The 246,219-nt window shown below is 39.7% G+C and overlaps 5 protein-coding genes and 1 long non-coding RNA gene across 20 annotated transcripts; 5 read left to right on the top strand and 1 right to left on the bottom strand.

Moving 5' to 3' along the window:
* The first annotated feature begins 11,183 nt into the window (after positions 1-11,183).
* On the top strand, positions 11,184-182,668 carry pde4d (phosphodiesterase 4D, cAMP-specific). 5 transcript variants are annotated; one of them, XM_017723368.2, is made up of 17 exons: positions 11,184-11,309; positions 29,716-29,810; positions 38,936-39,165; positions 154,020-154,211; positions 154,508-154,544; positions 154,860-154,936; positions 155,370-155,419; positions 164,691-164,803; positions 170,952-171,045; positions 172,368-172,543; positions 174,372-174,470; positions 174,583-174,747; positions 175,369-175,468; positions 176,634-176,788; positions 176,886-177,008; positions 177,245-177,427; positions 178,298-182,668. In XM_017723368.2, exons 2-17 carry the CDS (start codon positions 29,769-29,771, stop codon positions 178,814-178,816), a joined length of 2,355 nt encoding a protein of 784 aa, XP_017578857.2. In that variant the 5' UTR covers positions 11,184-11,309; positions 29,716-29,768; the 3' UTR covers positions 178,817-182,668. The 5 variants fall into 5 exon arrangements, with proteins under 5 accessions (XP_017578857.2, XP_017578856.1, XP_037391615.1 ...); XM_017723367.2 differs by lacking the exons at positions 11,184-11,309; positions 29,716-29,810; positions 38,936-39,165 and adding an exon at positions 76,534-77,063 and having other exon boundaries at positions 178,298-178,816; XM_037535718.1 differs by lacking the exons at positions 11,184-11,309; positions 29,716-29,810; positions 38,936-39,165 and adding an exon at positions 77,093-77,108 and having other exon boundaries at positions 178,298-182,666.
* LOC108443005 (cAMP-specific 3',5'-cyclic phosphodiesterase 4D-like) lies at positions 44,417-44,803 on the top strand. The gene has a single exon (XM_017723372.2). It carries the CDS (start codon positions 44,513-44,515, stop codon positions 44,801-44,803), a length of 291 nt encoding a protein of 96 aa, XP_017578861.1. The 5' UTR covers positions 44,417-44,512.
* Positions 182,669-183,054: 386 nt separating the features above from the next.
* Positions 183,055-190,478, bottom strand: rab3c (RAB3C, member RAS oncogene family). 2 transcript variants are annotated; one of them, XM_017723374.2, is made up of 6 exons: positions 190,328-190,477; positions 189,827-189,956; positions 189,516-189,737; positions 187,379-187,497; positions 185,696-185,820; positions 183,055-183,858 (listed from the first exon to the last, which is right to left on the bottom strand). In XM_017723374.2, the coding sequence occupies exons 3-6, from the start codon at positions 189,735-189,737 to the stop codon at positions 183,668-183,670; spliced, it is 657 nt and encodes a 218-aa protein (XP_017578863.1). In that variant the 5' UTR covers positions 189,827-189,956; positions 190,328-190,477; the 3' UTR covers positions 183,055-183,667. The 2 variants fall into 2 exon arrangements, with proteins under 2 accessions (XP_017578863.1, XP_017578862.1); XM_017723373.2 differs by lacking the exon at positions 189,827-189,956 and having other exon boundaries at positions 190,328-190,478.
* Positions 190,479-191,328: 850 nt separating this feature from the next.
* si:dkey-190g11.3 (uncharacterized protein LOC567059 homolog) lies at positions 191,329-204,824 on the top strand. Of its 9 annotated transcripts, none has more exons than XM_017723384.2 (7): positions 191,329-191,362; positions 194,420-194,527; positions 194,621-194,800; positions 199,001-199,105; positions 202,968-203,108; positions 203,987-204,037; positions 204,270-204,824. In XM_017723384.2, exons 3-7 carry the CDS (start codon positions 194,630-194,632, stop codon positions 204,456-204,458), a joined length of 657 nt encoding a protein of 218 aa, XP_017578873.1. In that variant the 5' UTR covers positions 191,329-191,362; positions 194,420-194,527; positions 194,621-194,629; the 3' UTR covers positions 204,459-204,824. The 9 variants fall into 9 exon arrangements, with proteins under 9 accessions (XP_017578873.1, XP_017578874.1, XP_017578872.1 ...); XM_017723385.2 differs by having other exon boundaries at positions 191,339-191,362; positions 194,415-194,527; XM_017723383.2 differs by lacking the exon at positions 191,329-191,362 and adding an exon at positions 193,902-194,066.
* A 5,944-nt stretch (positions 204,825-210,768) lies between these two features.
* Positions 210,769-217,069, top strand: plk2b (polo-like kinase 2b (Drosophila)). Its single transcript, XM_017723387.2, has 14 exons — positions 210,769-211,000; positions 212,138-212,245; positions 212,334-212,450; positions 212,660-212,789; positions 212,913-213,096; positions 213,247-213,445; positions 213,679-213,826; positions 214,071-214,165; positions 214,285-214,414; positions 214,540-214,620; positions 214,735-214,894; positions 215,343-215,472; positions 215,931-216,041; positions 216,542-217,069. The coding sequence occupies exons 1-14, from the start codon at positions 210,815-210,817 to the stop codon at positions 216,740-216,742; spliced, it is 1,980 nt and encodes a 659-aa protein (XP_017578876.1). The 5' UTR covers positions 210,769-210,814; the 3' UTR covers positions 216,743-217,069.
* A 13,709-nt stretch (positions 217,070-230,778) lies between these two features.
* On the top strand, positions 230,779-233,942 carry LOC108442993. 2 transcript variants are annotated; one of them, XR_001859097.2, is made up of 3 exons: positions 230,779-230,858; positions 231,091-231,230; positions 233,631-233,942. It is a non-coding gene; the product is annotated as an uncharacterized LOC108442993 (long non-coding RNA). The 2 variants fall into 2 exon arrangements; XR_001859098.1 differs by lacking the exon at positions 233,631-233,942 and adding an exon at positions 231,961-232,043.
* Positions 233,943-246,219: the final 12,277 nt, after the last annotated feature.

The raw sequence follows: 246,219 nt of genomic DNA, 5'->3' as shown, positions 1-246,219 counted from the left end.
TTGTAACAAAAAAAAACAACAAAACCTTTTTTGTGCTATATGGAACCATATATAGCACATTCTCCATCAATATGAAGAACTTTCATGATGTAAAGAACCATTTAAACATGCAAATGGTTCTAGGAAGAATGCATGGTTCTATATAGAACAGTTGCCTTTAATAAAGAGCCGTTGAACATCTTATTTTAAAGTGTGTAAATCTAAAATGTTTTGACCCGTCAAGTGTCTTGTCATTTTCTGTTCTGCTGCCCATGCAGTTTAGATAGATATTGGTACATGAATTTAATGCCACATTTCTGCGGTGTAAAGTCAAATTTGTGTTCAAATATATTTTCATAAGAAGTAACTTGGCAGTGCTCTACAACATGGCAGTGCTCTACAGGGTGTCGTGGCGTTTAGTCAGTTTTATATGACCCACTTTTGTTTTTCCAATTATTTTTTGTGTTTTTTGTCTGTTAAATCATGCAGTAAACCAAAGGCCTCAAACAGCTCATTACCCACTGTACTCAAATTTATTAAAAGCATTAACAAACATTTTTTCTCATAATGCTTTAGTTTGGGGGAAAAGTCAAACATTGAATAACTAAAATAGTAACTGACACCTTGAAGTCTGAATACTGACATGGCATGTACGCTTGTCTAGTTCTGTGGATAACAATATCATACAGTGTCAGAAACTGTAGTAGAAATAAGAATCTTCCATTAAAAAGAGGAACTCTCAGGGCCTTTTGAAAAGGGTTCTAAAAAGGGTTGTCCTATTGTTAAGATGTCAAGCTTTTAACAATAGAAGAACCCTTTTCAAAAAGGTCCAGTGGCCTCTGGAGCAGTGGAAACATATTCTGTGGATTGACGAATCATGCTTCCCTATCTGCCAGTCTGATGGATGAGTCTTTCGCAAATGGAGAACGTTACCTGCCTGACTGCATTGGGCTAACTGTAAAGTTTGATGGCGGAGGGATAATGCTATGGTGTTGTTTTTCAGGTGTTGGTGTCAGCCCCTTCCAGTGAAGGAAAGTCTTAATGCTTCAGCAGACTAATACATTTTGGACAATTGTATGCTTCCAAGTTTGTGGGAACAGTTGTGGGAAAGAACCTTTTCTGTTCCAGCATGACTGAGCCCCCGTGTACAAAGCAAAGTCCATAAAGGCATGGCTGGGTGAGTTTGGAGTGGGAGAGCTTGACTGGCCCTCACAGAGCCCTGACCTCAACCCCATCAAACACCTCTGGGATGAACAAGAATGGGGATTGTGAGCCAGGCCCTCTCATCTAACATTAGTGGCTGAACTCACAAATGCTCTTGTGGATGAAGGGGCAAAAATTCCCATGGACGCACTCCAAAATCTTGTAGAAAGCTTGGCACAAGATTGAAAGCTGTTTTAACTGCAAAGGGGGACCAACTCCTTTGCCTATGGATTTTAGAATGGGATGCCATAAAAGCTCCCGTAGGTGTAATGTGCAGGTGTCTGAATACTTTTGTCCATATAGCCATATAGTGTAGCTTCCTTTGGCCTAGACGTTCTGTTGGAATCTTAGCTTATTGTGGTATAATGATTTTTGATATGGTGTTGTGAAAGAGTAGTTTTATTGCAAAAAACATGCCAATAAAAATACAACTGTTTATTCAGTATTATTTTACAGCTCCCAGTGGTTTCATGTTTGTTTTGAGGCCCCTATAACACTGATATTAGGTTATTTTTAATGCTGTAAAACAGATGGAGATACCATGAACTCTTTTGCTCTCTGTAGAATAGTTAAAAGGCTTTAAAAATGATTTCTTCTTTATGTGATCCTGTATAGCAGCATTCCGCTCTGAGCACTTTTCCCTGGTGCTCCATGAACAAATATGGTGTAGCAGCTGAAACTGGGTCATGGCACACAGTACACAACGTGTGAAACAGCAGGTCACAATAAATCTGTATTAAAGAAGAGAATGCTCACTTCTGCTTGGCCTGAGCATCGCCAGCACACCATCCTTGGCAGGACATTTTGCACTCTTGTCAGTCTGAGGTGGCTTTTGCTAATCATGCTAATATGCAGCGCCTGCAAAGTGATAATCCTCTTAAAGCTGACCCTCTGTTTTAGCCAAGAATTATGTTTCGAGTAAGGGGGCAAAAAAAATAGTTGACTGCTGGAGGACAAATTTGACGCTCTAGTGCACACGTTAAACGTTGTGCACACCCCTTTCCATCCAACAGCAGCTGTAACCTCAACTGAGGTTCTGAATTCATGCCTTTCATAGCATATTCGCTAAGCTTAATCATCACGTAGACCTGAAAAGTGAGATGAGAGTTGTTTTAACACCATTTGGAGCATTCAGGAACAAGCTTGCATATGCTATCTTGGATATGCATGGCTCTGTGGCTTAGGGCTCCACACTAGGAGCCCAGGGATTGCTGGTTGGAATCTTCAGTATTAGATCAGGGAGCGTTCCTTAGCAGAGGCAGCTGCAGGCTTGCAGCTTTCTTTTTTCTTTTCTCTTTCTTTAACCTGCTGCTGAGGAAGCCCTGAGCTGAACCTGTGTTGACACCCTAATAGTCTACTGACCAGTCCTAAACATTGTCCCTACCAGGGATGTAAATCTCTGAACTCACTCAGAGCTTAATTTAGGTTTGATTACGATTCTTGAGGAATTTGACCAAAGCATCATAAAATCTCAAGTTTAAACACAGTTTGATTTGATGATTTAGGTAGAAATTAGTATAATTTGTAAAAATACACTGAAGACAAATGTGTGGGGAGTCTTTATATAGAATAAAGCACATACTCTGTACAAAAGTGCATTTATTACATGTCGGGTCAAAAGGACCATTACTCACAAGTTATTTTCAGCATTAGAAAAAGAAAGGAAGAAAAAACATGTATTTTACGGAACATTTGGCCTTGAAAGTTAATGTAAAATTGCACTTATTTAGTATTTAATGTGTTTACACTTTGCCTTTATTACAGCTTACATTCTCTGGGATAGGGGTCTCAAACTCAACCACTAACAGGGCCATATGAAAAAAAAACCTTGACAGTGGTGTTTTTATTTTATTTTTACTTACCATTTTGCCACGAACCCAACTGGCCATTGTTTGTTCAAAATATGCCAAATTTACAACGGCAAAAATAGGCACTGAATACTTGAATGAATCAAAAATCATTTTAAATAAACCAAATTGTTTTATATTAAACAAAAGACTACATTAGCTGCAGATACTGTTAAACTTCTTTGTCCCCAGTAGCTTTTTTTCAAAAACAGTCCACTCACCTGAATTGGACACCTGCCATCTTTTTTGTTTTGTTTTTGTGGTGCAGTCCCATAGATTGCCACTGTTGGGGAGGGGGTGGGAGCACACATTACAATGTTGTGCATGCTGGGAACTGTAGTGCAGTTCATGGTGAAATGGGCTAATATTATTAGAAAAGGCCAGATAGGATTGTGCCACAGGCCAGGTGTTTGACACATGGATTCTGGGGATACCCCAGAAGCAGGTTGCATTGTCTGCTTCTCACAATTCAAGTAACCCCTAACACTTTCAGTAATGTTGAGGTCTGGACTCTGGGGTGGTCAGTCGATTGTTCTGAGAACACCAGCGGCTGTTTCCTGTTGTCTGTTTCCTTTTGTCAGTAAATGCTTCTTGACAGCTACACATCTTTTTAGACTCCTTTTCTATCTGTTTAATCTATCTATCTAATTTACAGTCATAGTTTCTACTGAAATAAGGCACCCTATAGAGACCTGTGTAATAGTGAAAATGTGGTAATGCTGTGTGTGGTTGTGAAAAGTTATGCAAATCCTCAAAAGGTGTTTTAAAAAAAATAGACTGGTGTCACTGACAATTGTACTGACCCAAGGTTACTGCAAACAGATGGGCTGCAGTGGTCACAAACACTCATGGCAGGACTCAGCGTGTGGCTTGGCAGGAGGTCCGCAGCACACTGGGGTGCAGACGATTGATTGGGTACACTGTCACAATCACAGCCATCACTGCAGATAAGAGAGGAAGGACAAGCTCTCGACAATTTCAATATGCTGTATACCCAAAAGCAGCATCTGTATGAAAGGTTAAACTACAGGGCAAGGCTAGCCTGTGCATCAGGCCAGCTGGCCACAGCTTTCATCTTCAGAACAAGGATTACTTTCTTAAAAGTAGTGAAATACATTTACTTTCAAGTTTGAAACTCATACAATACAGATTTAACAATAAACATGACGCCTGATAGTATTTTTAATATTTTGTATTCACTTTTGCAGGGACTGTTGGAGGAACACTTTGTTATTAAATTACATAAATATGAGTCGACTGTAGTTATCCATTTACAGCAAAGTTTTGTTAGTTTTGGTCAATTTCCATGTTATAAGTTAACGTCCTCTACAGTGAACACACTTCTGTACATTTTAATGCAGAATTATTGTCTATTTGCTTCATTTAACATATTAGGGAAAATATAGAAGTTGTGCAAAAGCATGGGCTCATTTTATATTTTATGTTTTCTTGTTCCAACAAGTCAATGTGTTAAACCCAGCAAATAAATAGAGATTGTGCACCAAAATTTGCTAGATTTGTATTTGTCCATTCATCATGGAATTGTCACAGCTAATGTTTTTAAACTATGTTTAAAAAATTAAAAACCACAAAAACGGAAATACTGATGTTACACAGGACTAGCATATCGTCGCTGTTCAAAGAAAAACAAGTATCTCCACAACGGTAGCTTTACAGGAGAGTAACTGTTCATGTAAAGGGGTTATGCTAACTGATTGTGGGGCATTTTTATTGGTCCAATCATCATGAAATTTTCACACAATGTAAAGAAGAAATGCCGTGTTCAAATGACGTAGTAACTTTGGACAGCAATGATATACGAATCATTTTTCATTTTAAGCATTTATCTGTAATCAAATGTAACATTTTTAAAAACATTTCAGGCTTTTGAATGATGGTCTCTCTGAAAGTATACATTACTCAGATGTAACATAACATATACAGAATTCAGGTAATCATGCTACTTACTGTGTGCAATACATCCATGAAGTTTGACATGATTCACAGCATCCTTGACCGCGGCCAGCATCTAGATGGTGTCCACATCAGTCAGATTATGTCTGTTTGATTTAACAGCAGCTGAGTGAATATATGGAGCTGTCTCATGAGATCATGATCAAGGTGGATTGTGTTGGTACCGCTGCCACTGGTGAAATGACTACCTGCTCTTGTACAGCCATCAAAACAAAGCCCTTTGCGACAGCGACAGTAGAGCATTACAGACTAAACATTAATTTACATAAATACATACATAAACAATATATTCTAATTAGCATGTGCTCAAACCCCCAGCTCATATGTTGACGGCATCATAGTCTACCACTAGAGCTACAGAAGACCATGCTTGCTTAATTAGAATGCCTCCATAAAATATGGCCTTCGAAACCATGTTGAGTGTTGATTAGTCAATATGTTTTAAGAACAGTGTAAGATTATTCAAATCAATTTCTAAGCATTTATTCTTGTTTTATGTAGTCATTTTCTTTATTGTTTCCATTATTTCAAGTACTGTTTCTTGAAACAAGCAAAATTATTGGTCTATTATTTTAAAAGTACTTTAAACAAGTGAAATATCAAGAAAATGTTTAAATGATCTTGTAATATTCTAACAAAATGCAGCTCATCAGCTCTGAGAAGCATCAGCTATGTTAGCCAAAAATCAATATGATCACTAGCCAAAAAAAATTGTTGTTGCAGGGTTAACTTGCTAAAAGGAAAACTCATGTGGGGGGGTTTCTACTGTTTGCGTAATATTTGTACAAACCGCATTCTTGATGGTTGTTCGTGGTTAGCCTGAACCAGGCCTTGTACTAACCCAACTAACAGACCACAGCGCTGTGGGCGATGTCTGATTTCAGTGGATTTGGCAGATGATCCTGAGCAGAGGCCTAGGGGAGAGAGAGGCGTCCAGTGAGGGGGGGTGTTGGGGGGGGGGGTAAACACATACTCACACAAGCATGGAAATGATTTGGACACGTGCAGCGGAAAGGAAAAAAATGACATCAGGACGCAGGCCGGGCTGAGGACGGTGTATGTAGGATTGTACTGTTTGTAAATTCTTCTAAAGGTCACCATATGTGCCATGCATGTGGGAGTTAAGGAACCAGTCAGTTGATAAGCATCTCACAAACAATTTCAAACATACTGCTTCTTAGTAAAACAAGTAAAATGTCCACTGTTGAAAGAACCATTGTGTTGTTCATTTGATTCCGGTTTAGTGCTGCCTATTGTGAACTGTACTCAAATGTGTACCAGAAGCGTTAATGCAACACCGATTTCACTGTTTACAGTGTCTGACAGAAATTCCAAAGCAATTTTAACCAAAAGGAATCCGCACAAGGATGTGATTCATAATCTGCCTGTGCAGTATGGTGCAGTTTGATAGAGGCTGTGCTGTATTTAGTCTTGTGTTTTCAGACTCACATGAGCGATGACTCAGTGTGTTTGGTGGAAATCCCATTTTAAAATGAACATTAGTGAGATCAGCTCTTAGTCATTAATATACGAAACACTGAATAGGCACGTAACAGATGCAAGTCAACGTGAAATCAAGCACAATTCAAGACTAAATTCAATATAATGACTCTGGCCTGCCTTGAAAACATCTCCTGAGTTTTGATGACATCATCACGCACTAGCAGGAAAAATAATATTATCCAATAATATCATGTTTTGCCTCCCACACCCACAACCCCACCACTCATCAAGCCAACACACTCAGCTAGCTCAGATCTTTCCTAGCAACGCATTTCACTAGAAACATTATAAAGTAGAAGGAGACAGTTCACTGGTTGAAAAAATAAATGGGATTTCTCATAACGCTCAACATGGAAACTAATTACAGAAAGTCTCAACCTACAGAAAAGAAAGCCAATCAGTTTGTTGGTAAAGGTGTAAGCATGAAAAGTTCCCCCTAGTTGTGGAGAAATGTGCATATACAGTAAGTGGAGCAACATGTCAAAACACATTGGTTGCACAGTTTAAGCCAAACACTGCAGACAGTTTGTGTTGTTTTCAGATTTTACCAGTGTTTTTTTTAAATGTTAATGTGGCTTTTAATTCTGGGTTTATAGGTCACTTTCAGTTTGAAGAGACAGGAGTCTGGTCTTGTTTGACTGGAAATAACTGCCTGGGGGGTGTAGCCAAGATGGCCTCTGAGTAAAGGGACTTTTGTTTCACTTGGAAAAACATCACAGTACGGGAAAAAAATGTGCTAGCATTTTCTGATCTCTGATCCACGGTGACTTTAAGGCTTAATATTTTTAACTTCAAATAAATAAACTCTAATTTAAATTAAGCATTAATCGTTGGGCCCCAGCTATCACTGTGAATCTTTTTCAGCTGACACATCATTCATCACAAAGTGCACTGCCAGACTGTTCCAGGACCACTAAGCTTAAGCTTAAGTGATACTGTTTTGATCCCACAACCGGGGAAATTCCATCTCCGCATTTAACCCATCCATGCATGCAAGTGAAACACCACACACACACTAGGGGGCAGTGAGCACACTTGCCCGGAGCGGTGGGCAGCCCTATCCACGGCGCCCGGGGAGCAATTGGGGGTTAGGTGTCTTGATGTGTCTTGAGGTGTCACTAGGATGTAAACCAGCATCATTAAGAGCATCATTTACATGCACTTAATAATCTGATCATAACTGGATTTCTGCGGTTATCTGATTATTGAAATGGTCATGTCAACAGCATATTCCAATTTCTTAAATCAGAGGAAGGTCTAGAAATCCAATCAAGAAATCCGACAAAGAGTGTGGGATTTTAGCTCAGTGCTGGCTTTAGTGTTGAGCTAAAGTGTTTCTAAGTGTACTCTTACTCTGATTTCTTTCGGGTTTCTCAGTCTGCGCGCTGCTGCGAGATGGCAGCAAAACACTGAAAAGCTTAAAGCTTGGTGAAATTGAGGATTTAAAGATTCTTTAACTTCTAGATGATGTCTGTTGATATATGCATCTAAAGAGAAGTGGTGGTGATCTCGTTTTAATATTCTAGCATCCCTAAGAGTTAGTGGTTATTTGGTTAACCATGGAGAAGAAGACAGTAATCATACTACACAACTTGGGCTAGCAGACTAAAAATGGGAATTTTTAGCAGCAAAGATTTACAGGTTTACATTTTAAAACACTCTTCTGCAGTTCAAAAATAGCTAAGTGATATCTTTCTACCACGTGGGTTAGAAAAACCAGGTTTTTGTGACGGATAAGCCCTTGGCTGCCCCTTGAGAGGAGCTAATAAGCTAATACTACTTCAACTAGCCAGTGCAGCCGTAGATGGTGATACTTCCAACGATGGGCAGGGGACCCTGCCGAAGCCTCGGAACTACATTTGGTGTTGTAGAAATAATACAAAAGTGTCTCTAGTGCATTTTCCGACATATGATATCCTCTCTTACAGTAGTTCCTATGAAACTCGGGATTCCAGAAAGAGTGGGGAGAGAAAGCAAATGGGCCGCAAACAACGCCTGACACGTTTCTTTCAGAAAGCAGGAGAGCCTGAGTGAGAGCCTGCAGTAAAGCTAGCTAACTAGCGATTAGCCATATCTAGCACTCATTTGTAACAAACATCAGCTGATACAGAAGCTCAGGATTTGGTTCCATGCAGCTAGTAAGCTTTTTTGAGACAGACAGTGTTTCTGTCAACATAACCAAAGGAAAATTTGCCTCAGGCCAGCAGCTAAAATACACCGTTAGCCGTTAGCTCCAGAGGCGGTCGCTGAGGGAGAGGCAGCAGCGCTCTTCCTTTTCTGATGCAGTTTAAGACATGAGAGAAGGTGAGCTCACTGAAGTAGGTTAGCTGGTAGTTCTTCCAAACAATAAACCATTTGTTGAGCAGTTTTAGTGAAAATGACAGTGACGATGTGTCAAGATGTTAGTTTGCTGAGACAACACTGACACAGAAATGTATTTTCATTGTGTTTTGCTCTAACAGCAGTTAGCTAGAGTAGTTAGCCTACAGCCACACCATCTCTGCCTTCTCAGTCTTCTCCTTGGCAACATAACCCGTGTTTCATAGTGCCAACATAAGGAACCCGTGTTTCATAGTGGCAACATAAGGAACCCGTGTTTCATAGTGGCAAACAGAATATACACACTTAACAGTTGTTCGCCTGCAGTTTTTCTCCCCGCCTTTCTGTGATACAGTCTAATGAATGCCTAAATGTTTTCAGTATTCAAATAAGGGTACCTGAAACAGTTACCTAATTACTCAGTTACCTGCATACACCTCTGAACAGTATGTCCCAGAGTCAGATACTACACAGTCGAGTCTATTTGAGATTACTTAGCAACTCGAAGAGTGGGTGATGATTTAGGCAGGCAGTTTGTGCAATGCTGATTGGTGCTGTAAGTGTCCATTAATTGTTAGCTGTATTATCCTTGTAGCTCCAGTGCAAAACTGAAGAAGGAGACGTCAGGCATGTCTCAGTTGATTCACTACATTTCAGGTGAGGTTAATATTGTGTAATTTTCAACTTTACGCAGTCATTTCAGCAGAGAAAGTTTCCATGTTCTAGGGTTCCATCTCCATCTCCGTTGCCCTTTAGCCCTAAGTTGCTCCAGGGGTGCAGAAAACGTGATCAGAGAACATAAAGGCTAATTTAGGGATGCCACAACATGAAAAACTACGTCTACATTCCTTAATCACAGCTCAGAGTCCTTCAGAAACAACAGAACAACCCAGAGCCCCTCTGTGATTGAATGTTACTAAGTGCTTGTACTGTAGGTAGGCCTCTGTTCACCACCTAAACAGCTGAATGGTGCTGTGTGAACCAGCTCTGTGGATGCTGTGGTTGACCCTTCACATTTGAGGCTGCGGTTTCCCTTCATTAAACACTCCGATGGCCCAGTCCCAGCCAAGATGAAGACTAATGTAAGATGACAAAGTGTGAGGATAGAAAACTGATTAGCTTAATATGTGCATTTTTGTTTGTGTGTGTGTTTTTGTGTTTATGAGGTGTTTATGTGTGTGTGCATTTGTGCGCTCCCAGCTGAATTCATAAAAGTCAAATTAGCATCTAATTCCTCATTCTGCTCTTCCACAAATTAGTAAAGGGACTTATTTTCCAAGCCAATAAATGAATACGAAGATTACAAGGATGTGTTTAACCCTCCCCATCGTTCCTTCAGGCAGGCAAAGCTAGACATAATATTTCATTGCGATTACAAAAGCAGAGTCACATTGTTCAGAGATGGAAAAATTCAAGTGCTACAAGTTGCCAAGAGCAAAAATCTCAACCCTTTGGGTCCCACCCATTGTGACTGTTGACAGTGCTGTCAGTCTGGCCCTTTGGGCAGACTGTGGGAAAGAGAGCAATGTGATGATGTCAGTGAATTTGACCGCTTCAAACCCTAGGCTTCTTTTTCAGTTGTTAATCTTAAGACTTGTTATTAACTAATGGGAAACTTATGTAGTTGAGATTGAGAAATTAAAGGGTGGGTCCAAGAAGCTGCTGGTGTTCTCAGTACAGTCAACAGACCACCCAAGAGTCCAGACATAAATGCTATTGAATGAATTTGTGATTACTTGGATTGTGTAATAAAGGTTAAGGGTGGGCACACTAAATACTGAAAACACTATTAGATTTAGCCGTTGAGACTTCTGTGTCATTTTCTATTAAAAATGTTTTGTGTTATTTTTCCTGCTGAAAAATGAATAACTTGTACTTAATGGTCATTTTGTCCAGATATTCAGTGAAAAGGCTGACTTTTGCACAGTGCTCTATTTAAACCCTTTTATTTTGCAAAAAGAACCTCTACAGAGCCCTATGAAATGATTCTGTGTAGCACCTTTTTTGTGGTTCAGTGCATTAAACTAGATATTGAACTGCTGATTATTTCATACAGAACCTAGTTGGAGTGTATAATGTGATGAGGCATATTCGGCAGAGCAGTGGAACTGCTCAGTGCTGGCAGGGGCCGTCCTGTACAGTCGTCCTGCTGTGATGCTGCAGCACTCTTTTGCTGGGGCTCCTTAAAAGTGTCTCTAGCTTCTGCTTGTGCTGCCTGGGCTGGTGGAACTCCGGGGGAGGGGGGAGGGGCCTGCAGAGCCGAGTGGAGCCATGATTGGCTGAGAAGCTGGGAACTCTGTTGTTGTTCCATCCTTAAACCACAGTGCGCTTGTTTCTCAGCAGCACAGGAAGCACTGGGGGACACATACTTTGTCCTGCCTCTTTTAGGGGTGGACTGGAGTGCAGTGACAGCAGTACAGGATCCCTCGGGACGGAGGGGGAGACCTTGTCTGTCACGTTCTCTTGCTTTCTCTCAGGAAAAGAGTAAGTTCTTGTTTGCCTTTTCCCTTCACCTCTTTTCTCAACATCACTGTAGTGGTAGAGAATGGGGCATTGCATTGCATCAGTAGCTGTTTAAAGGGACTATGACTATGTACCTATCTGAGGACTTTTGTATTTGTGCTGGAATTTCACATCTGCTGCATGAATGTGTGCCTTTGAGGGATGTTTATGGCTCTGAATGGGTGGAGGCGGGTACAAGGTGACTTTTGGGATGCCCAGCCTCCTCAGTAAAGTTGGGACTGCATTGCATTGCATGCACATAGAACAACCCCTCCACATGCACGTAGTCACCAAAGTGACTCTTTCCTTACTTTCGCATTTCTTTCTACCATAGCTAGACCACGCTCAAATAGACTGCAGCAAAATTAAAGGAATACTAATATAATAATAATAAAGCATTTTTCAACCGTATCTCTATCTGCTGCGTCTAACATACCCATGGCTTTGCTGACATACTTACCTGTGCTTAAAAAAAAGAACCCACTGACTCGAGACATGCTTTTAATAGAAGCCAGTAGGTAGATGCTGAAGCACTTGCCCATTGGCTACTTATTGTACTGTTTTTTGTACTGTTTTGATCAAGTTTTCTGTTCTTTTCTGTATCTGTGATCAGATATTATGTTGAAAAGCACTGTAAAATACAAAAGTCCTAAAGTAGGAGAAAAACAATGTCGTCTACTAGCCTGTTTGTCTTGGTGTGGGCCCCATTCAGTGTGATGGAGAAAAGGCTGTGGGAATTGCAGATGTTCTGTCATGTTTTCTTTGCACGTGTTGGTGTTCCTTCCTTTAAATGAAGCCATGTGTACAACTTCCTGAAGCTGAACATCCTGTGAAGAACTGACTGCCTTAGCTTCTCACTAGGTGTCTACACAAGTATTTAGGTGTCAGAATTATAATATCGCTGGAATGAAATGCTGCTCATTTTTTAGGAGTATTTGGCAGCGAATTGAGTCAAACTTAAGTCTGTCTCATTTTATGGTTTGCAATGCAATGCGTGGAAATGTGAAATTTAATGTGGAAACTCCACCACACTCATTAGTGGCTGTTTAGCCTGAGCGCTGAGGCAAAAGCCACAAATGAGTTCTTGATTCATAAATAATGTTTATGTAATTTAATGCTTAAGATAACATAAAGGCTTGCTCTGTTTTGGCTTGATTTATGTTTTAGCGTCTCTTTTTGACTGCCAGCTGTGTGCTTTTTTTCTGTGGGTGGGGGGGTTGGTTAAAAAACATTGCATGGCGATACTGGAGAATGTGAATGGGGGTGTTTAAGAAGGGTGTGTGATGAGCTATATTTATAGTGTCTGTAAAGCCAGCTAATGATGTCATTTATGACACCACCCTTCAGGCCAGCACTTCTGCGTTTCAGTCTATAATCGGTTCCTTATGACAGAGTTTTGTTTACACGACAGCTTCATACCTTATACATAACCTTGCTGGCCCAGCACCGTGATTATGCTCACTGACCACTGGCCTAAAATTCAACCTAGGAACTCTCTGTGCAAAGGTAACAACTGCTGTTCTAGGTGACCAGCATTTATGCATCAAAACGTCAAAGTCACAGATTGGGTCTTTGTGGAAGTTAAGTGGAGGCTCTAGTTTTGGTTTATGAGCCCACCTTTCACTGTGCTCTCAGCTGTTCATTGTTCCTCTAAACAGTAAAACCCTTGTGCCATGTTAACCTCTGACATGCAAATGACTCTTTGTAGTTTGCTCAAATGACGGCTAGCGCTGAGGTGGGGACAGTGTGGCCTTTGTTTTCATTGCTGTTGGCAACAAATCCTTGTGCATCTCTCCTCTCTATAGTGCCCTTGCTCCATCTGTTTCCTCAGGCCTCCATCTCAGCCCACTTTATGCACAATCAATCAAACACAATCAAATGCAGAAGTGTCAACATATTTCACATAATATCATCTCAAATATAAACAAAGTGGCACAAGACCAGAGAGCTGACAGACATGTCTGGCGGTCCCTGGTAAATGTGTTAGGGTACCTCACCTCAGGCTAGGGCAAATTGCGAATTCGTGAAAATTTGCTGTTACTGCAATGATACATACATATATATATATATATATATATATATATATATATATATATATATAGAGAGAGAGAGAGAGAGAGAGAGAGAGAGAAAGAGAGAGAGAGAAATAGGTATAAGGATTTTGAGAGGCCTTGCAAACATTTGCTGAGGTTGTCTTTGCTGACTCAGTGTCCTGAAAGTGGCCTACATTCGCACAAGACTTACACCAACCAGTCGTGCACTGTTAAATTCTAATCAGAAACTGCTGACACCATAATGTACCGCCTAGCGAGTAAAGTTATAGGATGTAAAAATGCAATGTATTGTATTGGATCTACTTATACTGCAGTGGATTGAATTGTATTGTTGTATAGTGACTACCAAGGTTAGTGTGTTAGCTTTATTCCCTTTAGTGTCTGATGTTTACTTCTGTAGATTTGCACTGGAGCTACAAGGCTAATGTAACTAACAAACAGTTGGCATGTGAAAAAATGATGCCTAAATTATACATTTTGCTCAACCTGGCAGAGTTGTTAAGTATTTAATTATTAAATGTAAAACAAAATATTACATGTTCAGATATGATTTCTTTCACTGTAAAAATTAATTGCACAGCCGTGTTCCTTTCTAGCTTCTACTGCAAAGTTTGACAAGAATGCTAGTGAAAATCCCATCCAAGCTAACAAGAAACTGTAGTGGAGTATTTGTCAGTCTCATAATAAACAATAGGTGTGATGTTCATTTCAAATAGTATTTATTTTGAACCTGTATTTTCTGAAAGGTCCCATTCCTTTTGTAGTTTCTGTGTAATTGAGCTAATGTTGGCGTGGTGGTGACAAATGTATTGTCATTCTCATTTCCAGGCTAGTTTTAAATAGCAACATTTAGAGTTTGCGCAGGCTAGCCGACTACTTTTATGAATGACAAGTCAACTAGTAAAAATGAGTAATGAAGGTGTAACAACTTTGTTATGGCGACATAATTTTACACTTGAAAACGTACACTGTGTCTTTAGACAAACACTGTAGTGGTCTGCTATCAATAATTTATGCGACTCTCTCATTGAGTTGAGTTAGATTCTTGTCTATAGAATCGTAGCAGTGGCTATGAATGTGTTTGTAGGCAGGGCATTGATAAATTGATTAATGACTAGGTAATTTACGTGTGTTTAAGCAGGGAAGTCTCCAAACTATGCTGAACTACAGCCCTCCAGAACCACAGCTAGTCTAGTCAGTTGTCTGAATGCTTATGTAATCACTCCACTACAAAACTGCCCTACTGCTGCAATGCCTGATTGAGCCTTTAGACACTTTCGAAATAGAAGAGGAAATGAACACTAATAACTGGAGCATAAGCCACAGATGAATTGTTGCAGAGCTGTTTATGACACAGTGCCTGGCACAAAAGCACTTTTGCGGATCTTGCTCCATCTTCCTGCCTCAACATTTGTACAGCGAATCACAATGGCCTCAAAGTTGTGTCACTAAGGTTGAAATATGTTGAAATGTTGTTGCTCATGTGTTGCTCAATCTGACCAGAAATGGTGATCTATCTTTGCATGTGGCTCTTTCTACACCACAAGAATGTCTTTTCCAGTCTAAATAACAACAAAACATCGATGTCCTGAATTGATTACAGATTTATGTCACATATTCCTACTGCTACAGAAAAGCGAAAGCTCTTTGCTGGTGTTCTGGTAGAGGGGAGAGGTGAATGTAGGCCAAATATTTTTCTTCTTAGAAACTGATGGTTTATTTGCTTTGAGCTTAAAATGCGATCAGCATCAATCACCAATCCAACTAGCACCAACCATTAACATGGCTAAGAACACCTCTTTGGTTGTAAAAGAAACATTGGTACTGGCATATATGTAACGCTGCAGTAGTTGGTAATCTTACATATTATGAATAGCCTTTGGTCAACTATAGGTCAAATACCAGCTATTTGGTAGTAAGTGAAACATATACACTGCCTTACAGTTGTATGCAAAAGTTTAAACACCCTTGGTCAAATGACGTTTTGTTGATTTTAAGTGAAAATAAGTAGTTTTATAATTTGAATGCAAGATTATTGTTTTTTTTTTCAGAATTTAACATTGAAAAAAACATAAAACATGGCCTGTGCAATAGTTAGTAGAAACAAATATTTTCAGGAAAATATTTTCACTTAAGAAATCAACAAAACCTGTAATTTGACCAGGGGTCAAGACTGTTTATGCAATATCGGAACTGTAGTTCTGCATGTTTTGAATGCCCCCTATCGTTAACCTTTGATTAGTTGTTGGCGGCATAATGTCTGATGCCGTGATCAGAGACTTCCCCATCCTTTCTTTGAATGATGACTCTGTGTTACAGGCTTGTTGCAACCATGAAAGAAACCACAGCACATGCATGGCTCACTCATGATTAACAAACACATGGATGTTTAACATTTTCCTTATTACTGCTCATGATGGGTCATATGCTTAGTTTCACAGAGGCAAGCAGTAAAGCCAACTGTGTTTTATCATTAAGAGGCACACTGTGGTTTCACTTGGGACAGAAATCAATAAAAAATGTCTGAGTAAAGGCAAAAATAGATGAACTACTGTCATTTAAAATGTTACTACTAAAGCTTTAACAATTGCAGTAGTGAATGTCAGAATACTTTGTAGTGAATTTTACAGGAATCTGTAGTTCGCAAGCAAGATACAAGAAGTCAAAATGAAATAGTGATCCTGTTTGAAGTGATAGACTTGCTTATGTGATTTCTGACACTGTATAATGTAAAGTTTGACAAAAGCAGGGACAAAATTAAGGCTTAAGCCTTGCCTGAGTTTGCCATTAACTGACTCATAACTCGGCTCAGACTCTAGATCAAAGACTTCCATGATTTCTGCCTGACTAAAAGCACACGCACAATGTGAGGTGGTAAATGAAACTATTTGACTGGTGAGACTTTGCCTGTTGATTTTGCAACTGACAAAAGTAATTTCTGAGTCTTTTAGTGTAACTTTGGTAAGGAAAACCTTCAGTTCCATGGACATAAGCCATGTGCTATGTGCAATGAATGTGGCTTTTAAAGGAACTGGCAAAATATGAATATTTTAAAATAATGAAAACAGCAACAACAACAAAAAAACACAAAAAAGCAGTAAGACCATAGGTGGATAGTATACTAACTAGCCTGATGGCTAATATAGCAGAGTTGTGATGTGTTTGGTTTTAGGTTGTTACAGATAAAGTATAGCCAATAATGAGTTGATGATTTTCTTTGTTTTTCATGTCAGGGTTTGAAAGTAAAATGAACAGAGTAAGAGTAACCATGTTTTTCTCTGTGTGATGTGCAAGAATACAGTGAATCCCTTAGCGAACAGAAGCCTGTAACTGAGGGCAAAATACAAAGCTACATTGCAGTACATTCTGCATAAGTAATATATCATGTTTAGTTGACCTGCTAATTACAGTTTGAGACTTAACAATGAAAGATTTGAGACTTGATTCAGACTCACACCTCAGAGACTCAAGACTCAGCTAGGATGTACATAAAGTGACAGATACAAGCAAGTCTATTTGTTTCCTAAATAATGACATGATTTGAGGCCAGTGTGCGATTTAGACATGCAGATTGTTCTGTACTAACAGTTGTTTGTGAGTTCTGACTATGCCTCCAAATGGTGGTAGTCTGAAGGAAGATTGATTGATTGAGGGAGGAGAACTCAGAGAACTTGGGCTGGGCAGCTTCTGCCTATAGCTAGAAGGTCAGACCCCCCCACTCCATATTGTTGTTTTTTTGGCCCCTTCTTTCCTCTTTTTTTTTAGACAAAAACAGCTAAGGCCTTTTCTAAACTCTCTCATGATACATAATAAGTTAGCCAGGTGAGACAAGGACGTAGCACAGATGGCAACATGTCAGATGAACAACTGACATTAGAGATATAATCATTTTAAAGGGCCCATGTCATGTTGTTTTATTCACTTTCTTGAAATAAATGAGTTTGATGTTGTATGTAAACATTGTTTTGAAATGTGCCACTAACACCCCAGCCTATACAGTCTATATATGTAGCTGTAAAATTAGACTGTTTTGAACACACTGTTCTGAAAAACAATGCATTTACATGCATCTGAAATCAAAATGGACTTTTTATCCTGTTAGTTCAGTCATGTGGCCATGTTATGCATGATTCATCATATCACAAGACAAAATTCTTGATTCTTGATTCTTGAATTCAATTGGCCTCACTTTCTCTGGGTGGGTAGGATGGCCCCCCTTCACCCCCCATCACTCAACGTGATGCTAGTCAGTGCAGGCATCTGTTAGCTGATGTAGTTGGCGCTTTCCTCTGAGCGCGTTTGGCTGTCCAATGACGTTGTGTGAGTGTCAGTTCGAAAAGATGCGGTGGTTGGTTTCACAGGTCTCGGAGGAAGCCTGTGCCGCCTTCACCCTCCTAGCGTTGGTAGTATCGTGTGATTGGGGGAGTCCTAACTAGTGGGTGGAATTGGAAACGACTAAACTGGGGAGAAAATCGGGTAATAATGAAAAAAATAAATTATGAATATTTTATTCCATCATACAGTATCACAATTTGCCTTCTGCCCAGTGACTGGTGGGATAGGCTCCAACTCCCCCCATGACCCAGAAGGATAAATGGCTTTGAAAATGTGTGTGTTGCAATATTTTGTGTTCATATTGAGTTTATTAAAACTTATGTAGAATTAGCCATGAGTCAAATACTTGCATGCAGAAAACTGCAGTTTTTCTGGTTGAAGTACCGTCACTACACATAGAATCCATATTGTTTTCCAACTGTTACATAAAAATTTCAGAGTCGTCTATGCAGTTTCACTACCATGGCTTTTCTTGAGTTTTGCGCTAGATTAGAGGTGCACTTTAGTTTTGGGACAGGCAATCACCCAGTTGGCGCCAGATTGACCTTTGGGTATATTAGCTTCCTGGAGTATCTGCTTGATATTGCTGTCTGCTCTATATATTCCAGAAGTTATTTTGGTCTTAGTTATAAACTGTGCAGTTTAACAGACTGGCTTTCCCATGGAAAACTTTCCATAAAGTTTTTTTTTTTACCACTTTCTATGTTTACCCAATGATACTCAGTGATACAATTGTCCAAGAATATACACTGCTCAAAAAAATAAAGGGAACACTTAAACAACACAATATAACTCCAAGTAAATCAAACTTCTGTGAAATCAAACTGTCCACTTAGGAAGCAACACTGATTGACAATCAATTTCACAGCTGTTGTGCAAATTGAATAGACAACAGGTGGAAATTATTGGCAATTAGCAAGACACACTCAATATAGGAGTGGTTCTGCAGGTGGGGACCACAGACCACTTCTCAGTACCTTTCTGCTTTCTGGCTGATGTTTTGGTCACTTTTGAATGTTGGTGGTGCTTTCACACTCGTGGTAGCATGAGACGCACTCTACAACCCACACAAGTGGCTCAGGTAGTGCAGCTCATCCAGGATGGCACATCAATGTGAGCTGTGGCAAGAAGGTTTGCTGTGTCTGTCAGCGTAGTGTCCAGAGGCTGGAGGCGCTACAAGGAGACAGGCCAGTACACCAGGAGACGTGGAGGAGGCCGTAGGAGGGCAACAACCCAGCAGCAGGACCGCTACCTCCGCCTTTGTGCAAGGAGGCACAGGAAGAGCACTGCCAGAGCCCTGCAAAATGACCTCCAGCAGGCCACAAATGTGCATGTGTCTGCACAAACGGTTAGAAACCGACTCCATGAGGATGGTAATGAGGGCCCGACGTCCACAGATAGGGGTTGTGCTCACAGCCCAACACCGTGCAGGACACTTGGCATTTGCCAGAGAACACCAGGATTGGCAAATTCGCCACTGGCGCCCTGTGCTCTTCACAGATGAAAGCAGGTTCACACTGAGCACATGTGACAGACGTGACAGAGTCTGGAGACGCCGTGGAGAGCGATCTGCTGCCTGCAACATCCTTCAGCATGCCCGGTTTGGCAGTGGGTCAGTAATGGTGTGGGGTGGCATTTCTTTGGAGGGCCGCACAGCCCTCCATGTGCTCGTCAGAGGTAGCCTGACTGCTATTAGGTACCGAGATGAGATCTTCAGACCCCTTGTGAGACCATATGCTGGTGCGGTTGGCCCTGGGTTCCACCTAATGCAGGACAATACTAGACATCATGTGGCTGGAGTGTGTCAGCAGTTCCTGCAAGATGAAGGCATTGAAGCTATGGACTGGCCCGCCCGTTCCCCAGACCTGAATCTGATTGAGCACATCTGGGACATCATGTCTCGCTCCATCCACCAACGCCACGTTGCACCACAGACTGTCCAGGAGTTGGCGGATGTGATTTTGTGTGATTTTGTTGTCAGCACATTTCAACTTTGTTTTGAGCAGTGTATATGTTCTAGGACAAAGTTATATGACTACGAGCAGCAGTTACTGTTGAATCTAATAAAAAGAGAACAGAGGTGAATGATAATTAGCACAGCATGATAAACGATGAGTGGTGGTTCAGGCATGTGGGCTGGGAAAAGGCCTGGCAAAAGTCTAGCTGTACCTGTATCTCCACTAACTGAGCTTTTATTTTGTAATTATTTGACAAATTCTTTCCTCATAAGATGAAAAGGGACTGACTTTAGATGTAATGGCATTAGCCTTCTGATGTAGCCATATAATCCAATTTCAGAACGAGAAATGTGTATTTCCTGAAGAAGATGTAGAGTGCGCAACTTAAGAAGTTCTGAGGTGGTTGCTAGGGTGTTGCCAAGCGGCTAGGTGGTTGCTAGGGTGTTACTATGTTATTGTAGGTGGTTGCAAAGGTGCTGATAAGTGGTTGCTGTGGTATCCCAGGTGGTTGCTAGGGGTTTGTTGTGGTATCCCATTTGGTTGCTAGGATGTTGCCAAACAGCGGATGCTAGGGTGTTGGTTACTATGTTATTGTAAGTGGTTGCAAAGGTGTTAATAAGTGGTTACTATGGAAACCCAGGTGGTTGCTAAGGTGTCACTAGATGGTTGCTGTTGTTCCCCACTTGGTTAATATGGTGTTACTAATGAACTTATATCAATATGACAAAAGTTTTGCATCCCATTCATTTTATGGGAAAAAAATTGTCATTTAACAATGATTGTATGAAAACTGTACCTCCGATCAAAAATCTTTATACAAGCACAACTCCCGATCAGGCCGGATAGTTCAGAGATGAAACAGTGTCGATATGTTGAAAACTGTGGGATGAGTTAGTGATCCAAAAAAAATTTAACCAAGAAGATGAATAAAATACTGTCAGATAACAATAGTGTCGTGCATTGCTTTGCATAGCAAAATCACAAACTTCAAAGACTTCACAGACTTCAAATGGCTACATTGTTTTCACATAATTGAAATGTATTACAGTGGTTACTGGTCCTCCTCCTGTTTTCCTACAGAGTTTAGTTCCTACCTGCTCCTCCTTACCCAACACTAGTGTATCTGATCCATCCAATCAGGAAGAAGTTAATAAGCTGGAGCAGGTTTGGCAGACTGTGGTTCGAATTAGATTTAAAAATAAGGTAGACCTCCAGGACTAGGGTCAGTGACCTCTGAGGTATGACATCAACACAAATAAGTATTTACATATAGTTATTCTGGGCAAAAGCTGTGTTGATGTAAAATGTTTCATACATGTAAAAGCAGTGTACCTTTCCATATATCTGCTTATTCAGCCTACAGCACACATTCAGCCCAGACTGATACATAATACAGGACAGCCAATCAGAGGACACAGTAACAGAAATGGCCTCTTTAAGGGGTAAAAAGAGGTTGGGATAGGCATCAGGGGGGTCATTTAGAAGGGTACTGCCCCACCAGCAAATCATCATGCTTAATTAAATCAGCTGTTTTGCATGTTTCTTTAGTGGCAAGCAGCAAAAAAAAAGGAAAATTAAACTTTGTGTGTGCTGCTGCACTGCTTGCCATGTGAGCTTAATATAAAGACTATGTAGATTAACCTAATAGAGTTTGCATGTCTCACTTTGTATTGGCTGTTTTTAGAGAAGCACTGAATATCAAGAATTGGTAGACCTTATTTTTGACCTCTATGTACCTCCTATTGAGTTGTCCTGAATATCATGATATGTATTTCCTTAGCCTGTCTGTTTTGGTTTTTTTGCCATTTGGATGTACCTCCTGTTTTGATTCCTCTGTGTTTTTTGTGATGCCACACTTAAGATTTAGTTCTGTCATTGGGCATGGGTTTGCAAAGTTGTAGAGTAAATGAATTGTTTTCTTTGTTTGTTTTTTTTGTTTTGTTTTTTACACAAATGTTGCATAATTTAACTGTCATAATAAAACACTGACATAATGTAAGCTAAAGAAACATGTCAGGTATGGGCCTTTTAAATGCAGCTGAAACAAGAAAACTGTTCCCTAAACCACCACAAGGAGGAGCTGGAAGCCTTCTGTGTTAACTGTGGATGCTGTTAACTGAGTAGTTGTGCAAAAACAGACAATCCGTTGCTGTTCAGGATCTCCACTTCACCTTGTTTACCATTTGTATTCAGAAGGTGCACTAAGGCAAAAGTAATCAACATGCCTGCAGCCAAAACAATGTGACAAAGTTCATTCAATAGTAATGTGACAAATCATGTCTTTAAATGCTAATGTAAACTAGGGAGGAGAGCATGAGTCTGCCTGAAATGTGGGGTAATTTTGGATTGATTCCACTTTGACACAAAAGAAAATAAGAGGAGATATCTGTGCATGAAAAAGACCACTTCACTTGCAAACAGTAAGCCTGTGGCTTCATCCGATATTGAATATTTCCTGCATATGAAATGCATAGTTGCACACACACACACTGTCCTGGGCATTATTGCCTCTCTGGCTTCTGTTTGAGATATTGGCACAGTAGATACTCTAGATTAAAATGCTGATCCTAAGCTGAAAGTTCATGACGGCTGCTCTGTGACCACTGCGAGACCACTGCGATAGCTGGGTAGCTGTAATGCTTCCACTGTCAATGCACAGCAACTCACAATAGCATGCACTTATTTAATCAATTAAGAGTTACTTGGTGAAGAGAGTGCCATTTAAGTCAACATCATTCAATGCCATGTATGAGAGTTTTTCAAGCTTAAATATATTAATTCCAATCTCACCATGAACATATAAATATAGCATAGGCAGGTGAAATTATATGATTAATAGATATGTAATAATAGATAAATAGATATGATTAAATATGTTAATGTATGTGTTTGTATATACAGAACTCTACAAAATCAGAGACTACCTAAGCATTTGTTTTTCAGCATCAGGAAAAAAAAGCAGAACTCTTCAACAACTAAATATGATTTCTTTATTTGCAGTATTTCATGTCTCCATCCTTTTCTTTAATTACAGAGACTTACTTTAAGTTTTTCAAAGACGTCTGCAGAGATATTCGATCTTACAGGTTGGTAAGAAGGATCCAAGTAATCCCAAATTCAGTGATGGTGAGGTCTGGACTCCAGGGTGGTCAGTTCATTGTTCTGACACTGGTAGCTTCTTAGTTTGTATGTAATCTCAGAAATACTCTCTGAAACATGAATAGATTAATGGCCATTTTGACTAAAAAGAAGTAAATAAAGTGAAATCTTTTACTTTTGCACAGTCCTTTATGTGGCTCACTCTAACAAACTGGTACAGAATTCAAAACACATTTCAGACTAAAATCCTTTTGCGTTGATTGATCTTACACCTTAGTTATGTGTATTTTATTAAATTATGTGATTGCACATATCATTTAGCCCTGACCAAAACAACACTACTAAACAAATGCCTCAGTAGTGATGGTTTCTGTAATGACAATTTTAGTTAATGTTGAGCATAATTTGGAAACACTAGCTGGTAAATGACGTAAACACAGTTTTGAACAGTTGTACACACATAATGTCATAATATTGTTCATTAAAATACAAAAAAAGTTTTTTAAATTGCAGAAAATATGTTTCTGTAGTGATAGTTCTTGATGTTTGACATTGATTTTGAATGGGACACATTTAGAACAAAACAATGAGATCTAACTGCTCATCATAAGAGACAGGTGTGCAGTCTCACTCCTTTCTCTAAAGTGCAGGAGTGTGGCTAAAATAAAGCTCAGCTTTTGTGTTTCGGTAGTGACATGAAAATTTTTTTTTTCCTAAATTATTTAAAAATTAAACCAATAATACATCCAAATTTTCAACTTCACTTTAAGAGAAATCAATAAGGTCTTAAAAAAGTAACTTTTTATTTATTTTTTTTTATTTACAAGTTGAAATTTAGAGAGTAGAGTGACTCAATAGAAAGTACCCTACAATAAATAGATTTTGTATATTTTTACCTTTTTATTATCTTAACTAAAATTAAATGAAAGTTCTGTCTCCACTAATCCTTTAGCAAAATGTGTTACTAGTTCCATATTGAGCATTGTGCATAACTTAAATATAACAACATTCATTTTAGGCATAATGAGATTATTTATCTGAGCCCTAGGGTTTTGCCAAAAAACTGTTACTCCTTAACTTTGAAAATAATTTTTAAAAAGCATTGAGGAAAGACTCTTAAATCTTTCTAAATAGAAAAAAAAATGCCCTGACTGAATTTTTAATGACCAGGCAGATGTGTAGAGCCTAATGCTGTGATCGGCCCTTTACCTTAGCTGGGAATCTTCCAAGTGTCACTGTGTTTAGAAAGCCTGTACATTAAACACGACTTTCAAGATGTGAAAGTACTGGATGTTTTCCCACCTTCCTGCATTACTGAAGGTGACTTTGCAGTCTTCAAAAATCCCTCAGCTGCCATTATGTGTAATTGAAGGAGCCAAATCAGTGTACAGTATAATTCCAAGGTCAATCAAAATAATTATGCTAATTTTACTTAAAAGGTATAGGACTGACAGAGTCTATTTAAAACCATTTAAGCAGGTATCATACTACCTCCCCAGTAAGAATCCTGATCACGCCCAGTTGAAGTTTGCTACAGATTAAATATGGACATTTTGTGTCTAATGCTGTGCAGTTTGAAAAAGCATGTTGGCCTTTATATTGTGTGCAAATTTCATGAAGGATGGACCAAAATAAATGGCCAATTTAAATGGCCAAAGGAAATTTGTGTTTGGTAGATTATTTCTTTTTTGTAACAGTGCTTCTTGGCAATAAATCTTATACCGTTGGAAAGCCTGTTGATTTCCCTTTTAAATGGTGCCACATTTGTAAGGAACATGCATTTGTGGGATGAGCAGTAGAGCTGAGTATGTGGGTTGCGCCCATGAAAAATTTGCCAAATCTTTTCTGCCGTTGCCAAACAGCTTAATTTGCTCTTGCTATTGACACTTGTTTTGAGCTTCTGGTAACCCCAAGTGCTGCCAATCAGGTGCCTGGAAACCACGGCAGTTGGATCGTAGCGTCAAAGTGTGGAGAAGACGCGAAGAACGCTATGCTGATTGCTGCACCGATAGAGTAACATCTTTTGGTGGAGGCAGTGTGATGGTATGGGGCGGCATCTCCCTCACTGGAAAAACGAGGCTTGTCATTATTGGAGGCAATCTCAATAGATATCTAGATATTGAGATGAAATTCTGCAACCAGTGGCAATCCCATATCTCTACAGTCTGGGACCGAACTCTGTCCTCCAAGATGACAACGCTGGCCCCCACAGAGCGGGGTTTATCAGAAACTACCTCCAGAATTTGAGAGTGGAGAGGATGGAATGGCCTGCCAGCAGTCCTGACCTCAACCCCATTGAACCCTTGTGGGATCAGCTTGGGCGTGCTGTTCGTGCCAGAGGGAACAACACAACCACGTTGGCTGACTTGCGACAAATGCTGGTTGAAGAATGGGATGCCATCCCACAGCAGTGTGTGACCAGGCTGGTGACCAGCATGAGGAAGAGGTGCCAGGCTGTTGTGGCTGTGTATGGTTCTTCCACAGGCTATTGAGGCTCCTATTTGTTAAATGAATAAATTGTTAAATTGCCAATATGTCTTGTTTCAAACTTCAATCATCCAGTCCACCAAACATTAGTAGAGAGGATTTGGCAAATTTTTCATGGGCGTAACCCACATACTCAGCTCTACTGCTCATCCCACAAATGCATGTTCCTTACAAATGTGGCACCATTTAAAAGGGAAATTAACAGGCTTTCCAACTGTATAAGATTTATTGCCAAGAAGCACTGTTACAACAAAGAAATAATCTACCAAACACAAATTTCCTTACTTTTTCTGCTAGGTTTTATATATATATATATACTGCTCACAAAAATAAAGGGAACACTCAAATAACACATCCTAGATCTGAATGAATGAAATATTCTCATTAAATACTTTGTTCTGTACAAAGTTGAATGTGCTGACAACAAAATCACACAAAAATCATCAATGGAAATCAAATTTATTAACCAATGGAGGCCTGGATTTGGAGTCACACACAGGCTGATCCAACTTTGATGTAATGTCCTTAAAACAAGTCAAAATGAGGCTCAGTATTGTGTGTGGCCTCCACGTGCCTGTATGACCTCCCTACAACGCCTGGGCATGCTCCTGATGAGGTGGCGGATGGTCTCCTGAGGGATCTCCTCCCAGACCTGGACTAAAGCATCCGCCAACTCCTGGACAGTCTGTGGTGCAACGTGGCGTTGAGCGAGACATGATGTCCCAGATGTGCTCAATCAGATTCAGGTCTGGGGAACGGGCGGGCCAGTCCATAGCTTCAATGCCTTCATCTTGCAGGAACTGCTGACACACTCCAGCCACATGAGGTCTAGCGTGGTCCTGCATTATGAGGAACCCAGGGCCAACCGCACCAGCATATGGTCTCACAAGGGGTCTGAGGATCTCATCTCGGTACCTAATGGCAGTCAGGCTACCTCTGGCAAACACATGGAGGGCTGTGCGGCCCTCCAAAGAAATGCCACCCCACACCATTACTGACACACTGCCAAACCGGTCATGCTGAAGGATGTTGCAGGCAGCAGATCGCTCTCCACGGCGTCTCCAGACTATGTCACGACCGTCACACGTGGTCAGTGTGAACCTGCTTTCATCTGTCAAGAGCACAGGGCGCCAGTGGTGAATTTGTCAATCCTGGTGTTCTCTGGCAAATGCCAAGCGTCCTGCACGGTGTTGGGCTGTGAGCACAACCCCTATCTGTGGACGTCGGGCCCTCATACCATCCTCATGGAGTCGGTTTCTAACCGTTTGTGCAGACACATGCACATTTGTGGCCTGCTGGAGGTCATTTTGCAGGGCTCTGGCAGTGCTCCTCCTGTTCCTCCTTGCACAAAGGCGGAGGTAGCGGTCCTGCTGCTGGGTTGTTGCCCTCCTACGGCCTCCTCCACATCTCCTGGTGTACTGGCCTGTCTCCTGGTAGTGCCTCCAGCCTCTGGACACTACGCTGACAGACATAGCAAACCTTCTTGCCACAGCTCGCATTGATGTGCCATCCTGGATGAGCTGCACTACCTGAGCCACTTGTGTGGGTTGTAGAGTCCGTCTCATTCTACCACGAGTGTGAAAGCACCACCAACATTCAAAAGTGACCAGAACATCAGCCAGAAAGCAGAAAGGTACTGAGAAGTGGTCTGTGGTCCCCACCTGCAGAACCACTCCTTTGTTGAGTGTGTCTTGCTAATTGCCAATAATTTCCACCTGTTGTCTATTCCATTTGCACAACAGCTGTGAAATTGATAGTCAATCAGTGTTGCTTCCTAAGTGGACAGTTTGATTTCACAGAAGTTTGATTTACTTGGAGTTATATTGTGTTGTTTAAGTGTTCCCTTTATTTTTTGAGCAGTGTATATATATATATATATATATATATATATATATATATATATATATATATATATATATATATATATATATATATATATATGTATGTATGTATGTATGTATATATATGTATATGTATATGTATGTATATATATATTCTCGTGTTATTTGTTTCTTTCTTTATTACTCCAAGGCTAAAAAACTTTTATTGAAGCTATCAAGGAAATATCAGGTTGGAAAAAATGAGCTTATGCTATCCTTTTTAAAATGGCCTTATTAGCAAACAGTCCATTTTAACTAAAGACTATAAATAAATGAATGACATAAAGTTCATAACAAAACTTACAGTTACTGAATGTGTTGTCATGGTTAATATTCATATTCCTTCGGTTCCTCACATGGGACAAGGGTTCAAGACCCATTTCGGAGAGGACCTTGTGACGTTACAGAGCAGTATATTTATGCTTATGTAAATTATACTAACATATTATGAAAAATATATGTAAATATTTCTCTGTTGCAAATGGGAATGCTGTACATATTTCACATTTCAGTAGAGATGATCATATGCAATTTGGAACTACCGTCCAGTGGCCAACAGAATCACAGCAATAATTCCATGAGGAACCAGCTCATGATAGGTCAACCTAATTTCCCGTTAAAGAAATAGCTCAACCTAATTGCTAATGTGGCTAACAGAGAATGGACGCTATTAAGCGCCAGTTATGTGTGCCAAATTATGTGTTTTGCATAATGCTAAATTGTGGCTATTCACTTTAAATCATTGTTAGGAACATTAGCATTTTTGGTCCTTTAATGTTGCACATATTCAGTTTTCCTGTTTCGCAAAGTGTTCCATTAGGTGCCTCAACATAAAAGCTGTTTTTTTCATATAAAGAATTTTATTCATCAGCTCTGGCCATTTGAGTTCTGTTGGGAAACCATGGTAGAAACACTTTTACTGCTTTTCTATAGGCTGACAACAGTTTTCCAGATATTTGTCAGTTTCTGTTATATTTCCAAGATATAGTCCCCACTCCCACACTTGGGTTTGATCACAGCCTCCACCTCCTACCAATATGTTTTCTTATTTTCCCCCTTTGTCCTTGATATTTTTTGTATTTTGTCCCCAGGCAAGGGCACAAAAGGCCATATACAAGTGGCGCTTTTAAATGCTCTCAAAGCTTCCAATTGGTAGCCTCAACCAGATGGGCTGGGGGCAGCTTTATTTCCTCTCAGGGGGACAGCAAAGCTGGACGTGTCTGAAACTAAAATGGAGGACCCAACAGGGGAAAGAAAAAAAAACCTCACACAGAGAACCCAAATCTTTAGCTCACAACAGGCTCGACTTCAGAGGGATAGGAAAAGAATATAGAATGCTTTTTGAAGTTTTTTGTTTGCAGTTGGTCCTAAATCCCTCTTTTTGTGAGTTTGTTGTATTTTGGTGCATTTATTTGTTTGTTTCCTTTGTACAAACCTTTGGAAAAGAGGAGCTGAGATCTGTAGGGGTCTCACACATACTTGCTCTCCAAGCCCAAATGGTGCTGTTTGAAGCCAAGCTTCTAAAGCTGGGCCAATTCACCCTCAAGTGAGTTCAGTCAAATACGTTGAGCCCTGTGGTTCCATTCTCTATGGAGGAGAGGGAGCTGATTGTTGCAGGCTGTGTCTTTGGAGAGGCCCAAAAAGAGGGCAGCTAGAATTGCCCATTAGACTCTATCACCTATACTAGTCATGAAGCATTAGCACAGAAGTGGTATGACCAAGGAATATGTTTAAACCAGAAATGACCTTTAGTAGCAGTTTGCTTGCTTACAGCACAATATCATGTACTAGGTGCTTAGCCAGGAGAATGCCCTCCCAAGGAAAAATGAGCAGCGGGTAATAATTTCACTTGCTTTTGACAAGAACGGTAAGGTAAGCAATCACTAGCCACATAGTTTTCTCACTACGTAGCTTAAATATTACACAGAATCTAATACAGCACAATGGACAATTTAACACCAAAACCAGGCCCATGGAATATGCAAATGAGCTGCAGAGCCATGCAAAACTCAAGGTCACTTCAAAAAGTAAAAGCACCATAATAATAACACCTTCTATTTGCATAGCACCTTTCTTTCATTCCGGGTCTTTCTTTCATGGGCAGCTATAGTAAAAAAAGTGTATGCTCAGCCTGGATGGAAGATCCCAGAACTTGCCAGTGTATCAGGCTATAGCCTAGTGTGCCTGGATGGATTATAGTGTAGTCTGTTGTCATAAGTTCACCACATTTGTTTGAGGGAGAGCTATTCTTAGCAGACCGTTCATTCAGTAATTAGTTCTATGCTCTTTTCCATGGTATTTTATTTTGTTTATTTGGAGGAGTTCTTGGGTAGTTTCTTTTGAGGATAATTTTAGCATCAAATCAAAATGGGTTCTCACTCATCTTCCGTCATTCTGTGCAGAATTACTCACCTATTGTTTATATGATTTTTTCCAAGAACCCAGTGCGTTCACCGCAGAACACTGCATTCCACTCCCACAACTGTCATAGTCTGTTTCGCATGGGACAGTGATTCACTGTTCTTTGAGAATTTCATTGGGGATCTAATCCCATCTTCCTTCTGATCTCTTCCAGGAGGCATTTCTCCCAGTGGCTGGGGCCACTCGCTACAAGCCAAGGGCCACACAATGCAGGAAAATGCCTGCAGCGGAGAAAGCCAGATGGAAAGCGTGAGTGCACTGAAGCATTCTGTACCACTGCAAATATACACATAACAAAAATATAACGCAATATGTGCAACAATAGGACTTTTATCTATCATGACAAATCATTTCATTGACACACTAGCTTATTTTTGTGTTTGCTTCATAGAGGGACACACATGAATAGCAACAACAATAATAATAATAGTAGTAATAATAATAATACATCTTTATTGAAATCGCACTCATTTTAGCTATAAAGTTCAAAATTCTTTACACAAGAAAATAAGCAAAACATAAGAAAAGATTATGATTGAAAAAATAGCAGCACATAAGCACAGCACAGTATTCTTCCTTCTTACTCAAGATCTTATACAATCAGGAAATCTATGTCTACCTGAGACAGTTTGATACCCTAACTCTTACCATAGAGCCATGCTGTTGTAGTACAATTCCCTGAAAAAGACGTCATCTGGTTGCCAGCATACAGTATGTTGACAAAACCTGTATACATCATTCAGAATTAATGGTGCCTTCACAGATGTGTGTGTCACGCCATATGCACTACTTTACCATTATGGATGCTGGCTCTCTATAAAAGTGAACTGAAAAAAAATTTCAAATTTTTATTTGTCGGACCATAGGACACTTTTCCACTGCAAATATTTATATAATATAATAATATATCATTATATATAAAATTTATATAAAATATGTATATAATATAAAAAAATTGTCTGTTTTTAATGCAGTGCCACCTGAGGGCCCAAAGGTCATAGCCAGCAAATACTGTTTTTCCCCTTTCACAGTACAGATATAAGCAGAGCATTTTGTAATTTTAAATATCGTTCACTGCATCAGTGACATTCTTACATTTAGAGGAAATGTGCCCTCAGGTATTGTTATGGTGCTATATAAAATGCCACTATTCTGTTTTCCCAGAGCCCCGATTGTGGCTTTGAAGTTCAGTCACGCAGCAGAAAGGCCTTTGTGGACGTTTATTGGCTTTATTGCAGCTCCCATTGTGCATTTGTGGATTTTTACAAGCAAATGAGGTGTCAGGACATATTTCCATCAGTTTATACGGGAGGTTTAATATGAATTGTTTTCTGTATGTTCTGAGGTCAGCCACTGATCATAACAAAAAGATTTTCATGGCTTTTCAGGTTCCCAAGGGTAATGCCCAAAAGCTCATATCATTTGATATGTGGTGACATGATAGTCCTTGGCGAGAAGGAATACCCTCTTTGACTTTAATCTCATAGCCAAACATCATCACTATTTAATAATTGTATAATTTGAATCCCAATATATTTCCAGCCCTAGTTACACTGCAACAGCAGGAGCTCGTTTTCATATAGCTCACTAAATGTGCATAGCATTTCAAGGTTGGGGAGGGGTCGTGCCAATATCCAGCGTGCCCCCACTTTATTCATATTTAATAGTCTGCCAAATGCAGTGTAGCACTACGCAGCAGTAGCTGAGCTAATTGGAATGTTTGTATCTTCAGCACATCTGTGAAAACACCCTTAATTGTATCTATCGCTTGCTTATTTACCCCTTATTTATTTATGGCTTGACTGATGTGTTGCATATTTCACTCAGGTAATAAGATTAAGGTGCTGTCCGTGAAAGGGAGAGATCTTCTGTGGGGTTAATTTGTTTCCCATGAGGCATTGCTGCTTTGCTCAGCTGTGTCCAAGCTGTTGGCACTGGCTCGGAGCGACCCATCAGTTCAGACAGGCAATATGTTTGTTTGCTCTTCACCATATGCAAGGAGACATTACCACCTGTTTAGATGCCTGATTTCATAGTGTGGTGGGCATGATTTAGGAGTGAGTCATTTTGCAGTGTTGCAGAGTTTAATATTGAAAACAGAACTGTTCTTGGAAAAGTATTAAGCCTGCAGGTAAGAGGTACCATGAATTATAGATTGTGGATCTAAAATGAAAACTGCTCTGTCTAATTGGTCAGATATATACAGAAAATGACATGTACAGCTATCGGGACAGTAGCCATTTATTTGTTTAAAAAAACAAGATTACAAAACATAAAAATAAGAAAAATAAATAATGCAAAGTGATTTTATGTCTGTCAGTGTGTAAGCCTAACCATTTCCATTTCTGAACCTGAGGAAGCCAAGTATTTTGAGTTTAATATTTTCAATTAAGTGTAGGGTTTATGGTTACTTTTATTTACATTTTATTAACTTTTTTGGAAACAGGGGTGTACATAGACATATTCAAATATATATATTTAAAATGAAATTGACACTTCTATCAATTTCTGTCGATGATTTCACTTCATTTTGAAACTGATGAAAAAAAACAAATCAATCAAAACAAATTAACATGTCAATTTTGTTTATCAGTTAAGTATTTATTGTGATTACAATAACTGCATAATGACATTATGTATATTTATTACCAGTTTTCTTCTTCTTCATTTTCTTATTATTATTAGGAGTAGTAATATGGCACTGATAACAACATCTAAACAAATCAAAAGCAAATTTAAACAAAGCAGTAGCATACAAAGTAACTAGAAAGCTAAAACTAATGTTACATTGCCAGCCCGCTGTCAGTAACTGTGTAAAATTCTGATGAAGTTGTAACTTAATAGTATTTTGGAGCAACATACTAAAAGTGATTTGGATCAAATATAAATGCACTGCTCTTTTCATATATATATATATATATATATATATATATATATATAAACAACTTTATATAAACACACTGTATGTTTAAATAGACCACTGTTTACATGTGTTTACAGCCTACATGTGTCCACCCATGTTGGGGACATTTAAACAGGCTAAAATCGCACAGTGTATGTCTGGTTGGAATTCGCCGGCAGAATGTTTAAAGTGACCAATAACTTTGTGTCCACAGCGTCAGAAAGACTCATTCACTGCCAGCTTGAGTCTTTGTTCATTAGCAATGGCTTATGTCACACGGTATCATGTGGTATCAGTTGGTATCAGTGCATCCCTACTTCAGTAAGTCATTAAGAAATGGTCAAGGCAAGACATGAACTACGTAGCAGAGTCATCTGAAGACTTACCTTCAAATTCAAATGTTAACATCTGAAGTATGTAGCATCAGGCTAAGCCACAGGCATTTTGAAAACAAATGTTGTAGACTGATGAAGTAAAAGTAGAACTCTTTTGCTACACTCACCAAAGGTATCTTTGGAGAAAAAAAGGAACAGCATTTGATGAAAAGAACACTTTGCTGAGTGTTAAGTGAGGGAGTGGATCTATTATGCATGGGTAGATGGAAGAATGGATTCCATAAAAGCAAATGTAACACAGTCAGTCAAGAAACTGAAGTTGAAAAGAGGCTGAGCACTACAACCAGACATTGATCCAAATCCTACCTCAAAATCCACCGTGAATTACTTCAAGAATTTCCAGCTGAATCTTTTGGAATGGCCCTCATGGTCCCCTAACTTCAACATTATTGAAAATCTCTGGGTAGATCGTAAACATGCTGTGCATGCAAGACGGCCCAAGAATATCACAGAACTAGAAGCGCTCTCTGAGGTGGAGTGGGTGAAAATTCCTAAAGCAAGAATAGAAAGACTCCTTGCTGCCTTATCCTCAAATAGAGTTTGCAAGCTGTGTTACGGTTTGCTGCAGAGTTTATGTTTACTTCGTGGCTGCAGGTAAACAAACTTCTGCATACTTCTGTAAGATTTACTCTTTCCTTTTTCTACATTTAACAGGCTTCCAAAATGCTGTTTCTGTTGCTTATTTAGGTTTTTTTTCATGCAGTGATGTAGTGCTGGTGCTGCACATTGTACATAAAAAAAACATTTGCTTGTTGCTCCATGTTATTTCATGGTAAGTGGACAGAAGTAGATGATGAAACTGTCCTGAAATGTCATCTTGTCTTTTATTCAAGTGCAAGACATAAAAGAAACACTATGGAAAACATTTGTTTCTTGTTTAAAAATACATATAGCATAAAGCAGAACATTAGAGTATGATAAAGACGTTTCTGAGAAGTACTGATCTTCAGGTGGGCTTGGAACTGAAGACATTTTCCAGCATTTAGCTAATAACTAATCTTAATACAAATTCCAGTAAACTCACCACTGCTGAACATATTTAGCAAAGTTACAGTAAATCGCTTTCATCAGGGTGAGTTTACTCTGAGGCCTGTAAATAAAAAATTGCTGTTTTTTTTAGAAATCAAGCCCCTAGAAGGCAGCTCTTAAGGAAGTGGTTATGTCGTGACAAATAGTGCTTGTTTGTTTTCATGGGAAAGATGAGTAGCTGTTGAAGGTCAGGCCAAAAGAAGAACTATTCTCGACTGTTTAGTTCACGAGGAGCATACTGTTTGGGTCCCAGTATTATCTAATTAAAGTCAATGAAGTCATTAATAATAAATGATAAGATGACTTTTATGCGGTGCGTTGAAACCGCCTCAGGGGAGTAAGCTCAATAGACCATACCTTTATGAAGGAAATGTTTTGAAAGGCAGAATAGCCAGAGAAGAAAGCTCTGTGGAGAGAGGGTCTTTGCATGAAACCTTAGCCTTTCACTGTTCTAAGATTATGGAATAAATTCATTATGGGCAGAACTAACACAAATACAGCAAATTAAAATCGAGGGAATGCCAAACACAATCATGGTGTGCTGTTGGTATGTTTCGTGTTGGTACAATACCAGGCTGGATGAGGGGTTGAAGTATGTTGACGAAACTCTCTGTGTAATTCAGTGAGCGATTGCTTTTTCCATTTGGCCAGAGGCTGTTTGGAGAAAGCTGGTCTTCTGTGTTTCTGATCGATAAAGGCAAGTGTGTCCAGAGGGACGGGAGGCACACTCTCATCTCTCAGCAGATCAGGTTGTCAGGAGAAGGCAGGAATGACAAAGGCATCCAGATTCTTCTGGATTATTTGTCACTCTTGTAGTTCCATCTTGCACTTGAAGAATGTTATATGTGCTTGTATTTAGTTGTTAATTGGTGTCAAGGAAAGCGTGAGAGACACAGAGTGAAAGAGAGAGAGACAGAGAGATGGGAGGGAGGGTAAATTAAGATGTGAATTCTTTATTTATATTATTCCCTCATGCACTGCTGTGGTGACTTAAGATGTTTAGATGATTAGCCATGCACATCTGTTCCCGATATGCCAAATAATGATTGACACAATGATATAAAAAAATCATGAAAACAATGATGCTGTAATGATGCAACTGATCCAAATCCCCAGCATGCAATAACTGGCCTGATCACACGCATCTGATCTGTGGCTTATTCAGCCCTGTGAATCTCCTTGCTTTCATATATCCTTCAAGAAGACATGTACATGCTTTATCATTTACACAAATTAGCAAATGTCTGTCAGTAATCAAAATGCTGATATATGTGATATATCCTGCAGGTAAAATCTATATATTGAATTTAAGAAATGATGAATGTATACCTACCAACAGCTTCATACACACTATTCATCATATACATAGTGCAGATGTCTGTAGATGCACCATCATATGCACCAGCAAGAAATCTTGAAATATGATCGTTATTAATTTGACTTGTTCTAAAAGGTTCCAAAAGTGTTGCAATTAAATGCATCTTTACACATTGCATAAGAGTATTACATAATAATTTGGGTTAAGTAACTATTAAAAATCAGCCAAACACACTTCATATTTTATTTAATTTGAGCACTCATTAATCAAGAAGAAAGAGTAGGCCCATCAGGACCAAGCTTAATGGAGAGCTAATTTATTGTAACTACACAGTGTTTGTCAAGTGGTCGACTTTACTTAAAGCAGACAGAGGAAAAAATTACATTTAAATCTATTAATCATTCAGTGTGTGTTAATTAATCTGCTTGTATCACTATGCCTTATTTACTAGTTCTAAATAAGGTTTTCTAAAGTTCTAGTTTAGCTGGATAGAGATCTAGGTGGTTCTGGTTTATGGTTGAAAGCCCTCACTATCTAAACTAAAGAGACAGGGTGGAGTTGAGAGTTGATGGGGTGAAAATTGATGAGGAAAAACAGTAGGGAATATATTACTGTTCAAAAGTCAGTAGTTAATTTTAGTGTCCAGGAAAAAGCAGGGAACATAGTTTAAGCAGAAAATTTCATAAAAGCCTCAACAACAAAATATACGGTGAAATCTGTCAGTGTTCACAGTGTCAATGTGACATCGAGTCATAGTTGGCTAGATTGTTCCATTTGAAGAGATTTTTAGCAGTTTTGCAATGTTTTATCAATAACAGCTTATTGACAGCTACACATCCTTTCAGACCCATATTACTGACTTGTCTTCTCACAGTGGAGGGATGGACAGAAACATCTGTATATATTTCCAGGTTTAAGCAAGAGTTAGATTTTCTCCTCTCAAAGATGAAAGCTTTAAGTACTGTTTATCTGATGGGGACAGTCTGGGTGGCCTACCAGGTCCCATTTTCTCTGTATCTTTTACAATTTTTTTCTATAGTAGCTTTAGAAACTCCTTTTCTTCACTTATTTTCCATTAACCTTTCCTGACTAAATCTTCTTCTTTCGGCTGCTCCCTTTAAGGGTCGCCACAGTGGATCATCTCCCTCCATCTTGCCCTATCCACTGCCTCCTCTACTTTCACACCAACCATCTCCATGTCCACCTTCACGACATCCATAAACCTTCTCTGAGGTCTACCTCTTCTCCTTCTACCTGGCAGCTCCATCTCCAACATTCTTTGCCCAATATATCCACTATTCCTCCTCAACACATGTCCAAACCATCTCAACCTGGCCTCTCTGGCTTTATCTCCAAACTGCTCCACCTTCACTGTCCCTCTGATCTGCTCATTTCTAATCTTGTCCATCCTTGTCACTCCCAATGAAAATCTCAGCATCTTCATCTCCGCCACCTTCAGCTCAGCCTCCTGTCTTTTAGACATACATCATTGCAGGACGCACTACTGTCTTGTAAACCTTCCCTTTCACTCTTGCTGCTATCCTTCTGTCACACATCAGCCCTGACATCCGTCTCCACCCACTCCATCCTGCCTGCACCCTCTTCCTCACCTCTTTTTTGCACTGTCCATTGCTCTGGATGGTTGACCCAAGATATTTGAAGTCATCCACCTTTATGACCTCTACTCCTTGCATCTTCACCTTTCCACCTGCCTCTGTCTCATTCACACACATGTATTCCGTCTTGTCTCTACTGACCTTCATTCCTCTCCTCTCCAGTGCAAACCTCCACCTCTCCAGATTCTCTTCCACCTGCTCTCTACTCTCACCACAGATTACAAAGTCATCTGCAAACATCATGGTCCATGGAGCCTCCTGCCTGACCTCATCTGTCAACCTGTCCATCACCATTGCAAACAAGAAGGGGCTCAAAGCTGATCCCTGATGTAACCCTACCTTCACCTTGAAACCATTTGTCACTCCAACTGCACACCTAACCACTGTCTCACTATCCTCATAATTGTCCTGCACCACCCTAACATACTTTTCAGCTACACCTGACTTCCTCATACAGTGGAATGGGGACCAATACACTGGGGACCAGTACACTGCTTCTCCACTCATTAGGCATCCTCTCACTCTCCAGGATTTTGTTAAACAACCTGGTTAAAAAGTCCACTGCCTTCTCTCCTAAACATCTCCATACCTCCACAGGTATGTCATCTGGACCAACTGCCTTTCCATTCTTCATCCTTTTTAAAGCTGCCCTCACTTCCACCTTACTAATTCTCTGCACTTCCTGATCCACTATCTCTCCCCCCGTTGTCCTCCTCTCTCTCTCGTTTTCCTCATTCATTAGTTCTTCAAAGTACTCCTTCCATCTACTCAACACTCTCTGTTCACTCACTAGTACATTTCCCTCTCTATCCTTTATCAGCCTAACCTGCTGTACATCCTTTCCAGCTCTATCTCTCTGTTTAGCCAAACGATACAAGTCCTTTACTCCTTCTTTACTGTCCAGCCTCTTATACAGCTCATCATAGGCCTGAGCCTTTGCCTTTGCCACCATTCCTTTCGCTATGCGACTAGCCTCACAGTACTCCTGCCTATTTCCTTCATCTCTCTGGTTATCCCACTTTTTCTTAGCTGCCTTCTTCTTCTGAATACTCTCCTGGACTTCCTCATTCCACCACCAACTTTCCTTGTCTTCTTTCCTCTGACGAGACGAAACACCCAACACATTCTTGCCAGTTTCTCTCACCACCTTAGCTGTAGTTTCAAGGTCATCAGGTAGCTCCTCACTGCCCCCAAGGGCCTGTTGCAATTTTTCCCTGAACTGCCTGCAACCATCCTCCTCCTTCAGCTTCCATCATCTAATCTTTTGCTCTGTCTTCACTCTCTTCCTCTTCTTTGTTTCTAATTTCATTCTACAGACAACCACCCTATGCTGCCTTGCTACACTTTCCCCTGGTACTACTTTACAATCTCCAATCTCCTTTAGGTGGCATCTCCTGCTAAGGATATAATCCACCTGTGTGCACCTCCCTCCCCTCTTGTATGTCACCCTGTGTTCTTCCCTCTTCTGAAAATATGTGTTCACTACAGCCATTTCCATTCTCTTTGCAAAATCTACAACCATCTGACCTTCCACATTTCTGTCTTTCACACCATACATACCCAGCACCTCTTCATCCCCTCTGTTTCTTTCACCAACATGTCCACTGAAGTCTGCACCAGTCACCAATCTCTCCTCTCTAGGGACACCATGTACCACTTCATCAATCTTACTCCAAAATTCCTCTTTCTCTTCTAACTGACAACCAACCTGTGGTGCATATGAACTGACCACATTCAAAATCACACCATCAACCTCCAACTTCAGGCTCATGATCCTGTCTGACTGGTTTTATCTGGGCTTGGGACCGGCACCAGAAGTACACAAAGTACACCCCTAATGGCTGGTTTCTTTCCTGACTGAATAAAATAATTAAATAAATTAGGACTGTCTGAATTTTGTACAGTGCTGTATATATTGGAAGTTTCATGGCCTTGAGTAAAGGTAACTCTACAGGACAAGGAAAAACGTTCTAAACTTTCAATAGAAGTAAATATTTTATAGTATAGATAAAAAAAATAAAAAGCAACACCAAAATCAAAGCCTGTTTTGGGCTCAACAATGCCTTGCATCCCTGAGTACATTCTTCTCCTTGACTCTGCTGTCTTTTAATCAGGTGTCGGACTCGTCCGAGTCTCCTGAGGCATGTCCGCTGACCTGCATGGAGCCCTTCACTGTCCGCAGGCTCTCTTGTCGCAGTGTGCAGCTGCCCCCACTGGCATTCCGGCAGGCTGAACAGTACTACTGCGAAAAGAGGCCGGAGACAGAGACAGCACAACCCAGACCCACCAGCCTCCCTCTGAGAACTCCTCCTCTCATCGCCATCACCTCCGCAGAGAGCAGCAGGTAAGCATCCAGCAAAACTAAAAATCTTTAAGTGGTCATCAGCAACTAGGGCTCATACTATAGTCTTTGCAGACTAGCTCAGGGTGGATCAATGAGGATGGAGAACAAATCTTTATCCCTGACACAAAATTACAATTTTATCTGATAAATTTGTCAGAAAGGCAAAACAGTTTGGAAAATATCCTGGATGTTGGGCTGCTATAGTTTTAAGCACAATAAACTGAAATGTATAGAAATATCATAGGGATGCCCAACCAGACTATCATTTTATTCTTTGTGGCTTCCAGCAAATGACAGTCAGACGATCACAGTCTGGTTCAAATGTGTTTTGAGCATGAATAGAACAGAAAAATGGACTACATAGTAGGTCCTGATTGTTGGATTTAGGGGTATGTTTCAAAGATATGCAACAGTATTTTCTGGCAGCTCTATCATATCTGTAAAAAAGATGCACCAAAAGTACTGTAATGTGATCTCCTTGTCTGTGCTGTTTAGCATACAAGTACAGAGCATGCTTTGTTTGTATGGATTTGCTTTTGTATACCAGAAAAGCCACTAATTTGCAAACTGCATCATGTTAACTGGTAGCTGCTACCTTCCTTTCCTTGGTGACCTATTCCTGTAAGTGTTTCATCTACTTTCCTGTTCTGTTTAAGAAAACATTCCCTGATTTCTCATCTGTTGTCTGCCTGGAGATACAAAAGGTCTATTTCTTGTAAGTCGCTCTAGATAAGAGCGTCTGCTAAATGCTGTAAATGTAAATTTCCACTGAATTGTCAATAGATCACTATGGAGCAGTGATCGAATTCTGTTCAGATATATCTTGCTATTACAAGCTAACACATGATGATTTTACTAACTAATGCAAAGTCATAAATGAGAGAATGGCTGGCTCCAACTGTGGCAAACCATAAACATAACACTGTATGGTTTGTTCTGACATGCTATTCTTGAAAATGGAAGTAATCAGTAATCAGGAGTAATCAGAACAGTAATGTATAAAAAATAAAAACCGGATTACATGCAAACTTTTAACTTTTTTACTTTACTGTCACTGTTCTTTGGAGTGGTTGCTACATAATTTCAGCTGTGAACTTACATTTAGAACCTCCACAAGAAAAGAATCCGAACTCCAAAAGAAACAAGCATTTAAAACAAGCAGATTTCACCAACATCACAGCAAAAATAGCAAGCACTGCGTTTGAAGCCAAGTTCAATCTGTGTCTAGGTAGAGGTGTAGAACTTAATTACCTTATGTAGTTGCATGAATCACTATACTACAATTAGGCTTCAAGGAAAGCCGACTCAACACAAAGTGAGCTTCTTCAAATTAACCAGGAGGATTATAAGGAAGAGGCGTTCTATTAGAACACAAATTGTTGTTGTTTATCTAAAGCAAATGAGATAAATGTCAAGTGCCCCATCTAGAGACTGAGGTCTGTCAATCAAGTGCTCAGCCATGTGCAATGGCAGTTTGTCTCGCCAGCATATGGAGGAAATACACCAGAGAGCTACTGTTTTCCATCTGCTAGCGACAGGCCATTTTAATGCATGTTATTCTATGCTCTATTTTTGGCTGACTTTTTTTGGCTGAAATTCTCAGTACCAAGCATCCTGTAGGAAATAAGTTATCCTTAACACTATCCTAGATTTCTAGCAATTTTATTATCTGAATCCACCATGTGTGCATTGCAATGCAGATGGAATGCATTGAAATATAATGAGTGTTGTGTTTCTGAGATACAAATAACGCAAGAGAGCGAAAACTAAATTTAAGGCAGGACTATAGTGACGTAGGTCAAGCGTTGGTGGACATTATAGCCTGATTATGTTGATTAGACTCAGTTAATGGTAAAACATAGCAGATCGAGACATGTGTATTGCTCTTTCAAAGCCCCAGGTAACCTAAATCTGTTTGCTAAAGGTTAGTCTCACTCTTGTGGTCAATATACATGTCTTGTGAATAACTTTCCAATGTCAGATAAATGACACCAACATTCTCCTCTTTCACTGAAAACTGAGCTGATCTAATCTCACATAGCACTTATATACACAGGTAAGAAACATCCTGTCATAAGGGTAATGGAGGTTGTCCTGCGTCGACACAGCTTTGACAGAATTGTGTTCCTATAAGGAGAAACTTACTGAACTAAAGCTAAAAATGTGCAAAAGCTAACCTAGCAAGCATAATTAAGCTAGCACGCTAGCTCATCTGTCTGTCGGCCTCTCATCCATTCATTCAGATGTCAATTCACACATGCTTGTTAGAACATTAGGAACATGCAGAGACAGTTGTCATATTGTTATCTTATTTTTATATAGCACTCAATTGTAATAACATGCAAACATTTTCTGAATATTTACTCTGTGTTCCTTGGGACTTTAGAAAGGGTTCTTTTGCAAAGTTTAAAGAACCTCCATGTAATGTAAAGGTTCTAGCAAGTACCCTTAAAGTCGTATAGGTCCTTGTCATTAAGTGAATATTCATCAGGAAAGCATGGACCCAATTTTAGCATGGATTTCTGTTCTCAAGCTTCAGTTCAGAAGTAAACTTCTTGCGCATTACGTTCTGGGTAGAATCAGCAGTAGTGAAAGCGTCCCTCCCTTGTAAAGCACATCAGAGGAACTTTTATTTGATCAGCAAAAATAATCCAACATCACTCGATATTCTGTGTTGATAATTCCTGTGAGGAGAGGCTTTAAGGCAGTTCCACTAGAATGCCCCGAGAGCAAAAGCCTGTGCCTTCACACTCAAGAGATTTGCAACATGATTTCTGTGCCACAACCAGAAGCGTCTTGGTATTAGGTGATCCAGGCACTTTGTCCTTGAAGTGAATAAAATCACTGTGATTGTAAATTGTTGGGTTATGTATTCAAATTTGACATTGAAAACTGACATAAAATGTATGTGCACCTGTTATGTGACACATATTTGTGAATTTTGATGAGGAATAATGACAGCAATGTGACATTTTATACGTTCATATTTTGTGGTGGTCATGGTGCTTAAAATCAAGAAGCGAAACATCTCCAAGGACTAGCATGGATTCAAAGACCTTTTGGTTTTAATCCCTCTTTCCTTCCTCTGATTAATGCTACTATGTGCTTCACCTCATCCTCAATGGTTGCTCCTGGGGAATGGCAACAACAAGGTGTTCTTCCCCCAAGGCATGTTTTTAGATGAGAATATGATCTCTGTGCACTTTCCTTGTTGTGTTGAAGGTGAACAACCGATGAACATTTTTCATACATTTTCAACATGGTGAACTGTGGTAATATTAGCTCCATTCATACACTCACCCTCTGGAAAGACTGCTTCTACTTTACTCTATTGCAAACACTTATCTTGGATTTGCCTTGCTGTCAGTGCAGATCTCAGATGTTGAGAAGTGAGTCTCACTGTCATTAGGTTTGAAGTCTCCGCTTGAACTGAGGAAGTAAAGATGATTGTGCCTGATTGAAAATCGATCTTGATAAAGAGAGAACAGTACTGAAGAACAGATTTACCGTCGAAAGCAATTTCACAGTTAGGACGTGCAAGACTCAGAACTTCAGCACTTTTGGTTTGATCATTGCTTTCAAGCATTTGGGTTTCACACCTACATTACAGCATCAGTGCCTATTACCTGCATTGAGGAGAAACCTGAAATGATTGATTGCACTGCTAAACTAACTGACATGCTACTCATTGTACAGTGACATCAGTTAAAGATGATACTTCTACTTTATTACACCTTAAAATTTGCAGTTACAAGTGAGCTAAACTGGATGTGACACATGCCTGAGTCCTGGGGACTTCTAAATAATAATGACTCACTGGTTTCAGAGATGGGTGGAGTAGCATAATAAAACCACGCTTGAGAAAAATGTGGTGATGATATCAGAGATGTAATGATTCATGTAGGATTAAAAGCAGCCACCAAAAAGGCAACATAAGTTGGCGTGAAGAAGTATCAGGTCAAAGGATTCAAATACTGCAAAGGGTAGAACTGAGATGGAACTTTGTGGTACACCCAGCATCTGTCACCATTTTCTTGTTTGAATGTCCCCTTTCCATCTTTAATGGTACCTGAGGTGGCAGAATGTAACTGCGGTACTATTTAAGGTGGAACTGGAAAATTCAAAAGAGAAGCTGACTTCAGCTTTGTGACTTTTTAGTGTTTGACAGTTTCTCATTGCAGATTAAATGTACCAGAAAAACAGCTGGAGTGCTTAAAAATGTAAAGTAGTCTGTCCATTCATCTTCAAATGATCGATGTTCATCTTTCTCTTTGTCTTTTCGTTAGCTACTAGCTAGGGGAAATTTGTTGTCTGTGTTGCTTTGTGATCAGCTGCTTGCCAACCTTCAGGGTTAAAGGTTGGTACATTAGCACTTATAGACTACATTAACTCCAGCATTTAAGACCACTTAGTGTGAACGCTGTTTTAAACCGATCATGAGAGATATAATTTACTAAAAGAAGAATATTTTATTTTTACCTAAAAATCTAATTCTGTTGTGGAGCTGCAGCAGAGCAGTAAAAGAGCCACATGCGGCTCCAGAGCTGCACGTTGCCGACCCCGATCTAAAACAAAATAAGTAAAATGCTACCATTTAAAAATACACAGAAAAACAGAAATACATCAAAGTGCATGTACCCGAGTAAGCACAACTGGTTATTACCCACTCTGACTGGGTTACATATGTGTATGACCTGCATTAGTCTCACCACCCCCTTCTGAGATCATTTGAATGAAAGCTCTCTGTGCTCCTGCGGGCTGGCCTGAGACTTCTTGACTGACAGCACTTTGCATATGCAGTCGCAGCCAACAGAGACCCATTCATAGACAGCGCCTGTCAAATATGGGCGTGGTCAACGGAACCTATTGATCGACGGTACTGTAAAGGAGGCGTGGTCTTGGCGCTGCTGCTACAGACCATGGGCGGTATATAGGCAGATGTACGAGACCAGCATCTGTGGACCGGGTTGCTGGAGTTTGTAAAGTGATTACCGTAGAGCCTTTATAAGAGCGCGAGGGAAAATGAAAGATGACTTCTATAGGTATATCCGTTCACCTGTACACGGCAGTCCGCTGCAGTGGCCAGCAAACATGGCATGTGCACAAAAAACTGCCCAGGACTTATTGAAGTAAAGTGGCATTGTCTGAAAGTAGCGACATTGTGCTTTGAGACAGTTTAAGTCGTTCTCTTTGCCTAACAGACATGGATGCGATCCGCGTGAGGAAGAATTCGCCTTCTCCGTCGCGAACTTTGTCGAAGTGATCGCCAAACTGGCTCTACATTAGCTTGAATTGCTCACAGACAAAAGAACAAACTAGTGCTGTGTCTTCGGTGAGTCCAGCGAGGATGGACGCCGGTGGCAAAGTGACCCCCTCCTGCCTGGTTTCTGACAGCAGGCACGCAGACCAGAACGCTCCAGCCCCCAAACATCTGTGGAGGCAGCAGGACCGGCTGGCGCTGGAGCGCGAGAGCTGCCGCAGGAACAGGCGCGTGAAGCAGCGCGGATTTTCGGACAACGAAAAATACCTCAGGCCGGGGACCATGGACCGGACCTGCGCGGTGGACACCGGCGGACGACCTGGGCTTAAAAAATCGCGGATGTCGTGGCCATCGTCCTTCCAGGGACTCAGACGGTGAGGAAATTAAAGTTAGCCGGAGTTGGACGGAGCTAAACGCCTCAGGAATCATGTTTTGGTGCGAGAGACGTTAAAGGGGAATTCCACCCTTTTTTCAAACATTCTGAATAATTCAGTCCTTGAGGTGTAAACAGAGTCATTCAGAGTGGTTTGATGTGAAGTGCTTCATTGTAGGCAAACTTACATTCAGATTTTTACAGTGGTGTTGACCAAAAGCAGGGGGGGGCAATGTGTACCACAGAAATATAGCCATTTTATTTACTCTCCAAAACCACCACTGAACCTGTCTTCTGGGTTTAATAGGCAATGTTGATGATGGTAAATAGAAAAATTAGGTTTCTTCAGGGACTATTCACCTTGCACTGTCCTGCATGTATCCATCCACCAAAATGGATTAGTATAAATGGATTCAAATACATTTAGATCCAAAACGTCACGAAAGTTTCAGTCTCGGTCATCAGCTCGTGTATCCATGACTTTATGCAAGGGAGCTTTCAAAAGCATTGAACTCTTTAGACATATGGTTCCCATCACCTCCACAGCAAACAGTTCTGACTCTAGGTTTCTTTAGAACTGAGCATTTCACACCAAACCACTCTGAATGACTTTGTTTGTATCTTAACCATTTACTTGTACAGAACAATTTGAGTTCCCCTTTAACCTTCTTGGTCAGTGTAGCTTGGTTGTAAATTGAAATGGTGCTGCAAGTCAGATTTTCTGGAAAGCGATATACTTACTTTCCAGCCGCATGGTTTAATTTCTTATTTACATTATGGGAAATAACATGAACTTTCCCCCCTGTATTTCTGTTCTCTGTGCACATTGCCTGATACACAAGGTTAGTTTTTTCCACCTGTTTTTGCAGCCTTAACCTCTGGCGACCTTCATTTACCGCGACTATAACGAGGGAAGCTGTGGACAGCTAATGAAACCCAGTGCCTGTCCAGACTGTCTATTCGTTGCACTTGACTGATATAGCACCTTATAGGCATTTGATTGTGCAATATTATGTAACTGAATAGCATAAGGCTTTATGGCCTTATCAAGACAGGAAACTAAGCAACAGCACAGTGAAATCTGAGCACCATCCTGACTTGATCATTAGCTGTGATCATAATTTGCAAAGTGTGCTCAGCGTTGAAAATATGGTATAGTTTAAAGATGTTGTTGGGCTCACTCTTCTTAAAGGCATTGTAAAATACTGTGGCTGATTTACTTGATTGAAATGTGTGAATGTACAAAATATCACAGGCCTCGGCATCAGCACGATTATGCGCAAGAAAACTATGTTGACGTAGCATATGTGCTCCTCTGAGCCAAGTCAATTCAGACAGAATCCCCTTCACAGAAGATGTTTTAGCTGTGTCCTCTTTTGTGTCTGCAAATGGAAAGGTGACCATTAGTATCCATGCACTGAGGTCAGCACCGGGGCAGATTAGGAGCTCCGCACTTCCTGGGCTGAGTGTTTTAGTGAAGGCTTAGCCGCTCCTCATCAGAGCATCGAAAGGAGGAAGGATTCTCGCAGGTGCATTATCAGCTACAGGCTTTAGATACAACTAGCATTGTGGACCGGCCCTTTGATAATGTGTTATACTGTGTGATTTGTGCAGCAGTACGTCTCTTTCTCTTGCTTCTACTAGTTTTATCTGTGTGCTCTTTGAGGTTGAACATTCAAAAGTATGATAAGTGTGTTTCAGGCTGTAAATAATCTCACATCAAGGTTCAGATGATCAAAGCATGAAAGGGAACAGTAGCTTCAAAAATGTGGTGAAGCCGGTGTTCTGTCTGTCATTTTGAAAGATGCCCTTGGTTTTCTTCAATTTTCATTTTATCTCTTTATCTTGCGGTCTTTAACATCACTGCCTGGTTTCTTATTTGGTGTCTCCTCCCCCTCCTTTCTCTCTCTCTCTCTCTCTCTCTCTCTCTCTCTCTCTCTCTCTCTCTCTCTCTCTCTCTCTCTCTCTCACTCTCTCTCTCTCTCTCTCTCACTCTCTCTCACTCTCTCTCTCTCTCTCTCTCTCTCTCTCTCTCTCTCTCTCTCTCTCTCTCTCTCACTCTACTCACTCTCTCTCTCACTCTCTCTCTCACTCTCTCACTCTCTCTCTCTCTGTCTCTCTCTGTCTCTCTCGCCTCTGTTTCTAACAAGATCAGTGTATGGGAACATGTTGTGCACACAAGACAGTAACACACACACACATACACACACACACTTCTTTCACTTTTTTTATCTGTGTATTACATGTAAGGATAGGTACAGCATCACTTTGCATAAACTAAAAGCACCTTCGGGCAGTTCAGTGTAAAAAACTAGCCTACTGTAAACACAAAACATATGTTTATAAAAATATTCACTGGGAAATCTTCAGGGTCAACTGATCATTCAGAGAAGGCTTAATGATTTCTGTGAAATAAAGAAAAAACATGTTTTGTAATTATTAATGTCTTTTTATTTGATATAATCATCATGTTTGTTGAGTTTAGACTCTATAAATAATGCAGTAATACTCTTATTTTACTGTTAAGTTTTGATTGAAAACAAAAGGCTTAAAATCTTAAAATGTCCAATGTAAATCTGGTTAATATTTTTTTTCCTGGTGTTATCTAGGTAAATACGTCTGTTTGTTAAGATTTCAGGAGTTGGACTGAAGTCCTAACATGTCAGATGAACTCCCAGTACACTCAGGAGGCAACAGTGGAATTTAGCAGTCACTTTTTAATTTTGATGTGAGTTTTAGCCTGATCAGTGTGTTTTAAGCAGACATTAGAAATGTAAAACAACAATGCGTAATAAGCCTTGGAATGTAATAAGACTGGAATGTTAGTGTAAGGTATTCTGAGGATATTTTAGTCCAAGCAAATTTGGAGGATTTTTATTGGTCCATTCATCATGAAACTTTAACACAAACTGCAGCTTCTGTGCTCAAATAATGTAGAAAAACAAAAACGAAAAATGTTTTTTTCTGGACAACAGTGATATGTAAACTTGTCTGTTAGAAGCTTTAAACAAAAATTGGAAAGTCTTTTACAAGCCTTGAATGTCTGTGTTTAATCTAGAACAGTGTAAAATGTTCCAGTGAACTGCGACTGGCGTAGTGCTATCATACTATTAGAATCCCATAGAGGTGGTTTATCAGGACTTAGCTTCATGTTGTGGGTTTTGACATTTATGGCCTGAATTGAAGTTCTAATAGTCACGGCTCGCCCTTGAAAAAAAACCAGTGCGTGACTTATTTCACACGTACCCGATTAACCCTCTTCTTAGAGTGTGTGGAGCTCTGATTTACTTCAAGATGCACAGCTGAACTTTAGACAAACTTTTAAGAAGCCCTGCCAAAAAGAAAGAAAAACCTTGATGACTTATTTATTCACATGCATCAAGGTATGATTGAATATAAACTGAAGATGAAATAAAGCCAAATAAGTTCTGGCACTCTGATACCATTGATTATGTCTGTAATTGCTTAGAAGACAATTGCAATCCATATACTGATTACTGGAAATGGATTTCCTCTGGGACATTTGGAGGGAAATTGATGCCCCCGTTTTAGACACATTTATTTATGCCCAGATTGCATGACTCACCTTTTAATGAACGTCACACTAGAATTAATGCACCACAACCTTTTACTGTGCCGTAGAGTTTCATGATGATCAGAGGAAAATGATTTGTTTCAGATTAGGTTGTTATGGCCCAGTCCCTAAGACACAAATTAGCATGGTGCTACACTACAAAGTCTTTTCAGAGGAGAAAACTCAGTCAGTGATAATGTATGTTTTGTTTTGTTAAATTAAAAGTAAACAAAGTATGTAAATGATATAAAGCTAGTGTTTACAGTTTGTGGAGTCCATGTGTACATGATTATGATCGCAACTTTTTTTTGTTATTATTATTTATTTAACTATATCTTTATATAACAAGAAGTATCTGGCTAAATATTACTAGAATTTAAATTCATGTATTATAAATAGCCTATTTCTCACATCTTTGCTCTGGAAGAAATATTTCTGTTTTTTTGTGTTGCCATTTTAAATGAAAGGCTTAAATGTATTTAATAAGTCAGCAATTAATGAATTGCTCATTTTAAAGCAAAGTAGTTTATAAAGAAAAATTGGTACCAGCAGATAGTCAGTCTTTCAGTATCAGTACCAGAAAAGCAATATTGTGCCATCTCTATTTGTTTGTTTATTGTTTGTTACAGTCAGTTTTCAAGCAACTGCTTTAATTAATATGACTGTCACAAACAGAACAAGAGGTAGACAGAACAAACATATAGCAAGCATTTCACATATGTTGCATCATGAACTGTAATCCAAGGCTTGTTCAACTATAATTGAATTTAATGTAAACTCGATTTGTATCAGGATAAATAGAACTATTTATCCTCATAACTGTTTTCTGAGAAGACCATGACCGTTTTGTTCCTAACACTGCTTTGATCTTTTTACGGCTTTGAAAGTATTTTTTTTGTACAAGTTCAGCGTGAAATCCATGCAAATGAATAGAGAGGTGTTCTAATCATGCTGTTATTTTGCCGTAACATCACAGGTTTTTCCACAAACACTGTATCGCTCCGCTGAGGCGCCGTTGCTAAGCAACAACTTTGGCTGCTGTTGGAGACGCTCAAGCCATTTGAACGTTTTTACATCTTACTTTGCACAAACAGAAAATTGATACTTTTATGATCACATGTGACCAACAGCCAATTTGATCAGACTCTGAAGATGAGACTACACTAAATTCCCAAACTGTCAGCTGGTCTGTTTGGAGCTGGAGAACGAACTGCCAGCTGTGCAGCGAGTGAGCGGAGTTTGCTACTCTGATGTAGCAACAAGCTATGTCTGGAATTATAATTTGGCGGAAGGAACTGGCAAGATTAAAAAATATTAAATGACACGTTCACAGCCCAATTTCTTAAATATCTTACTTTATTTATTTAACTGTTTTATAAAAGCAATAGAACACTCGAGGTCGTGTGTTATTGCAAATAACATCACGGCTGTGATGATCTACGGCACTCACCAACCAAATCCCAGCCGTGATGTTATTTCACGATAACACACTCCCTCTCGAGTTACTCTGTTGCTTAAATATGACATTCTTAGGAAAAAAAAACATAAATATGAGCAAATATATATTTTTTGCAATGAACAGTGCAGACTGAAAATGCATAATATATGACAACTGCAGAGCAGATATAATACTATCCTATCGGGACATCCTAGCTTTGATCTGGTGTCATTGATATGGCGTGTGAATAGAAGTGGCTCTTATATATACACTTCCCTTACTTAGAAGTTTGAAGGTTGGCCTGCATTGTTTGTGGCAGTGCATTTTGAATGGTTAAAAAGACTAAATGTACTTCCGATGGACAAGAAGCTTTGGCAAACTCTTTGAGTGATTCTGGAACTTTCGAAATCCAGAGAGTATACAATGGCTTTTACAGCCAATTGAGTCAGAAGTTTTTAGGAGAACTTATGACGGTTAGAATTGGGACTAGCAGTGATGAGCTGAGGTGTGGAGAGGAAGACATGAATGGCAGCCTTGTGTCCTCCCAGAGCTAAAGTGTTTTGATGTGTTTGTGGAGCTAGGGAAGCCTCTGTGTCAATTATTACTGAGCCCTGTCGCTTGCAGCATCTGTGTGCAATGACCAGGAAATTTGGTGACATGCTTTAAAGGGCTACCAGTCTCATGCTGCAGCTCAAGTTCAGGTTTGAATCTGGTTACTTCTAGCATGCGCTAGGAATTTGGGCTGATAATTGTTAGAATATTATCATGGTCATAACAGTACCTTGAATCTCTGAAATGGTGACGTTGTAGGAGAAGGGAAAAAATGTTATGAAATTCAATGTAACTATTAAAGTACAGGCGTAATGAGGCCTGATTGGCTGAATATCTACAATCATATGCAGAAGTTGGGGTGCCCTGGTCAAATGACATGTTTTGTTGATTTTCTAAGAAAAAAATAAGTTAAAACATCCTCTACAGGAAACATACCTCTACACATTTTAATGCGCAGATGCTGTTTAACATATTGGGGGATAATGTGGCCTGTACAAAGGTTGTGGGACATTATATATTTTATTATTTCCACTACATTAAACTGTGTCACAATGTGTCTCAATAAATGTGTTTTCTATTTTCTTTTACTTACATGTATTTGCATGAAACTGAGTGATAAAACACGCTCAACTCACGTTGTTTGTTTATTGAGACGTAAACATAGGATTGTGAAAGCCAATGGAAAATAACTGCAAGCTGTAATAAGTATGTGGACGGGAAAATGTTTGGTAGCTCAGAGACCCTCCCTAATACTAAGACAGGAAAATGTGTTGTGATTTAACTCTAATGTTTGTTGATTTAATGAGATTTTATTCAAAGTAATTTTGGTTCATTCAGTCTGAAATGTTAACACAATGCAAATGTCAGCTGTAGTTTTAAATGATGTGACAAAATAGAAAATAAAAACCAAAATTATTATTGATATGGCAGAATGTATTATGATCTAGGATTATGGTGCAGATCAGTGTAAGCAGATGAGCTGATGATCTGATCCAAGACGTATGCACTCTGAGATTGTTTATGAATACATTCCCAAGACTGATTTTTCTCACCTAAACCTGCTCGTTATTGTGTAATGTAAAAGAAATACATCTGTTTGGGCTGTGAAAATGTGCAGGCTGTTGAGTGACAGTTCTTCATAGAAAGACGGAGTGATCCATCCACCAGTGATGGAGTGAGTATTTGGTCACTGTGGTCTTTAGAATGAAGATTGAATACCTGTCAGAACTGTCAGACATGTTTTTAAAACGGTCAGTTTAACTGTAGACATACACCTCACAGTAGCCTAATTTACAGTTCTGTATCACATAAATAAAGAATAAAACAGCTCTAAATATAGAATATACTATGTAAGAAAATATACAGCAACAAGGATTTAAGTGAGCAGAAAAAAATATTTTTTTTGTTTGTCTCAGCACTGACCGATAAATAACTGGAAATGTAAAGCGGTCATGGGACTGAGAACATTTGTTTTTATCTGTTAGATTCCCAATTCCCAACAGTGGAATTGTGCCTATTGATTCCATTGTGGTTATCTAGCCCTGCTGAGTTTTACCCAAGCCAGCTGAGGGCCTTGCGCACACACACACACACACACACACACACACACACACACACACACACACACACACACACACACACACTGATTTGTTATTGTCTGAGTACAGCATAGAACAGTGTGAGCACAAATCTCTCACAGTGGAAAAGGAAAGGCTGAAAAATACAAACCAAAAAACAAGCAAACAGAACTTCAACAGTTAAAGATCTAGCTTGTGGAGGCTTATACTTTCACTCAGGATTTTCTCTTTGCATTGGGCAGTTTGGATTTCCTTGATACCTGGGCTGCTAATGCACTGAGAGATTACATAAGTCCTGCAGTGATGGATGTTCATCAAGGTTGCCGGTGCAACCCATCACAATAGCATAAAAACAACCTGCCGAAAAGCATCCAGACAAAGAATGTACAGAAATGGGGAAAACAAATAAACAAACAAAAACCCTGACAGCAGGTTGCTATAGAGTGTCTCTGTGGTGTTTTCTCTGTTCTGATGTTCTGATGCCATCTGGTATGGATGAATGGATGGTCAGATTATTCTTCATTTCAACTGTTAACAGATGTTTTTTATTTCAAAGGACGTCACTAATTAGATGAGCTGTCCCTTAACATGTGTCTCTATTTTCCTCACAGTCTGTGGGGAAAAAAGCTCCCAATATGACTTTAGACTGCTGTGTAATTCAAATTGTAAAGGGTCCATGTTATTTTTGTTCACGTTTTTAGATCATGTAGTATGTAAGCATTCTAAAAGTGCAAAATGTACCATTCCATATGGTCAGTATATGGAAACTGAGCTTCAGAACAGCCCATTTTGAGTAGTTTTTGTGACATCATGAAAACATATGCATTTATATATACCTTCTTTTTCAACCTATAGCTGTTTAGCCCCACCCACTCACATTGAAGTAATAAGGTTGTGTTTCTGCATAAGGAACAATACAAGGCAGTCAAACAGGGCAGAAATCATTAATTAAATCATTCTTAAAAGCAGAGTTATAAAAAAGACTGTTTAATTCTAAATAATAAAGAGTGGTAGGAAATTGTAATGTAATTCGTTGGTAGATATACCATATCTACCATATAAAGGGTATAGTATTAGAGAGATTCCTCTTTACTGCATTCTGTTGCAGTTCCAGATCACTTAATTGAACCCCTGATGAATGGAATTGAGTAAAGAAAATGGCCTGATTGAGGTGTCAGATATCTACTATATGGTTCTCCTAGACATGAATAATGAGGTTAGCCACAAAAAGGCAGATAGAATGAGACTCAGTTACTCGGCTATAGGGAGAGATGAGGAGAGCAGTGAAGCCCAGGGGACTCAGCGCTGTTCCACTTCCTCGGAATGGCGGTCACTCTCCTCCTCCCCAGAAGCATAATTCTCAGGCCATGTGCTTGGCTTTTTTCAGCATATGGGTTCGTAATTGTTCAGAGAAATTTTGCAGGTTTGAATGGTTGTACAGAAAAATACTGCTGACTCTGATTTTACTTGGATAATGGACTTGGTGTCAGTATGTTTTATGTTGGTAGGTCTGCAGTTTCCAATGCTGGTCTTAGAGTAACCCTTCTTTGTGTGTTTGTGTTTTCCTGCTCTAACTTGCCTAATTTAATTAATCGCCTAATTAGCAGACCTTTCCGAAAGTACACATATTAGCAGGAAATCAACGGGCAAGGGCATTCCAGGACAATGATTAGGAACTTCAGCATTGTAGTTCTGATTGTTTGCTTGGACCTTTTTGTTCTGCTTATGGAACATAGCTGTAGTTCTGCAGTAGGTATATACAATCTGATAGCCTTTCTTTCTCAAACATACTGTTGTCAGTACAAAACCTTGTATCTCTAAAATGAAAACTTTTCAGAAAAAGGAAAACCTTTCTTTAAAATTAAGAATACGTCTTTAATGTTAATGTTGAAGATGATATTAATATATTTTATTCCAGGTCATTTTCAGCCATATCTACTGGTCTATTTCCTATGAAACTTTCATTTCATAATATAAAGAATTGACAACATTTACAAAGGACATAAAAATGTTGAGGTTTTAATATGGCAGCTGTGATGTACTACAGCGTAGCAAGTGCCCTGCGCCTTTGCATATGGTTTATTGGACACAGAGTGAGCTTAGTCTTAGCGATCCCTCTTAGAAAATCCTTGATTTAGCATCCACTCTATATGAGTCCTGAGGGGAATTGATGGAGCGCTCCTCAGCCTTGAAGACTGGCATTCGTGATGTGCATCCTTTCAGCATCCAGGAATTTTTACTTTTTAATTTCTGTGATTGACTGTGGACTTTGTAGATCAAATAGGCTGGTGACTCACATTTGAGGTGAGAACTGTAGAAAATGAATAAGCTGCACTTTTCACTGACTAAATTATGTAATTTTTAAAACCAGCTTAACACAAATCATCTTTTTACACCACTGTAAAAGTAATGAAATAGCACAGGCACAGCCCAGAAAGGCTTTAATATGATGAACTGGAGCAAATTTTCTTTATTTTATTGCTATTGTACATAAATACTTTATTTACAGATGAATATGCAGTGACTGTGTGCAGTTATTATTAACATAATTACTGAGGTTCAGAAGAATGTTCTTAAATGCAGTTCTTTTACATATTTTCTTCAATAAACTATTGTGTAGTCTCTTGCTGTGGTGTACAGCATATGATAAACAGCCTGCATTTTCAACTTTAACGCATTTAACGGTTCTCTGATTTCAGTTAAATTGCTTTCCACCTGAAGACAACACAGAAATGCAGGGAAAAACAAAGAAACATCCACAAATGTGGGAAACATAATGAAAAACGTATTGTCACTGTCCAAAGAAAAAAAGAAGTATCTCCAAAACGGAAACTTGACAGAAGTGGACAAAAACATTCTTTACTGTCAATGTAACTTAATGTAAAGTTTTTATCCTATGCTATTTTGGAGCATTTCTATTGCTTCATTATGAAATTTTCACACAATGTGAAGGGCAGGTGCTATCTTCCAATGATGAAGAAAAGTAAAAATATTGAAAAAAACTATTCAAGATTTGGAACATTGGAACATTTGTTGGACAACGATGACATATCCACTATATTGCCAAAAGTATTCACTCACCCATCCAACTTATTGAATTCAGGTGTTCCTGTCACTTCCATGGCCACAGAATAAAACTGTATAAAACATGTATAAAACCAAGCACCTAGGCATGCAGACTACTTCTACAATCACTTGTGAAAGGTAGCAATTGGGAACGACAACAACTCAGCCATGAAGTGGTAGGCCACATTCAGTGACAGAACGGAGTTAACACAGGCTGAGGTACATAGTGCGCAGAGGTCGCCAACTTCCTGCAGAGTCAATCACTACAGACCTCCAGACTTCATGTGGCCTTGAGATTAGCTCAAGAGCAGCGTAGAGAGCTTAATGGAATGGGTTTCCGTGGCTGAGCAGCTGCATTCAAGCCTTTTATCACCAAGTGCAATGCAAAGTGTCGATTGCAGTGATGTAAAGCGGTGCCACTGGACTCTAGAGCAGTGGAGACGTGTTCTCTGGAGTGACGAATCATGCTTCTCCATCTGGCAATCAGATGGACGAGTCTGGATTTGGCAGTTGCCAGGAGAACGGTTCTTGTCTGACTGCATTGTGCCAAGTGTAAAGTTTGGTGGAGGGGGGATTATGGTGTGAGGTTGTTTTTCAGGAGTTGGGCTCAGCCCCTTAGTTCCAGTGAAAGGAACTCTTTAAGGCATCAGCACCAAGGGATTTTGGACAAATTCATGCTCCCAACTTTGTGGGAACAGTTTGAGGACGGCCCTTTTCTGTTCCAATATGACTGCGCACCAATGCAGATTCACAGTGAGATCTGACCTGAACACGATAGAACCCTATGGATTAAGAATGGGATGTCACTCAAGTTCATATGCGTGTGAAGGTAGACGAGCGAATACTTTTGGAAATATAGTGTAGCTTAACCTATTTGTTTATAATTACAAAAAAGTCCTATAGATAGATAGATAGGTAGGTAGATAATGTGTTAGAGTATACCTTGTTTCTAGAAGTTAAACTACTTAAACTTTGATCTGCTTTAACCAATTTTGGACACTAGCTAACTCTAGAGGCCTACCTTATCAGCTCTTACAATGCCAGGCAAGTGTGAGGCTGCTGTAAGATTATTCTAGATTTTTGTTCTAGAATAGCTTTTTTCTTTTAGATTGCTGCCAGTGAGAAAGAATTTAAGAATATTATGCATTTGTTTTTTTGTATATAACAATATTCATTATTTAGGAAAGTCTTTTTCTTTTGTGGATTCTTTTGTGAATCTTACTTCTGGTTTTCACTATTCTAGAAAGGCAGCTGTTCACACCAGTCATTGGTCCACAGTCTGAAAACAGCCTCAGTGCTAATGCAAACAGAATGAATTTGCATTCACTGGTGGTCACAACCTTCCGAAGAGCAGCCAAACACAGCATAATGTTGACATCCTGCTCTAGGGAGCATGCAGGTTGGCTGTGGCTATGAAGTTAGCCCATGACTGGAGCATGTTACCCAGAGAAACATGGCTAAATCTAGCCTGTGAGTGGAGCATACCAGGGGCAGGGCAGACTGTGATGGGTTGCTTCTTGACCCATGAGTTGGAGATGCTTGTTACCAGGATGCATAATCAGCTGTGACCATGAATTTAATTTGTTGACCTGGCAGATGTTACTTCATTTATTTAATCAGTCCTTTTGTTCTGCCAATGAATCTCCATTCATCTAGTTCTATTTTTACTTGTTAGGGCTACACCAGAAGGGGGAATTGACTCTTATTGTGACTGAATGTATAGTGAATGAAAACCTTCAGTTGAGGAACAGCTTGCGGTTGGCACTGCTCTGTTGAATGTGAAAGTCAAGTGGTTACTCCTCAGTGACAGTTTTCAGTTTTTCTTAGAAATGCAGTGTGATATGTTTAGTTTATAAGAGACATCTCAAGAGTGAAAATTCAGCACTTGTCAAGCATGAATTGTGTTTACACACACATAGAAAAACTACTGCACGGTTGTGCCTAGTCTTGACAGTCCCAGCAGTCAGATTCAGTACCATTAATAGGAAAGAGACTGATGGTCGCGTTTGCCACTTGCCAAAGAAGAGTGCAGTAAATAGCACCTCATCATGTCTCTGTGTTTATTTGGTTCACTGGAAGAAAATGACTTGTATTTCAAACATGATTCCCTTCCACAAATAAGCAGATTGATTCCACTTCAGAGATCCTGCTGCAATGCTGCAGCCAGAAAATCAAAGCTACATTGAGTATGATTATTTTGGTAGTTGTAGGTTTGAAAGGTCAGGAATAGGATTATGCTATTATCTTTGATTGTGTACACCAGTACATAAAAATCCCATAATCATATTTGCAATATCCCATTTTTGGTCACAGAAAACTAGAATTGTTATGGAAGCTTGGTTTGCAGTGCAGTCAAGGGCCGTCATGACTGCACTTGACTATCTGTCCTCCTCTGCACCTTTTTTCTTTGGTATGCTAGATCTACTGGGTATTGCATTTCTCACTTTCATCACAAAGACAGAACTGCTTTGCTGTGATGAAATGTTTGGATAAAAATAGACCTCTCTCCTGTTTTAGATTACTTCCTGTCCGTAACGTGATCAATAGTGTAAATTAATGTCCACTACGTATGTGAAATACTACGTTTGATTGCTTGAGACTCAGATGCAGACAGTAACCAATTCCATCCATCCATCAGATGCTATTTCAAGGGTATCATGTTATTACCTATAGGAAAGAATGGAATGCTTGGCAAACCATATAACCAGAGCACCAGTAATAGCTTGATGCCCCCCCCCCCCACTTTTCTTGGCTATTCCCTCTATAGAGCTACCCGTGTGCTAAGCAGTTCAGCTAGGGCCATGGAGCCTTAGTCAGTTTCCACTTCCCAGCACCTGCATTTATAAATGAGTTAGCCCCATTTGACCAAGGCCTGAGATCATTAATCAAGCAGATGTTATACAAATTGTCAGAGACCAAGGCCCATAAGACATGTGCCCTTTTTTTGCCTATTCAGGAAGTAACTGGGTAATGAATCCGCATTTAAAATGCATTTAAGATGTTGATAAACCTGACTGCAGAAAATTTTTGCCTCTCTCTGTCTCTCTCTTTAGTCCAGTTATACATTGCTCCAGTTTGGCAAGTCTTATTGTTACAGCTAAGGTGAATTTAGTTGCCTCACAGGAGGGCTTGTGCAGAATAGCATAAGTCATTGTATAGGCTTCAGTGGTTTGAGAGAGGACAATAAATATATATGAGGGACCGCTTTTATTTTGGAATTGATCTGAGGAGAAAGTGAGTATTATTGTGTTATCTCAGTTATTGTCTATTTTCTTCATTTATCATACTGGGGTAATGTACACTAAAAGATGCAAGCACATGCAGACAAAAGGTTTTTGGACAGAAATAGTTTGCTTGGAAACCTATGTGGAATTATTTTCACACTAGCTGATTTCGGTCTGAATATTGTACATCAGGGGTATCAAGGCATAATGAGTAGAGAGCTTTTGACATGCTGAATGAGTGAAGCTTGTGCTCTTATTTATCTTATTTATAAGAGAAAAGAGTGTCATTGTGGTTGGCATACGGCAGATAAATATGATAAATATAGTGAAGTTTACTGTGGCTGACTGTCTCTTTTTGTCTTTCTTGTTTCCCCCTGTGCCCTTTCCCATGGAATTCTATTGGTACCTCCCTGATGGCCAATTACTCCTCCAAGGTAAGAGTGTCTGGGCTTCTTATAATAATTCTAGAGAGGTTTTGCTGTATTTCTTCCTGTCTCCAGGCTGCATTTGATTAAAGCTTTACAAGGGCTTTGTATGTGTCTGCATGTTTTATACAATATAATTTTTAAGTCTATAAATGTGAGAAAGAATGAAAAAAGGCAATAATTCCTTCCCATACTGTAAAGGACATGTTGTCCGTGGTGGTATGCCTACCTGTCACGGATTTCTCTGCTCTAATGAGAGGCTATTGTTTGGACTTATCTGACCCCACATATTACAGAACAGGCGTAAAGCATGGCTGCAGGTTATTTTACTTATGGTGACGTCCCCATTTATCTGCAGCCTTGGATCCTGGGCATGCGGCATACATTATTCAGTGGTGGAAAGCGTGTTGTCGAAATGAAATGTGTTTTACTCTAATTTCCCTTCCCTTTAATGAAACCATTAGCACAAGCTTCATTTTTATCCGTGTTGGCTGCCTGGCTGATAGGCCCTGACTGCAGCTTCTGGCAATCGGCGCAATGAAGTCTGTGTCTCATCGACACGTGGGTGTGCGAGAGATTAATAGCTGGACATGGAATTCAATATTTGCAACTTGCCAGAGGGCTAAGAAAAACAGACGCGCCTCAAAAAAGGAAAAAAAATAGAAGTTAAATATTTAGTTATGCGTTGGGTTCATATTGATGTCATAAATCAGGGCTTTTTTTGTGATTGCTGCATCCTTTTGAAGGGGATGAACTCTGTGTGAACCATTAGGTGATTTAGCATTTTCTGTGTTTGGAATGCAGTGTCCAGCATGTTTCAGTTTGTGCACTGGCTGTCTGGTACCCCTTGCTGTTTGGTCTTGTGCTGAAGGGTCCTGGAGTAATGAATCCAGGGGCTGACATGGGTTAGTATTCCTGAAGGTCTCCTCAGTTTTCCAGCATCCCTGTGGTTCATCTCAGCAGGGCTGGAAGACAAACGCAGAGGGTGCACCTCACATGTGTCCACACACACACACACACACACACACACACACACACACACACACACACACACACACAATGCCATGTATAAAAAGAAGAGCGGAAGATCTCCAGGACCAGGATTAGGCACCCCAAATTAGAGGATTGGATACTTCATACAGTTTCCAATACCAAAGATTTCAAGAGGAGTTTAATGCTTTACACTGTGCCTGCTGATGGTTGATGGTCTTTACTTGAATTGCACTACTCCACGTGCACTGTTGTATATAGTACTGTTGTACATGCCTTTTGTATTTTTATTTTTATGCATTCTATCTATATATTTTTTTATATTTGCATAGAGTATTTATTTATGTGGACTTTTGCATGCCTATTACTACTTGTTTTTATGTTGCACCTTCATGCCGAAGCAAATTCCTAGTCTGTGAATCCTGTTCATTGACAATGGCAATAAAACTTCTTCTGATTCTGATTCTGATTCTGATTAATAACGGCCCCTGATGATGGTAAAAACCAATTTACCCCTAGCTTAAAACCATTGTTCATTCATTGATTTATTTTATGCAAACCATAGCAAAACCATTTCCACCAGTGAGCTGTGAACATAACAAAATCTTTAAACATATTTGGTTATATTAATACTACGTTATTTATATCTAGCATTGATAAGATTTATAGAGAAACAGGGCTGTTGAGCTATACAGGCCGATGCCTATATAAAAGGCGTCATATGGCATAGTGCATGTTTAGGACATCCTCAGAAAAGCGTGTCAGGTTTCAGACAGACATAATGGCTTGAGGTCTCGGAAAACCACAGTCAGCTCTTGTACAGTGAGGCTAAGCTAAGCAGCTACAAACACCCTAAAAAATGAATTATAATTTCATGACCACATTACAGGTGACAGTATTTTTCAACTTTTGATGAACTGCTCAATTACTGTGTTCTTTTTATTTTTTATTGTTGTTATTTTTATTCTTGTTGTTGGTGGTGTTATTACTATTACTCTTATTATTATCAGTATAAGAATTAGTTGCAGCTCTCTATGCACGTGATGATGCTCATCTGCTCAAGATGATACCATTGCAGCACATTCAGTAGCCACTGTTTGAAGGCCCTTTTTGCTGTGTTGGATGAGAAAACAGACACAGTCATACATTATTAGTCATCGAGAAATTTCAGATTCCCGTCATTACAGAAAGTCATGGAATGTGAGAGCTGCTGGTCAAAAGCCTGAGAGAGATTAAAGGTGGTGATGTGCGTGTTTCGGTCTCTTGAGGTTTGAAAATGTCACAGACACTTCTGCTCACTCACCAGGGGTTGGCACCGGCTCAAAATAGGCAGCCCACTTCAGCTTGTATGCAAGACAAGTATTGCGGAAAAGAGTAGAGTTACTGAGGTAGTTTCCAGCCACTAATAACATTTACTTCATCCAAGAAATTTATTCAGGGTTTTGGAACAAAAGAATTTCACTGATTCCAGATTCTGGACCGAAAGACCCCTTTGTTCATCTTAGACTGCTGGTGGAAGAAGGCCAGGCCTGTGCTCTCAGCTGCTGTTGGCTGATGATAATGATAGACTGTCTGCTTTCTGGGTTTTGAACACTACAAAACTGAGAGTTTTTGAGTTTTTGAATGAGATCCATAGGTAACTACTGAGAGTGTAACAATGCATTCAGCCTACAATTTGATTTGATTTATGAAATGGTGTTTAAGCGAAGAAAAGTGATGGTTATGATCACATAAAAACACAGCTTACTGACAACCTCAGAACTAGATGCTGAGCTGGGTATTGGCAGCAATTAACGATGCACCAATTCTGGTTTCTGTACAGCTAAATTGCCAGATGGACAGATTTTAATTAGAAATTTTTACTCCGAAGTTTGCACTGTGTGGGGTAAATGAGCACCATGAAACACACTTGCATGTAGCAAACTTTATTTGCTCTTCTATGGGCCAAACTGGCAATGATTTTTTGATTACTTGAATGACATGAGTCAAATAAGGTGCTTCATCAAAAGTAAAGGCAGCTGGCTATTTAGCACTGTGAGTCATGCATAATTATGCTACAACATAAGTGTAGCAGCAGCCCTCATACAGCACAAGTGCACTTACCTGTCACTCACATCATAAAACTACAACACACATCTTCCAGAATAAAAACAATAAATTGCCCAATTCCTGATATTGAGCAGAAATCTACAGAGTCAGATCTTGATTATCCATCCATTGCACCAACTTCACATTATGATATGCATCACAATACAAATTGTATCACAATATGATACAATGACATGTACATCAGACATTTTTTGGTCAATGTTTATTTTAGAATTTATTTAAAAAATCAATAATGAATGATATTAGAAAGTAATGAATAATTAAATTAGACTTGAGATAATTATAATGACGTTCAATAATGAGTTTGTTTGCTATATGCTTGTGATTCATTTACATGATGTTACTGATTAGCGTGTGCGTAAGCGGTTCATTTTAGGTTGGTGGTTTGTTTACATTGATGACAGATTTGAGTCACTTACTTAAACGAGTGTGTTAGAGAGGTCGGATCTGAGCAAATAATTGGATTTGAGCAATGAGGCTTGTAGCATAAATGTAGCCAAAGTGGCTCAGGATGAATTTGAAACTAACAATGTAACAAAACAGCAAATTTGTGTGTCCATGCAGCTCTGAAAACATATGATCTCTGTCACATTAAGGTAAAAAATCTGAATTGTGCAACTTCAGCCTGGTAAAAAGGCAGTATGGCACATATATGTGTTATTGAGAGTCTGTGGCTGCAAAATTATCAGTGAACACTAAAATGTTTACTGATGAACAGTTAATACAGCATACAACAACACCACAGCAGCATACAAACTAATGTCTTATTATTTGATTGCAAACTTTGGTATTCAAGCAATGTGATGGCATTAAATAACATAATGAATAGAATGTCCATTCTCCACTAGGCAGTCACATTTCCACAATGCACATTGTTAATTTCACATTCTGATGTCACGATGCATTGTTAGACCACTAATAACTAAAAACAAAACCTTTTTTTTATTTCTGGTGTTGGTTTACATTGTGATTGAGAGCCAACATCTGAACAAATAAAACAAAATCCCAATCCCAATGATCCCAAAATCCCAATGATGGTCTTGAGTTCTGAAGGCCGGAGCGTGCTGTAAGAGTGTGCACTGTTTACTGTGGAGGCCATTGCTCTATTTCTGGTGTTGGAAGTCTGGGGGTCATGTCCGGCCCCCATCAGTGACTCACAGTTTGCATCTCCGTAAAGTTTATTTTCCCAGATTTTTTCAGGACTACTACAGAAAACTGCCAACAGACTGCTCCAGACATCAGATTAATGTTGGTTTTTTTTCATAATCTATCTATCTATCTATCTATCTATCTATCTATCTATCTATCTATCTGTCTGTCTGTCTGTCTGTCTGTCTGTCTGTCTGTCTGTCTGTCTGTCTGTCTGTCTGTCTGTCTGTCTGTATTTGTCAATGTCTATCTGTTTATCTACAGGAATGGAAATGTGCGCACAATCTAACCTGTACTCAATCCGAGGAGATTAGCATGAGAAGCATGAGGAGAAAGAAGTGAGAGAGCCCTGACAGAACGAACAAGACTCTCACGATTAGTCTCGCTATCTACAGCTATATATCTATCTTATCCGTCTGTCTATCTACAGCTGTATATCTATCTGTCTGTCTATCTACAGCTATATATCTATCTATTTACAATTTTATATCTATCTATCTATCTATCTATCTATCTATCTATCTATCTATCTATCTATCTATCTATCTATCTATCTATCTGTCTGTCTAACTGTCTGTCTGTCTATCTACAGCTGAAGCGAGAAAATATTTTTCTATTTTTTGTTCTTGATTTGCTTCGTTTTTGATCTCTGATGACATTTGCAGAAACATTGCTCTACCCGGCTCCAATAAAATAAAAAAAGAAAGCAGTTAATTGAGCCAGGCCAAAAGACCCGAGTGCTTGTTCAGATTTGCTGCACTCTACGCATAAATTACAATGTGAAAAAAGGCAAACATTGTGTTCTCCGGGCTCCTTAGACATCCTGTTATGACATGTTTGTGATTCATACAGTGCTTCTCTAGACAGGAGGCTGCTCTCTCTGTACCTGATTGTAGTCTAACTGCTGTCTGTTGTCAGGAGCCTATTGTGACTGGCTCAGCCAGGGTCAAAAAGTCAGAGTTTGACCTGCTGCATGCACGGAGAAACCCAGCAGGACACCACGCTGCTGAATCTGCTCTCCTGACATTTCTGCCCTACTTCATCAAGGTAGGGCATAAAGAGAGGGCAAACCTAGATTAGTTTGAAGCTGAGTTTAGTGAAAGTACATTTCCATTTAGTATTTGTTCTGGCCTGATCTATTTCATGTAGTCTGTTTCTGTATTTGTGTCTGAGTGTGGAGGAGGCAGTGACCCAGTAAGCTTACTGTTGCGAAAAGCATAGACACATAGCCCTCTTCTCACACTAAATCTCTGCCAATCAGGAAACATGTAAAGAAATGATTTTTGAGTGGTATTTCTCTACATGTCAGTAGTGTTATTCAGACTGTTGCATAAGAGTGCAAAAGCAGGCGCTCTCTTTGCAATAAACACGTTGTCTGACTGTGCTGTCATGACATGTCATCGTCCTGATTGGGTTACATGACATCTCTAACTGTGAAAAATACATTCTTCACTGTCAGGCCTGTGTGGATGAATGTTTTGATAAGAAAAAGGAGACCTAAAGCCTATCATTTCGCGCCACGGAGTGATTATGAATGTATTTTTGTATAGAATGCAGTCTGTGGAGATCGGCTTTCAGCTGCACTGTAATTTCGGTCTCGATGAGTCACCCCCCTAAGAAACAGGCACATAAATCTCATGCTATCAGATAAAAATATGTGAACTTCTATTACACATAGGTTATAGGAGTGCACCAAGCAGTGTGTTCCTGAGTTGTGTAACTGAATGAGCTTTTTTTTTTTTTAAATACAGCATCCACTCAAGCTGGATGAGCAGATGGTGTGGTCTCCAAAATTCCCACTAAGGGCAGTGTTAGCTCAGCTGGTCAGAACACTGAGATGTTAAATAATTATCTTGTCCAAAGACAGGTGATTGAAATACTCTGGAAAGTGAACTGTGAAAGCATCAGGTCTTGACTCTTCATTTTAATAAGCACAGAAATCTCCGTTATTTGGAACACAGGTATGTGGGAAGTAGAGTTTTTGTCTAAGACAGTTCTGCCCTCTTGTGGTGAAATTATATACAGCATTTAGTGATGCAGTATGTGTCTTTACAGTGTACCAGCAAAATACAGAATTGCAGATTGAGCCTAGCAATGTAATAACTCACATGCAGAAACTGTATTGCTATCATGGAATGAATATTACAGACAGTCATTTTTGATCACATAGTTGGTTATTATGTAAGCAAAGTGCAGCGCAAATGAAATTACTAACATTGCTGCAATTGTATTAGCATTGTTTTAACCGACAACAATGTTCTGTGTGAGTAAAGACTCTGTTAGACAGTGGGAGCCATGTGTTAATGAGTTCTGCTTTAAGTGGTGGAGTGAGTGCTGCCTAGAGTGTGCTGAAGAAGAAGGATTCTTTCATCAGAAGGAGTAGCAACAAATATTATTATGATGCATCATTCTTTAAAATATGCACTAATAGTGAGTTGATGTGCTTTTCACCAGTGTGTAACTTGAAACTGAAGAAAGTAGCAGAAGAGGCTGATATATGACTACACACTTAAAAGCTTCTGAAGATTTATGGCCAATTCTGATTCAATTTTCGTTACTGAGTGATTATGGTAACACTTTATTTGGACGGTCCACTGTAGATGCTTTGTAAATGCTCATTATGTCTGTAAGTAACATTCAACTAAATATCCATAAAATGCAACTGAACTTCAGGTTCAGTGATAAAGAGTTTATTAAATCTATTCCAAGCCCTAACTTTAACCTCAAGGGAAAACATACATCTACACCTAACCCTAATCATAATGTTGTTGATAGATGTAGAGCATCTATTGGGGACCATCCAAATAAAGTGTGACTATGACTTATATTAGCCTGATGCTCACACAGTGGGTTAAATGACCACTTAAAGCACACTAGCATATTTCTTTTTTGTTGGCCAATGTTGCAGCAAAAATAAAATAATTCATTTTAATTAACATTATTTGCTTTTTAATGAACCAAACTGGCCTTTTACAGCCTTAAACAAAAAAGAAATCACGACCATTTCAATCACATGAGTCAAATAAAGTGTTACAATGAAAGGAAGAAGCTATTTATGTTATTTATGGCATAAACTTGACCAGAACAAAAGTTTTTAACTAGCTGATTCTGATCTTGACCGATTCTGATCAAGCATCCTTTTTTCTAGTGTAGTAAACATAGTTTTGGTTTGCACAGGTAATGCATTTCATTTAGCACATTACAGCTGCTGTATTGCAAACATTTATAAATCATACCTGACGTATAAATTGTGAAAGATAATCTGAAAAACTCAGAATACTTTCAGGCAAATCAGTATGCCTCTCATTGTCATACACTAGACATTAGAACTAGTTTAGTGCAAAAAGCAGCTATTAAGTTTTCTACCCATGAAGAGGATTGATTGACTGAGGGGGGATCACGCTGTGTATAGTTGTTTATTGGATTCAGAAATATTTTTGTTATGCAGCCTAACAATTTTGCAGGGAAAAAAATAATGAAAAAGAACTGTGACAGTGACTTCATTTCCATATTCTCCTATTGTTCTGTGAGCACTTTATAGAGCTGAAACTGTCCTTGCTGCAGGAATGATTCCTATGTAAATGTATATGTGGACAGTCCTGCAAACTCAGTTGTCTTCCCCACAGTCAGAGAAGCAGCAGTCTGGAGCAGATTATTCATGTATTCGTCTCAGTGTGACCTTTTGTGGAATGAAGGACTTATGTCCCCAGTCCCCCCCCCCCCTTCTGCTGGCTGTTTCAGGTTGGTGGAGTGGGGATGCTTATTGGGAAGACGAGACAGAAGTGCATTTTTACTTGTCTTCTTACTGTAAAGGAGCTGTCAAAAGGTGCTGAAGCTACACTGCTGACGTGAAGTTACAAGCTTGGCTTTAGTAACAGAGATCCTGCCATTCTGGCTGATGGATGCTGTCTTGTAGTGAACTTACTTGAAACCCTTGTTGGCCACTTGATTGAAGTACCAGCGTATTGCATTGATTCCTAACAGGACATTACCAACCCACCCCCCCGAGTAATTTTAATAGACCATGTATGTTGGCGTGATATTCAGAAAATGTAATGTTCAACTAATACAATAAATAGTAAAAGCACCAATTTGATAGTTTTCTTGCTTTTAAATTTTTTTCACTTGTGTAAGTGCTTCTGTCAGACCTCATTTCATTTAGTTGCCTTATTGTTTAAAGGTATTGAATTGATCAAAATTGCAGTGGCGATCATAACCCACACTGATGCATGTGGATCCACATGTGCACAGCTACGTACCTGTTGGCAGATCTCAAAAAATCCCAGTGATTTTCAGTCATACCTCACATATCCCACTCTTTGGAATCCCCTCTGATGTCTATTCCCAAGCCAGAAGGGGCCACCACATTTTTATGGGGTGTGAAATTGACATTGATGGACTGCACATCATCTGGAATTCACTGCATAAAGTTCAACTTTTTGAAGTTGCAGTCAGTTGAATCCCTCTCCAAGTGTCACTCTGAATATTTTAATACAACATAATTTGATGGCTTTCTTTCCTTGTCCATTTACACTGAAATAAGTAGACTGGGCCACAGTTATGTTCATAAACCCTGAGTTGCTGTTTTTCATCTGAGGATCCATAAGAGGGCACCCTGTTAGCACAAATATTTTCTAGCAGTTTCCTTGGAGAGATCTTCAGCACTCCTCAAGAGGGCGCCAGTGTTTTGTATAGGCAAGAACTGCCAGCACTGTGCTTGATCTTTTTGGGTGGCTGCTCTTATATTGTCATTCTTCTGTTGTATTGTGTTTTATAAGCCTGAAAAGGAAGATTTATAGGTGGGACATGTTTTATATGGACATGCATTGAGTATGTTATCTGCAGAGTGTAAATCTCTGACCTCATAACAGTACTTTGACTATGATTATTTAAGAAATGATTCACTGGATCATAAAATCTCTTTAAAAAATCTTAAATTTAATCAAATAAACATTTAATTATAATGGCACAATTCCTAATTATTTTATTACAGTAGTGTAGGCAATAAAAACGAGGTTTTACAGTAGCTTATACTTTATTAAATTTTAATACATGTGATCATGATCAATTATAACATTTCAAATTCAATGCAGGTGAATCAGTGCATCATAATGCATTGATGCATTTTACCAATTAGTGGTACCCAGGGGCATTTCACACTTTAGGCCACCATAAATTTAGAGACTGTGACCCGAGTGGCCTTGGAGATCTTTTAACAAACCTGTTTGGTTAGGGATACTTTAATTCTGACTAAAGCAATGGTCAATATCTCTGGTGACTGTAGTGGTCCCTTCTGCTGAGCTGGTCTGCCTGTTAAATAAACAGGTGTTACACAAAGGGGCCATCAGTGCAGTAGTTAAACAGCTCTTAATGAAATTACCCTGATTGGATGACATCAGAGCGGACCAAATCAGCAGCGGGGACCACCATGGTGACCACAGTGGGAGTGTTCTTATTAATATAATGTTTTTAATAAATATGTCCCTTTTCAAAGCAACTTTGACAGTTTCGTGGTACTTGTGTGGTAATTGTAAATGCAGTGTATATACAATGTATGAATATTGTAGTGTCGCCATAGAATAAGACAAGGAAAGATGTGCACTTTAAAGGTGAATGCTCTTTTATTGAACAGAAAGAAACCTCCACTCAGTGTTAGCTGACGCGGCCAGAAAGCAGGCAGTTGACCTCTAACCATACAACTCTAACACTGATACTACTACCCCACAACCCAACACATCAAAGCACGAGCAAGACACCAGAAGCTTGTTAAGCCAAAAACAACCTTGTGTGACTGCTTTGCATGGACATGCCTCCTGAACTCCCACAGCAATGCAGGCCAGTGGCGGGATGCCAAAATATGTTTCTATTATTCTGGCCCCAGTTGCTTGATTTTGCCCAGATGATTCGTTGGCTTGGTGGCCCAAGTTGCCAGTGTGAACTTATATATATGTCTACTCCTGCCAGCATAACAGTATTCACAGTCTGTCATTTGTAGTGTATGTTTTTCTCTTATCCTGCTTCTGTGTATTGATGTTATGTGTCTATTGTCCCGAGCTTGGCAGCATGTTTGTATTTAGAGAACTGGGGTTTTTGGTGGTGTGCTGTGTGAAGCTTCCCAGCTATGACTCAGAGCAACTGTGCTGGCACCAGAATGTACAGAGTTCTCCATGATCAGCTGGAAGGCAGTTAGTCATGCAGCGTAAAACTCCAGCCAAGCAGCCAACCTGCCCAAGCGCCCTTAGAGACACAGGCAATGCGTGCCTGTTCCCTTCTGTTCTGCACTCTGTGAATGCGTGTGCATCATGTATTTCTGTGTCTGCATGCCCATGCCTCCGTTCGTTGGACCAAGGACTGCCTCCTGCAGATTTGTGTCTTTTCATTCCTCTGGTGTATTTGCATCTCAGCGTCAGTTTTTACCACACACAGACATGCTCACACACTTGTCTCTCCCCGTCCATGTTGCCAAGGGTAACAGGAGTGAAACACAGGGAGACATCACATGGGGAGAAGGATGGGTGGGGGGTGGAGGGATGGTAACACACAATGCAGTGTTCTAATCATCACAGTTCAATGCAGCAGAATGCACACGCTTCGGAAAAGGCCATAACGAAACAGAATTAGATTGGTTAAGATTAGAAACATTCAAGCATGTGCGCTTTTTAGGTGTCTGAATCACATTGCCCTCAGATGAATTGAAATGGCCTTGCATGGCTCAGGTAATCTGCACGAGCGAGAGAGCAGCTGAGGTGGCAGATGTGTTGCGGAGGCGCTTTTGCTGTGTAAGAATGAGGCTTTTTCGGGGCTCCATTAGCAGCAGAGTGATTGACGGCTCACGGCCGGCAACAGCAGGCACTGTGCCCTGTGTCCTTCAACTGATGAACCAGAGAAAGCCTCAAGACAGGGCACGGTGAGGCCAGTCAAAAGCAGTGCAAACCACACACACATAGAGTCATGACCTAGGTTTCCTAGAAGAACTATAACATAACATAACAGGGTGGCATAACACTGCTACAAAGGCCTTTGAGATGTGCAGCCTTAGTCAATTCAAGGCATTTTAAAGCAGACTTAGACAAGTATTTGAATTTGCAACTTACAAACTGAAAGAATTTGTGTCCAGAATAATTGAAACATGTTTATTGTATATGCACTGTATATAAACAAACATGTGTTAGCACCAAACAGTCAGATGTTGGTTTTTGATATGAGTTCTGATCATTATAATGGTCAAACCTGACATGAAGTGATCACCGCTTTCCACTATATAATCTGTTAGATCAAATATTTTTATCATTCAGTCCCAATGACTCACCTCCATCTTCAGCAGGTTTGATCAGTCTGCCTTAAGACTTTGTTACTGGGATTATTAAAGATCTTTATGCTGTAAATGCTATATGTCCTCATATTGGAAGCAGCTGCTGTGCTTTTTGATATTATCTTTCCTAAACAAGTGACTCCCGGTAAAGAACGACGTGGTGTCTGTTTGGAAAGTGATGATATTCCTGACAGAACGTCACATCCCTCTTAAATCATATTCCGGCCACATGGATTCTTTCCTCCACTTTGAACTGATTAGTTTTTTTCAGAGTCATCATTTTATATATATATATATATATATATATATATATATATATATATATATATATATATATATACATATTTGCACCTAACGATGCAGTAGCAACCTACCAGTCGTAACAGTAGCAGCCAAGCAAAATAAAGTTTTAGGCTCTCCCATTGGTAACAAATTATGGAGAACATTTTGGTTTTAGAAAAAATTGGACAGACAAAACCCTGAACCCAGAATGTTAGTGGTAATTGAGGTCCTCTGGAGGTCGTCTGGTAATACCACAAACATATCAGCACACCTGAAAAGGTCACATGGGATTGAAGCCGGTGGCTCTAATTTCATCATATTATAGAATGAAAGCTTTCTCCAGAGAACTCAAGTTGTGGTTCTGGTCCGTAACTTGGTTTTACTGAACAGCTCAGAAACAGTAATCAAACACAAAGGGAAACTCAGGCTTGCACTCAGCTCTCACAGCTAGCTGACTAGGCTACTTCGTTTACAGCTAGGCTCACACTGTTTGCCTCAGCAGGCAGCCCTGCCCACCAAAATATGAGTACTTACAAGGAAAGGCTAAATAACTGCTACTGCTATCTAAACTGAACTAAGTCAGGTGTGAGTTATCTTTGATGCCACGGTATCATTTCATATCAACTGTAGACCCCAGTATCAAACTGAATCACATCATGTCGCAGCAAATTTTGAGGCATGGAAAAATCATCAGGTCATTGGTTAAAAGAATCAATATAGATCGCATTGTAAAGAAACTAGTGATTTACACCCCTACACTAGATATTGAAGTGTTTTGTGCAATCTGTACTTGTCCCACCTAAGATGGCTTTTAGTGCTTTTTTTGAATGGACCACCCTATTGTCCCATTGTTTTTATCAGATTGTGACATTTATGTATGTGGTCTCTATACACCAGGCCACATAGGGGTTGAGGAAATTAATGCGGGTGAGTTGAGAGGAGGTCAGCAAGCCGTCATGATGCTGGTTCCTCTTGAGTGTAATGGGCCTTTTTCTCATGGCAAAAGCTCAGATAACTAACACAGCCCACACAGCAGAACGCATGGAGTCAGCGCTGCTGGTGACCCCATTATTGACTAAAAGCAATGTTGCTTTTGAGGTCCAATTATTTTTTTTATGTGCACTTTTTGAGAAAAGGTCTCCATGCTTGAAAAAGCAACTGGAGGTGGAGAAAGAGGAAGAGAGCAAATGGGTGGACAACATCGCAAGAAACACAATGCTGTTTTTACCATAAGTGTTCTAGTGTTTCTATTCTTGCCTTTTTTTGTTTCAGGGCCAAGCTACAATATTACAGTAGTTAGACAGAGGTTATGAATGTGGAAAATGTATGAAAAAATATGTTATGAGCTTCATGTGGCCACAGTCATCAGAAAGACTATATCAGAATATCTTGTCAATAGCAAGTCTGCTGTTTTTTCAAAAATCGTTACAGTGGATGTTTTACTTATAATGTTTAATTGGTCCCTTTCATTCAGTACACTAATTTGTAAGACCTATTATGTAATGAAAGTGTTATCTCATTGAGCCTGTAGGATATAAGTAGTTTTGTGCTCTGAGTAGATCATTACATGCCTTATTAATTGCAATTCAAAGTGATTAGTACATATTAATAGATTGTCGTGTTGCAAGCTGCACAATTGCCTGTGCTTTGTCAGACCGTTGAGCACCTGTAATTTGTCATAGCACTCACAGAACACTCTGCAGCCATGGTTCTCAGCTCCGGTCCTTGAGGCCAACTGTGCTGCATTGTCTCTGTACTAAAACACCTGATTCAGCTCATGAAGGGCTTGGTAATTAGCTGATAAGTTGAATCAGGTGTGTTAGAGTAATGAAAACACTAACCTATACAAAATGGTCACCAGGAGTGGAGTTAGGAATGCCTCATATACTGGAACTCATGAAATTGATTAATGCCATCATAGCACTCAGAACAAATGGTCATGTATCATGTAGGCATATGAATTGTTCAGCAAAAGGAACGATTGTTTAGTCTGCAGTGAACACATTTGTTTAGCCTAAGTAAGCTGTGCAGCACTTCCATGGAATAATGATGCTTATCATCTTTAGGACTTATTCTAGAGTCCATCCAGGCATATTTTCATGGATCAGCTATGGGCTATATGAATCCTGATCCTGTGTCTCTTTTTTGCTCTCTGTTTATGCCACTGTCGTTTTTTGCCCTCTGTTTATGTCACTGCAGCTTTGAAGCACATTTTCAGAAGATAACACAGTTTACATGTCTGCAGTGTACCATTATTTTAAAGAATAATAAAACTTGTAATATCTGCAGTGCCAGTATTTTGACCATGTGTAAGCCACTGTGAACGAGTGACTGTTACACTTGTAGTCTAATTCCACTTTACCACAAGCGGCATGCCTGCCAAGCCTGTCCCTATGGGCTGTCCTGTGGCATTCTAGCCACTAAAAAGTTGTACCACTTTTGGCTGCAAACTGACATTAGCAGAAACAGTGCATTCAAAATTGCAAGAAAGGAGTGGGCTGTTGCGCACATTACAGCAATGTGAAATCATAATGTGTTCATAATATTATAAAATGCTCATTTCAGTAGTCAGAAAAAAATCAGTTTAGAGTCTACAGTTGATTTTACAGTAGAATTGTAAAGTAACCAAATCATCAGGGAGGTACAGTATTGAACACAGTATAAAATGGCCTGCAGGTGCCATCTGTACATCGCTTCAGCTACAATTACCATAATTAACAGTGATAATTACTATTGCCTATATCTCTAATCTCTCGATCTGCAGATCGCAGTATTGTTATGTTGGTTTAGCAGAATATGGTTCAAGTTTTTTTATCTTAGCAAATCAGAAATTAAGCAGACAGTCTAGACATTTCTAAATATCTTCTCTCCTTTTGTTCCTGCAATTAGGGGTGTAAAAGATTAGCCATATTCATGGACAGGGTGTCAAGGCATAGCCAAGGTCAGGAGGGCATTATGTGTCTGCTATTTGCAGATGGTGTTGTTCTTTTAGCTGGATCACATGGATGCCTCCAGTGCTCACTGGAGCAGTTTGCAGCTGAGTGTGAAGCGGTTTGTATGCGGATCAGCACCTCCAAGTCTGAGTCCGTGGTCCTAGCCCAGAAAAGGATGGCATGCCCACTACAGGTAAGCGAAAAGGACTTGACCCAGGTGGAGGAGTTTAAGTATCTTGTTAACGAGTGATGGGAAGAGGGATCGTGATATCGGCCAGAGGATGGGACAGGTGGCAGCAGTAAGGCGGTCACTGCACCGGACTGTAGTGGACCCTCACCTATGGTCATGAGTTGTGGGTGAAAGAATGAGATCACTACTATAAGCAGCAGAAATGAGCCTCTTCTCATGGGTGGCGGACTACACTACTTGATACGGTGAGGAACTCGGTCATTCGGGAGGAGCTCGGAGTACAACCGTTACTTCTCTGCATTGAGAGGAGCTAGCTAAGGTGGTTTGGCCATCTGATGCCGTATGGATGCCTCCCAGTGAGGGTGTACCAGGCACGGCCTACCAGGACAAGACCCCAGGGTCGTCCTAGGACCCGCTGGAGGGATTATATCTCCAAGTTGGCTGGGAGCAGCTTGGGGTGCCCAGGAATGAGCTGGAGGAAGTTGTGGGGGACAGGGTCGTGTCTGGGATTCTCTGGGATTCCCAACTGCTACTGGCACCCTATCCGGACTAAGTGGTTAATGATGATGATGATGATGAAGATTAGCCATTAAAGATGCAATTTGTAAGATTTTAAGTTTAAACCATTCCAAAAATCACATAACTTATTAACAAACCTATTAACTTATTAACTTATTAAATGTGAAAAATAATAATTTTTGACGTTATGTCCAAGACATTTGTGTGTCATGTTGCAGCGATGTCTACTGAATTCAGCATGCTAACCAGCTGACTCTGGTCTTTCCTGTTTCTTAATACCACTTTGTACGACAGTGAGTCACTAGTTTTGAGTCTGCAATATGTCCAACATGAGAGGTTGAAGAAGTAGCACTGCCCTGAGGGCGTATTCTAACCTCTTGTCATTGTTAAAGGTACCACCCCTGGTTAAATCATTTAAAGACAGGAGGCCAATAAAAGGAGCAGTAAACACAACAATGGCTGAAGCTCTTGGCAGTCAACCGTTATTACCTCCGTTGTCTGCTTGAGAAACGAGCAACCATGTTTGGCAGCAAAGAGAAGAAGTGACATAAATCAAAGCAAAACAAGATTTAACATTGGCATTGCTTCCCACAACTGCAGACAACTCTTGGGAAGTAAAGGGCTGAAGCTTGATGATGAACTTGCAGCTAGACTAGTAAGGAGGAGAAGTAAAGAGGGAGGAGAAGGGACTGTACATTTTCTCGTTGCTTACGATAGGGGTGGACACCACAACTTTCTGGTGATATGGTGACCCTGTTTGTATGGAATGTGGAGAATGAATTCAACAGGTTGACTCATCTCACATGTTGCTCCCTTAACCAAAAAAATAAATAATTGTTCGACCAGTGCTACGAGTGAAAAAACATAAATTTTATTTAATTTCCAGTAAACTTATTTAAATAATGAAGTTTATCATTTAAACTGAGGAATGATGTTCGGTTGTGCACTTGAGGGCACAATAGATAATTAGTTCTGCTAGGCAGGCCTGCAAAAAAAAAAAAGGTGCACAGGTAAAAATGTCGGCTCTTGGTGCCGCTGTTCAAGAGGACAGTGGCACAGTGATGTACCATTCACAGCAAGCAAACATCAAGAAGCAATAAAACAGACAACTATTTCATCCATGTTTTCTGAGATCGTGTGATGCATGGCAGGGTAAGGAAATTGTACTGGGGTGTGCAAAAATATGGAGAATATGGCACTTGGTGGTTGGCGATGGCTTTTGAGAGTTACTGAGGTACACTGAGCCAAAGCTAAGTCTGGTCATTGTAATAATAATGTGAGGTAAATAAAACTTTCCACAGTGTCATTGAGTGCATGTACATGTGCTCATTAATCCAATCTTAATCAGATTTCTACAGCTATTCGATTTTCATGTAAACACCATCTATCCATCCATCCGTACTCTGATCTACATATCCGATTAAGAAATCAGATAAAAAAGGTGGATTTTAGCTCAGTAATCAGATTTCTCGGTGCATGTAAACTCATACATTATCCATTTCAACAATTTTCCCCCTTTTTTAGTTTTGTCTGTCAACCAGGTTCTTGTATATAGGGTATGTTTGAAATGGTTTTGGGCTCTATACTTTCTATGTGGTCCAAGATAATTTGATGGTTCCTGTCCTTGATTTTAGGCTTGCTGGTTAACAATTAATCATAGACTAATGAAAGTCGTCTATCAGCCAAAAGAATTTGCCCAAATTTGCTTCCCTGTATGCAACTGTTAAGACTTGACCCCCTTACTACCACACTAAAATTGGTGTATTGAGGTTATGTAGATCTACACAGTCATGTATCTTTTGAGTAATTATACTGCCAAGTGAAATCTGATCAGACAGGGAGGTATTTTAGGATCAGATATAAATGAGCCTGCAGACCATCCCCTTAATAATGTGTTTGTTGTTTTCTAGCCCCTACCTGCTCTATAGATAGATCTTCTTGTCTGCTTTAGTCATTCTCCGGGAGATCCAGGATTAATTTAACTTTTTTTTCCACAAACCGTATGGGTCAAAGTTTGTTTAATAAACCGTTCAGCTTATTAGAGCAGCTGCCAAGAAATCTAGGAAGAAGTCCGCTTATCTTTTCGGTGAGAGATACACACATACACGGATGCACAGACACATACCTCCACATGCTGCGCACACCCACATTCAGACATACGACAGTTCCTCACGAGTCTTTATCAGAGCGTCAGCTTGCAGTCAGCGCACAGCATGGAGCTGCAGACAGCTCTGTCTCCCCTCCCTCTTTCTCTGCCTATCTCTCCTCCCTCTCTTTTGCTCTCTCTCTCTTAGTATCTCTCTCACTCTCCCTTTCTCTCACCCTTCATTCTCTGTCTCATTCTCTTGCTTTCTCTCTCTCCCCTCCCTCTCTCTCTCTCACTCTCTCCCTCCCTCCCTCCACATCTCACCCTCCCTCCTCTCAGCAACGCTCCACACTGCTCTGCAGCCATCCTGACAGGAGCGCACTAAATCCGCCGCCGGCTCACTGTCCACTCTGGCTCTTTCTGTACTCCGTTCCGCACTCTTTTTTCCATCAAGTGGCTTAGCTGAGGTGGCAGAGGAGACAAGCCGAGGTGCCCTGTGCCCCCCTCCCCCCGTCGGCCCGGGCTGCTGGGGGCCGGAGCGGATTTCAGCAGCCGCAGTGAGGGAGCTGGAGAGGGGCGAGGATGGCCCAGCAAGCTACCGTGGGCCACCAGGACACGCTGGCCGTGCCGCCCATGCCCAAGCATGTAGGGCTCAACGAGGACCTCGTGAAGATCCTGCGGGAGAACCTGCTGCAGCAGGAGCGGCCCCGTGGGCACCGCCGCTCACCCGCCTCCATCTCACCCCGCCTGTCACCCCGCAACTCTCCCCGCCTTCTCCGCCGCATGCTGCTCAACAACAACATCCACAAGCAGAGGCGCTTCACCGTGGCGCACACATGGTAGGAGCCAGAGGGCCGCACACACTCTCGCATACTGGCACTGTTGTAAGTGACTTTATAGAAGAAGACCAACGGTTTCTTTAACCCTTTACCAATTATGAACTTGCATTCTTCTCTCTCATAACTTCATAAATCTCAGTCATTTTGCATTGTTTTCCTGTTACCAGCCGATAAACGCTAGAATGTCGATATCCTTGAAGTTTAAGGAGTTAACATCTGTTAATGTAAACCCAGTCAATCCATTCATTGTTACATAGTGTAAAAGGCAGCAAAAAAGGATAAACATAACAAGGAGTTACAAGATTTTCTTTAAAAAAATTACTCACACACCACTTTAGTGCCTACTGTCTACAGGAATCTGTGTATTGAGTGTATTCCAATGTATTTATTAGTTACCCCTTTTATTCGCTCAGAAGGAAGTTCCTTCAAAATGGGGGATCCTGGTGATGTCTTAAAGGGGCGTGTTTGTGCTCATTAGGATTTGCAATATGTGTCCTTGGCTGTTGCAATCATGCTTCATGCCAGAAAAGAGTTTCTTGAGGCAAGATAAGCTGTCACATCGCAGTACGTTTGTTGTCCTTCACTAAATTGACTTAGTAACCTTGTCAACACCATATCTGTTGCATGCCAGTCCCTGCATTATTTAAAGTGCTATCAGGGGAAGGAAAACTGTCTGTATCTATGTGTTTGTAGAGCAGCACATTATTCTGAGAGGTAGCGAGCCAATTTGAATGCGCATTTCCTCTTTTGATATCGCCACCCTTTTCAGAACACCTGGCCGACTTGTTCCTGCTGCTGTATAAATCACACTGATATAAACGCTCCTGCCAAGCCCTTCCCTGAGGGCTGCCCTGTGGGCCTTCCTTAGCGCTTGCAAGGAAAAGAATTCCTTTTAGCCCTCCCTTGCCTTCATCCCTCTCTACTCTTCATCCCTCCATTGTCTCTTTCCGCGAGCTCTGCTGAGGGAGGTGATGGAACTAATTGGGGTTTTTTTTGTGGAATTTCTACTTCTGGGTGGATTTCTCATCATGCTATATGATGTTCTCTGCAGCCTCATTCTGAAAGCAGCCACATTTAAGCAAGAAACTGTCAATTTCACCTTCACTTTTGAACATATTACCATCTTGTTTCACTGAAAGGATGTATTATCAATATCACTACTGTAAAAAAGGTTTTTCTGTGCTGTAACCATGCATTAGGTTGCTCGTCATAATCATCATGGTGTGGCCTATAAAATAGCCCAACACACTTTATAAAACCTCTTAGCCCTTCTGAGGCTAGTACAGCTTATTATCCAGTGTGCATCTCCTTGCAGTGTGGAGGGATGTAATCAAAGAGCCACAGCTTGAGCTCATTATGGACGTGGAGGTTAGTGTTGTTGCTTCTGCTCCTGTTGCTATGTACTTTGTGGCGTCATGCAGATGTGTCCATGCAAAGGGAGCATGCATCATCTACATAGCTATGAGTGTTTGCAGACATGCTATAATACATGCTAAGACTTTCTAATCTGGTGATTATAGTATTAATGTCTTTAGCATTTGTTCCCCCTATTGGGAATTCTTTCCTCTATTAACATATACTTCTCTGCCATTGAATGGCATCTTTATTTTTGGTTAGTTTTGCCAGTTCCCATTATGCACATGCAAAAATGTCAATGTTGATACATAGGAACAAACCCTGCTGTTTGGTGAAATAAGCTTATTAATCCTCACACAATTTCTAGTAACTCAGAGGGTCCAAAAATGACTGCTGCGATTGGGAGCTAATAAGTGGCCACTGCAGACAAAGAGAGTAGATCCTGATGGTATTTATTTACCTGGCTGAGGATTTAGATGGTAGTTTTTACCAGGGAAGATCCATGCTATTTCGCCTCTGCTCGGCAAAATGGCACCATCAATCAAATGAAATAGAGCCTGGGGTCTGGCCTGCCAGTGGGGGAAGATCTCAAAGATGGTGCTTAATAGAAATGAAAAGCTCTCATGTGGATGTCATTTTGCAAGGGGCAGATGGTATCGGCCCAGATAAAATATTGTTTACCTGTTTATGACATGAGGAAAGCAATTTTTTTTTAAAGTTTATTGCTGGTGTAGACACCAGTGAATATTCTGGTGTAATTCGTTGTCTACGTTTGCCATTCCATTGCACAATAGAGTCTGTACTGTATGGATTCTGAGTTGTTTGTTTAAAGTAATTTGCTCTTGATTAGATTTAGATTACATAAGGCTCTTGCGCAGTCATTTGTTGGAATAATCCTTCACCTGAATTTATCCATAACACTAACAGTCTGCCTTTTTATTTTGACAAGAGGATACCAGACGTGTAGCAGACATGGTATATGAGAGATTCTTACTTGGACTCAGATGTCCATTAAATTTTAAAAAGTTTCACACAAGGGTGAGATGTGAAAATTAATCGTGAAACAAGCTGGTGGAGTCAGATGCCCATTAGATGTTTCCACTGTAGTGCTAAATAGAATTAAAATGACTCTGTGTAGCGCTGCATGCAAGCTGTTCTATTTCTCTGTCGATCTCTCTCTATCTCTCTATCCATCTCTCTCGCGCTCTCTCCCACACACACACTCACACATCCAGAGTCACGATTCTATTCTTCCTGACTGTCCACATGCTCTCAGCTGCAGAGAGGGAAAGTGTCAGAGATTTACCAAAGGCTTGTGATGGAGGTGAGGAAGGGGAGAGAGCATGCTCAGCTGAAGCCTGAGGTTATGTGTGCATGAAGCAGGTGAGGAGGAAGAAGTGGTAACCCTGCTTCAGCCTATTATCTCACACTCAAATGATGATTCTACATCAGCCTCAGCTGTGAACCATCCAACTAGAAAACCCTAACTACACCAGCGAATAGTTTAACTAACTCTGGTAGAAGTCTAGAATTATTGTTGCTTTGCTATTCACATTCAAGTGTTGTGTTAATATCGGTATCTGCTGGAGCTTAAATACAGTATCAATATCAGCAATAGGGGATACCATAGGCCATAGGTGATACTATGGAGCAATTTCTGACATACATGTGCGCTATTGAATGATGCTTGCGTGTGCACCAGTAGATGGCCCGTAATGGAAGCAAGAATCATGTTGGCGTTGTGAGTTTATGGCCCAATCCCATTTCTTATTTTTGAGCATGCCTACTTTCTCTAACACTTTGTTTGTAGTGTGGATCTGACAAACGTCTGTAACCCTAACGCTTTGTCCTATCCCTCTTTCCCAACAAGAATTGGGACACCCAACCCCTAGGCGTGAATGGACAACCTGGAGGGGTAGGGCTAAGTGGTACAGCAAGGAGTAAAAAGGGAGTGGGAATTTGAGACAAACAGTAGTAAAATGCTTATTGCAAAATCTGCTACACAAGTATTTTATGGGGTGGAATGACCAGCAAGGAGTAGATTTATCTAAATGGACTAAAAAGGACTAGTCCAAAAAGGACTAAATTTAACTAAGCATTTAAAGATAAACAATACAATACAGTGAATTTTTGTAGCTCTGAAATAAATCAAATGTGAAGTTATCCAACTAGTAAATGCTATGCCTTTAAGTTTAGAATGTTTTTTTTGTGACACAGTCCACAGTCCATTGTATTTCCAAAATAAAATATGTATGAAAATGGAATGAATATCAAGATTTATAGGCACCTATTAATTCAGTAGGTTAGATAAAGTTAGAGTCACTATCAGTTAGGCATTAAAAATGTATTATGATAATTACCAAACACAGTTTATATGTTAAAGATAAGTTGGAGTCATAAAGATGCATTGTAAAAGTATTTGCATAGCAGTATTCATGTGCAAAATTTATAATAAAATACGCATTAAAAATAAAAACAAATGACTGTCCACATAGTTCATCTGTTTGCAGTTATGACAGGAGTTGAGAAGAGTTGTGAAGCTGCTTCTACATAAAATACAGCAACATTCTACTATATATTCAAGTGCTGCATGAGGCTCTCTATATATAACAACTTAATGTAGAAACTTTTACTGTATTTGTAGCCTCTGTCTATCAACAGAGTAACAAAAATGCTAATTTCTGCTAGCTGGAATGTGACATTTTCCATTATATGTTAGCATGAAGCTAACAGCAGTGGAGTTGTTCTTTCCAAACTGGGTTCAATACTACACGCCAGCTTATGTTTTGTATGCTTCCATCCCTTTTACTTCATACACACAAAATATATGACTGCAAACTTGCATGTATTCATGAGACTGGCCATGTTTTCCTTCTCCATGCTGTGTAAAAATGCAAGTTTTCACTTTTTTGAGGGAGAAAAAGTCTGTCTGCTCCTCCTTCTGGCATACTGTGGCTGCGTTTGTTGTGATTTGAGCTCCACTTGGAAGACAGACTGTATCGTGTGACCATACTGCGACAGTGTAGGTGGAGCTTGTGAAACCAGAGTTGCTCTGCTTCTATAAAAATTATCTGGAAAAACTGCAACTTGTTTGTCTAAATTACAGCGGCATTGTTTCAAAGTGTCCATGATAGCCTCGCTCAGCAGGTTTAACACTGCAGTGGACCAAACTGCCCAATACTAACATGCCTAGTGTCAGTACTCTATCAGCAGAGACTTGAGGATCAGGTACCCGGAAGGGAAGTGTTATAGGTGCATCCTTAATTTATATGCATAATTATTACATAATGAGATAATTACATAGTTATATAATGAATTACAGCTGTGTTTGATTTACATTGTGTTTCAAAAGGTTTGAGTCAAACCAGCTTTTTTTCCATTTCTTTGGAAAAAGACAAAACATGGCAAAAAAGTGAAGAATGTTTATTTAAACAAACAAACCATGCTCACTATGATAACAGTGACTTCCCTAAATTAAACCAATAAAATGTTTACTTTTCTGCTTACAAACTCAAAAATGGTGTCTATTTAAATTGTGTGGAAAATATATAGTGCATTTAGAAATTGCAGTTTTTTTTTTCAAATGAGGTATAAATAAGCAGATTGTAAGAAGATTCTGTAGTGTTTCTGCTGTGGAGCTGAATGTCATACAGGCGTGATTTTTCAGTGCTGTACCTCGGTGTGCTGACTTTTCCATGCTTGATTTCAAACATTGATCTTCTCCCTTTATCTGGTTTAAAGGAGTGTATATATATATATATATATATATATATATATATATATATATCACATTTCAGGAGTTTGAAAGAACTGAGTAAGAGCTGCCTCTGTTGACTTTGTGCGGGAGATCTATGGAGGAGAGTTCAGCATCGATGAAGCGTGTGAGTGTGTTGGACTGTGTAGGAAAGTTGAGAAGGTGCCCGAGGGCCCGTGGAGATGCTGCGCGTGGGAGGAGATGGACTTCAGCAGCAGAGCTGCCCGGGCTGAAGCCTCCAGGGGACTGGAGCATGCGATGACATGCGCACACGTACCCTAAACGGATGAGAAAGGAAGCGAAAGAGCCTGGCTCAGAGCGCACCATCATCACGCTGCTCGCTGCCAAACTCCCTGTGGTAGAGCGCTAGTGCACTGGTTTAGCTACAATAACAGGAAGCAATAACCTTGATCAAAGTGATTGTTTTTTGTCCGGCAGAGGATTTGATGCCGCTGTCAGTTGGAGACAGCAGAAGGTCATCTTTATGAAAGGTCTCCTATTTCTCTGTAGACTGAGTTGACGTCAACAGAGTAAGAGGGGATTTTTTTTTTTTTTATTTATTAGGCTGTTGGTTCACCTTAGGCAAAGCAAGACAGAACAAGATGGAATAATGTCCATAAAGTCAAAGGCCTGAAAATGACTCTGAGCTCAACTTGAGTACTTATGTTGTGCACTAGCCTTTTAGTGCACGTAGAACACATTTTGCTGGCTATGTCACGGAATCAGAGACGTCAGAGGCCGCCTAATGGTAAAATTTTCAAAATTGCCCAAATCTGCAAATTAGTTGTAAAAATGTAATGTTAACATTATTTATTTATTTTTATTTTTTATTTTCATGAGAGGTACCATGCAATATTTGTCAAACATTAGGTTTCGATACTGAAGTAATTAAAGATGAATTCCAAAATTGTTTCTTTTAGAATGATTTGGTGTGATGTGTGATTCTCAAGGAATTTACCCAATCCAAGTTGTTCACAGTGGTGGTGATAGGATCCAAATGTCTGGAGAGGTGGAGGTTTGCACTGGAGAGGAGAGGAATGAAGGTCAGCAGAGACAAGACGGAATACATGTGTGTGAATGAGAGGGAGGCAGGTGGAAAGGTAAAGATGCAAGGAGTAGAGGTCGTAAAGGTGGATGACTTCAAATATCTTGGGTCAACCATCCAGAGCAATGGACAGTGTAGAAAAGAGGTGAAGAAGAGGGTGCAGGCAGGATGGAGTGGGTGGAGACGGAGGTCAGGGCTGATGTGTGACAGAAGGATAGCAGCAAGAGTGAAAGGGAAGGTTTACAAGACCGTAGTGCGTCCTGCTATGATGTATGGTTTGGAGACTGTGGCTCTGTCTAAAAGACAGGAGGCTGAGCTGGAGGTGGCAGAGATGAAGATGCTGAGATTTTTGTTGGGAGTGACAAGGATGGATAAGATTAGAAATGAGCAGATCAGAGGGACACTGAAGGTGGAGCAGTTTGGAGATAAAGCCAGAGAGGCCAGGTTGAGATGGTTTGGACATGTGTTGAGGAGGAATAATGGATATATTGGTCAAAGAATGTTGGAGATGGAGCTGCCAGGTAGAAGGAGAAGAGGTAGACCTCAGAGAAGGTTTATGGATGTAGTGAAGGTGGACATGGCGATGGTTGGTGTAAAAGTAGAGGAGGCAGTGGATAGGGCAAGATGGAGGCAGAAGAAGAAGTTAGTACATTATAGAAGTACGTTATATGACGTCTTTTATTTTTACCATACATACAGAGTGTAAAGATACATGCAAGGTGTCGAAAGGTAAAAACGTCTTTTTTATTATTTGCCACAATTTTATCTTGATCAACATGATACCCAGAAGAGGTTTAGTGGTCATATAAATAGTAAATAAAATGGCTATATTTATGTTGTGGACCATGATCATGACCCCTGGTGTTCGTTACCACCACTATTGATAAATCTGAGTTGAAAAGCTTCCCTGCATTGACTGATTTCACATCATACCTCTCATCATACCGTACTAAGACTTTCTTACATTGCAATGATCAAATTAGGGAGACATTTTTAATACCCCCCCTCAATATAGAGCATAGTTCCCATATTGAATCACACGGTTACCAATTAAGACTGTATGGATAGTTTGTTCAGGTGTTGGAAACTAAAGAGCAGTGATGTCTTTTAAGGGGCAGACAAACAAACTTTTACACTCTTTGTTAGTGTATTTGTTGAGCTCTTGATTAGAGTGTCACGTTGGTGACTGATATCATCTGCTTAATGTCACATCAAACATTTCCACATGAAAGGCAAATGGATTTCCATAGTTGTGCCATCTCTGTCACCACCTAATACAGTTGAAACATTACCTTTGCTCGTTATATCAAGCAGGTCTCTTCTAATTGCAGTGATTCCTTAATTCACTGAAATTATTGGCTGTGCTAATCGTTTTACACATCTACAGTGTGTATTCCATATTTATTAAGAGCAATTTTGCAAATTACTTTACTACCTCACCCCCAACACACTCACCCCTCTATGTAATTTTCTCAGTAATGAACAGTAAATGAAGTCAGGATTCATACAGATGAAACTAAATTAAAACCAGTCACTCCTGAATTGTTAATCAACTGAAGGAATTCTCTATCAGTGATGGTAATTTAGAGTAAAATTCTGACTAAAAGCATTCTGACATGAATGAGTGTCACTCTGATTACAGCAGTACAGGCTGTTCTCAGCATTGCATTATGATAATGACTCCATGAGGCCGTCCCTTATGTCATTAGTATCGTTAGAACCCCATGTATTTTCATGAATATAGTATATATTTAAGCTTACTAAGGTTCTCTCTCTCTCTCTCTCTCTCTCTCTCTCTATATATATATATATATATATATATATATATATATATATATAATATATATAATTCACAGCCACCACAGAGACTTGTTAATATCATCAATTACATCATGAGCACAATTTAATGAGGCACTGATTGGTCAAACCAGGAGTTGCTTTTTCCTTGAGGGGAGGTTTGGAAATGCTTAAACACACACTAACATCCTTAAAATCACATTTTATATATATATAATCATTATTCATTTTCTGCAAATTTATTTATTCAAATATTAAAACTTTTCTCAGCAAATAAACACATATTACTATATGATTGAATTGAATAATAGATCTACTGAGTTATATTTGTCACCATCGTTTTTGCCACCTATTAAGCTAATTGTGTTTGTGTACGTGTTGATGTTTTCACTATAAGGCAAGCTGTTCTACAGGTTACTGAAATAAACCTGAGAATGACGAGGATTGAAAACATTCACCCTGGGGTGAGCTGCTGGTTCTGGGGGAAAAAATGCATGAAACCTATATGGCTTTGCTTTCTTCAGTTTGTTTTATGCTAGAAGCTCAAGAGCAGGAGAGAGTTGCCATGACAGCAAAAGTGGCACACATCTGTTTTCTAAGATCTGATGCAGTTTTATGGGATCTGTTCCTAAAACGCTACACTTTAATCAGTAAATGCACATTCCATATTCATACGGTACTAAGCAAAAGTCAAGAGACCCTCCTTCATTTTTTAAATTTCTAGTCAGATCAGGGGTTAATCACAATTTGCTCATTTTTCAGCATGAGAAAAAAGCAGAACACATTTTGTTTACCAGAAAATTACACAGAAGCCTCAACAACTAAATATAATGTCATAATAAGATAAGATAAGATGTGTTTATTGTGACTGCACAGTGTACAATGAAATTGAGCATTTAATATATGCAATATTAAATGTGTTCTCCATTTGTTGCATCTTTGGATGCTCGTAATCCAAGTAATCCCAAACACATTGAGTGATGGTGAGGTCTGGACTCTTGGTGGCCAGTCCTTAGTTTTGAGAATACCAGCAGCTTCTTTGTTAGATGTTCAAATTTGCTTCAGTTTTGTCTATTTGTTTTTATCACTAGTGGTTGTTGGTGGCTACACATCATTTCAGGCTTGTAGTGTTGATTTGTCTTCTTACAGTAGAAGGATGGGCAGAAACACTTTTGGATTTTTCAGAGCTGAAGCAAGAGTGGAACTTGAGCCTCTCCTGTCTCTAAAAGATGAAAGCTTTAAGTGTTCTTCTGATTTCATTTTGACTAGAAATTAAATACATGAAAGAGTGGTCTCTGACTTTTGCACAGTACTGTACATGGCAAAACGCTTGTCAGGAGACATGAAAATATGAATTACTTTAGACCAGGGCTGTATTTGTCATCCTTCTCACATCAAAGATAGCAGTCTGGGGTCAGTTTTTTTGTGTAATAGTGAATGTGAGTGTTTAAAGAGATCCAGCTGATGTTAGATCAGGCCTCTCACTCTGAACTGCTTGATGAATGTAGGTCCATAGCCACAACATGAAAAGGAGCAATGGTGCAATGAAAGTGAGCAGGAAGAGGAAAGGGTGCTGGGAGCCCAGATGCTCTTCTGCTCTTTCAAGGTGCTTTTAGAAGAGTGATTAAGCAGAGCACTAATGAGGCGAGATGCCCCTCCTCTGTCCAGCACCTTTGTTCTCTCCATTCATTGCACAACTGAAAAGCTCAGGCTTTGATAGAGACCAACCTAGGCTTTGTTCTTGTGCCACGGGAGCCTCTCCTGATTTATCCGCGCATACAGGGAGCTGTTGAAAATTAAGGAATAATTTTGTTTGAGATGGAAATTACGTTCAAAGCAGTCTTGGAGTTTTTGGTCCTTAACACAGTGGACTCCAGCTGGAGATGGTCTACCTCTGGGCTTGCTCCAATTAGTTTTAACAAAGAATCTTAACCATAATTGGCAACAATTATTGGAGAAAGTACAAGATGTTCTCAAACTGGTTGCTACTGGTAACTACAGCATTCAGCAGCAGGAGTCAAGAGGAGAGATGTTTTATTTTTTTCCTCTGTTGGTGGATTCAGACTCATTCCTGACGTTATTTTGAAACACCAAATGATTTCTAGTCTTTTGCAATAAATTAGAAGCTTCAGTTCAGAAGGTGAGACACGTCACTTCAGTGATCTGAACTGTTTCAGCATAGATGATGTGATTCATTGTACAAATGCGGTCCTCATTCTATCCACTATTCCAGTGCTGGAGTGGCACAGTTTGGACCAGTTTAGGTTACAATGTGTAACGGAACTGAACCAACCAGATGCTTGCGATAAACATGAAAAAATTGTTTTATTGTTGGGGGCTTTGGCAAATCTCTGTGTCGGTGAACAGGCAGTGGTCAATCCAGACATGTCAAAAAACAAAGAAGGATAAACATGACAAAAATCAGGCAACCAGATCCAAAGGGCAAAGACAAAAGACAAAATCAAAAAATCCAAAAACGGGTCAGACAAACACAAAAGGGCAATCAGAAAAATGCTCAGTAGCTCTTACAAGATCAAGCAATACCTCACAAGGAAACTTGTCTAAAAGCCCTGGCATTAAATTAACTCTAACTGATCATATGATAAAACAAACAAGTGAAACAGATTCGTATTCAGGTGAGTGCAAATGATGTTCAGAGCACTATGGAGGGTCAGCAAGCAAGTGATCTTCCAAAGGATTCTGGGAGATGCAGTTCATGGACACATCAGAGCTGGAAGGGTGCCAGACATAATGCTATTATTTTAGTGTAATGGGTGAGCATTGTAATAGCAAAAGTCAGGGGTAACGTCCATAATCTCCATGTGTTTAACTATTTAACAGGTATTGTTTCTTTCAAATAGGCTCAAGTAATGCCACATAAATGTGATTACATTTTCACCCATATAAACCAGATCAGTGACTTTCAATCGTGATTCAGAGCTTAGTCAAAATTTCCCTTTTTATTGTCCTGTAACCCATAAATTACAATGTTACTCACAGCAGGTTACAGACCTGGTAACTCACTACAACTGTGAACTAAACAATGTGTATGAAAGTGAAATTAACTTAAGTGCACAGCTAAAAGGGGGCATGGTTCAAAAATAGTGAGTAAAAAGCTCAAGTCACATGCCCCACTATCATTAGTCTGTGTTAAGGTATGTGTGAGACTAACACCTTCTTCTCTAGCATACCCTTTTATACAGAATGAGATGAGATAATAAGGGCAAAACACTAAGCTTGAGTTTGCCATATGCTGCACATTATGCATATCACTCTCACTAATCACGCATGTATGCCTGCCTGTCACGATTGGCACCTCCCAGTCCTGTCCATGTGCTTTTTGTTTACTTTTTCATCCACGTGCTTCTTTGTTTTGATTCTTAGTCCAGCCCCTTGTTTTGTGACTCCGCCTGATTGTTGCCACCTGTTTTCCGCCTGTCCCTCGTTGTCCCTTGTTTTTTATAAGCCCCATGTTTGCCCTGGTCTGTGTTGGTCTTTTTTTACTTTGCTAGCCTTTGTTTGCTTCGTATGCTTGTTAGATTTGCTTGGTGTGTTAAGCCGTTGTGTATTTGTCAGTGTTTCTTTTGTCATGTCTGAACCCCAATCTCTCCGTGTTGGCTTTTTGAACCTGGACTGTCATGACCACGACCCTGGATTTGCCCTCAATAAAAGTCACTTATCTCCGCGTATGCGTCCGCCTCCTCGCTCCCCACCGCTAAGCTGCCTTGTATAAAAGTAATCTGATAAATGTAGATAGTATTCTGTAGACAACCACATCTAGAAATTGGGTTTCAATTCAACTTAATATTAACATATCTACTTGTAGCTATTTCAATGAGGCTCTTTTGCACACCTGTGTAGTGGCATTTGCTAATTATAATTACTGAATTTATCAAAAAATAATTGATTAAGTAAATATTGATTGTTCTATATTTGTTACATTGTAATAAGAACAGCATCATATTAATTCTTAGCCACTAATGGATCTTTGTGAATTTTTTTTTTTAATAACAAAGAAAAAAAATGGATCTGCCCATCCATAATGCAGGAGTACCCAATTTTTTTGTGGTGGGATAACATTTTTAAAAGACAAAAATAAAATACAAAAAAGCAGATAAATAGGCTTCAAATCAAGGTAAAAAAATCTATAAAATTGTTTTCTGTTACAATACTTCAAAAAATACAGAATATAATATTATATAGATAGAATAACAATTATGTTTACTCATTGAGTGAGAGAACCCAAATCAAACATCAGCTTTGGACATCCCTGCTCTGATGTATTCAGAGGGCCTTTTGTCTTAGCTTAATTTAAGCTTGCATTAAAAGAAAACTACAAATGTATCCCCTATCCTTTTGCAGTCTGTAATGGGCTATTTTGTGTCAACATATGCAACAAGTGCTGTGTGGCATGTCTGGTGCTGTTGGCTGCCAGTGGTCAGACGTTGCAGTGTGATGGGGCAGCCAAGCTAGAAGAAGCTGGTAGGATTAGAGCAGATGGACTGTGTCTAGCACCAGGTAGTGATCAGGGTGGAAAAAGCCCTCACTGTGCAACAGATGAGACCGAAGCCGGCTGTTCTCTACATGCTGTGTTTTAAATTATCCCCAAGTGTCCCCTGCCCTCCACCCTTATTGTGCAGTGGATGACATCTTTTGGCATATCTGATCTTATGGCATGCAATGTTGATGCTATCAGCAAGGTCCTCAGGGGCATGTTCAACAGGCTTCTGAACATCTAGCCTAGAATTCACAGCTACAGCATTTTCTTTGGTTATTATGATGTGTGCTTGTCTTGTGTGCCTGGAACTTGAAACATTTATTTGAAGGCGATGATTCACTGCATAGATTTTGGAACGTTATAGTGAGTTCTAATCAGTTATAATAATATTCTATGCATCCTTTTTTATGTGGCCAAAATAAAGCTCAGCTTATTTGTAATGCCAGGGAGCGAGGAGGTGGATGCATGTGTTGAGATAAGCGACTTTTATTATGGGCAAATCCAGGGTCGTGGTCGAGCCAGTCCAGGATCCAAAAATCTATACCGAGCTTAGGGTGGACAGACATAACTAAGAATACCAATATCCAAAATTGAACAGAACAAGCCAAACAAACATAAACAACAAACAACAGCCAAACATCAAACATCTAACGACAAACAAAGACCTGCAAACACACAGGGGAAAACACAGGGCTTAAATACATGAGGGCTAACAAGACACAGGTGGAAACACAGGTGGGAACAATCGGGCGGAGTAACCAAACAAGGGGCCAGACTGGGATCAGAACAAAAGGCACATGGACTAGACCAAATGCACATGGACCGGACTGGGAGGGGCCAATCGTGACATTGTTTGTTTGTTGTGGTTTGGGTTTTTTTTTGTACATTTTACACTACTCTTGGTACTTGGAACTTTAGCTGGCTTCAGTGCAACCTACAGAGCAGCCAAGCTAAAGTGACTGGATATTACTCTACAGCAGCTAACCCTAAACCTGGAAACTACGCAGAGAAAGTTCTGATCCCGGTCTGTGGTTGTTATGGCTGATCAATAAAAGGTAACAAATAATACTAGATGATGTGTAATGTATTTTATATAATATAATTTAATCATCACAATTTTCCCTAGCCTCTTAAACTTCCTGGAACCCCCAGTGGTTCCAAAATGCACATCATATTTTTCATAACTTTCATATTTCATAAGCTACATTCAAAAAGTGGGTGTCATATGACAGCTGTAACCGCCTTCTTTCCAGTCAAATAGATGGGTAATGTAAGTTTAATAACAAAAGAAGCTGAACTCATAATTTTTTTCTACTGAAAGTCGACCCATTTTTACACAAAATCTAGCTATTAACTGTAAACAGATGGCATCTCTTCAGTCATATACTCTGTACAAATTATTTTTCTAAAGTTATACAAACAGCATCTAAAATGTTTGGCTTTCAGCAGTAAATTGTAAGCATACAGCAATATGTGTGATCATAAAACACATTTTCTGTTAATTTGAGGGGAGCTTTTACAAAAAAATAAATAAAATAAAAATGAGCATTTATTTCATGCAGTTACTGAATGACTTGCCTTACGATTTGGATGTGTAAATTCAGATGGAAAAGCCAAAAATATACCCTGGAGAATAAGAGACTAGAAAATGATTGTGATAATTATTTTTAGATATCACCCACCAAACTACTCCATCCTCAACTACCAGCTACTACAATTAGCTGTAAACTATCTACTGGTATCTACTGGAAGTCAGGCAGTAGGAATAAAATCCTGCCGACAATTTGTGTTTTCTGGACCTGAACGTACTGGTCCTCTGGACCTCTGTAGGGCTGGGCAATGTGATGATAATTTGTCGTATATAAGCATATATGTTGGTTATAAGGCCTATAACTGGGTTTTTGATAGTAGAGGAGAGGTTTTGGGGTGTTTGATAGTAGAGGAGAGGTTTTGTGTTTAATGTAACTGGGAAAAAAACTACTTGTCAGAGACACACTGTTTTGAATATAAGTCATCACTTCCTGTATTGTCATCAGAATATCCAAATTCATCCAACATCACATTTTATGTCCATAATACGCCACCCTAGTGTTGAACAGTAGTTTAAATGAAATGTATTCAGATTACATTGGAAGCTGGCAGACCAACTTTTGGAAAAACATGACTAAATAGCTTTTTCATAGTTGTCCACATTACGGTACAATGGTGGACGAAGTACACAAATCATGTACTTCAGTTAAAGTAAAATATTACTCCAGTAAAAGTAGAAGTTTCCTCCCTTTAGACCTCCACATGAGTAAAAGTACAAAAGTATTTAACTTCAAATGTACTTAAGAATCAAAAGTAAAAGTACTAAAAGATTAATTATGACTTAATTATGTCCTATTAGCATTTGCTTCATTAACTGAAAATACTCTAGTGTTACTTTTGGTAAACCAGTCTTTAAATAGAATGTGATTAATAGGTCTGATGTCTATTAAAAACACTGAAGGCAAAATTTCCATTAGGTAGAACCAGGTGGCAAACAAGCAAAGTTTCAGCTTAAGATTTATTTGTAACTTAGTTACAAGTTTAAGTTTAATAAAAACTTGCTTTAAAGTTCACAACTGAGTTTTCCTTTACTATACTGCATCTGTAGATCTCTGATCATAAACATAAACTAGCAAAAACAAATTTATAAAAATATATATTTCATTCTATAAAATGAAATAGTTTTTGTATAAATTAAGAAAAAAGACACATCAGTCACGACTGCATATGTGTACATATTTCTATATTGTGGTCTATTTACACAAAGTTAGGTTAGTTCATCATTTATGTTGAACAGACTCTCCCACAATTTTAGGCTGCTCCACTGATGTTGAACCGTGTGCTTGCATTGGGTCGGTATGACCAACAGGTCAAAACAAGCTCAAAACAAAGTGACCGCTGTGCCCTGATTGGTGTTGTTGCTTTGCACTTCTTTCGTTTTGACATTATGTTTTTATACACACACAAACCAAAAGGAATGATAGATTTCTTAAAATGTTGTGGAGTAAAAAGTCAGATATCTGACTTTGAAATGCAGTGGAGTAAAAGTAAAAAGTCACCCAAAATGGAAATACTTAAGTAAAGTACAAGCTACATGAACAGTTACTTAAGTACAGTAATGAATTACATCTACTTCATTACTGTCCACCACTGTTACTGTATAGTCAGATTAATGTCATTTTGGTCATCGTTATTAGTCTGGAGGAGTTGTGAGGAGGGATTTTTGGCTGTGAGAGCATGTTGAGAGGAGAAATGTGATTATGTAGGCTTTGGAGGTCATGCTTTCTTTAATCACCTCTTCATCTGACGAGAGATGACAGGCCAGCAGGAATGATGCCTTATTACAGGAGCTCTCTAATTAGGCAAGAGCGCTTGAACTGCGCTGAGCTTTGCTCTGTCGATGTCTCTATTCGATCTCTTCCTGCTGATGCTTCTAATACTCTGCTGTCGGTGAAAGTGTGTTTCTGCTGCAGGGGTGTGAGTGTTTTGTGCTTATGTAATTCTGATGTGCAGGTCTGTGAATGCACCATTTGCTTGTGTGTGTGTGCATGTGTTTATGTGAAAAGCGTGGCTCACTCATGGGGTGATAATTGATGTACGCGTCCTCACCGCGGGAGCATGGAGAAGGTTAGGTGTCTGCCTAATTACCTGATTAAAATATAAGGTTGCTGGTGTAGGGCTTTGATTGACAGCCTTCTGGAGTGAGAAAGTTGCCACCATCCTTACATGATGACATCACTCCATTGTGAACAGAGCTTCATCCAATGGGCTTTTTTCACAGTGATGGCCTTGTGTAACCCTGCAACATATTTATATTGAGTTGCAGTTGTGTTGCATAATGATCCTGCAGGTGTTTGCACTCCTTGAAGGGTGCGTACATCCCAGATGTCGGGTCTTTTAAGCATGCTATCTTTTGGCAGTACAGTTACAGTTGACTCATTGCTTGACATGCTGCCTTTGATTGGTGTCTTAGAGGCTTTGTTGTACCTGGTACTGCAGTAAAATGTCTCTATTCCTATTCCTGTGAGTTGACAATTTTAAGACATGCATGTAAAAATGGAAGCATTCCTGATGAGAACTGATTTGCCTGTCCTGCTTCTGAGGTGGACAAGCTTTATGTGTGATTACACCTTGTCAGAATGCAGAATCATTTAGATGAAGCTTTTTATTTTTTAGGCCTCAACAAATTCCTTATAAGAGGGTGATAATTAGAATGATGTGGAATGTAATAATCTGCTACCAAGAGAGTATTGTGAGGGAGAAACCCTCCTCTCCCCTAAATATAGCAGAGCACAACCTCATGAAGATTTTGTGAGCAGTGAAGTAGGTTTAATTTTTGCCTTTCCAAATTTCTCGTCAGTAGCTTTAGAATAGTGAGCGGGGAAAAGTTAGTATGTGTAAATTATGCAATGCACGATGCACGATGGTGTATCGTGAACATGTTATGAAAATCCTGACTATTTCTTACAAAATTAGCAAGTGTTTCAATATTCCCTGAAATCAGGAACAGCATAGGCTTTTTTTGGCTCCAGGCTCAATAAAACCAATAAGTGTCAGGTATTGCAAGGCTCTCTCTTCAAACTGAGGGCTGGACCCAGTGATAGAGATGTCAAGGTATTATTTGGCCCTTTGTTTGTTTGATAGTCAAATTCAGGGCAAATAAGGATCCACATCAATAACGTCATCCTGTCTGTTGCCTCATGCATTGAGAAGGCACAGGTATAATTTTGGTGTTTGTGAGTGTCTGTTGTATATGGAAGACTGTAGCTTTGTAATCAATAACTTTCACAGCATCTGATCGATAACTTTCAAACTGAGACTGTCGTGTCTAAAGAAGGTTTGCGTATTAAGACACATGCCTGCTTGCTCTTGGCTCTGCTTGGGAAATGCACTGCAGGAGCCACTTGAAATGTGCAACTGTCTCTGTCTTCCTCTGGCATGTCTTTGTTCTTCACAGGCAATAGGCTGAAGCATTTTATGAACATGTTTTCTGTATTTAGGAGATGCTAGGTGAGCAACTCTAAAGGAAGTGTTAGGGGTCCTGCCCAAGGACTCTTATTGGTATAGCATAGGAGAGGGGATTGAATCCAAGTCGGCAATAAGAACCACTATACCAACCACATTTATAAGCGTAACTGAGTTATAATTCACTATAATCAGCTATAATGTTCTGTGATGTGAGGTTTTCTTCTTTTTTTCAATAATGCCTATGGCAAAATTTAGAAAGAGCTTCACGGCTCTTGAGAAAACTTAATCCGCTAAAGCCAAATTTGTATTTTTCAGTGGCTCAGCTTTTTATTAGCTAAACTATTATTGCAGTTCCATTTTATGTTCACAAACATCCATAAAGCATTTCCTGTGAGTATGCTTGAGATACACAGGCAGTCTGACAGTAACTGCAGAAATCCCCTGGCAGCATGCAGGGCTTTTGCTCCACCAGCATAGTGACACAGGAGAAGTGTGAGATCCGGCTCCTCACAGAAGCTCTATTTATAGAAGTTCATTTAGCTCAGTTTGTTTGCAGTGGGCCTGCCATGAGCAGGTAGAGAAAGGATATTACCTGGATTAGTCCACCTCTCCTGCTACCCCCCCCCCACACCCAAGGGGGGTTACTGATAGTGAATGCGCATCTCTCTCCCGTCAGTCTGCTGCTATAATAGGAATAGCAGCTGAATTGCAGCCGTTGCAGAGGCAGCCGACTTCCTCAGATTTGATCCACTCTAGTTTCCATGGTGAGCCGTAACAGTTTTCATAATCCCTGGGTGCTCAATTTAATTGCAGATTGAATCATAACAAAGTTATGATGCACGGAAATGAGGGATGAAATGTGCCAGAACTATTTTTAGCCAAGATTAAGCATCTTTGCTGGCTGCGTGCTGAAAGCAGGAAGATCTCATTTAAATGTGACTGAGGTTTTTTTTTTTCTTCCTTTTTTTCTTCTTTTCTTTTTTGTCTGCGGCTGATGATGTAATTCAGTCCCATTCAATAGAGCAAAATTATAAAAAGAAAAATTCCCTGTGGGCAGAAATGGAGCTATAAATGTGTGTATTAATGTTTTCAAAGGTAAATTGAATGTAAACTCTGTGTGAAATGGACTTGCTGGAGCTTGGAAGTGCGAGAGAATGTGAGGAGAGGATAAGGAGCCAGGCAGAGAGGGAGAGAAATGAGGTAACTGTGCATAAAATGAAACATAGTTCATTTCTAAAGCTGCCTGTGCTTCCATAATGACCACATTGCAGGTGAACGGCGTTAGGAATGTGAAAGGACCTGGCAGAGCAGAAATGTTTTGGATAATCTAGAGGCCTCTGCAAGAAGTAGTAATTAGTACTGACCTTTATCAGCAGATGTTAAATCCTGTCCTAATGGTACCTGTGAAAATAACAAGTGCTTATTTTCAAGGAACAATTATTACACTGACAGCTTGAGAGATTAATGTTGACAGATAACCAGCGACCCTCAAACCATGCCTGTTGTAGTTTTATCAGAAACACTGCTTTGCTGCATTTGTTTGCAAAAAAAAGTGAAAATTAATTTAAATGAAAAGACCTTGACTGCAAATGTTTGATTGTGTGTGTGTGTGTGGTATTTCAGGTTTCTCTGACTCTTAATTGGCCCTGGCAGGGTTTGAAAGGACCATTAAATTACAGTGTTCAGCGTCACAGAGAGACAGACTAGAGCCCCAGGAGTGCTGTTTGCTCATATGGAGGGTATTTATCATTACTAAGACCGTCTGGCCAGCAAGAGAGATCTCCTTTGGGTTGAGAGAGAGAGAGCCGGGGGGGGGGGGGGGGGGGGGGGGGGAAGCAAAGAGAGGAATAGCGGTGAAAGACTCCCTAATGCTGGGTTACAACACTAAGACTGAAGCTGCATTCATCCACTATCTATCTGAATGTGCTCTCTGTGCATTATTCAGTAGTTGGTTTCCACGTGGAAGAACATCCGCTTTATTTTGCCCTTAGAATAATCATAGCCACTGTTAGCCCGGTTGTGGCTGGTTTTCCCAACACAGATGAAAGCCAGTGCTAAACGAAATCACATTCACCTAATATTGGTAATTCACCACAGAAAAGCATCTTTAGTCCAAGAGTAGGCCTAATTTCTGTTGACAGGAAAAACATTACATGATATTGCAGTAAGCACCCTTTTCAGATTTTGCTCCTTTTGTGTGAGAGAGTATGGCAGAGCGTGAAGAATGAGATGCACTTCTGAGAATTTGCCAATTAGCAAAAATACCAAAGCTTGACATTTCTTCTTTTTCCCAGTGACTGTTTTTCCACAAAATGTCAGTCATTTGAATATTTCCCCCAAGGTACTGTCTTGCTCAGCCTAGAGGCCTTCACTCTCCGTCAGACGATCTGTCACAGAGTGTAAACAGAGAGAGTCCACAATGAATTATTACCACCAAGAAAGAGCCCTATTTTTAGATCCCAGTGTACAGATGTGATGAATTATGTATGACTTTTCAGGCCTCAAAGGTTCTAATATTTATAACGCCATGTGTCACTTTAATTACTTATCAAGTGGCCATGATTCAAGGCTGTAGTGCTTGTCTAACACATTTTGTTTTAGCATTGATAAAAATAAGGTTTAAGTGAGTGGAATGGGAAACATAACAGCTTTTAGCAAAATTGTTTTTGAAGCTAAAACTTTTGTTCAATGTGTCATTGCAATCACTGTTGTCAACTTCAAAGTGATGCTAAGTCAAACAGAGACAGATAACTTTGCAGTGGAAGAGATGGCTTATCTAGGCATTTAGTAAGAGGACCCCATCCTCATTCCTAATCAGGAAGGAATTGTTGAGGCTACTGAAGTTTGGCCAAGCTCATGGGCCGTTATTTCTACTGAAGAGACAGTACTGTGGAAAAATCAGACACTGCCCTTTCATTTGTTTAGTGTCCGGTCAGTGGCAGGAAAAGTAAATGCAAAAAACATATTTTACAAAAAAATTACACATAAGCCGCAACAAATTGTGATGTCAAGAAAATGACATTAAAATTTGAGTTTAAATAAATGAGTTTGGTCTCTGCCTTTGCACAGTACTGTAAATTACAGACTAATTTACAGCCCAAGTATAACTCATAAGACAGTGAAGCCTTTTGAAGACAAAAGTATGGTTTCTAAAATACTAAGGCTACGTTTACACAGCAGGTAAAAGTGGCCTAAATCCGATTTTCTCACCAAATCCGATTTTTTTTGTTTGCCTGTTCACACTGTCTTTTAAATGTGATCTGTATGCAACATCAGTCTGAACAGATCACGCTCCTAAACCGACCTGCATGCACAAAAGAACCATACTTCACGTGGCTCGTCCAGAGATAAACAATCATGACGATTATTGGACACTTGTCGTTCCCGGTTTCGTCTTCGCCAGCATTACAGGAGCAATTATAACCTTCCAGTGGTTGACAGCTGGACTCATCACCCCAGGTGTGGTGTTCGAGTTGGCCATACAAAGAACCCGGTATTCGGCCGCCTATTTGATTCGTGTCCTCAGATTGTTTATACTGTTCTCAGACGCTGCAGCCTTGGGCTCCTCCGGCCGCGCTCGGCGATTTGTTCAAAAACGCTTCTCTTCAAACTCAGAGCGGCTGCGATAAGTCTCTTATAATTTTTTTGTTACAGAAACATCAGCCTAAATGTTTGAGTCTCAGCAGCACAAAATTATGACGAATATTGAGTTGAACTGATGTAAAAGTCGCAACTGAGTCACATTGTCGCAGATCGGATACGGATCAGATTTCAGTACCACATATGAAAGCGGCTCAAATCGGAATGAAAAATGTCAGATTCAATGTGTTTTCTGCTGTTAACACAGCCACACAAATGACAAATCTGTGTCACATATGAGGAAAAAGATCGGATTTGGGCCACTTTTACCTGCTGTGTAAATGTAGCCTAAGATGGTCTGTACTTAACCACCATCATCACACTAGAGTGTCATTTTGGTGGTGTCATTTAGTCAAGGACTAGGCTTTATCAGCATCCCTGAAATTGCCCTATAATCAAAGCGTTGTAGGGAGATGTTATGCACTCATTAAAAATCCCCCTGAGGGTCATGATTCATCTGCATACTGAAAAAAGAGACATGGTGGATCAATATAGCACAGAGCAACAGATCGATAGTCAGCAGACACTGTAAATGCCCCTTTGACATTACCGCCTTCTCTACCTGGATCCAAGCGTTCTCATCTGCTACTTTCAGCTTTGCCTGCAGAACGAACCGTGGGGGTTCAAAATGAGGCCAGCTTGCTTTGCCTGTGCATCATGCTGTGCTTTGTTCCACTGGCTTGTTTACGCTTGTACAGCGCTATTAGCTGCAGTTGGAAAGTGTGAAAACTCTGGTTCAGGTCAAATTTATTATCATTATTGTGTGTTCTTAAAACCATAGGTAGCTATACTGTCCATTTTCTATGCATATCATATGGAAAATAGAACCCCACTCAATTCCACTGTAGTAGAAAGGTCTGTAAGCGTGCTCTGTGGCTCTTCTGGTATTGGCTGATGATAAGAAAGAATACCCCTGTGGTTATTTGAACAAAGCAGACCCTTTAACCTGTGGTGAGAATGAACTGTTCAAATTGTCTGGAAGGAGGGAAGAAGATGATTTTGTAAAACCTTTTTCACACCTTAGCCACACAATGGACAAGGAAAATAGGATAGAAAATCATTTAACATATATTTGTATAGCTTTAGTGCACAAAATTAGAGAATTAATCATAAATAATAGATTTTTTCTCAAATATGCGTGACCTTCATTGCTCAAAATTTGAAGGAATATTAGCTGGGGGTGCCACTGTTCTACTAGCATACTATGCAAATAACCACAGCAATTCAACAAAAACCTTGATATTATGGAAAATACAGCGATCATAATTAGAGATCAGTAACCATTACAGAAGGAAAGAAGATAAAGATAAAATTTTTGATGGCTACAGCTTTTAAAAAATAGTAGGATGTGGAGAGGCCCTTGGTTTGAATGACTTCAGCCTATCTACGTCATCACCAGTTTTCTCACACTGCTCTGGTTTGATCTTATTCCACTCCCCTTTAGTGTGTTCCACAGTTCAGTAATTGCAGAGGGTTTCTTAGCCACCAGTGATCTTTCAGAGATTCTCAATATGGTTCAGATCAGCATTCTGGGATGGCCATTTTGTTATTTGAGTGTTATGAGCTTTAAGGAAGTGTTTTACCCGTTTGTCTGATTGAGAGATGTCTGCATGGAAGGAAGCTGATGGTTGCTGATGGTTCTGATAAACATTAGCATTCACCTTGCCACATGTGTAAGAGGCCTGGAGAAAACATCCCCAAACCATAAACTTCCACATCCAAACTTTACTTCTTTACTTTTTCTCACTCTTCTGACCCAGCTAAATTAAACTTGCTCTCACCACTAAAGCAAACTTTGAACCAGTTTCTTTGTCCACACATCATGGTCCTCAGTAAAGGTTAGTCTAGCCTTTTGATTCTGCTGATGAGAAGCTTGGTTACTGCAGAGTGGCCTTTCAGTCTTAATTCTCTCAGATGACTAGACACCGTATGCTGAGAACTTTACCACATTCAGCGCTGAATTGGTGAGCAATTCCAGCTGCAGTGTTGAACTGATTCCCCATCGAGAGTCTCTGTTCTCTCATGCATTTGTCTTGCGCAGGCAACCAGGGAGGCTTAAATGAAATCGCGTCATCGACGACTTCTCTTACAGTCACTGAAAGGGTCATCCTTTCGGCCTTCATCTAAACAACCTGCTGTTGCAGGGTTTCAGTCATCTTGAAATGACTCGCCATCTTGTAAAATGATTACGGGTGTTGCCCAATAAATAGTGTTTGTCAGATAATTAATAGTGCACTATGAGCTCCGGTTAACTGTGAAGTATCCCAAAGTGTTTCTCTAATTTTGACTGCAGTTCTCTTGGCAGTGGTTACAGAGACAAACTGCTGATTGAATGGGCCACAGCTGATTTCCATCTGAGCTGAAGTCCTAATCAGATGTTGACAGGGGTCACTTCTGGCCCAGCACATAATAAGCAAATGATTGTTTGTATGTGTGTAAGCAAGAGAGGACAATAGGTATGATGTTGATAATAATATGTGACCAAATGATGCAGATCAGATAAACATTTACAGAATCTGTGATTTTCTTTGCTATGTAAAATACAGTTTTTTTTCGTTTTTTTTTCTTTACTTAATTTATCCCTATACAACAAATATTTACCATTCTGTTTTGTAATGTATTTCTGATGTAATGTAACTTTAGCAAATTTCTTAACATGTTCTCATTGCATTTGGTCGTTTTTCACATACATTTATAGAATTATTAACACAGATCTCATACAAAAAACAATTTTTCAGTGGATAACTGCAAAACAATGAAAATATATGGACAACTGATAGAAAACACTATCATAGCTATAATACCTTTAGCATCTGTGTAGACTACATAGATGTAAGCAATGAGAATAGAGGTTTTAGACAGGAAAGACTCACATGATATAAAACTAATTAACAAAATGAGAGATGCACCTCCTGAGATTCTGAAGCATTTAGAGAATGGACTCTATACTATTAGAGATAGTATAACTGTGTGTTTCAAGGCTGAGGTTTAAAAAAAATTACACAGTGGATGCTACACTCCTAAAAAGATATTTTTCAAGGGCTCCTTAATAAAGAAAATGGTTCTATGTAGAACCATGAACACTCAAAGAACCCTTTGCATGTTTAAAGGGTTTTTTGCATTCTGAAAGGGTTCTTCAGCTTGGTGGAGAATCTGCTGTAGATGTTGAAAAGCCTTTTTGAAAAGGCTTCTGTATAGCACCAGAAAGGGTTCTTCTACTGTCACAATGTTAAGCTTGTTACAGTAGAAGAAACCTTTTGTTCTCAGTAGATAGAACAACAGCCTTTCAGCACTAATGAAGGCTGAAACCTGTGAAACTGAGACTTGTATGTTAATTTAGTCGTGGTTGGTTGTGGTTTAGTTTGATTGAGGGACTTTAGTCTTCTGATTGTAGGTTACAGTATTTGATGGAAAACTTTGGAAAACTATTCATCAACATGTTCGATGAAATAGTGCATACAACATTTTTACTTTATTGTTGATGAACAAAAGTAATATTTTGCATCAGTTCAAATTTAAATCAACTTCTGCCCTGTTCCACTTTGTACAATGTTGTTTACATGATCAGACAAAGAATAATAAACTAGTTAAAATAAGAAACAAAACTAGAGAGCAAATAATTCTTTATAACTTCATAGATTTGTATAAAAGTACATTTGCTTTAATGCCTGCAGTTGTCAGTGTTTATGAGGTCACTGTTCTGTGATTGACAAAGCATTCCTGTTGCAAGAACGTTAGTGTTAATGTTTTGATTAAATTAATTATTTTGAGACATTTTTACATCTGTAAAATATATTATATTTAAAATGAACTGCCGTGCTGAGCCGCATGTTTATGCACAGTGGAATGTAAAGAGTTTTGAAAAGTTGAACCTGGCCCTGATGTTAATGTTATCAAAGACCTTTAAAATGCCGTGACTGAAATTTGGCGTAGGTGTCACACCTTATGGTTTAATCTTTATAAACAATATGGTTTTGTTGCAAGTTTAAAGGTACAGAGTCTGTCTGTATATGGCTTGGATATGGGAAAGGTAGTCTAATACTATCTCCCCATTAATACCAGTAATTCTGTTGAGCTTGAGTTGTTTTTCACTTTGTGTGCTTTATTAGGCTTTTCTTGTCTAAAACATTATCTGATCAGACTGTGGGTGGTGGGGTGGGTGTATAGGCATAATTGTTTGTGTGAAATTCGTTTCTTGCCATGCACAGGCTGTTATATGGACAAAACAGATATTGCCTCACATGTGATCAGAGTGTCGTTTGCCAGATTGTTAAAAGTGTTATGCTGTAATGATCAGACCGTTTGAAGGGTTACAAGTAGAAAAAAGCAGTAACAGTTACGCACATGTAATGCATTAGCAAAGTTATATTTGCCCTTCGACCTCACCTTGCATTCTGAAACAGACTCAGCTCAGCTCAGAACAAAGCCTGACTCTGAATGTTTCTATGCTTATTTACCTTTGAGGGACCTTTTAGCTGTTTATCTGTCAAATCAAGTAAACAGTGTGATTCTATATAAGGTGATTATTATGATTAATAATAGAACATATCACAGTCAATAAAATCAAAACAAGATTGTTGATGTTGCAAAATATTTTAATAATAGAAATGTTTTATACAGGTATCTGTAAATTATTAATACCGTGTCGAGGCTGTGAATGTAAGGTTTGCTGTGTCTGACAGTTGACACCCATAAATGTAGTTAAACAAAACTCAAGGCCCCGCCCAGCTTGGAGGAAGAAAAAATACAGGATCTCACTAATATGTGTAAGTTTGCAGTCGCAGATTATATGTATATGAAGTAAAGCATCCAAAACCATAGTAAACATGCCCAGCAGTAGAACACAGCTTTGTGTAATGACCGGCTAAGCAGACTGCTAAGAGGCTAAAACTGCACTATGTAAGATGTTTTTGTTGAAGTTGGAGGAAATAGCTTTACTGGGTCAAGAGAAATCAAGTCGATAAAACAGTGTCTGTGCACTGCTGTGAGTTTCCCTATAAAGCCTGAACGAGTCAGAGGTGTCCGTCATATTTTGAGTTTTTCAGACAATGTCTTCTGTCTTTTTTGTAAAGCTTCCAGTATCCATATAAAGACTGGAGTTGTTTTGTATTAAAATGATAGCCCGCTGCTGATTCAGCATAGGGTAAGCCATTATGGTGCTAGCAGAAAGAAGCATTATTGTAGCAATGGATTAATGGAGAATTTGTTGTGTATGTTTCTTTAAAGCACCAAAAAGAGTTATTGTATGGTTACAAGCTTGAGATGAACAAGAAGAACATTTTTGGTGCTATATAGATTGAAAGGTTTGTATGTAAAACCATGCACAACACATTCTTAATCAATCTTAAGCATCAAGCCACAATGCAAAGAACCATTTAAGCATGCATAGGGTTCTTTGAGTGTTCATGGTTCTGTATAGAAACAATGTCCTTACCAAAGAACCCTTGAAGAACCATCTTTTTTAAGAGTGTATGCCATTTGTGTATGCTTCATTTTATTTTGGAAAAGTACATGGAGAGTTTTTACTTTATTTGTAATTTTAATGATTAATTTTTATTACAATATAATCATCCACACAGTACTGCGCTTTAAAGACGTCACTGAGAACATTGTATGTTTAGTTGTAACTGTGTAGCTTTTCTAGTGTAGTGTTGTGATAATGTTGCACATTCTGATAAAAGTTAATATACCTATTAGACTGCAACCCAACAGACAGGTTCACTGTCAGTTAAACAGTGGTGTTTAGATTGTACGTTGTAGTTGTCTAATGATTGATTTTAGACACACCCACTAAACTGAGGCTGAATAAGGTGGTGCTGCTGAGAGCTGAGCTCAGCTTTATTGACCAACATATAAAGGACATATATTATATGTACATAAGGATTAAGTAAACCTGCCTTATTGGATGGTTCTCTTGTCAGATAGGTAATATTCCATGACTATGACATCTTATGCTATCAAGCTCTGCTCTAAGCCCATGTCATCCCCCCATCCCCCATCCTTCAACATCGTCTAGTTTAGTCTCTATTGCAGTTCCGCTGGGTCGTCTTTCTCTGCTAGATTTCATAATGTGGTTTTTAATCTAATTTGTGCTGGCCTTGATTCTACTGATATGCCCTGGGGGAAGGCCACAGATGAAAAAAGAGTGGAGAAGAGAGAGAGAGAGAGAGAGAGAGAGAGAGAACACAGGGCTGTGATTAACAATGACTGAGTGAGGAGAAGAGAGCAAATGAGAGTGAGTGAAAATAGCCACTTCTCACCAGAGCAGCGCATTAAGATCCCGCCATGGGCCGAGATGACAGTATCGCGTTCATTTGGCCTAGCGCTCTTATAACATCTCAGAGCACTTAGGGGAACCCTCTCCCTCATGCACTTCTTCACTAGGAAGTGGATTAAGTTCATGGAGCAGTACAGGTTTAGGGCCTATTGTTGGAGAGCATGTCTGGAGGATTTTGTGGTTTCACAATAAACTTTTGTTTAAATAACTTTTAATCATGTATGAGAAGGTTATGGATTTGTTTTAGGCAGTGTAGCTGTGTTTGGCATGGTCTGTACTGTCTGCACATAGACTATGTATCTGTTTACTGAGTTGTTAGTTGGCATACTGAAAATATTTTGTACGTTCTCAGACTTTAACTGACTAGGATCTAGTCAGTGGGTATTTGGATACCACCATTGGAAATGCGTGGAATTCTTCTTTGCTTTCATGGTAAGAAAACTGTACTAATGCTGGAGGAGCTGCAGCAAATTTTGGCAGAAGCTGTGATTGATTGTTAACTTACAGGCCTTAAATCAAGGACATGACCAATCAAAATATCAGTTATTAAACAGATATTTCTAATTCTGTATTCTGTTTGGCTCAACCATGTTCAAAGCCGTTTCAATATACTTGATATATGCACACTTAGGAGTTCACCTCCGTTCTGAATTAATACACTGAGATACTGAGATTAATACCTAAAAAATGAATGAATTTAATCATGGAGGGTAATATTTATAGGTGACTTTTTGCAAGTGGATGGTTGCTTTTGTTACGATGCAGCTGCCGGAACTGATTTGAATATTATATGGCCTCATGCATACAAATCAATTCCTCAACTCAATGATAAACCCGTCTATTTAAGTATGAAGAAGTTTTTTTAGCAAAAAAAAATTACATAAAATATGTTGATTTTTTAACTGACAGACCATTATTTATTTGACTATTAATGATTAATTGATGAATAGTTTGCATACTGAGTTGCCACAATACAGTCTATTGAGGGGCAGTTGACAATGTCTAAGCCCATCACTTCCACTAGATCTTGATGTTATTTTGATGTGTTTGCTTTTCGATGTACTAATTTATATTTGTTGTGTGCATAAAAATGTAATACATTTTGGAGAGTAAGAACGAAGAGTGTTATGATTTCAATACAGAAATCAAAAAGTGGGAACTTGAAATGTATTGACAATAGGAACTGTATCACTGATCCACCCCTCTGCTTTTAATGAGCATCTCTCATTTACTGTCTTTCACAGACACCACCGTCAGTGATCAGAACTAGACATCAGGGTGCTTCCTATCTATTTTTGTGTTTTTGTACTTAAACTACAATGTTGGAAGATCACTGTTTTGCAAGCCCATGCTACTTTACAATCTTTTGTTTTTATTTATTTATTTTTTACCAAGCTAATCTGTGTAGTATGTAATTAAAGCTCTGCAAAAACGAGATGTTTTTAACCCATAAAAAGGGAAAATTCAAGGAAGAATTTAGTGAAATTTCCAAAAACAATAGCAGCAGTAGGCCTTTTGCAGTTTTTGGAGCACTTCCAAGAGAACTGAATGAAAAATAATCACTGTCCCAATTTTAAGCTAGCAACCCAATTCTGAGTAATTGTATGAATGGAAATCCAATTGCCTGCCAGTGGGAGACTGTGGTAGTGTTATTTCGGGTAGAGTGGCACAGCATGTACTGAAAGAACATACATTCTGTTTGGTGTTCTTTTGCACAAGAATCAGTTTGTGACTGAAATACCGCTGAACTACCTCCAGTCTGTGGCCTGCTGAGGAGCTGAGCAGATGAGAGTGATGCAGGGGAGGAACAGCCATCCGGTGGCTTTTGTCCCGTTTTCCCCGTTCCCTCAGATTTTCCACCCAGCATTTCATTTATGTCTTAGCACTCCTCTCACTCCCTGCCTGCCGACCCCACAAGCAAATCCCCCACCTACCTGCACACTGCCCTCCTAGCTCTAACTGATGCTCTTTTGTATTACATAACACTGCTATTTTTACCTCCGCTGCATCAAGATCTCCACCAATTCAGCATTCTCTTTATTTCTTCCACTGAAAGAAGGGAAAGGTGTGAGGCTCAAAAGGAATATCATTCTGTCTGCTGAAGTGGGAGAAATGGGCACTGATAGAGTAAGACAAAATAAAATGGCGATTTTATTGCACTGCCACTATATTATGTGATACTCCAGCTGCTCAGGGAAGGGCTATTATTCAGCCGTTCCTATCTAACTCCTGTCTATTAGGATCCAAAAACAGGATAGAAGATAATATTAGCAATAAGTGCTTTGCTTTCTATGTACAATTTATAAATGTGCTAAACCTTCCAGCAGAGCAGTGGACCAAAACTCCAATTATCATTATCTCTGAGATGCTGCTACAAATTTTAATTTGCATTATATGCCCTCAGACCATTTGAATGTATGTAAAATTAATTAACAGATATTAAGAAGTGTGATTGTGATGTTTATGTCATCTGTAATATGAAACATTTACCACAATTGATAGCTTTATTTTAAAGCCCAATATATGTAATGTTTCAGCTTTGTCTTTTGTAGCCTATGTGTGGGCAACATGTAATATATGAGACCTGACATTTAAATGTCATTCAGGTTGTTTTCACATTTGAGCTTTTCTCCAGACCCTGTTCCGTTTGACTGTTTACCGTGTGAAAGCTGTTTTCAAGCCAGAGAGAGGTCCACAGTGCAGATCCCTGCTCTTTCTAAAACTGTGGTTTGGGGTTTGCTTCATCACATTGCTCCCTGTTTCAGATTTAAAATGGCAGGAAAGGAAACGTAAAGTCTGAGCACTTGCACTGAGTGGAACACACGTTTATAAATAGATGAAAATCTTCCCAAGTGAGATCAGCTACTCATTTATACCAGAGAACATGCCACACATCACAATACAGTATACACATCACAACACTTCACAATACAGTACGCATCACAGTACATGCGTGGTACAATACAATGACAAAACACACCAGATGAACAGCAGACATGTTTGGTTAATGTTTACCCTAAAAACTACAGTAACAATGAATAAATAAACTGTCACGACTGGCCCCTCCCAGTCTTCCATGTGCGTCTGTTTACCTTCCAGTCATGTCCATGTGCTTCTTTGTTTTGATTCCTTCCCAATCCGGTCCCCTTGTTTTCTGACTCCGCCCCTGATTGTTTCCACCTGTTTTCCACCTGTGTCTTGTGATCCCTTGTGCTACTTAAGCCCTGTGTTTGCCCTTTGTTTTTGCTGGTCTGTGTTGTTGTAGCTGTTGGTTATTGGTCGTAGATGGTGGATGTTTGATGTTTTGTTTGTATTGTTTTGTTTGGTTTCTCTACCAGCATCCGTAGTCTGTTTATCCTGTGTTTCTTTTTCTCTGTATGTCCGTCCCTCCTTATATCGGTGTTGGCTCCCTGAACCTGGACTGTTTTAACCATGATCCTGGATTTACCCCGAATAAATCTTGCTTTTCTTAGAATATGCGTCCGCCTCCTCATCGTTCCTCAGTACATAAACAAGGTTGGTAAGAATAGTAACATTTCGTGCTAATGTTTACATATGCTGTAATGTTAGCAAAAGTACAAGGTCAAAAAATTGCAAGAATAATGAAGCTTTGGATAAAACTGGGGGAGCCTCTGAGAGCTACAGGTGATGGTCAGAACATAGAGAGCCAGAAGAGTGAACCTTTCTGTACTGTACAATCACAGTGGCGGTGGCAGCAGCACATAACAGTGTGTGGGAGAGTCTGTAGCTCTAAAACCATCAGTGAACAAGATGTTCAGCTAACACATGCCACACAAAGTAGCTCTACAAACATGTACCCAGAATGATAATGGCTAATCACAGGACGCTAATAAACAGATAGTACACTGTAAAGTGTCATTTCTTAGACTTGTGAATTGCATATTTTCATGATATCCACAATATGTTGCCATATCAATATTTTTACACATCCAGTAACCTCTGTTTCTCAGTTTTCAGTGTTGGAACATAGCAATAAATGATAAGCTATGTGCTGATTGGCAATTTGACATTAATTGTCAAGAACAGGAAAGGGATGAACTTATTATCTAGCACTTTGCAAAAACTATGTGCATAGAGGTGCCAATTTTGCCATTGATCCATGGTTCAGAGGGAATTCTCCTATATAAGAAAAACAAATCTGTGAAAATGAGCCCCACCCTCAACTGAAAAGCCACTTAGACTGCATCAGAATGCTGTTAGGTGCTTTTTGCTGTGAGTTAGAACTACTGACCGCTACATTCTAACCGCTCACTAATCCGTCAAAAAGAGAAAAGGGTTGGTTGACATCCTTTACACCTTCCTACGAACAAATAACAGGTGGGTTTATCATAGCACTGACATCTGGGGTGTGACAGCGAGCCTGTTTCGCTTACCTCTGTCCCACAGCTAGTTGTTTAACATCACTTTGATTGGTTATATGTGGAGTAATCATGACAGCAGTGTAATTAGCGAGATCTATAAAAAGTTTGACTAATGTCTTTTGGTTAGAATTGGAATTATGCAAATGATCTCCAAGACATGAGTAATGCTTTAACGTATTAGCACCTGCAGTGTGTCATAATGGAGACAGATAGCTGGTGCTGTACATTTTACCCTCACACTGATGCCAAACAGCTTATGATCTGATGTCTTGTATCTGGCTAAATGTTGAATTTGAAGGATCTCTTGTTGTTGTTTCTGAAAGCATCTCAATTGCACCAAGAGAGGGTTCACAGTGAACTCGTTCTGTCATTTCAGGCTGATCTTTGCCCCGCACTGAAGCTTTTGGGCTGTTAAGAAATGTCTCACAGTACTTACTGAACACAAACACTAGGCACAAATAACAAGAGAGAACAATTTGATCATCTTTAATGACTCTAAAAGACCCTCTAATTGTAAGTGATTATTCTTTTCATTGCTCTGTCTGTTGTCTGATCCCAATGCACACAACTTGAAATGGAGATCTGAAGAGTTTGAAGCCGAAGTGAAATCTAGAGTAATCAGTCGACTAATAGCTGTCAAAAAAGCAATAGAACATGAGAGGGAGTGTGGTATGTTGTCATGAATAACATCACGACTGTGATTTGGTCACCAGCATGAGTTCATGACACACAGCCTTGGTTCTATAGAATAGCTCTTTTTCAATATTTACCTAATTAACCTGAATGTTGTTTTCAGACAGACTCCAGACAGTCTGTAAAGCATTAAGTTAGCCTTTTCGCCATCACAGGTGCTTAGGTGTAGTGACGGATTCAGAATTTGATGCAGGCCTGATGTTATGCTCTTCTTCAGAATCTGACCAAACAGGCTGTGGTTAAAATATTATCTCATTAGATTTATCTAATGTATTTGTTGTCTGTTTTTCTGTGTGCTAAAGTAGGAAATTAGTACTGGCTCACATGGCCACAAATTTAACATTTGGTCACAATATGAGAAGATACCATACAGCCATTGTAAGTGAGATTACTTGGGTTTGAGAACTTGGGCTGGAGGTCTCGGTGGCTCAGAGGTAGAAGGCCGGATTGCACCTTGATGAACAGAGATCGGACTGAGAAACAGGGAGGAGATGAGGTGGTGGTAGGGTGTGAAAACTGTTTCACAGGACATTAGATTGAAATCGCTACTCTTCTCCTAAAATGTTGCGTGGTTTTTTTGGCATTTTTCCCAGTTTTCTCCCCAATTTGATTGTCTAGCTAGGTCTCAGAATATTACATGATGCTACCAGCACTAGGAGGGTAGCGGCTAACAAATGCTTCATCTAAGTCACGTGAAGCCACTCACTTCATCTTTTCAAACTGCTGCTAAAAGCTCTGTTACTTTAGCAAACAGATGCCTGCACTAGCTAACATTACACAGAGTGATGGGGGAGAGGGAAGACCATTGTACCCACCCAAGGAGAGCAAGGCCAGTTATGCTTTCTTGGATTTACCTGGGATGCAATCTCCTTATGATACGGTCAGCGCTCAGGAGCCCCCTTCTCTTGAAAGTTTTCAGCAAATCATTGCATGAGAATTCTGGTTTGTCCAAACACAGAAATATAATCAAATTAAGAAACTGCTGACAATGCATTAGATTCTCTTGCCTAAATGCAGGTGTAAGCTAGAAGTGCTGGTCTCCTTGTGATAAGCTCTTTTCTGAAGCTGCAATGTATTTGCATAGTGTCTCAGTTCTCACCATTGCAGCACAGCTACTCACATCCAGCTCGTCTTTCCCTCTGATCTTATAAATGAAGCTCAGTTGAAGGTGAATGCCACAACAGAGACATGGTCTATTAGATACAGCTAGAATTATCACACTCTGTAGAGCCATTGAGCTAAAGTTGTCTTTTATGGACAGTGTTTGTTTTCAGGTCTGTACTTAAGCTAAAATGCCACAATATGTTTTGCTGTCTCTGAGGCCCTGTTTCATGAATATGGCACCTAGGAAACCATTATAATAAGAAAGAGAAATGCTTCCTGAGCATTTCCAGCACTTGGGAAATACAATAAACATTAGAGCTAGATAAGGGCTGTTGGTGCAATGCAGAAAGTCTATTTTAGGAAGCCATAAGAATGGCTGGTGTGTGAGATAAAAGCTCAGGCTGGCAGCCCAGTGGGACGCTCATTCTGAAGTTATCCAGTCATCTCAGCGAGTCTCCCTCTCCACCCCACCACATCCAGCACAAGCTACTTTCACCAGCACGCGCTTCGTTTGGCTCCCGCTCTCTACCAGCAGAGTGAATTAACAAGCGGAGGAGCCCGCTTGATAGATGGTGACGGAGATGGCCTGCAGTCGTGGATCATTGATATTTTAAAGCGCTCCATCTGCTGTACCCTGCTGAGGGGAAATGCAGTTGTGTGGAGGAGGATTTGGATAATGCAATAAACTCCTCTGTTGTTATCCAGCAGCGTGTTTGTGAAATGATCCTTTTTGCCAAGGCTGATCCTGACAGATGTATAAGAATGGATAATGCGCGCCTGGTGGCAGTGTATTACGAAACCCGGACTGTAGAAAAAGCAAAATACTATGATTTAGGCATTGGCTGAAAAAGATAAAGGATTAGAACTAGAATAACTCTGTTGGACATCATTATGCAATTCATTCGGTTGAGTGAAAGTCAGTGGAGTACTCCACCATATTGCTGATCAGTGATTAACTTTGCAGTATTCTCATTCACTCTTTCATTCACTATGTCCTGTCTGTCCTAAAAGGGCTTCGCTGTTTGGCCTGTTACATAATCACCTGACAGCAGTTATTTGCACTGACGGTGAATATTTGAGCAGAAAGTGAAATAGATGTGAAGTTTGTTTCTCTATTTTTTTGTACTGGAGCTAGAAGGCTAATGTAGCTAATGAAGTAAATGAAACTTATAACCCCCACACAGCACTGTATAAACTGCAAGTGTTAAGTAGTGTCAAATAGACTTGCTTATTAGGTTTATGACACGATATGATGTGCTGTTTTCTTTTTAAAAATGGGCAAAAGTACAGACAAAACACTGACTTTTGTGTTTGACGAAAGTAAGTGACTTTTGACCACATATCATTGAGCAAGACATGTTCCTTGACCAGAATCTGCTTAACCAATAAAGAGTAGGATGTTTAAGCCGTAGTGTACACCAATCAGGCATAACACTATGACCACCTCCTTGTTTCTATGCTCATTGTCCAATTTACCAGCTCCACTTATTCTACAGGTGCACTTTGTAGTTCCTACAGTTACAGACTGTAGTCCATCTGTTTCTCTGGTACTTTGTTAGCCCCCTTTTACCCTGTTCTTCAGTGGTCAGAACCCCCATGGACCCTCACAAAGCAGGTACTATTTGGGTGGTGTATCATTCTCAGCACTGCAGTAACACTGGCGTGGTGGTGATGTGTTAGCGTGTGTTGTGCTAGTATGAGTGGATCAGACACAGCAGTGCTGCTGGAGTTTTTAAACATGAGTAGGATCCTTTTGAAAATTTTACAGTTTTGTGGGCACCAGCTTATTTGTATTCACCAAGGTAGAGCGATTATCTTATTTTTTTTATTTATTTTTTTTAAAAAACACACTCTGGGCTTCAAAACCATTTTCTTTTCTAGAACCCTTCTACTGTGAAATGCAGAATTTTCCGCATTTGTAACATTTTGTTTTGGAGCACTTCAAAACAACACACATGAATGAAAGGAGAAAAGTAATTTTCTCACAGCGTTTTAATTTGCTGCCTCCTGTTCCTCAGATGCAGAGCGAGTTGTTATTCTCTGACCGATTCACATTGATTTTAACCAAATGTGTGTGTCACCTCACCGTCCTGTTTGTTTTCCAAGTTTGTTGGTGCTGGATCTGCACCAGGAGACTGAGTGTGCAGCTCCATCAGACATTAACCAGTTATATCTCTTCCACATGCTTGCACTGAAACAGATCATTGACACAACAGGATGATGAGTTACTTGATATTAAGATCTCGGTTCCTCTTGAAGAATGGGGAATAGGCGAGCATGCATTAATATATATTGCCTGTATTGTTTTATGCAGGTGGCAGGGGCAGGTGGCATTAAGGGGAGAGGGAAATCAAAAGAACAAGGGAATAAAAAGACAAATGAAGCAATGGAATGGAAGAGACAGGTTGGCGGAGAGAGTGTCTGCGTGTGCATGAGGGAATGAGGGAAGTGGATGTTTCTGCCTCTGAAGGGAGGGGTAGTGGGTGAGGGCCATAATTCCAGACAGCTCCATGGAACTGCTGGGAAAAGAGAGAGATCAAGAGAGAAGAATAAAGAGTAACAGTGTCATGAACATTCACTGAGCACATTTACCATGAACACATACACATACATTTGTAGTGCTACTTCTGCGGGGTATTTCCACTGACTTCTGTATTTCTCTAGACAGAAATTGCTCTGCCTAGTCTACTAAGTCCAGCGGTCGGCAACCCAAATGTTAAGAGCCATTTTGTCCAACCACAGGCTCACATCTTTGTTCTGCTTTAAGCTTTAGCTCAGCTATAGTTGTGTTTTCTGCATCTCTGGCAGGAAACTTTTCCGCAAAAGTGGAATAGTTTCTTGTAAAATGTCTTTTAGTGTTTGACTTTTTACCAGGCTAAAGTCACAGCTTCTTGTTCGAATTTTCCCATTCCACCTTAAATGGTGCCTGAGGCACCAGAATGTAAGTGCTGCACCATTTAAAGTGGAACTGGAAAATTCAAACAAGAAGCTGGCAAATGAGAACCTGACAGTTTCACGGCTTTTTAGTGTTTTTCAGTCTCTCATCGCAGGTTAAATGATCCAAATTATCGTTGTTTGTCTTAAATCTTTCTCTTTGCCATTTCGTTAGCCACTAGCTCAGCAAGAGTGCTGTGGTGATCATGCCAAAATTCGGGGTAAAGGTTTGGTGAATTAGCATTTATACAAAACTCCAGTCTGTTTCCTCTGTAGGGTGTCTGGACTCTCCCTTAGAGAGTGAGAAGTTCGGTCATCCGGGAGGGACTCGGAGTAGAGCCGCTGCTTCTCCACGTCGAGAGGAGTCAGCTGAGGTGGTTCGGGCATCTGGTTAGGATGCCTCCTGGACGCCTCCCTTGGGAGGTGTCACAGGCAAGTCCACTCAGGAGGAGACCCCAGGGAAGACCCAGGACACGCTGGCATGATTATATTGCCCAGCTGGCCTGGGAGCGCCTCGGAACCCCCCCCGGAGAGCTAGTGGAAGTGGCTAATGAAAGGGAGGTCTGGGCCTCATTGCTTAGGATGCCCCGCGACCCGAACCCTGGAAAAGCGGAAGATAATGGATGGAAGGATGGACACAACGGCAGTCTTTAGGACCATTTATTGTTAAAACACCTAAAAATCGAATTCTGCTGCAACAAGGCAGGAAAAGAGCCACATGCGGCTGACGCCAGATCTAGTCTCTTTGTTAGCAAAAGGAAACTGTTTACTTTTAAACTTAATTTCCGGTTAAAACGGTCCAAGTACAAGTTCTTCGTTTTTCAGTGTAATCAAAAAATTGGAAACATATACTATAGAAAATTGCACAGAAGCCTCTGACACAGTATAATATTTATCACTATTTATTTTTGTCCTCTCTTTATTTTGTGCACTTTTAATTCTTCCATCCTTCCAATCTGAAAACCAGCCAGTTACCATTGTGTCTTTCCAACAAAAGCTGTTCCCAAAGGTATCACAGCTGTTCCTGGTCATCCTTCAACTGTAAGAAGACCACTCAATGCTATGGGTCTGAAAAGCTGTGTAGCTGTCAAGAAGCTCTTACTGAGAAAAGAGTGTTAGTGGAGGGACACTGCAGGTGTTGAGGTAAGGAGTAGAGGGCAGTGCTCTGTCCTGAGAGGATCAGTGAGCTGAAGGAGTGAGAGGTCAGCAGTCAGGCTCATTAAGGGGTCAAGAGGATGATCGCATGACGCCAGCTGAAGTCAAGAGCGCGATGTCACGGCCCTGCAAGCTAGGCAGTTTGTTTCCTTCTTGCTCACACATACACACACGCATGGCCACACATACAGTTCACACATGCAGCGTGCAGTCACACGCATATACACACGCACATTAGCAGGCAGGGAAAGAAGAGGATGTGCTTCGTCATGGCTCTGTTGAACTCACGTGTCTGCTCTCTGGGCTGTGGGGGAAAAAGATGAGTGGCGACAGGAAAAAACAAAGGGGCGATATCGTCACTGGGACATGCAGGAGGAATTTGCCCGGGCCTTTGCCAAAACTACAGCACGGAAACGGCACGTTATGGGGATGGTTATTTTACGTCATTTGATAGCATACCTTCAGTCAGGGGTTAAGTATTTCATAGCAGCGCTGCTCTTTTGGGAGAGGAGAGAGGTAATTTTATGTGGCTTTGCTAGATGCTTGAGCAGATAGCCTTTTTAAGTAAAAACAGCTCAAGTGTTAGGAGTTTTTCAGCAGAGTTGAAGTGTGGCCAGACTGGAATGGCAGACTGAACTTCATGTGATCGTATGGCTTTAAGCCACAGCAAGGCATGGTTTTCACAGTGCAGTTTAGCGGTTTCTCACAGTGGGAGCGATTTTAGTGGGGTTATGCAGACACTGGTCTTCTGAAGCCTCATGAAGCCTGGCCATCCTCGAAGAGTGAGAGAGCGGAGGATGATACACTTGAGCAATTTTCCATTCAGAAGACATTCCTGGATTTGGTGAGTGTGTTTTGGGAATTTGGAATATAATACAATATGACTAGCACTTTTCAGCCATCTGAAGTATTTCACATTTGTGGCTCTGTGTGAGAGAGCATGTGTATGTGTACTCGGTGTACCTGGAGCTTGCCCATGGCTTGCCATTCAATAGAAATGGTTGTTTAATGGCACAATGATTTCCCTCTGCTGCATGAAATGCCTGAGCAACTCTTGCAACGAGGGTGTAAATCAAACACAGATTAGAGGGGCTGCTGCTTAGCACTTCATCAGTGCAGACCTCCTTATAGTGCCTCTCTGAGTCTCTCTGGCAAAGCTGTGTGGGTACAGTCCATATAAAGCATCCAGTTCTCTACACTGCTTTTAACATCATTTTACAAGCTTGATTGCTGTCCTAGTAGTTCTGCTATTGAGACAAGCTTTGGATAAGTACTGCATTTGGGATCTATGATGCTATGAATTCGTAGCACAGCTTCTGCTTAGCATTTGATCAGTTCAGACCTCCACATAGTGCCTCTGTGAGTCTCTCTTGCAAAGCTGCGTGGGTACAGTCCATATAAAGCATTCAGTTCATCACGGTTTTTCGAGCTTGATTGGTATCCCACTAGTTTTTCTACAACAGGTTTAAACAGGATAAATACTGCAGTGGGAGTCTTTGACGCTATGAACTTTTAGCACAGCTTCTGCCAGCCCCCTGGGTCATTCTTGTGTTACTGCAAATGAATGCTTGGATCTGTAACCTATTGATTTCCACTGTTCACAGAAGATTATCTGCTAGGTTCACAGAGCCAAACCACCAGAACATGGACCAGATTGCTTTTCAGAACTTATGTTGCATTTACATGTGCTGTTGAAAAAAAAAACTGTTATGTGCCTCTCTGTGGTACGCAGCCGCAGACGGCATGCGGCCATGGAAACATTGGCATGGCTTTGCCAGCAAAAATGGATGATTATCAGAGGATAGCTTTAGCAGTGTTGATCATTTATTTAAAAGGCAGGAGGGTGCTTTGCAATCGGTTGATTTCTTTTGCGTCATACATGGTGCACCTGGACTTTAACAGTGAGCATTTGACACTCAAAAAGATCAACATCTGGTTTATTCCACCACCACAGGCAATGACAAAAGTTAGGAAAATTGAATTCTTGACTGTACATTCTGCTGACCGCTGCAACACACTGTGGAATTTTCCATTGCTGTTTTATTGAAAACATTGAAATATGCTGCTGTCTGCCATCATAATGTAGATACAAATTTACTGTAATACCCAGACTCATCAAAATTCGGAAACCAATAAATAGCATCCACAGACAATGGAGAGATTGGCAGGATGTGTTTATATACAGAGATTTGAATTTCCGTCTCTCTCCACTGACAGTATGAAATGGAATACACTTTGTTGCAATTGTTCTCTTGTTGTTTTGATATTTGAAAAGATCTCTAGTCATTTGTTTTGGGCGAAAATGTTTCTCGGATCTCCTAATGAAAAAATGCTGAGATGAGACTCAATGGTTACTGTAAAGACACTCTTGTCAAACTTGCCTGCACTTAATTCATATGACAGTTTTATAACATGCCTGTAATCTCGTCAAAAAGACAGGGCCACTTTTCTTTTTAATGCACTTAAAGCACATCATGTAATCCTCTAGCTGTGGACTTGCAGAGGCGCTGATTTCATTGTAATTACTGGAGCTTGTGTTATGCTGCCATGACTTCTGCATCCCTCTCTCTGCAGAGATAGGAGCCTTGGCTGCTGATCGACACTTTATTGAATCTGCCGCTTACCTTCTTGACAACAGCGCGGGGAGTTGGAGTGGGAGTAGCGCTATTAGCTCCGCTCACAATAGGAACACAGTATCAGCATAGTCTGCAGGCAGCAATCACTCTCATCCATGCTGCTGTGCTCTAGGAAGATGGAGTGAAATACAGTCCATAGCAGCTATGGCTTGTCTCAGCCTTCAGCCAGCTTGTGTTCCATCTCCTAGGACTGGGTGAAATTTATTTTTTAAAAACGGAAGCAGGTCTTTAAAATTTTGTGATAGATGATATTATTGATCACATTCCAAAAAGAGATGCTCATAAAAGTGAATCTGTAATCTGTTGGCTTTATTTAGTCCCTTTAGATGTGTTGAATACAGTCATGTGTTAAACATAGTAGTGGGCAATATACTGGTTTCTCTGATATAGCAGTCGAAATTCTTCTAAAGATATCACACTAATAAGTACGGTTGTGCTACAGCTAAGCAAAGTTAACGCACAGTACGTACAGCACAAAACATGCTAAGGTTAACCCATTTAGCTGAATGACTGAATCAGGGATTTTCAGTGCTGTTTCAGTTAAAAACACAAAAAGTCTTGCACCTGCTCGTTGTCAAGGCAGCAGATCTTAGTGAGAACTATGTGAAGAACGTGGGTCTTTTGGGATTAACCTTTAGTCTGATTTCTACGCTTCTGTTTCCTCTCAAATTACCTGCAGTGCCAAATCCCTATCAGATAAAGCCACGGTCTTGGGGCATAGTCCTCGCATAAAGCCAAGAATGTTTAGCTTGACCCCTTAAAATCCCAGGCTACATAATAAGGTTTATTATTTAGTAACTATGGAGACCTCAATGCGGACGGCACGGTGACGCGGTGGGTAGCGCTATTGCCTCACAGGGAGGAGGGCCTGGGTTCGATTCCCTGACCGGGTGACCTGGGTCCTCTGCCTTCCGCAAAGTAGCTGAGCAATTCTATAAAAGGAAAAAACTTTGGTCCTGCTTGTGGGCCCTGGGCATTTAAGGGTTAACAGATGCTAATTGCAGCATGAATGAGTTTCACTGTCAAAGATGGGAATGTGTTGGATGAGGTCAAATGACTGAAGAAATATCACTTAGCACAGTTTTTTCCAGGCCTAGAGAATCTACTGCGTACCTATACATGTTGTTCAGTTCTGTTTTTACTATTTTGCGTTTAAAAAAAATTAATTACAGTTCAAAATAGGTTAACATAGGTATTTGAAATGGTTTTGTTTGGGAAAGGTATATAAAAACATATATATATATTGAACTGTCAAGATTTTGTCAATTTTTAATCAAGCTGCCCAGACTAATACATCTTTGAAAGCAGAGTTCTAAATTGTTTTTACAGTGGAGAACTGTCCATGTATTTGCATCTCAAACAATAATTCTTGTGATTACATTAATGCATCCTTTAAATATGAGTTTTTTAAAGCTGCAGCTATTCTTTTTATAATCAGCTATTCTGTAGGCTATTATTCATTATTCATTCATTTTGTTAGAAGGACTATATTAATCATTGAACAGTATAGAACATTGTAGAGCAGTTTTTAATGCTCTGTAATGACCCATCAATGCATTACAATGCATATACCCTTTTCCATAATCAGAGCAGTTGCTGAGTAAATGAGTGCTTTTCAAAAAAATAATGATTGTTTATGACCATGACAACCGTTGGTAACATCATGCATCCAAACTGTTAACATTGCCATTGTCTAATCACCCAGGCCTGCTGTTTCCTCACTAAAACACCCCTGTAGCGCTGTCTCATCTAATGGCTTTTTTAAAGCCAGCAGACGCAGTGGTGTGCAGGCAATCCTGGTGCTGTGGAAGCATTCCTAGAATATCCTACTACTCCATATAACAGCTGTGGATAGCCTGGCAGTGAAGCTCCTCTGGAGAGTGCAGTGAGTGAGTAATTAAAGAGGACGACATGCTTGTACGGTCTGTGTTTGTGTTGGTGTGATGAATTAGTATTCCCTCTCTTCTCACTGCCCTTTCCCTGCAGCGGGGTGAGGCTCTGTCTCCTTGGTGATACACTCCAAGCCCACAGGCACAGGTGTATCATCCCTAATTTGTAGCCTGAGAGGCACATGGGGTGCCTGCATGTAAACTCGTCATCAAGGCCTAACTATTCTGGCATTATAGTGAATCACAGCCCCTTTTTTCAGGGATTTGTTATTTTGAGGTGCGCTGGGTAAGTTCAGGCATAATTTATCATGTTTTATGTATTGAAATTGTTGTTCTGATAATTGAGGCTGTTGCGCATGCAAGAGCACGTCTCAGCCGTGATAAGGCTCTGCAGTACTGAATTAGTGAGACAGCTGTGTGACCTTTTCAGGACATGAAATTGGACAATGGTATCTTAACACAAAATGTCACTTCTTGCTGTGTATAGTATGAAAAATGATATTTACAACTTCACTGTATAAATAAGTTTAGAAGTAATTGGGTTTATGCACTTCAAGAAGCTAGCTTGTAATCAAGTCTGTGTCTGGTAATGGTTAACAGAGTTACGAGAGTAACGGGCCCCAGTGAGGGTAAAATTAATTGCTCATTTATTTATTCATTTCCTACAAATCATAGCAAGACATTAGTATTTCCACACATTAACATAACTGGACTTTTTAACATGTTGAGTGATGTGGTATACTACATTAACACCATGTTTGTTTTGCCTGTTATAGATGAGAAATGTGGCTGTTGAGCCGCACTGGTTAAACACACTTAGTGCTGCAGGCCTTTACAAAAAGCCATCTGTGGTACAGTATATATTTTAGGAGATCTTCAGATCACCGAATCAGGCATCAAAAATCAGGTGAAATGGCTTCAGAGAGGAAGGCCTCATGCTAAACTAAGTGACCTTAGACTATAAAGCTTGTGTGACATTTGCAGATTTGTTCTTCATTATAAGATTAATTACAGTTTCATGACCAAAGATGAAAATATCCATCAAACAAATTTTACTAAATTGTGCCCTCAGTGGTACATCTCAGTATCTTTAGTTAGGGAACGTAATTGTACCAAAAGCCATTTAAATTATGTTGTCTAATTTGTATTGACTCCACAGACCCTCTCTCATCTCCAGGCTTTTTATTTTACTGCTCTATTTTAAAACATTAGGTTATGAAAAGGTACAAATATGTACTTTTTCACTGGGGAAAAAACTTATTGAAGGTACACAATTGCACCATAAAACCACTGTTGTACCTCTGACCATTTACATTGTCTGTACCTTGATGAATGAAAAATTTACCTGTGCAGTAGCCTTATTTCTAACAATGTACCATACAAAACATTCTTTTTATTTACTTTTTAACATTTTTTTTAAAATAGTGTTGCACACAAACATGTCACACCACTATAATTTACCTACAAATTTTTTTGCAAAGATTGAATTTCATTAACAATGAGTGTCAGTATTGGGTTGATATTGGCAGAATATGTTGGTTTAGGTAGGGGAAAAAAGAATGTGATCTAATCTGTAACAAATTTTTTCCAAACAATGGTGCTGACGCACACCGTGTGATGTGTTGCTATCTGTGTGTTTCTTCCTGTTGGTAAGATTTAGTAGTTTGAGCATAATAGCCTACTTTTATATGCTTACCTTAAGTGTAGTACTTCAAAAATATCTCAACTTAAGCTCAAATAACATTTGGATTGGTTCCAAAATCAGTATTTCAAAAGGAAAGTTTTTTTAAATTTATTTATTTTTTTACTTTATTAACAGTGCAGTCTGATGCAATAAATATTTTTTCTGCTATTGTTTTGTCTTTGACTGTCACTCATGCTGTATCGGTTGCTTTGTTTACATGGTTTTGTCCAAGATATGATAGATTGCCTTAATATCTCTGAAGTTTCTCCCAGACAGCAATGAGATAACATGGAAAGACAAAGTAGGCCTTTGCTTAAGTCTCCTGCTGCTCAGATATTTCTCCTGAGCAAAAGACCACAATCTCTTGTCTCCTCTAGAGTTTTAGTAGAGATTTTAATAAAGTCACACTTTGTGCTCAGATTTGCCAAGACAGTAACATTCATGTTTGTCTGCAACCAAACTGACAACAAGGGGTTTGTATGAGTGATGTTTTTTGTTTGTTTGGTTGTGTTTTTTTTTTTTTTTTTTTAATGTACCTACATGCATTTTGTGCATTCACACAAACTTTCTCCTTTGTTGAAAAGAATCTCTGTTGAAAAGACTGCTATGTGTACAGCTGTGTAAACTGGACATGGACAAAATAAAGGTCACTGAAGAAAAACTTTAAATTCCTACTCATTTTAGGCAGATGTCAGTGTCAGCACTTCCCATTAAGTCAGTGCCAACTATAAGAAAAGCCTAGCTTTCAGAAGTGTTGATTTAGTTCATTTTCTCAGTTAAGGTGTGTGTGATCATCCATGTTTGTGCATGTGAGTGGGTTCAGGATCAATTCGGGTTTCAAATTTAGAAGCACTGTTCAAATTTAGGAGGCCTGTTTGGGTCAGGACCCAAAGTCTTGGGTACAGGACAGGTCCAGGCTTCTATGTGGTGCCCACGCAGACCTTTTAAGAGTCAATGCCAACTCAGGATATGCCACATTTTAATATGCTCATGATATAACACATTTTAATATGCTCAAACAGCACCGTATTTTGATTTAGGTCCATTTGAAGGATTTCTCATGTCTTAGCTTGGATTCCTAGATCATATAGAAACATGATGCAGTTGAACTTCTTATGACTGTAATAATTAGACTGGCCAAACTTATTTATTCCCAGGCTTTTGTTTAAGTTCACTGGTTTGTGGAAATAAACACTGGTGAGGCTTCAGTGGCTCCCTGCTGACCCAAAAGTATGTTTTAACATGTTGACTGGCCAGCTGTTTTTCTGCTGAACCAATGAAAGCATTAATGTAGTCTAGATAACTAGAATTTATTTCTCAATGGCAAGCGTTTAGTAAGGATATGTTCAAAATACCTTAGTTCACTGACTGAAAATGTGCTAGCTGAGTCTAGCAGAGCATCAAAGTGTTATGTAAGTGGGGCTTCATATGTATCATGTCTGATTGGGAATGGCTCAATGGAGGAAGACACTCCCTGCAGAATGATTTTCCTCATACAAATACTGTATGTTCTAATCACATTTGCTGCAAAACTACATATTGGACAAATATGCAACTGCTGCAATTTTGTTAACTACGCAAGATATTGTTGGTCGAGACAGGCTGGAGAATTCCTGCCTCCCTAACTGCTTTATCCATCAGCAGACCTCATTTAAAAAGCTCTGTGCTCAAGAACAAATACCTCTCAGCCACAGTTCATTTGCAGCACCCCGGGCACCAAATAACTTTGCTGAGGCAAAGTAGGTGTTGAAATTGAGCTTTCAGATCAAGAGTGAAGGCGTCGCCAGAAGTCGGGATTGAAGAGGCAAGCTGAGGGTTCAAGACGCCACGGGCGAGCAGGAGTTCAGCAGGCTTGTAGAGCGGCCACTATCCGACTCCGACACCATCCATCTGAGAGAGGCGCCTTACCTCACTGCCTGGCTCTAAGAGGAGTGTTACCTCATCAGTGACGCACGGTGCTGCACTTTATCAGTGCCCTGCTGGGTGAGCTGCTCTCATTTCGGCTCAGTCTGTCAGTCTGAGAACCGGGAACAGTGATTGGTTAAAGGGATAGTTCAGGTGCACCGTGCTTATGTGGCTTATGCTAACTGACACTTGCTTTGGTTTATGGTTAGCCATACTAGCAGTGTTTGGTTTAAACTATCCCTTTAACCATTAAAAAAGTGTGTGAACAGGATTTCTTTCAGTTCCATTCCATAGAATGACGATGCCTGTGATCTACAGACATTTCTTTGAAACAAATGATACTCTCTACACTTTGATTTGAATAATAACAACAATAATTGTCCACTTAGGACTTGATTAGTTTGATTAGTTACAAGGCTAACGTTGCTAACAAATCCTAGAAGTCCTAAGGCGCCCATTTTTTTCTGTAATACATTTTCTCAACCAACCAGTTTTGAACTTATGACACCAAAGATCATTCCTTTAAAAGTCAAGGAACTAATAATACCAGCATTCATTCAGGGCCTTTTAATTGGTGTCTGAGTTTGATTTGCCTTTTGTCATGGATTTTTTTGTTAACCTTATTCTTTCTTTGTTTATTTTGTGCCTTTTAAAATAGGTGCAGATGGGTAGAGCAGTCAAAACCCACACAGAAAAAGAGCTTTATAAAGCTACTGACTACAAACTACTGTTACTCAAGAGAGCTGGAGGATTACTGTAGATCGCAGGCAGCATCTGTTGACTCTTGAACTACACTGCCATGCCATTTCTATTTCTGTTACTGTAGATAAATCTGTTCTGCTACAATAAAAGTTGACTATACTGGAAAAGAACAGATGCAGCAGCCAAGCAATGAGAATGCAGCACCACTTGTTTTAAAGTGAACACATGCATGCACAAATTATTTTGTGAAAACACAAACTCTTCCACATGGTACTTAAGTAAATGTAAGCGACTTTGTAATTTGTTCCTGTTCACTTTTGCAAGAAACGATGGAAGAAAATTGTCTTGTAATTGTTCAATGTTTGTGCTGGAACTGCTCAATATACTTCAGAAATCCCTGCTATAATAAGCATTTGTGTGCAATTCCTACATGGCAGTCTGTGACAGATGTGGCTTTTGAATGCTTATTTTGGGACTCCTATTCATCATTGTAGGGTGATGTTTAAGGGCTAGTAGGGAAACATTGGTTTGTCCTTGACATGTAACACTTGCATTGTGTTCTAATTTAACATACTTTGCAACACCGTAACCCCTGATCTAACGTCACTTGGCTCCACAAAGACGACTAGATCAAGATTAGGTTCTCTGTGGGATTTAGTTTTTCCCCTAGTGTTTTTCCAGGAGTTAACTATTTGTAGTTAATTCATATCTGAAGAAGTTGTGTGCAACTAAAAGCTTTGCAATTCACACACATATGTTCAAAACATATTTCCCTACAAAAATGCATGACACTTCTGTCAAAGCTCGTATCTCTAAAATGGTAACTTTAAAGTAGAAGCAAAAACATACTTTAAGTCAATGGAACCAGAATTTTTCCAAGTCATTTTGGGCCATTTCTTTTGGTTCATTCATTGTGAAATTTACATAAAGTGTAAAGGGCAACAGACATTTTCAAATTATGTCAAAAACTGAAAAATGACACCTGAAACAATGGAGATATGAGGTTTTGCTCTGACAGCAGCGATAAGAATAGTGGTAAAACTTTCTTAAAACAACACTGAATACTATTTGGACCATGAAGTCCATAAAAAATATGAATCTTCATTCAGTAAGTAGGACTTTAGGAAGTAGCTGTAAGTTTGCTTATATCAGAAAATATCCATTCAAAAGATTGAGCTCTCGCTTGATTTTCTCGTAATTTCTCGTCGGACTGTTACATCATTTGGTTTTGCACTGCCGTTGGTATCTGTGTCAAATACATCTTTACACTTGAATATAGATTCAGACGTTATGTTTGACAAAAAAGAGCAAATACCACTCAAGAAAACTGAATAGGAAGCAAACGTTAGCCTGGCACATACATCCTAATGTCTACATCTTATCCAGCCTTCAAGACCAAACTCAGGACCAAACAATATAATGCTAAGAGAAACACTGATCAGAGTGAATCTGACTGACAGTATTCAACATAAAAGCCTTAAAATATCCTGTCACGACTTTTCCCCAGCTTCGCTAATATCCCGTAAATAGATTCCACAGAAGAAAACGTCTAACTTATATTTTTTCCCCTTCATGCTCCTCTTCACGCTCAATTAGTCCGATTTCAGTCAGGTTGATGGTTTCAAGACTCTGGTGTCTCAAGTATTAGACTAAACGTTTAAAAATGGATGTATCTGAGATCAGAAAAAAGCTATGACTGAAACAATTCGATTCTGGTCTTGGAGAGAAAAGGGAGGTGCTTTTAGAGCTAATCTAATAGAGTAACATGCCTGCATTTTGTCTTTTTCTTTACACAGTCATTTCCTCTAAAGGCTACATAACCCATCCATCATGCTAGACATTTCACAAAATTGTATTTGCGTTTGATATGATTTTATTCATTGAATCAGCAACATTGTTAGACACACTAGCTGTGATTTGAGCCTAATACAGTCTTCCTGACATTTTTCATTGCCTAAAACCGTTCCATTCACATTGATGCCTGGAGAGAAGGGGTGGGGTGTGGGGGGTTGGCAGCATTTTGGACTGAGTTTGTTGTTATGATTGTCAGTGCGCGCCATGGTTTTAGGCTTTTTAATGTGCAGGCAGATTGTACCGAGACCCTTCCTGTATGTTCTGAAAACACATTTTTTACAGTACTAATGCAGTGCACCATTGTTTGCTTTTCAGTCAACCCACTTCCATATTCTGCGTCATTACAACTCCCAAACAATGCCCTGTTACACTTATCAGATTACATTACACCACTCCTTTCCTGTTTAAATAAGACCCACTGTAACCACAGTCGTACCATGCAGCCGGGTATGGATTATGACATGGATAAATTATGCAATAAAGTAAGACTAATTGCAACATTTATAATGGTTGATAAGTAATTATATAGGCATAATATATCTCCTTTACAAGGAGCAATGAACCAAAAGTAGCCTGAATGAACGAGATGGCTTTCCTTTGTCCACTAATGTGATCTGTAATCAGTGAGAGATTTTTCTAGTGTACTTCCACACAGCTGAACATGACCTTTCTGAAAAGTTGAGCACATGGTAACAGCTCTCAGTGCTATTACCATAATGACTAGAGTTCTGCCAATTTGCTGCAGTTAGTCTCCCTCATTGACTTTAGAATCTCTTCAGCCTTGACTGTGGTCACACTGCTGGCTGCTTTTTTCTTTTTCTTTTTTTTCTCCTTCTTCTTCCGTTATTGTGTGACCTTACCCCCAGTCTGACTAGCCTGGCTTATTCTCTTTAGCTTTTTTTTCCTTTTTGCATTTCTTTTCTGTAGCATATGCGAGTGGAATAGGGATATGGTATCATTTCCAGATGATCCCTGTGATTTGTCTGCTTCTCTGCCCACCTGCCTTGCTGGTTCTGGCATTATCCCTTTGTGATTTCACCTCCACAAGATGCAATTCAATCTGCACGCCTGTCTGAGCAACTTCATGGGCCTATCTGTCAGAGGTGATATACTACGTGCAGCTTGCTGATACTGATGGCGCTCCATGTACCGTGTATTATAAGAAAGACATATGTTACAAAAGCATCACACTTCAGACTAAGCAAAGAGTTACGATTATGATGAAGGTGATATGTTTATTATGATTAGGGATGATATCGGCATTAGCAGATATTTGCTTTAAAATAATATCTAAATCGGACATGTTTATATTTGACTGATATTTCATGCCAAAATTTTATAGTATACGAAATATACGCCAGAAGAGCAGAACATGGCACTGCTGGCTATTCATTTTACTGCATTAATAAGGTGCATCTACTCTCAGTTTTTACATGTTATAAAGGTTTGTGTCAGAAGAAATGTACGTATAAAATATTGCTTATTAGTATTGGCTCAGAATTCCCATATTGGTGCATCCCTATTCACAATAATGGTGATGTGATTAGTGGTGGTCATGGTGATGGTTATGACAGCAATGATTCTTATATTCTTAATTGTAATGAGATGCCAGAATGTGTTCCAACTGTTGCAGTTCATGCAAAAAGACCTAGTAAGAAGTGCTGTAATCTCTTTACATTTGATAGACTAAAATAGTTCTCTCATGCAGTTCTCCAGCCTGGCTTCTGAGAAGGAGCCTCCCCCTCCTTTGGCTCGGAACATGGTGCTATGCTGCTGCTTATGATGTCATTGGACTCTCCCTGTTAATGCTGTTGTGACATCATTCGGTCCTCTATCAGTGTAATCCTATTATCCTAGCCATGTGCTAGTAGTACAGCTCTGTTGACACTCCCTAACTAACGGGAAAGAGATTTGAAAGAGAAACTGCAGAAGACCTCTGAACTGCAGTGTGCTTGATACACAACATGCTGTATGGGATTTACTGTATATTGCACTTAAATAAGTAAATAAATAAACCCAATGAGATGGATACAGATGCTCAAATCCATAATACTATTCTGTAACAGAGTCATATTAATGACTAACACTTATCTGTAGTGTTGGATATTGAGTTTCATAAATGTACTGCAAGATTTACTCTCTCTCTCTCTCTCTCTCTCTCTCTCTCTCTCTGTGTTTTCTTTCAGAGGTCTTACCTTTTCATCCCTTTTCATTCTGCAGATTCGTGCCCCAAACTCGAGTAGCCTTGGCAACACTGAAAAGCGTTTGACCGGTTTGTCACTCCGATTTTTCTTTTTGAAAGGATTATGGAACAAGCCTTGCAACAGACACGATAATGTTTGCCTCTGAATTCATACATCTGGCAGCCATGGAGACCGTTTGCCAATTATGTCTTTGTATAATAAGAAAAAGACCATTTGCCAATTATGTGCTTGGATAATAAGAAAAATGACAAAGTTTTCATCCGTGGAACACAATGTGAACATTCATCCATGCTTTCTGTTCACGACTTTTGGCATGCAGAGGTTTTCCGCTGGAACAAATCTAGTCATCTGGGGTGTGTGTTGACTTCTTAGGAGAAGTCTTTTGGCCTCCTAAAGATTAGGATGTGTGGGTTTCCTTTGCTTTGTCAAAAACAAAAGATAATCCTAGGGAATTTTTGCCATCGAAAAGGACTTTTTTTGGAATCAGCCATAGCATTAAAGAAATGTTATTGAGATCATCTGAAAAATATTTGCTGGTCTCATCATCATGCTAAAATGTGAGGTGTATCTCCAAACCAAATATTTGGCTACGGCAGAAGGCTAAGTATTTTCACCTCTGTTCAGGTTGTCCACGCCAAGCATCCACAGAAGGTTCATGAGTCTTGATAATGGGGAAAAAGGAAGCAAAAGCAATATAAATGGTTGAAGGAAGGCTGAAAGTGGGACAGCACTGTCTGGCCCATTGTAAAAGTGGTTCTTATATCATGCACTCCTTAAATCCTGGTGTTTGGTAACCCACCTTGTGTACCCAACTAGTATAATCAACCTGTCTCTGTTCATAAGCTCAGGTCTGTCCAAGTCTTTTATTTTTTTCTCAACAGCAGAATCTGATATGTTCTTTGACTCTCAGTATCAAGGCTACTTATGCTTCATGCCTGACCTAGTTGCTGTTCTATTGCATCAGAAAAGAAAATCAAGTTAAGCGCTTTGCTCAGTTTTACTTTAAATCATGGCCCTCTTGCTCTGATCGTAGCCTTATGTGTATCTCAGGCCCCATCTGAGTCTTTCAGGCTGCATGAGAAAGCAGCTCATGGAGGCTGAAATTCTTTGACTCTGTTTATTGACGGTATTAAACTTCTGAAACGTTTTCTGTGTTATTCAATGCTCAAGTGGATAGAGTAATTATACATGCAAGGAAGCAAACTACCTTACTTTGATCTTCTTGGAGCTCATGGGAGAAAGTGGGGGGCTGTGATGCTGTCGTCCCATCCGAATATCTTTATAATTTATGGGTTTTAGAAATGGATTCATCTTAGCTTTATTAATTCCCTCAGTCCTTATGCTTTATTAAGCATAGGAAAAAAATTATGTGCATGTTAAAATGCGCATACCTGATACAACGTTAATATCTGTGCAACTGGATTTAAAAATTATGCTTAGCCTCACTTTAAAATCATTGTTTCACAAGTATCTGTTAACATTATCGTTTTGAATACATTATGTACTTTTCGTTGTTATTATAATCATTTTACAGAACGCTGGTCTGACAGTTTATTGATGGCCCTTTGCAGTTTGACGACCCTGGTTTAAGAGCTTTGCTGAAGGTCATGGTGACAGTAGCAGAACATTACCGGCTAAGGCTTGTCCTCTGACCTCTTGGTTTGCAGCCAGATACTCTGACCAGTTCTCTCCCACCTTCATCCTTTATTCATTTGTAGTTTTATTGACTCTTGGCTTTGTGCAGTATGGCTCAAAAGCTTGCTTTCAGGCTTGTATGGGCCAGGTCTGAAGGCATTTGTTCATTTTGCTCAAGTTCTGCTGCTAGCACTTAAATTAATGGGCAGTTTTCCTGTTGTTCAATAAGGCTAAAGTGAGCTTGAAGCCTCTGCATACAGTACAGCAGTGAACTGTACTTGGTGTAGTGACAGCTATTTTATTGTTGTACCAATTGGATGCTAACCAGTGCTGACCAGGGAGTGCTGTGTGTGACAGGCACATTATTTTGAGCCAGCAGAGAATTAGTCAGACACACACACACTTGCGGACACTCCACTCATAGGAGAGTAAACAGATCCTGATGCAGCTTTGGCCGGAGACCAGCATGGGCGGCCACGTCATAAAGCCCATCAGGTGCATGGCACATGGCTTGAGTCGGGCTAATTAGGCATCCCTTCTGTCTGACCAGTCTCAGCATGCTAGCAGAGCTGGAGAGGAATGAGCAGAGCAGCCCCATGCAGACTGCACCTGGCTGGGGCGAAGCTCGCTTAATGTCTCTGTTACGTGCTAGCTACCTGGGAGGCCATGAAAGCCAGCAGGTGTCACAGGTATGTAGCACCACAGCTATCGGTTATTTCTGTTACCAATTAATCCTTTATTTGTTTGTTTTGAGTAATCAGTTGTTGTCCAGAGGGTATTTGAATGGTTTCTTTTAGGGCTGTCAAGCGATTAAAAGAATGAATCCTGATTATTTGCTGTATTTTCTATTACAGTTGAGATTAATATGTAGTCATTTTGATTAATCACATTTGTCACATTTGCTCAAATTTGACCCTAAAGAAATATCTTGTTAAAGTTATATAAATTGACAAAAATAAGCTTAATCAGAATATATTTACTGCTTTTAGTTTTTATCAAAGTTATTTTTATCATGTGCACTTAGGGTTCTACAGAGGCCTTTTGGTGACGTCCCTTCTTAACAAAAAAATAATGCATGGTCACAACTTAATAATGCATGGGAATAGGATCCTTTTGCTTAGCCATGACTCAGTAAGATGTGGGAACCATGCAGTTATCTCATCTCTGTGCCTAAATTGTTTAGGATTAGTGAAGGCTCTGCTAACACACCTTATTAAGTTGTGGCTATGCTTTCCTTTTAAAGCCCTTGAAGTCTTTTTTTGTTAGTTGTAAGTTTTTGAAACTACTTTTTTCTGACATTTTCTTCAGTTCTATTTAGGTTTGGTGGGAATAAATTTAGCATGGCACCAGTGTTAGCAGTACATTTACATCAGCTACTCATGTTACTCTCCCTCACATAAACTGACTGTTCTCCTGCTGCTCTGTGTCCCATCCAGAACTCAAAGCAAGAAGACTGTTCGAACTTTTCTAAATTGATTTACGATGTTTTTTATATTCCTAATTTACTACTTTCTACTTGCATTAGCCACATGTTTCAGGATCCTATGATACCTAATTAGCTTAATTTATGAGTGCACAATACATAGTGATCCACCTAAACAGCAGGAATAAAATGACAAACAAGAAAATTCTGCACAATGTCGGCACATTTGACAGTACCAGCAGCTTGTGTGACCTCAGTCCATTGCTTGCTGCGTGTTCCATCTCTGCTGACGCTGAGCTGTTTGCGTTGCCAGGGAGATGCCACTGTCAGTCATCACATAACTTGACACGCTCACACAATTCTGAGCAGCTTGTAATTTTTGGAGCATTTATCTACTACTAAATTGATTCTTGTTCCTGTTCATACAGCATTGGTATTCCTTTTGCAGTGGAGGCTGTTGAGGGAATTTGTCATGGCTTACTTCACTGTTGCTTTTGTTAGTTTGTTGTTTGTTGATTTATCCATGAGTCTTCTGCAAGCACTGTCCACTGAAGTGAGCTGAATGTTTTGCTTTAAAAGCTGTTTAAAAGCTGTATTTTTGAATGGGAGAGCTACAATTCTGGCTTCTGTCACAGCAACGTACAGAGCATGGGCAACAGGGCTCAGCCTTGGCTGCCATGAATGATTTGAAGGGTGAAACTAGGAAAATGTGTTAGCGGCATTAAAAAATTTGGTTAACATCATTATTAAATTAAATTTGACAGCCCGAGTTTCCTGCTTCCTGTAGTGTACAATCCAGCAAAGTGACTGCATGCATCATAATGAACATTATACAGCATTATAGAGTGCTTTTAAGTACAAAACGCATCCACTATTTTGTCTAAAGGAACTGCTGCTCTTCTACAGGTAAAACAGACATGTAGTGTAGTCCACCGCTATTAGACATGGCCCTGAAGAGCATGTAATTGAAGCATCTAATTTGAGCCAGAGTTTGATATGTCTAATTACGTGGTGACAGGAGCTGTGAGTGGGACAAACACAGACATTATGCCAGTTGGCTGTTCCTGCAAATTTGGACACACCTGGTTCCAGAGCTGTTGGTTTGGACTGTAGCCTCACAAAATTACTGAATTAGTCATGCTTAATTATTAATGATGTTTCTGAACCTTCATCTATGCATAATGAGGATGTTGTATGCATGCGCGTGTAAGTGTAGCCTGTCAGTGTGTGGCTGTTATCTCTAAGAGGAGAGTGATGATATTGATGCCAGGCTTTCAGGCCAGAGCGAGTAGCAGGCTTAAAGCCAGGTCTTATACGTTGGCCAGCCAAAAGCGCTTCCAGCGTGGATAAGCAGTGCTATGTAGGCAGATAAGACATCAGATGTGGGCCCTGGACCCTGGCTGGAGACGTGAGATTGCCTGTCTTTTTCTCTCCGTCTGCTGCCGAGTGGTGATAGATGCATTCAACCAGCTCTCCCACCATGTACTTTATCTTCAAGGAAGACATCCCGGAGCAGGACACATTGGATAAATTGCTCTCGCTGTGGGCTGCGTTGACTGAGCTGTGTCTGATTCCGAGCCCGGCAGATTTTCTCAGCAGTTTTGGAATGGCATTTTGCGATAATATTCAGGATCTGCATGTAGTACACAGGAATCTTAAAACCATATGCCCAAAACCTGGTTTCTCAGGAATGCAAAGCAAAGCAGGATATGATTTTTTTTTTTTTTCTGTAAAATGTTTTTTCCCTGTATGGACTCCCCAATGTGGTCCTTTCTAGTGGTGTAGTGTTTTCTCCAGTCTTCAGAAAGACCCATTTGAGAATTTGTCACAGAGAAATGAGTAGGGGTAGCAATGCTCTCAGTTGGTGACAGATTGCTCTCTAGTGGTGACAAAAGAGAGAATCTATATAAGCTGCCTATGGTGCCCTGATGCTTGAAGCTCAGATAGCCTCAATTACCTCTAAAGGGGTTCACTCTCTCTTCCAGTAGGGATAATGGGGTCAGTCTGGACCTCTGGATATTGTGGCTCATTTTACCCTCCAGACTACCTCTGTGTTCAAATTGAAGCAGTTCTGGGTTGCAGTGCCACATTTATGTCTTTGAAAAGGCAGTCTTATGGATGTAAAGGGATGACCCAACCTCTATTTTCATAAAACCTACAGTGCTATGTGAAAGTCATATTTAATTTCCAATCAAAACAGCCATGAGATACAAGTTATTGATTTTTCAGGATATATTTCTGAGAGGTTATATAATCTTATGTAATATAAGATTACCCATCTGTGTGAGGAAAGGGAAAAGGGGAAGTCAAAGGAAAATGATGGGTATCTATCAGATTCAGTACTGAAAGCTGTCACCTTTGAGAGAGAGGATGTTTCAGTCCATCCTTCCACTGTGAGAAGAATACTCAGCACTATGAGTCTGAAAGGATGTGTAGCTGTTAAGAAGCCCTCACTGAGAAAAGGAAATAGACAAAAAATAGAAGAAAATTGGCAGATCAAAGACGCTGTTGGTGTTCTCAGAAGAATGAGCTGACCACACGAGAGTCCAGACTTTAGCATCACTTAATGTGTTTGGGTTTACTTGGATTGTGAGAAACCACAACCAACTTCTAAGACTGACCTTTTAAGGTGTATTTTATATTTAGTTGTTGAAGCTTCTGTGTCATTTCTTGTTATAAATGTTTTCTGCTTATCTCCTGATTCTGAAAAAGGAATAATGACTCAAATGACACAAATAAAGGGTGCTCTTTGAATTTTGCATTAGGATTACTTTGGTTACACTAATGTCTGGCAAAGTCCTTTTTACTGAATACTGTGTGAATGGTTCTGACAGGTAGTGTTGTTAGTGCTCTATAGAGGGTGTTTCTTCTGACAGTATCTGCAAACTGAAGAGTGAATGAAAGTAAGATTTGGATGACATGTTTGCTTCCCTAAATCATTTCTGTAAACAGCCTGAGGCTTTTCATGGTGTGACTGAACTCTTTATACCTATTACACACTCTGTTGACAAAGTGGAATCAGGAGTGTTGCAGTTCTTAGATAGAGGAGTGAATAGTGAGTAGTGAATTAGTTGTGGAGCTGTGTGGCGTTCTGGGCTGGTGCCCATCAAAATGCTCCTCTGCTGCCCTCTTGTGAATATGTGGTGCAGTGCATCTGCTGTTGTTCAGCATTTGACTTTTTCACTGTGCATTTTTTCATTTTCTTTCACTCGCCACTTGGTTTTGTATTGCTTTTCACTTATTTAACCATTCCCTCTGTACAGTACTTCATTGTTCGTTGCACTTTAATTATAAAGAGATCATCACAAACTGATTAACACATACATACTTTGAATACCGCTTGGAAAAATCTGAATATAGATTTTCAGTCTACTGGGATACAAACAAATGTGTATATATATATATATATATATATATATATATATATATATATATATATATATGTATATATGTGTATATATATATATATATATATATATATATATATATATATATATATATATATATATATATATATATATATATGAGATGTATGAGAGATGTATATGAGAGCTACTCTCTAGTAGAGTAAAATGGACAAGCATGTCTAGAACAAGGGTGGCAATGTGCTAATTTATAACGTTAACATAGTGAACCACTGGATGTTAACAGTGTTACATGCCATCTGTGTGAAGAATGGTTGTCATTATAAATTATTAATTAATATTTCAAGCTTATCATTTGTAAGTATCTAGTAAATTACATCCCAGTTTCCCAAAAAATTGTGATGCTGTGCAAAATGTAAATAAAACCAGAATGCACTGATGTATAAACCACTTAAATCCTATATTTAATTTAAAATAGTGCAAAGACAACATATCAAATGGTGAAATCGATGTGCCTGAAGTGACACTTTAAAGATCTCTTTTTCTCTTACCCCACATGTAATCAATCTGCCATGACATGTTTGGTGTCTGAAGTTTGCTCCTTTAGTTCTGTATTTGCAAGATGCTGCTAATATAGCAAATAGTTAGTGGAAGCTTATACCCCATCAAACAGCATCACAAACTGCTGGCTCAAATGGATCACTCCCTGGCCTTAAACCGTGTCTCAGGAAAGCTTGCTTGTTTCGTTTCTGACTCTGTGTGACTCTTAATCCTGATCCTGTAGATCTGCCTTCCTGCCGAGTTTAGTTCTGACCACAGTCTGCCATGCCTGCTCCAGCTAATTAATCTCTTCAGCAGTTCGTGACTGGCTAGATAAGATGCATTGAGGTGTCAGGAAAAGGGTCAGATGTTAGTTGCAAGTTGAAGCTAAACTCTGCAGCGGGTAGATCTCCAGGAACAGGGTTGGTAACCACTGTTGTAAGACATACTATTAACTGTAAAAATGACAAAAATGTACACTTCTTAAATAAGCAAACTTCAGTAATAGCAGACTGACTCCATTTGAGGACAATGGTGTAAAATGTACTTATGTATGTGTGTATTTATTTATTTGCCCATTTATCTCTAAAAGTAGAAGTAAAGTGACTCCATAACTTGTGGAGTGAAAAAGAAAATTAATTTTACAGTAGTCAAGTATTAGCATTAAATAGTAATCTTTCATTAAAAAGTATTCAGTTAACAGTGAAATAAAGCATTATAAATAAAGCATAAATAAAGCATTGCCGGTGGAAAAAACAATAATATATATATTGTCATAAGCATAGAACAGTAGAATGTAGAGGAATACTTGGAGCGGAAATTGAATTGAGGGGAAAATTCTCACTGCATTTTGAACTAAAAAGTCTTTTTCCCAGCAGATTAAAGCCACTTCTGATACATCATCATTACGCAAGGCTGATGAATTTGTGTCCAGGTGCATGCAGTGCAATCCATCACCATCCAGAATGCATAAGTGAATGTATTAGATGCTAAAAAGTCATTGAACTGCGTTATGTGCTAAATTGGCTCTAAGCAGAGATGGAGTGGCAGTAAGATCAGCTTGCTGAATTGATAATGTTCTCCATCTACGTCACTCTCGCCTGTCTTATTAGGCTGAGGGACTCTGGACATAAAAGCCTCCCACAAATGACTGTAAATCAAGAAGAATTCCAAGAAACCAGAGAGTGAACACACACACACACACACACACACACACACGCACACATGCACACACGCACACTTAAAAAGAATCCTGTCCCCTTATTAAAGTGCCTTAATTGTTTTTGCTGCTCCCCCCCCCCCCCCTTTAACTCTTTCTCTTGTTCTATTATTTCTCATTCTCTTCTCATTCTCTCTGTCGCTCTTTACCTTGATCTCTTTATATTTCTCTTTCTCGTCTTTTTTCTTTAATCTCTCTTGTCCCTCTCTTTCTCCCCTTTTCTCACTCATCTCCCTTCTCTCTTTTTCTCTTCTCTCTCTCCTTGTCTCTCTTTACTTCTCCCTCTCCCTTTCTCTCTTTCTGCTGCTCACTCTCTCTCTCTTCAGTCATCTCCCTTCATCTTTCTTTCTTCTCTTTCTCTCTCTCCCCTTTTAACCCTTTCACTTGTTCTATTATTTCTCATTTTCTTTTCATTCTCTTTCTCTTTCTGTCTCTCGCTCTTTAACTCTACTTCTCTCTCCCTCTCTCTCTTCTCTCTCTATCTTTTGACCTCTTACTCTGTTTATTTCTTAGTCACTCCTTTTCCTTGTCCCTCTTTACTTCTCCCTCTCCCCTTTTCTCTTTCTTCCTCCCACTCTCTCTTTCTCTCTTCAGTCTCCTCCCTCCATCTTTTCTCTCCCTCTCCCCCCCTCCCTCCACCTGCACATTTTCTTCATTTGCCTTTTCTTCCACTGCACTCTGAACTGGTACAGCACACAGAGGGAGGCTGAGCTGCCTGTGTATTCATATTGGTCAGTGTGCCATTGTTGCTGTTGGTCACTCTGTGTCCTCTGGTCCCTCAGCGATGAGTCTGCCCGTGAGCTCGGAGCTCTGTTCTCTGGAAAGATTGGCCCGCTACCGCAGCGCCTGCATCAACGGCTCTCCATACGCCATTAACAAGCCCATTGACATCAAAGGGAGAAGGAGATGGTAAAGTTGACTTATGTGAAGTAGAAGTACTTCAGTGCCGAATTGCAGCTGGCTGATTCTGACAGGCTGATTAGTGGCTTGATGTGGGCATAGTTTGTGTCTGATGGTGTGTGTTCAGTTTGATGTAGACATGGCAGATGCTCGTGAATGTTGCGTAAGAAGCATGTGGTGCTTTACTGTATGCAGCTGTTACTTTTTTGGTCTTTGAGATTGTTTGGTTTGGATGTTTTCTCCACAGGGCACAACACATGAGCTTTACTGGACTTCTCTGCCTTCTGATGTGCTGACTGTGTAATGGCGTGCTTTGCTATAAACAGCTAATTCATTTATACAGAAAGCATAGCAGAAATGAAATGAAGTATCGAGCTCACTTGTGTGCAGCAAAATCATCAATAACGGGATACAAACCACCGCTGAAGTAAAGTCGCTGTAAGGCTATTGATTTGTAGGAACCCTTTCTTAATGCTACCTTATCTCTCTCTCCACTGGCCGTGAGGGACTGAATGGCATCTCTTCAGTGGCAATAATGACTTTTGCTCTGCTAATATTGGAGCTTGTCAGGAGTTATAAATGTCTACCAGCTTGCTGGGTCATCACTTTGGAGCTAGTGTTCTCATAATAGCACTTTCTCAAAAGAGACCATATCTGCTCCAGTTCTGTTGTTTGCATGGGAACACCAGGCGTGGGTCAATATCGGCTGTACACTGAAAGACATTGTGTGTGTGGGCAGGTGCGTATTGCAGGTAGAGGGGCTGAATGCTGGGCAACAGCGCTGCTATCAGATATGTGCCCAATACTGCTGTCATTAAAACACACAGGCATAGAATCCAAGAGGCCTTTCAGAAGACAATACATTTACACACGCTTTCTCTTTGGAGTTACTATCAAAAGAACATTTGGACTGTTTTCAGCAGATTGATTTGAAGCACAAATACAGTAGCTTTATTCTTTGTTTGATTGTTGACCGATGAAGACAACAGTGTAATTCTGATGTTATGTATTCCTTCTTCAGGTAATTATAGAAATAATTCAACAAGTCACTCGGTGCTCTCTTTGTGCTGTTATAAAAACCTTAGCAATATCAGTGTGCCACATACACTTCTCTGCTGTTGGAGCAAAACCTTCTATCTCCAAAATGGGAACTTTACAGGAGAAGGAAACTTTTAACGTAAGTCAGTGGAACCAGAAAGTGATGTTTATCATGAAATTTACGCCCAAGGTAACGGCCAACAGGCATTTTCATATTATGTCAAAAACTGAAAAATGACAACAATGTTTTCTTTTTCCCAACATCAGTAAATTGTACCAACAACATGTCACTGCTGTGTTGAGAATGGTTCATGACCCAAATACAATATCTGGTCAACAGTGGTCAGAAACTGACCAGTGATGAATGAAGCACAGGGTGGCTGACAGATTGCACATTACAACAGATATTATAGTCTGTAATTGTACATTTATTATACTGAGCAAAATTCAGAGGCCACTCTTTGTTTATATAATTGTCAAAATGGCCATTAAGTACATTATTCATTTTTCAGCATTAGAAAACAATTATTTAAGAGAAAATTGCACAGAATCTTTAACAGCTAAATATAACACATTTCTCAGTATTTACTGGTTTAGTCTCCACCCTTTATTAGTACAGCATCTGTTCTCTTCTTACTTTCAAAGAAATCTGCAGGGATATTTTTCCACACCTGCAATGCTCAGTCTTAGACGTTGGTTGGATTAGCTGCACATCCTTTCAGACCCATAGCATTGAGTCACAGAATGAAAGAAAGAACAGGAAAAACCTTTTTTGAGTTCAGAAGTAAGAGTGGAGCTTGATTGTCTCCTCTCCCTCAAAGGTGAAAGCTTTGAGAAGTGTTTATCTGATGGTGATAGTTTCGGTGGTCTGCCAGGTCACACAAGGTTATTAGCGGTCTCATTTTCTCTATATTTCGTTTAGTTTTTTGCTTATTTTCCTTTGACTTTTTTCTCTGCAAGTGGACTGTCTCTTAAAGTTGAAAGCTGTGAGAACTGTTTATCAGATTGCGACAGTTCTGGTGGTCTACCAGGTCATACACGGTTATTAGCAGTCTTATTTTTGTGTGTTTTGTGTGTGTTTTAATAATTCTCTTTTGAGCTCTGTTTTTTTTCCTATGACTTTTCTCTCTGCAAGTGGACTTATCTGATCTCCTTAGAAATATCTCCTGTAAATGACTGACTTGTACTTAAAGGCCTCTTTGACTGTAATTTAAATAAATGAAGGGCAGTCTCTTTTGTTCTGTGCTCTAAGCCTGGTAGAACTCATGGAACTACAAGGTGATGTGTGGTGAATGTATATGCAGTGTAGCTCCTGTTGGTCCTGTAATCAATATTAGGTAGCAGGGAGCTGTTAGTCTGTGAGTGGGCCGAGTCTGTACTGCACTGTTCCACAGATATGGGCTGATCGTATATGCAGGATTAAGATAAGCTATACATTACTAATGCACACCATCTGTTCTTTGTAAGGTGTTACTCTACAAATTCACTCTGGTTTTAAATGATTAGACTAAATCATTGGTGATCTGGATGATTAACTGTGACATTCAGTTTTCGGGCACTGAATGATGTTTTTCTGCTTCATTACCCAAGGTGTTATTTTTAACCTTTATTTGATGATGATAAGGCTGACAGGCAGCCTTGCTCCTCATAAAGGCCACTCTGGTCGAGGGGAAGGGCAGGGGAGTCAGGGCTATTCTGCAGAACCCTTGCTATCTCTTCACACTGGGCAGATTGCAGAATGGCTGTCATTGATTCAGGAGTGTGATTTTGAGCTCCATTAGTATTCACTGTAGATCTGTTTTACTGATCCCTGCTGTGCAATATACCACATGGTACTGGTCATTTGAAATATCCAGGCTTAAAGAGGTGCTCAGCTAATTAATGCTTCAAATGAGCATGCTGTACACTGGGGGAAGAGCACTGTGACAAATGTAACAAATGAACAGCAATTTTTTTTTCAAACCGCAATAAAATTGCAATAACATGTTTTGCTGCTGAAGTCCTAATATGTAATTTAGCTCCTTGATGTGCTTAAAGAGCAGTTACATTACATAGCCATCTATAAAGTTGATAAATCTTTTAAAATATCTTTTAGGTGTCTAATCAAGTTCCCCACTGATTCCATGCACTGGTGATATACTGGACACGTTATTCTGCAGGTAGCCTCATTTTACAGGTGTGCACTGTAAAGATATTTTACATGGGGATATGTATTTAGTGTTTCTCAGTGATTTAAGTCCTTTTGAAACATGCCATTTCATATTTTTTTGTAGAATGCACACTCCTGCTTCAGCAAAGAAGCTGGCAACGTACTATAAAACAAACCATAGAAATAAGCCCCAGTTATATTAATCCCATGCCATTTGGCATGTCAGTAAATATTCCATCACATCCTGGGGAAAAGTCTGTTTCTTCAGTGTGGAGCCACTCGAAGAACCATTTACTCGTATTCTTTTGACTGTAAATCCATTGTCAACTAAAAGCTAATGACAGTGCTAATGCCACATTGTATTCCCTTAAAACAGCTAGGTAGATGGTCAGGATAAACAAATTTATTATTACATTAAATGTTTGACTCTTTGGAATTACAACAGATTTCTTATTCCATCCAAATTAGTCATTAACATTGTAGAAATCCTTGAATAAAATCACATTACCCCACCACCCCATGTAAAACTAATCCATTCCCAATCGTACGATATGAGTGCTTAATAAGTAGAAATTATTAGAAATGCAGTCACAACATTTTGTTCATGTGTGGGAACATTATAAGTTACACTCCTGTTTGTAATGGACTTGCTGATTCTGGGAAGCTCACCTGAAACGTCACAGGCTTCCCCCACTGTTGACCTCACTCACATCACGGGAGCTTTAAGTTCATGAACTGAAGCGAACCCACCTCAACTAGAATCACCCTGTAAACCTTAACAGGGAAAGTTCTCTGTGTTATTATAGTGTAGTGCATCAAGACTGGATTTATGCTAAAACAAAAAAACAAAAAAAAAATTGAATTGTCTTTAAATTTGTAGATGGACACAAACATTGTAAAGGCACGATCCTGAACAGAAACAGTAAACAAATAAATGCAAATAAACACAATACACATCTACCAGTAGTGTTTTATGTATATTATCTAATATATTTATTAACTACTAATTAACAATTGACCAGTAAACAACAGATAAACAGTTTTTTCAGCCATATTGGTGGAAAATGTTATTTTAGTTTGATTACATTTAAAAAAACAGCCTATTTGAATAGGCAAATTAATAATTCATTGAGGAGCATTTTTGAATTGTACATATGCAGGCGCAGCACATAGTTGGTTCTGCTAGATAAGAATGACAAAAATAAAGTGTGCAAGACACATTTCAAGAGGACAGTAGCCCAACTACAGCTTCCTTTTCTCTGTGTTGTGTTCATTCTTATTTTTGATAGTATTTGTATTCTGTGTTATACATGTACATGAGCAGCAATTTGACCAAGAGAAATCCTCTGTATGTGCAACAGTAATTGGCTAACAAAGTGAATCTGATTCTTATTTTGATTGTGAGGAAGAATTTTCAATGGAGAGTCACTGTTATCTAACACAGTCAACGCTGAAATTAATCTGTGTCTAGTAAATCATCTCTCAGAAGAATTCTGTGCTAAAAACCTAGGCAGGTATTGTGTTTTCAAGCTTTTGACCAATTTTATTAACCTTCTTAGAACAACTCTCATATTCTAATTTTGGATCCTGGGGGTCCTTCACACACGACAAGAAACACTAGGACAGCAAGGCCAAGAGTGGCTGCTTCTGGTGTTTTGGTTTAAACGTTAAAAACGCTCTTTTATTAGGTGTCTTTAGTGAGCTGATATGTGTCTGTGCGTGGAAAGCCCGTCCTGCGCACAGCTGCACTGTGGAATATGCTGGCAGCCGGTCAACAAGGCCAGACTGGGATTTGATGGGATTATTGAGTGAGGTCAGGGGACGGTGACGTGGACATTCTCACAGGAACCTGGAGTTCTGTATTGTGACATTAGCCTCTGTGGAGTCCAGTGTGCTGCAGGGCCAGCAGAGTTCTTGTCTCTCTCTCCTAAAGTGGTTAGCGTGTGATGGCAGCTAGCTCTCAACATGAGCTCTCCTAAAGGCAAGAAGAGGAAACGCTACTTCAAGTCTCGCAGGTACTCACAGCTTTGTAAATCTGGCCTTGGACAGTTCATTTCAATTACAGCTCTTTGGGAAACTACTTGGTGCATCATCAGATGTCAGATTTCACCCAGATTTGACTGAGTATTTTGGTACAATTCAGATTTTTCTTTTTAAATCGACTAGATACACAAATCTATGCCTTTGCTTTGGGAATATGCTTAATCCAAGTGTTTTACATGTTACAAATGAAAAGTCCTAAAAATAAATGTAAAATTAGATGGTGTTAGATTTGAAGCTTTTTACTACATTTTATATGACAGAATATTACGAGGTTGGTTGCCTAATGCAATGGAGAGGCATGCATTGGTATAACGTCATGCTGAGCACGACAGACACATATCAATTATGGGTGTAAAGAGTACACATTTTATCAGACTGGGAATTAATTAGACAATACATAATTACCTTGCTGAAAGAGCCATTTACACAGTACTAAACATTTGAAAATCTGCTGAGAATTATACTTAATTGTAGCACATACTTTACTGAGTGACGTTATGATCAGTTCCACAAGCGATGAAATGGAAAAGCCATCTTACAACTGAAGCCTCAGTATGTTTTCTCTCCTGCTAATCTTTCATGTGTTTTAGTTCATTCTTGTGGCAGTCTATTTGAAAGCTGTTTTGTCTTGTAAACACTAGGGGGCGACGTTGGAATGCACTTATTTAATCATTGCATCCTTAAAGCTTGACTTTATGGAATTACACTATTTCTGTAGAATTTAGAATTTATTCACACTCTATACATCCTTTATTATATTAGTAGTTGTACATAAAGACAGGAGGCCAACTAAAAGTTGCTAGCGTACATTTAAGAATGAGATGTAGTTGTAGGTCTTCCTATAGTACACGAACAGCATGGTCTGGGTTTTGGATGATGCAATTTTTTTTAGATGGTACGCCCGATTAAAGCTGAAGTAGTCTTGTAATATCTTTGTTAGGGTTAGTTGTGTTTGTTTCGCTGCTATGCCTGTTCCATCACACCCACTGTTGTGGTTGAAAATGCTGAATAGGTGTTGAACCACAGGAAATCCTCTGTAAATACCACCACATGCTCATCATGACGCTGGTCAGTTACGGACGAGCATTTCCCTAATGGCCCTGCGTCAGTATGAAAGACTCTTACCTGTAAGGTAAAAGCTTACCAATAAGGCTTAAAGGGTGTCAGAGAGAGGACAGTGGAGGAAATGCAGAGAGATGCAACAAGGTCAGGCAAGTGAAGAACAATGGTTAAAGAGGAATTCCATCCATATTTAATTTTTTTTTTACATAAATCAGTTATTAAGATTAAAGTCATTCATAGTGGTTTGATGTAAAATGGTGCATTGTAGAGCCATTCCTACTCTACATTTCTTGGGGGAACAGGGGGTTGCAAGTTTAGTTTATTTACTATTCAGAACATCCAGTGAAACTACACATCTTCTAATATATAATATTATATATATAATGTCGATAATGGTAAATTAGTGGTAAATCTGAAAGTAATAATCTTTCTTTGAGGACTATTTTGCCTTACAGTGTCCTGCATGTACCCCTCCACCGTGAATGGCTTCTGAAAAACATCTTTTCTCAAGACTCAGAAAACAGTGTCTCAAGCATCAGGCAGTGTATTCATAGCCATTTCATGTCGTAGCTTTAAATGAGTCATTAAACTCTTTGGGCTTCTGGTTCCTGTCACTACTACTGTAGACAATTCTCACTCTGTAAGTTTTTTGAGAAGGGAGCGTTTCACACCAAACCACTCGGAATCTTAACTGTTTAATTATACAGAAATGTTGAAAAATTGGTGGAATTCCACTTTTTGTTATTCTGAGCACTTTGGAAAGATTTGTTTGTTGTTGTTTATTTTTTTTTCCACTGTATTACTACATAATATAACTTCTTTATCCAGTGTGCAGTTCATAAATACAGAATTTACATATTTCTAATAACTGAAGAATAAGTCTTGCCTAATAAGGCTATTAAATGAATAATGAGCTTATGGGTTAAGGGGACATTACAAATACAGGTAAGTCGTACTCAGACTACTCTGCTGTTCTACCGCTTCCCTTCCTCCATTTAAAAATCATACATGCATACAAACACACACTCGTACTAAGCCTAAGCTGAATGCTCCTCTCTAAGATAAATATACATGCTCGCCCCGCACCTCTTTACTGTGTATGGGGCTTTGTGTACTGGAGGCTCCCTGAGCTACACTGAAATCTCTGTCACCTGACACCAGAGCAGGAGTCCTTCTGTCCACCGCAGTATCACTATAACAGTATAGCAGCAACTAGCCCTCACACGCACACACAGAAAGAGAGAGAAATTTAAGGAGAGACAGGGAGAACAAGAGCACGTGGTGTGTGGAGAGAGAGAGTGAGAGAGAATGTGTGAGGTAGAACAAGAGAGATAGAGTTTGGGGAGACACAGGGAAAGACAGTGAGAGAGTGAGTTGGGGAGGGAGATAATGAGAGAGATAAGGAGAGAGAGTGAGAACTGGAGGAAGTTGTGAGAGAGAGTATGAGAAAGAGAGAGAGAGAGTGTGTGTGTGTGTGTGTGTGTGTGTGTGTGTGTGTGTGTGTGTGTGTGTGTGTGTGTGTGTGATAGAGAAAGAGAGAGAGACATTCTTGTGTGTGCATCTGTGTGGGAGAGAGTTGGGGAGAGAGACAATGAGATATAAAAAAGACAGAATGAGAGATTTGGGGAGAGAGAAAGAATGAGACAGATGGGAAGAGAGAATGAGTGAATGCTGGGGTAGGGGGGTCGAAAGAGTTGGGTAAAGTGATTTTGGGGAGGGAGAAAAAATGAGAAGGAATGAAAGAGTAGAGGAGAGAAGAGAGTAGAGTTGGGGGAGAGATAGAGGGAATGAGAGATGTTTGGGGAGAGAAAGAAACAGTGAGTGGGGCACAGAGAGCTCAGATTGGGCAGGTTCTCCTCCAGTGTAGTAGCAGTGGGCGGGGTGAAAACACCAGCTCTACTTGAGTAAGGGTGGAAGTTCAGGGAGAGCAGAGGAGTGTGTGTGAGCGGAGACCAGCCTCTCTGCCAGAGGGAGTGCAGGAGGGTGCATGTGAGGACTAAACACATATAGAGTGAGCAGTAGCACCGGAGCTAGCGGGCGTAGAGCCTGGCGGTCACCATGAGCATTGTTATGAAGCCTCGCTCACGCTCCACCAGCTCTCTGAAGAACGCTGAAGGGTAACACAGAAACTTTTCATTTAACAGCAAGAGTGTTTGTTTTCTCTTCCTCTCCCTGCCCCCTGGCTTCCTTCTCACATCGCTGTGTCAGCATGCCGTTTCCTTACCCTTTTCTTGTCTTCCCTTTTCCTCCACCAGCTCTTTAGAATCTTTTCTCTTCAACATCTTTAACAGCTGCCTGCCTCTTCCAGCTTCAAGTCTCTGGCACTTTTTAAAACCTCCACCACGCCTCCTTTTCCAGAGTCCTGTGTTTCTTTGTCCACTGTCTAGCTAACATGTGTTAATATTTAATAGATTTAAAAGTGATGTGTGGATTTAACTGTCCAGCTAATTAACTCTGTGCTGTGAATTAATTGTCAGTGTTTGACAGCTGCTGGCATTTTAAAAGCGAACTATGTAAATCTTAGTGTTTAAAGTTCAGCTGCTGTGTTTTTAACACCACTCATGGGTGCCAGATGTTTCTGTACTAGCACACTGGGCCTGAATGGGTGCTGTTTACATGCTGCAGGGCAGATAGCTTGGCCTCCTTTCTCCTGTCCTGTCTTGTTCCTTATGTTCTTGTGCTTATTATAGTCTCAGAGGTAGCACATGCTGTCATAAGGGAGCTTGCACTTAATCTCTGTGCTTATTGTTGTATTCCATGGAGTTGTTTTGTGCTCAAAGGGGAATCTCACCATTTTTTCCCAATTTTTAAAATAGTTCAGTCACTGAGATGTAACCAAAATCATTCACAGTGGTTTGATGTGAAATGTTTCACTGTAGAGAAACTGACTCAGATTTTCTTTACAGTGATGGTGATAGCAACCAGGGGTTGTGATGTCTACAATGCAAATACAGCCATTTTTTTTACTATACGAAAGGATCAGCGAACCTACATGTGTCTTCTGATGATGTCATGATAATAGTAAAACACTGGTAATTACATTTTTGAGGACTTTTTGCATTATAACAACTTCTCCTCCATGAATAGCTTTTTAAAATTACAATTCTAGGCAAAGTTTTTATCTTAAAACTATTCTATGAGGCATCAGGCAATGTATTTGTAACTTTTTCATGTACTAACTTGCTTTGAGGATGGCTATTAGTGCAGGAGTGTCCAATATTATCTGCAAAAAGCCAGCGTGGCTGCAGATTTTCATTCCAACAAAGCAGGAGCACATGTTGTCAGCTGTCTGAAGTCTGAAACCAGTTGTTTTAAATGGTAGAACCAGATGTGTTCCAGCTTGTATAAAATGATCTTCAGCCACACCGGCTCTTTATAGATATGTGTGGGCATAAGTTGTTTTAGAGGCATTAAACACTGGATGTCTGGTTCCTATCACCACCACTATGAACAATTCTGAGTAGAACTGGACATTTGACATCAAACCACTCTGAATGACTTTGTTCACATCTTAACTTTTAGTGTATATAATAACATGTAGTATTGGGCTATTATGTCGTTATGTCGATACATGCTATTAAGTTTCTAGGTATGGGGTGCGGTCATTTTGTGGTCTTGTATGCATGTGTAGGGATAGATGTGTGTGTGTTCACATTGTGTATATAAGCTCGAGGGCAATGGGTGTGGTAGAGAGAGCAGCCCCCCACCCCTTCCTCCAACTTTTGGAATGCTGCATGTCATCACTATCAATAAAGTCTTTCAACTAAGTAAACATGACTTTAGGGGAATGCATTTGTGCTTGTGCGTCTGTTCTACACTCATGTGAAGGAGTAAGGAAGTTGTGAGGGAGGAATGACGTTATTGGTCATGTTGCTAGATGCACTGGCCGAGCACAGGGCAGTGGTGAACATTTGGGCCTTGCATGTGGTCTCTGTGGTCAGCGCCACTTTGCGTTACCGCTTTGGCGGTGTTGCTCAAGTGTACTATACTCACTAAAATGGTATCAGCTGGCAAACATAGCTACAGATGCCTTAAGTAAGTCAAATCACTAATGATTGAACAGATGTTATCACAGAAAAGTACAGTTTACTTCGGTTTGATACAGATGACCAAAACCTAAGCATGACATTGAGGCCTCTTCGACTGTGCTGACAGCAGAGGACTGCACATGTTGGTGCACTGGTGCCAGGATTTATCTGTGTATGTGTGTTTGTGTGTGTGTGAGAGCCATGAGTTGCTCGTATCTCCTACATGTAGAAGGTCTTATCTGGGTGAATAACCAGTTCGCCAGCCCCAACTCTGCCTCCTATCCTGTGGCGAGCCTCTAAATACTAACCAGCCATCTTAATTCAAGATTTATGGTTCGTCTTTGGGGAATAGGAGGAAGTGTAGGCAATGTGGAGAGACACCCCTTCCCCTTAGCTCTGACCTAAAAATAGATCTACCATTACTGGTAAGTTTAGGTAGTACGTTTATTAGAGATACATTACATACTGACCAGTGTTAAGTTCTCTCATTTCACAGGACTTTTGTGTGCTCTCTCTCTGCAAAATAACTTTTTATGCTACCTCTGTATATAGATACATAGACACAGAAAGAAGACTTTAATTTCCTCTTGTCACCTGTGTGTGTTGACTTTTTCGGTCAGTTATAATAGACAGCAGTCATTTTACATCTTTGTTATATTGCCTTATTTGTCTTTGACTGCCTTTTGCTATATAAAAGGTGTAAAGGCAGGCAGGTGATTTTGGAAATCTTGTTCTCCTGCACTCACGTTCCACACTTATGAGCTCAGTGGACGAAAATGCTCAGTCCGATTGAGATGATGTGACATAAGTGCTCGTATTGCATGTGAAATTGGCAGTTCTGCCTATGAAGTTTCCAATAAAGCTGTTTCATTCAAAGCAACATGCTTTTCATGTACATGGTAGGACAGTACGGACTCTATATGGTCTTGCAAAGAGAAAAAAAAATCTATGTATTTAATTCTATACCATTCAGTCAAACATAGCAAAGTCATTATATACAGAGCTTACTGCATAAATTGTCAATTGTTCTGCCTATGTTTTGTGCTCACCTGTGTAGGGTTAGTGGTGCACTTATAATGGTGACCTTTAAAGCTTGATTAGAATTGAAACTTGTTTTGAGATTGTTTAAAATAAAGATATTTTGATGTGTCTGACCGTCTGACTTCTCAGTTGAAGCCCCCCCACCCACCCACTGCATGTCAGAGGACAGCTGATAAAGCCAAAATTTGACTTGATACTGAAGTTCAGATGGCTCACATAAGTTAATAAGGAGATATAAGGAGATATAGGGAAAAGCTCAAGGAAATCACTGTTGCCACTACAGTGCTTCTCCGCTGTCTCCAGCCCTCAGAATCCAAACCAAGGACCTGAAAATGCTTAGAAGCAGACAGGGTCATATTATGCAAACATTATGTAGTAAAGTCTTCAGTGAGTGAAAAGTTCAGAATTGGGTTGTCGACTAAAGTCAAATGTGCTGTCATTTGTACATCAAAGGAGGATTTGGTTGATGAGTCAACTGTGTAAGAACCAGGAAAACATGAAAATACAGTGCATGCATTACTCAGGAAAGGAATTGAGACTTACAGAGAAGCCAATGTAAACCCTCCTTACCTCCTTTCACGAGAACAGTACATCCTCTTACGAAAATTTGTAATTGGAACGTCTTTACCATCATTACCACGTGGAACTCTTGCATGCTGTTGGAGTTGGTGCACTGTTGGACTGTAAGACTGATTGGCTTTTTCCTCTCAGGATGTGTCTTCTGACCTGACCACACCTTATGGAAGCCATTTGATTACTGGAAGCTGTGAAATCCCAAATACTAAAGAAGTAATAAGACACAATCTTGTTTAGTAAGTTCCAGCACATAAAGCTGTAGGACAGTCCTACATCTATGGGATTATGTTTTCATTGCATGCAGTTTCTAAATAACTTCTTAACGTTTTTTTTCCCAAATTCAGTCAAAATGTTATGAATGGAATTTCCTTAAATTAGTTATAAATCAATGATTCAAAAACTCTAACAGTGTAGTTAGCTGTTGTATTTCCAGTATGCCTAATTCTGGCAAAGATTTGATCAGATGCCAGAGAAAGCTGATTTAATGTTGAAGTGTTCTCAGTCTTGTGCCTGGCCCAGCAGACCAAACTTACTCAGGAATGAAAAACTTAAAATCCTTTCAGTGGCTTTGGCTGGTTCACACTTTTTCCTGCCCATATTCCAACAAGACATGCTTCATGTGCTAGGACTGGCTGAAATTTTCTCTACAAAATGTGAGCAAAACTTAAACTGGTTGAGTATGAACAGCTAAACAGTTCCAGAGCAGGAAGGCAGGGCCTATGTTTGATGGATTAAAAAGCCTTTTTGCTGTTTGTCTTAGTGTTTCAGGCTTTGAAACTTTCATCATCTCCCTGACAGGGAAGTTTGGTTTGCTTCATTCCAGCAAAGGGCTTCTTTTCAGCTTTTAAAGGTCTCCTCTTTGTGTCTAAGCCAACAACCTGAACTGGTTTGTTTTCTCCTCATTAAAAATGTATGATACCGTAAAGCATTAGAGTGCTAGGCTATGTGGGATATCTTTTCTAGACCAAATTTGCATTAGTTTGCACTCTTTCTCTGGAACAATACTGCATAATTAGCCTGATGGCTGCATACATCACATATATCACAGCCATTCTAACATATCTGAATGTATTTTTGTGTTTCTTTCTTGCTGATGAGGTATCCTAATGACAGAACCAGTGTAAAGAAAAGAGCTGACAGTGTCAAAACTTCAACTTTTAACATAGAGCTGTAAATGTTAAACGCTGATGCTGAAAAACGTTCACACCATACAAAAGTTCATTGCACGATAGCCGATAACAATCAAGGGCTGGGCTCAGTGCCACATTTAAAGGTGCAGAAGACAAGCCACACATTATAGATTGCCAAGGCAAACAACACTTTTTTAGATCTTCATGGCCATAAAACCCTTCACTAACATTGTACAGGTAAATGGCGTGATATAAGGTTAGAGTGAACGATAACACAGCAAGTAAACTAACATTAACTCCCCCTGTAGTTGTTAATGCAAAGCTAATTACAAACATTGATTCTGTGAAACAGCAAGAGTAAGTTCATTTTACCTTTAATTGTGCAGCAGTTGCATTCTGGTGCCTCTCGCTAGCATAACCTTTGAAATAACTAGAGTTCATGCAACCAGCACAGCTAACAAGACAGAACACGGATGGGTTTATAAATGTACTGAAAAGGTTAAAAGGGCTTACATACGATCACTATTGTAGTTTTAGTTAGAAAGGTAACAGCCGATCGCACATTTGGGCTGAAAATTGTTTGGTGCTGATACACAGCTGATCAATCCTTCTATCTTTAGCATTTAACCTTGCAACCTACTAGTATTTTAGCCACCAGTTACTGTCTGTATCCGATAAAATAGCCTGTGAGTGTAGGTACAAGGTAATTAACTTGTGGCTCACTGTTTTCTAGAAGTTAATAGAGTGTGTTTTGATTCCATGTTAGCTTGCTAAATTCTTCTCATGGAGTAATGTCTTCCTCTCCAGCCCAACCAAAGGAAACGTGTTTGCGTCAACTTTTTAAGCAGGATTAGTCACATGTACTCTGCGCATGTGCAAACCGCTGCATGTGTCAACTTTAGACAGCATAAGCTATTTTCATTACAACTGCCCACATTCTATTCTGTTACTAAAGTGTTAAGGCACTGTAATCAAATATGGACTACATTTTATTAAGTGTACATTGCATTAACAGATGTGTGCATATCAGGGAAGTGAAATCTCAAGGTAATTACACCAAAAGAACAAACTGTGCTGTGTTTCGGGCCACTGAGGCAGCATGTGTGCGTATGTGTGTATTTGTGTGTCCATTTATGAGTAACATAAGCCGAGTTTAAGCATGCGGTGATCCTTGTTTGAAGAACAGATGGAGGCCATCACTTATTGCTCACTTAACAGTGATGAAGGATAACAGACTAGAGAGAGTAAGAGAGAGACAACAGCATGTTTTTTCCTCTCCCTCTTGTGCTTTTCTCTCCAAGCCAAACTGCAAGTTATAACTTTTAAAGGTCATGCTGGTGTTTCCTGTGGTGGCTTAACAGAATTAATAGCTAAGCATAAGCAGGTTATATTAAAATACTGCTCCAGATAAAGTGCGGTACTTGATGTAAAGACTATATTTTCCGCATTTACCGTTGTCCATGGAATGTCTGTGAAAATGACGCGAAAAAGTATGGATTATAGTAGTTCGATTTCAACACTGCTAGGAGATTGCTGTCCTCTTTGCAGTTTAATTAAAGTCTCTCATGACCAGGAATCCCTTAAATTCACAGGCCTATTACATATTAAGGTTTATTATCCAGTAACTACATGGATACCAGTGCGAACTGGTTGAACTATTCTAAGGTTATGTAAGTGTGAAGTAAAACTGAACCAAATTCTCTTGCTTAGGCAACTAATTTTAAACTTAATTTAGTCAAACCTTAGATTTTCAGTCTCACAACAATGGATCACTTTTTACCAGGAAACATCACCATGGCAACTTGTGCTTCATGCCTAACCTTCTCCAGGGCAGGTAAGTTCAGGCATTACTCTTGGACCAATCAGGAACAGCCTTTTGATGGAGGTGGAGCCCTCCAGTCACTTGTTTTTCTTCATGAGCTCTGAGGTGTCAGTCATGTGGAAAAATGTTTTTTTTAGCAGAAGAAGTAAATAATGCTAAAAGACAGGAATATAAAGCAGTTATTACACTATTAAACACTAACACAGTAGCAGTGGCAACAGCACTTTTAACATTAAAACCACTAAACTTTTCAAATATTTACATAGAATAATGTTTTCCATTTGTTTTTTTTTTAATAATTGTCTGATTGGCTGTTGGTCATAAACATCATGTTTTATGTGCATGTTCACAAGAATTAATCACAGTGTCAGTATCAAAATCAAAATAATCACCATTGTAAATGAAGTCTGAAACTTAATCAGGAGTTGCCAAATCACATATTAAACTGATACAAAGTTGGTGATTTTAAGTAATTATTTCTGATATTGTTTTGCTTTTGTTATTATTGCACTTATTTGCATATTTCCAAGATGCCTCCCATTTGTTAACATGGAAAAACTGGTGGAAACAATGTAGTTTTATTGATGGCTTCTTCTGTTTGCCACCTTCTATGCTCCTATTATTTCTTTGTTAAAAAAAAACACATTTAAATTCAGACGTACTATGGATTTGTGAAGAGATTCAAAATGTAAGAGTTGAAACAGAAGGGAACTCCTTTTGTATTGGTGCGGTGTTAGTGGCCTCTCTCACAGCAAACAAGTACATAGACAAAGACTGAGCCAGCTTGTTAATAATGCATGCAGATAGATGCGATTGTGTAAGATGGTAAGGCAAGCTGCCACTGCGATATGGCCCATGGGAGATGGGTGTAAGGCAGTGGCAGGCCCAAGGCTTGTACACGTGTTTTATACAGACAGCTTTAGGTCCTCAGACAGACCTCGCTGTACTCAGTCATAACAGAAGAATAAGCCTGTCCATCACCTCCTGTACTAGTGACGGCAAATGAGTACCCATGCATGCTGCCCCTTTTTGTTTTCTCAGCACTAGTATGATGAAGACTGTGTTACGCCAGCCTTGTCTTGCACATCAGGCCGAGCGGATTAGTCAGTATTAGCCGTTAGCGGCCTGGGCTGTACCGGCCTCTATAATCACAATGACTACCGGCCTGAGGTCTGGCAGTGAGGTAAGCCAGAGGGTGAGAGACGTAAAGCTGCGTCATGCTCTACGTCAAGCCCAAGGGAATCCCAAGAGCTTTGGGATTGTACTAATACTCCCTAGGTATTATGGGTCAACCCAGGTAGCCAAGGTATGGGGGATCACCACGGAGACACATGGCGGTTGCGAGGCAGTGGGTCTTAGGGAGATAAGCTCAACTATTAAAACGCTGTGAACTCCACAGCGCTGACGTCTCCTACAGTATTTGAGTACACAGGAACTCCGCTGTAGCAGTGATAATGTTTTTAATTAGTGCTGAGAATGTCAACACTGCCATTTTTCTTTGGGTCTGGAACATGTGACACACTTTCAATTTTGTGATTTGAACTTGAAGAAGAGACCATTTGCATGTGTGAAGCTGAATGCAGCTAAGAAGCCGATTATACAATTTAGTTTAATTTTAAACCATGAGAAGATACACATTCAAACCAGTTTAAATGAATTAAAAAATTATGCAATATCTATATCACATATAGGAAGTTAGTCTAGTTAATTGATGTTAAATACAGACGCCTCTGTCAAAAAGTGGAACCCGAGGGCCTCAATCCTGATCCGTGAGATCTAAAACCTTGCAGAGTTCACATCCAACCATTATGTATTACACCTGGTCCAGGTAATCAAGGCCTTCAGGGGCTTCTGACTATATAAGCTAAGTGACTCTCCACGGTGGTAGATCTCCAGGACCAGGACTCAATGCCCCAGGTGTGCACCCTTTGTAAAGGCTCCTTGTCATATGGATTTGATCCTTGAAGTTCACTGTAAAACATAGATTTAAGGAAATCTCATTGTGTTAAATATTGCAATATAAGGCATTATTATATGTTGCTGAATGAAACAAGATTTGCTTGCTTTGTGTTTTTATTGACGTACTATCTGTCTATTTTTATTTGTCTACTAATATTCAAGGCTTATTACTGGGCCAAGAAGACTGGGCCAACAATATTTCAAGGGGCACCACTTTGGGGATTATAGCATTGTCAACTGTAACGTTTGTTTGCTGTGGCTGCGCTAAAGGCAATGTACAACATGGAAACATGGACTAATATTTAAACTCTGTGTATTTAAACACAGCAATAAATGATTTGCAGTCCAGATAAGCTTTTTTTAGAATGGGTTATTTTCATTCAGTGTAGTTATTTAGAAAAGGTGATTTAATAACTTAATTTTACATGGTAAAGTCTGTGTAGAGTCATATCCAATCCTGATGGTAAGAAATTTACATGACTGATCAAAGCACTAACTGCCTACTGTTTTTTCCCCCTAGTTTTGATGTGGATAATGGCACGTCATCGGGACGCAGTCCGCTGGACCCAATGGCCAGTCCAGGCTCGGGCCTCATCCTGCAGGCCAACTTCGTCCACAGCCAGCGGAGGGAGTCCTTTCTGTACCGGTCAGACAGTGACTATGACCTCTCACCAAAGTCTATGTCCAGGAACTCCTCCATCGCCAGCGACATGTGAGTTTGACCCTTTTTCAACCCATTTGACTCATTTTGGAGAAATGCTACCAAATCCTTTGCCAAAACTGAAACTAAGATTCAGGACAGACAGATCATAAAGAAAAAACATTATATAACACATAATTACTGATGTCCTTGACCACAGAGAGCAGATGGTCATCCAAGGCAGTGAATTCCATTACTTTATAGCAGTAGCACTGGATTATACATAGCAATTCATGGATATTTATGTTTGCTGATGTTGACCAGTATCATTAGCTGTCTAACTTAGCCTGTTTTCTATCACTCTGTAGACATGGAGATGACATGATTGTTACCCCTTTTGCACAGGTGAGCCAATTCTGTAGTTATTTTGTCAAGTGCTGTCAAGCAACTCTCTTTGCTCCTTTTTTGGCATTCATTGTCTGGACTTATCTTGGGTCTGTATTTAGCTCAGAAAAGTCTGCTGGCTGAATGGGCATTGTCATTCTCTGTTGAACCCATTCAAACTTTTCAAAAGACTGATGACTGACTTTAGGTTTTTTTTTTGTTTGTTTATTTTACATAAGAACATGAATTCTGAGTATGTGTGCTCATACCATAGCCATCTTTTAGCTATACAGAACTATTTATAGCATTTGGCTGACGTCTAGTCCCTCTCCCCAGGTCCTGGCGAGCTTAAGAACTGTACGGAATAATTTTTCAGCACTGACAAATGTACAACAAGAAAGATCATCCAACAAGTAAGTTAATCAATTCATTGATTATACTGTAATCTTGCAGTAACAGGACATTCTGTGTTTGTTCTGCCAAGAGAAGCCCATCATATGATTCCACTTGATCTTTTGATAATTACTCAATAAATAGAAGGGATGTGTGAAATGTTTATGATAAATGTGCTGCTCCACAGCCAGTTTCTCATTGTTGGCTGTCTCAGTTGCTGGTTTTCCTTTGTTGTAACACTGTTTCCAAGTAAACCTAATTGTGTTTATGCATTCATGATGTCCGCTTTAACTGTGTTTGAGCCAGGCCGGCATTCCGAGTTCCGAGTATCAGCAACAGATTAAATTTTTTCTGGATGTGGTACAAAATCAAGTGCAATGCATGTTTTTTTTCCATGGTGTATGCACTCTCTTCTGCTGAAAATATTTTAATTCTTGTCATTCTTTTTATCAGGAGATCACCCATGTGTAACCCTCCACCCATCACAAAGACCTCTTACACAGGTGCAGTATCTTTGTTTATTGTTCTGAAATGCTATCATATTTCCTTTGTGTGTGTGTGTGTGTGTGTGTGTGTGTGTGTGTGTTTGCATATGTCTTTGTGTGTCTGTGTGAGTGGGTAGGAGAAGGAGCCTGTGTGTGTAACATAGTGGTTAAAGACTATATTGTTAAGAAAATAGTCTTGTCCCTTTGTTGTTTCCGGGCCAGATGTATGGTTTCCAAAGGAGGATGAGTGCTGGATTTACTCACTGTAAATATAGGATGGCCGCCCAGGGCTTATCCTTGCAGTCTCTGCAAATACTAGCCAAAAAAAACACCTGCATGCTCATAATTGTGGCTTGCTGCCATTAGCTTTTGTTTACTTTCAAGCACTCTTCCCTCAGATACACTGCAGGTATATTTTCTCAGTCCTGCTGCAGGAATGCACTTATCCCAGTAATACTGTAGGAATTCTCTTCTCTCAATAAAACTGTGAAAAATCTTTCTCTCAGTTACACTACAAAAATATCCTTTTCTCAGCATATATGTCTCAGCATATCTGCTGTCCCAGTTAAATTACAGGAATATTCTTTCCTCAGTCACAGGAATATTATTTTCCCTAGAAATAATTTTCTCTCAGTCCCACTGCAGAAATGCTCTTCTCTCAATCCCACTGCAGAAATGCTGTTCTCTCAATCCCACTGCAGAAATGCTGTTCTCTCAGTCCCACTGCAGAAATGCTCTTCTCTCACTCCCACTGCAGAAATGCTCTTCTCTCAATCCCACTGCAGAAATACTCTTCTCTCACTCCCACTGCAGAAATGCTCTTCTCTCACTCCCACTGCAGAAATGCTCTTCTCTCACTCCCACTGCAGAAATGCTCTTCTCTCACTCCCACTGCAGAAATGCTCTTCTCTCAGTCCCATTGCAGAAATGCTCTTCTCTCAATCCCACTGCAGAAATGCTCTTCTCTCAATCCCACTGCAGAAATGCTCTTCTCTCAATCCCACTGCAGAAATGCTCTTCTCTCAATCCCACTGCAGAAATGCTCTTCTCTCAGTCCCACTGCAGAAATGCTCTTCTCTCAGTCCCACTGCAGAAATACTCTTCTCTCAGTCCCACTGCAGAAATGCTCTTCTCTCAATCCCACTGCAGAAATGCTGTTCTCTCAGTCCCACTGCAGAAATGCTCTTCTCTCAATCCCACTGCAGAAATGCTCTTCTCTCACTCCCACTGCAGAAATGCTCTTCTCTCAGTCCCACTGCAGAAATGCTCTTCTCTCACTCCCACTGCAGAAATGCTCTTCTCTCAGTCCCACTGCAGAAATGCTCTTCTCTCAATCCCACTGCAGAAATGCTCTTCTCTCAATCCCACTGCAGAAATGCTGTTCTCTCAGTCCCACTGCAGAAATGCTCTTCTCTCAATCCCACTGCAGAAATGCTGTTCTCTCAGTCCCACTGCAGAAATGCTCTTCTCTCACTCCCACTGCAGAAATGCTGTTCTCTCAGTCCCACTGCAGAAATGCTCTTCTCTCAATCCCACTGCAGAAATGCTCTTCTCTCAGTCCCACTGCAGAAATGCTCTTCTCTCAGTCCCACTGCAGAAATGCTGTTCTCTCAGTCCCACTGCAGAAATGCTCTTCTCTCACTCCCACTGCAGAAATGCTCTTCTCTCACTCCCACTGCAGAAATGCTCTTCTCTCACTCCCACTGCAGAAATGCTCTTCTCTCACTCCCACTGCAGAAATGCTCTTCACTCTGTCCCACTGCAGAAATGCTCTTCTCTCACTCCCACTGCAGAAATACTCTTCTCTCAGTCCCACTGCAGAAATGCTCTTCTCTCAATCCCACTGCAGAAATGCTGTTCTCTCAGTCCCACTGCAGAAATGCTCTTCTCTCAATCCCACTGCAGAAATGCTCTTCTCTCACTCCCACTGCAGAAATGCTCTTCTCTCAGTCCCACTGCAGAAATGCTCTTCTCTCACTCCCACTGCAGAAATGCTCTTCTCTCAGTCCCACTGCAGAAATGCTCTTCTCTCAATCCCACTGCAGAAATGCTCTTCTCTCAATCCCACTGCAGAAATGCTCTTCTCTCAGTCCCACTGCAGAAATGCTCTTCTCTCAATCCCACTGCAGAAATGCTGTTCTCTCAGTCCCACTGCAGAAATGCTCTTCTCTCACTCCCACTGCAGAAATGCTCTTCTCTCAGTCCCACTGCAGAAATGCTCTTCTCTCAATCCCACTGCAGAAATGCTCTTCTCTCAGTCCCACTGCAGAAATGCTGTTCTCTCAGTCCCACTGCAGAAATGCTGTTCTCTCAGTCCCACTGCAGAAATGCTCTTCTCTCACTCCCACTGCAGAAATGCTCTTCTCTCACTCCCACTGCAGAAATGCTCTTCTCTCACTCCCACTGCAGAAATGCTCTTCTCTCACTCCCACTGCAGAAATGCTCTTTTCTCAGTCCCACTGCAGAAATGCTCTTCACTCTGTCCCACTGCAGGAACTCTTTCAGCCCTACTGCAGATATACTCTTCTCTCAGTTAAGCTTTAGAAATACTTTTCTCTTAGTAACAGTATAGGAATGTTCTTTTCAGTCAGACTGCAGCAATAATCTTCTCATAGCGGCACTGTAGGAATACTCTTCTCAAGGTTACACTACAGCAGAGGTTCTCAAAGCTTTTACAGTCCAGTACTTCCTTGGACTTCCTGCTGTGTACCTCCTCTCTGTCACACACACATACGCCCATATATACTGGGGTGGTACCCTCAAAAGTATGGCATTTAAGGTACACAATTGAGCCTTAAGACCATTACTAAATCTTTGAGGGTATATTTACATTGTTTGTAGCTTGGAGAGCAAAAGTGTGCTTATATAGTACTTGACAGTGTACAACAGAACATGTTTATTAATGTTTACCTTAACAAATAATATATAGTACATAAATAATGTTGGGGATGTTTCTGTACTACTGGGTCAGTCTGAGGTTCCAGTCTGTTCCAGTTCTGGGTGGTACAGGACTGAATTTTCTTCATTTGTTAGCATAAAGACTGCAGAACCAATAGTAGGGCACATACGCATGTGAGAGAGTCTGCAGCTATAAAATAATAAGAAATATATAATATATATATAATATAATATATAAATAATAATAAGAAACGAAATATTCATTAATCCAAGCCACAGATAGCATATAACACAGTAACATCATCTGTTCAGAATTGAACTGCACTACAAACATGCAAACAAAATACTAACGGCTAAGCTCTGATCGTAGCAGCTACAAATGAATAACCACTAAATAAATCACTAAAACTGATTGAAATTGCATCTATGAAAGTGAAACTAACTTAAATACGCAACCAACAAACATCATACAGGCCTCAACGACAGTTAAAAATAGTCACATCAGCTACGCTCGCGACAGCGCATGATAAAGTGAATGAACTCTACTGTCGCTGGTTTCTCCTGAACGTGCAGGGCTCAGAAGGTGCTTGAAAGAAACTCTTTTAGCTCTAATGGAAACCTTTTATGACAAAAGAGTAAAAGAGCTTGAGTTTGTTACATGCTAGAAGCTGTTTGTGTCGCCTGTATCAGGGAAGTAACTGTGTAATTGTGCAACTGGTTGATTAAATGTAATTAAATGAAGATTAATGTAGGGGTTTTTGACGTACCCCAAACATCATTCGACAAACCCCTGGGGGTGCACATACCACAGTTTGGGAGCCAATCCCCTACAGGAATACTTTTCATTCTGTCCCACTACAGGCATGCTCTACAATCAGTCTTAATGTAGCAGTATCCTTCCCTCAGTCACACAGCAGGAAGACTCATCGGTGCTTACAGCTCAGTCTTGCTACCCAATTTGCTACTTGATGGTGAACCAAAGTGAACACATAACACTCCACCAAAAACATGCACTTTTCCAGTATTAGAGGACTCTGAAATGCCAGCTGTAAAAGGAACATGGAGATACAGCAGCTTTTTCATACTCTGACTTTGGGTGGAATCCATTTAAATATGAGTTGTTGGTCAGTATACAGTACTAGATTACATGCAGATTCCAGAAATGTATGTACTCTGACAGTATATACAAGCGGAGGCAAGAATTCCAAGTCTCTGCACCTCATACGCTCATGTTCTGTCCACCAGACTGAACAGAAATCTGCAGACTGACCTGCACAGACTCAGTCTGATCTGTGAGTTATGGCTATAATAAGCTGAGAATGCATAGAGAACTATCTAACAGTACCTGCCAATAATCTTTTAGATCATCACATGTGTTTGGCTAGAAAACAGCTGTAAAATTCCCTCTGAGACGAGAGGACAGATGCTATGATAAGGAATGACAGTCCAGTGACTGTTTTCATCGATTTGTGATATGTCTGTCATTATATTGATTACCTTCTGTTCTTCATTCTGTTTATAGTACATTCAAAAATATAGTCTGGAAATCAGCTGTAATGTAGACGTATATGTATCATGTGTATCACCTCGAAAGAAGAAAACTGATGTAGGATCAACTTTCTCTACATATGTAACTCCATGATTAGGTCAGGGTTGTCAAACTCCAGGGCAGGAGAGACAGTAGTCTGAGCTAAAGTATTTAATGCATCTCCTTTAGAACACCTGTTTCAGCTCATGAAGGTGCTCATAATTAGATGGATGGATGGATGGATGGATGGATGGATGGATGGATGGATGGATAGATAGATAGATAGATAGATAGATAGATAGATAGATAGATAGATAGATAGATAGATAGATAGATAGATTGATTGATTGATTGATTCAACTTTATTGTCATTACTCAGTACAAGTACATGGCAACGAAATGCAGTTAGCATCTACCAGAAGTGCAAATAGTAGCAATAGTGCAAAAAGAGACTGTGCAAGTGTGCAATAAATAGACATAGTGCAACATTACAGTATATAGAATAAATTACTATTATAGATATGCAAAAATAGATTATAGGTGTGTAGATATATACATGAACATGTTGGAGATGTACACTGTATTGAATAACTGTTGCGATGTGTTATTTACATGGCAGTAGAATGTAAAATTTGTGGAATGGTAATAGTGATGAATAAAACAACAGCTCTGATTGGTGAGTGTAGTATGAAAGGCAGTGTTCATAGTCCACTGTGTGCAGTATGAGTGGTAGTGTTATCAGTGAGGTGTGGAGTTCAGCAGAGTGATTGTGGAGGGAAAGAAGCTGGACCTGAGCCGACTGGTTCTGGCCCGGATGCTCTTGTATCTCCTCCCTAATTAGCTCTAAACTTAATTAGCCATACAGTACACTCATAAGACTGGAGAATCTCTTTATTAGAATAAGAAGCGAAAAAAGTTGTGCATAGATTAGAACTTTCCTACAGTTTGATACCCAGTTTACACCTGGTCACTAGGTGAGACTAGAATCTGGATTGTATCATGATAAGATTGAAGCCACATACGTTTACACTTGATAGTCAGATGGGTCTCCAGTTAGCTGGACTAAATTCTAAAATGCTGTGTGGGACAGAATATGCAAATCCTCTCATTACACGCCAACCAATTACCAATTTTTTATCCATTCAGCCTCTTCATCTACAATTTCTTTTGCACAGTAGTATCTGTCCATATTGCTATTAAGCATTCATTTCATCTGGTTCCCAACCATGTGCGTCCTCCATGATTATCTTCAGTGATATACAGCATGGGGATTGCATGTGTCATGGAGAGACTGATGAGTTCAGATGTGTCTCAGACCACCTCCTGAAGTGGTTTTAGCAGATTGTGTTTGAAATGTTTCTGAAGAGTGTTTGTACTTGCATTTTTATGTGGCTTGGCCTTATCCAGATATAAGCCTGCTACTCAAATCGCATGAAGTGACCAGATGTAAATGGGGTCAAAGTCACTGAATAGCTTTAGTGAGACTATTCTACTTTTTTATTATTATTTCAAAATGCCAGCTGCCAGTGACCAACAGAAGTTGTCGAAAGAAATTACATTAAGATTTGAAAAAAATATTTTTTCCTTCTGTCTCTTTTCATCACTGTCCAAAGAAAAAGAAAAACAGTGACTTTACAGGAGAAGGCAAAAACACTCTTGCCTTTCAATGTAAGTTCATGTAATGAGGTCATATTCCATGTGATTTCCAAGCATTTCTATCGGTCCATTCATCATGAAATTTTCACACAATGCTAAGGACAGCTGGTGTGTTGAAATGATGTAGAAAAATAAAAATGGACAAAAAATGGAGACACATGATTTTCTTTGGACAGCGACTCTATACAGTTACTATTTCATATATATGAGGTTGTGTTGAAGCAGCGACAGTATATCACATCATATTCTAAGGAAGTGTAGTGCTGACAGCAGGGTAATGGTAATGTTTTGGCGAGCGCCTTCCAGCTGGCACCTGATCTTGCCTAGGGTGATCCAGTCCGGGATTTCCCAGCAGCCCTGCTGTCTGTGGAGCCAGTGGCCTCGCTTGGGCTGGTGTCTGATGTCGCGCTAAGCATGAGAAGAATGCCATTGACGTCAGTGCAGTCCCTTTCAGAGAGTGGCACCCCGTCCTTTCGTAGCCGAGAGAGAGAGAAAGAAAGAACGAGACAAAGAGAGAGAGAGGAAGGAAGGAGGGAAGAAAGTGACGGGCAGAGTGACAGGGATAATGTGTGCTTTGTTAGATGAGTGTGTATGTGGCGCATGTGCCTGATATCTCAGGTTAGTGACTTGTGTTTAGTGAGCAAGTGCACTGTTGCTCAGGAGCTAAACACTAAACGAAACACAAACATTCTACCAGGCTTTCACTGTAAGCGTAAAGAGAGACATATATATATATATATAATTTCTGATGAAAAGCAATGTAATTAGAAGCACGTCAGCAGTTCCCAGTAGAATAATCTAATAGCAATATATTTAAAAGTTTTCTTTTTTCATACTTTTATTTACAGTTCTTGCCAGTTTAATCAGGTTTTAGTAATATAGATGTATGTTTCTTTTTTGCGGATCCTTCTTGATGCACAATAGAGTGTGTCTGTCTTCATTGGGCTTGTTGTATTGGGTGCGTTCGAGGTGCATCTGAAGAGCTGAATTGTGTGTCAGATCTCTCCATGCATGAAGTGCACACGTCTGTGTCAGTCATCCTCCTCTAAGCACAATTAATCCAGCCCAGGACATGAGCTCATAGAGATGAACTGGACTGAATCATTTTTATGCAGCATCATGCTCAAATCATTTTTAATTACTGCTTTTTTTTTTGGCTGGTTGTTATAGTATCACATCACTTTTCATGAAGTGAGGCCAGATTTGAATGTGTGAACTTGCTTTGAGACAGACATGGGGAGAAGAGCCTAAACCTGCACTGAAGTAATAGTATTGTCTCTTGAAATCACTGATTAAGCATATTGAAATGACTAATTACATAACTTCCAGATAAACAGAATGCATTACATTAATTACTGTCAACAGTAAGTAAACCAAAAGACAAGTATACACTGTGGTTAAAAATGACTTTATTCATAACTATACTGCAACTTATACAAGGTAGATTTAAATTTTACAAATTCAGACTTTTCTCTCATCTTAATTTTTATAATATGATATTTTATTCAATGTTTAGGAGTTCTTTGAACAAAAGTTATTAAATGATATATAATATACTGTGATTATGTATGAACATTATAGCTTTTGTGAAGTTATCTGCCTTGAGATTATATCTCCATATCAACATATCTCCAGTATGATCAATTCTGAAACATCATTTTACAACTTAGTTCTGAATGTTATTCAGCCTTTTCATTATATGCTTATTATTTGAAACCTGAAATGTTGCCCAGGGTTTGCATATTGGAATCGTTTTATATACTTGTGATCCCAAATTTTTGAATGATAGTGTGTATTTCATTCATGTGTAAATTATTTGTAGATTCGAATTAAGTACATTCAATACAATATTTTTGCAGTATAACAAAAAAACTACTGGAGTAGAAGTCAAAGGTAAAGTAAAAAAAACAAAAAACTCTGAATAACTTGCTGAAGAGCTGCGGTGCAATGTCTTACATCCATCCATCATCTTTCAGCATAGGAACTCACAAGTGAGAGATGTGAGCAACAGCAAAGCAGCCCAGACACTGAAACAACAGAACAGACTAATATCAAACACAAAATATGACAAAAATGGAGCTAAGAAAAGGCTGTATTGCTTATGTAAGCAGTGTATGTGCATATATTATCATGTGGGAGGACACAGAGAGGTAAAAATCCTTCAAAATACATAGTACGTACAAGTGAGTTCATGGAACCTCGTTCCTGCCCACCTCTGGCCTTAGAACCATAGACAGCGCTATATTCCCCGAGTGCTCCTGATCCGGGTGCTGTGAGATTCCAGGCCGTGCTTTGGCTGCAGCCTGCTATCTCCTTTTCCACGGCGCAGCGCTGGCAGCCTTCAGGCTTCTGTTTCAGGGGGAAGCTCGGCTCACGTTCAGCCAGCAACGCGCCACTGCCGCCCCCCGCGCACGCTGGGCATCCGGAGAGAGCGCACACTCACACAGCTGACAGCCCTTGTCCTCTGTTGCGTGTTTTCGTGGGTCTCTTTATCCCTCAGTACTGCCGGCTGCTGGAGCACTAGACAGAGGAGAGCCCAGTCATCTGTTGGCGTCAGCCCTCCATATGCCGTGTGTACGTGCGCGTATGTGTGTCGACCGCTTCAACATCATGCCTGTAGCTGTTGTTTTGGTCCAGATGTGAAGCTGGGAGTCCTCCTCCACGCGGGCCTCTGGATGTAAAACTGGGCAGAGATGGGCCTGCCCACAGCACCACCGCTGCTTCCCCTGCTCCAGCACTGGACCTATCTCTCTGCGCTTAACAGCACGCTGGACCTTAGATCACTGGATAAGTCGCTGGGAGACGGTCGTTTTATGTGTGCGTGTGAGTGAGTGCGTGTGTGCGAGTGTGTGTGCCCCTCTCGCCCTGCGTATCTGTGTGTGGCCCCTTTGTGTGTTTTGTTTAGGGATATACTGTTCTGCTCTCCTCACACGACCCGTGGCTTTGCTTTACCATACTGGGATTACCACTCACTGGCCCTCAGTCTGAAACTTGTTCAAGATTTCCCTGAGAGATTTTTCGGCTCACATTCAGAGCCCACTGACGTTCACCGTGGAGGGTCTCAGCACAGCATGAAGAACCACCCATGCGTCCAGTCGGGACACCCCAACATGGCGGTCTACGGCAGTTTGGGACCTCTGCTGGGGACCTCAGCTAGTCCACTGAAGCGCCTTAAAGCTGACCCCTCACTGCCCTCTCTCCCTGCAGAGGAGGCCTACCAGAAGCTGGCCACTGAGACGCTGGAGGAGCTGGACTGGTGTTTGGACCAGCTGGAGACCCTGCAGACCAGACACTCGGTCAGCGAGATGGCCTCCAACAAGGTAAGAGTAGTGACAGACTACTTACTTTCTTGTTCTTGGTTGACTGTAGTTGTGGAAGTCACAGGATATGTGATCCAGATACCACAGAATGGTTCTTCTGAGGTTTATTAGCATCTACCTTACTTAAACAAACACCCATAGGGATCTCAAGGTAGATATTAATAAAGCGCAGGGCAACCACTATTTTGAGGGTTATTATGCAGTTATGCAGGTTTCGTTAAGTTCATTAAGATCTACCTTGAGGTCCCGATTAGTGTTTATGGGCCTTGTGTTTGTCTCTTAGGGTGGTTTGTTGTTAAAGGTGATGTTTGAGTAGTCTTTTCTGAATAGGTCCCCACTTTTCACTGTCCCACAGACCTCATTGTTTAATGCTCATGAGAATGGATTATTAGACAGGAATTTCATCACATCTGACATACTGCATCTACTGACCTGTACCTGTGTCCGTGACCTTGCTTATGCATTGTGCCTGTCACACTTTCCATACAGAACCATGCATCACATATCATCAGTAACCTTATTTCTATACCAGCAATCAGTTATTAGAACTTTTCTTTGGGGGCCTTATGCCTGGGCGCCATGTTTGTGTCATGATACACGAAGATGCTCTTGTTCCTAAGAGCTGGTCGTTCTTTGAGTGTTTGCAATAGCAGCAGTGAAAACCGTCGCCCTGCTCCACACTGAGCATGCTCACACTCTTCTTCAAGGCCCTGGCACACATGCAGCATGCTAATCAGCCTCAGCCAGTCAGGTACGCCACAACACCGTGCACGATTACACGCGCCAGCCATGGCACTACTGGCGCACACACGCTACGGATTTTACAAAAGTGATTGACTATTAGTGTTAAAGCACCAAATATCCGCATCTTTTTGTTTCTCACTTGGTTAACCCCCCACCCCCCCAGTATCCATGGTAACACACAAGGCCTGTCGGCTTGCTTTGTTACTCAAGCCCACCAGCAGTGGTAGTCTACAACATGCAAAACTGCTTTACAGTCGAGAGATTAGTGTCAGTTCACATTGATTTATTGTGAATTCATTTAGGTATTATTCTTCTTATTGTTGTTATTATTGTTCTTGAAGAGCCCAAGGACACAATAGGGTTTTACTACACTCAAGGTCTGATTTATATCATGTGAATGTACAGAGGTGCTGTATAATTTGTGTTGATATACAGGTGCCACTTTATTTTATCATGTTCATTATAGAAGGGGCTGGACAGTATGGACTGTAATGAGAGTGGATATGTTAATGTTACACTATAAAAATGATGAGCAAGTTGACTGTTTATAACAGCATTGCTTAAGTTTTCATTGATAGCCACTATGGTTGTTTTATAGATTTGCACACTGTCAGCATTTCAGACATTAACTTCTTAGAAAACAAACTGAAAAATTGTTTAGAATATAGTGTTCGTACCTGATAGGGTTGTTTTTTGACACATGTAACCTAAAGGTGTCTGCAAAGAGTTTCATAAACTATTGTAATCCCAAAAAGGCAGATCCAGTGTAAAAGAGACATAGCTTACATCTTTTTTTATATTTTTTTTCTTGTTTTTCCCTGAGGTCTCTTATGCCATTTGCATGGTTTAATACACCACAATTGTCATAAAGTATTTTTCCACAGCATTTTCAAACCTCTCTTTATCCTGTAGAATCAGTTCTGTCTGTCCACTTTTTATGGCACCTTATTTAAAAGGCAGTACTGGCTGAAAAAGAGAAAAAGAGTTTGAAAATGTTTCTTTAATTTCCATATATTGACTACGTGGACTGGGGAGTAAACTATACCATTTGAAACTTCAGCTAAATTACGTATTACATCAAACGTCTTAATGTCAACAAAGCAAAAAAACTGTTTTACATTAAATGGGCCATTTAATAACAAATTAAAGAACATAATGTAACACACTTGGTCAATGTTGTAAGTGATAAACGTAACAACATTTACAAGCACTTGGTTTTTGTATACTGCATAGCCTAAAAGCTTCCACTATTCAGACCCACAGTAGATTAGATATTTGTTTTTGGATAGGGAGGTAGATAAAAATTTTATCTCATAAAATCAACAACACTATCGTAATGTTGAAGTAAACTGAAATGGCTTTGAAAACGCATGTGGCATTAAAGCCATTCTGAAATTGGACTAGTTTTGCTGTTTAATTTCCATGTGTAGACAGTATACACCGAGGAACACTTTGAAACTTAGCCATGTTTACAGACCATGTCAAATGTGTATTTCGACTAAGTAAGAATAAATCTGTTATCCATGGTATGGGCACTTTAATCAGTACGGAGCTTGATGTAGTCAAACTGTAATAAATGTAAAATTGTAGTAAATATGATAAGTAATGGAAGACATTGTTAAGTTAATCAACATCAGAAAGTCTATTTTGTGCCTGATGCCACACGCTCAGAATTGAGTTGCTATTTAAGTCCTGGTCTGAAAAAAAAGAAAAAACACATTTGCTGTGAAATCACAGCAAAAAAATTGTGACCTCCTCCTATTTTTTCCCTTTTGCCACCAAGAGCAGGCGTGTTAACACCTTCTGGATGTACCAACAATAGAAACACGCACACCCCTGTCCGCATGGGCCCACGCCACCCGATTACGCCTGGCTCATCTGCTCCAGCAAAGCTGCAAATTAGGCAGCATCCCGCTGCTGTCGCTGAGGGAGCAGAAGTGTGAAACCATCCCAGTTCGTGTTGTGTAGGCTCCACTGGCTCTGCTCAGCCGCCTTCGTTTACTCACTCTTATACTCTGCCCATAGATCTTGCCGCACCATTTAAAGATGGAGTCAAACCTTATAATATGAACGTATTAAACTTATGATGATTCTTTAAAATCAATAATCAATTTATTGCATATTATTATGTATTGATTCCCTGTAAGATACAGTTTCCTCAAAATATTACATTTACCAGTGATGTGGTGATGTTAAATTACGAAAATAGAAAAGGAGAAAATGAATTGTAGTCAGTCTACGTCAATCAAAATTCTGAGAATGGGTCAAACCAGTAATCTGGCCTAGATCACAGTGTGGAAGATTTGTCTCTATATTATATCCAGTGCAGAGGGAAAAAATAACATAATGGACATAAACGGATATTCCACTACTTTCATTGTAGCAGAGATGGAAAATTCTGCCATTGTCTGCAGCAGTGGTAACATGTCGCAGTGGCAGCTAAGTTCAGTTTTTTGCCATCAACTGTGGTGGTCGAATAAACTGCATGTTGCTTTTTTGGAAACATAGACACCAAATGTCCCAGTGTTGGAAGACATGTGCAGCAATTATTATATGACAACATAATTAAAAGAGTCCAGAGTTCCCACAGCCTATTTTCCCACCTTAAATAAACAACCAACTCTACACCACCACTAAAGTCTTCCCTTATAATCGTTCATTTTCACTGTCACCACATGCCGCCTTCAGTCACACACCACTATGAGGCACTGAATAATATTTTTTCCTCACCAAAATGTAAATAAATGTTAATGGTTTCTAAAAAGGCATGATTTGGCTAATAATCCTATTGTGGCTAACGACAAAGAAAACCTACCATAAAAGTTTTACTTTAGTTGCTAACTGGCTCTGTTAGCATTTAAACATTTACAAGCTCAAAACATTGCAAGCTCAAAGTTTTTGCATTATATAGTACATTAGTTTCCAATTCTTGGGCCCACAGTGGGGTATTTTGATAGCATGTAATCTGTAAAATCTCATAAAATCAACAACACTGTCATGACTTTGAAGTAATCCAAAAACGGCTTTGAAAAAGCATGCGCCATCAAAGTCAGTTGGATTTCATTAACAGTACAGTGGCGCAGTGTCTGCATCGAGAATTGGTCTTTGTTGAAGATTTATGTACAGTTTAACGGAGCAAATCTCTTGGAACTGTGTCATCGTAAAGTCTTTTTTGACATCTGACATAAGCTCTCCACTGACTCTTCTCACCAGAAACACTTGTGAATCTTCCTTCCCTCTGAATATTTTATGACCCGGGATGAGACAATACCTACTTTCAGAAATCATGTCATGCAGATTACCTCAGTGCGACTGACACACATAAACACACTCATTCACACAGCAGCTTCACATAATTACAGTCTCCCACGTACAGTACTCTTTGCTCATTTGGCTATAAGGAGGTGTTGTGGGATTCGCTGCGTGTCTGTGTGTGTTTTGCTTCTGAGCTGCATTCATTGACACCACATACATCCTCCAATTGCAACTGCACAGCTCCAGAGGAGGGGGTGGAGCTTAACTTATTTGAATAGAAGCCTGTTTCCACCAGTCAGCTGTAGCAGTGAGCTCAGGCTTCTCCCTAGCAGGTGTGTGATTGGCAGGACTTGGCCAGGCAGAGGCTGCAGTCAGAGCTACATCACCTGAATTACTGTGTGAAATGGAGCCTTCTTTGGAAGCGGTTGTCTGGGGGTTTTCTGCCTCCCAAGCATCTCAGAGCTAGTGGGATGTGAGGAGTTCACAATGTACTGGAAGAGATACTGTCTCATACACCTCTCCTTTAGATTTATATTGATTCTGGATGCATAACAGCGGAGTTTGCTTTCAGAAGTGATGCAGCGGAGAATTTGAGGAATTTGTGGACTGTGCTTATGGTGTAGCTCATTGTGATGCTGGTAACTGTGGGAGGACCTACAATAAAGGATACTCATCGCCAGACGCAGAAGTGAAATGCTTTTTAATATCTGCAGCCTTGCCATTATCTTAACTTGACTAGCCTGATTCTCAAAATGCCTGAAGCAAATTACTTACTAACTGTTTCTTGGGGATATATAAAGGTAAGCTTTTAAGTCATTAGATAATACTAGGAATGAATGCACCTCCATTGCTTTGTATTTGTGTGCTTGTATGTGGCAGATTGACAAAGATATAAAGGCAAAACCCGTTAAGAGGAATAGATAAATATAGACAGCTAGAGAGAAAGCTAGAGAGAATGAATGGATACAGTACTGTGTAAAAGTCAGAGACCACTAATTTAATGTCCAGTAAAAACAGCCATTAACACCGAACACAGAAGGCTTAACAACTAAATATATAATAAATGAAAAATATAATAAATAGTCATTCAGTTTTGGAATTTCTTGTTTTTTCCACTTATTTTCTTTATTCTGTTCGTTTATTCTGTTGTCTTCCGTATTCGAGTTGATTATTTTATATCTAATCTGCTCAGAAGTATCTCCTGAAAAATTATCTTGTATTATGACTGGAATTGAAATAAATAAAAGGTGGCCTCTGATGTTTGTACAGAATTGTACATTTATTTAACTGATTATTATTGATGTAGGGACATGTCAGTTTTACTAGCTCTGTTGCAGTTGCTCTACTTTCTTGGATAATGGCCCTAAATTTACAGCCAAGCGCTATTCTTTACCTCCACATTCATCTTCATCGTGTCCGCCGGTCCTCAGTGCTGCCATTTCTGTGTCTCACTTCCCACACAGTGCTATAAAAAAATGCACACCGTGAACATTTCTAACTGGGTTACTGTATCTGCTGGTCTGGGCATGGTGTGTGTTTGTTATATGGTGTATTTTCAGGGCAGTTCCTTTTGGAAATCTCACAACACTACACCTGTGCACTTCTTGCTTCAGTCTGCACTGTATTTCTGTTCTTTTCACATAGTTTTGCATTGCTAGTGCTGTTTTTTTTTTTCTAGTGGATCCCACCAACTGGCTGAGCAGGTCATTTTGACCAGATTGTCAGACTGTAAGATAGTGAGTGATTCTGGTTTTGTGTGTTATGGCTCATCTGGAGGACTCAGCCTTGAGTTTCCAGACGATCTGGAGCCATACAGAAACAACAGACTTGGCAGAATAACAGAAAAAGAGAAAAAGGTCCTTTTTTTTTTTTGAGTGGTGTGGAGGGTGTTTTGGAGGCAGATGAAGGCCACAAACATCATCAGAGGACACCTCTTAATAAGTTAATTATAAAATGCAGGGGTGTTAGTCATGTTTGTTTACTGTATGATTATTGTTATTGTCAATTTACGCCTGTCATTTTAATAAACAACACCAATTAAAATGTTTGCTCATCTGTCATTTCCCCTAAGTGCTGTTAAACAATTTGAAGACGGTTTGAAAACTTTGTATGTTCCAGTATTTAACTGTCTATATTTGTGTGTTTGCAGTTCAAGAGGATGTTGAACAGAGAGCTGACCCACCTGTCCGAGATGAGCCGCTCTGGAAACCAGGTGTCCGAGTTCATCTCCAACACTTTCTTAGGTAAGTGAAAGGAAACCCAAATATGTTATGTATTTGACCGGCAAAACAATGAACCAAATCTTTCATTGTTGATGAAAACAGTTTGGATTCAGAGTCAGCTTTTGCTTTTGTATGCTAATGAATCAAACTGTATGCATAGGGGGTCCTGATCATAGATGTTTAATGCATCTCAGAATTATGATTGACCATTTGTCATCACCCAGTGTGGACCATTAGATCTAAACGTCAAGGCCATTAGGAGTATAATTACAAGCATAATGTTTTTGTGATGTGATTTTGCATAGAAAGTTCTTCTAAAACTTTATTACCAGTGAGTCACATATTTGGTTGCTAGAATAAGCACTGTGTTATCAACACTGCTGTTTAGCAGGATTCAGTGTTAGCAGTTATTATTTTTTCCATGTCACGTAAAAAACTCAACAAATAAATATAATATCATATTTTTTAGCACTTAGTGTTTTTAATGTGTTTACCTTTTTGCAGCTTCCAGTCTTTTTAGGAGATTTGCGTTTAGTTTTTCCACACCTCCAAAGTTCAGTCTTAGAAGTTGGTTACATTTTCTGATTCTCACAATCCAAGTAATCCAAAACACATCCAGTGACGTTGAGGTCTGGACTCATGGTCAGTCCATTGACTGGCATGGTCAGTCCATTGTTCTGAGAAGAGCAGTAGCTTTTTTGTTTTAATTTGCAGATGTTCTGCTTTTTATAAAAATATCTTATAATTCCTTTTCTCAGTAACGGATTCTTGACAGCTGCACATCCTTTCAGACTCAAAGTGCTGAGTTGTCTGTTCACAGTGGAAGGATGGACAGAAACACCAGGGAATTTTAAAATAATCTAAAATAAGAGAGAAGCTTGATGTTCTTCTGTTTCTCAAAGATGAAAGCTTTAAGTGCTGTTTATCTCATTCGGACAGTTTTGTGTATCTTTTAATCATTTTTTGAATTCCTGCTTGAAGACCCCTGTTTTGAATTTCCTTATGTAAGTGGATTATTTAATATATTTATTGTTTGTTTGTTCTCTCAGAAATATCTCCTGAAAAATGATAAACATGTACTTAATAGCTTTTTTGGCTGAACTAAAATAAATTATGGGTGGTGTCTCTGAAATTTGCACGATATTAGTCAAGCTTGAACAAAACGTTTTTACTCTGTACCCTTACAGAAATACTTGACAGCCGAGTTTCTCAAATGCTTTGATGTGAGCTGCTTTGACTTCCAGACTCTTGTTCTTAAATGCTATCATATTTCCCTTGTGTGTGTGTGTGTGTGTGTGTGTGTGTGTGTGTGTGTGTGTGTGTGTGTGTGTGTGTGTGAACAGACAAACAGCATGAGGTGGAGATGCCGTCTCCTCAGACACAAAAGGACAAGGAGAAGAAGAAGAGGCCAATGTCCCAAATTAGCGGTGTGAAGAAGCTGACACACAGCTCCAGCCTCTCCAACTCAAACATCCCTCGCTTTGGAGTCAAGACTGACACAGAGGAAGCACTGGCTAAGGTACGTGTGCCACTGAGGAGAGAAATGAGGAATTTTGTGGAGCAGTGATGTTCTGCTGAATTGAGTCGTCTATCCTTATGGCAAAATCAAGCACCATTGCTTTGCCACTCAAGTCACTTTAAATGTATATTATCTCTATGTCTTGTGTATATTGCGTCTGTATTTTGTGTATATTTCACTATATTTTGTGCCTAATTTCTCTAGATTTTGTGTATATTTTATATATATATATAATTTAGATTTTTTAAAAGTATATTTTACTGTACGTATTTACTGCAAATGACAAATAAACTTGAAACTAACTTGCCTAAATACTGTCATACTGTCAGCTGAACTGTCTGTTATCTCTTTTATGGTCTAATTAAGATCAATAACAGGTTTTCCATCAAAGAGGTGGTCAGTTTCTCTTCCAACAGTGAAACCAGATGAAAAGACAAAGGAGACTCTAGTTTTAGTCACCTGCTGTTTAGATATTTCTCCTGAGCAAAAGACCCCTGTAATCTCATGTCTCTCCTCTTGAGTCATCTTAGTAAAGTCACACATGGTGCTCAGATTTTCCAAGATAATAATACGCACCTAAACTAAAGACTGTATTTCTCACTAAGCCCATAAGGTTGTTAGCATTTTTAATGGGCCAGAATGCTCTCTAATGCTTTTATTGTTTATTGTTATTAATGTTGTCTTGTAAAATTTGATCTGAGCTAAACTTGATATATAAAAGAAACAGTGATGTTCAGAATTTACTGTCCTGTTGTGTTCGCCAGTACGGAACAGTAATAACGTTCCCAGGCAAAACTGACCCGATGCAGATCCGAAAGTAGTTAAAAATAGGTTTTCTCCATAAACATCTTTCACTCTATATCAATATAATCAAAATAATATAAGTTTAATGTAATCAAACTTTTTAACCTCTACAAATCATGCTTTACTTATGCTATTTCTCTTGTTTCTCAGAAAAAAAAATTTGTATGTTTTTTCATCTTTACATTGGCAAAAACTACATATTTAACACATTTGTTCATTTATTGATATTTAGACTTTTTCAACATTTTTGATGTTTTCTGTTATAGGGGCATGTTGATTATTACAAACAGAACATCACTTCTGCTCGCACTTCTGCTTCAAGTCAAACTGACCCTTTCAATTCATATCACACTAAATAAGCAGTCATATAATATTAAATCAACTAAATAAATAAACAAAAATATCATATTTTTGTCTAATGCTAGTAAGTAATTTTGACAGAATCTCCTGAGCCATCAAAGCTTTCATTTCATCAAAGAATATTTTTCTTTAAAAATAAGTCTTTGCTAGCTCAGAAGGCAGTGTTGATTTTCTTAAAATTCCTTAGGAGAAATAGCAGTAGACAAAAAGGAGACGTGAGATACAGGAGACATTAAAGGAGCGATGAGAGTTTAGTTGCAGAAAAACTTGAGTGAAACTTTTATTATTTTCATTATATTCTGAATACAATCTGTGACTATTGAGATCTCTTCTAAAATTCAGTAGGAGACATCTGTGATTACTGGAGGAGACTCAGGAGAAACATTTGAGCAGCAGAAGAATTAAGCTGAAGTCTCTTTTGTCTTTCCATTTGATCTCATTGTTGTCTAGGAGAAACTATAGAGATATTATGTAGTTATCTTTTAGATTTTTCATGTTGGTGGATGTTAGCAGAAACATTGTGTCTGACCACTTTTATTTCCTACATAAATATATGGGTTTTTTTTTCATGTTTTCAGGCGTTTTCTGTCTGCATTGCACACCTTACTGTTTCACTATGTTAAACATTGCGTCTTAAAACATCACATTTCCTTTTTCATTTCAGGAGCTTGAAGATGTGAACAAATGGGGCCTTAATGTTTTCAAAGTCACAGAGTTCTCTGGCAACAGACCTTTAACAGTTATGATGTACACAATATTCCAGGTACTTTTATTTATTCATATCAGTTTCTCAGTGTGGATAGCTTTAGTGTTAATTTCTGCTTTTCTCTTAGTGGTTTGTTCATACACCATCTGTTTTTTTTCTCTGTCCACAGGAGAGAGACTTATTAAAAACATTTAAAATTCCACTCGATACCTTTATAACATATCTGATGACTTTAGAAGACCATTATCATAGTGATGTTGCCTATCACAACAACATCCATGCTGCCGATGTCACTCAGTCCACTCATGTGCTGCTATCCAGTCCAGCTCTCGAGGTACGATCCATTAGGCCACTTTGGAATGTAGATGTACATTGTCTTCAGCAGAGTTCTCTAGTTCTAGAAGCTCCTGTAGGGACGAGCACCATAAGGCACATTTTAGGTCCACATTATATTTGTTCACCATGTACTTTGTCCTCATCTAACATTGTATTTTGATATTTGTAGTTAAAGTTTAGGGTCCATAAATTGTTCTTACTTAAAAAATTAAGATTATTCAGTAATATTAATGGTGCTGAGGCACCAAGATGCCCGTGTGTATGTACTTGTGGAATGTTAGTTTAGGATCTTTCCTTCTCTGATTTATCTGATTCAGTTCATCATCTTATTATTGCACCTTTAATGAATTCAGAAAGTTAGAAATGGAACAAATTTGAAGTATTCTGGTTCTCTGCAATTGGAGAAAATGCATTTGCTGTGTGTCTTTTAAGTAATATTGCTTAAATAGGCCAATTCCACAAGGAAGTGCAATGAACTTATTTACACTGCTTAATGCACTGATGTGTTTAGCACTTGTAAGTCAGATTCATTAAATAGATTTCAGTTCTTGGGCATAAGCAAATAATGTGGTGAACTAACATGTTTTTCTTTTGTTCCTCTACCGTTTCCCTGTAATAGGCTGTTTTTACAGATCTGGAGATTCTTGCTGCCATTTTTGCCAGTGCGATTCATGATGTTGATCATCCTGGTGTCTCCAACCAGTTCCTCATTAACACTAGTAAGTCTCTTGAGCTACTTTCTCAGCAGCATAGCACATCTCGCTGACAGAGTGAGAACTTGCTTATCAGTCAATATAATGTCACCATGACCCAATATCTATTTGTGTCTCTATTTCTCTCCCCAAAAATAAACTCTGGAGTGCCATTCTTAAAAGATGTGTTCTAAAAATGCGACTCTGCAATGTTCTGCGCTTTTCATGGCCTCCAGAAATCATTTCCTGCACCACTATATCATCTGAAATATCAGACAGCCTAAGGCAGTGATCAGTACTGAGTTAAGCTGGTGACGAAACGACACAGACATGCTTTTGATACATGTGATAGTGGACAGTGATGAGGTCATTGGAAATGAGTTGTGCTCATGTGTCTTGCCATCACGTGTGGCTAGGTACCTCTGTGTCTGATAGAGCACAATGGATCGATCAGTGGTACTCTGGACAGCAGGGGTCAGAGGGGAAGGAACCTGTAGAATTGTGATTGAACACCAGCTTCTGCAGTTTGTAGTGAGGGCATGAGGTCATTGGAGTCAGACTCAATGTGAAATAACAAACTATCTTTAACATAAATAGCATGGTGTGGAATCAGTCCAGGGAATCACTAATGAATACGAAGGAAAGCTTTCCTGTTTTGGCAGTAAAATTTCTAACGACTAAACTTGAAATAAAGTACTAAAGCAAGTAGGGATGCACCGATGTGGGAATACCTTGGCCAGTTACGATATCCGATATTTTTCATGTACACATCTGCCAATACTGATACCGATGGTCATACATGGACATTCAAAAAATGTTTATTCATCTTGATTAGCTTTATTCACCTTAATTAACATTAGAGAGAAATATAACATTTATTTATTAACCTTTATTTAGGCTAAAAATGCAGCTAAGTAAATAATATGCTTAAATTTTAGCACAGTAACCCAGCATTATCATTAAATATTAAGCTCTTATGGTATACAGTAATTACATCATCATATATCTGTCAAATTTAAATCTGTTCGATGACAATGATTTTATTAAGGCAGATATCTGTCTTTACCGATATTATTCCAATATCACTGTGCATCGCTTAATACATGGTTGTTAATGTTGAAAAATCTAAAATATAGAAAATGTAAAGGGAAAATATTAATTACTCTTTTCCCTCCCCTTGTCTTCATATCAGACTCTGAGCTGGCTCTTATGTATAATGACTCATCTGTGTTGGAGAACCATCACCTGGCAGTAGGATTTAAGCTGCTGCAGGAGGAAAACTGTGACATCTTCCAGAATCTCACGAAGAAACAGAGACAGTCGCTGCGCAAGATGGTCATTGACATTGTGAGTTCCATGCAATTCATTTAAACTATAAATGTATTGTTATTGTTACTGTGCGTACTGTGATTGTGTTTTATTCACAATTCTGTAATCTCTGCAGGTTCTGGCTACAGACATGTCAAAACACATGAATTTGCTAGCAGATCTAAAAACGATGGTGGAGACCAAAAAAGTGACCAGCTCTGGAGTTCTACTGCTGGACAATTACTCCGACAGGATACAGGTTAGTCATCCACATAACGTGCAGGAGAATCCTGTTAAGAGTACAGGCCTTGCGAAGACTAATATATTTGTCATTTTTTGAGATGATGAGAGCTAGAAAATCAGTTTAATGATTTATCATAATTTTTTATGAGAAGATTTTATCATAAAAATAGTAAGTTCCCAGTAAGTTGGGGAGCTCTGAGATCAAGATTAAATGGGACACAGTAAAAAAATAAAAGTTTTTGTTTGTTGCAGGTGCTGCAGAACATGGTGCACTGTGCTGACCTCAGTAACCCTACAAAGCCCCTGCAGCTGTACCGTCAGTGGACAGACCGCATTATGGAGGAGTTTTTCAGCCAGGGTGACCGGGAAAGGGAGCGGGGTATGGAGATCAGCCCCATGTGTGACAAACACAACGCTTCAGTAGAGAAGTCCCAGGTACGTGTGCTCTGATCTGGGTGGATGGCTCGGTAATACTGAACATGGGTAACTGGATGAACAACAGAATGTAAACAGTTCAAATGTATTTTCAGGGTATTTCATGTACTGTACCTCTAATAAAAGAATTTCTATTTGCATTAAATCTCGTTGTTTTCCAAGCACTTATTGAATAATATGCCTAAAAGTGTAATAAAAGTCATAGAGTTTTATAGCTGAATAAATAAGTTGTATGAGTGTAAATCTCTGACCTCAGAATGATGCTTGAATATGATTCGTTACAAACCATTCAATGCATCCTGAAATTGTAAATTTCAATGCAGTTCAATTAAACACACACACACACACACACACACATTTTCTAAGCCGATTATGCTTCTGGGTCATGGTAAATTGAAATATTTAAGCACAACTGTCAAAACAAAAGCTCGTATTTCCAAAATACTAACTTCATTGGAGAATGGCAAAGCATTGTTGGTTTTAAATGTACATTAATGCTACAATATTTTTTTTACAGAATTTTGGATATTTTCTATTGGTCCATTGATTAATGGTGTTTTTAAATTATGTAAAAAAAAAAAAAACTACAAACAACCAAAATTGAATTTTTCTGTGTATGTACTGAGTAATAGTAAAATCAGTGCCACCTTATATGTACAATCCAAAATTGATCCATTTGAATTACCACTTCCAGATCGATGTATCACAGTATTTCAGTGCATTTTTAGTAATGTATTAAATTCCATGCACTGGCCTGTGATTCGAGGCTTCCTTAACTCACTTTGATAAGAATATCTCAGCCAATAGCCTTAGGATGTAATAAAAGTCATGGAACTTAAGAGGTTAATCATTTTTGCTGCTGACTCCTAGGTGGGCTTCATCGACTACATCGTCCATCCCTTGTGGGAAACGTGGGCTGACCTGGTTCACCCGGATGCCCAGGACATCCTGGACACACTGGAGGACAACAGGGAGTGGTATCAGAGCACCATCCCCCAAAGCCCTTCGCCTGCCCTGGACACCAGCGCTGAGGGCCGCCGCACCGCAGGTCAGGACAAGTTCCAGTTCGAGCTGACGCTGGAGGAGGATGGAGAGTCAGACACGGAGAAGGACAGCGGCAGCCCTCCGGACGAGGAAGACGAGGACGAGGAAGAGGAGGAGGAGGACGAGGAGGAGAACAGCTGCAGTGACTCTAAAACCCTTTGCACACAGGACTCGGAGTGTACCGAGATCCCTCTGGACGAACAGGTGGCAGAGGGAGAGGAGGTGGAAGAGGAACAGAGGGAGGAGGAAGAAGAGGGTGAAATATCAGAACGCTGCGTTTTAGAGGAGGAAGAGGAAGAGGAAGAGGAGGAGGAGGAGCAAGAGCAGGACACTGCCAATACGTAACACAGTATGAGATAGCACCTGGACTTCTTTTATACTAGAGATGAGAGCCACTTATTTATGGTTAAGCTGTAGGGTTTCTTTTGTTTTTAACATTGTTTTGTTTTGTTTTGTTTTGTTTTTTTGTGGTCTATGTTATGTACTGTACATCCTTGTCCAAAAGTGTACATTCATTTTGCTCATCATCGTGATCTCTTTTTGCTGTTTTTACTTTTCATTTTCTGAAATTTCAGTCATCACTAGTGCCGTTTGAACCATTTTTGCACTCAGGAAAGTCTTTTCCACTCACTCAGTCACTCACAAAAGAGACAGACAAAAGACTTGCATTCATCTTTCATTACATTTTTTAAGTACTGTCGATTGTCAGTGTTTCAGTATTGTTGACTGAAACAGTTTTATAGTATTTGAAAGAGTGATTAATGTAGATTCCAGGATAGTTTGCAAAAAAAAGCAACCTTACCATCAAACCATTTGTTTTCTCACCACATTTGATTTGATGGACGCTTGATTGCATGGAGACACATGCGGCTGGTAGACGTTTACTACTCACTCTGACGGTTATTTCTTCCTTTAAGTCTTTCAAATTCTTTCTGTGTTCTGTGATTTTGAGTGTTTGAATCATGCAGCACATAGCGTAGATTGACTCATTACCAAAGCGAATAGAAATGACTCACGGCACAAGCAAATCAAGCTGAAAAACTTGCAGTCGGTAACTGCCAAAGATTTTTTGGAGTCAGTGGCACATGGTGTAAGTAGAAACTCTTTTTTTCATTACTTAATGGAAAACGTTCTCTGTTTGGTTATTTTTTATTTTTTTTATTTTTTAACTGTCCCTACCCTTTTTAAAATGTCTCATTTTCTTATAAAATGTTTTTCAGCATTGCTTAAACCAGCCTTAAAGATTTTGTTGCCTGGCAAAAATGTGAACTCAGTTTTTGCAGTGGATTAAAACAGAGTCTTGCTGCACCTCCAGACCTCCAGTGATGTAAAACTATAAAGTGCTCACAAATAGAATGATAGTGCTTTGCAAGCTCATGTTGTTAGATCTTTTGGCAGGCATAAATGTCCTCTTTTGGCTCTTTTTTGTTTTAGAAATCACTGGTGCCAAGACACACTATCCATATGATTATATAGACCCGTATAACCAGCTTCTGTCCCAGATTTTTCCTCCGGTTTATCTTTATTTAAACCTATCCGTCAGTATTCTCAAAGAAACCGGGGGGTGGGGCAGTTGAGCCAACAACACAAATCAGAAGCATATTTAAACACTACAACAAAACAAAGACGTCTCAGCTCAAATCAGCAGGACGGTTTGGTAGCTGGTTGTACGAGGCTAAGACTAAAGGCTAGTAAGTCAGAATGCGTATATGTATGTGTTAAAGAGTCTCTGTGTCTCAGTTTTTGTTCTTTACCCCTGAATCTGTTTTAAAATGCTTATAGGACAATCAGCTTTACTGTAAAGCCTCGTTAAAGGTCTGCTAGATCTACTGTAATCTTTATTTTGCTGCGCACATTCTTTATGTGACCCGTCGTCTTCACTTTGCCAAACTTTTGCACTCATTTGGATTTGAGCAGTGTTGTACACATCTCTGCCGAACGATCTGCTGCACCAGTATACCTGTTAAAGCTTTTTTTTTTTTTTGGCCATTATGATACTATTTATTATTTTGGTAACATTTCAGTGTATGGGACATCATAATGTCTTTGTAATGTGCTTTACAAGCCAGTAGTCGGCTATTAATTAGCTGTTTATTACTACTTTATTACGCAGTAACTAGTGCAAATTAAACCTTTTACAGAGCACTTTAATTTGTGTATCATACATCGTAATCTTTTGCATAGTATTTTAGATGTCCAATATTATGCCCTTATTAAGCTTTATCAAACCAATAGCTGGTAATGTATCCCGCCAATAACTACTAATTAACTGGCTGCCTATTACTATGTTATTAAGCATTAACTTTGGTGAATTAAGCATGCCCCCTATGCCTTATTTAGCCTTATTGAGACCAAGTAAAGGCCAAGGAAAACTAAAGATTGAAAATTTCTTGATTGGTTCTCATGTATTATAGTAGACATCGTTATTATAAATAAATAAATAATAAGTCTATCAACCCTTCTTACTTTTGGAAGTAATGGCTAATTACCATTGATGGTTAATTACCAACACTGGCCTGATGAGGCTTATTCAGAGCTCTGGAAATGCTTAATTCACTCTAATTACTGGTTAACAGTGTAGTAATTATCATCCACTGGTTTATTAAGGCTTAATAAGCACCATATAAGGGCTTTAATGTCCCCTTATACCAAAGTGTTACCATTATGTCTTGTATTTGGGTCTTGTTGATGTGCTTGTAGCATATTGAAGTATTTTAGTCAAACTGTAGCTTCAGAATTGCAGGCTTATGAGTGAGTGAGCATACCTAAGAGTAATTTGATTATGTATGCAGTTATTATTTGTAATCTAATGACAGATGGAATCCCTGCCTTTTGAAACGGTCCTTGCTTCGTCTTGTTTTTTCCTCATTGCCAAGCTTCTTTCTCCCCGCTTCATTCATTCTCACCCAGTCACCTTATTTTTAGTGGTTCATCATTTCTCTCTGTTTACAAACATGTATTTATTGTGCTGTACAGTACATATTGTTGTTCTTACCATGTTGTAAATGATTATATCATCCCTAATGGTGATGGTGTTGCTGTATTATGGAACTCTTATTGAGAGAATGTTTATTACTCTTATTCAGTATCTAAACAAACCCATTTATAAAACATCTCCTAAGAGATTGTTTTTGTGTGGAAGAACGGTGGAGAAATCCAAAATTGTTGTCTTTTTTTTTTTTCTTTCTTTAACGTGAACAGCAGTCCCTTGGCCCGAGGGTTGTGCCTTAAAGAACCTTTTCATTTAGATTTTTTATCTTCTTGCTGCACTAGAAAAAACTACTGGCTGGAAATTGATTTTTTTTATTAGTTTTTTTCCTTCATTTAAATGTGAGGGATAAATATTCCAATTAAGAACAGATCATATGTGTAGATGCAAGTTGTGGACCTCATGTTAGTGACTGAAACAGGCCAGTATGAGGGGCATTGAGGGGGTTAGTGTCTGAACGTGTCTTGTGCTACAGACTTCAGACTGTAATGCTCCAAATATGTGTGCATTTCTTTTTTAACCTGGGATGTTTATGCAAGCTGTCGATGTGATTTTGAGCTGTTCATAAGAGACAGTGAACGTGGGCCAAAGCAGAACTGAAAAGATCTAGCTCGGTGTGAACTGTTTTATGTTTGGACTGTAAGGAAAGACCAGGTTTGACTGCCTGTCTAAATGCAGATGTCTCGGCCTGTGTTGCATTAGTTTGACTGAAGAGAATCATGCTAGACCATCACTATCTACACTGTCTTTGCTGGCATCTGTGCAACATGCAATATGGAGAAAAAAAACCATTTCCATTGGGGACAGTAGTTTTTTTTTATTTTGGGTAAAGGGATGGAATGTCTTTATGAACTCCAATCTTGCGGTGGAGACGAATTTCGACACATATACTGTAGATTCCTAATTGCCCTAAATGGATAGAATCGGTGGCTCTTTTCCTTTTCATGTCATCTTTTTACATCATCAGAAGAATTATTTAGGGATAACTATTTTTTGTTATGTGACTTGAATGCCAACTTGTCTGGTGGTTTCACAAGACAATGTAGTTGTTTAATGGATTCTTTATTTATGGCAGTCTATTGGATAGAGCTGTAGAAAATAAACCTTCTGTAAGAAAAGAAAAAAAAAGATAAAATCAAATAAAAATGTTTTATATGCACCAGAATAAACAAAAGCATGGGTTGACTCTGTCTACCTGTTTGCCTCTTATTTTGCCTCTAATTTCATTGTCGCTGCTTTAAGGGGGTAGCATGGTGGCGCAGTGGGTCGAGCTGTTGGCTCACAGCAAAAAGGGCCTGGGTTTGATTCCCTGGCCAGGTGACCAGGGTTCTTTCCTTCTGCAATCCAAAGACAGGCACCCAAGCCAATAGGACATGCTTAAGCCCACCGTAGGTGTTTGTGTCCACAGATGTATATGTGTGCCCCACATTGGACTGGCATCCTGTCCAGGATGTTCCCTGCCTTCTGCCCAATGACTGCTGGGATAGACAACCCACAACCCAGGGTAAGGTAGAAAATGTGTGTGTGCGCACTTAAAGGGGAATTCTACTGATTTTCCATTTAGAGTGAATGAGATTCCAACACTTACAAAAAACAAGTTTCAAGGCCACATTTATTTATCGGTTCTTATAACTTATACAATATATACTAGGGCACACAAAGTAACCAGTCAACTAATCAGTGAATGCAAAACAGAGCTTGTTCAATAAGTTAAACAAAGGCTGAACAACTATATACATATACATTAGGTAGAAAGAGCACACAGATTCAGTTCCCCTGAGACAAGCGGGAATAAATACAGCTGATTTCAGCTCATGGCTTCTTCTCTAAAATGACACATAAAGGATATTGCACAGTTTAGGAGATTACTGGGATTACATAAACCTCAATGCATAAGGCCTATACAATGACATAATGGCTTTATCAGACAGGTAACTTTGACACTGATATTTTGGCACAACTTCACTGTACCCTACAGTTAGCAGTTAGGTTTTCCAGAGAGAAAGCTAAACTGAGGACTCCACGCTGATGACTGGAGTCCAGGTTTATATTTAGCCTCTGTGAGGAAAATCGGCCCTAATATTTTTCAGAATTAAGAGATCATCTAACTTGCCTACAGTTTGGCCTGGGGCTTGGTGATGTCTTCAAATACAGGAGCTTGGCAACAGCACAGGAGCCACAAATGCACATGACCTGCGTGAGTAACGCTAGCAGCTACAGTCGGACTGCTGAGGAGGCATCGGGTTGTCGGTCAGTCTGGTTGTGGGAGTTCCCGTGGTTACAGCAGGGTCCGTCTGAAGGCTGTCAGCCATTTTAGCACAGATGATGTCCACCAAACGTTCAAAGGTCTGCTTGACATTGATGTTGTCCTTGGCACTCGTCTCAAAGAACTCGAAACCTTTAAAGAAAAGTAGTTTTTATTCTCTCAGTGTTACTATGGCGACCAACAGATTAGAACTTTGGAAGTGCATGTTTATCAGACTTCACAGATGAAATTATTTGGACAGGGCAAATGTTGCAGATATATGTCTGGAATGTCTCCACAGGATATTTGTTTTATATATATATTATTACAGAGAGCTCAATTTATGCATTGATACCACAGCAAACTAATATCCATGTGGAATAGTTTCTACTGCTCACAAGAAGTCGTCGTCTTAACATTGATCATAATTTCTCTTATCCTAAATATGTAACCTTGCTGTAGTGAATGCAGAGTCCTCCATAGCAACATTATTATTATTATTAGCTGGGAATGTACAGCCAATCATCTAAATCACCATGTAAATCCAAATTACAGGGGTAAATTTCTGTCATAGACTATTACAAAGTTTAATGTTCAGCACTGTACATTGTAAGGTCAACGCTTACTGACATGATTTGGGCAGCAGAGAATAGTCACTGTTGTAAGAACAAAACCTTGTATTACCAACATTATAACTTTACAGAAGTCAATGGAACCAGACTTCATTTCATCATTCATCATGTAATTCACACAGAGCAACAGGCATCAAATTATGTCAAAAACTGAAAAACGACAAAAAAGGAGATCTGAGGTTTTGTCCTGACAGCTCTGAAGTGCTTATTAGAGTGTCTCCATACTTAATTCTAAAGAGTTTTGAAAATAACTGCATAACACTGAGCCCTGCTGGTGACGTCCTGTATCAATAAAAACAATGGCCACCACTTAGTAAGACATGGGCACAAGATAATAAAGTCATGGCCTCATCTTATTAAGGTGTGGGAATGAGATCCTAATGCGGTGGCCACGACTTAGTAAGGTGTGGGAAAGAGACTATTAAGCCTTGACCATAGCTTAATAAGGCATGAACTCGTTCCCATGCCTTACTAAGTCGTGGCTATGACCACATCTTTCTAAGTCGCAGCCACGCATTAGGATTTCGTTCCAATACATTAATACAGCATGGCCCAGCATTAGTTTTACTTACAGAGGAAGTCACCCGCAGGGCTCCGCAGCATAATTCATTCAGTGAGACGTGAATAAAGTCATGTTTGACATGAAATGGCCGTTTGTAGAGAGAGAGATCAGCTCCGATTCCTTTGTAGAGGTGATGATATTAACCAGGGGTTGCAATGTCTGCCATGAAAATACAGTGATTGTATTTATTATCTAAAACAAACTGCATGTATCTTCTGGATTTTTGGCTTGTAAAGGTAAAACAGCAGCAAATAAGGGGAAAAGGCATTTTCTTCAGAGACATTTTCTTCAGATGCACCTTTAATCATTAATGATTTAGATAAACACATTTAAGACCAAAAACTTCTCGAAACTATAATAAAACAATATCTGTTCCTGTAGATCTTTTTATAGTAGGTAAACACCCCTGCAAAGTTTAAATATATGGGAATGTGCAGTCTGTAAAAAGTTATGCGAGTGCAGATGGGAGTAATAACGTTGCTGCACCTCCTCATGAAAAATGAATCCAGTCCAAACAGTTTTTTAGGCTGCTAAAGTAGAAAAGGTTTTTCCCCTCGCATCTTTATGTCTGTGCTCAATTGGACAACTTGGAGCTGATTCTAGATCAGCTTTCTGCCTCTGACAGGCCTAATATATTTGAGTTCTTCCATTTCTACTGCACTCCCACTGCATTTCTCTCACTTCAGAGCCCCTTTTGTCCCAGATACCAAACACACACACACACACACACACACACACACACACACACACACACACACACACACACACACACACACACATCAGGAGCGTCTCTCACCCAGCTGTTCTGCCAGCAGTCTTCCATTGTCCACAGAGACTATCCTCTCCTCCTCCATGTCACATTTGTTTCCAACCAGGATCACCTGGGCATTGTCCCAAGAGTAGGTCTTAATCTGAGTTGACCTGAGAGGACACACGGCAGACATTCAGAACCCATCAGCAGACACTAAACAGACAAGTCTCCTTATGATACTCACCACTTTATCAAGAGACTTGAGCATATCATATAAATACATAAAAATATTTATATAAAAATATAAACACTTTACCCTGCACACAAATCACCCTTTAAGCACAATTCCTCACTGTGCATAACTATAACCTACATATCATTTTCACAGCAGTTACTAAATAACTGAAAATCTCAAAATGAATAAGCTGCAAATCTGCATCAAAATAAACCATTCTAACATGGCACAAGCACAGAAAAACTGCCCTTTCTGTCTGAGCGGCATTTGTAACTGCCAACTCCTGCTTCGTTCTGACCTCCCAATCCACACTTTTTCTCTCTTGGCATTCCTTAATTGTGCTCCTCTGCTGTGGGGAGATAAGACTACAGCTCAGTGTAAACACAACACAGCTTGAAACGGGTGTGTCTGCTTCAGCTACCAAAACGTCCCCTAATTCTCAGCTCAATCATAAGGAGACTTGCACACAGCCCCTGAGGACGGCACCAGCATCCTGAAAGTCCTAAGTCCCAAAAGCATACATCTTCCATCCTCAAGCAGATGAAGAGTAAGGCTGCATAATAAATACACAGCTATGCCTTGTGATAGTCACCTTTTAACAGTGTGAACGTTGCTAACATACAGACCCTTATGATAGCAGCGTTCACACTGATAAAAGCTAGCTGTAGCAAATTAACTGTCAAAAACATAAAAATGACTACAGATACTAGAAATGTTCCAAATATTTTCTGGCAGAGGTTGCACAATCAGATTACACAGGTAAAGTTACGTTCAACCGGGAGTTACTATAGTAACCGCAGTGTTAGGCGTTATTGGCTAAAGTGGGTAGAAATCGGCTGACACATGATGCAAACACTTAGTATTTGGTAAAGTCATACTGTGGCTATCAAAGGTGTCAAGCAATGTGAGCATTTGTGGGGCGAGCAAGATTAAAACTATATGCAGCAAGAATGTAATTTACGTGCACACACAGATACCCAATCACAGTGGAGGTAAAGAGAGAGAGAGAGGGAACAGCTAACCTGAAAAAACTGCCTCTTCCCATGGAGTCACACCTAAAACAGAAGTGCTGCAACCTCTGAATCTAAATGACTAGCGCTGTACATTCATGCACTAACCTGTATCTAAGTGTAAATAGATTAGAAATGAACAATCCTCCATGCTCAAAGTGCAGACTCATGGTTTACTCCATGTTTATGGGTGGAGCACTCTGCAATCATTCAGTATCCCTCTAATCAAACAATCTTGTTCCCCTCATTATCTTACTGGAATGATGCATACATGTGTACAATATCTACATGCGCTTGTATTATAGACTGCTTTATATCATATATAAATATTATGTAAATTGTCATCGCTTTTTCTGTGTTTTTACAGTTCTTGTTCTACCTTTAAGACTAATAAAATAACTATATGTATACATGATAATACAGTATATATCTCTACCTTATTTTGGATGCAAACTGTAGACTTTTCAGCCCCCTTCAACTCACCAGTCTTGCACAGCAGCAAAAGACTCCTCGTTGGTGATATCATACACGAGGATGAAGCCCATAGCTCCTCTGTAGTAGGCTGTAGTGATGGTCCTGTACCTCTCCTGGCCGGCTGTGTCCTACACAAGAAGTAGCAAAGCTACCATTACTTACATTCAACTGACTTGTTCAATTATGGTCAGCCAAGCAAAGCCTTGAACACAGTTTTACAGCTGAGCAATGGATTTTCCAATGGAACTGAGATTTCTCTAAACAAACAAATTGTCGTGAGAAAGCGGTGCAGGAGGAGGAAAAGTGCACTTATTTTGAAGTATAACATAACATCTTAGATGATGTTAGGCCCAGTTCTATCCATTCACCACTAACCGCTCACACAATGTAAATGACATCTGACATTTTCAAACGATGTAAAAAAAAATTACAAATTAATGTTACATGGTTTCCTAATGACAGCAAAGATATGCAATGAACTAGAAAATGATCTAGACTTTAAAGTGATCCACAAAACTACCCTCTGCATTACTAGTCTCCACAGCCGCAGGCAGTGAGGAAGAAGGTGTGTGTCATGTTTGTTTTGGCACACCTCTCTTTGAAAGCCAGGAAACTGAACTGAGGTACTACAGGACAGTAAAATGAAGAGCTGGTTTCTAGGACATGGATTAACTCCCATCTGAGGCTAAAAAGATACTTGAGAATCACAAGAGAAATCTTGTGTGGGAAATCATACCGAAATAAAACAGCAGCTTCACTAAGACTACAAATCACAATAGACCAGATGGACATGTTGGTAATTGTAATAGGACTGAATGTAGGTCGCCCGTTAAAGACACACTTGTCCATCTTCAGCAGTGAAAATATTAAAAAGCGGACAGATTGCTGTGATCTAACACATGCAGCAGCCTGGATGCTGTGCGGCTGATAACGAGACACAAGGTCTGGAAATGACCATCTGTACGAGATGCTTATCTCTTTTTCCATAAGCCCAGTGTTCATCTCTCCACCTGATATTTTCACAGCCCCACGGCCCCTCTGGCTACAGTTTCTTTACGCCCTTGATTTCTTCATAAGTTTATGTATTCTTGTTGTCTAGTTTTGTATATTTACATATCCATGCTTTAATCTGTTGTTTGCAAAAAAATTTTAATTTTAGAAGAAAATGTGCAGTGTAAACAAACTCATTTATAAATGGATGGATGGATGAATGGAATGGCTGGTGAATGAATGACAGCATGAAAAGTAGTACAGATGGTCGGTCGGTTGGTCGGTCGGTCGGACGGACGGACGGACGGACAAATTAATCAACACATAAAAAGAAAGGTGGACGTACAAAGGATGGATTAAAGACATGGAAAATGGATGGATGAAGAATAAATGGATGAAAGGATAGATGGATACATGTATGTATGAATGAATGGATGGAACAATGAATTATGAGCATAAAACCCAAGTACAGACAGATGAATGGATGGTAGGATGGATGAATGGATGCACAGATAGATGAGTGGATAGACAGATGGGAGGATGGATAAAAGATGAACAGACACACAAAGGTGGGTGGAAAGAAAGATGGATGAAGAATGAATGGATGGAAGGGTAGATGAATAAGTATAGATGGGTGGATGGAATGATTCATGAATGGATGGATGAAAGCATAAAGGAAGTACAAATGAGTGCTTGGATGGATGGATGGGTGGCAGGATGGATGAACAGATGCATATATAGATAGGTGATGGACTGAGGCAAGGACTGAGGATACATACATCAAAGGAAAGGTGGATGACTGGCAGAGACGGAAAGAAGAAGGGATGAAGAATGAATGGAGGAAAGGATGGAGGGAATGATTAATGAATGAGTGAATCAAAAAAGGAAGTAACGCTGGGTGGCAGACAGACAGACAGACAGGTAGACAAAAAAATATTAAAGACTGACAGAGCTGGAAAGAAGGAGGGATGAAGAATGGATGGATGGATGGATGGATGGATAGACAACCACGTTGTTCAATAACGTGTGAGCATTAAGAACAGGTAAAGTGGCCCCACACTTACATCAGCTGCACCTCCTGTAGGCTAAACATTCTCCAGTAATGTGGCTGTGATGCACAGCAGCGCATTAAGGCGTCGTGCTCAGAGCTGCTCACCCAGATCTGCAGTTTGATCCTCTTGTCGTTCTTGTAGACGGTTTTGACTTTAAAGTCGATGCCCACCGTGCTGACGAAGGCCGAGGTGAAGGCGTCGTCCGCGTAGCGGAACAGCAGAGAGGTTTTCCCAACACTGCTGTTCCCGATGATCAACAGCTTGAACATAAAGTCGAAGTTTTGGTCCGAGTTCTCGTTCTGTTTGCCGTCTTGAGTGGCAGCCATCTGCAGGCAGACAGGGGGGAGAGAGACAGAGATTTAGGTTTAGGTAGAACCAATTAGACAAAAAAAGGAGACACTGAAGCCTTATTAACCTGAAATGAATGCTCTTGGTTGAAATGATGAGGATTCTGTGGGGTTTCTAGTACAAGCAACTGACGTTAACTTATCCTTCCATTAGTGTTTGGATAAGACGAGACCCTTTAAACAGACCACACAGCAGCTCTGTAACAGGTAAAGAGGACAGAGACAAGACTTCACCACTCAGGCCCAGCTAAAGCTATGTTAGCCTGCTCAGCTCAGCTCAGCTCAGCTCCTCATTAATTCGCACTAGTTTCATCCAGACGAAGCCTGAGGCGCCAGAATGTAACTGCTGCACCATTTAAGGTGGAACTGGAAAATTCACAGAAGCTGGAGAACAGCAAGCCAACTCCAGACTCGTTTGCAGACTAATCTTTTGTACTTCTCCGGTCGTTACAATGCTGAAGCCTTTACATCGCTACTTTAAAAATACGACATTTCACTTAACTGATTAGTCTGTTTTACTCTTTGCTCCCATTCGACACGCGTTGTGTTTACCTAGTTAGAGGTCTTACCTTTCCGTATAAATCCATCTCTAGACCTTTGCAGATAAAAGGCAGATCTTGCCTTAAACCGTCTGTTTTTGGTCGAGGTGGACGCAGCTTCTGGAATAAACCCTCGGCTAAACGCAACTGATGCTTCGGACGTCACAGCCTTTCTCTCTCCTCCCATTTCCATTCATCCTCATCGGCTCCTGGTTCTGCGCAGTAGCGCTCCGTTTGTCCAGAAGGGGGCAGAGCTGAGCGGAGACGGTGTTCGGCCTCGCTGAAGCAGCCTGGATTTATTATTACAGAAAGCCGTTTTATCTTCAAATCCGGGATTTCATACGTCAGAAATTTAATTTAAACAAGTAAAAATGTTATTAATACTTAAGCCGAATAATACACCAACGCTAATAATACAATTAATAGTAAAGGTATTATTTTGACGTTAAAATTTTAATTCTAACATTAACGTATCAGAAAAATGTCCCTCTTAGAAGGAAATACTGCGCTGTAAGACTTCTGTTTTCATTTTTGAGAATGCATAACGTTTCCTAATCCGCTTTAATATGAGAAATACGAGCATGAATCAAATAGGTACAAATTCTAGTTATTACATGTTATAATTGACTTCCTAGTGAATTGAACTGGTTTCACATGTAAAAAATATTCTTATTGAATTTATGAAAAAAGAAAATCTAACTGAATTTGCACATGATCAGCCTTTTGCTGTTGTAAATAGATGAGATTATTCAGATCGTGGTTTTCCAAATAATTAATGTGGAGATTTTTTTCCACTGGCATCCCAAATATATACGTAGATTTCGTGTTTTTTTATTATAAAACAGAGCACCTGAGCTGTTTCACAGTCCCATTTAAAATGTGGTGGGTATAGGCACATACAACTACAACCAGTAATCAGTGAATAACAAGCGTTAGACTACAGCAGAGGAGTTAGATGTCTCTGAACTACAAATCCCGACGGAGACATTCCTTCTTCGTTCTGATTGGCTGGTCTCTACCCAGCCCACAGACCGTGATGGTCATGGACAGCAGTGTTGTTTTCAGGTAGGTCACGTAGCTGCTGCGTTTGTGGGAAAAAATGCGCTGTATTTTGTAATTTAGTCCGGACTAACTTGCCGTTTGTGGCGCGCAGACCAGTTGAGCAGGAAGCTCCTGTGTCTGTGTGGTGTAATAAACCAGCTGCTTTTATTTTTGTGTTGTAGTTGTCAGTGTCTTTATGTCCCCGACATATTTACATGCACTAACGCCTGTAACTGGTCTGTAACTAGTCTTCTGGTCTGGTTCAGCTTTGCTGGCTCAGTGTTTGGACTGTGTGTGTCGTTAAAATCAAAACTTTTCTAGAACGTGCTTGGCGAGAAAACATGGAGTCTTGGCGCCCCCTCCTGGATTTACAGTAATATTACCAGTACAAGTGCCTTTCCCATCGAGTCTCCTGTCTTCATGAACCCAGTAACCAGCCGGCCCCTGCCGTCCCTGTCTTGCACTTTGCATCCCTACAACCCGATGGGGAATTTCACAGATGTTTTAAAATGTGTGCATAATTAAATGATTAAGATCAGGGGGGCACAGCTGCAGTTCTGGAGTTTGAGTCATCTCAGACACACCTGATGACCATCATTTGTTAACTGCCAGGTTTAGTGAGTGTGTTTGAGTAGGGCAGAGAGTGGTTGGGATAGTGTAGTGGTTAACACCTCTGCCTTCTACACTGTAGACTGGGGTTCAATCCCCACCTGAACAAACACCCTACACTATACCAATAAGTCCTTGGGCAAGACTCTCAATGCCGCCTTGGCCTACGTATGTAAAGTGAGCAAGTTGTAAGTCGCTCTGGATAAGAGCGTCAGCCAAAATGCCGTAAATGTAAAGGGTGGCAACGTTGAGGATGGTCTGGATGTTGGGGCAACAGGTGGCTCCACAGCAGAATTAGATTCTTAGGTAAAAATAAAACAAACAATCTTCCCTTGGCAGTAAAATAAAGCTCTGCTGATCATTCTAACAGTTTTAATAATAAATGGTCTTAAATGCTGGAGTTGAGCTATAATTACTAATTCACCGACCTTTAACCCTAGAAGTTGGCTCAGGACTGCTCATCACCATAGCAACGCAGAGATTTAAGACGAATATTGAGAATTTAAAGACCACCAGACTTAATTTATAATCACTCCAACTGGCTTCTTGATACTGTAACGAGAAACTGTTAAACGCAGCTCCGTTCCATCTTAAACGGCACAACAGTGACAGTCTGGCGCCTCAAGCACCATTTAAGGTGGAACGGAAAAATTCGAACCAGAAGCTGGCAGGCAGAATGAGAAGCTGACGAGCCTCGTCAAAACCCGATCATTAGGAGACGTTTTACTAGGAACCATCACTTCTGCGGAGGGTTTCCTGTTGGAGATGCGGGAAAAGCGGCTATAGCTGAGCCTAAAGTTTAAAGCAGGGTAACACAGGTTTAGTAGATTAACACGAACTAAGACATATTTACAGTTTAAAATGGACAAACTATTGTGGCTCCCAAGGTGGTTGTTTTTTGCTGAAAGGACAGACTGGCTCTCCTAAAGCCGATTCCACACCAGACGCGGCGCGGCACGCCGGAACCGCCCCGCTTGGTAGCCGATTTCACACCGGACGCGACACGCGCGCGCTGCGTAGCGGGAGCGGTTGCCGTTTGTGTCGCGTTTTCACGCAATATGACCGTCTGCATAGTCAGTTTTCTTGATATAAACATTAGGTAGCTGAGAAAAAGAGATCAACAATAAGAGATAGCTGCTCTGACCGTTTCTGGCCTGCTCTCCAGGTGATGCCCGTGTGCTCACAACATTAGCGACTCAAGGCAGTGCAGTCAGCCGGTCAAAGACTTGGAGCTACATTTGTTGAGTAGTTATTAGTGCAGATCGCATTTCACAGCACATCGCCGCATTTCTCATCAATACAGGAGCGGCGCGGTTACCGCGTGCTGTGAAAAGGGCTTAACGTTCTGGTTGCCGATCCCTGGAGAGAAACCGCCGAGCTGTGCTGGACACCGGGAGCGTCTAATGTGAAGTGCAGTGCTTGACAACTCTGGTCCTGGAGACCTGCCTCCGTGTGAAATATACAGGGTGACGTCATTTCTTAGTGTAACAGCAGCCCGTTAAACTAACCCAGTTTAGTTTTTCATGGTTTCAGGTTGGAGAAAGGCAGAACGGGCGTTTTGTGTGTGAGGATGCGCTCAGTCAGACACGAGTGCAGCGCCGTGTGCGAAAAAGTTCGATGAAAATGCACCAGCTGAAAAGCAGATTTGGACACGGCACAACAATTCAAAGAGGAAGGCTGTGTGTGAGGGGCAAAGGGGTCCGGACGACCACCGGTATCGGAAGATCTCGTCACTCGGGCTTTGTGAAATCGGTTATAAAATCTACATCCCTCTGAATTTCTAGTTCGGGTTTTGATAAATAAATTCTGTATTGTTCATCATGAAGCCTCTTTAATTTCGTTTGCCTTAGAAATGTAGTTACTCAGATACTCGCATCTCAAACGAGGTCAACTTTTTGGGACACCTTGTTGGTCAAACCAGAACCTACCACACCTGCTTCAGCTAATTAACTTCAGAAGTTCATTATTGGTTGGATGGGGTGCCTGAGAGTAAAAGTATGGGGAGAAGGCAGCAGGTTTGGAACTAAACTTTGTTGGAAGGAAGGTTGGTGTTCACAGTGGTGATGATAGGAACCAGACGTCTGAAAAGCTTAATAGTACACAGCTCCAGTCCTGGAGGGTGGGTATCCAGCAGGGGTTGGTGAGTTATCAGCTGAAACACACCTGATTACACCCATTTGTTAATTGCCAGGTTTAGTGGGTGTGTTTAAGTAGCAAAACGACCAAGCTAAGCTTGACTCTGGCTCTTCAGGACAGGAGCTGTACACTCCTGTTTTAAAGCCTCTAAAAGCTCCCTCACAGAAAGTTCTTACAGGAAATGATTATGAACGCACTGCTTGATGTCTGAGATTAGGGTGGGTGAAAGATAGTGATTTGTGAGGTTTTTACAACACAAAGCCAATGTCAACGAGTCTAGTTTTTTTAAATCCATGAAACAAAACAGTTAACCAAAAGTGGACTTTCTTAGCACAGTGCCAACAAGAGCCAAACTGGTGCGCAGGGTTGAGAGGGTGGGTTTCTGAAGCCTTGCCTTGGTTCCTGTAGTGAGATGATCCGAGGTCAACTGATTTGGATGTTCAGGTAAGTAAACCCATGTGTGTTATGTATGTGGAAACATATTTGTTCAGCAGAATATATAACTTATTCAAGCTGTGTATTGGAAATGATTTTCAGGGGTTGACCATGGAGGACTCTGTTGAAGTCATTCTTCAGGATAATAGGTCCAGATTCTCTCATCACTCTCCAGACAAGCCAATCCTCACGGCTGCCTCAGGAGCTTTGCTAATGAGCTTTTATGGGCTTTGGAGTATTTTCGCACTCCCTGGCTTTCGGAAAGTGCCAATAAATTTGAAGGTATGTGGGTATGCAGGTGGTTTACTCCAAAGCCTTGTCCTCTAAGAGACTCGACACCAGAACTAAAGCATAAATAAATAATTTAAATAAAGGCAGAAAAGCCTACTGTATGTTTGTGTGATTGATGTGTAGAGAGAGCCATGCACTCAAATAAACACAGATGAAGGCCAAGCTTGGGCCCAGTGATGGTTAACCGAGTTACCGTGGGAACAATCCCCAATGACAGTAATGAACAAAAAAGCCTTCATTTTACCACACGTTCAAAAATCTGTCATTCGTGGGCTGTGTTTACATGCAAAGATTTTCGCCAGTCCGATTGAATACAGCCGGATTACAGATTCAGACTGAGGTGTTTATGCTCCCTCTATTCAACAGTCGATGAAAATCTTCGTTTACGTGCCCACTACAAGTAATCCGATGCAAAGTGACGCGCATGCGTGGCGCAGCGCTTAGAGTAAGCGTTACCATGACGACGAACATCACGTGAGGTCCAGTGGGCGTCAGATGAGTTTTCAGTTGACGCGCTTGTGGTTTTAATTGCTTTAAACTGATGTCAGACTCAGAAAAACGCCCTTCACATGTACTTCTAAAGGAAGCGGCGAGAGGAAGACGTCGTACTCTGAGACACAGAAGCTGGCCGTCCGTCCCACCGCCGTCTTTTAAAGCTCAGAGTATGAACTTCGTCTCCTCTGCAGACCAGCTTCTGCTCCGCCATGCTGAACGGGATAAACCTTTCTCTATGAAGCGCCGCGCATGCGCAGAACGGACTTACTCGTCCGATTGGAGTGTAATCGGATTCAGGCGTTTACACGGATACTGTTCCTCTATTTAATGGATTATTTAGATCGGATTCAGGCGTTTACACGGATACTGTTCCTCTATTTAATGGATTATTTAGATCGGATTCAGGCGTTTACACGGTTACTGTTCCTCTATTTAATGGATTATTTAGATCGGTTTCAGGCGTTTACACGGTTACTGTTCCTCTATTTAATGGATTATTTAGATCGGATTCAGGCGTTTACACGGTTACTGTTCCTCTATTTAATGGATTATTTAGATCGGATTCAGGCGTTTACACGGATACTGTTCCTCTATTTAATGGATTATTTAGATCGGATTCAGGCGTTTACACGGATACTGTTCCTCTATTTAATGGATTATTTAGATCGGATTCAGGCGTTTACACGGTTACTGTTCCTCTATTTAATGGATTATTTAGATCGGATTCAGGCGTTTACACGGTTACTGTTCCTCTATTTAATGGATTATTTAGATCGGTTTCAGGCGTTTACACGGTTACTGTTCCTCTATTTAATGGATTATTTAGATCGGATTCAGGCGTTTACACGGTTACTGTTCCTCTATTTAATGGATTATTTAGATCGGATTCAGGCGTTTACACGGATACTGTTCCTCTATTTAATGGATTATTTAGATCGGATTCAGGCGTTTACACGGTTACTGTTCCTCTATTTAATGGATTATTTAGATCGGATTCAGGCGTTTACACGGTTACTGTTCCTCTATTTAATGGATTATTTAGATCGGATTCAGGCGTTTACACGGATACTGTTCCTCTATTTAATGGATTATTTAGATCGGATTCAGGCGTTTACACGGTTACTGTTCCTCTATTTAATGGATTATTTAGATCGGTTTCAGGCGTTTACACGGTTACTGTTCCTCTATTTAATGGATTATTTAGATCGGTTTCAGGCGTTTACACGGTTACTGTTCCTCTATTTAATGGATTATTTAGATCGGATTCAGGCGTTTACACGGTTACTGTTCCTCTATTTAATGGATTATTTAGATCGGATTCAGGCGTTTACACGGATACTGTTCCTCTATTTAATGGATTATTTAGATCGGATTCAGGCGTTTACACGGATACTGTTCCTCTATTTAATGGATTATTTAGATCGGATTCAGGCGTTTACACGGATACTGTTCCTCTATTTAATGGATTATTTAGATCGGATTCAGGCGTTTACACGGTTACTGTTCCTCTATTTAATGGATTATTTAGATCGGTTTCAGGCGTTTACACGGTTACTGTTCCTCTATTTAATGGATTATTTAGATCGGATTCAGGCGTTTACACGGATACTGTTCCTCTATTTAATGGATTATTTAGATCGGATTCAGGCGTTTACACGGATACTGTTCCTCTATTTAATGGATTATTTAGATCGGATTCAGGCGTTTACACGGATACTGTTCCTCTATTTAATGGATTATTTAGATCGGATTCAGGCGTTTACACGGTTACTGTTCCTCTATTTAATGGATTATTTAGATCGGATTCAGGCGTTTACACGGATACTGTTCCTCTATTTAATGGATTATTTAGATCGGATTCAGGCGTTTACACGGATACTGTTCCTCTATTTAATGGATTATTTAGATCGGATTCAGGCGTTTACACGGTTACTGTTCCTCTATTTAATGGATTATTTAGATCGGTTTCAGGCGTTTACACGGTTACTGTTCCTCTATTTAATGGATTATTTAGATCGGTTTCAGGCGTTTACACGGTTACTGTTCCTCTATTTAATGGATTATTTAGATCGGATTCAGGCGTTTACACGGTTACTGTTCCTCTATTTAATGGATTATTTAGATCGGATTCAGGCGTTTACACGGATACTGTTCCTCTATTTAATGGATTATTTAGATCGGATTCAGGCGTTTACACGGATACTGTTCCTCTATTTAATGGATTATTTAGATCGGATTCAGGCGTTTACACGGTTACTGTTCCTCTATTTAATGGATTATTTAGATCGGTTTCAGGCGTTTACACGGTTACTGTTCCTCTATTTAATGGATTATTTAGATCGGTTTCAGGCGTTTACACGGTTACTGTTCCTCTATTTAATGGATTATTTAGATCGGATTCAGGCGTTTACACGGTTACTGTTCCTCTATTTAATGGATTATTTAGATCGGATTCAGGCGTTTACACGGTTACTGTTCCTCTATTTAATGGATTATTTAGATCGGGTTCAGGCGTTTACACGGATACTGTTCCTCTATTTAATGGATTATTTAGATCGGGTTCAGGCGTTTACACGGTTACTGTTCCTCTATTTAATGGATTATTTAGATCGGATTCAGGCGTTTACACGGTTACTGTTCCTCTATTTAATGGATTATTTAGATCGGATTCAAGTGTTTTACACAGACATTATTCTTCTATTCAACGGATTATTTAGGGGTTTACCCTCCTCTTTCAATCGGATAGAAATTGTATTCCGAATGGCCTCAATAGGTTTAGTCTGTTCCGATTGAGGTGTTTACATGGACGTATTCTATTCCGATTGAGCTGTTAGTCGGATTATTAACAGATGATCAGGTTGCATGTAAACGTGGCTACTTATTTATAGTAGACCACAGTAGGCACCAGTGTGGGTGATGTGATGTCCTACATTAATGTCATATTTATTGTACCTGATATAGATGAGATTATTTTAGAAACACACTTGTTGAGCAGCACTTAACCAAACATTTCCTTTAGAGCATCCTCAGACCAGCGTCAGGTTCCAGACATGAGACAAAACAGCTTCATGAGGAACATCATGTTTCAGCCCTCGTCTACCAGGCGAAACGTGTCGTTTCAAAATTATAATAAAATACAAATTAATTAACTCAACTACATTTAGTGGAACATAATGATGGAGCTGGTGGGGCAATGTCTGATTAAATTACCCCCAGATGCCAGGTGTGTCTTGGAGTGCCTTTGCCCTGCATATCGCTGCTGTGGGAACAAAGCCTTGTATCTCCAAAATGGTAACTTTACAGGAGAAGGTAAAAACATACTTTACTTTTAATGCAAGTCAGTGGAACCAGAAAAGTTATTTTGGGTTGTTTCTTTTAGTCCATTCATCATGAAACATACACATTAAGATAACACAAAGAACAACATGTATTTTCATTCTGTCAAAAACTGAAAAACAAGAAAAATGGAGATACAAGGTTTTCTTCTGACAACAGCAATATTTTAGTATTTTCCACCCTCCTCGATCCAGTGCATGGAAAACACCAACATATTCAGGGCAGGTGTCCTCCAGAACCAGGGTTGGGAATGATTGACATAAACAGTGTTTACAACCACGTCTTGGCTGTGTCCTTATTGATTTCTGTCACATCCCATCAGTTGTGCTTGCAGTTGTAAGTGCTGTCTGTACTGTGCAGGTGCCATACTTGCCCTCGAGTGGCGCGCAGACCCAGAACGTCATGCGGCTCCTGCAGGGGAGAACGGGCTCTCTGGCTGACCTGGGCTCTGGAGATGGAAGACTGGTCAGTGCTGAAGGCAGAGTGACGGCTGTTTAAGGAACACTGTCATTGTCGATCAGCAATCAACTTGTGAAATAACCAGCTTTGTTATATTTTTGACCCAAAAACAGTTATTGTTCTAAATCCTATAATTAGGATGACAGTAACTTTCACAGACCTGTTGGCTGCCCTCGACATCTATTTCTCATTAATACTAACTTGATAATTTGCATTGGTTTCCATGTAGTTTTTGAATGTCCACAACTAGTGGCATGGGCAGAAACACATTTTAGGACTGTGAAAAAGTGAGTATGCCAACTTGGTAGATGCAATTTGGCTATGTACTGCAATGTCATACCACTAGACTACAGCCAGCCAATTGCTGACAGCAGTGAAGTCATTATTATACATTTTAAATCACTTTCACCCTGATACAAAACAATATCAAGACTGCACATCAACCAGAATGCTGGATTCGCATAAACCGAAACACTTCAATAACCAACAGCATCCTTTACTATAAAAATATTTATCGTTTTATATTTATATATTTGGCCAAATGAAGATGACATCATAATTATGTTAAAATCAGACATCCCATTTAGCTGATATGTCCTATTTTGGCTTTTGTAGTTCAAGAGCAATGTAAATAGCAAACTGACAGACCACCAACGACGACAATTTTAAATTTAGTTTGGCTTTAGAAATGGGTAGAAACGTAGTCTGTCAGGGGTGAGTTCTTCCTTTGACACGTCCCTCTGGTATATTTTTGTCCACAGCTGAAGCTTCAAATAAGTGACCTACATCACTTAGAGATACAACTGCTGAATATGTGTTACACCAACTGTTAATTTCTGAAAATACACTTTGAAATCAGGTGATATATTTTTACACTGATTTTATTTTAACGTCTCTCTCTCCTCGATTGTTTCTTTTACTCTCTTGCTTCCGTGACCTCACTGATTCCTGAAAACCAGACAAAAAAGTGGGTTATTCCAACCCCAATTAACAGAAAAGAAGGTTGCTCATAAGTTAACAAGACCCAATACAACAAAATGTACCTGTTAATTTCTTAATTTTGAGGCATGATGGTCTGCCATTAATATGCTAGTTAACATGAACTTTCTTATGCTGGTTGCAGTATATTATGAGTAGGTAATACAATACAACAGCTTAGAACTGTTAATTTTCTATTGGATCATTTACATATCACCCAACCCTGCTGAAAAGACCATTAGAACCATTAGGATTACAGGCTGGTGGTTATGCATTCTAATGGGAATTGGCTTAGTTTCCTGTAGGTCACCCTAAGATCCCAGAAAACCAACAAATGCTTCTGGGATCTGTCCCAGGACACAGAGTCCTTTACACTGTGATATCAACCCATCAGAAAAACACACATACTATTACTGACTATTGGACACCATCAGAAACCAACAGAAACATTTAATGGTTACAATGAATTATTGTTTTTCAGCAAAGAGCTTGTAGCCTAAAGAGCAGTTATTGGAACTAGGCTTAAGCATGCTGATTTAACAACTTTAACAAATAAAAATTGAATTACAGTGTCTGCATTTTACAAGCAAATTCTGTTAATTACCCTCAAGTTTGTATGTTGCATGCCTGAACATCTAAAAAAATCAAAACACTTCTGGGACCTCATGCTATTTAGGAAAATGACACATTGATAACAAAATGAAGACTTGTGGCAATGGTAGATAGAAACTTTTGCTATGCAGTGATTGGAGGGCTGAGAATAAAAGGTGCAGCTTAGCGGAGAGCGATTTAAGATTTTGATTGGCCATAATTAAGCAAAACTGCCACGAAAAATAAATCTAGTTTGAGTAAAAGAGCAGCTTAATAAATATTTTCCCCCATTTGACTGGATGGCTATACCGCCATCCACAGCTAAAGATAAAATAATAAAAATGGTTTACTCTCCAGAGTGTCTGACAAATACTTACCTACTAAGTTAAAGGAATGCTTGTGATGGACAAGCATCAGATGAGCAGAGGATATAGGAGTTGCATGTATTTGCTTTGTCCAGCCTAAAAAGGGTTAAATGAGTGTGCAGTAGTGTACATAACCTGAACTGGACAGGGTATTAAAAATGCCATTGGCAGAAAAATAATCTCTTATTTGAAATTTGCATTGTTAATTATTTACTACTAATATATTTATTATACTTGGCACAAATACATACTGTATAGCACTGTTTCTTTTTGGGACTGTTTAAACTGACCAGTAACATGTTTTATCTTACTTCAACATTAATCATTATTAGGTCATTGTGAGTAATGCATGTTGAGTTAGATCCAACAAGACCTTGTATCTAGTTCACTGCAGTAGCTTGCCATACAAAGACTTGCCTTGTGTACGTTCATGACTTCAGTGAGCATGAACGGCTTCGCTCAGCCAATGATCTGCTCCATTTACCAACCAATGAGCAGTGGTGGAGAGTAACGAAGTACTTGTAGTTTTTTTTTGTGTGTATTTATACTTTACTGAAGTTTTTCCATTTTGGGCGACATTTTACTTTCACTCCACTACATTTCAAAGTCAAATATCTGACTTTTTACTCCATTACACATTGAGAAATCTGTCATTCCTTTTGGTTTATGTGTGTATAAAAATGTAACATGTCAAAACCAAAGAAGTGTGAAGCAAGAACACGAATCAGGGCACAACGCCACTTTGCTTTGAGTTTGTTTTGACATGTTGGTCATACCAACCCAGTGCAGCAAACGGCTCAACATCAGTGCAGCAGTGTAAAACTTCAGGAGAGTCTATTCAACAAAAATGATGGAACTAACCTAATTTTGTGTAAATACACCACAATATAGAAATATGTACACATATGCAGTCGTGACTGACATGTCTTTTTTCTGAATTTATACAAACACTAGGTTCACAAATGAGTTTCCTTTACTATAATGCATTTGTAGGTTTCTGTTCCTAAACATAAACTAGCAAAAACAAATTTACTATAAAATGAAAGTGTATAAATTCAGAAAAAAGCTACGTCAGTCATGACTGCATATGTGTACATATTTCAATATTGTGGTCTATTTACACAAAGTTAGGTTAGTTCATCATTTATGTTGAATAGGCACTGCCAAAATTTTACGCTGCTGCACTGACGTTGAACTGTGTGCTGCACTGGGTCGGTATGTCCAACAGGTCAAAACAAGCTCTAAACAAAGTGACTGCTGTGCCCTGATTCGTGTTCTTGCTTTGTGCTTCTTTTGTTTCGACATGTTACATTTTCATACACACATAAACCAAAAGGAATGACGGATTTCTCAAAATGTAGTGGAGTAAAAGTAAGATATCTGACTTTGAAATGCAGTGGAGTGAAATTAAAAAGTCACCCGAAATGGAAAAACTTCAGTAAAGTACAGATACATGAAAAACTACTTAAGTACATTTACTGAGTTACTGTCCACTACAGATAATAAGTGTTTAGGGATGCTCTTAGGCCATTTTTTGTAGTTTCTAGTAATACCACAATAATATAAATATTTAACGATTTATTATTCAATATAGACAATGCCAGCAGCACTGTCCTGTTCTCACAGTTCTTAGTACAGTGGACAAGAGTGTAAGGGAAAATGTTTGAGCTGAAAACATGGTGAGAATATAGAATGGCCTGCTGGTTCCTCTAAATACGTCACTGTAGTGAAACTCTATGCAGCTAATATTACACCATGAATGATTATTGGGAGTAAAACAAGTGTGGAACACTTTCACACAATCACCACAAGTAGCTAGTAGTGTCTTGGATTACCTGATCATGTTATACCTCTTAGGTCTGTATAGGAACCAAAGAATTTAGGTCTAGATCAGATAAGACCTTTCTTTATTCTCATTGAACATATTGTTGCAGGTGTTTGCTGCCTCATCACTGGGCTTCCAGTGTACTGGGTTTGAAATAAACTCCATTCTGACAGGCTACGCCAGAATTAAAGCACGATGGATGGGAATTCCAACGACAACAGCAAGATTTGTCAACGAGGACTTTTGGAAGGTATCTCTATGTATATTTGGCTTTTTGGTTTCAAAGCTCTTTGTCATAGCCCATACAGACATCTGATATATGGCCATATATGTACATATATAGTAAAGGGTCAAATATTTGATAATATGTACACATTTTATTTATTTAAGCACATTGGCTGCAACAAAACTGTATCAACCAAATACCTACCTCAGTGAATGCTAGGCTCACATATGCTAGGTTATCAGCTAATATGCCATGGTATGCTACATTCTGCTATGCACAATACATATTCTCATTACAATGTACTCATCTGAAATGAAGTAGATCATTTTTTTCATTTATAACTTCCAAGTGTTCTATTACTGTCTGAACCCTGTGAAATTGTTCAGGACTAAATATTATCACAATTTTATAAGTCTTGCCTGCAACCAAACTGGTTTCATATTATTGAAAAGCGATTTTAAAGTGTACATCTATTCCCAGTGTTAATGATGTTTATTGTTTAGCTCATTGGTGCGTTCTTGCTCCTCAACAAAGTACCAAACTGTTTACATAAACAAATATAATCTACTGGCAATGCCTAAGATTTATTGTCATCAGGACAGTCTGCTGTTTTGGCATTGACTCTTCTCCTTTATTTTTTTTAAGAGAAAAGAGCAAAAATGCAAATGCCTTATCTAGAATTCTACATATGTCTAGAACTCTGAATCCTTTTATGATCTCTCTTGTGCATGAACTAATGATGCAAAGGTGCACAAATGGCCATGAAACAATTGAGTTGTCTAAATACTTATGGTGTCCTTAAATGGAAGGGATTGATGGTGTAATTTCTGTAACTGTCAGCCACTATACATTTAAATGCCCTTAAATTATGGAATTGATTTTGTTAATTTCACATTCTACAGACCAATTTGTCTGGATATAAGAATGTGACGGTTTTCTTGGCACCTGGAGTGGTATGTAGAAGCAGATGCATTTGCTTACTTTTGTCTTGCTCTTATGAAATACAATACAGAAAGTAGAACACAGCAGAAACACATGAAAAAGTTTCAAACCTTAAATTAAGTTATCTGCTGCCCATTAGGATTATGGCATGTGGCTTTAAGTTACAGCATTTGGTTGATCATTCACAGCTGATGCTACATGTCAGTGTTGTGTTTTGTATTTTATGTATGGGGTTCTTCACAGATGGAGGTACTGGGAAGGAAATTGGAGGAGGAGTTAGGAGATGATGCCCGTGTAATCGCCTGTCGTTTCCCATTTCCTGACTGGGCTGCTACAGCATCTGAAGGGCAGGGACTGGACCAGTCCTGGGCCTATGACATGGCCCATGTGTGCCAACCCTCAACAGAAGCTCCTCAAATCTCAAATCTTTAAGTATTTCCTCACTGCCAAATTTATGTTTATGAACTCACAAGGGCAGAATTGCTTCAACCTGCAGTAAAATATTGACTGTGGCTTTACCAAAAGCAGTGCCATTATTACATCAAACTGTAAGATATAAAACAATAAAGCACTGAGCTGCTGTTTTATGATTATTCACACCTGTAATGGATAAATAATGTGAAATGTGGAAGTTGTAGAGTTCATGAGTCAGAATCAAAACCTAACTGTGAAACAGTCAGCCAAAGTGTAAAATAAAAAGCCATATTTTTACTGTGTGATCTGTATGAGCTGTAACCAGGTGGCCAGCATGAGCTCATCCATTTTCATGAACCATGTTTAATAAATACTACAGTGATATTTCTTGCAGATCATCAGCAATTGCTTAACCGTGTATTATGGGTATACATGGTTGTAGTATACTTACAAATTAAACATGTAATACTCAGTTATGGAATGCATTTTTGTTATAATTGTCAGATTCAGTAGACCTTGTAGTGATCAAGAGATACATGCATAAATGGACGGATGAAAATCTCAAAGTTTATCTCACACAAAAAATGGCTCTGACCCAATATGCCATAAAGTCCCACAGACTTTAATCTGAATCAGGATTCATGTATTTCATTTGTTTCAGCTGTAAAGTTCAGTATTTGTGGTGTGATGGAGCTGTGAGGATTTTCAAAGTAGCAGTTATTACCAAGCCCAACATAAACCATAATGATTTTTGCTGAAAATTCTAGGAAAACAGCTCTTCACAACAATTTATAATCACATTTTTAAGAGTTAATGCAACAGTTGTCAGTGTACTTAATACATTAATATTTCAGAATAGGCATAATTATGTCTGTAGATTAATACTAACATTAGGCTCCTATTGTTGATAAACCTGTGAAGTCAGGCATAAAGATCCCTGCAGGCACTGAAGCTGAAGAGGTGTAGATAATTATTTTAAGTCTACTGGCTTAAATATTAATAAGCTATTGGGTTTCTTTTTTCATGCAAGTGCAAAGATATTCCCATTTCTGATAGAGAAGGAAAGGAAAGCTAAAAACAGAAGAGCAAATAAAGGACTGAAGGGTCCAAAGGAGTTTTGGCTTGCTAGATAGAATGTAGGCAGTCCAGGAGCTGCTCAGTGTGGTCCTGAAAAACATCCCACATCACTATGGCCAATGTGGCCTCATAGACACTGTTGGGCCTATCATCGCTGTCTGAGCAACAGAGGTGGAGACTCAGTAAATCAGGCAACAAACCCCCTCAAAACATAATCACACCATTTCTGCTCTGAATGGCTGAAAAAGAGCTGTGATGTTGACTTATGCTGTAATAAATACTGATCATTACCTGGACCAGGACAGAGCCCTGCACGTCCTCTGGTCCCTGGCGTCCAAGAAAGATTAAATCATGGCCATAGGAAGTGCGGGAAATTCTTCAGGCACCTGAAACATTGTAAAACATAAATATGATTTATTCATCACCACTAGACTAGAATCAGTTTTGATCTTACTGACCAAAAGATGTACAGTTGCTGGTCCTAAATCAGTATGTTCCATACTGCATAGATCCTGATCACTAGTACATGACACATAAATTCCATTACAAAACTAGAAATATCTCTTACTGGACAGACAATAGGGCTAGCCTCTGCTATAACTCTTAGCACCACCACCTCTTAGATTATGCCCACAATGTTGAAGTGCCTAATATGAGGGTGTAAAGAAACATTAGTGTCACTACACAATCCATTTTCATAAGGTAGAAAGGTAGAAAGGACTCTGAGCAACCAGCAGGTGGTCATGTAACTGCTGGAAAACAGTCCAGCAAGAAGGAGAGAAGAGCTTAAAATGCCATTATGAAATAATGAAACCCAGTTTGACTGCCTGGTCTCGGCTGACCAGCTTGGCAGATTGCTCCTCCAGTAAAAAGGGCTTTAATAGTTACAAGTGCCATATGTCTGTTAAAGCTAGTATTAAGTAGGAAGTGAAGATACACCACCACCTCTAGCCCTAATATAATACTGCATGTTTCACATAGGCATTAGCAGCAGTATAGGAGTGATCAAATAAAGTGTACTTCATTATAAAGAGAATGTTTCTGCCTTAAACGTTAGTATTAGAGATAGTAAATCAGTATCGGTGGATACTGGTATCGGGCCAATTTCTGCAGAAAATGTAGGATTTGATGAATTTGATGTAACCATGTAACATCTATCCTTAAAATAGCCCACAGGCGCATTGCATTGTTATATGTTATCTCAACTTTGCCCCATTCATCAAAGGTCAGGAGCCCCCACAGGACCACCACAGAGCAGGTATTATTTGAATGGATCATTTTCAGCACTGCTGACGTGGTGGTGTATTAGTGTGCATTGTGCTGATATGAGTGGATCAGGAAAGTGCGGAGAAAGAAGGAAAAAAAGAATCTGCTCATCATCCAAAACATACATGCTCATCAGTCAAGGAGGTTGTGCCATGTCTTGGGCCTGCATTGCTCCTTCTGGAACAGGCTGACTAATCCTTATTGATATAGAGTTAACTATTGATGATGGTAGTAGCAGAATGAATTCAGAAGAAACAGTCTGTCTGCTAATTTACAGTGAAATACATCTCTTATCAGGAGGAACTTCATTATAGAGCAAATCAATGACCCAAACACCCCAACACAACAAAAGACTTCAAATACATCTGTTCATACACTCACCAGCCACTTTATTAGGTACACCTTGCTAGTAAAAGGTTGCACCCCCTTTTGTCTTCAGAACTGCCTTAATTATTCGTGGCAGGCTTTCAACAAGGTGTTGGAAACATTCCTCAGAGGTTTTGGTTGGTTATTTGAGTTACTGTTGCCTTTCTATCATCTCGAACCAGTCTGCCCATTCTCCTCTGACCTCTCACATCAACAAGGCATTTTCATCCACACAACTGCCCTGGATACTTTCAACAACCACGCCACGTTCAAAGTCACTTAAATCACCTTTCTTCCCCATTCTGATGCTCGGTTTGCACTTCAGCAAGTTGTATTGACCACCTCTACATGCCTAAATGCATTGAGTTGCGGCCATGTGATTGGCTGATTAGCTATTTGTGTTAACAAGCAATGAACAGGTGTACCTAATAAAGTGGCCGGTGAATGTATATTTTTCCTCACCTAAAAATGGATACCCAGTTCTAAGTTGTTAAACACACCTACAGGTAAATATCAGGAAATAAAAGCTGAAATTCTGATCTGTCATCTCATTTTCATCTTTAGCACTCAAACCCACATGTATTCAGTGAATTGCAAAAACAAAAGACTTGGCCATGATGTTCCAGTATTTTTGAATGTGACTGTATCTTGTGGAGACTCTTCAGCCTGGCAAACATGAGTGAGTGAGCTGCAAGTGAGCCCATGTTAAAAACCCCACTGAATAAATCAGTGTTATAGAGATAGGTTACTTCCAAACAAACAGTACTGTTAAATTGTGAAAAATAAAATGTTTATTACCTTGGGGATTTTAGTGTATGGCTTTAATTTTTGCTAAATGAAGTTCATGCCTTTTCATACATTTTATGACCTGCGGAGAGCCTGCAGTGGAAAGGAGTCATGGTGAGAGATCACGTCATCTCACAGAGATATATACAGAGCCCTCTGGCCCTCATGCATTTCTCTCATGTGCATTAGGGTGACCGGCCTTGTGATCATGCAGAACAGTGCAGTGTATTTTAGGCCTCTAGTCACACTCTCACTCTTAGTCATTCATATTTTCCAGCCCTTGTTATTAACACTTCTTTTTCTTCTCAAATGCTTTTCCTTTTAAGGCATTTTGAGGATTAGATGGAAATTTGTTGATTCTGGGTCATATAACTCACTCCACACTGTGTCCTAAAATATCAAACACTGGAGAGAGAATTGAGAGGCTGTGTGCTGTGGCCAGCAAGAGGACCAGTGTGCTGTCCACGTGCAGGACAGAGAGCCCAGCAGGAGCTAGAGACGGTTCTGCTGTAAATGTGGGAGACAGGACAGCTCAGCATGTCTGTACCATCCCCTCTCCCCAGCCCATCTGTGAGCACCCTCACACATCTATGACGCCTCATACTGACTGATTCGGGATCAGCTCAGCCTCGTTATAAAGATCATGTTTCTCAGGAAGTGAAAATTACACACTGATCCTACATCAATTCTGCTACTTGGACAAGACTCATACCCTGATAGTCTCTGACTGCTTCACAGAGAATGTGTCTATGTTGGCTTTTATCTTTAATATATTATTGAATGTCATTACTCATTACTCACATGGAGAGGAGCTGATACAGGTCCAAGTTTCCTCTACAGCACATACAGCACATTCCAAATCAAACCAACAGGGAACTGAACTGAAATGAAGAAAGAGAGTTAAAAACAGTGAAGATAATGTCAAAAAAACGTTGAGACGCCCATCTGTCTCTTCTGTCACCTTTTGGGGGGTTAAAAAAAGAGACATGCTAAAGTTTTATTCAAGTTACTGAATTATTTATGTTTTAAGTTTTATAAGATCACTGTTTTGCATAACAGTGATGTTTGTGGGTGGCACGGTGGCGTGGTGGGTAGCGCTGTCGCCTCACAGCGAGGAGGGCCTGGGTTCGATTCCCCTGCCGGGTGACCGGGGGCCTCTCTGTGTGGAGTTTGCATGTTCTCCCCGTGTCTGTGTGGGTTTCCTCCAGGTTCTCCGGTTTCCTCCCACAGTCCAAAGACATGCAGTCAGGCCAATTGGATGTGCTAAATTGCCCCTAGGTGTGACTCTGTCTGTCTGCCCTGCGATGGACTGGCGACCTGTCCAGGGTGTTCCTGCTAGTTAGCAGCCTGTTGCTTTGACATAAAATGTACATTTATTTGAATTCAAATCAGTCTGTGTAGTTTTGTATAATCAAGACATTTTGACATATAAAATATAACCAATCAAATAGAATCTTGACGAGTAGCATCACTAGGGTCTTATAAGTTCCTGAGCAAAAAAAAAAATCCCCCCAGATAGATGGATTTTAGAATTATAACTAATGTACAGTTGTACGCAAAGGTTTGAACACCCCTGGCCACATTAAATGTTTTGTTGAATTTTTATGTGAAAATAATCCTATTATGCATCCTCTACAGAGAACAAACCAACATATTCCATTTTTCTCATTTTTTAGGGAACACTTTCTCATTTAACGTAGTCGGGAAAAACATAAAACATCAAACATGCTATAATTTTTTGCACAGGCCACATTTTATTTAATTAACACTAGTTTTTAATGTGTTAAATTCAGCAAATGAAGAGCAAATAAATTGATGCATTAAACATGCCTAAGTTTGTTCTCTGTACAACAAGAGTTATATTCCTTGATCTTAAGCTCAGAATCAAAAATAACATCGACCCTGAAAATATATGTATCATTACATCCCTACACTCAAAAAAAGATGGTTCTTCAATGGTTCTTTAGTAAAGACAATGTTTCGATATAGAACCATGAACACTCGAAGAACCATTCACATGCTTAAATGTTTCTTTGCATGGCGAAATGGTTCTACAGAGTGATGGAAAATGTGTTGTATGGTTCTAGATAGAACCTTTAACACTAAAAGGGTTCTGCTGTTGTTACAATGTCAAGCTTGAAAGAGTAGAAGAACCCTTTTTGGTGCTATGCAGAAGATATACAACACTCTGAGCATGCAAGCGATTGTGTGAGTGTTCATGGTTCTATATAGAGCCATTGTCTTTACTAAAGAACCCTTGCAGAAGCGTGGACAGAACGCAGTGCAGAACGAGCCAAAATGTATGGCTGTATATCATATGAACCACAAGGTGGCGCTCTACCACTTCAGCTCAGACTTTACAGTGTAGACAATCACTTCCACCAGTGCTGTGCAAATTCAGAGTAACCGAGACTCGCTCTTATTTCACATACTTAAGACAGATTACGTCATTTTCATCTTCAGTGCAAAGTCTAACCCGGTTTTGTTCACGATGCTTGCTCTGACTGGATTGTGCAAAATTATAATGCGTCGAAAACCACAAACGACACGTCCTACGTTAAAGAATATTGAGGTGCACTGGTCTGAAATACTGTCCAGCGTGATAGGATGAGGTTTGGGACGCAGCCTTAATCTTCCAGTCTTTTGTCCTTTTAGCCCTCAAGACGAATGAAATGGAAACGCAGCTATAAACAGTTGCACGTCGTGCAGTGAAGGGTCGTCAATCGTGCTCTCGGTTCTCCCGACCGTGAAAGCCACGTTCGTGCGGTCTTCCCCTCGTCGTGACGTCGTGTCGAGGCGCGCGCGCGCGCCGTTATAAAAGCGCGCTGCACGGCAGCAGGCAGCCAAGAGTTGCGCGCGCGAGACACTACTGAGGAGCCATGGAAACCACGAGGAGCGTCTCGCGCCAGCCGGCGACCAGCAATGATAGCACGAGCGAGCAAAGCAGAGCGAGCGAGCCCCGTCGCAAGAAAGAGGAGCCGAGCCCGAACCGCACAGAGCCGTCCAGAATCATCACAGACCCGGCCACGGGGAAGTGCTACTGCCGCGGGAAGGTCCTGGGAAAGGTGCGGGTGTGTGTGTGTGTGTGTGTGTGTGTGTGTGTGTGTGTGTGTGTGTGTCGGTATTTATGGATCTTGTTGTGAACCAAAGAAAAGTTATGCAGGTCTGAGCGCCTCAAAAGTCCAACAGGCTGTGAAGCTACATGTGAGTCGTTTTAGAGAAGGGGCTTTGTGCTCGCTGCTTGAATGTAGCAGCTTCCCGTTAGAGCTGGGCGATCTGGGAAATGCGATACCGCGATAACCGGTCAGGAAGTTTTTTACGATACACGGTTACATGCGTTACGATATTTACCTTTTTCCTAACCTTTGATAAGGTAGAACAGACAAAGCAATGCCACATTTTAAATATAGCGCTTAAAGATACATATGAATCAAATTACTGTTCAACACTGCACACACACTGCTGCACTAAATCCAGTTAAACATGACTATGCACTCTTTAAGCTGGAAAGTGATTACGTATTGATGATATCCAGAATATGCATAGAAAAGCATTTTATGACGTGATGTAATTTTTCTTGATAGAAAAATTTTGTAACCACAGAAACGGTGAACAACAGAAACCACTTCGGGAGACAGAACACGTTCGTGATCAACGTTGCTGTAAAATGAGCTCAGAATTTAGCCTCTTTCGATACGAAGCTAGAACACCTGTTAGTGCCTGAATGTGAAGGAATTTGGAGTTTGGTCTACGTTGGGTTTTGTTTTTAAGCTTGATTTAACCCATTCATGTCCGTTGCCCATTGTGCTGAGCTCTGTGCTCACCTGAGCTGAAATCTTGAAATGTTTCAAATCAAGTATACATATGATTTGTTACGTATAAACATAAACTGTTCTGGTCATGTGTGGCTACTGACTTTTCAACAAAACAGCAGAACATCAAAAAAAGTATGCAAAGGGCATTAAAAATCTAAAAAATACTGTACGATGCACATCCAAGTCTAACTGTACAAAAGTTTTGTGGCCTTTTTACTTATCATGACATTTAGTTGCTGGACATGAATGGGTTCATTTTAAAAAGTAACCCAATAAATGTCAGTTCTGTTATATGTCTGGTGTGTTACATCTTGTAACGTGTTGTTATGGAGAAGATGCTGCCAATACTCAGCCCTGGTGCTAATCTGTGGTTGTTCTGTGCCACAGGGAGGCTTCGCCAAGTGCTACGAGCTGACTGATTTGTCTGCGGGGAAAGTTTTTGCTGCCAAAATAATCCCTCACACGCGTGTGGCCAAACCTCATCAGCGTGAGAAGGTGAGAGGAGAGCTGAGGTATCTCATTCTCTGTCAGTCCACGCTGCTTTTACCTTTCTCTGACATCACATACCTTTCTGTCTTTACAGATAAACAGAGAGATTGAGCTGCACCGAGGATTGAGTCACAAACACATAGTTCACTTTTACCATCATTTCGAGGACAAGGACAACATATACATCCTCCTGGAATACTGCAGCAGAAGAGTGAGTCATAGCCTTCAATAGCTGTTCTTAAGATTTCACTCTACTTCCTGTCTCTTGTCTTAAAGAGGAGTGGCTGTGGGAAAATAGCAGGGCAAGTCAGCCTTTGATTGGGTGAAGTGTTTGTGAGGGAACAAGGGGAGATTTTTTCCTGAGGGAATGGCGAATGTGTTGGTTTAATGCGTCCTCCTGTCAATGCTTTCTTTGTGCAGTCTTTGGCCCACATCCTGAAGGCACGTAAAGTGCTAACAGAGCCTGAGGTGAGGTATTACCTCAAGCAGACAGTGTCCGCTCTTAAATATCTCCATGATCAAGAGATCCTGCATCGAGACCTTAAGCTAGGTACACAGCACAACCTCTGAACCACCCACATTTCAAGATTTATAGCTACATTACTGCTCATTTAGTGGTATAGAAGCCATTGTAAACTCAGTGGTGTGTGTTTCTTCATTATTTACTCTTCAGGGAACCTGTTTGTGAGTGACTCAATGGAGCTGAAGGTTGGCGATTTCGGGCTGGCTGCCAAATTGGAGCCAGTCAGCAACAGACGCAAGACAATCTGCGGGACGCCAAATTACCTTTCTCCAGAGGTGCTCAATAAACAGGGTCACGGCTGGGAGTCAGACGTCTGGGCTCTGGGCTGTGTCATGTAAGTCCCGCAGAGTTCTACCACCTTGGCGTTGCTAGTACTAACTTCCTAAAGAACCTTGAGAGAGGTTTATGAGCCACAGTTTCTGTCGTGGGGACAAGGAATCCAGTTGTTTACCTAATGTGTTTCTACACCACCTCTATTCTGCAGGTACACTATGCTCCTGGGCAAGCCACCATTCGAGACCACTAACCTTAAGGAGACGTATCGATGCATCAGAGAGGCCCGCTATTCTTTGCCTTCCACCCTATCACTACCCGCCAGGCAACTCATTGCCAGCATGCTGTCCCGGAACCCAGCGGATCGCCCCCGACTGGATGAAATCATACGACATGAATTTCTCACACAGGTCAGTTTATTGTGTCACTTAAAAAAGCACTTAATTTTTCATACTTGATTCAAATGAGTACCTCATGATACATGAACTCAAAACAGAAAGAGAAAATTATGTTAATGTAAATTATGTTATTCCTATGGAAATAATGTACACATCATTGAATTATGTAAAGTTGGTGCATTGTTTTCTCAGTGTGGCTGAGGGGTTCACTACCAACACATGAATGTGTGATTTCTCTCCCGTAGGGCTTCATGCCAGAGACCCTCCCTGCCAGCTGCTGTCTCTCTGCTCCTGACTTCCACATCTCCAGCCCTGCCAAGAGCTTTTTCAGGAAGGCTGCAGCTGCCCTCTTCGGTGGGAAAAGAGACAAAGCCAAGTATTATGAAAATATCAGTAAGTACACATGATTGATTCCCTGATTATTCTAATAAAAGGTTATTAATTAAGAGATTTAAGGTAAAAAGTAATTAATAAGTAAAAATGAAATCACTTAAGGCTAATTTTTAATTCATTAACTATACATGATCGTAACTACTATAAATTATGCTGTGACTACTATGTAATTAATTTGTAGTTAAATAGGTCTAAGAATGATGAACTGAATTGATTTAAAATTGTCTCTTTTTGTCTCTAATAGACAGGATAGCAAAAGAAGAAGATGACATCTATAAACTTCGCCATGAGCTCAAAATGACATCAATTAACCAGCCGCCTGCTACACCATCACTGGAGGTGAGCCAAGGTCTCTCATTGGCTGGCTGAAATAGAGTGTTGATGAGAAAAGAGAAAATGTGCCTGAGAGTGACGTACAGTTCTCACATCGCCCGCTCTCTCTTCCTGTGCCTTTTTAGGAAAGAGGGACTCCGTCACAGCCGGTTGGAAAGCCCGTTTCCCAGGCAACCGACGGGCGGCCTCAAGCACGAGACACTATCCGCATGATCGTCAGAGGCAGCCTGGGAAGCTGCAGCAGCAGCAGTGAATGTGAGTGTGTGTGTGTGTACATATGTGTGTGTCTGTCATCAGTCAGTCGATGTAATTTTCTTGTCTCGTAACAGTTCATTAGCGGCGCTGAGTGTGTTCCTAATGTGTTGCTGGTCGGTTTGTAGGTCTGGAGGACAGCACTACAGGCTCTGTGGCAGAAGCCGTTGCTAGTGTTCTACGAGGCTGCCTGGAACACATGCCAATAGGTAACCTATGAGATTACCTCTCTGAAATACACAGTATGCTGAAAATTCATTCATATTGGAACGTAATTGTAATCCCTATTTAATTAAACCCAGTGACCTGCTTTGTTCCCACAGCTGACAAGCTCCCCAAGGCTAGCGGATGCAGCAGCCTTCAGTGGGTGACTAAGTGGGTGGACTATTCCAACAAATACGGCTTTGGCTATCAGTTGTCTGACAACACTGTGGGCGTCCTCTTCAACAGCGGAACACACATGAGTCTCCTAGCTGATAAGACGTAGGTGCTAGGACTTGTTCAGTCACCAGTCCAAATCAATTGATGTAATAAGCACTGTTGTCAAGTGCTCACTCTTGTCTGTGATTACTGTCCAAACATGTGATGATTACACAACACATTTTGCATATTTTTGACACACGATTGTCAGTTCCTGTTGGCTAAATATACTGGAATTATAAATGTCTTGATGTAGTAGCTCTTCTACAAATACACTTTTATCCTTTCACCTCACTTTTTATCTTTTCACATTTAAAAAATTTCAGTGTGGTTTTGAACATATAAGGCATTAATGAAAAATGCCTAACATTTACAAGTGCAAAAAACTATAATGTAGTATATTAAAACACACATAAATATATGTCATGGCTTTTCTTTGAAAGAGAAGAGGTGTTTGTATAGATTTGTATGGAAAAATAATGTGCTCTTTCTTGTTTCCTGTCTTTCTCAGGACTGTATTGCAGCATGCTGAAATGGGCCAGTGTGCTGTGATGTACACAACGGATGTGCCTGAGAACTGCGTGGGCCAGGTCACTATTCTCAAGTACTTCGCTCACTATATGGAAGAAAACCTGATGGATGTGAGTGAACTCTACCTACACCTTCAATATACAAAATTGACTTAGATAGATAGAACAGGTTTAGGCCACTGGGTCTTCCACATAAAATTTGCTTTATTTGGGGACCTTGAAATCACCGACCTGACATTGAAGCTTAACAATGTTTTAGCGCAAGGCTTCAAAGCATGCAATGTCAAAAGTCTAGATGGACTTTATTATTGCTCTGTAATGTTTTGCGTATTTTATGAATGCTTTTCCTACTCATATCCTGTTAATCTCCGTTCATTGTGCTGTAATATTTAAAACACTGTATCATAAGCTTCGGGCTGCATTTCTAGTTTAGTTGTGCCCAAGCTTGTAAGTTTTTAGTGAACTCCAGTTGAAGCATATCATTTAAGGGGCTTATGGCTGAATATTAGCAACATGTCACTATTCTTATTTCAATGTGCTTATGTTCATTTTTCTTCATTTTTGTCTAGGGAGGTGACATGGTAATTGACACAGAGGCTAACAAGCCCAGTATCTATCTGCTGCAGTGGCTGAAGTCTGACCGGGCACTGATGATGCTCTTCAGCGATGGCACTTTCCAGGTAAACAAACAGCCTTAGGCAATAAGAGCATTCTTTATTGTAGACACAGGAGGAAACTATTCCTTCAGGACATAGTATCTCATGATTGCAAATTCGTAGGAATCAGTCCAGAATCATTTATCTGAAATCCTGTGAAATCAACCTTATGCTTAGAAATTAATATTATGCTTATAACAAGCCATTTAGATTATTTGAGATCAGGTTGGCCTATTAGTTACTCTCCAGTAAATGTTCGCTTTGTCTATATACAAGCCAGCTTCTTATAAAACATACTCTACAAATGTGAAATGAAGTCAGAGTAAAACTTCAACCTACAGCCTTGAATTGCGTATTGTCCCTGTAGGGCCTTGAGTAGCTGTTCCAGCTTGTTTATTTTTGGTTTAAAAAAAGCCTACACTCACACAGTGACATAGGTGACTCAGCCCTGGAGTTACAATACCCCACATCCTGTTTCACTTCCAATAAAATAAACCTCTCTCTCTCACTCTCTCTCTAAACAGGTAAATTTCTACCATGACCACACCAAACTCATCCTGTGCACGCAGCAGGACGACTACCTGTTGACATACATCAACGAAGACAGAGTGTCGGCCACCTTCAAACTGAGCACGCTCCTGAGTGCTGGATGCAATGCGGAGCTGCGCAGCCGCTTGGAGTACTCCCTCAACATGCTCCAGCAGAGATGCAACCGAGAATCATAAGACAGCATGACTGTGGAGTGTACATACCATCTGTGTGCATGTGTGTGCGTGCAGACAATGCAAAAACCTATAAACATTCCCTGAAGCACAGAAGCAGACTGTTAACTGATGGACCTACTTGAAGAGTTAAGAGAAGAGCGAGAGAGTTGAAGTGCATGAAAGTGGACATTGTGAGCAGCTGGAAACTGCAGGGTGAAAGGAGGGCAGGGTTATGAAGAAGTGAAAGGATGATGTAGCATTATGTTTATGAAAGGACGTGAGGAAACAGAGACTGGGCTGGAACCAGAGGTTACAGAGAGATAACTGAGAAAGTCAAAGAGAGCAGAACTGGACTTAAAGCAAAAAAAATGTGTGTGTGTGAGAGAATTTTTTGTTCCTGAAAGTCTTCATTCCTTAGACACTAGATATATTTATTATGTAAATATATCTTTATTTATTTATTTAAATAATAAAAAAATCTAAACAATTTCTGTGGTTTTCATTTATTTTGTGAACTTCAAAAGCATGACCAGAAATGACGGATCTAGGGCCTGATTGAGATATAAAGCAATAGGTATAAATTTAATTAAATATACTTTTACATGTAATTTCTTACATGCAGGTGTCTGCTTATCTCTTAAGGCCTTCTAAGCAGTGCCTGGTACAGACACCTCTTGCCTAGAAGCATTAGGGCCTAAGTTTCCTACATAAGGCTGCCTGGGCCTTAGTTACAATGACTCTGTACTCTAGTTTAATAGTTTCTAAATTAATAATTGCTGCAAACCTTTTATTAATGATAACGCAAAGATATATTTTATCAACAATTCCCTACAACACCTCCAAAGTTCATTCCTTGAAGTTGGTTGCATTTTCTGTTTTTCACGATCCATGTAATCCAAACAAATTAAGGCCTGGACTCGGGTGGCTGGTTCATTGTTCTGAGAACACCAGCAGTAGGGCCTACATATTGATCTGCTCAGCAGTGTGCCTGGGCTTTTTATCTTGCTGTAGAATGGATTTCTTCATAATCAAATGTTTTACAGAGATAATATTGCATGATGTATTAAAATGTGTTTATACCTAACAGTATTCATGAACTTGCACAGATCCACCATAGTGTTTGACTAATTGTTGAAGACTTGGTTAAAAGAGTCTTTTATTGCTTTAACGGCATAAATTCTGCCTTCTGTTGCATCTTTACTTTAATACAAACATCTTAACTTTAGACTTATCATTCCATAAAACCTTATTCCTCACCTCAGATGTCCATTTTTTATCCATGTTTTTATCCATTTTTGTCCATGTTCTAGTGCATTTTAATGACAACAAAGTATGTTAAAGGCAAAAAAAGTGAAAGAGGTCAAGGATGTTGGGGGGACTCTGGAGCAGTAGAAAGGTATTCTCTGGAGTGTTGAATCAGACTTTACTATAAGGAGGAGGTATATGGTGGAGGGGGTATAATGGTCATACGAAGATATTTTAGACAATTATATGCCTCCAACTTTGTGGCAACAATTTGAGGAAGACCCTTCCCTGTTCCAGCATGGCTGTATCCCTGAGCACAAACTAAAGTCCATAAAGACATGGTTTGACAAGTTTGGTGTGGAGGAACTCCAGTGGTCTGCACAGAGCCCAGATCTACATCCCACTGTACAGCTTAGGAATGACCTGGAACATCAATTGCAAATCGTTCTCGTCCAACATCAGTTCCTGACCTCACAAATGCTCTTTTGAGTGAATAGGCACAAATTTCCAAAGACACACTCCAAAATCTTGTGGAAAGCCCCGAAGAGTTGAAGCTGTTATAGTCACAAAGGTGTGTGGCAACTCCATATTAATCCCCATGGTTTTGGAATGGAATGTCCTACAAGCTCATATGAGTGTGATGTATAGGTGTCCACATAGTTTTAGTTATATATGTATAGATTTTTTCCAGTAACACTTCAGGATCATTGGAAAGGCAGGAGCGCAAACCCCAGACCCCTTGACAAAGGTATTTTATAACAATACATTACACTATTCTATCAGTGTTTACAAGGAGGAAAGTGAGTAAGAGCTCCACCTAATTTCACACTGCTGCTTGGAGAAAAACCTAGTCACTTTCCCACAGCCTTGAGATCAGTCCTTTAATACCCCTAAGCAAACTCTCAGACACACTTAAGATATATCAGTTCCTAACAACCTCCGAATCAATCACTATTGCCACAGAAAACTACAAAATTGTTTACTTTTAGTGTATATTAATGTAACAATGTAACAATGTAACATTAATGTAACATTTTGTTGTCATTTTGGGGCATTGGTCCATTCATGAAATGTTCACACAATGAAAAAATTACTGGGATTTTCAAATGAGGTAAACAAATTGAAAAAAGCATAAAAATGAGTTAGGAGGATTTGAGGATTGACAGTGAGTGATACTATTTTTTGGTGTGTAAATTGTCTTGTATTTTTTAGTTTATTTTAATTGCTTCCGGTTTATAACACCAAGACTTAGGGAGTACAGTTGAAAAGTTTTCACCAGTGCATTTATTTTTGGGTTAATTAAAGGGATTTTTATCTCTAAACAAAATATATAAGTTTAAGTATATTGAATATATACTTAAGTATATACATTATATATATATATATATATATATATATATATATATATATATATAAGTATATAATATACAAAGCATACAAATATATATAAGTATTACATTAAGTTTAACAGGTTCGCCCGAAGACTGCTGGGATGGGCTCCAGCGTCCCCCCACGACCCTGACGGAGAAGTGGCTTAGAAAATGGATGGATGGATGGATGGATGGATAATAATAATAATAATAATTCACCTCAGCTTGTTTATATGATCAGTGGATCAATTTTCATGGTGGACAAAGTCGATTGTAGGTCCAGTGATGTGGCCTGCCCCTATTTGACCAATGTCCAACATGTAAACATATTTTCAACTATACGGTTTTAAACTAAAGGCCTGCATACTGTACTGTGCAAGACCTACAGTCCACCCTTCATTTATTTAATTTCAGCCAAAACAACCATGAAGTACAAGACATTCATGATTCAGTATCAGGAAAAAAGTAGAAAACATATATTTAACAAAAAATTACACAGAAGTATGACATCAATTTTTTTCACTATTTAGTGTGTCCAGTCTTTGCCTTTATTACAGTGTCCAGTCTTTTTAGACTTGCTTTCAGCATCTTCTTAGATTCGCAAATGTTCTTCTTTTTGTCTATTTCCTTTTCTCAGTAAGGGTTCTAGACACTTACACATCTTTTTAGACCCATAGCATAGAGTTGCCCGTTCACAGTGGAAGGATGGACAGAAGGATGTTTTTTCTTTCCCCTTCCTTATGCGAGTGTATTATCTTCTGTCTATATCCTCAAAAATACCTCCTGAAAAATGAATAGTTTGTGCTTATTGGCTGCACTGACTAGAAAATAAATATTTAAAATAAATAAATAAATAACCTCTGACATTTTCAACAGTACTGTTCATGTAGTGCAGTCTTGGAGAAATTTCACACTGGTCCCTTTGCTGTGCATTTGACCAGAATTTCTCGTTTTCCTGCAGCTGTTTAACTCACCATTTCCCCTGCCGAGTGCTGAAAAGGAAAAACTGTCAGACTCTGCACAGTCCCCCACACCTTCATCAGGGAGAGATGTGCAGGAAGAGGCTACCCACCCTCAGAGATTTGCCTCGGAAGACTCTCTTCAGCTTCGCTGAAGTCTGCCAACTCCACAGCTGTGTGGGCGTGTGTGTGCGTACACTTCAGATGGAGCTACGGAAGTGGAGATGCAGTAGTTTTGCACGTGTCTTATGGCTGCGTGGGCTTCTCTATCCTCATCACCATAGCAGTATCTCATCAAGCCGAGCAGGTCATGTTCTTTTCTATATTCACCTACGAATCAACTCCCACTGTGCATAACTGAGCTCATGAATGAGGGAGGAAGTGTAGCGCTGACGGTCAAGCAATCATTTGGTAAAGCCTAAATTAGTTTCTTCAGCAGTCTGACCTCGACTGACCACGGAAAACGGCTGATCTGAAAGTAATGGCTTAAGGCGTTAATTCATTAATTTGTCTGTCTGTGGTAATAGGCCTGAATATGAGCCGAAATGACTGAAAACCTGAATAAATTAGTAGAGAAATAAAATGAGTGAAGATGCTTCCAGACAGGTGTGCTGTATTAAATTGCTAAGCAGGCCTCAATTTTCGATCAAGAAGCCTCACTGCAAAAAAAGTATCAAGTAAAACTGTCATAAATATAGTCAATAATTCTACTATTACTCCTGTTGAGATTGATGTAAACTTATTTTAAGATTACTTATTTTATTTCCACATTTTTTACATGTATTATATCATTTTATTAGTAAATCTATCTCACAAAATTGGCAGAACATTTTGCTTGTTTTAAGAAATGTGCTAGAAACCAGTAAAAATGATCGTCACTATGGTGAAATAATTTTACTTGAAAAACTGATCTACACACACATCATCTAAACCGCTTATCCTTCTGGGTCACAGTGGGGATGCTGGAGCCTATCCCAGCTATCATTGGGCGGAAGGCAGGATATACCCTGGACAGGTCGCCAGTCCATCATAGGGCAAAAAAACACACACACACACCTAGGGACAATTTAGCATGTCCAATTAGCCTGACTACATGTCATTGGACTGTGGGAGGAAACCCACACAGACAAGGGAAGAACATGCAAACTCTACACAAACAGAAACCTGGTCGCCCAGCTGGGGAATCGAACCCAGACACTTCTTGCTGTGAGGCAACAGAGCTGCCCACTGCAACAACCTAAAGCTGAACTAAAACAAGTTAAAAAAAAGTCTAGAAATAAGATCCATCAGAACTATTACATATAATATCAGTTAGATTGAACCAGACATAAGATCATTTCACTTGGCAAGATACTATTTTTTGCAGTGCTAGAGTGCTGGCTAGAGTTTGAGTAGGAACAGTGACCAAAATGACACCTATAAGGCTTTAAACTAAAGGCCTGAATACAGTACTGTGTTAAAGATACAATCCACCCTTCATTTATTTAGTTTCAGCCAAAACGACCATGAAGTACAAGACATTCATGATTCAATATCAGGATAAAAAGCAGAAAACATATATTTAACAGAAAATTACACAAAAGTATGACATACATTTTTTTTCATTATTTAGTGTGTCCAGTCTTTGCCTTTATTACAGTGTCCATCCTTTTTTGGAGACTTGCTTTCAGTTTTTCAAAGAAATCTTCAGGGAAGTTCAGTCTTAAAAATTGGTTGCATTTCCTGCTTCTCACTATTCAAGAAATCCCAAATACATTCAGTGATGTTGAGGTTCAGACTCTGTGGTGGTCAGTCTATTGTTCAAAGAACACCAGCAGCTTCTTAGATACGCAAATTTTCGTCTTTTTGTCCATTTCCTTTTTCAGTAAGGGCTTCTAGACACTTACACATCTTTTTAGACCAATAGCGTAATTACACAGTTCCCGTTCACAGTGGTAGGATGGACAGAAGGATGCTTTTTCACTTGCTATCCTTTGACTTTCCCCTTCCTTATGCGAGTGTATTATCTTCTATCTATCTCCTCAAAAATACCTCCTGAAAAATGAATAGTTTGTGCTTATTGGCTGCACTGACTAGAAAATAAATATTTAAAATAAATAAATAAATAACCTCTGACATTTTCAACAGTACTGTTCATGTAGTGCAGTCTTGGGGAAATTTCACACTGGTCCCTTTGCTGTGCATTCTTCTTAGACCAGAATTCCTCATTTTTCCTGCAGCAGTTTAACTCACCATTCCCCCTCCTGAGTGCTGAAAAGGAAAGTCCTCCACAGAGTCTGCACACCCTCAGAGATTTGCTAGAGGAAAAGATCTAAGATCTGACTTTTCAGAGAGAATTCACTATTTGGACAAGCATGGCAGGAGCTTCATTCCCAAAGACCGTTCAACTGGCTAGAGCTTGTATAGGAACATTGACCAAAATGACCTCTGCATTTAAATCTGTGAAAAAATATCAGGAAACAGTGCTGTAAATAGTGGTAAAATGCATGATGTCCTTGCATTACTGTGATAAATAAAAATAAAACAGAAGAGCAGCTGTTCCTCAGGTGACTGAGAATGTCAATGCAGCTCATGATCAAACTGGACAACAAGAACAGCCTGCAACTACAAAGAGAGGGACATATAGATGGAGCGCAGTACACAGACCCCTCACTACAAATCTGAATGCACATTTGAGATTTCAGTGATGCAAAAAATCATAAACACTGGTCCACAGACATGCACATTGTCGATGAGGGGGAGTGTGTGCAGTGTAAATCATGAGAACAGAACAGACCTGAACGCTTGAGCTCTATAGTGAGATGATTTGGTGGCTCTTTCACGCTGCAGGGGACATTTTACTGGCATGGTATGGGTCCATTTGTCCACTTAGATGGGGTCAGTGCCAATCAATGCAAAGTTATTGTGACTGATCAACTTTATCTCTTCCAGGATGACAATGCCTTCATACACAGAGCACAAAGAGGCACTGAATAATTTGATGAGTAACATCATGTGCTATGGCCTTCACAGCCACCATATCTCAATCCAATTGAACACTTATAGAAGAGTTTGGAACAACACCATATTCATCTTTTGGAAGAACGGTGTCCCATCTCTCCAGTACAGTTCCAGAGACTATCTATGGATCTATGATATATACTGCATCATTAAACCTGCTTGTTCAAAGGCAGCCTTTTAAACATTGATTCAATTGAGATACAAGGACAGTCTGATGCAGCTGGCCTGCAAAGGGAATCATATGAACAGTCAGAAGAGCCAAAAAAGCCTCCGTTCTCTGCCTGAGGCAGATCAGAGATGGATTTCACAGAGAGAGGAAATGCTTCTTTTCATCATTGACTAACTGTAATGCACCAGGAAGAAACAGTAATGGTTGTCTGCCCACTTAGATTCAGCATTCAGGTGTGCTTCACTTAAGTGGGAGCTAGAAATCTTCTTTATTTTTTATTTTTTGCGTTACGCCCAACCTGCGTAAGACCATATGGAGGAGACTCCAATCGGCTATGAATAACAATGTTTGAAAGCTCTGAAAATGCCAGGGCTGCCCACACACACAGCGCCTCCTCGATAAGATAACAAACCAGCGCAGTGTCTGACGTCAACAGCAGCGGTTTCCTGAGAGACCCCAAACGTATAATGCCTTCACAGTTCTTTAAAACAGAGAAAAATCATCTTAAACACTTAGTTTCTCAGAAAGTGTAGCACATAGCAAAAACTGTTCTACTAAATCAGGCAACAAAAAAAAACAGAGTCTGATCACAGGACCAATCAGGCATTTTACGTGTTTCTGTAGATTGCATTGCTGACATTCCTGAAAGAAGCTTAAAAATCTCCAGGCTTAGGTCAATCTTGATCTTACCGTTTTGGCTGAAGAATGCAAACATATGGCATTTTCTACATGACAATCCCTTCCCCTCAAATTTTCTCCAACATTCTCAAGAATAAAGCTGACAAAAAGGTTCTCTTGGGTGATGCCATAAAACCACATTTGGTTCCCTGAAAAAGTATTAATGAATGGTTCCTTGAAGAATTACTTTTATAAGATGAGCTTGAAAAACCTTTTTAAAGAACTTCAACAAAATGTAAATGTTTTAGACCAACTAAAGTTTTTTTCCCATAGAAATGCATACCCAAGCTATGAACTATTTATAGAGCTTTTCTTAAGACTTTAACAGAGTTCAGCGCATATATTTATATTATATACAAACATATGCATATACACTTTTGGACCATAATTTGCTTTTGCTGTAACACTTGGTATGAAACATGTTTGATTTTATACACACAGCTTTATTTGATTTTGCTAATTTCATTTTCTTTACAGTCATCGTACACAAACAGCAATGTTAAAGTCATATGATGTCTCTAAAGATCCATTTGGTTCCCTAAAGAATATTTCAAAGAATGGTTCTTTGTGTAGAACCTTTGCAACATAATGTAACACTTTATTGCGGATCTATTATCTATTAAATGCACCCTAATTTTCTCTAACCCTACCGCTAAGCCTAAACATAATCTTAACCTCAATTCAAAACCAAAACGCAATCCTAACCTTAACCCAACCTTAATCCAAAACCTTATCCCACCCTTCAACTTGGTCCTGAATGTAACATTCTTGAGAATCAACTAAGTTGCACCAGATAGTTTTAATAACAATTTGAATACCTATATATAATCTTTAGGGAGCAATCCTAAACTGGAAATGGGTTGTAGTGTATATCCAAGCCAAGAATAAACAAGTACAATAAACAAGTGCACTGATATAGTTAGCTTGAACATCCCCTCAATTCCTAAGACAACAGTGTTAGTAGTATTAGTAGAATAATAAGTAACGGTATCCTCTTCTTTTATCCACCCTTCCCTGCCATTGATGACACCTCTCTTACAACCCAGGATCTTCATAAGTAAGAGTGAGTGGGTAGGGAAAAAATTCTCTCTTCCTGTTGCACTGTTCTTTTAATGAGCATAGTGAGAGTAAATGTTTCAGGCCTTCTCAGTTCTGACAGCATATCCAGAGCACAAATGAGAGCGCATTTCAGGTCCCATCTCTCCCCCACACACAGAGTAATGAAAAGGGCCCTCATAAAAATGGCTGTTTAATCACAGTTTGAGCCACCTTTGACATCTATGCCACTAAACATTTGTGTTTTTTTAAATTGCAGAACAACATCTGTAACATCTGTAAACAACACTTGGTATCACTATGAACAATACTATGGATTTTGACCAGTTACAAAATTATGACATGCTTCTCAGCCATTCATAATAGTCTCTAAACACTACTTCCTCCACAGAACTCATCAGAACAACCAGCAGTGAGAAGAGCACAAACAGTAAATGACTGTATTGGGCAAAAATGGTTGAAAAGTGTTACTGAGGAACTTTTAATAACTGACACATGCTAACCTGATCATCTGGAGTGTGGTGTTGTGCTGGATTAGACTCTGTGGAAGACCAAACTCACAGCTCACTGACAAAACTAGTAACATACAGACTTAAAAGTAAAGTAAGTAAGCTAAACTCACTGAATTTGCTACTGTTTTGCTTATTGTATTTCCTTTTTAATAAATTATAACGTGCTGTCTAACGACAAATCCTGTCACAGAAAAATGTTAAGATCAGTTAACTTTTCTTATCTGATACGTTCATAAATCATTCAGATTGAGCAGGACTTTACAGTGCTCACATTTATGACTAAAACATTGGAAGTAAAGATTGCTTACATGCTACTTTTGGTTTGGTGTTCTTCAGTGTTTATTCACTGTGTTTACTTTGCTAAGGACTCTTATTATAGAGGGCGAGGCTTGGATCCAATCTGGAGTGTGCACGAGCAGCAAGACAGGAGATGGGAACTGGATAGCAAACAAGCTCTTAGAAAAAGAAACCTCTGCTTATGTACAGTGTAGCTGTGGCCAACAACAACTTGAAAATAAAGCGCCACCACTTTTGCCAAAGCTATATTTCTTTTAATGGTGGTGAACCCTACAATATAGATGCATTAATACACATGCTATTCTTATAGTTTGATTAGAGTTTGCTAAAAGACCTTGTGTAAAAGACAGACTCTTCCTCTCTGATTACCTCCTCAACATCTAAAACTGCTCATTGTTAGCTTCATTGTTAACTTTAGTGTTCATCTAAAGCCATCATCTATTGGCCAAACCTCCTCCATATTGGACATGAAAATCTTTAACATGGAGTGTTAAACATGGTTTGTTGAACCATTTTTGTTCTATTTAATATGGCCAACATTCATATTTTGTAGTCAAACACATCTGCACTGAACATCCTGTAAAACTTGTCTATTTTGAAAAATCAAATGTTCTTCTTTGTGCACTTTTTTGTGATACTGAACTTTTTAGTCTGTTAATACAGATACTGCCAGGTATCCTGAGCTGAATGCAATATTGTCGAATGTTGTGAAATGTTGTGCAGTGTGTGAAAATTTCGTACCAGCAGATCTAGAGGGTCATGCTCTAATGGTTTTGCTTCTAGGTAACTTAACACTAGGTTTGCTATTACCGGCAGTACTCATTATACAAGAAATCCCTGTGCTCTGTGTTAGTGGATCAGGTAGCATGTGTTAAAGATAAGACTTGCTGCTGTAAGTTCAACACAATCACATACGTAGTGTGAGACAAAGCTGATGAGTAAGATGTCTTCATTTAGAAAGAAGACACATCTTGAGATGAACCTTCTCAGTGTTCTCTTGGTCTGCCTGAGGCAAACCAGCACCTCCTGACCTGCACTAGTTCAGAGAAATGCCATCTCAAATGTTAGAAGTACAGGCAAGCTTTGTTTTTGCCCGCTGCTGTAATGCCTTCCGGGGAAGAGATATCCCTCAGGCACCAAAAGGAGACTGGCATTTAATTACCAGAGAATAGGCGGTGGCAGGGCACCAAAGATCAAATCTAACAGCAGCACCGACAGTAAGAATAGCCCTGAAAGGAGGGACAGCCTTAACTAAACCAGCTATAATATCAATTTAAGGCCATAGTTGGGTGAAAAAGCTAGCTTACACCTACACAGTGTTTTCCTTACTCCAGGTGCACTGGAGCTATGAGGCTAATGATGGTAACAAGTAATAGAAGCTCATACCTCACGAGTTAGCTGCATGCCTAAATGACAACACACTTTATGCAAATCTCATTGAGTTGTTAAGGAATCTCAAACAGACTTTGGCATCTGAAACTACAGGAAGATTCACTCAAAAGAGGCCCTGAATATTCTGTAATTACTCTCGCTATATGAAGCTTTCTGAACGAAACAATGTGCAATGCGCTGCTCAGTATATGGAGCTTCAAACAAACTGGGATGCCCCTGCATCAGATCGATGAGGTAGGCGCCGGACTGTCATCCCTATATTTAACCTCCATTTGCAACTTCCGGGTGTATACCCCCCATACCCATTCATGTGTCTGGCAGAAAACTGAGATCACTTCCAGCATTGCATGTAATGCAATCAATTACACAAACGTATGTCGCTTCATAACTTGTTGCTCACATTAGCTCCAGAACAAAAATAAAGAAGCGAAGGTCTTGGCACACTTACATTAAGCAAGGTTGATCATTTTAAATGTATTTATTTATTTATTTACATTGACTATCACTTTCAAGTAATATGGCAGTTCCTTCCAAGCCATACTGTAAACATTTGATCATTTTTAGAATATCACTTCTCAGATCATCAGCTTAAACTTCTTGTTTACCTTGATGTATCCTGACTGAAAACATTTCAGCATGACAGTCATTAAAAAGCGCCTGAGAGAGTATCATCGCCCCAGGGAACACAGCGCTGTTTAAACATCTGTTTCTCTGCCATGTTCTCTCTAGTGGCTACACCCAAGACAAATATGGCACTGGTGGACATATTCTGTCAACTGTGGTGAAAGAATATGTCCACCAGTGCCATATTTGTCTTGGCTGGATAAATGTTTGTCGGTACTTACATCACTAAGTCCGTGGCACATATCTAAATGGATATCCATTGTTATTTCAGTCAGATGGAAGAATGAAGAGTAAGTCGAGGGGATTCTGAGACGGATCACAATAAAGCTTGGCATCAGACCACTTCAGCTGTTAAGACCATAGGGGTATTTCACAAAGCAGGTCTTCTCAATTAGGCAGATAGTTTAAGCCCCAAACCAAGCCTGTGCAATAGGAGGAGAGAAAGGAGACATTCTTATTAAACAAACCTTAGGCTGGCCTTTAATTATCCAGCTTTTTGAAAAAATAGTACTTTGTGAAATACTCCCCAGGCCATCATGAAAGAAAAAGTGGACAAAAGTATGTCACACATTTTGCAGAGTTGCCAACTTTGTTGAAGGGATTAGTGAGATTTTCAAATTAGTCATTTGTAATGGATTTTTTTGAAGTATTTTTGGCAGCACATAACAAGAATACAATGATAACCCAAGCAGAAATGCCAACTTGATCGTGTCAGCAGCGAGAGACAACCTCAACGCTCCACCTTTCCAAAGTTGCTCCATACACTGGGCAAAATTATATCACTCTGCTTCCACTCAATGCCATTCAAAACTCTGACCATGCTAATGATGCAAAAAAGGCAGTGCTGTGGGTGATACAGTCAATGAAGTCAATAGAAGTCAATGCCTTCTATGCTACGATATGATCCTATTAGATGTCATCATGCGAAAGAACAAAAATAGTCACTAGTTTGTTCTGAGCATGCAGGTTGGTAGACCATCGTCTCTAGTCTGAGCCATAAATGTCAAAACTCCATGATAACGCTAGTTTCTGCTAGTTCCCCTGCGTGATTCTAGCTGTATGTTAGCTCTAAGGTAACACTGATTCACATGAACGTTATTTGGATGTTTTTAGATTAAACACAGACATCTGAATACAGTGCATCCTTCACTAAAAAGCCCTGGCATAGAGCTGGCGCTGTTTTCTATTTCTAACATCTGACTGAAACATACTGATAAGTAATGTTTGTAGGATAAACAGAAAGCCTGACATTTCTTCTCACAGAAATGGTCCCACTCAATGTAAATCAAACGTGATTGGTAGATTCCACTATCACTTTCCAACTATGTAAGTGGTTAATCTGACAGGTTAGGCCTCCACTTCAGCTCCTGAAGTCCTAACTAATGGGAGAGCAAGCTTGGCTGTGTCTGCCTAGATACCACAGAGAAAAAAAATCTTCCGCTGGGCATTTCTAGAATTTATCCCTTTTGCTTTAAACCAAAATTTGACAATGAAATAAGGATATTACTACAATATCTGCAGAGGTTAATATAATATATAGTATGTCTTGGTTTATCCACTACATTTGAGATAAGGGCAAAATCGTGACATGATGGGTAGTGCAAAATCAGACAAAGAAAGATGATCATCAGCAGATTCGTGGTCCACGTGAGGCCTGATCCACCTTACATTGAGAAGAGGACAATCACGAACGTCATGTCAGATTATACATCAGCCTTCTTTCAGCACTGTGGCTGTATGATGTCTCACGCGTGTGGGTGTGTGTATGTGATTCATGCAGGGGTCTGTCTGTGGGCTGGGCCGTTTGCATATCTGCTGCTGTTTACTTTCCCAGCGTGAAGGAACTCCAGATCCGCCTTTTAAAAGCCTGAGGAGGATGTGTCAGAAACAGGCCAGGTGTTGCTCTCTCTCTCTCACCCTCTCTCACCCTCACTTCAAACTGTAACTACTGTTCATTGTTTAAGCACTGATGGAGTAATCTGTTATTCTATCTTAGCTGTTTTACGAGTTGAGAGAATGTAGGCTGTAGCCACAGGGCTCTCTATGTTCTGTATTAAGTAGCTGCTTGTTTCTGTTACTATACCCATCCTATCCATGAGGTCAAGTGAACTCTGAGCACATAATGAGGTCCATGGACAAAGTAGTGGGCTTTGTAAAGATGATGCTCTGACATTTTAAAATTCAGCTGAATTCAATTCAATATCATTTATATAGTGATCTGCACCACGTCACAAATCAGCTTTCCAGAATTGTGGGTGCCCACACCTGGTGATTTTACACATTCACTGCAAGTTTAGTGTTTTCCACTTGAGTAAAAGGTTAATGGTTGCATTACATGTCACATCTCATAAACTTGTGTATCATCTAGAATCCCAATTTTACAAGTTGTATAATATAACTTTGTTAGCCATTCGAGCACAATTTACTGCCAGAAAAAAAGTGTTTTTGAGTTTCCAACACCACTTGCATCATAAGGCTTGAGATTAACCATCTTGATTTTCATTTTGTGAGAAAAAAAAACTCATTTTCTTCTGAAGATTCGTCACTGACTGTGAATAGAGTGGCGACCTTCCGGGCCAAAGTGCTGCAGAGATGAACGTTTACCCTAATCTAATGTACTGAACTCAGTTCATTAAGGCCTTGCGAATTAGCTGATGAGCTGAATCAGGTGTGTTTAATGAAGCAGCCTGCTTTATTTGGCTGTTGTTTGGGCCTCAAGAACTGGAGCATGACACGTGGCCTAAACAAATGGGTGGTTAGAAACAGAAAACAGTGGTGGCAGCTTTACACCAGAACTGAGCACTACTGAAAGTGCCACTGTGAAACTGCTACAAGGTCAAATATATGTCCTGGTTTAATCTAGAACAGCCAAAAAAGTTTATGTGAACTGCTGGCAGCACGAACAAACTACTCGAATCCCATAAGGATGCTAGCTCAAATTAGCGTTCTTGCAGAGGTGTATTTTCTCCTCATGTTTTGATTAAGTTTTGACATTCATGGCACAAATTGGGGGTATAGATATGATAAGCAGCATCACAGGTTAGCACACATATGGTCTATTTCTCAGGAATAGCGAGAGAAGACACTGCCAGCGAACGAGCCATATGGGTGTTTACTTCCTTATATGTACCTTAGACGTTGCTGCAAACCGTTGAGATGACGCTGGAAGCATTACCAGATTCAAGCTGCCGATTGCCACATTATGGGGTACGTAATGGTTTATTAATGCTATGCTGTCAAATTCAGAGCAGCTTTATTGCTAAAGCCAGGAGCGTCAAATCAAGATGCCTTTGTCAGTAAATAATTGGAGCTGGCGGAAAGGATTCCACAATCATTTCCCATTCTGAGCTCGTTCACGTTCAGCCTGCTCTCTGTGCGCACAGAGCAGCGTTTACAGCTGTGATTGGCTTTTCCCCCCGCGGAAGCCGGTGAGTCAGTGAGCTGCGCTACGCGCTGTACTGTATGTGAGCGGACGGCTGTTATAGCTCGCCGTAGGCGGAGGAGGGTCATACAGAAGCGTGGCAGGGGGCAGGAAACAGGTGTCAGAAATGACGCAGAGAGAGCGCTTCAGACACAAAAACGCACTCTGGCACATACTCACACATTCACACACACACACACACACACACACACACTCGACGGCACTTGTGTCCTCAAGCTGTCTAGTACTTTTCAGAATAATGATAAGGCAGAGACACACATTAGTCTCTCTCTCTCTCTCTCTCTCTCTCTCTCTCTCTCTCTCTCTCTCTCTCTCACTCATTCACTCTCACTCAGGCAGGCTGTCCTCACCCGCCTTCCTCTAAAATGCCTGGGGTTATTATTTGCACCGCTGTCTTTTCAAAGCATATTAAATCATCAGTATTAAGTCATCTGTCTGTTTTGGGTCCCTGTGGACATGCTCATTTGTTTATCTGTCTGCTTTTCTCTGTGGTAGACACTGCAGCACATCTGGAAGGTCACCCTCTTAGCTCTGGCAAACCCTTGAAGCGATAAAATCAAATGTGCACAATTGCCACCCACCCCCCATCACCCACCCCCCATCACCCACCCCCCAACCTGAAATGTAGTCCATCAGCCAAGACATGTTGGAAATTTCGCACAAGAGCTACTAAGCTAATGGAGCTAACCATGAAGCTTATATTGAGTTACTAAATAAACTCCAACAGACTTGCTTATGTGGTCACTGTTTTTAGTAATGCAAAGAGTTTGTGTAGCTGTCTATGGAGCTGAACACCTCACAGGGACAGTTTACTCATAACATCTAGGCCAAAAGGCCTAACAACACCACCACTTCCTGAAGAGGCTGAGAGGAGTCAACAGTGGAGAGCGTACTGACCAGCTGCATTATGGCATGGTGTGTGATTTACATGTTCAGGTTCATGTGAACTCCACATTACCACAATGAATATAATGTTATAGAAACAATGAAGGCAATACGTTTGTTCTGATGAAGCTTTTTTATTCCCTGATAAATCTATAACAATATGCACTGCAGTTTAAATAAAAATAATCTGTCTAGGCTCCAATTTGAGCAAATAGTCAAATCCGATTAATTACAATTAACTACAACTTTACAGAAGAAGGAAAAACCTACTTTACTTTTAATGTAAGTCAATGGAATTTTCTCCAAGTCATTTTGGGTCAGTTCTTTTAGTCCCATCACATATATATATATATATATATATATATATATATATCCATTCCCAAACCATGTGTGCAGAATGGCAGGGCGCATTGTCCTGATGAAGAAGTCACTGCCATAAGGGAATACCATTGTCATGAAGGGGTGTACCTAGTCTGCAACTATATTCTGGTACGTGGCACGTGTCACATTGACATCCACATGAACCCAGTTTTCTTTGCCCAGAGCATCACACTCCCTCACTCCATCACACTCCCAGTTTGTCCTCTTCCTACAGTGCATCCTGGTGCCATCACTTCCCCAGGTAAATGGCCCAAAAAATGTGATTCATCAGACCAGATGACCTTCTTCCCTTGTTACAAGGTCCAGTTCCAACACTCATGTGCCAGTTGTAGGGGCTCTCAACAGTGGACAGGGGTTAGATTGGGCACTGGTCTGTGGCTACACATCCCCATATGCAGCAGGGTACAATCCACTGTGTAATGTTTCTTACAGTAGCCCTTCTGTCAGTTCAGACCAGATATGATAGCCTTCTTTGGCCCCACTCATGGATTATCCTTGGGAACTGAACCTAACACTCTGTTGCCAGTTATGTTACTTATTGTCACTCAGAAAATCAACAAAGCATGTCATTTGACTGTCAAACTTTCGCATACAAATGTAAATGTATCTGTCCATCCCATTCTGTAAGTGTACTGTGAACAGACGCCTTAATATCTGTCTGTTTACTTGTATACTAGGATCTTTGCAGTACACACTGTGAACTGAGCATCTATATTAATACTACAGTGTACTGTAAGAATAACTTTGCACACATACTACAAGAATGCTTGTGTAGTTTTGCACTCTAAAGATAACCTCTGCCTTTTTTGATACTGTGATACTGCATATATTGGCACAAAGTTGAGAATTGCCACAACCCATGACAATAAACATTAATTGAATTTTGTCCTCTTTTATAGATAACACTCATGCAACAGTGGTCACCAATGCTGTTCCTGGATATCTACCTTCTGGCATCCAGTTGCCAAAAATGCACCCTTCATTTATGAGAAGTCAAAGGCCACAAGAGCTTGTAATGAAATGCTTTAAGTGTGAATTGTAATTTTATGAAAGCAAGATTTAAACATGCCACATTGTTGACACCAGTTAGCCATAACATGGTAGTGCAGTCTAACCAGGCAATCTCGAATGTGTGTGAATGAGAACTAAAGAGGACCCTTCCCAGAGCTAACAAGGTCTCTCCTACCTCAGCTCTTCACTTCTGTTGGTTATCTGAAACAAATGTCTTAGATTTGGGTTGGAAGTGAACCTGCAGGGAGGCAGACCTCCAGGACGAAGGTTGGTGACTACTAAAGATCAGAAAGCATATTAGCCAATCTGTTTGAAATTACTTAACACATTGACGCAATATGATGTGTGATGTTTGCACAGTGCTAAACTGATTTCTACAGCTACATTAGCCTTGTAGTGCCAGTCCAAAACTAAAGAAACTCATTCAGATAGCAAATATTGGTTGATTGACTACATTTGGAGCAGAGCTTGAGTCGCATGTTGACTGACTCACAGCTGAACTTGGACTTAAATGACTTAGATTTCAGACTCATTTTTAAAAGTTTTAGAGAACAAAAACATGAGTGGGAACATTATTGCAGTAAGTGAATAATGCTTTTCGCTTCCAACCTTACGTGTGTGACTTTGCCTGTTATTTTTGCTGTAGTCATGCACAGTCATTACTGAAATTCTGGCAGCTTGTAGCAGCATCAATTTTCAACATGGCTTCAAATAACAAGCCTTTTATTGTTAAAAATCTTTCAATTTGATGGATAGAAGTGCACTGCTACAAACAGTAAATGAGGTGTTCAAAGGAAAGGCAAACAACTTCAAATGATTGGCTAGCATGTAGTATGGATATAAAATATTCTAGTGCAATAAGATAAGATACAGATCACATTCCTTTCAAACTTACTTACAATTCAGCTGGATTAGCTTTCACACTAGCTAGCTAGCATAGTTGCGATACAAACTGCAAAGTAACAAACTATGTTAAGTTTTTGCCTCTTTCCTTTAAATACACTGCAAAAATTTGTATCTTGTCAAGTTAAACGATCTTAAATCTAGTCAATACATCTAATATTTCCCATTTTAAGATATTCTAGGTTATTTCTAGATTTTATTTACTTGTTTTAGGCCATTTTATCAATTAAAACTATTTCACTATACTGGCAATTCATTTTGCTAGTTTCATGCATATTTTTTAAAACAAGCTAAATTATCTGCCAGTATAGTGAGATAATTCTACTTAATAAAAGTACTTTAGTAAAAAAATGTATAGAAATTAGATAAATGTTCTTAAAATAAGCTCACAACAACCTCAACAGAAGAGATTTGATTTTTTAAACTATATATAAGATAATTTTACTTGACAACATTTAGTTCTGTAACGAGGAGGCGGACGCATATGCAGAGATAAGCAAGATTTATTATGGGCAAACCCAGGGTCATAGAGCCAACACGGATGGATCGGGGGACAGACATGACAGAAACCAGAACCAAACTAACAGAACAGTACGAACAACAGAACAAAGACCAATACAAACACAACCAGTACAACCAACAAAGACCAGCAAGCACAAGGGGCAAACACAGGGCTTAAATACACGGGGCTGATGAGGGACAGGTGGAAACAATCATGGATGGAGATAGGAAACGAGGGGGCTGGACCAAAACAAACACACATGGGCTAAACCAAAACATGAACACATGGACAGGACTAGGAGGGGCCAATTGTGACAAGTTCAAATAATGAACACAACTTCAAATAATGAAAAAAGGCTGACGGACAGAACGGAAACCCTACAAGCAGTAAATAAGGTATACTGCAAAATTCCTGCAGCTAACAACACTTAATTCTCTACCAAAGACTTGTGACTTTCCTCATATGACCTGTGAACATCTCTGGTTTGGAATAAAGGTGAATTGTGTAAATTTGCTTTTTGGCTGAACTGTCACTTTATTATTTGCCAACATGTGAAAATGAAAATGTGTTCTGAAAATAGTCAGTGACTTCACTGCTAACCTGCAGCCTGCAGTTACTAAGCTACTGCGGAAACCTTCTGATGCTGTACTGAATAGTTGGTATGGGGAAATGGATTTCTTCTGCATTGCCATGTGTTAAGTGTGAATATTTCCTGTCTGTGTTTGTACATTATTGAGTGGTTTGTGTGAAACAGTACTGATACATCTGTTCTTTGTTCTTTCTGCATGGATTGGTTGGTATATTTTCTCCTGACAGGAAGAAGGTGAACTGGGGGTGGTGCACTGTGTGTGTGTGTGTGTGTGTGTGTGTGTGTGTGTGTGTGTGTGTGTGTGTGTGTGTGTGTGTGTGTGTGTGTGTGTGTTTCTGACCGGAAGAGGGGGGTGGTACTAATTCTTTTCATGAGTCATCAGAATGACCAGCATCAGCTCTAAAGAACAGACACACACATACCTGCACAATGAAGAACATGAAGCTCTTACACTTACTTCACAATGATCTCTCTCTCTCTCTCTTTCTCTCTCTCTCCCTCTCTCTCTGTCTCTCTCATACACCCACAGACATTAAAGAATGTGGAGATCACTTTTACATATAGGACTTTTGAATATGAATTTGAATATGAATTACAATTCAAAGGTTTGTAAACCCTTAACATATCGCTTGTTGATGGAACAAAACCTATTTTACAGTTTTTGACGTAATTTGCAAACGCCTGTTTCCCTTTCCATTGTATGTAAATTTGAACAAACCTATATAAGATTCTGGTTCCATTGACTTACACTTAAAGTAAAGTAGGTTTTTTCCTTCTCCTCTAAAGTTACATTTTTGGAGATACAAGGTTTTGCTGTAACATTAAGGATATTAATAATTATTGATATTTTATTCATTGATAACACACACAGTGTAGACTGAAATATTAAAAGACAGGAGGGAAAATGTCACTGAGTTGCGAGTGACAAATAAGTCTCAAGTCTTGATTCAAGTCCTGTGTCAGTACGGTCAGTCCCACGTCAATACAATACATGCAAGTCTGCAAATTTCAGTCCACAATTTCTATTTACTTGCTGAGATTAACGTATTTGGAAAAAAATATAACAATTAGATGTGGAGAAAACTGGACTCTTAGCAACCGTGCCAGAGCTGGTGTCAGTCCACCAGTCCCATTACTATTTAAAGCTTTCATCTTTGATAGAGAGGAGAAAATCAAGCTCTTGCTTCTGACCTGAAAAAATCCATAGGTGTTTCTGTCCATCCTTCCACTGTGAGAAGACAGCCCAACACTATGGGTCTGGAAGGACGTGTAGCTCTCAAGAAGCCTCACTGAGAAAAGACAAAAAGAGATAATTAACATACTAAATACACTAAGAACAAAAAACACATGATTAAAAATGACTAAAAATTATATTTCTTTTTGTTTAGGCTTCTTTTCTGTTATATATTTCTCCTTAATGGCCTTTTAGCTGTAATTTAAATAAATGGTGGGTGGTCTTTGACTTTTGCACAGTACAATCAGATCAAACCATACTTCAACGTATGAGTCCTTCACACATTAATAAATTAAATAAATAATTGTTAAGGAAATACAATCAAATTGAACCATTTCGAGGTCAGAGATTTCCATCCATTATAGCAATGGGTCTCTCTACAGAGCCTGTAGTGCTGCCTGCCAGTCCAACAAGCAAAACAGTGAGAACACACTCAGCACTGCTAATGAAGTGCTATGAGACAAGAAAATTACATATACTGACTGATGAAGGACACACAAACACGCACACAAAGTTTTTATTGTAGCTACTCTCTCTGATCATTTGTAGCTATCTAACTGATCTCTAAATCCTTATTCAATTGTGGTGAGAGGGGAGTCCATTACAGCTTGGCCTGTGTGAGACACTTTATTTCCCAGCTTACCTGCTGAGCACTGATATCGGTATAGCACTATGCAAAGGTAGAAAAAACCAGTGTCACTCAGTAGTAGATCCTTTTTGTAAAGTGTGAGGATCATAATCACATTCAATAATGGATTCATAAGCTTGCTCACAGCAAGCATCCTCACCTTATAAACCTTCCTTATAAAGGCCTCTGTGCCACGCTGACCACTGAGACAGACCTGGCAAGGTGAGGCCTTGTATTCATTTGACCTGATTGCCTGCAGGCAGCCGCAATATGTTTTGATCTTAATGAAAGCTGGCTCTGCTGTCAGCAGCTCGCCGTCATCACTAGCAGGACCCCGCCAGGCCTAATTATTCAGCTATGGATCGAGGATGCTGTGGCAGGTTCAGCCAAGAGAATGAGAAAGGAGAGCTGGAGAACGAAGCCCTGGCAGTCATTAGAACAGTGTGTGCTCAGAATTATAAGGTTCCACTTGACATTTTTGGTGAGTTATACGCATGTAGTTGATTATGCAGTGCTGATCACTGTTGCTGTCTGAGAATAGAGTCTGTGAGAAAAGAGGAGTCTTAAAAACAGTAAAGGTTCTTCCTTGAGGATGCGAAACAAATTGCCTTGAACTCCCTTAACTGTCATAAAATCTCTGTGTAGCTTTTATAGAATGGAGATAACATACAATGTGATAAACACACCAAAGTGCAAAAAATGATGTAATTTGTTATTAATAATAATTTCAATATGCAGTTCTTCCAACAGGCAGTTTAGTTCATTACTGTGCAATGCAACATGAAGTTTTTTTTTTTTTAATTTACTTAACACATTAATACAGAATTCACTAGATGTGTGTGGATTAATTGATATCTACAGTTCTAGGCAAAAGTTTGAACACCTGTGCACAGGCCACATTTTATGTTTTATTTTTTTCCCAATATATTAAATTCAGCAAATAAGCAGTAATTCTAGAGAACCTATTTTCATTTACAGATTCATTAAAAGATGTAATTTGATTTCATTATGCTTTCAGCAAAAATGATTGTATGTAGAATCAAAAAAAGGCTCTAAGTCTAACACTAGCACAATTCACTATATAGTGTAGTTATGTTATAACTAGAGTTTAGGGGGAGGAGCATGGCTGAAACCTCTCCTTCTTCCAATCTAACACCCTATAAATTCACATCCTCACCTTCCGTTCCTGTGATGCACTGTTCGCAATCCCCACCGCCACTCGCCTGACCCTGTTGTTCAGTCCTGCATCAGTCCTACTACAGCTATGGGACGGGGTCTGGCCTTCTAGCTACAGACAGAAGCTGCCCAGAACTCCGGCCCATGTTTTAAAAGCTCTTCCACCTCCCTCAATCAGTCTTCCCTCATACTACCACCACATGTTGAAGGTCTGGTCTGAAATTACAAACAACCAGTTTTAAAAGGTTCTTTAAAGAACCAAATGCATCAGGTTTTCCATCATAGAGGCATAGCCTTTAATAATGCAAGAAAGCATTTTATGCACTGAAAGGGTCCCTTGAGTTATCACTGTTCTATATACACCTACTTTAAGTAGAGAATCCTTGATCAAGGCCTTTTTTGAGGGCAATGGGTTGTAAGCCAATGTGCACATTTCGAGCGCTTTAGAACACCTTCAAACATTGCTGAGCCAATCAGATTGCAGAGCTGGAACTATTTGTTTTGTTAAAGAAAACGTATAAAACCAGGTTAATAAAGTGAACAAATCAGTAGATTTGAGGTTATATTTGGGGGATTGTCTATAAAGATCATTATGTAGTGTCTCTAATTAGGGTAATTATTGTGTTGTATGGAGGGCTAACTAGCTAGTTAACACTTTCAGAAAAATCTAATGTGTTAATTAAAAAGTAAAAATAATAGTTTTAATTCAAACCCCGTTAACAGTATTTCCAGGATGGCCAAGCAAGGTAACTCAGTGATATTGCATTATCTAGCTTTGTTATTAGTAAGTAGTACTGAGTGCCTTGCAGGTTTTGAGGATGGAAGATAGCTTTGCTAGGCAGCTGGTCATTTTGTCAGTGAAATGTGCCGTCAGATTCAGCTCAGATTATTGCTGTTTTGTCACTTAGAAACACAGAGGGCTTGTACCTACTGAAGTCAGACAACATCTGGATAGTGGAATGCAAATAGGACTCCTCAGTTTCCTTCTGTGGCCTATTTCCAATAATTTATTCCCTCTTATTATCTTTTACTCTGTATATTAGCAAAAGATTGAGGAGAATGCAGAAAAGACAAACAAAGAAAGAAATCTTCTGGCTCTAGTCTTTAACCTTGGATGTGGGCCCACACTTACACTACTGTGCAAAAATTCAGAGACCATCCTTTCTTTAATTCATTTTCAGTCAAAATAGCCATTAGGTACAAGCTATTTCCAGCATGAGGAACAAAATGGGAGGCATATATTTTACATGACATTGCACAAAAGCCTCCAACACTAAATATAATATCAAATATTTCAGTATTTAAGGTCCACTCTTTACATTTTGTTCCCTTTCGAAGACACACTAACATTCACACAAGTAAACACCTCAGCTGTCTTTAGATTATCAATCATATAAAGTGGGAAAAAAAATCAAAAACTGGAGTTCAAAAAAGGTATTGAGAAAAAGGGACTCTCTTCATCTTTGAGAAACAGCATAAAATTAATCTCCACTCTTGCTTCAGACCTGAAAAAATAAGCCGTTTTTTCTTTCCATCCTTCCACTTTGAGAAGACAACTCAGCATTACGAGTCTGAAAGAATGTGTAGCTGTCAAGAAGCCTTTACTGAGAAAAGGAAGTAGACAAAACAGAACACTTGCACTAAAACACTGAAACTGGACATTTGAGGTAAGAAGTAAAGTTTTAATGACAGAGGAGTCAACATTTGCAATTGGGATTACTTTGGGTTACATGAGAAGCAGAACATTACTAACACTGAACATTGGAGGTTTGGAAGCAAATCCCTAGTGATTTCATTGAGAAACTGAAAGCAAGTCTTCTGAAAAGAATGAAAGCAGAAGATGGACACACTAAATACTGAACAGTTCTGATGTAATGTTGAATTATTGAGGCTTCTGTGTAATTTTCTGAGAAAAATTGATACTTTAATGAATGATTTGACTGGAAATGAAAGAAAAGGTGGTCTCTGACTTTTACACAGGTCATCATTCTCATAACCACATAAATGTAAACATCAGCTTCATAGTCTTTACCTAATAATTCATAATAGTTAATGAATAAAAAGTCTTTAGAGTAAAGACCAGCCTGCAGAGTAAGTATGAATTCAGTGATCAGTTTAGCCGGTATGGAATGGTGCGTTTAGGATTGAGCTCATTTAAAGTTTGAGAAGAAAAAGTTGGAAGTGCAATGTTGATGATGAGGAAATCCTGAGGAGCTCCGCCTCTTGACCTTTGTTACGCTGGATATTAGCCCACCTTTTTCTCTTCCTTCCTTCCAGCAGCCAGAACAGCTTCCAGAACTACAATTCATTATTCATTATGACATAATAACAACGAGCTTGAACTTGAACTGAACCGAACTGAACTGAAATATTTTTGTTTCTGAAAAAAAAACTGCAAGAAACAGGATCACGAGAATACAAAACAATACAAAACAAATAAGAATGGCTCTAGCCTTCCTCTTAACGCACTTCAAATATGATATCTTGGAAATCTAAACAATATTTTAAATATTTCTCATTAGGAAATTGTAAGAATATATTGTTGTAAAAATATAATATAATTCAATCTATGTTTTAGTGGCATAACTGCTTGCGGGGCAGGGGAACAGTCATACTGCAGCCCAAGGCACCAGTGGTGGACAGTAACAAAGTAAATATAATTAGTATGTTAAAGGTAAAATGTGTAAAAAGTATTTTTTCGTGTATCTGTACCTTACCTACACTGTACTGCTGCTGTTAGAACAATACTGTTACTTGCACAGAGTAATATTGTTTACTGTTTTCATCTGTCACTTGATGCACTTTATGAACAGCTGCTCCACATATTTGCACATACGCATTTGCACATACTGTACACTTTTTTGCTTTATCTATGGTTTTTGAGTTATTCTTATATTTTCTTTTTTCTATTCTCTTAAGAGTATATATGGTGAATGGAGGAATAGCAAAGTAAGAATTTCATTGTACAGTGCAACTGCCTGTTCTGCTGTGCACATGACAATAAAACTCTTGAATCTTGAATCTTTACCAAATATGTTACTTTTTACTCCACTACATTTTGCGAAATCAGTTGTTCCTTTTGGTTTATGCGCACATAAAAATGTAACATGTCAAAACGAAACCTGTTGGACATACCAATCCAGTGCAAGCATACAGTTCAACATCAGTGCAGCAGCATCAAATTTTGGGAGTGTCTATTCCAACATAAATGATGGAACTAATGGAGCTCTTGAGTAGAACAACCATCTAAGCGTTGGTCCTATCATCAGGAGATTGCGAGTTCGACCTGGTGATGCCACAGCGAACCGTAGCCAGGAGTCCAAGAGAGCACAATTAGCCTTGTTCTCTCTAGGTGGGTAGGATGACCCCCCCAGTAAGGGCAGTAAGGGCTTCTTGACTGTAACACATCCCCTAGCATTGAGTTGTCTTCTAACAGTGGAAAGATGGACAGAAATACATGAGAAGTGGAGCTTGAATTTCTCCTCTATCACAAAGATGACAGCCTTAAGTGCTATTTATCTGATCTGATTTTCATTTTTTCTCTTCATTCATTTATTTTACACTGGAGCCCATAAGGTCTTAGTTGTGCTACTGATGTTATGTCAGTAAGCAGATAATCATACTTCTTTCAAGCTCTCTTTCTTGAAACATAAGACCATTTCAAAAGACAAAATTGCTTACAAGTAAAAATGTCTTGAAACAGGTTGAATAATAGTATAATATTCTAACAACAAACTCATCATGAGAAAATATTAGAAATATTAACAACACTGATTAGATTTAACAATGTTTCACTTGCCATAGTCTATGATACTGTATTGTTATATGATATCATTACTTAGTGTATATGACTGGAATTTGCCTCATATCAGTACAGAGAAATTGAAATGGTAAGAGCTATACTGAGAGGAAGGCTGTGTTCCCCCGCTGTTCTCCCTTGTTTCCTTTCTTATATAAGGATCAGTAACTTGTCCACAGTCTGTTATGTAAGAAGTGCAGAAAGGGAGGTTTTTGTCTGCGTCTGTGTGTGTACAGGTGCTTGTGTCTGTATGCCTGTATGTGCCAAGTGCATGTATGTTTAAGAGCTTACGGTGAGGGCCCCTCAAGCCTATCTGAAAGTTTCTCATATTCATGAGTGAGCTTTTGAAGCTTTTGAAGAGCACAGATTTCAAAGCTGTAATTATTCATGTTTTTCTGCTGAAGGGGTGCATTGTTTGGGCTGAGTGATGTTTACCCATTGAGAGTAGGGTGAAAATGGATGGTGCTATAGGAGCTTTTCTGTGATATTGTAGAACTGAAGGCTATAACTTGAGGACTTGATGAACATGATAACAATATGTTCTTTTTCAAAGGTAGAGACTCATATTTCTTTACAGCAGTGAAAGGAACCAGGGGTCACAGTATCTACAACACAAATATAGCCATTTTATTTACTTTATAAAATGACCTGTGGACCTACATGTGTCTCTTGTGCTTTTATATGTAACATTCATGGTGAAATCTGAAAATAAAAATTTCCCTTGCATGAATTTTAAGCCAAAAGCTTTTCTCAAAACTGTTGTAAGACAATAATCCGGATATCAGGCAACATCTTTGTAACTATTTCATGCAATAACTTTGGTCACGCTTCATTTGGACAGTCCCCTATAGATGCTCTACAGATACCTAAATCACTAACAAATTGTATGTTGAAGTTCAGCTGATTATCAAGAACCGTGTAGTTATGCTTATGGTTAGGAGTAGGTGTAGGTTTTGCCTTGAGGTTAAGATTAGGATGAGGTTTAGAATTACGGTTAGATTTAATAAAATCTTTCATACTGAACCTGAACTTTTGTTTTATTTACTGGATATTTAGTTGAGTGTTACTTAAAGACAGACTGAGCATTTACAAAGCATCTACCACCCAAATAAAGTGCTACCATAACTTTCTGCAAGGGAGCTTTTAGAGGCATGACTATTTACAGTGCCTGGTTCCTGTCACCACCTGTGTGAAAAAGTCTGACCTGGTAAGTTTCCCTACAATTAAGCATTTTACATAGAACAATTTAATTGAAAATTTTGTAAACTTCCCCTTTAATGTCTAGGCCCAATGAAGAGCATAGGTCCTCTTGCCAGAGGTCAGTGAGTTTGATCCATGACAAGCACACAGCCATCAACAGCTGGGAGTCTGAGAGAGCACAATTGATCCTCTACTCTCGCTAGATGGGTAGAATGGCCCTACTGCTGCCCCATCACTCAGTCTGATGCTAGGCAACAGGGGCATTGTAAATGAGGAGTATTAAGACTACTCAAATTGCACTGATGATACTGAGGCCCTAAAACTTTCTTTGCATATATATTTTAGGCTTACTAAAAGATTCTCAATTGAAATGTTTGTGTATACATCACTTCATACACTCAAGGAGGCCCTGCTGTATAAATGTTCAGTACTTTAGCCTGTTTACATCTGTAAGACAAATAACAATTTCATTTTAATTTAAATAATAAAACCAAGATATTTGAAGGTGTAGGCAGGTTGACAGGATGTACTGAAGCTACAACCCCAATTCCAATGAAGTTGAGACGTTATGTAAAACATAAATAAAAACAGAATACGATGATTTGCAAATCCTTTTCAACCTATATTCAATTGAATACACTACAAAGACAAGATATTTAATGTTCAAACAGATAAACTTTGTGGTTTTTTGCAAATATTCACTCATTTTGAATTTGATGCCTGCAACACATTCCAAAGAAGTTGGGACGGGGCGTGTTTACCACTGTGTTACATCACCTTTCCTTTAACAACACTCAATAAGCGTTGGAGAACTGAGGACACTAATTGTTGAAGCTTTGTAGGTGGAATTCTTTCCCATTCTTGCCTGATGTACAACTTCAGTTGCTCAACAGTCCGGGGTCTCCGTTGTCGTATTTTGCGCTTCATAATGCGCCACACATTTTCAATGGGAGACAGGTCTGGACTGCAGGCAGGCCAGTCTAGTACCTGCACTCTTTTACTATGAAGCCACGCTGTTGTAACACGTGCAGAATGTGGCTTGGCATTGTCTTGCTGAAATAAGCAGGGATGTCCCTGAAAAAGCTTGGCTGCTTGGATGGCAGCATATGTTGCTCCAAAACCTGTATGTACCTTTCAGCGTTAATGGTGCCTTCACAGATGTGCAGGTTACCCATGCCATGGGCACTAACACACCCCCAGACCATCAGAGATGCTGGCTTTGAACTTTGCACTGATAACAATCCGGACAGTCCTTTTCCTCTTTGGCCCGGAGGACACGACGTCCATGATTTCCAAAAACAATTTGAAATGTGGACTCGTCAGACCACAGGACACTTTCCACTTTGCGTCAGTCCATCTCAGATGAGCTCAGGCCCAGAGAAGCCGGCGCTGTTTCTGGGTGTTGTTGATAAATGGCTTTCACTTTGCATGGCAGAGTTTTAACTTGCACTTGTAGATGGAGCGACGAACTGTGTTCACTGACAGTGGTTTTCTGAAGTGTTCCTGAGCCCATGTGATAATATCCGTTACAGAGTGATGTCGGGTTTTAATGCAGTGCCGCCTGAGGGATTGAAGGTCACGGGCATTCAGTGTTGGTTTTCTGGCTTGCTGCTTACTTGCAGAGATTTCTCCAGATTCTCTGAATCTTTTGATGATATTATGGACTGTAGATGAAATACCTAAATTCCTTGAAATTCTGTGTTGAGAAACATTGTTCTTAAACTGTTGGACTATTTGCTCACACAGTTGTTCACAAAGTGCTGAACCTCGCCCCATCCTTGCTTGTGAACGACTGAGCCTTTCAGGGATGCTCCCTTCATACCCAATCATGACACTCGCCAATTAACCTGTTCACCTGTGGAATGTTCCAAACAGGTGTTTTTTGAGCATTCCTCAACTTTCCCAGTCTTCTGTTGCCCCTGTCCCAACTTCTTTGGAACATGTTGCAGGCATCAAATTCAAAATGAGTGAATATTTGCAAAAAACAATAAAGTTAATCCATTTGAACATTAAATATCTTGTCTTTGTAGTGTATTCAATTGAATATAAGTTGAAAAGGATTTGCAAATCATCGTATTCTGTTTTTATTTATGTTTTACACAATGTCCCAACTTCACTGGAATTGGGGTTATATTAATAGAAAGGAAGCTTATGCTAAAGGAAGCGCAACTGTCAAATGGAAATGATGTGACTGAGCTGTCCAAACAAAACCCTATTGTCCTACAACTTTTGCTGCCTTTTTGAGTTTCCCTCTTAAACAAGTAAAGGGCAAAACCCTCTGTGGTACAATGTCTGCTATGATTAATAAGGACACTCTAGGCTTACCTTTGATCTGGGTAAAATACAGATTAAAACCAGAATATCTAATTTTCATGATCTGCGGCTGATAAATTACAGATTACAGATTAATATTATTTGTTTGTGTAAATTTCAGTGGGTTTTGAGT

This window comes from Pygocentrus nattereri, chromosome 28, assembly GCF_015220715.1.
Source record: "Pygocentrus nattereri isolate fPygNat1 chromosome 28, fPygNat1.pri, whole genome shotgun sequence".
NCBI classification, from domain to species: Eukaryota; Metazoa; Chordata; class Actinopteri; order Characiformes; family Serrasalmidae; genus Pygocentrus; species Pygocentrus nattereri.
This window is presented reverse-complemented; position numbering and strand designations above follow the sequence as displayed.

Excerpts from the sequence above, each read along its gene's own strand:
- pde4d (XM_017723368.2), top strand. The coding sequence starts at position 29,769 with ATGCAGGAAAATGCCTGCAGCGGAGAAAGCCAGATGGAAAGC. Across the intron at positions 155,420-164,690 it reads CACAAAGACCTCTTACACAG|AGGAGGCCTACCAGAAGCTG; the intron begins GTGCAGTATCTT and ends CTCTCCCTGCAG. Across the intron at positions 172,544-174,371 it reads CAGAGGAAGCACTGGCTAAG|GAGCTTGAAGATGTGAACAA; the intron begins GTACGTGTGCCA and ends TTTTCATTTCAG.
- LOC108443005 (XM_017723372.2), top strand. The coding sequence starts at position 44,513 with ATGGACGCCGGTGGCAAAGTGACCCCCTCCTGCCTGGTTTCTGACAGC.
- rab3c (XM_017723373.2), bottom strand. Across the intron at positions 185,821-187,378 it reads TTTGCTGCTGTGCAAGACTG|GTCAACTCAGATTAAGACCT; the intron begins GTGAGTTGAAGG and ends GTGTCCTCTCAG. Across the intron at positions 183,859-185,695 it reads ACTGCTGGCAGAACAGCTGG|GTTTCGAGTTCTTTGAGACG; the intron begins GTGAGAGACGCT and ends TTTTCTTTAAAG.
- si:dkey-190g11.3 (XM_017723384.2), top strand. The coding sequence starts at position 194,630 with ATGGAGGACTCTGTTGAAGTCATTCTTCAGGATAATAGGTCCAGATTC. Across the intron at positions 199,106-202,967 it reads GCTCTGGAGATGGAAGACTG|GTGTTTGCTGCCTCATCACT; the intron begins GTCAGTGCTGAA and ends ATATTGTTGCAG. Across the intron at positions 204,038-204,269 it reads TTTTCTTGGCACCTGGAGTG|ATGGAGGTACTGGGAAGGAA; the intron begins GTATGTAGAAGC and ends GGTTCTTCACAG.
- plk2b (XM_017723387.2), top strand. The coding sequence starts at position 210,815 with ATGGAAACCACGAGGAGCGTCTCGCGCCAGCCGGCGACCAGCAATGAT. Across the intron at positions 214,166-214,284 it reads CTGCTACACCATCACTGGAG|GAAAGAGGGACTCCGTCACA; the intron begins GTGAGCCAAGGT and ends GTGCCTTTTTAG. Across the intron at positions 214,415-214,539 it reads CTGCAGCAGCAGCAGTGAAT|GTCTGGAGGACAGCACTACA; the intron begins GTGAGTGTGTGT and ends GTCGGTTTGTAG.